The 288,358-nt window shown below is 38.8% G+C and overlaps 4 protein-coding genes and 2 pseudogenes across 4 annotated transcripts; 3 read left to right on the plus strand and 3 right to left on the minus strand.

The window, feature by feature from the left end:
* Positions 1-54,862: 54,862 nt before the first annotated feature.
* GNGT1 (G protein subunit gamma transducin 1) lies at positions 54,863-231,954 on the plus strand. Its single transcript, XM_061166295.1, has 4 exons — positions 54,863-54,940; positions 223,725-223,808; positions 226,524-226,629; positions 231,725-231,954. Exons 2-4 carry the CDS (start codon positions 223,801-223,803, stop codon positions 231,851-231,853), a joined length of 243 nt encoding a protein of 80 aa, XP_061022278.1. The 5' UTR covers positions 54,863-54,940; positions 223,725-223,800; the 3' UTR covers positions 231,854-231,954.
* LOC133072742 (histone-lysine N-methyltransferase SETMAR-like) lies at positions 54,887-218,247 on the plus strand (annotated as a pseudogene).
* Positions 93,390-94,541, minus strand: LOC133072740 (methylmalonic aciduria and homocystinuria type D homolog, mitochondrial-like). The gene has a single exon (XM_061166293.1). The coding sequence runs from the start codon at positions 94,441-94,443 to the stop codon at positions 93,553-93,555; it is 891 nt and encodes a 296-aa protein (XP_061022276.1). The 5' UTR covers positions 94,444-94,541; the 3' UTR covers positions 93,390-93,552.
* Positions 151,159-152,158, minus strand: LOC133072741 (histone-lysine N-methyltransferase SETMAR-like; annotated as a pseudogene).
* TFPI2 (tissue factor pathway inhibitor 2) lies at positions 202,551-207,248 on the minus strand. Its single transcript, XM_061164912.1, has 5 exons — positions 206,897-207,248; positions 206,439-206,621; positions 205,052-205,231; positions 203,737-203,907; positions 202,551-203,368 (listed from the first exon to the last, which is right to left on the minus strand). The coding sequence occupies exons 1-5, from the start codon at positions 206,982-206,984 to the stop codon at positions 203,286-203,288; spliced, it is 705 nt and encodes a 234-aa protein (XP_061020895.1). The 5' UTR covers positions 206,985-207,248; the 3' UTR covers positions 202,551-203,285.
* Positions 231,955-239,849: 7,895 nt separating the features above from the next.
* Positions 239,850-245,093, plus strand: GNG11 (G protein subunit gamma 11). The gene is made up of 2 exons (XM_061164913.1): positions 239,850-240,362; positions 244,672-245,093. Exons 1-2 carry the CDS (start codon positions 240,267-240,269, stop codon positions 244,795-244,797), a joined length of 222 nt encoding a protein of 73 aa, XP_061020896.1. The 5' UTR covers positions 239,850-240,266; the 3' UTR covers positions 244,798-245,093.
* The last annotated feature ends 43,265 nt before the right edge of the window (positions 245,094-288,358 follow it).

Consider the following 288,358-nt stretch of genomic DNA (forward strand, 5'->3'; position numbering starts at 1 on the left):
TTCATTTGCTATTATTTTCTCCCATTCTGAAGGCTGTCTTTTTACCTTGCTTATAGTTTCCTTCGTTGTACAAAAGCTTTTTTAGTTTCATTAGGTCCCATTTGTTTATTTTTGCTTTTATTTTCATTACTCTGAGAGGTGGGTCATAGAGGATCCTGCTATGATTTACGTCAGAGAGTGTTTTGCCTGTGTTTTCCTCTAGGAGTTTTATAGTTTCTGGTCTTAGATTTAGATCTTTAATCCATTTTGAGTTTATGTCTGTATTTTTGTATTTTTGTATGGTGTTAGAAAGTGTTCTAGTTTCAGTCTCTTACAAGTGGTTGACCAGTTTTCCCAGCACCACTTGTTAAAGAGATTGTCTGTTCTCCATTATATATTCTTGCCTCCTTTGTCAAAGATAAGGTGTCCATAGGTGCGTGGATTTATCTCTGGGCTTTCTATTTTGTTCCACTGATCTATGTTTCTGTCTCTGTGCCAGTACCATACTGTCTTGATGACTGTAGCTTTGTAGTATAGCCTGAAGTCAGGCAGGTTGATTCCTCCAGTTCCATTTTTGTTTCTCAAGATTGCTTTGACTATTCGAGGTTTTTTGTATTTCCATACAAATTGTGAAATTATTTGTTCTAGTTTTTTGAAAAATACTGTTGGTAGCTTGATAGGGATTGCATTGAATCTATAGATTGCTTTGGGTATTATACTCATTTTCACTATATTGATTCTTTTGATCCATGAACATGGTATATTTCTCCATCTATTTGTGTCATCTTTGATTTCTTTCATCAGTGTTTTATAGTTTTCTATATGTAGGTCTTTTGTTTCTTTAGGTAGATTTGTTCCTAAGTATTTTATTCTTTTCATTGTAATTGTGAATGGAATTGTTTCCTTAATTTCTCTTTCTGTTTTCTCATTGTGGTGTATAGGAATGCAAGGGATTTCTGTGTGTTAATTTTATATCCTGCAACTTTACTATATTCATTGATTAGCTCTAGTAATTTTCTGATGGAGTCTTTAGGGTTTTCTAAGAGGATTATGTCATTTGCAAACAGTGAGAATTTTACTTCTTCTTTTCCAACCTGGATTCCTTTTATTTCTTTTTCTTCTCTGATTGCTGTGGCTGAAATTTCCAAAACTATGTTGAATAGCAGTGGTGAGAGTGAGCATCCTGTCTTGTTCCTGACTTTAGGGGAAATGCTTTCAATTTTTCACCATTGAGGATAATGTTTGCTGTGGGTTTATCATATATGGCTTTTATTATGTTGAGGTATGTTCCTTCTATTCCTACTTTCTGGAGGGTTTTTATCATAAATGGATGTTGAATTTTGTCAAAGGCTTTCTCTACATCTATTGAGATAATCATATGGTTTTTATTTTTCAATTTGTTAATGTGGTGTATCATATTGAATGATTTGTGGATATTAAAGAATCCTTGCATCCCTGGGATAAAGTCCACTTGGTCATGATGTATGATCTTTTTCTTATGTTGTTGGATTCTGTTTGCTAGAATTTTGTTAAGGATTTTTGCATCTATGTTAATCAGTGATATTGCCCTGTAGTTTTCTTTTTTGGTGGCATCTTTGTCAGGTGTTGGTATTCGGGTGATAGTGGCCTCATAGAATGAGTTTGGAAGTTTACCTTCCTCTACAATTTTCTGGAAGAGTTTGAGTAGAATAGGTATTAGCTCTTTTTTATATTCTTGGTTATTCTTGGTAGAATTAAGCTGTGAAATGGTCCTGGGCTTTTGTTTGTTGGAAGATTTCTGATTACAGTTTCAATCTCCATGCTTGTCATGGGTCTGTTAAGATTTTCTATTTCTTCCTGGTTCAGTTTTGGAAGGTTATACTTTTCTAAGAATTTGTCCATTTCTTCCAAGTTGTCCATTTTATTGGCATATAGTTGCTGATAGTAGTCTCTTATGGTCTTTTGTATTTCTGTGTTGTCTGTTGTGATTTCTCCACTTTCAGTTCTAATTTTGTTGATTTGATTCTTCTCCCTTTTTTTCTTGATGAGTCTGGCTAATGGTTTGTCCATTTTATTTATCTTCTCAGAGAACAAGCGTTTAGCTTTGTTGATTTTTGCTATAGTCTCCTTTGATTCTTTTTCATTTATTTCTGCCCTAATTTTTATGATTTCTTTCCTTCTACTAACCCTGGGGTTCTTCCTTTCTTCCTTTTCTAGTTGTTTCAGATGTGGAGTTAAGTTACTTATTTGACTTTATCTTATTTCTTGAGATAAGCTTGTATTGCTGTGAACCTTTCCCTTCCCTTAGCCCCGCTTTTACTGTGTCCCATAAGTTTTGGGTTGTTGTGTTTTCATTTTCATTCATTTCTATACATATTTTTATTTCTTTTTTGATTTTTCCTGCAATTTGTTGGTTATTCATAAGTGTGTTGTTTAGCCTCCATATGTTTGTATTTTTAATAGTTTTTTTTTTCCTGTAGTTGACATTTAATCTTATTGCATTGTGATAAGAAAAGATCCTTGAGATGATTTCAATATTTTTGAATTTAACAAGGCTAGATTTATGGCCCAGGATGTAATCTATTCTGGAGAAGGTTCTGTGTGCACTTGAGAAAAAGGTGAAATCCATTGTTTTGGGGTGAAATGTCCTATAGATATAAATTAGGGCTAACTGATCCATTGTATCATTTAAAGTTTGTGTTTCCTTGCTAATTTTCTGTTTAGTTGATCTATCCAAAGGTGTGAGTGGGGTAGTAAAGTCTCCCACTATTATTGTGTTACTGTTAATTTCCCCTTTCATACTTGTTAGCATTAGCCTTACATATTGTGGTGCTCCTATGTTGGGTGCATATATATTTATAATTTTTATATCTTCTTCTTGGATTGACCCTTTGATCATTATGTAGTGTCCTTCTTTGTCTCTTTTCATGGCCTTTATTTCAAAGTTTATCTGATATGAGTATTGCTACTCCTGCTTTCTTTTGGTCTCCATTTGCATGAAACATCTTTTTCCAGCCCTCCACTTTCAGTCTGTATGTGTCCCTTGTTTTGAGGTGGGTCTCTTGTAGACAGCATATATAGGGGTCTTGTTTTTGTATCCACTCAGCCAGTCTTTGTCTTTTGGTTGAGGCATTCAACCCATTTACATTTAAGGTAATTATTGATAAGTATGATCCCATTGCCATTTACTTTGTTGTTTTGGGTTTGAGTTTATACACCTTTTCTGTGTTTCCTGTCTAGAGAAGATCCTTTAGTATTTGTTGAAGAGCTGGTTTGGTGGTGCTGAATTCTCTCAGCTTTTGCTTGTCTGTAAAGCTTTTGATTTCTCCCTCATATTTGAATGAGATCCTTGCTGGGTACAGTAATCTGGGTTGTAGGTTTTTCTCTTTCATCACTTTAAGTATGTTCTGCCATTCCCTTCTGGCCTGAAGAGTTTCTGTTGAAAGATCAGCTGTTATGCTTATGGGAATCCCCTTGTGAGTTATTTGTTGTTTTTTCCCTTCCTGCTTTTAGTATTTGTTCTTTGTGTTTGATCTTCGTTAATTTGATTAATATGTGTCTTGGGGTGTTTTGCCTTGGATTTACCCTGTTTGGGACTTTCTGGGTTTCTTGGACTTGGGTGACTATTTCCTTCCCCATTTTAGGGAAGTTTTCAATTATTATCTCCTCAAGTATTTTCTTATGGCCTTTCTTTTTGTCTTCTTTTGGGACGCCTATGATTCAAATGTTGGAGCATTTGACATTGTCCCAGAGGTCTCTGAGGTTGTCCTCCTTTCTTTTAATTCTTTTTTCTTTTGTCCTCTCTGCTTCATTTATTTCCACCATTCTATCTTCTGCCTCACTTATCCGATCTTCTGCCTCAGTTATTCTACTGTTGGTTCCCTCCAGAGTGTTTTTGATCTCATTGCATTATTCATTATTGATTGACTCTTTTTTATTTTTTCTGGGTCCTTGTTAAACATTGCTTTCATCTTCTCAATCCTTGTCTCCAGACTATTTATCTGTAACTCCATTTTGTTTTCAAGATTTTGGATCATTTTTACTATTATTATTCTGAATTCTTTTTCAGATAGAGTCCCTATCTCCACCTCTTTTGGTTTGGTGGACGTTTATCATGTTCCTTTACCTGCTGGGTATTTCTCTGCCTTTTCATCTTATTTAGATTGCTGTGTTTGGGGTGGCCTTTCTGTATGCTGGAAGTTTGTGGTCCCTCTTTATTGCGGAGGTTCCTCCCTGTGGGTGGGGTGGACTAGTGGCTTGTCAAGGTTTCCTGGTTAGGGAAGTTTGTGTCGGTGTTCTGGTGGGTGGAGTTGGATCTCTTCTCTCTGGAGTGCAATGAAGTGTCCAGTAGTGAGTTTTGAGGTGTCTATGGGTTTGGTGTGACTTTTGTGCTCAGGGTTATGTTCCTGCATTGTTGGAGAATTAGCGTGGTATATCTTGTTCTGGAAGTTGTTGGCTCTTGGGTGGAGCTTGGTTTCAGTGTAGGTATGGAGGCTTTTGGATGAGCTCTTGTTGATTAATGTTGCCTGGAGTCAGGAGTTTTTTGGTGTTCTCAAGTTTTGGATTTAAGCCTCCTACCTCTGGCTTTCAGTCTTATTCTGACAGTAGCCTCAAGACTTCTCCATCCATACCACACTGATGATGAAACATCTAGATTAATGGAGAAAAGATTCTCCAAAGTGAGGGACACCCAGAGAGGTTCGCAGAGTTACATGGAGAAGAGAAGAGGAGGGAGATAGAGGTGACCAGGAGGAGAAGAGGGGGAATCAAAAGTGGAGAGAGCAGTTTAGCCGGTAATCAATTCCCTATGTGCTCTCCACAGCCTGGAACACCCAGAGAGGTTCACAGAGTTATATAGAGAAGAGAAGAGGGAGGAAAGAGATAGAGGTGATCAGGAGAAGAGCAGGAGTCAAAAGGAGAGAGACAGATCTAGCCAGTAATCAGTTCCTTAAGTGTTCTCCACAGCCCAGAGTACCCAAAGAGATTCACAGAGTTGGGTAGAGAAGAGAAAGGGGCGGGGGAGGAGATAGAGGTGACCTGGGGGAGAAAAAGGAGAGTCAAAAGGGAGAGAGGGCAATCAAGCCAGTAATCACACTCCTAAGGAAGGAAGCAAAAATGGGTACTGAAGATTGGATTCATAAAGGTACAAAATTGATAACAAATACCAAAAAGCAAAGATTAAAAATCTAGAGTAGATGTTAGACTCTCAAAAATACAATATTAAAAAAACAAGACAAAATCACAAAAATTATAGAAAGTATATATGAAACTTACTTTAAAAATAGGGTCTTTTTTTTGGCAAGGTAATAGTAGGTTACAAACATGAAAATTAAAGGAGTAAAAGGACTTAAAAAATTTAAAAATGCTCATAGTAAAATATATCTAGGAATTTCTCTGGAGCTGTTGTGGGCAGTGTGGGGTCAATTCAGTTGCAGGTATTTCCTTGTTCCAGCTTATACTTCTTCTCAAGGTCTATAGGCCCCTTCCAGTGTAGTTGGTGCTAGCTACAGGGTTTTAATCTGTTGCACCTGTCACTTTCAAAGCTGTTCCCTCTGTTTATTTTGGCTTCCGCTATTTGCAAGTCTCTTCAGTGTCTAATTTCTGCCCTGACACAAGGGGGCGAAGGTGGTCACTTGTTTAGGCTGACTTGTTCAGTTATGCTGTGGGGAGGGAGGAACTCTGCAAACAAATGTCACTGGTGTGTGTGGGGAGGGCTCGCAGTGTCTGGGCCACACTGTGTTTGCCCCCGCTCACGGCGTGTGTGCTTTCCCGGTCTACACTGCTCAGGCTCCAGGTGGTTCTGCAGAGGAACTGTCTAAACCAGGCCCTGGGTTGCATCCACTTCCCAGGTCTAAGCCGCTCAGGTTCAGGTTCATGGGTACTCCACAAAGGCACAGACTCGGTGGGGCCTGCATTTTGTCCCCTTCCCAGGTCTGAGCAGGTCTGGTGACCAGGTGCTTGGCGAGTGCACTCTCGCCAGGTGGGCAGTGCGTCTTATCACCTCCCCAGTCCCAGCCTCTCCATTTCCACCCCCCCCCCCCCCCACCGGCTTGGCACAGCAGGAGCACCATCTCAGGTGTGCCCTGTGTCTCCTCTGGGGAGCTGATCTCTCACTGCGACCCTTCTGGCAGATGTCAACCATCCAGGATCCCAGGAAGACTTGGTTGGCAACTGGGGGCCTGCTCACAGTTCGGTGGAGGATGCCATCTCTGGGGCCGAGATTGCCCCTTGCCTTCTGGCTCTGGCTGTCGCCTGCCTGCTTCTCTGCCTCTGGTGGGGGATGGGCCGGTCTGCAGCTGGCTAGCTCTCCTCTGGTATTTGCTCAGTCCTTTTTTCTGTGAGTTGGCCCCACAGTGCCTTCGGTTAGAGCTTTTTGCGGGAAAGTTCTCTCTCTCTCTCTTTCTTTTTTTTCTCTCTGACTATCCCACAGTTTGCATTGCTATCTCATGTTGGCTCCCTCAGATTGTCCTCAGGGCATTCAGGCCCGGTCCTTACTCTAAGCAATGCAGTCCGCACCTCCCTGTTCAGCCCCTGCTTGCTGGTGGCTGACGTGAGTATCTGGGCTACTTCTTCGCTGGGAGTTGTGGTTAGGCTCATAATCTGTGGGTTTTATTTATTTCTTTCCTCCCAGTTATGTTGCCTTCTGAGATTCCAAAACTCCCCAAAGAGCCACTGGTGAGAGTGTTTCCTGGTGTTTGGAAACTTCTCTTTCACTACTCCCTCCCCGGGACAGGTCTCCACCCTTAACTCTTTTGTCTCTCTTTTTATCTTTTATACTTTGTCCTACCTCCTTTCGAAGACAATGGGCTGCCTTTCTGGGTGCCTGGTGTCATCTGCCAGCGTTCAGAAGTTGTTTTGTGGAATTTGCTCAGTGTTCAAATGATGTTTCAATGAATTTGTGGGGGAGAAAATGGTCTCCCCATCCTATTCCTCCAACATCTTCAAGAACTTCTTTAAAAAAAGTAAAGCATCCATATTAAAATGATAAAGTCAATTACTTTAAAATGAAATTTTTTGGTCCTCCAAGAATTAGAAAAAAGTGAAGATAAACAAGTTTAGGAGATGTGAGAGAAGATATTCTCAAAACATATAAGGGACCATTGGCTTGATTTGGGAATATATACATAATACTCCCACAAAATAATTTTATGATGATAGCATAACACAATCATAAAGGTTTTCAAAAAATTAAAATCAGAAAATATCAAGTGTATTAGACTAAACTGTTGGTTCCAACACTTTCAGTTCAGTCGCTTAGTCGTGTCCACCTCTTTGTGACCCCATGGACTGCAGCACACCAGGCTTCCCTGTCAATCACCAACTCCTAGAGCTTACTCAAACTCATGTCCATCAAGTTGGTGATGCCATCCAACCATCCCATGCTCTGTTGTCCCCTTCTCTTCCTGCCTTCAATCTTTCCCAGCATCAGGGTCTTTTCCAGTGAGTCAGTTCTTCATATCAGGTGGTCAAATTATTGGAGTTTCAGCTTCAGCATCAGTCCTTCCAATGAATATTCAGGACTGATCTCCTTCAGGATGGACTGGTTGGATCTCCTTGCAGTCCAAGGGACTCTCAAGAGTCTTCTCCAACACCACAGTTTAAAAGCATTAATTCTTTGGTGCTCAGCTTTCTTCATAGTCCAACTCTCACATCCACACATGACCACTGGAAAATCCATAGCTTTGATTAGACGGACCTTTGTCGGTAAAATAATGTCTCTGCTTTTTAATATGCTGTCTAGGTTGGTCATAGCTTTTCTTCCGAGGAGCAAGCATCTTTTAATTTCACGGCTGCAGTCACCATCTGCAGTGATTTTGGAGCCCCCCAAAAAGTCTGTCACTGTTTCCATTGTTTCCCCATCTGTTTGCCATGAAGGAATGAGACTGGATGCCATGATCTTAGTTTTCTGAGTGTTGACTTTTAAGCCAACTTTTCCACTGTCCTCTTTCACTTTCATCAAGTGGCTCTTCAGTTCCTCTTTGCTTTCTACCGTAAGGATGTTGTCACCTGCATATCTGAGGTTATTGATATTTCTCCCGGCAATCTTGTTTCCAGGTTGTGCTTCATCCAGCCTGCATTTCACATGATGTACTCTGCATGTAAGTTAAATAAGCAGGGTGACAGTATACCCTTTATTCTAATACTTTTTTCTCCTGTAATACGATTACACATGCACATCATTGACGTGACTTCTTGGTGTGTAAAATTAATGTCTTCGCTCCTTGATTTTGTGCTTGTTATTTCGGATTTGCTTTGACTAATGGCATGTAAGTGTACATGAAATAAATAGTGGTTTAAATTAAGCTTACAGTGTGGAGTTGGCTTCTAAGCTCTCCAGCAGTTCCCTGTTCAGTTCCTTTAAATGTACATATAGCATATGGCATTTGCAGTATTAACAGTCTGTATTTTGATTTGAGTTATCTGAACGATCTGTGAATTATGAGGTATTTCATAAATACACACACACTTTTGGCCTTTGCACATTGTGTCCAAGTTTGTTTTCAGTGATGGGTCATGATCACTCAGTGGCTGTTTTCTTGAAAAAATGAGAAAGTCCATTATATTTATCCTGAATGAACTGCCTTTCATCATTAGTATTTTCTACCTCTTGCCTTTCAAAGGACAACCAAATGGGCCTAGAGGCATTTGTATAGTAGCCTAAAGCATGATTTCTACTGTGACCCTTTGGACTTGTTACTGTGATGGCCTCTACAGCTGACTGTCTGGGGTATAATATTAGTCCAGTGTCTTTTGTATGCAAAATAGTGTACTGGGAGCTATTTTATCTTCTGATTTGTTTACACTTGCCCTCATTGGAGACTTCTGGCCAATTTTGGCAAGTTGAAATTTACTCAGCTAATATTTATTAAACATCTCCTATATTCTATGAATTGAGGATGTGGTAGTGAGTGACTGAGTCCCTGCTCTCCAGGCGTTTACATCCTATTGAGAAGTATAACATCTAAAGATGTAATAGCAAATTCCTCAGATCACAAGTTTCACTAAAACCTAAAATCATGTGACTCCCTTTTTTTTCTTTTTTATTTCTTGTACTTTTAGAGCCTTTATTGAATTTGTTACTATGTTGCTTCTGTTCTATGTTTTGGTTTTTTGGCCACCAAGCGTGTGGGATCCTAGCTCCCCAACCAGGGATTGAACCCTCACCCCTGTGGGTCTGTCTCCCCTAGGGTTGCAGACAACCACCTTCTTGCACATTTCCTTTCCTTGGTGTGTGCTCAGGAGAGGGAGAAGGAGAAACCAAAGAAGAGGAGAGGGAGTTCTGGTGCCTTTTTGTTTTTCATAAGGACACTGAACCTATTGGATCGAGACCTTCCAACCCCCATGACCTCATTTGATCTTAATTACTTCCTTACTTGGAATACAGCTGCACTGGGGTTTAGGACTTCAACATGTAAAGTTGGGGGGAGGGCACATGCATTCAGTCCATCACATTTGGGGATCACCTAGTTCCTCATCCCTCTCCTGACCCAAGAGTTTCCTTTCCTGGACCCTCAGTACTAACCTTCCTGCTACCTATACTCAGTGCTCCCTGTGGTATTTTTTTACCTGCATTACCTATCTCAGACCCTTAGCTGGTTCTGTCCTCTGAATTTATTGGCATCATCAGCCAATGTTGATTAAGTGATTACTTATTAAGTTATCTTATTTGGTCTCTGTGAGGCTTGGTCTTATCAGACTGCTAATGAATGCCCCAAATCAAGCCTTCCTACCTCTCTCTCTGTGCTTCCTGAGGCTTCTGCATTTCTGCATTCTGCATTTCTGCTACCATTCTTATAGCCTGATGCTATTTGCTCTGCTCAGTTGCTCAGTTGTGTCTGACTCTTTGTAACCCTGTGGAGTGTAGCCCACCAGGCTTCTCTGTCCATGGGATGTCCCAGGCAAGAATACTGGAGCCGCCTGCCATTTCCTTCTCCAGGAGATCTTGCCAACCCAGGGACTGAACCTGTGTGTCTTGCATTGGCAGGCAGACTCTTTACCACCAAGCCACGTGGGGAGCCCCCCAATGTTTACTCCTCACTGTGATGAATGACCTGTCATTTCTAGAAATGCTACCTAGTGAATTTGTTTCACAGATATTTCCCCAGCAGGCTTTGTGGGGCCACTCATGACCTCACTGGAGGTTGCTCCAATCTCATGCCCTGTATTGTAGTACATTTATTAGCACTAAAGCTAGTGATTGTCTCAAGCACTTTCCTAAAGTTAGGACATCAAGCAGATGAATTACTTGTTTCTATCTCAGTTGTCTGTGAAAAATACACAGTTGGGTAGATGTTTCACTTCAGAAAGAAATGATGAGGTATAAACCCATTTGGAAAAGAGAAGGAATCATAATGAAGAACCCTTACAAAACGGTGGATAATTGGGCCTGATATGTCTTCTAAGGTGGGTTCCCTATTGACAGAGGTGAATATTTTTAGAACTGAGTTCTTCAGACTGGGCAGTTATGTTGTTGCTATGGCTTATGTTCTCATCATAAGATAAACAAGACCCCCTGGGATCTTCTCTGCTTGAATGGAATGAATTACTCAGTTGACAGGGGAGATTTAGAATGCTTCATCAGGCAAGGTAACACAGGCTCATTTTCCTATCCAGAATAAGACTTTCTAAAGAACTTTTCATAGATGAAGTGTGTCACAAGGGAAATACTACTAAAATATTTCTGGTTTTTTTGAGAGACAAATCAATATTTCAGTCATGGCATCAATCATTTCCATAGGATTCTATGTGATTAGGGACATACTGTATTTGAGAGAAAATCATAAAAGTAGATTCTTTCTGTTGATTCATTAAGTTATTTTCTTATTTCTAGGTGAGTGTAAAGATCCTATAGGGACTTATCAGTCTGTTCTCAGCTAGAATAATGGAACATGTTGAGTTTCAAAAATGTATCATTCAATCCTTATTTATTCTTACTGCTCTGAGATCCAACTGTTTTTCTCTCCTAATCCTCACCCTCATGATACTGTGATAATGAATGAAATGCCAAAATGACCAATCATGCAGTGATAATTAATACTGATCATTTACTCTTTCTTTTAAAACATTTTTTGAGTGGTAAAGATAAATCATTTTTATGTGTAAACTAAGTAAGGCAAACCAAGCTCCCATACAATTTGTAATGCAAGATCCTGGCATAAAAGAATTTATATGTTGTATAAAATTTCCAAGAAAATTTAAGAGTTCAGATTTTAAACAAATTCTTTTTGTTTTATCCTTTGTGCTCCCATTGCAGGCTATATATCCCCCAGTTATTTAAGTTGTAATAATTTGCTAGGTTCATCTGTGTGTCCATTTCTCTGACTTTGATGTTGTTGTTGTTTAGTTGCTAAGTCATGTCTGACTCTTTTGTGATCCCACAGATGTAGCCCACCAGGCTCCTCTGTCCTTTGGATTTCTCAGGCAAGAATACTGGAGTGGGTTGCCATTTCCAGGGGATCTTCCCTACCCAGAAATCAAAGCAGAGTCTCCTGCATTGGTAGGTGGATTCTTGACCACTGAGCCACCTGGGAAACCCTTCTCTGACTTGAATATACTCAGTTAAATACAAGTCTTAATCTCCTTTGTTTTAATAAGCATCTAAACATGGAGCCTGGCATTTACTGTTCACTCAGCATAAGTGAGTAAGTGATTGGCTTACACATAAATGTTCTCTTTCTCCTAAAAATAATAGTTAGAAAACTTTCTCTATATCACTGTGAGTTTAGCAAAAGGAAATCTGAAATATCTGTAAATCTGCCTTTAATAGATCTGTTAAAACAAAATAGAACTGACTTTTCTCTATATAATACTATTTAAAATTTTAGCTCATGGATTGAATGGGTCAAAGATTTTCACACAAGATGTTTGTTGATAACTTTGCCCTAGCCTGAATGTGTTTGAATGTTCATATTCTGAGAATAAGGCCAATATGTTGAGACATATCTTAACTTTCTTTGTTAGTTTCTACTTGTACCATCCTGTAAATTGAAAGTTTCATATTCCATTCATACAATTTTTGGGAAACCCATGTTCTTGTTTTAGTTCTTCTACTAAATATCTTCCCTCCAAATGACATGTTAGCTCTCTGTGCTTTTTTAAAATAGAAATGATCATGATAGTTTTGCCTCCCCCCAAAGGGTGATTATAAGCATAAACAAAATGACAATATGTGGAGGTATTTTGGAAAGTATTAGGTAACAAGTAACTACATGGAAGTACTGATGCACAAATAGCTATGGAAATGGTATTGATTAAAGTCTTTTATCCTTGGCTCAGTTTTCAAGACTTTTAAAAACATATTAATTGCATAGGGGTTGTATTGGGACAGTCACTGTTCATTCCAGGTCTTGGAGCACAGCACTGTGACTTCTACCTTCCCTGACTGATAACTTGCATATGTTTTTGGGCTCTTTCTACCTTAGCCCAAACGAGTCCACTCAAATGAAGCCACTTCCTATTAGTAGAGAAAGTGTTTCCCTATTTCTACTCTCTTCTTCCTGCAAATAAAATTCAATCAGTAGAGCATAGATCTCTCTCCTCTGCTTTATGTGCTCTGCCCTGAGGAGTTTATTAATAGAATGATTTATCTGAGTAGTGAACTTGGATGGGGCTTCCCAGGTGGCTCAGTGGTAAAGAATCCACCTGCTAATGCAGGAGACGTGGATTCAATCCCTGGATTGGGAAGATCCCCTGGAGAAGGAAATGGCAACTACTCCAGTATTCTTGCCTGGAAAATCCTATGGACAGAGGAGCCTGGAGGGCTATAGTCCATGAGGTTGCAAAAGAATCGGACATGACTTTCAGCAACTAAACAACAATAAACTTGAGTAGAATTCCTGGACAGGTTTGGCTCAGCTCTCCATCTTTTTCTAGGACTAGGACTGCTTACAAGACCAGTCCTCCTCTATCCTTCATTCTGTGAGTCCTACTTGGTCAGACCTCCACATTGCAAGGAGGTCTTGGTGGGCTCAGCAGCTGAGTACTCACATCTGTCTAGTTCAGGGGTCCAGTACTCATGATCCTATTTCACTCTCCCACCTAAAAGCCCTCCTACCTAGATACTGCTTAATGAAAGTGATAATTTGTTCTCCATAACTACTGTTTATTTTTCAACTTGTTTAGAACCTCAACGATGAACAGATGTGATATTTACTGCTGTACCCCTTTCTCCCATCCCAGAATTCTGCACACATATGTTGGGAGGATCTAAAAGTTCTGTCATGAGCAATGACCCTCTGGCTCCAGAATTTGTTCATTTTCCCCTCACCTCTTTTCTCCATGCTAGCCAAGTGTTCCTTATTCCAGTATTCTTGGTCCTCGGGCCCCAATTTTTGTCTCTATTTTGGGACCCTGGGCTCATTTCAAGCGCCCTCTCCCTTTATAACCCATTTGGGAACCCAACCCCATGCATTTTGACTTTGGAGAAGAAAACACTGACCCCCACACTAGCCTTGAGGGATCCCAAATGGTCAGCACACTCACTCTAACCAGGCCTTCCTCCTGATAAGGGAGGTGGGCATATTCTCTAGCAAACAAAGCCCTGCACTAGCAGCCAAGCCCCGTCTTTGGTGGCTTTTTCTGAGTTTTTGCAGCCTTCTCTCTGTTAGCTCAGAGTTTCCCAACCAGTGTTGTGAGTTACTTGGATGTCAGAGGGAAATGCTTTCTTTTTTTTTTTCCCTCCAATACTGCCAATAGACTACTCATACTTGCCCTGTGCAAGAGGTTGAAATTGCCTGTGAGAAGTCTCTAACTACCAAAAATTTCTATTTGGATTCTGAATGGAATGCAGTGGTACTCTTCCCCACTCCCTTTTTTTTTTTTTTTTTTAATTTGTTGGTATTTAATTTCAATGTCTTGTTTCATGGTCTTGACAGTGTTGTGATATGATATTACTTTGCAACCAGTGTGATGCCACTATTTTAAAGGTCACTGAGATACTCAGCCTGTGTTTATATTCCATTTCCTTCTTGGAACACTTGGTTTCTGATTGACTTCACCAACTTGCTCAGTCTTTGGAAGACCTCTTAGAAGGCACAGATTTTAAAAAGATTTAAAAACTGCCTGAGGCATTTGAAATATAAAAATAGAAGCAAACTTAGAGGTCCCTCAGACTCTTAGTTTAAGAAGACAAACTGAGATGACACAGATTAAGTGATTTTCCCAATGGAAATTACACTAAATATTAATGTGAGGATTATAACAAAGTTTACATTACGCCTGATTTAGGGCTTTTCCCCACTTCACATCACTGTCCTCTCATTACCGGAGAAGTATAAAAACATTTATCAGACACTATCTAACTCAAACAATTTACTCACTTTTCTACATAAGTGATCACTGGAAAATTTCATCTTGCTTTGATTATTTAGATACTTTCCACATAGAGCAAAGGCAGTTATTAATATTTAATTTTTGAAATTCTTGCTCTGTGGAATTGATATCTAAAAGTAATGACTCTTGGGTAAAGATTTATAGAATAAAGCCTTCCTGAACCTTGAGGGGACATGCAGGGTAGATGCTACTGTTTTCTTTAAGATTATGAATGCATAACCTACAAAAACCACTGTGACCCCAGTGGTGTTTAGCTCATGCTTTTGAAAACTTGGGTACTTTCAAAAAAGAGTGAAAGTTCACTCTGCCCATCTTGAGTTCATGTCCATAGCAAGAGAATGGTTGCCCACTTCTATTGCAGGGAGATGAAGAACTGGGATCAGTAAAGCCCATCCTCCCATCTGCACAATAAGGTTAGAGTCCCTATCCAGTATGTGTGTACTAGTGCATGGTAAGTCACTTCAGCTGTGTCTGACTCTTTGAGACCCTATGGACTGTAGCTCATTAGGACATGGACTGTCCATGGAATTCTCCAGGCAAGAACACTGGAGTGGGTTGCCATGTTCTCCTCTAGGGAATCTTCCCAGCCCAGGGATCGAACCTGTGTCTCTTCCGTCTCCTGCATTGGCAGGCGGGTTCTTTACCACTAGCACCACCTGGGAGGACAAATCAATTACAGAAATACATTTTTGAAGGTCTTTTTTCTTGGGCAAGACCTGTATAAATTATTCTATCAGGCATGAAATCAGCAAGAAAAAAGGTAGTGATATCATAAGAAGTTATTGAAAGTAGTTGAAGAAACCAGTTGTTTACAATTATATGGCCAGGTTGAAAGAAAAGCAATAAAGATTGGTAAAATGCCCACAAGCTAACAAAAGTAGAAAGCTGCCATCATCTGTAGGCTTGGAAGGACAAAGGGTACACATGTTTGCTGGAATCTTCTGAGATCTCCAGCTGTAGGAAATACCCATCTAAAAGAAACTGAGGAATTGGTCAAGGAACAGAGTGTGTTAGCCAACCCACAGCAGAAAAGGAAGGAGTAAATACCCTGAATACAGGAGTAAACACCCTGAATTCTTTCCTTCTATCCTTAAATTCAAACAGTGCTCAACAAATCAGAAAGTAGAGGACAAAGAAGCCCAGTTTATGCAAGTCAGTCCTGAAGCACATAGTAGGGTGAAGAAGAAAGAAAGTCTGTTTAGAGGGGCAATTAGACATGGTCCAGCCATGGACATTATCAAAATTTGCTGAATAAATGCATTGTTTCCTTACTGGAAAGAGTACCTTTACATTTGACCCATTGTACTTGCTTCAGTAGAAACTTCCGTGGCTTGTAAGTATTTCCCAATATTAATGCAGGTTCTCAAACTCATTTTTAATCATCATAAGAATTTTCTCTCTTCCATAACAATCTCAACTTCAAAAGTCAGCTCTAAAGTTCTCTAAAGTTTTCCAGTTAAGACAGCCAATAAGTTATCTTTCTTTATTTTTGCAAAAAGCTTGTTTGAGTTTCTGTCATTTATAGCCAGGAGTCCTAATATGACCTTACTTGCTTTCTTCAGTCACGCTTGTATTCAGTTCCTTAACCAAGTTCCTATGAATGTTTCAGAAATTACTGTAGAATAATAAATGGCTGAAATTGAAAGTGCCCTTCTCTAGGCACTTCATGAAAAATAAAGGAGATAAAATAAGCACGAAAGACAAGGTGACAAGCTTCCTTGCACAGCTTCCTTGCACAGACGATCAAAAGATATCATAAGATGGTGATCACTTAAAAAAGAAAAAGCTATTTAAACCATCATATTCAGAGTCCTGTACCCAGAGTCCTTTTACCCAGAATCTTGAGGGAAATAACTGAATTACACAGGAGTAAAGGGGCCTGTGCATGTAGTTATAAAGATTCTTGACTTTATTCCATTTTACTGCAACCAAATCATAATTAGGCACGTTTTGATTTCCCTCAGGATTCATTTCACTCATTTCCCTAGGAGGACTCTGAAATAATAATTTTGGTAATGCTACTTCTACTGTTAATAACCAGAGCTACTCATTTTGAGGGCTTGATCCTGACCTTAGGTACTGCATGAGACATTTAAATATATTTTATCTCATTGGAAAAGACCCTGATGCTGGGAGGGATTGGGTGCAGGAAGAGAAGGGGACGGCAGAGGATGAGATGGCTGGATGGCATCACCGAGTCGATGGACATGTGTTTGAGTAATCTCCGTGAGCTGATGATGGACAGGGAGGCCTGGCGTGCTGCGATTCATGGGGTCGCAAAGAGTCGGACATGACTGAGTGACTGAACTGAACTGAACTATCTCACCTTCACAGCAATTCTACAAGGTAGACATACGTCCCATGTTATATCCAAAAAGCCAGATTTCAGAAATTAAGTAACTTGTCACATTCTCTCTTATTCGCTGATCATGGGTTTTCCCCTTATTACACTCACTCACATGTTAGCACATATTAGTATTTATACTGACAATGTTAAAATATTTGCCTAAGAGAGGGATTGAATGGAAACTCCACAGAAGAGAGAACAAAATCTTAGTTGTGTGTTTGTTGAACCATCTTAAAGCTAATCAATTACATAATTTATGGTAAAGCTGGGGTTAACCAACAAAGTAAAAAGAAAAAAAAATGAGAAATATATGCAATAATATTTTTTTTCACCTGATCAGAGAAATTAAAAATGGAAGAATCAATCTATCAACAAAACTTGTAAGACTTGGAGGTGGCAGTAAAATTAATAATACTATTATAGTATAAAGATAAAGACCTCTTACTCTCTTTCACAACATTTTAGTGTTATGCTGACAGTATTTTAGGTATAGACAGCCATAGTGAAATTGTACTAAGGATGGAGATGGTAATTATGACACCACATCTAAGACCAAGGTGATTTTATTGTTTCTCACCTAAATCTGATAACCTTGAAAAGGGTAGATCCTGGTATCAGTTCAACTGAGGACTTAATGAGTCAGAATCAAAGCCAACTGTGAATCGCTTTCTTGCTATATTTCTTTAAAATGAGGCCATGTCCAAGTCATTCATTGACGTGTGTATGAAAGTAGAGTAGAATAAATATAAAAGGAAATATGATAAATGTAGATGCTTTGAATCTTAGCAGGACTTTTACGGTCAGGTAAAACATGTTGGTAATAGCATCACATCCAGCATTATGATGTTGGAAATAAGAATCCTTTGCAGTGTGTTTTCTGAATAACTTGCCCAATGGTTTCAGGTAAACTGAAGGCAAAATCCAGCCTCCTATTTTGGCTCTAGCTACCTCCCCATATTACCTACCTGAAGCCTGGAATTGAAATACAAGAAAGAAAATGACAATATATTCATAGCAATAGTCAATTTTAATTAAAGTTCAAATTATCCACAAACTATCAACACTCAGTTAACTTTGCTTAGTGGTGGGTCTCCAAACTGAAAATGGAAAGTATACATAGTATAAACAACAGATTTTTCCAAAGTAATTGTAAATATGTGTCAAATTAAAAAAAAAAATTATTAATTTATTTGACTGTCAGTTCAGTTCAGTTGCTCAGTCATGTCTGACTCTTTGCAACCCTATGGACTGTAGCATGCTAGGCTTCCCTGTCCATCACCAACTCCCGGAGCTTGCTCAAACTCATGTCCACTGTGTTGGTGATGCCATCCAAGTATCTCATCCTCTGTCGTCCCCTTTGCCTCCCACCTTCAATCTTTCCTAGCATCAGGGTCTTTTCTAACGAGTTAGGTCTTCACATCGGGTGGCCTAAGTATTGGAGTTTCAGCTTCAGTAGCAGTCCTTCGAATGAATATTCAGGACTGATCTCCTTTAGGATGGACTGGTTGGATCTCCTTGCAGTCCAAGGGACTCTTGAGAGTCTTCTCCACACCACAGTTCAAAAGCATCAATTCTTCGGTGCTCAGCTTTCTTTATAGTCCAACTCACACATTTGTACATGACTACTGGAAAAACCATAGCTTTGACTAGATGGACCTTTGTTGGCAAAGTAATGTTTCTGCTTTTTAATATGCTGTCTAGGTTGGTCATAGCTTTCCTTCCAAGGAGCAAGCATCTTTTAATTTCATGGCTGCAATCACCATCCACAGTGATTTTCGAGCCCCCCAAAATAAAGTCTGTCACTGTTTCTATTGTTTCCCCATCTATTTGCCATGAAATGATGGGACTGGATGCCATGATCTTGCTTTTCTGAATGTTGAATTTCAAGCAACTTCTTCACTCTCGTCTTTCACTTGCATCAAAAGTCTCTTTAGTTCTTCTTCACTTTCTGCCATAAGGGTAGTGTCATCTGCGTATCTGAGGTTATTGATATTTCTCCCAGCAATCTTGATGCCAGTTTGTGCTTCATCCAGCCCAGCATTTCTCATGGTGTACTCTGCAAATAAGTTAAATAAGCAGAGTGACAATATACAGCCTTGACATACTCCTTTCCTGATTTGGAACCAGTCCATTGTTTCATGTCCAGTTCAAACTGTTGTTTCCTGACCTGCATACAGATTTCTCAGGAGGCAGGTCAGGTGGTCTGGTATTCCCATCTCTTGAAGAATTTTCCAGTTTGTTGTGATCCACATAGTCAAAGGCTTTGGCGTAGTCAATAAAGCAGAAATAGATGTTTTTCTGGAACTTTCTTGCTTTCTTGAGGATCCAGCGGATGTTGGCATTTTGATCTCTGGTTCCTCTGCCTTTTCTAAGTCCAGCTTGAACATCAGGAAGTTTATGGTTCACGTACTGTTGAAGACTGACTTGGAGAATTTTGAGCATTACTTTGCTAGCATGTGAGATGAATGCAATTGTGCAGTAGTTTGAATATTCTTTTGCCTTGTCTTTCTTTGGAATTGGAATGAAAACTGACCTTTTCCAGTCCCGTGGCCACTGCTTGAGTTTTCCAAATTTTCTGGCATATTGAGTGCAGCACTTTCACGGCATCATCTTTAGGATTTGAAATAGCTCAACTGGAATTCCATCACCTCCACTAGTTTTGTTCATAATGATGCTTCCTAAAGCCCACTTGACGTCACATCTCAGCATGGCTGGCTCTAGCTGAGTGATCACACCATTGTGGTTATCTAGGTCATGAAGATCTTTTTTGTACAGTTCTTATGTGTATCTTGCCACCTCTTCTTAATATCTTCTGTTTTTGTTAGGTTCATACCGTTTCTGTCCTTTATTGTGCCCATCTTTGCATGAAATGTTCCCTTGGTATCTCTAATTTTCTTGAAGAGATCTCTAGTCTTTCCCCTTATATTGTTTTCTCTATTTTTTTGAATTGGTCACTGAGGAGGCTTTCTTATCTCTCCTTGCTATTCTTTGGAACTCTGCATTCAAGTGGGTATATCTTTCCTTTTCTCTCTTCCCTTTTGCTTCTCTTTTATTCACAACTATTTGTAAGGCCTCCTCAGACAACCATTTTGCCTTTCTGCATTTCTTTTTCCTGGGGATGGTCTTGATCCCTGCCTCCTGTACAAGGTCATGAACCTCTGTCCATAGTTCTTCAGACACTCTATCTATCAGACCTGATCCCTTGAATCTGTTTGCTACTTCCACTGTATAATCATAAGGGATTTGATTTAGATCATACCTGAATGGTTTATTGGTTTTCCCTACTTTCTTCAATTTAAATCTGAATTTGATCATAAGGAGTTCATGATCTGAGCCACAGTCAGCTCCCAGTCTTGTTTTTGCTGAGTGTATAGAGTTTCTTCATCTCCAGCTGCAAAGTTTCAGTATTGACCATCTGGTGATGTCCATGTGTTCATCTCTTGTGTTTTTGGAGCAGGGTGTTTGCTATTACCAGTGTGTTCTCTTGGCAAAACTCTATTAGCCTTTGCCCTGCTGCATTTTGTACTTCAAGGCCAAATTTGCCTGTTACTCCAGGTATCTCTTGACTTCCTACTTTTTGCATTCCAGTCCCTTGTAATGAAACGAACATCTTTTTGGGGTGTTAGTTCTAGAAAGTCTTGTAGATCTTCAAAGTACCATTCAACTTCAGCTTCTTCAGCATTACTGATTGGGGCATAGACTTGGATTACTGTGATACTGAATGTTTTGCCTTGGAAACAAACAGAGATCATTCTGTTGTTTTTGAGATTGCATCCAAGTACTGCATTTTGGTACTCTGGCCACCTGATGCAAAGAGCTGACTCATTTGACAAGACCCTGTTGCTGGGAAAGATTGAGGGAAGGAGGAGAAGGGGGCGACAGAGGATGAGATGGTTGAATGGCATCACTGACTCAATGGATATGGGTTTTGGTAAACTCCGGGAGTTGGTGATGGACAGGGAGGCCTGGAGTGCTGCAGTTCATGGGGTCACAAAGACTCGGTCATGACTGAGCAACTGAGCTGAACTGAATTGAACTGCATTTCGGACTATGCATTTTTACTGTGATGGCTACTCCATTTCTTCTGAGGCATCATGCCCACAGTAGTGTTTGGCTGTGCTGGCCTTTAATTGCAGTATGTGGGATCATTAGTTGCAGCTTGTGAACTCTTAGTTGCTGCACGTGGGATATAGTTCCCTGACCTGGGATCAAACCCAGGCCCCCTGCATTTGGAGAATGGAGTCTTAGCCACTGGACTGCCAAGGAAGTACTGATATGTGTGTAATTTTAGCTTTAAATACTAGATGTCCTTGTCCATATTTTATCATCCTAATCTTTGGTAAATGTACTGCTTATAGAAATCACTAACATTCCTCTCATCACTGGTGATGTGGAGTAAACATTTTGGTTTCTAACAGTTCATAGCACTTCTATTAATGGTTCTTATCAATAGACAAAGCATTTAATTGAAATGAGAAAAAGGTGAGTGCCTAAGACCTGAACTGTTTTGCATACCTTGATCTCTCCATTGCAAGGTTACTTAGATGCTGGTGGGAGGAGGTTTAAATAGCTTTAACAGTGTTGGTTTTATCAACTGCTGGTTATACCCATAACCTCATGGGCAGTTGCTCAGTGAAAGCCCAAGAAGCATTTTGTCTCCATTTGAAACACACACACACCCATTCACATACATACTCTCTCTTCTGTTGTTAACTCTATTTTTGCTGTTGTTGTTGTTTTTGTTCAGTTGCTCAGTCATGTCTGACTCTGTGTGACTCCATGGACTGCAGAATGCCAGACTTCACTGTCCTTCACCATCTCCTGGCACTTGCTCAAACTGATGATGTTAGTTTAGAAAAAAAATTTTTTTTCCTCCTTGAAGACTAACTAAATGTAATATTAGAACAAATGTTAATCTCACTAGAAATGAAACTCTGGAGACTGTATCCATTTCTCCATGGTTCTCAACTCTGACTTAGTTACAACCATCTTTACTTTTTAAGGCATCCCCAGTAGTGTGAATGTATGAACATTTTCCTAAATGAAGTTTTTAGATCAATTAAATATCAATGAAGCACAATCATCCCCAGTTGCATTTCTGAATGTTCATATACGTTTTAAATAAAAGTATGAGAAGATTGTGAAATGTTTACATTGGAAAACATTGATAAGAATGAGCACTTGTAGCAATGTTATCTATTTCTTTTATATATATATATATATTTTTTTTTTTTTTTTTAACTATTTCTGATATAGAACCAAGATCCAGGAGCGGACTGAGGACTGGGGAAATGTGTAGTGGTGGCAGACAACACGCCACCAGGAAGCACAAGCCCTGAATGTGTGCCATAAATCCCTGGACTCAAAATGTCTGTGCTAGGTTGAATAATGGCTCTGCAGATATGTCCACAGCCTCGTCCCTGAAACCTGTAAAGATTGCCTTATATAGCAGGAGGAATTTTGCAGATGCAATTAAGGATATTGAGATTATCAATTATGCAGGTGGACCCAAATAATCATAGATCTTATAAGGAGGGTGTATAATGGATCTTATAAGGAGGAACAGAATCAGAGAGAGGGCCATGTGACATTAAAGTAGAGGTTGGATTGTTGAGCTTTGAGGAAAAAGAAAGGGGCTACAAGGCAGGAAATATAAGGGGCCTTTAAAGGTAGCTGAAAAAGACCTGGAAACCGACTCTCCCCTCTCTTCAGAAGGAACACAGCCTAGGGGATACCTTGACTTCATCACAGTGAAACTGATTTCAAATTTCTGGCCTCTGGAACCAGAAGAAGAAGAAGAAGAAAAAAAAAAAAAAGAACACATGTTGTTGTAAGCCACCAAGTTTGTGTTAATTTGTTACTGAAGTCTTAGGAAACTAATACAATACCTCGCCTCTTCATTTTTAAAGCATATCTATTTTTTCTATGTAACTTTTAAAGTCAGCATTTTACTCTTTTGGTGGAAGGTCTAGAGGAATATAAGAAAATGGTGTTGGGGAAAGATGAGTTTTAAAATGAACAGGGTTGAGGACACCAGATGATATTAAACAAAATTGAAACTGTAGAAATCAGAGAATAGTACCTACCACCAACAGAAACCAGGAAGTAGGAAAAACATATTAAGTCCAATAAAGAAACAGTCTGAATGTATGTGGTGTTAATTAACCATAAGTTGTCACCAAGTTGATATTTCCCAGGTGACTGAATGGTAAAGAATCCACCTGCCAATGCAGGAGATTCAGGTTTGGTCCCTAGATCAGGAAGATCCCCTGGAGGAGGGCATGGCAGCCCACTCCACTATTCTTGCCTGGAGAATTCTATGTACAGAGGAGCCTGGCCGCTGCAGTCCATGGTATCACAAAGAGTTGGTTATAACTGCACATGCATGCACACACATGAATACAGAGCATGCACAGATCTTTTTCTGATCATTTTAATTATAGCATTTATCTCTCTCAAATGTATCAGTATATCTCCACTGTATCTCTTGTCTCTTGTTTCTTCCTGTCTCTTCCCTTGGTTTATATGAACTCTTTTAGAATAGAAACTGTCTTTCTTCTTTGTGTATTGAAATCTAAAACTTGATATTTAGTAAGCATTCCATAAATACGTTGTGAATCAATAAATTAAAATCCACAAATACAATAGCTACTCCTTTGATAACCAGTTCCAGTCCCCCCTCCCACCACCAGATACTGAGACTGAGAAAAGATTACGGTCCAATTAAGCATAAGTGTTGTCTGAACAGCACCCTGGGTGTAAAGGCAAAGTTTCTGAGGATTTTGAAGAGAGAAATAGCCCTTGTGTAGTCAGCACCTAATTTGAGCCCCAAGAGCCAAGAGGTCCTGAGCTCTCCTAAGAAAGCAGTTCACTGAAGAAAATGGGATACTTGATGGAGTAAAGCTTCAGTCTTTCTGGCATTAAGATTGGCAATATAACAAACACATGAAAAGATGCTCAACATCACTCATTATCAGAGGAATGCAAATCAAAACCACAATGAGGTACCATTACACGCCAGTCAGGATGGCTGCTATCCAAAAGTCTACAAGCAATAAATGCTGGAGAGGGTGTGGAGAAAAGGGAACACTCTTACACTGTTGGTGGGAATGCAAACTAGTACAGCCACTATGGAGAACAGTGTGGAGATTCCTTAAAAAACTGGAAATAGAACTGCCATATGACCCAGCAATCCCACTTCTGGGCATACACACCGAGGAAACCAGATCTGAAAGAGACACGTGCACCCACAGCACTGTTTATAATAGCCAGGACATGGAAGCAACCTAGATGCCCATCAGCAGACGAATGGATAAGAAAGCTGTGGTACATATACACCATGGAATATTACTCAGCCATTAAAAAGAATTCATTTGAACCAGTCCTAATGAGATGGATGAAACTGGAGCCCATTATACAGATTGAAGTAAGCCAGAAAGATAGAGACCAATACAGTATACTAACGCATATATATGGAATTTTAAAAGATGGTAATGATAACCCTATATGCAAAACAGAAAAAGAGACACAGATGTACAGAACAGACTTTGGGACTCTGTGGGAGAAGGCAAGGGTGGGATGTTCTGAGAGAACAGCATTGAAACAAGTATACTATCAAGGGTGAAACAGATCACCAGACCAGGTTGGATGCATGAGACAAGTGCTCAGGGCTGGTGCACTGGGAAGACCCAGAGGGATGGGATGGAGAGGGAGGTGGGAGGGGGGATCGGAATGGGGAACACATGTAAATCCATGGCTGATTCGTGTCTATGTATGACAAAAGCCACTACAATATTGTAAAGTAATTAGCCTCCAACTAATAAAAATAAATGGAAAAAATTTTAAAAAAAAGATCAGCAATAATCACATTCCCTGTGGAATTACTGCTTTATGACACTGGCAGCAGCAGCTTTGCCCTGTCGTCGTTCAGTCACTCAGCTGTGTGCAGCTCTCTCTGACCCCATGGATTGCAGCACACCAGACTTCCCCGTCCTTCACCATCTCATGCAGTTTGTATAAACTTCCCTGATAGCTCAGTTGGTAAAGAATCCACTTGCAATGCAGGAGATCCCAGTTTGATTTCTGGGTTGGGAAGATCCCCTGGAGAAGGGATAGGCTACCCACTCCAGTATTCTTGGGCTTCCCGTGTGGCTCAGCTGGTAAAGAAATTGCCTACAATGTGAGAGACCTGGGTTCAATCCCTGGGTTGGGAAGATCCCCTGGAGAAGGGAAAAGCTACCCACTCCAATATTCTGGCCTGGAGAATTCATGGACTGTATAGTTCATGGGGTCACAAAGGGTCGAACATGACTGAGCAACTTTCACTTTCACCTCCATTGAGTCAGTGATGCCATCCAACCATCTCATCCTCTGTCATCGCCTTCTCCTGCCGTCAATCTTTCCCAGCATCACGGGGTTTTCCAATGATTCTTCACATTAGATGGCCAAAGTATTGGAGCTTCAGCTTCAGCATCACTCTTTCAGTGAGTATTCAGGATTGGTTTCCTTTAGGATTGACTGGCTGCACAGCGCTAGAGTGGTGAGTGGCTGTGAGGAGATACCCCACGTCCAAGGTCAGGAGTAGCCATGAAGAGATACCCCTAGTCCAAGGTAAGAGAAACCCCACTAAGACAGGAGGCGCTAAGAGAGGGGATCAGAGGGTAGACAGACCAAAACCACAATCAAGAAAACTAGCCAGTCTAATCACATGTACCACAGCCTTTTCTAACTCAGTGAAACTAAGCCATGCTGTAGTTCTGACAGAATGTGGTCCACTGGAGAAGGGACTGGCAAACCACTTCAGTACTCTTGCCTTGAGAACCCCATGAACAGAATGAAAAGGCAAAAAGATAGGACACTGAAAGATGAACTCCCCAGATAGGTAGGTGCCCAATATGCTACTGGAGTTCAGTGGAGAAATAACTCCAGAGAGAATGAAGAGATGGAGGCAAAGCAAAAACAACACCCAATTGTGGATGGGACTGGTGATAGAAGCAAGGTCCGAGGCTATAAAGAGCAATATCTCATAGGAACCTGGAATGTTAGGTCCATGAATCAAGGCAAATTGGAAGTGGTCAAACAGGAGATGGCAAGAGTGAATGTCGACATTCTAGGAATCAGCGAACTAAAATGGACTGGAATGGGTGAGTTTAACTCAGATGACCATTATATCTACTACTGTGGGCAGGAATCCCTTAGAAGAAATGGAGTAGCCATCATGGTCAACAAGAGTCTGAAATGCAGTACTTGGATTCAATCTGAAAAACGACAAAATGATCTCTGTTCGTTTCCAAGGCAAACCATTCAATATCACGGTAATCCAAGCCTATGCCCCAACAAGTAATGCTGAAGAAGCTGAAGTTGACCGGTTCTATGAAGACCTACAAGACCTTTTAGGACTAACAACCAAAAAAGATGTCCTTTTCATTGTAGGGGACTGGAATGCAAAAATAGGAAGTCAAGAAACACCTGGAGTAACAGGCAAATTTGGCCTTGGAGTACGGAATGAAGCAAGGCAAAGGCTAATCGAGTTTTGCCAAGAGAATGCACTGGTCAAAACAAACACCCTCTTCCAACAACACAAGAGAAGACTCTACACATGTACTTCACCAGATGGTCAACACCGAAATCAGATTGATTATATTCTTTGCAGCTAAAGATGGAGAAACTCTATACAGTCAGCAAAAGCAAGACCAGGAGCTGACTGTGGCTCAGATCATGAACTCCTTATTGCCAAATTCAGACTTAACTTGAAGAAAGTAGGGAAAACCACTAGACCATTCAGGTAAGATTGAAATAAAATCCCTTATGATTATACAGTGGAAGTGACAAATAGATTCAAGGGACTAGATCTGACAGACAGAATGCCTGATAAACTATGGACAGAGGTTTGTGACACTGGACAGCAGACAGGAATCAAGACCATCCCCAAGAAAAAAAAATGCAAAAAAGCAAAATGGCTGTGTGAGGAGGTCTTAGAAATAGCTGTGAAAAGAAGAGAAGCAAAAATCAAAAAAGAGAAGGAAAGGTATACCCATTTGAATGCAGAGTTCCAAAGAATAGCAAGGAGAGATAAGAAAGCCTTCCTCAGTGATCAGTAAAAAGAAATAGAGGAAAATAGTAGAATGAGAAAGACTAGAGATCTCTTCAAGATGATTAGAGATACCAAGAAAATATTTCATGCTAAGATGGGCACAATGAAGGAAAGAAATAGTATGGACCTAACAAAAGCAGAAGATATTAAGAAAAGGTGGCAAGACTACACAGAAGTACTGTACAAAAAAGACCTTTACGACCCAGATAATCACAGTGCTGTGATCACTCACTTAGAGCCAGATATCCTGGAATGTTAAGTCAGGTGGGCCTTAGAAAGCATCATTACGGATAAAGCTAGTGGAGGTAAAGGAATTCCAGTTGAGCTATTACAAATCCTAAAAGATGATGCTGTTAAAGTGTTGCACGCAATATGCCAGCAAATTTGGAAAACTCAGCAGTGGCCACAGGACTGGAAAAGGTCAGTTTTCATTCCAATCCCAAAGAAAGGCAATCCCAAAGAATGCTCAGACTACCACACAATTGCACTCGTCTCACACTCTAGTAAAGTAATGCTCAAAATTCTCCAAGCTAGGCTTCAGCAGTATGTAAACCATGAACTTCCTGATGTTCAAGCTGGACTTAGAAAAGGCACAGGAACCAGATATCAAATTGCCAACATCTGCTGGATCACTGAAAAAGCAAGAGAGTTCCAGAAAAATATCTATTTCTGCTTTATTGACTATGCCAAAGCGTTTGACTGTGTGGATCACAATAAACTGTGGAAAATTCTGAAGGAAATGGGAATACCAGACCACCTGACCTGCCTCTTGAGAAATCTGTATGCAGGTCAGGAAGCAACAGTTAGAACTGGACATGGAACAACAGACTGGTTCCAAATAGGAAAAGGAGTACATCAAAGCTGTATATTGTCACCCTGCTTATTTAACTTATATGCAGAGTACATCCTGAGAAACACTGGGCTGGAGGAAGCACAAACTGGAATCAAGATTGCTGGGAGAAATATCAATAACCTCAGATACACAGATGACACCACTCTTATGGCAGAAAGTGAAGAAGAACTAAAGAGCTTCTTGATGCAAGTGAAAGAGGAGAGTGAAAAAGTTGGCTTAAAGCTCAACATTCAGAAAAGTAAGATCATGGCATCCGGTCCCATCATTTCATGGCAAATAGATGGGGAAACTGGAAACAATGGCTGAGTTTAATTATGGGGCTCCAAAATCACTGCAGATGGTGATTGCAGCCATGAAATTAAAAGACGTATACTCCTTGTAATGAAAGTTATTACCAACCTAGACGGCATGTTAAAAATCAGTGACATTACTTTGCCAACAAAAGTCCATCTAGTCAAGGCTATGTTTTTTCCAGTAGTCATTTACAAATGTGAAATTTGGACTATAAAGAAAGCTGAGTGCCAAAGAAGAATTCATGCTTTTGAACTGTGGTGTTGGAGAAGACTCTTGAGAGTCCCTTGGACATCAAGGAAATCCAACCAGTCCATCCTAAAGGATACCAGTCCTGGGTGTTCATTGGAAGGACTGATGTTGAAGCTGAAACTCCAGTAGTTTGGCCTCCTGATGCAAAGTACTGACTCATTTGAAGAGATCCTGATCCTGGGAAAGATTGAGGGCAGGAGGAGAAGGGGACAACAGAGGATGATATTGTTGGATGGCATCACCAACTCAATGGACATGAGTTTGGGTAAACTCTGAGAGTTGGTGATCGACAGGGAGGACTGGTTGTGCTGTGGTTCATGGGGTTGCAAAGAGTTGGACATGTGTGAGTGACTGAACTGAACTAAACTGCTTTGATCTCCTTGTTGTCCAAGGGATTTTTTAAGGGTCTTCTCCACTACCACAATTCTAAAGCATCAATTCTTAGGCATTCAGCTTTCTTTATGGTCCATCTCTCACATCCATACGTGACTAGTGGAAAAACCATAGCTTTGACTATGTGGACCTTTGTGGGCAAAATGATGTCTCAGCTTTTAATATGCTGTTGCCCTATTATACATATCAGAGAATGCAGAAAAGAGAGCTATCAGGGGCCTTGACTTTCAGAGTTTGATCAGATTTGAGCCCAATGGGAAGTGATACATTTCAGGATGGAATTTTATTAAAGGTTAAGAAAGTCCTAGCCTAGCATCAGTTCTTACCTAGGAACACTGGTGAGAAAGAGTTTTGAATAAAATGCATGTGAAAGACAAAAGCAGAGCGTTCTGCCTTTGTGATGCAGATAGGAATAGAAACTAAACCACTCGGTTCCTCTGAATCTATCCTTGCTGTTTACTCTCCTCTGAATCTATCCTTGCTGTTTACTCTCCTCTGAATCTATCCTTGCTGTTTACTCGCTAAGTCATGTCTGACTCTTTGCAACCTCATAGACTGTAGCCCGCCAGGCTTCTCTGTCCATGGATTTCTTATGCAAGAATACTGGAGTGGGTTGCTATTTTCTTCTCTGGGGGAGAAGGGACCAAACCAGGGATTGAACCCATGTCTCCTGCATCGGCAGACGGATTCTTTACACTGAGCCACCAGGGAAACCCCAGTTTTTTATGCTTGGGACTAATTCAGAGCCACTTGCTGGCTGGAAAACACTAGAACCTTTCCCAGCTAATAATTATGAACTCGGAAGCATGAGAGATCAGATTCTATACAACCTATGAATTCAGATTGTCTGTTCAGTCTCTGTGACAGATGTCAGTTACTCAGCAGTGGTCAGGTAGGCAACTTTATTCACCATATGAAGTCTTCTGTAATGATTTAAATGTTACAGTCTAGCCTCCCATGAGTTATTTTTAATTGGACAAACAGAGGTAATTTGACTGAGTTCAGTGGACTTGTTCAAGGCACCTTAATGTGCCATCAAATAGAGATTAGAATATATTGTTTTCAATCTTAGTTGTACATTCAATTCTGCTGCATTTCTTTCCAATTATTGGTAAGACCAGTTGTTTTGCTGCTGGAGACATTAGAAATTTAGCCCATAGGCTGGTTAACTGAAGGGTCTCTGAGTGGGTCACCTTCAAAGCCAGAAATCATTAATGGATTAGGTAGAGCCAACTTTTCCATTAGGCACACTGCCTAGGAGCCAAGAAAATGTTTTATTTATAATTTCTTTTAAAATAAGAAAAATATATTATAGTAATGAATATATAATAATGAGTCCAGCCTGGATTACATTCATCTTTATATAGCACAACCAAAAAAGATCATTTTTATATGTCATATTTTATAATGAAGGAAAGGGTCCATGACTGGAAACTAGATGAATGGAACCATTACATTTGGGAATACAAAAAATTAAAGCCAATATATATTCAAAATATCCCACTTAGATTTTGGAGAGCATAACTTAAGTTGATTTTGATTGTAGAGTGTTATATAGAAATAAGCCAAGAGGGTTTGGCCACCATCTGAATGAAAAAGGAAATGTTTTATTCAGAAATAAGTTTCTTGCTATACAAATTTAGTTGCACATTTAATTGTAGTTGAACATGGAAAGTATTTGAAGCTAGAAAGTTGGATGACCTTGAGGCAGACATACAAGCAGAGCCTCCCTTCCTGATGGTATGACTTGGCACTGGGATATGCTGTGGATGGGTTACAAACTGGGTGAGATAATCTGCGTAGCTTTTCAGGGGTTTAGAGAAGGGCAGTGTGGATGGAAATGGAGTGCCTGGGCTTTCTGGAGTTTCCAGGGAAGTTGCTTCCTCCAATTACTTTAGTATACGGCACAGGTGTTAATGTTTTCTATGTGCGCCATGATGTAAAAGATGAAAAAGATGAGTAAATACTGTCTAGTCTAGACTTAAGTTTATATCTAAAATGCAGACATTGGACAAAATGAACTCTAATTCAATTCAATTGAACTCAAATATTTTGAGAGATCACTATACTAACTTCTGGTACTCAAAGAATAATAGAATGTGGTTTTTCCAAAGTTGTGGATTTCAAGGAGTGCCTACATTCACTGGAAAGACAGGCATGAGATTCTCTTCTTATAATACAAGTCATGATGAATTTGAGGATGAATTATAATTCAAATGATATAAAAACTCAGAAGGAAAGACTAATTTTAATTGTAGAATAAAAACATAGAGGACTTCAGAAAGAGGTGACATTAAGTCTGTATAAGTGTCATATCTCCAGAAAAATTGCTATAAGAAAGGGAAGTAGGGTTTAAGAATTGTAAACCTAATCTTGGATACAACTCAGATAAAGAGAAGTTAGATTACTACCCATCCAAGATCACTACAGGCTGTTGGCAGAACTGAGTGAGAAACCAGCAGCTTCTCTGCAGAAACTCCCAACGAAGCAGCTGGGGAAATGGGATTAAATTCAAGCACTCATAGTTTCCTTACTGAAAAAGTTGTACAATAAGGCATAGTATAACTTCATAGGGAACTATTAATCGGTGGCTAAACTAAGAGTGAGAAGGAAACTTGGAAGCTGTGTGAAAAACAGCTTCTTTCTTTCCATTTTCTTGCCACAGAGCATCTGAGCCCACACCTTTGGTAGTTTCATAGAGTATTGAACAAAATCGTTGAATTGTGGAACTGCATGAAAATCAGGCATGTGGCTAATTTATAATTGAAGAGAGAAGTTAAACAGAAAGTGGCCCTCTAGACTTACTAAGAATGACAAATGACCAAGATTGGAAATATTAGGAAGTTTAGGTCAACAGAGCTATGGGTGAAAAATGAATGTGGAAGCTTAGGGGTATGAATAACATATAATAACACACTTGTCAGACTGTGTAAAAGAAATTGCTCATTAGATCTAAATATGAGTCGCTTATTCTCTTTCTGTTTTTACTTTCTGTTCTGAAAAATTTCAAACATACACAAAAGTAAAACGAATGATACAATGGCTTTCCATTACCCCTCACCTAGCATCAACAATTATAAATATATTGCCAAATTTCTTTCATCAAAACCTCCTGCTCCCAACCCTTTGTTGACTTTGTAAGAAATGTTTTATTGAAATATAATTCACAAACCATAAAATTCACCCATGGTAACTGTACAGTTCACTGATTTTTAGTAAATGTATGGAGTTTTATTACCATTATGCAATTTTAGAGTATTTCTACCACTCCAAAAAGTTTGTAGTGATGCCTGTTTGTAGTCAATCACTGCTCCTACCCCAAGCCCCAGGCAAGCACTGATTTCTCTGTCTCTGTAGATTTGCCTTTTCTAGACATTTAATATAAATAATGTAATGTACTACTTCCACTTAGTGTAGTATTTTTGAGGTTCATCCATGTTAAATATGTATCAGTAGTTTGTCTCTGCAAAGAGATCAAACCAGTTGGTCCTAAAGGAAATCAGTCCTGAATATTCATCGGAAGGACTGATGCTGACACTAAAGCTTCAATACTTTGGCCACCTGATGCAGAGAACTTACTCACTGGAAAAGACCCTGACGCTAGGAAAGATTGAAGGCAGGAGGAAAAGGGGATGACAGAGGATGAGATGGTATCACCAACTCGATGGACATGAGTTTGAGCAAGCTCTGGGTGTTTGTGAAGAACAGTGAAGCCTGGCATGCTGCAGTCCATGGGGTTGCAAAGAGTCGGACATGACTGAGCAACTGAACTGAGTTTGTCAGTTTTTTTTCATAAATTGTATTCCATTGTAGGATTATCAGTTAGTTCAGTTCAGTCGCTCAGTTGTGTCTGTTTGTGACCCCATGAACCACAGCACGCCAGGCCTCCCTGTCCATCACCAACTCCCGGAGTCCACCCAAACCCATGTCTATTGAGTCGGTGATGCTATCCAACCATCTCATCCTCTGTTGCCCCCTTCTCCTCCTGCCCTCAATCTTTCCCAGCATCAGGGTCTTTTCAAATGAGTCAGCTCTTCGCATCAGGTGGCCAAAGTATTAGAGTTTCAGCTTGAACATCAATCCTTCCAATGAACACCCAGGACTGATTTCCTTTAGGATGGACTGGTTGGATCTCCTTGCAGTCCAAGGGACTCTCAAGAGTCTTCTCCAACACCACAGTTCAGAAGCATTGATTCTTCGTTGCTCAGCTTTCTTTATAGTCCAAATCTCACATCCATACATGACTACTGGAAAAACCATAGCCTTGACTAGACGGACCTTTGTTGGCAAAGTAATGTCTCTGCTTTTTAATATGCTGTCTAAGTTGGTCATAACTTTCCTTCCAAGGAGTAAGTGTCTTTGCAATCACCATCTGCAGTGATTTTGGAGCCTCCCAAAATAAAGTCAGCCACTATTTCCACTGTTTCCCCATCTATTTGCCATGAAATGATGGGACCGGATGCCATGATCTTACTTTTCTGAATGTTGAGCTTTAAGCCAACTTCTTCACTCTCCTCTTTAACTTGCATCAAGAGGTTCTTTAGTTCTTTTTCACTTTCTGCTATAAGGGTGGTATGCATATCTGAGGTTATTGATACTTCTGCCGGCAATCTTGATTGTAGCTTGTGCTTCCTCCAACCCAGCGTTTCTCATGATGTACTCTGCATATAAGTTAAATAAGCAGGGTGATAATATACCATCTTGATATACTCCCTTTTCTATTTGGAACCAGTCTGTTGTTCCATGACCAGTTCTAACTGTTGCTTCCTGACCTGTATACAGGTTTCTCAAGAGGCAGGTCAGGTGTTCTGGTATTCCCATCTCCTTCAGAATTTTCCACAGTTTATTGTGATCCACATAGTCATAGGCTTTGGCATAGTCAATAAAGCAGAAATAGATGTTTTTCTGAAACTCTCTTGCTTATAGGAATATACATTTTGATTATCCATTCATCTGTTAATGAACTTTGGATTGCTTCCAATCTGGGACTATTTTGTATAATGGTGCTGTGGGTATTTGTGTGTGAGCCTTCAAACATGATTACATTTTTCCTGGGTATGTGTTAATAGCTCAATTGTGTCTGACCCTTTGGACCCCTTAGACTGTGGCCCACCAGGCTCCTTTGTCCGTGGGATTCTCTAGGCAGGAATATTGGAGTGGGTTGCCATTCCCTTCTCCAGGGATCTTCCTGACCCAGGGATTGAACCCGGGTCTTCTTCATTGGCTGGTGAATTCTTTACATCTGAGTCATCTAAGAATGGAATTTCTGAATAATAGGTAAATTTATTTTTAACTTCTTGAAAAACTTTCAGACTGTTTTTCAAATAGGATGTACTTTTTTTACATTCCTGTTAACAATAAATGAAGTTTTCATTTTCTTCTTATCCTAGATGGAATTTCAACATAGATGATCATGTCATCTATGAATAAGACTCATCTTACTTTTTCTTTTCCAGTCTTGATTCCCTTCATTTCTATTTCCTGATTATTGCACTGGCTAGAATCTTCAGCACAGTATTGAATAAAGTGGCAAGAACTAATCCTTGTCTTGTTCCTGACCTTGAGGCAAAAACATCAAGTGTAATGTTAGCTGTAAGGTTTTCTTAGATGTCTGTTATCAGATTGAATACATTCCCTTCTTTTCCTGGCTTGCAGGGTTTTTTTTAATGATTGTAAGGTGGATATTTTCCATTAAAATGATCTGTGAGTTCTTCTATTTAAGGTAGTTAATATGATGAATTATAATGACTGATTTTTTAATGATTTTTTAATCAACTTTGTATTCCACATATTATTGTTACTTGTTCTGATGTATTGACATTTTCATATTTTATACAACTGTATTAATTTTTATGTAGATTTTGCATCTCTATTGATCCAGGTTATTAATTTGTAGTTTTCTTTATTTTATAGTCTTTTTTTTCAGCTCTTGGTTATCAGGGTAAACATAGCCTCTTAAAATGTAGGGAAATATTTCCTCTCTTTGAATTTATCGTAGAGCTATTGTAGAATAGGTATTATTTATTTCTTAAATATTTGCTGAAATTCACCAGCAAAGTCATCTGAGTCTGGAGTTTATAGGAAGATTTTAAACTAAAAATTCAGTTTCTTTTATAGATATAGGGGGAGAAGGCAATGGCAACCCACTCAGTACTCTTGCCTGGAAAATCCCAAGAGCAGAGGAGCCTGGTGGGCTGCAGTCCATGGGGGTCGCGAAGAGTTGGACACGACTGAGCGACTTCACTTTCACTTTTCACTTTCACGCATTGGAGAAGGAAATGGCAGCCCACTCCAGTATTCTTGCCTGGAGAATCCCAGGGACGGCAGAGTCTGGTGGGCTGCCGTCTAAGGGGTCGCGCAGAGTCGGACACAACTGAAGCGACGCGGCAGCAGCAGCACAGATATAGGGATATTTCTGTTACCTGTTTCTTTGTAAGTGAGCTTTGGTAGCTTATGTCTTTTAAGATATTTGTCTATTTCATCTAATTTGGTGAATTTAATGGCATAAATTTGTTTTTAGTATTTCCTTATATTTTTAATATCTTTAGAATCTATAGTAATATCATTTACTAATTAATTGGATCTCCTCTTTTTCCTGATTAATCTTTCTAGAGGTTTGTTAACTTTATATGCTTCAAGTACTAGATTTTGCTTGCATCTATTATTTATATTATTCTCTATTTTCCATTTTATTTATTTCTATTTTTGTCTTGCTCATTTTCTTCTGCAAACTCTGTTTTTTTATGTGAATCATTTTTAAACTCTTTATTGAAATTGTTACAATATTGCTTCTGTTTTATGTTTTGGTTTTTTGGCTGTGAAGCATGTGGGATTTTAGCTCCCTCACCAGGGACCGAACCCACACCCCGTGCGCTGGAAGGTAAGTCTTAACTGCTGGGCCACCAGAGAAGTCCCTAGCTCTGTGTTTTAATTGATCATTTTTTTCTAATTTCTTATGTTACAAGTTGTGGTCATTGTTTTGAAACTTTTCTGTATATTCCCTAAATACTGTTTTAGTGGCATTCCATAAATTTTGATATATTGTGTTTCATTTACACCATTTTGACCAATTGGATAAGGATGAAAGAGAGACAAAGGTCAATTTTTAATTAGGTACTGCAACAGAAAATTTGAATTTTCAAGTAGAATATGGGATTTTCAAACAAATTAGGACACAGAGTATTCAGACACAAAGCATTTAGAAAGGAACAAAGAAAGACAGCATCTGTACATCACAAACTAGTCATTTCCAGGTTAATGGGTGATGAGAAGCACAAGTTCTGAATGTAATGGAAGAAATAATACCTCCTTAATAACAAAGTTATAAAATTTCTAGACTGAAATGGAGCTTTGAGGAAGCATATAAGCCAAGATTAAAAACTTATTCCAAGGACTTCCCTGGCAGTCCAGTGGCTAAGGCTTTGCCTTCCAAGGCAGGGGATGTGGGTTCAATTCCTAGTCAGGGAGCAAAGATCTCACATGTTTGCGACCAAAAAAAAAACCCAAAACATAAAACAGAAGCAGTATTGTAACAATTTCAATAAAGATTTTAAAAATAGCCCACATCAAAAAAATCTTAAAAAGGTTTATTTCAAAAAAGTTTATTTTAAATAAATAAACTTCAAAAAAGTTTATTTTATATGTGATATAAAAAGACAATATCCTAGGGCAAACTCAGCAGAGACAAAGATGAGGGGTAGTAATGCCTCGAGTAAAGATCCTTATTTGCTCAGAAAAGTGACTGTGCTCTGAGTTTTATCTTAGATTGGATTTACCAATCAATGGTATTGGTATTTACCAATCAATTGGTATTACCAATCAATGGAATTTTTTTTTTTTTTACAAAATTTCATTTTCATTTTATTATTTTAACACCAAAATCATTTTGTTTTGGGGTGTAGAAGGTTAACAATGCTGTGATAGTTTCAGGCGAACAGTGAAGGGGCTCATCCATACATACACATGTATCCATCCAAGACATCATTTTCTATAAAAAAATTATGCATGTGCTAAATGTAGAGAACACTAAATAGAGTTCTCTTTTCAGAGTATGGTTTCAGTAATGTTGTAGACTACAAAAGGTCCAGTTAAAGAGCCTAAATATTAATATACAAAGAGATTTCCAAACTTGGAAGATGTATTCTGCCACCGTGGTCAAGATTTAGGTGCTCATGATAAGCATGTGTTTGTGCGTGATAAGTTGCTTCAGTTGTGTCCAACTCTTTGCTATCCCTGGGACTGTAGCCTGCCAGGCTCCAGTCCATGGGATTCTCCAGGCAAGAATACTGAAGTGGGTTGCCATGGCCTCTTCTAGGAGATCTTCCCAACCCAGGGATCCAATTTGCATCTCTTATGTCCCCTGAAATGGCAGGTAGGTTCTTCACCACTGGCACCACATAGGAAGCCCCATTTTAGGCATAAAAAATATAAATATGACTCTTTAATAAATATTAATTTGTCTGAGCGAACTACATGGCAATACACAGTTGTCTTTCAATTGCCTGTTGAAATTTCCTGTTGCCTGTTCAATTTTAGTTGCCTGAGAAGGTTTTCCTTTTTGCCTTACAAGGGATGAGAACAATAGGCAGGAGACAGTTTCTCTCTGCTCCATCTTGGATTCATCTGGAGTTCCAAAAGATTGCTTAGGCTCCCATTTTCCTGTCTGTAGGAGGATGATGGGTGGTTGAAATATACATGACCTTAGTTTTGTAAGTTTTCCTTACAAACTCCTGGGTAAAGCCAATGTATCATGTAAACTACAAAACATTAAGGAATCTATCTAGACATCAGTGCATAACAGATGAAGATCCAGATGGAAGTTGTCTAACACAGTAGTGGTCATTAAGGACTCCTAACTTGCACAACGTATGACAAAGTCCTCCCAACTTACATGAGTTTGACAGTCACCTCACTACTAAGAATAATCTAAAAGTATACTTAATTTTTAGATGTACTAATGATGTGCTTTTTTTTCTATTAATGTGCTTTTCACCAGTATGTGTACCAACATAATCATATGTAGTTTTAAATGAATTTTTAAATATCTCATATTATTTTGTAGTTCAGCATGACCCTCTTGAGGATATCCATCCTCCTCCATTTCCCAAGATCATGACAGGCTATTTCAGGCACTCAAATTAGGGAATGAATGAGGAATCAACCCTCTTTCCAAGTACCAAGTAAACAGAAGTCCAAAAAGACTGACCAGTGTACTATTGCTGCCTCTCAGCACCACACAAAGTTGCTGTTGAGAGCTTGAACCTGTACAGACCAATGCACTCTGGACTCATCTCGGGGGTGAGGTTCTTGCTGGTTCCACCATGTACAGGCTGAATTGCAACTGGGTCCTAAGGGCCTCTGAGTCTGAGTCACCCATTGTCAGAACTTGCCCTTTTCCGTGAACATGATGGCCAAAGGCAACAAAGCCCAAACCTATGCATCTGTTTGTCCTGCAGTACATTTTGAGCTGTTTGTCTGCATTTAATGCCCAAGATGGGCTTCCCGGGTGGTGCTAGTGGTAAAGAACCTGCCTGCCAATGCAGAAGACACAAGAGATGCCAGTTCAATCCCTGGGTTGGGAAGATCCCCTGGAGGAGGGCATGGCAACCTACTCCAGTATTCTTGCCTGAAGAATTCCATGGATGGGGAAGCCTGTGGGCTACTGTTGACTGACTTTCAAAGAGTTAGACAGGACTGAAGTGACCTAGCATGCATGCAATGCTCAAGCTATTTTGCATACTCTGGATTTCTGGATTTTCTTGATGAATTGGAGAGTTTGGCAAAACTGTGACTGCATCAGGATGGAGCTGAAAAGCCAAGCCCCTTCTACTTAGTATTTCTCCTATGCCTCAGTCACAACTCAATCACTTCTATTTGTGACCCCTGCTGGTCCTCTATAGACACTTGAATGTTCAAATTGGAGATAATATAGAGAAGAGAGAGGATGGAGGGAGTGTAACTTCTTAAGAATGACACAGACCCATAGTTCAATACAAAGGCAAAAGTAATTTGGGAATAACTTAGGCAGGAAGATCTTTACTTACTTGGAAATCATGTAGACAGACACAGTGAGTTAGGAAAGCTGAACAAGCAATCTCAAGCTGGGAAGAAAGTGAGACCCGAGCCATCAAGAAGGAGGAGGTAAATGGATGGTTGGGAGTTTTAGCTGACTAGAGACTGAAGTCCAGAGCAAAGATATCTTAATAACCTAATCTAATGAATGAAACTTCATCAGGCTGATTTAATGATGAGATACTGCTTATCAGTTATGTACTTAAACTATTTACTGAGAATACCCCGTAATATAGTAAAGTAGTTTGAATATGTGATTTTCTTCCATTAAATAGACACTGAAGGGGAACTACCCAAGAAGAAGGGAAGTTTCATCAACAAGTTCTTGGAGATGGAAGTGTTTCCCCTTATTTCTTTATCAAGACCATCTCATACTCTATGTTCTTATTTAGACTTTGTCACCTCCCATTTGGAGTTCTGGCAAGCGTGTCTGACTTTAATCATCAAAACGGTGCTCAGAATAATCTTTAAAAATACAAATCTGATCATGCTACTCCCCCCTTCAATGCCTTCAACCTGTTCTTATGATGAAGCATCAAATACTTACTGTACCCCCAAATGTCCTTAGATGATTTGGCCCCTGCCGTCCTGTCTAACCACATTTCTCCCTCCTGTCAGTCTAAGTCCCTGCCACTGGTCTTCCCAGGTCTTGAAGCATACCGAGCTCCTTCTGGCCCTCAACTTTCACTCTTAATGGCCTTTCAGCCTGGAGTATTTTCCCTCTCAGCAACTCCTACTTCTACTTAAGTCCTGTTTATCTTTATACCTCAGCACAACCACCACTACCTTAGGGATGCCTTTTTTGACTCACTAGATTTGTTAAATATTATTTACTTATATTTATTATTTTTGGTTGCACTAGGTCTTCGTTGCCGCATGGGCTTTTCTCTAGTTGCATCGAGTGGGGACTAATCTCTAGTCGCTGTGCACAGCCTTCTCATTGCAGTGGCTTCTCTTGTTGTGGAGCGTGAACTCTAGGGTGCATGGGCTTCGGCCGTTGTGACACATGAGCTTAGTTTCCCTGTAGCATGTGGGATCTTCCAGATCAGGGATCAACTCATTTCCCCTGCATTGGCAGGTGGATTTTTAACCACTGGACCACCGGGAAGTTCTGACTCACTAGATTCAGTCAGGAATTCTGTTATATACGTTTTCTTCATAGCATTTAATTCAGCTGTAATTTAAAATTTTAATGTGGCTATTTGTCAGTATTCATAAATGTACTAGACTGTAAACCCCATAAGGGCAGGCATGAATTTCTAGGCAGCTGCCTACTTTATAGAAATTCATTATACAATACCTTAGTATCAGTTTGAGCAGTAGATCTTAGATACGATGGCATGGGTGGCAGTCACTGTAGATCCAAGATTTAAGCAGGTAAAAAGGCAGGCATGAAATAGAAGAACTAAACTGAATGGAAGTTATTAGAGGATAAAAAATAAATGATGAAAATATAGCAGGCGCCATCAGGGATGCCAGCCAGATTTCAGTTCATCTGTAATCCTTGATCTACTGCTCTTGCCTTTCAGGAGTGGTGTATTGAGGAGTATTCTGAGCTTGCATTATTAGAACTCAGGTGGAAAAGAAATGTCATCAATTAATGGTATCTTTCTTGGCATGGGAGAGTGAAGTAGTCATGTGTGTGCTATAGATTTGCCATGTCTGTGTAAAGGTATTGCCAAGTAACTATTTTCCAAGACTCAATCTGCCAGTAATACTTAGTAAACCTAGCCTACTTTAAGAATATCCACTGAGGAAGTGCATACTTACTAAAATTAAGAAAACAAATTCAAATATCAAACATGAAAACCAAAGCTCAACCACGCAGGAGAAAGGTTATAGGTGTAATAACTGATTTCACCAAGGGGCTTTTACTTGTGGTGGAACACCATAGTTAGCTTCCCCAGTGCAGGTGGCATAATGATATTAACATTGTCGGGCTCCTCTGGTGCCTCAGATGGTAAAGGATCTGCCTGCAATGCAAGAGACCCAGTTTTGATCCCTGGATTAGAAAGATCTCCTGAAGAAGGAAATGCCAACCCATGCCAGTATTCTGGCTTGGAGATTCCCAGTGACAGAGAAGCCTAGTGGCCTACAGTCCATGGGGTTGCAAAGAGTTGGACTTGACTGACCAAAATTTTTTTTTCCCCCAGCATTTACCATATTCCAGACAATATAAGATAGCTTTACATTTAACTCATTCAATTCCTCACAGTATCCTATGAGATAAATATCATTATCCCCATTTTATAGTTGAGACACTGAAATTCAGAGAGATTTGGTAATTTATAAAACCTCTTAAAACACAATGCAAGAGCCAAGATTTTAATTGGGTTTTCATATGTGTGTGTGTGTGTATTTGTGTGTGTGTGTATATGCACACATATATTCTTGACACTTGTTACTAAAAGCTCTGTTTCTATACAGCTTTTTAGGAAGACATTAAGATATACAAAAGATACATCTGTGAATGAAGTAAACTCTTCCTAATTAAGAACAAATGTACCAATACTTTTCTTGAAATACTTAAAGATGTAATTTTGCACCTCTAGAAGGAGAGCTGAAAGGAATAGCTTGTCACAAAACTATGATAATTTTTATTTCATGGAGTTATTTTTTATGTCACTGCAAAATGATTAATCGATGGTTTGTTTAATTACCCTTTGAAGCATCCAAGTAAAACTAATCAGCATGATATTTCTAGAGTCATCATTTTCTAATTTTTAATAAATAGTACTGTGTGACTTTCCCAATCGTAAAATAGTTTTAAACTTCCATAAGAATTCTTGAAAATGGTAACTTATAGCCATAATATATATATATGTGTGTGTATTATGTATATATGTGTGTGTATTTTATATATATATATATATGTATATATATATATAAATTTTTGAAGTGCTCTGTTACTTTGATTGAGTCAAGATCTCTTAAGGAACTATCTATATAATGAGGTCTGTCCTGAGAAATGACTGTAGTTGATATAAATATGCCATAGCCACAAAAAGTAAAAATTCCTTGAATCTTTATAAGAGGAAGCACTTTGATAATAAGAACTCCATAGCCTCAGTCAAGATCAACTATTTTTCTGAAATAAAAATATAGCAGCCTTCGGGACTACTGGTCTTATATTTTTCATAAGAAAGAGAAATATTCTAAAATGACAGGCAAAAACCATAGGCTGGGTATGATGACTATGTCTGACAAATTATTTTACACAAGTGGAAAGAATTTCTTTTGCTGTATCAGGAAGATATTCTGCCAATAACTCTTACCAATTATTCTCTCTCTCCATCTTTCTCTCTGCGTCTTATTTTTAAAAATTTTGTAAATAATAATTTAGTACCCCAAGGGACCTTGTCATGTTACCTAACCCAATTCACTACACCCAGGACTGAACTTAGAAGAAAGTGGCTGTTCTGTTGTGCTATACTGCCACCAGGAAGTAACCATAATTGATCAATTAATTGTTCGGTTAATCCACTCCCAGTTGATCATGTGAACTCTGGCTTTTTACAGCAGGTATTGTCAATGTGTTTCTGTAAAAGGCCAAATAATAAATATTTTTGACAATTGGGTTATATAGTCTATAGCACACCTATTTAGCTGTGATGTTGTGGAATGAACGTGGTCATAGAGAACATGCAAATGAGTTTTTAAAGCAGGACTGTGTTTCAATATAACTTTATTTACAGAACAGAGATATATATGACCTCCAGGTTTGCCAACTTCTGCTTTAAACTGTTACTTGGGCCAAGATTCACCACTTCCTCCACCCAAGGTTAAGATTGTGCGGTAGAAATCCCATGAGCTACATTTTCTAGACAAGATTAAGGTTTTTAGTGGTGCTAAACAAATTATCACCAGTCTTCTATTTAGGATCTGCAAAAGACCTTTGGGATACCACACAATAGATGGAATTTCTTCTTGTCCCTCATTTGCCCTTTCCTCCTTCCTTCTTTCTCTTCCCTGTCTCCCCATCTCTTTTTCTCATACCAATAAATATTTTTTGAAGCCAAGATATATGTAAAGCTCTAGGGATACCTCATTGAATAAGATCTAGGTTTCTGACTTAGAGGGGAGGAGGTGAATAAAGAGACCATTTCCATAAAACAATTGAGATATTACAGTAGAAGTATGAAATTATATTTTATGAACAAACTGCCTCAGCTTTGGAGGAACAGTAAATGTTTTCCAATCAGATACAATAGCCAAGCTCAGAACTGAAAGACCAATCCAGGCCAATGTCAGAAAAAGGTAGTCTGGACAGTGTCCCAGGAGACAAGGTTTCATATCACATCTGAAGGTATGAGAAACCACAAGGAGCTCGTTGGACTGCAAGAACAGAGTATGAGACGGCCTTGATGAAGGGTGGAGCTGAAGAGGCAGTCTAGGACTAGACCAGGAAGGACCTTCTGGGCACCCTAGTTCAGACCACCTCCTCTGTCCATGGTATTCTCTGGGCAAGAGTATTGGAGGGGGTAGCCATTCCCTTCTCCAGGGGATCTTCCTGACCCAGGGATCGAACACTGGTCTCCTGCACTGAAGGCAGATTCTTTACCATCTGAAAGGTGGCAGATTCTTTACCAACACCAGGGAAGCCCTCATTATTAATAGGATAGCTTAAACAGTCTCTTATTTTCTTTCGTGATCCCAAATGTTGGGTTCTTGTGTGTGTGCATGCGTGCATGCTTGGTCACTAAGTGGTGTCTGACTTTGTGACCCCATGGACTGTTGCCTTCCAGGCTCCTCTGTTCATGGGATTTCCCAGACAAGAATACTAGAGTGGGTTGTCGTTTCCTTCTTTAGGGCATCTTCCTGATCCAGGAATCAAACCTAGTCTCCTGCATTGGAAGGCAGGTTCTTTACTGCTGGACCACCAGGGAAGTCCCATCCCAAGTGTTACCCCTTCAGTCTGTTTACCACACTGTTGCCAGAATGATCACAGTCTAGGTAGTTCATGTTTATCCCCACTTAAATTCCTTCAGGGGATGCTCGTTGCTCTCAGAATTATTTCCAACCACTTAATAAGACCCTAGATCCCACCATGTTGTGGCTCTGACTATGTCTCCATCCTCCTCTTTTGTCAGCTTCATCTCTGTGCTCTGTTTATTCTTTTATTTAGGCCCCTAATATCTTCCAAAAGTATTTTTATATTATCTTTTGTTAGGTTTATTCCTATATTTGCCATAAACACCCTATAGCCTTTGTTGCTATTGAAAACAGTGTCTGTTGTTTTAATTACATTTTCTAATACCTTATGTATTGGTACAGAAATGGAATTGATTTTTGCATGTTGGTCTTCTGTCTAGTATTCCCGCTGAACTCTCCTATTAATTTTAATATTTTTGCATTCTTTGGGGTTTTCTAAATAGGCAGTTTATATCAACTACAAGTTATTTAGCTTTTCTTCCATTTATTTCTTTTATGTGCTTGCATTTTCTTGTACTTTTGAACTGCCTAGTACTTTCAGTACAGGATGGGATCGATGTGGTATTAATGGACATTTTTATCTTGCTCCTGATTTTACATTCTGATTTTACATTCATACTGAATATGCTATTTGTCTTGTTTTTTCTTAATCAGATTAATTTTAACACAAACTAATGTTTCATTGTATTGATTTTCCCATCCGCGTCTATGGAGATGATCATGTAATGTAAAGTGAAGATTAACATAAACAGATTTTCTAATGTTGATTCAATTGTGAATATCTGAAATATACACAGCTTTTTCAAAACACATTAATGGATTATATCTCTTAATATTTTATTTCGATTTCAGATTTATGTTCATAATTGAGATTAGTCTGTATTTTTTTATTCTCGTAAGATTCATATCCACTTTGAAGGGTAAGATAATGCTGACTTCATAAAATGATTTGTCTTATGGAGAATGCCTTCTTCTACAATTTCTAGAAGGCTTTGTAAAATAATGGACATGACTGCCTTTAAATTTTGGCAGAATTCACCTTAAAATCATCTGAACCTGGCATTTTATTTGTGGATATATATTAACTTCTTATTTAATTTTTAAGAATAGTTTAAGGACTCACCTTTTCTATGCTTTGTTTTAGTGAAATTTTTTTTCCCCTGGAATTTTTGACCTAAGTTTTCAAATATATTCTTATTGTCTATATATTCAAATATATTATGAATATATTCTTACACATCTTTGTTGTAAGAGTTCATTTATTTTTAAGTATTTTTATTTGTGGCTGTTTTTTTTTTGTCTTCATCAATATTGTCCGAGATTTATAAATTTTATTAGGTCTTTCCTTGGACCAAATTTCAGCTTTGTTGGTGTTGACTGAAAGAAAAAAAAATACCACCTAGATGTTCAAAATTATGTTTTATTCCACACACTTACTGAGGACATTAACCTGGGGACAGCCTTCAGCTAGCTCTGAGGGACTGTTCCCAAGAGGTAAGGGAAGGGCCAGTATATGAGTTTTGCAAACAAAACAAAACAAATCCTAGGTAATCGAAGCATCAAGAGATTACTATTTAAAGAAAAACCAGACATCTCGAGTTAATAAATTTAGCACTTTTCTATGTTTGGGAAGATGCAGGAGTCTGGGCTCACTGAAATCGTTCCATTGATGTGCACCTTAACTATCCAGGGCTGAGCAACTAACACTTCACTTTTCACAAGAAAATGCCCTGCTGTGTTGAAATTTATTGAGACTTGATAAAACGGCCTAAAGGGTGGCCAATGTTAGTAAATGTTCTAGGTTCAGTGAAAAATGTATATGTATACCTGTACATATGTGTATATAGATATATGTATGTTTTATTAAAGTAGAGTTGATTTACAATGTGTTAGCTCATGCTGTACGGCAGAGTGACTCAGTTATACACATATATACACTCTTTTTCATAATGGTTTATCCCAGGAGATTGGATATAGTTCCCTGTTCCATAGAGTAGGACCTTGTTTGTTGATTCTAAATGTAACAGTTTGCATCTACCCCCCCCCCAAACTCCCAGTCTGTTCCTCCCATTTCCCCCCTAAAATGTATGTTTCTAAGGAATATGTACTAGCTTTATATACATGGGTTATAGCGTTTATAATTTTCATGACTTTGAACTTATTAGTTCTGTTGTTCAATTTTTGTGTTTACTAGGGATTGTTTTCTTGAGCTATAAATGATTAAGTGTTAAATGGCGGAATTACTTTTTTGCTGTTCTGTTTATTTATTTTTTTTGCATGATATCTTTTTACATTTTGCTGTAAAGAATCCGCCTACCAATGCAGGAGACGCAGGAGACATGGATTCGATTCCTGGGTGATCGCTGGGTCAGGAAGAGCCCCTGGAGGACGAAATAACAACCCATTCCAGCATTCTTGCCTGGGAAATTTCTGTGACAGAGGAGCCTGGAGTTGCAAAGAGTGGGACACAACTGAGTGACTGAGGCACACATGCATATTAGATATATACAAATTTAGAAAAGTTACATGTTTCTGATTTAAATTTTTTATCAATATGCAAATGTTTTTGTTGGAAGTAAGGTGTGGCTTAGTCTAACCACCCGACAAAAGAAAATTAAATTCCCTTAGAGGAAAAACAGCAGCAGACTCTCTACAATGTCACATGCAGTGTTCAGTATTAAAATAAAAATGTATGAAACTACCTAAGTGACAAAATGATAAAAAGCGAAGTATTTAATAGAAATAGACTCATAGGTGAACTAGATTTTGGAAGTATTTTATGTGAACTCTAAAATAATTATGATTAATATATTCAAGAAAATAGATGTGAAAGTGGAGTATTTCACAAGAGAATTAGTTTCTCAGCTTTTAGATTTCCCATCTTACAAAGTGTGGGATTAGAAAAATGTATCTGAGAAAAAGATGTGCAGAATGTCAGGCTTAATCTCTGTAGTTTCTTAAACTCCATGATTTTGGCCCCTCAAGTCCTTGCTGAGTTGGTAGCATTAAACTCCATTTGTCTTCCTAGCATCGTGAGAATGTTAAAGGGTTAGAATTGCTGCTTTCTGCACGATCTCTAGGTTGACAACAAGTATGTGTGCATGCTTAGTCACATATAGCTCTTTGGTGACCCCATGGACTGCAACCCACCAGGCTCCTCTGTCCATGGATTTTTCCAGGCAAGAATACTGGAGTGGGTTACCATTTCCTCCTCCAGGGGATCTTCCCAACCCAGGGATTGAACTCGCATCTCTGTCTCTTGCATCTCTTGTGTTGGCAGGCAGATTCTTCACCACTGTGCCACTTAAGAAGCCCCCTGGTAGCAATTATGTATTGGCAAATATTTCAAGGAGAGACAGGGCAAAGAACGTCATGGCCTCATCAAAGTGTTTCTATCCTGTCTGTCATGTGGGCTGTTTCAAGTTCTGGATGTCAATGCAGTATGTTCAAACAGTTGTTCATACTATACATACTGAACATACTGTTCAGTTGTTCATACTGTACATACTGAACATACTGTAGTATGTTCAAACAGTTGTTTATCCATTTGCATTACAGTCAACAATTATTCCTGATGGACGGTCAGCCTTTTACAAACTCCTTTACCATAGACAAAAGTGGAAATCATCAGTATTTTCCTTTTAACATGATAAGTTAATTGATTTTTATTTGTTTTAATTACAAATATATTGAGGTGCATAGTTATGACTTTTCAGTCCTTTTTTCTCCCTTTAATATCTCTTTTCATTTTTTCTCTCTGCGTGTTCAAAGTATAATGTAAGATATATATATGTCTAATGTTTTAGTGGTTCCCTTGAAAAGTTTAACATTCATATTTGATTTAACTGTAGTCTAGTTATCTTGTCTGTCTTCTGAAACAAATCAAGAATTTCAAATATTAATATTTTATTTTCATATACCTTCTCTCCTGAGTTAAATACTTTTATTATTTGCTATTTTAGTTTCTCTTGTTTATTTAATCACTCAACATATACATTAGTATTATTTCATGCTTATTATTTCATATTTTCATTTAACATGCTTACTATTTTATTTTTTATCATCCCTTCTTGAACATCTCAAATTCTTCTCTGATATAATCTGATGTTGGTATTTGTTTCTTGAGGCATTATTTTCTTTAGACTTAATTGAGAGTATATTGCTGGTAAAGTTTCTAAATTTCTGTTTGTCTAAAACAATGGATTTCAAAGTATACACTATAGAACTCTGGGGAACCCAAGATACTTCCAGAGGAGTCATAAAACTCTTTTCATAAAAAATACTAAGATCTTATTTGCATTTTCTACTTTATTGACATTTGCACAGGTGTTGAAAAGCAGTGGTGGTTAAAACTGGCTCCTTAGGAAGATTTTGGTGAAGCAGTAAAAATCACTAATTTGATTACATTTTAACACTTGAAAACTTTTTTTCTTATTTTTTTTCAAGGAAGGGAAAATATGCATAAAACATTTTGTATACTAAAAAGTACATAGGTTGTCCCGGGGAAAAGCGTTCATCCAATAGTTTGAAAATGAGATGAATAAAATACTTTTCATGGAGCACTTCTTTTTTTTAAAAAGAACAACTATCAGGCAACCTATCATTATTTAAATTTAGGGGACTTGGCAGAAAATTTATCTTCAACAAAATGTAAACCTGCCACTTCAAGGAAAACAGTCAGTGATGTTCTGATAAATGTTTATCAACTAGCCCTCAGGGGACAAAGAAAGTTCCCAATTTGTAGATTTATAGCCAATTTCTGTGGTGTAAATACTCCTAGTGTGGCTCATTTTAAACTACTGACTTGATGTCACTGAATACAGTGTTAAGAATAGGTAATTGGGTCTCATGCTTGCTTAGTCACTTCAGTTGTGTCCGACTCTCTGCGACCCCATGGACCATGGCCTGCCAGGCTCCTCTGTCCATGGCAAGAATTCTCCAGGCAAGAATACTGGAGTGGGTAGCCATTTCCTTCTCCAGTGATAAAGCATGAAGTGAATGAAGTGAAGTCGCTCAGTTGTGTCTGACTCTTTGCGACCCCATTGACTGTAGCCTACTAGGCTCCTCCATCCATGGGATTTTCCAGGCAAGAGTACTGGAGTGGGTTGCCATTTCCTTCTCCAACTGGGTCTCATAAACCATTACATACCAACTATTGCACACTACAGAAAACAGTGCCAGTGATACAATTAGAGATTCTAAGTGAAAACTGGGCTTCCCTGGTGGCTCAGACGGTAAAGAATCTGCCTGCAGTGAAGGAAACCCGGGTTCAGTCCCTGGTTTGGGAAGATTCCCTGGAGAAGGGAATGGTTATCCACTCCAGTATTCTTGCTTGGAGAATTCCATGGACAGAGGAGCCTGGCAGGCTACAGTCCGTGGGATTAGTATCCACCAACGTGAGCCTGACAGCTTCCCAATATATAAAGACTTTTCTGGAAAGTTTGTTAGAGATATTAACAGATATAATTTTTATATTGTGTAATGAAATGTGTCAACATTTAGAAGGTCTAAATAACTCACTGATCCAATATTTTCCAAATGACCATTGTATGCTATTACCAAATCTTGCCTGGATAAAAGATTTATTCAAAACTCAAGATAGACAAATCACTTTAATGTGGCAGAGTAAAGATTATTTTTTGATATGGTTTCAGATTCTATATTACAAATAACCTTTAAGAAACTACCACTTATCAAGCTTTGGTTTGGTATCAAATAACCTTAAAAAGACTACTAAAATACTTCTCTCTTTTCTAATTATATATTTAGATTTTCTTTGGGCTTCCCTGGTGGCTCAGATTGTAAAGAATTTGCCTGCAATGCAGGAGACCTGAGTTCGATTCTTGGGTTGGAAAGATCCCCTGGAGGAAGGCATGGTAGCCATTCCAGTAATCTTGCCTGTAGAATTCCATGGACAGAGGAGCCTAGTGGGCTATAGTCCAGTTTTTCAACCAAATCAATATGTCACAATAGAAGGAATTTTTGTTTTCAAAGTGGAAGGGAAAGTTCCAAGTCCGGAGTGATTATTATCATTATCATTCAGTTGCTCAGTTGTGTCCAACTCTTTGCGACCCCATTGACTGCAGCATGCCAGGCTTCCTTGTCCTTCAGTGTCTCCTGCAGTTTGTTCAAACTCATGCCCATTTGAGTTGGTGATGCCATCCAACCATCTCATCCTCTGTTGCCCCCTTCTCCTCATGCCCTCAATCTTTCCCAGGGTTTTTTTCAATGAGCTGGCTCTTCACAGTAGGTGGCCAAAGTATTGGAATGATTATAGAGAATAACAATGGGGTCAGAACTGAATTACTCTCCCCTCAGGTGAGTGTTAAGACAGAGCAAACCCTTGGTGTTCCCAATGGTCTCAAGGCAGGGGAAGGTCTTTAGTTTTGGAGGTGAGCAAAGCAAAGTGCCTTAAAGACAGCCAGTGCAGTGCTTCACTCTGTCTCAAAGGGTTGCATTTTAACCTTTCAGGACACTTTGAGGATCATTCTTCTGAGATCAGTTCTCATTTAATTAAATTCATTTTTTAACTGATAAATACTTCTTATTTAATTTACATGTTTCCTGGACTTTTTTGGCTTTATTAGAATAGCCTATATTTGATTTTAAGTTCCCAGAAGGAAGAAACTAGATTTGTTTAGTTCCTTTTGAAATGGCCAAGCATGGACCACAGCCAAATTTGTACATAATAAACAACTGATGGTGATTAATTTTCTCTTCTCTAGAGCCTGGTTTATGGCACAAAGTAGATACTCTTATCTTTCTTACTAATCTAATTAAAGTTTACCCTTGTCTGTACTACCCAGGAATTTATAGTAATGAAGAAAATAGTGCAGATACAAATATAACTACCTGAAATTCCCACTAAGACAATGGGTAGAGTTGCAAAAGTTTGATTGTATGTTAGTTGTTCAGGAGTTAGAAGACATTTTTCTTTGGGAGAAAATATCATACAGAATATTTATATTTCTTGGTGAGGTCAAGTCTAAATATATCTGAAATACAGTGTTGTATAAATACAATAATAATGCAGTGTTTCTGAGGGAACTGTATATTCAAAGTTGTCTGTCAAACAAACAGCCCATGTCAGTAGAGAAATAGTTGATCTTTTCCATTAATATACTGCCTTCTGGGTAGTAAAAGCAGAGACTCTCTGAGATCTAAGCCACTGAAAATGTTCTGATATAGGAACTTGAGCTGGATAGGAAATGGGGACAAGAATACAGAGGTGAGATAGTGACTCTGATAAGGAGGAGATTGGGGCTTCCCAGGTGTCACTAGAGGTTAAAAAAAAAAAAAAATCTGCGTGCCAATGCAGGAGACTCAGAAGTCACAGGTTCAATCCCTGGGTCAGGAAGATCACCTGGAGGAGGGCATGGCAACCCACTTCAGTATTCTTTCCTGAAAAATCCCATGGACAGAGGGGCCTGACAGGTTACAGTCCATGGGATCGCAAAGCGTCAGATATGACTGAGCAACTGAGCACACATATATTCATATATGAATCTGTGCTTTGAGTTTTGATCTATCAGTTCCTCTTATCCTCAATATTTTCATGGCCACAACAACACAACCTGGGCGTCAGGGAAGAAAGAGATTGAGAACACAAGATTAATTGTAGGGAAACAGTTGAATATGATTTTTATATATCCACTTTAATGATTTTCCTTTTAACTAACAAATTTTAGTGAATGCTTTCATAAGACTAACACCCTGGAGTTGCCTGTTCCTCTAACACTAATGGCTTTTGGTAGGAATTAGCAAAATCCATAACATACTTAAAATGATAGATTTTTTTTTTCCTTCTACTGGACAAAAAAAGTCAAAATAGATGGGGTAAAACAGATAATAATATAGGAAAATCCTGAGAAACTCAAAGGCTAACATTCATTACATCAAATGCTGTTTATAAGAGGGAATCAACTTGATCCCACAATACAACAATCTCATTTCCCACTAAACAAACAACCAAAGAAAAACAAAAAGCCCACATATTGTTGGGTGGTGGTTTATTTGCTAAGTCAATCTGACTCTTACGACCCCTCCAGGCTCCTCTGTCCATGGGATTTCCCAGGTAAGTACACTGGAGTGGGTTGCCATTTTCTTCTCCAGGGGATCTTCTTGACCCAGGGATCAAACCCAGGTCTCCTGAATTGCAGGCAGATTCTTTACTGACTGAGCTGCTGCTTACTAAAGTTTATTTTTCATCACCATGCAGATAGAAGTAGGTTCCTAACAGCAATGAACTAGGAGTAGAAAAAATAAATCATACAATATATGTCTTTTGCTCTGTTTAGTCTTAAGGTCTATACTTTTTCATTGTAAGTAAAGATAGCAACATTCTGTGTTTTTATGCTCATTAATCAGCCAGTAACTTCATTGATTCTTCCTGTTAGACAACTCTATTCAGAAAAGTACCAAGATAGCAGATTCCCTTACTTACAGAACAACCACACATGTAGCAGTGAAGATTTATCAAAAAGCACACAATCTCTTCTTTTCTGCCTCCATCCCTTTGACAGAGTATTTTAGCAACACTGCTGAATACATTGGTGCTTTATAATAGGAAGACAAGAATTCTGTTATTTTTCTTTGGTAAGATGAAATGTTATAATAATAAAGAGGGTTAAAATAGTGAAAAGTTCTTTTTCTTTTAAGAACAAGCACTATGTATTAATCTGTACTCAGTTTGTTGGCTCAAATGGAAATTGGGGGGATTTTAATCTTTTCAAATTCATTTAAAATTTATAAACAGTAAGTTTCAGTCTTTATGTTACATGGTTCTATGATATTTAACAAAAGCACAGAGTCCCATAAACATGACCATAATCAAGATTCAGAACAATTTAACACTCTCCCCCAAGATGTCCTCAGACTTACACTTTATAGTCAGAAATAATTGATGCTTTTGAACTGTGGTGTTGGAGAAGACTCTTGAGAGTCCCTTGGACTGCAAGGAGATCCAATCAGTCAATCTTAAAGGAAATCAGTCCTGAATATTCATTGGAAGGACTGATACTGAAGCTGTAACTCCAGAACTTTGGCCACCTTATGCGAAGAACTGACTCATTGGAAAAGCCCTTGATGCTGGGAAAGATTGAAAGCAGGAGGAGAAGGGGACGAGAGAGGATGAGATGGTTGGATGGCATCACCGATGCAATGGACATGAATTTGAGTAGACTCCGGGAGTTGGTAATGGACAGGGAAGCCTGGCGTGCTGCAGTCCATGGGGTTGCAGAGTCGGACACGACTGAGCAACTAAACTGAACTGAACTGAACTGAACCACTGATCTGTTCTCTACCCATAAAGTTTTATAATTCCCAGAATGTCAAATAAAACTATTCATCTTCTTATAGTATGTAAACTTTTTAGTCCAACTTGTTTCAACCAGTATATTTGAAATTTACATGTTGTTGTAGATACCATGCCCCCCTTTTTTATAAGTTCAGTAAACCATTTTATTCTCAAGTAGTTTTCCTTTAAATAGAGTTAATACAGTTTGACTGTTCATTCCCTAGATGAAGGACATGTGGGTTGCTTCTTGTTTTGGTAAATGAAACTGCTGTAAACATTTGTGAGAAGGTTTTCATGTGAGCATGTTTTTATTTTACTTGTATAAATACCTATGAGTAGGATTTCTGAGTAGAAAGTTACAGCATGTTTATAAGAAACTGGCAAGGTATTTTTCTTAGTGGCTGTACCATTTGCATTTCTACCAGTAATGCCTGAGATTCCTACTTGCTGTTTTGCATCTTTGCCAGAACTTAGTTTTGCAGGTGTCTTTGTGGTTGTTTATTTGTTTGCTATGTGGTCATTCTAACAGATGAGTTCTTTCCACCTCGTGTATGCAGTCATGTCCAACTCTCTGTGACACTATAGACTGTAGCCCACCAGGTTCCTCTGTCCATTGGATTTTTCAGGCAAGAATACTGGAGTGGGTTTCCATTTCCTACTCCAGGGAATCTTTCTGACCCAGGGATCTAACCTGGGTCTCCTATGTCTCCTGCATTACAGGTTGATTCTTTACCCACTGAGCCATCTGGAAGATCCCAATAGATGGGTAGTGAAATCTTACTCTGTTTTAAATTTGTATTTCTATAATGAATCTTCATGTTGATTTTTTTTTTGATGCCCTTATGTGCTGTCTGTATATTTTCTTTGGTGAACTATTTGTTTACATCTTTTCCTCATTGCTGTTGAGTTTTCTTATCATTGAGTTTTGTGAGTTTTTCATGTATTCTCAATACAAGTTCTTTGTTAGATAAGAAATTTTAAATATTTTCTCTGAGCTTGTGGCTTGTTTTTTTTTTTTCATTCCCTGTCTTTCAGAGACCAAATATTTTTAATTTCAATGACCTAATTAATCATATTTTTCTTTTATGGAATATGTATTTGATGTCATGTCTAAGTACTCAGTGCCTAACCTGAGATGTTGAAGATTTTCTCTTACAGTTTTGTATGTCTATGTACACTTATGTACATTTATGTACACTTTGTACACTTATGTCTATGATCCATTTGGAATCAATTTTTACATAAGATGTACAATATATATTAAGATTAAAAAAAAATATGGATGACCTATTGTCCCAACACCATTTGTGGAAGACTGTCATTTCCTTACCAAATTGGGTTTGCACTCTTTTTCAAAATTCAGTTGCACTTTGGTGTGTAAGTCGATATCTGGATTCTATTCTGATCTGTTAATTTATATGTACATTCTCTTGCCAAAACCACATTGTTTGATTACGGTTGTTTCTAATGAATTTTAAATTAAGTACTATAAATCCTCTAATTTTATTTTATTTTAAAATTTTGGCGATTTTCATTCCTTGATTTTCCATAACTATGAAATACCTCTTTTCATCCTTTTTCTTTTACTCAATCTATATGAAGAAGAACTGAAGTGAAGTCACTCAGTCGTGTCTGACTCTTTGCGATCCCATGGACTGTAGCCTACCAGGCTCCTCTTTAGAACAGAGTTCTAAAATTGAGGCTGAGAAATATCCCAGGTTTAGGAATGGAGGAAAAGTGGGGATTTGGGGGAAATGGAAGAAATTAAAATGAGTGAGGCACTTAGGATGGTTCAAACTGGGGAAAAAGATTAGCCTGGGGTTTGGATGTATATCCTAGCAATCAAGGAACTACCACGTAGGTATATAAAGCACCTGAGACCCTGGGGCTTCCTGCTAGAGGATGATGAGCCTGAATGGGTTCTTCAGTAGAGGTACCACCATTAACCGTGTGCATCTTTCCCTTTTCCTTTCTGTTTGTTTGGATCTCTTACAGTGTTCACGTGTTGGAGAGACTTCTTTTGGTCCCCAGTGCTGACCCGTCTCTGTGTGCAGACTGGTTCCTGGGACCTCTTCAGTTGAAAGTGGTGAGAAGACCAAAAAGCTGTGTCTGCATTACTATCCAGTAAGTCTGACTACTCCTAAGCAAGAATGTGGGTATATTTTCATCCCTTGGGTTCTTTCAGGTTAGCACATAGATTTGGAAATTGTCCTCTCTTTGGTTTTATGAAACTGTAAATAGATCAACATTTGGGCTCATTTACCCTTTTCTAAAATAAACAAGCTCCAGGTGTGATACTGTTCAGTTAGAGAAATCAGAAGCTGTGATAAAGGGGCAAGAACTTCTAGTTATGTAGACAACTCGGAGCTGTAGGTGTAGCTCAGTCACAGTATTTCTCTGAGCTTACATAATTTTAGCACTTAATTTTGATTGAAGACTTTTTGGAAGCAATCATATGAAGTGTTGAAAGGTACCTTTCTCTGATAGGGTTTTGAGGTTTTGCTTGTGGAGTGTTTTTTCTGGAATTTGGGGGCAAATAAGATTATCTTGAGGAAACAGATGACCATTACTTTCCTTCAGTTTTATTACCCATTGTGTGTATATGTAGCTAATCCTCAGGTATTCTTATTTACATCCTGGGAATGAATGTCCACTCAGCAGCTGAAGATAATGTCATCTGCTATAACAGCAGCTGTTTCTTGCCAGGTGTGAGGCAGGGAGTTTAGATATTATTGCTCTTAATGCATAAATTAAAAACATTGTAAAATATTTTTGGTGAGAGATATAGAGTACAAATTAAGAAGCTTAGCATCTGTTTAAAGACTACAGATCTTGGTATCCTTTCTGCTAACTGGAGATTTGTTTCTTCTTCTGGATATTTTTTGAGAATACAATTTTCTACTTTTGGCAAATGTCTTTTTTTTTCTTTTAATCAGGAGCATATGTCCAACTCCTAGTTCATTCAGAAACACTAGGAACATGACTTAATAGTGTTTATCAAATTTAAACCAACAACCCAGTCTTTCTGCTTTTGACTAAAAACAATAATTTCAAGTGGAGTAAACTGACTTACCTCTCACCAAAATTAAACAAACAAACAAAAATTGTGCTTGCTTTGGTAGCAGACTGAGAACATGTTGAATCAATGAAAACAAGTAAAATAACTAGGGTGATTCAAAGTTGGTCCATATCTGGGAAACTCATGTTTTGACAGCAACATAGATGAACAGCAATCTTAGGGTTCCATTGCAAGAAATTATCTTTCCAATAGCTGATTCAGATACTATACAGTGAACTGTATTAGCCAGGGCTCTCCAGAGGAACAGAAGCAATAGGATGTATATATCTCTATCTTTGGGGGCTCCCCAGGCAGCTCAATGGGTAGAGAATCTGCCTGCCGATGCAGGAGACCGAGGAGACTTGGGTTCGATCCCTTGGTCAGAAAGATCCCTTGGAGGAGGGCATGGCTACCCACTCCAGTATTCTTGCCTGGAGAATCCCATGGACAGAGGAGCCTGGTGAGCTACAGTCCATAGGATCACAAAGAGACAGACACAGCTAAAGCAACTGAGTATGCTTGCATGCATCTCTGTCTTTATGTTTGTCTGTCTGTCTCTCTATCCAGAGATTGATTTAAAGTAACTGGCTTACATGCAGAAGTCAAAAATCCTGAGGGAAAGCAGGTAGACTAGAGAACTGGGAAGTACTGATTATCTTAAACTGGAGGACAGTCTGGAGGTAGAATTTCTTCTCTTCAGGTCTTCAGTTTGGTTAGATGAGGATTATCTGCTTTGCTCAGAGCTGACTGATTTAAATGTTAATCACATCTAAAAATTAGCTTCACAGTAACCTATAGATTGCCATTTGACCAAACAACTGCCTTTCAAAGCCTATCCAAGTACATTTGCTCTTCCAACTCTTTTAGTACCATTTGTTAAAAAAGCTACCCTTTCTTCATTGAATTGCCATGGCACCTTTGTCAAAAATCAGTCGGCTTTATTTTTGGGGTCTGTTTTTATTGTTGATCTGTTTTGTTAATCTTTTAATATATATCTATACTTAGACTCATTGGAAAAGACCCTGATGCTGGGAGGGATTGGGGGCAGGAGGAGAAGGGGACGACAGAGGTTGAGATGGCTGGATGGCATCACCGACTTGATGAGCATGAGTCTGAGTAAGCTCCGGGAGTTGGTGATGGACAGGGAGGCCTGGCGTGCTGCGGTTCATGGGGTCACACAGAGTCGGACACGACTGAGCGACTGAACTGAACTGAACTGATACTTTTAGTAATACCACACTGTATTCCTGTTGCTTTACAGAAATCTTAGACTTGGGTAAATTGAGTCTTTTAATTATTTTCTCTTCAGATTTTCACACTACTCTAGTATCTTCACTTTCCAGATAAGTTTTAAAAATGGTTGATGTCAACAGAAAAGCTTTTGAGGGTTTTATTGGGATTATGTTAAATGTCAGATCAAATAGGGAAGAACTGACATCTTAACCATATTAACTTTTCTACTCTATGAGCATTCATTCTGCATTTATTTTCATATTCTTTGATTTCTTTCATCAGTGTTTTATGGCTTTCCTATATATAGATCCTATATATTCTTTTTTATATTTATATGTGGTTCATTTTTGATGATATTATAAATACTTTTTATTTAAAATTCCAGCTACTAATATTAGTATCTAGGAAATCAACTGACTTTTGCATACTGGCCTTGCTTCCTGAGTTCTTGCTTAACTCACTACTTCTAGGAAATTTTTATAGACTTTGGGGTTTTCCATGTAGACAGTCATGTCATCAGCCAACAAAGGGAGTTTTATGTCTTCCTTCACAATATGTACTTACCTTACTGAACTTGATAGGTCTTCTAATACATTGTTGAATATGAGTGGTGAGAAGAATAATCTATGACTGGTCTGATACTGAAGATAAGCATTAAGTCTCTTGACATTAAGTGTGATGTTAGCTGTAGGTTTGCCTTATATATCCTTTGTAAGGTTAAAAAAAGTTTCAGTCTCTTCCAGGTTTGGGGGAGTTTTTATCCTGAATGGACTTTGAAGTCTGTCAAGTAATTTTTTGCACTTATTAATATGATTATATAGTATTTATTTCTATTATGTTGATTGTTAACATTTATGAATGTTAAACTAGCATTGCAGTCCTATAATGAACCCTGTTTAGCCATAGTGTGTTATATATCACTGAGATTTTTCAAATTTTAAATATTAGTTTTATTTTTTAGCACCTATGTTCATTTTTTATTTTTTAATTTATTTATTTTTAATTAGAGGAAAATTGCTTTATAATGTTGTGTTGGTTTCTGCCATACAGCGATGCAAATCAGTCACAATTATACATATAGAGCCCCCTTCTTGAGTCTCCCACCCCTCCCCATATACCATCCCTCTAGGTCATCACAGAGTGCCACGCTGAGCTTCCTGTATCACTGAGTTTTATTTCACATTTTGTTAGAGATCTTTGCTTCTGTGTTCATGAGTGACATTGGTCTTCAGTTTTCTTTTTTTATAATGTTTTTAGTCTGGTTTTCATAGTAGAGTAATTATGACTTCATAGGGCTTCCCTGGTGGCTCAGATAGTAAATCATCTGCCTGCAGTGCAGGAGACTCAGGTTCGATCCCTGGGTCGGGAAGATCCCCTGGAGAAGGAAAAGAACACTCCAGTGTTCTTGCCTGGAGAATCCCATGGACAGAGGAGCCTGGCGGGCTACAGTCCATGGGGTTACAAAGAATCAGACACGACTGAGTGACTAACGCTAACACTAATGACTTCATAGAATGAACTGGAAAATATTCCCTTCTTTTCTATTTTTTGAAAGAGACTGTGTAGAATTGCTAATGTGTTTTCCTTAAATATTTGGACAAATTATGAGTGAAATCATCTGGGCTTGGGGTTTTTTTCTTTCTCAAATTAAAGATTTTTAAGTAATTACTTAATTTCTTTAATAGGTATAGGTCTATTCAGATTATCTGTTTCTCCTTGAGTGAATTTTGTAGTTTGCAGCTTTTGAAGAATTGTTTCATTTTATCTAAATTTTTGAATTTATGGTTGCAGAATTGTCCTTCATATTCTTTTATCATTCAAATGTTCATTGGATAAGTAGTGAGAGCCCTTCTTTCATTTTTTATATTGGTAATTTTTTTCTTTCTTGTTTTTTCTTGCTTAGCCTAGGTAGAACTTTTTATTATTCTTGGCAGATAACTAGATTTTGTTTTCATTGATTTCTGTCTATTGCCTTCCTGTTTTTAGTTAATTTATTTCTACTCTCATATTTATTATTTCCATTCTTATGCTGGTGCTAAGTTTAATTTACACTTCTTTCTCTGGTTTCTTAAGATGAAAACCTAAGACTGATTGATTGGTAGTCTTTCTTTTTTAAAAACATGTTCATTTTATGCTATAGCTATCCCTTGAGGTCAGTACTGCTTTAGCTGTATCCCACAATGTTTGATAAGTTGTATTTGCATTATAATTAAATTCAAAATATTTAAAAATTTCTTTGATTTTTTTAACCCATGATTATTTAAAAATGTATATTTTCCAAGTATTTGACCATTTTCTAGTGTTGTTAGTGATATTTAGTTCATTTCCATTATGGTGGCAGAACATACTTTGCATGATTTATATTCTTCCATATTTGTTAAGGTTTATTTTATGAACCAGAATATAGTCTATCTTGATGACTGTTTAATGCTCACTTGAGAAAAAATGTCCATTTTAATGTTGGTGTTTAGAGGGTTCCATAAATGTGAATTATGCCACGTTGATTAACAGTGCTGTTCAAGGTCCTTCCTAAATTTTTGCCTGCTTGTTTATGGTGGTGAAGTCTCCAGCTCTAGAAGTAGATTTATATGTTTCCCTATTTAGTTTTGTCAGCGTTTGCCTTAAGCATTTTGATACTCTGTTAGGTGCACAATTGCTTAGAATTGTTATGTTTTCTTGGAGAATTGACCCCTGTGTTATTATGTAATGTCCCTTTTTATTCCTAAACATTTTCCTTGTTCTGATGTTGGTCTAAAATTAATGAAGCTACTTAGCTTTCTTTGATTTGTGCTTTCATTGTGTAACTTTTTGCATCCTTTCAAAGTTTTTTTACTGAGATAAATTTCACACAAAATTTATCATTTTGAAGCCTTCAATGGAGTGGTTTTCCATATATTCACACTATTGTTTTACCATCAGTATTATCTGATTCCAGAATATTTCCATTATCCCAAAATGACATCTCAGTCTTTCAGCAATTAATCACAGTTCTCCCCTCCCTTTATCTCCTGGCAAACACTAACCTACTTTAAGTCACTATGGTTTTGCCCATTGTAGAGATATCATATAATATGTGGCATTTTGTTTCTTGTTTCTTTCACTTATCCTAATGTTTGCAAGGTTTCCCACTTGCAGCATGTATCAGCGCTTTGTTGCTTTTTATGGCTGACTAATATTCCTTTGTATAGCTATGTCCAATGTTGTTTATCCATTTATTAGCTGATGGGCATTTGAATTGTTTCAATTTTTAGATTGTTATGAATTCTTGTGTACAGATTTTGGTGAACATGTTTTCAGTTGTCTTGGATCTATACCTAGGAGTGGAATTTCTGGGTCACATGGTAATTCTGTGTTTTAACTTTTTGAGGAACTGCCAAACTATTGTCTATAGTAGCTCCATCCCTTCTTTTAATCTATATAACTCTTTGTATTTAAATTGGCTTTCTTATAGGTATAGATTCAGGTAATGCTGAAGATCTCTTAAAGTGCTTTCAGACTATTCACATTTAAAGTGATCACTGACAGCTGGATCAGAATCCGCTGTCTTGCAGTTTCCTATTTGCTGGATTTGTCTTTGTTTCTTCTTGTTCTGACTTTTCATTTTATTTGAGTATCTTTTGTGATTCTCATCTATTGATTTATTGTTCATGCCTCATCTTTAAAGTGCTTTGTAAATATAAAAGCTAAAATTTAGAATATATGTTTCAAAATAATTCTAATCCATCTTCAGATAGTACTGTACTTTTCCATCTTTCAAATAGAATTGTAGTGAAAGTAACTTAGAAGATTCCCAGTCTCCATTTGCAGTAAGAGTAAATTCTTCCTAGCGTTTACCAAGACCATCATCTGATAATAAACCATCATCTAATAAAACCACAGTGAAATATAAGAAATGACTAATTTTATATAATTTGCTATTCAGTTTGAAGATGGAGAAAATATGGTAAGTGTACCATATTTGAAAGCTTATTTTCATAAGTGACTGCAATTAAAGAAAATATTATCCCAACTTTACCTAATAAATCATAATACAAAGAATCAAGGTGATCTTGTTTGTGTAGTGATGGCTCCTTAATTGTGCTCTGTTTATCTGTGTATTGCCAAAGTCCTTAACAATGCAGATCATAATCACCATTCAAATGGGTTTTTTTGTATGTGGAATAAGTCAGGTTCTTACCTACTTAATAAACCAAAGCAATAAATATAGGAATAAGTCTAACAAAAATGGTTGCAGTATAAATGATTTAGTCATATTGGAGGAGAGTTTAGCAATTATATATTAAAACTCAAAATGGATCCACCCTACAACCAGACGTCCTGCTTACACGTGTATATAATGAGATATGTAGAAAGATGATCTGTTACTATGGAGCTATGAAATTTAAAATGGCCTAAATGTTTATTAACAGACAAATGTGTATACCTGCTAATCAGACTAAAGTAGCATATTCATTTAGTGGGATGTTATGTGATAGTTAAAAGTAATGAACTGGGTCTCCATATATCAATCAGAGACATATCTAATACACTTTTTATGAGAGTAAGCAAATTAACCATTACACCTTGAGAGAAAAGTAGGAAAAATGCCAAGACGACTCAAAGTTGTGATCATTATTAAATGGTTCCAAGGACAGAGTGGGAAAAAAATCTGGATTGTATTTGTTACTCAAATAAAACTATATTTTTTATTGCAGGTTTATAATTTTTTATCAGCTTTATCAGGAAAAGTTACACACACACACACACCCTAAATATCAATGGTTTAAAATAACAAAGGTTTATTTTATACTTATGTTGCTTGTTTATCATATGGTGTTGGAAGTGACTTTTCATTTAATTTACTCAGAAACTTTGACTTATGGAGCAGCTACTAACTGAATAGCTTAGAGGATAATGGGAAGTTTTGTGGTTTTGTACTGGCAATTAAAATTTTGGCCTATAGTACTTGTAAAAGTTCTATTCACAACTAATAGTCTAGAAATAATCACATGGTGCTCCTTACACTTAAGTGGATCAGGAAGTGAAATTCTACCATAGGCCAAGGACCTGAAATATTCAGAGAACAAAATTATGCCCATCACAGAGGAAAATGAATTAATCTATTTTTCCTACAATTAATCATTTAAAATATAATCAAAGATTGATTCAGTTAGTTAGTGGAGAGCAAATGGCTAGATACAAATATATAGGCTAATATGACAATTAGGTAGATTTATAACCTGAAAAACTTCAAATAAAGTGTTGAGCCTTCCTCTTGAGCCTTCCTCCCACCCTCCCATCCCACCTTCCAGATTAGTACAGGCACCAAGGTGAGCTCCCTGTGGTATAGAGCAGCTTCCCACGAGCTGTCTGTTTCACACACGGTCATCAAATAGTTGTATGGGATATGTCATGGTATGTTGGTTGTATGTTATATGTTGTATGTTATGTATGTTGTATGTTATATGTCAGGGTGTATGTCAGTGCTCCTCTCTCAGTTGTCCCACCCACTCCTTCCCCCAAGTCCAAGTCCGTTCTCTACGTCTGCTTCTCTCTTCTTGCCTTGCAGATAGTCTCATCTATACCATTTTAAAAGATTTCACATATATGTTCATATACGATATTTGTTTTTCTCTTTCTGATTTTTGTGCTTCCATTTTCTTTAACGTACTAGTGATTTTGATCCTTGACTCCCAATTTAAACTGGGCCCTGAACATTACCTGGTAGTGCAGTGTTTCTCTTATCACTTATCTCCGATCTCCACAAGACATTTAAACAATTCTTCAGTTCAGTTCAGTTCAGTCGCTCAGTCGTGTCCGACTCTTTGTGACCCCATGAATTGTAGCACGCCAGGCCTCCCTGTCCATCACCAAGTCCCGGAGTTTACTCAAACTCATGCCCATCGAGTCGGTGATGCCGTCCAGCCATCTCATCCTCTGTCGTCCCCTTCTCCTCCTGCCCCCAATCCTTCCCAGCATCAGGGTCTTTTCCAATGAATCAGCTCTTTGCATGAGGTGGCCAAAGTGTTGGAGTTTCAGCTTCAGCATCAGTCCTTCCAATGAACACCCAGGACTGATAGCCCTCTTCAAAGCTTGACACTGTTTTTTGGGTGTGTGCTTTAACTCTTTTTTTTTTTTTTTTTGTGCTTTAACTCTTTGGCCTACTTGCAGAGAAAGCAGAAGCCATTGGTCCCACAACCACCCCCATACAACTTCTCACAGCCATGTAACCCAGTGGAGGAATTATTCCTCAGAATTCCCTTACTCTCTCAGGTGATTTTTCACTGCAATTGCTTGGTGGCTCAGACAGTAAAGAGTCTGTCTGAATGCAGGAGACCTGGGTTCAATCCCTGGGTCCGAAAGATCCCCTGGAGAAGGGAATAGCAGCCCACTCCACTATTCTTGCCTGGAGAATTCCATGGACAGAGGAACCTGGTGGGCTACAGTCCATGGGGTCACAAAGAGTTGGACACAAGTGAGCAGTTAACTTTCACACTTTCAGTCCTTTGCTACTCATGTATACTCAGAACCTTGCTCTGTACTAGACACTTCCCATCCACTCTGAAATCTTTGTACTCAGTAGTCTTCCCCCGTCCTCTCTGTCATGCTCAGTTGACAGTCAAGTTTCTTGCATCCCCACATCTGCATCCCCCATTCACTCCTCAGCTCAATCCACTAGGACTGCTGCCCTAGACACGACTGTGGGAAAGACCCTCCAGGCCAGAGGATGGAATGGACACTCCTTCTGACCTCTCAGCAATCTTGGACATAACTGAACACTCATTCTGCTTTAAAAGACTCAGCTCCTTTAACTCCATGCCCCTGTCCTGTCTTTGCTTCTACCTCTGTGTCTTCTTTTCTTTTTTCTTTTTAAAAATTAATTTATTTATTTTAATTGCAAGCTAATTACTTTACAATATTGTAGTGGTTTTTGCCATACGCTGTCTACTTTTCTTCTATTAGACTTTTTTAAGATATTTTTTTCCTGTGGACCATTTTTAAAGTCTTTATTGAACTAGTGATAGTATTGCTTCTTCTTTTTTTTTTTTTCTTTTTTTTTTTTCTTCTTTTTTTTTCTCTTTTTTTTTCTTCTCTTTTTTTTTCTCTTTTTTTTTTTTCTTTTTTCTTTTTTTTTTTTCTTCCTTTTTTAAATGTTTTGGTTGGTGAGGTTTGTGGGATCTTCGCTCCCTGATCATTGGAAGCTGAAGTCTTTAACCACTGGACCACCAGGGAAGTCCTTTCTATTAGACATTTAACTGTAGACATCCTGACGGTTTCACCCTGGTCCCTCTGTTTTCTCTTTGCCTGCTTTTATTTATTGATTTTTGCCACTTCGGTGACTTCACTTCCATCTCGATAGTGATTATTTTTGACTTTATGTCTCTAGGTCAAATTTACCTTCTGAGCTCCAGAACAAAATACCAAACATTCTGTACTGAATCTCCAACCATACGTTTCATGGGTCCTTCAAAACTACCATGCCTCCTAAAGCAGTTATGATTCCCTCTGCCTCCCACACTGCCTGTACCCCCCAAATGGCACCCACAGCCAATGAACCAGGAAGCAATGACTCATTCTTGATTATTTTCTCTATATCAGCTCCCATAATCACACATTATATATCATGAATTCTACCTCCTAACATGTTGGTTGCAAATACTTCCACGTCACTATGTTTCTGCCATTTAAACCTAAGCCACTGTCATCTCTTGCCTGGACCAATGCATCTCTTCCCATGACAGTCCTATTTTCACTCTCATCAGCTTGGATCCATTCTGGAGCAGCACATAGTATCTTGAGCAGCACCCTGTATGAATGGTGAATGATGAATGTGACTGACGCCTCCCTCCATTGTATGCAACATGGTTCTCATCTGAAGTAATCTTCTAAAAATAAAAAGCAACCACGATACTGCTCCAGTTAAAGTTTTTAGTGACTTAAGATTTAAAATACTTTACTTGGCCAAGATTCCCTCATGATCTGGCCCTACTTCCCTTGTCATTTTGCTTCTTCCATAGTTTTTCATCCCTTGAGTTCTCTAAATTCCCTTTATCCCCAATCAGAGCCTTGGGATATGCTATTTCTTCTTCCTGGGAACACCTTTCTTTAACTCGTTACCTGGACAAATTCTACTTAACTTTCATGTCTTTGTTTAAAGGTATTTTCTCTGTATAAGCCTTCCATGACACCTTGTATTAGGTAAGGTTTACACATTAGGAATTCTCATAGACACTGTATTTCTTCTTCTAACCTTTGTACAATTGTAAGCTCCAAGGGGGCAGAGACTGTGTCTCCTTCATTCATCTGTACATCCTCAGTGGAAAAACAATAGATATTCACTAAATATTTATTCCAATTAGTGAAGTTTTGCACTCTCCAAGAAAATAGCAACTAAACTGTTTATTTAAAGAATTTACTTTCTGTCATGAATTTCTATTACTGGCTTTTTACATAGTCAAATGTAATCATTTAATTGCAGACTGTATTTTATTCTCTGCCTTCTTTGCAAGTAGACTTATCTGCAATTGATTCTAAGTGATATTTCAGATAGATTCATATTAGTTTCAGAAATGTGCTTGGAGTAACTTATTTTATCTCGTAGGCCTTGGTTAAGTGACACTGTCGTATAAAAGAATATATATTACGGATATCACCACAAAAGATTTGCAGTTAATCCTGTAGACATTTTTGAAATTATATCTTCATTTTCAGAAAATTGTGTGGCAAAAATAAATAAATAACTTCATCTAGACTGTACACACATGCAGTTTGATATCTTCATAGTTAGAATTACTGAGTCTTTACCAACCGTGAAAGCAAGAAAGACAGTGAGTAATAAGCAAGCAAGAAATATATCAGAGAATCTTACTGAACACAGTCTTGGGATTCTGTTTTGCTAGAAGAACAGGAGTTTCAGAAGCCAAGAAATGCTTTTGATTTAAGTCACTGTTCTCTCAGATTTATCTCATTTATCTCAAAAGTGAAAATGCTGATTTATAACTTGTCCCTAGAAGTTGCTTGAAGTAAAAAACAAAACAGGATAATGTGATGAATTATAAATTAGGAAAACTGGATTCTTATCCCAGCTCTAATAATTATAGTGATGATAATATAGGAGCATAGCTTAATGGCTCGAGCCTTCATTTTCTAACACATGAAATGAACATGCAAATGTTAACACCACTTAAAACACAGGGTAGTTATTTTGGCTAAATGAAGAGCAAAAATTACTTAGCCTGGCAAATGATGCTCTTTTCAACCTGATTGAAACTGGCTTCTTGCACCTTGCTTGTTAGCCTTCTTACCCACCTTCTGACTTCTACCCCACTTTCCCCAACACACACAGACATTTGTTCTACACTTACAGCACCAAATTAATCATTACTTCTTGCTTTTTGAAAACACTAAACCTTTTAATACTTATGAATAAAGTGAGAATAATAATTTTGAAATATATGCTTGTGTTTTTCCTTGTTTACATTTCATTGTGTGCTATTTTCTTACTATGTTTTCAAGAGGGATTATTTGTCTTAGAGGGGAACAGAATTTTTATATCAAGAAGATAAAGAGAAGGAATTTGTGTGTGACACTTTGACACTCAAAATCAAATCTGGGGAGTCCATGGTAAAACAGTGGTTCTGAAAGGCAGGCTTTGGAATGAAAACACTCTTTAGAAAATATCTTAGCTCATATTCACATCAGGAGCCAGTTCTGGAAATCTTAGACATAAAGAGAAATTCCTCTCCAAAATGGAAGGAATAGTCTATGTCTTCTGGCTCAGGGTCTGGGAGGAAAAAACAAGGGTTCTCAGATCTGCAGTGTGTCCTGTCTTCGCTTCTCAGAGGCAAAATCCCAAGAAGAAAGAGCGATTTCTTGAAGTTGAATAAAAGGTCAAAAGCGTTAGAAGACGTCTTGTCATGCAGGATGATGGCATGATAGCATCATAGCCTTAGAGCAAAGATGCAGTTGCATAGTGACCTGAAGCAGTCCTCCTGGCTCCAGGTGCGATGCACACAATAGAGAAAGGACCGATAAGTTCGTGCACATCTCAAGAGGGAATGAAGAACTAATAATAGCAAGCACACATTGCCTGTAAACTTGCCAGGCATCCTTCTTAGCATTTTGTAGCTATTAACTCACTTAATCTATGCAACCACACACTGAAGAAGAACCCCATTTGACAAAGAAGAAAATGTAGATGTGTGTCATTTAAGTAATTTCCCCACTGAGATATAGTTATTGAGTATTAGAACTTCTTTGCAGAAGGGTTGAATGACACCATGTTAGCTGAGGGCTTTAGGGTGAGCTGCTTGGTTCAGTGATAAAGAAGAGTGAAAGCCAAAATTCAAGGGGTATCCATACTGCCAGTGAGAAAGAAATTAGCAAGGAGGACCACTGGGTCTGATAAGGCTAAGAGATCATGTTGCAGAGGCCAGGTTATGGTGCTACCTGGCCAATACCACACTTGGTAGCATTGGTGAATGAGAATCTGCCAAGGCAGAAATTAGCAGAGAGACCACCTAAGTACTTATCCCTCACTGCCATTCAGTCCTTAAGTTTCCCCTACACTCAGTCATTGACTTGAGAAGGCAGTAGAGAAGGAAAAATGGCTCTGACCTGGAACTGAACTTGAAACTATTTATTTATCCATTAGAGGCTACTTTGAATTAAAAAAATAAAACTATTTAGGTTAAAGGACACTGGTTCTATTTATTGCCAGTATTTTTTGGCAGCTCCTCCACTTTTCAGTGAGAATGGAACATCAGCTTGTTATGAAAAATGAACAAGCTAGGCATAACTGTATTACAATGTGGGTAAAATGCTACTCTTTTCTTTTGTGCATCCGTATTTGCTGTTATATCTGCTGTAAGACCCTTTCTCTTTCCCTTATCTGGCAAAGTCTAACTCATCTGTAAGTCCTAATGCAAGTGTCACATCCTTTATGAGAAATATTCCCGGAAGTACAGACAGAGTTAGTGACATCATATGCTTCTAAAGCACATAGTCCATGTACCTCTATTATATTGTATGACATCCACCTATTAGTCTGTCTCTTTCCCTTAGACTCTGAACACCTGCATATTGTGAGCCTCAATCACTGGTTATCAAACAAATCAACAACCAAATGGGAAGGTTTGTGTGAATGTCATGGGATCCAAGGATCCATCTCCTTTGTTGTTCAGTTGCTCAGCTGTGTCTAACTCTTTGTGACCCCATGGGCTACAGCATACCAGGTTTCCCTCTCCTTCACTGTCTCCTGGAGCTTGCTCAAACTCGTGTCCATTGAGTCAATGATTCCATCCAACCATCTCATCCTCTGTCACCCCTTCTCCTGCCCTCAATCTTGCCCAGCATCAGGGTCTTTTCCAGTGAGTTGACTCTTCCATCAGGTGGCCAAAGTATTGGAGCTTCAGCTTCAGCATCAATCCTTCCAATGAATGTTCAGAGTTGATTTCCTTTAGGATTAACTCTTAGACCCCAAAGTTACACAGTTGAGGACACAGAAAATATTTGCTAGATAATAGCTGGGTTTTTACTTGAGTCTTGATGCTTTTGCATTAGACAGTCTGAGGACTCAAATGTTAAGAGTCCCCCAAAATCATTTAAAAAGCTTGATGAATGACATATCTGTTTTCCTCTCATAGAATGCCAATGCCATAAGGAGAGAAAATTTTGTCTGTTTTATTCATTCACATATCCCTAGTACCTTGAACCATGCCAATTATTTATGAAGTGGGTGCAATAATTGTTGACTTGAAAAAAAATGAATGGCCAGTTATTGAAAACTCTACCTGCAGACACAGAAATCCCAGGGGGTATATCTGGTTCATGCTCCATTGAAGCTTCCCTTTCAGCTATGTACCAGTTGCTTAATAGAAACAGGAAGTTACATTTTACTGCCATTTCCTTGAAAATCACTAGTAATACAATTTCTTCGAAAATTGCCTGTAACGACTACAATAGCCTGAGCGAATTCTGTCTCTTCCCAGACGTAATTTCCTGAGCAACGGTGCTTCTAGGGAGTTATCGTTCCACATAACTTTGATTGAAATCTGTTCAGTCTGACTCCCTCCTTGCTCTATCAGATTATAACTTCCCCATCTGTGGTACCTCTCTTCAGCCATTTTGCTTATAATGAAGGTTAATGGCTGGCTGTTGACTCAAGGGTGAGGTGGTGCTATGTCACATCCTCCCAGCAAGTTGCATAGGACAGAAGGTCTACAACCATTATCTAGCCTGGACTCTTATAGAATTTGAGGATGATCTTTTTTTTCCAAATTCCATTTTCAAATGAATAGTCGTTGAAATGGCATGCTTTTTACTGATTCATTGATGTTGCAAACTGAGAAACTGAGTGTAAAACTGAAAAATATCTAGGAAAGGTATTACAAGAAGAAAATGACATTTATAGCTGCATCTGCTTGGACATTTTAAAATTGATAACTGAAGTATAATTCAGGTTTCAAGAACAATATGCCTTCACCTGTACACGATCACTTATTATGAAAAGTGTCTTTGATTTTTCTGACTTTCCCCACTTCATGCGAGTTTGGCTTCGATTCTCACGCTGATGTCATCTGGGTTTACAGACATTAAGGCACACTGCGCCATAATCCCCCTAGTTCCAATTGCTTTTGAATCTTAACAGAAGTTGGGTACTAGAAAAATGTAAGATCAGGATGGCGAAAGCAAAATTGGGCTTTTTTGGGTCGGGCATAAATATATAACACAAAATATAATAGAGAAACAATATTGTAACAAATTCAATAAAGACTTTAAAAAATGGTCCACATCAAAAAATCTTTAAAAACAAAAAACACCAGATGGGTCAGTCCAGAAGAAAACTGTATTTCTAAAACATCTATTTTATCCTGTGCAATAACATTTATTGTATAATTAAATCTTCACAAAAGCCCCTAATTAACATAAAGTGTGAGTCTTCCCATCTTATAATCAGGACAGTGAAGTTCAGGGAGTTTAAATAACTTGCTCTGATAGGTACAGTTAGTAAGTAACCCAACAAATATTAAAACCTATATCTATCCAATTGCAAAGCCCATACCACACTGCAGAGTTTTAAAAATGTAGGCTTAAGTGCACACATGTATACAAAGAACAGCCTTTGCAGTGCAATCCTTGAGAACCATGAAATGTTAAAGAATCTAAATCTCTTCACTCACTCCTTCACCACTTCACCCTCAGTCTTTCATCCATTCCTAAAGGATAGTCTTGTGTTTTCTTCCTCTTGCCACCAAAGTTCACTTGGGTAATGTTTTAAATTAGTTTTTCCTGGACTATAGTTGCTCTGCAGTGTTGTGTTAGCTTCTACTGTACACAAAGTGAATCCCCCGCACATACGCAAATCTCCCCTCTCGTTTGGACTTCCTTCCCGTCCAGGTCCCCGCAGAGCACTGAGGGGGTCCCCTGTGCCCTATGGTGTGTTCTCATCAGTTACCTATTTATCCCTAGTATCGACAGTGCGTATGTGTCAATCTCCACCTTCCAATTCCTCCCACCCCCCAAGTAATTATTTTGATATGAGGTAAACAGCTATTAAATATTATTTTGTTTGCTTATTTTGTTTTTCTAAGTGCTGTTTTCATTTATTATGTATTTGATTATATTTTTGTTATTTATTTGCATTATGATATTGTGACAGAGGAGGTGATTTGTGTACAATGCTGTGCTTAATCACTGCATATTGAACAATATACCTATCAATCAATTCTTTAGTATCAAGTAATTAAATAATTGTTTTGTATGCTTTTTCTGGAGAAGAAAATGCAGAGATACTTGTAATGTTGTTATATAGATGTACTTATGCATTTTAGAAATATTTGGGGGAATTAGATCAGCTTTGTCAAGGAGCTGGAAGTGCATCATAATTTTTTCTACTTAGAAGAAAAGATAGAAGTGCAAATGTGTCAGCAGCTGCACCAGGACCTTATTAATATCCTGTGCCTCCTATGCATAGGATGCATCCTTATTAGGACCTTATCAGCATCCTATGCATCCTAGCATGCACTAGCACCTCTTATTAGCATAAGAGGTAAGAAAAATGTTTACATTTATGTTTTTTGTCATTCCTTGTCTATGTTCCAAGAGTGATTATAAGTAAATTCCTTAAAATGGAAAGGGTCTATGCCTCCCTAAGTGAGGGGAGTGGTGGGAGAAGAACTTAGGGTGAAAAGGTAGTGTCATGTTGGGTTGTTCTGAGGAACTAATGGTGTGATTTCCTGTGAAGGTACTAGGTAAATACAAGTTACAATAAAATGCTAGTCATTGTTTGAAATACTTTGTGGAAGAATCTCAGCGCACTTGACACAATATTTTCTACTTAATTTTGACAATTTCCAATTAATAGTAGAAAATTTCAGATGAAGGAAAAGTAAATTGACTTACTTTAAGTTAGAATTGTTTGTGATTAAACCATTGTCAGCGAGTTTTGAGAGTCCCTGTGTGATACATACTGAGTGCTCACCAAGTTAAACTGGCAGAGTACACACAGCACATGGGCCACATCCATTCTACCACCTGTTTTTGTAAATAAAGTTTTATTGGAACACAGCCACACTCATTCATTCATGCATTATCTGTGGCTTCTTTTTTTACTCCAGCAGATGAGTTGGTAGTTGCAACCTAATCCTTATGGCTCACAAACCTACAGTATTTACTGTCTGGTCCTTTGTAGAAAATATTTACCTAGACCTCAGTTAGAGAATGAAGATGTTGTAATACACTGAATATTTTATCATACTCTGAACTCATCCTGAAACAGAGTAAATTATAAGATCATTATCAAACATACAAATTCAGTGTGTTTCAGATACAAGTTGAATGGCATATAAAAATTTTAACATGAAACAGGTTTGCATAGCACTAAGTTCAAGAGTACCTAATTTATAAGGCTCTGTTATAATACTGATTTCTCAATAATGATGTTTTATGGCTTAGAAGCTGATGAAATAGTGAGGAAAATCTTAGAATGGGGCTTTTTTTTGCATATGCACAATGTCTATAATTAATCTAAGTTATTGATTATATGCAAACATAAACTGAAGGATGTAAAAATTTCAGTGATTCAATAGACTTCTATTTCTTTTGGGCTGTCTAAAGCACTTTTGGGAAATACCTCTCTTCTACTCCCTCTGATTTGGGACAGTTAATCATACAGCGTCAACTCACTAAAGATAAGGGTGAATATGTAGTCCAAACAAGGGCCCGTCAAAGTTCTCAGGAATTGATATGGATGTTGGTGTAGGCCCAATTGCCTCTTTTCTGTGAAATCACCAGTTGTAAGGACTGGGGCTTCCTATGAGTATTTTTGACTGAGATTGAAGCTAACCAAATAGCCACAGAGTAGAGAGATGAAAAAGCATCTTAATACTATCATGTAAATCTCTGAATTCAACCATGTTCAAAGTAATCTTGACTTTTTAGTATACTTACTCACTAAAGTCCCTTATTTTAATTAGTCTAGTTTGACTTGGGTTTCTGTCTTTTGCAATTAAAGATATCTAATTAGTTTAGACACAACTGTTGGAGCCTTCCCTGATGGCTCATTGGGTAAAGAATACATCTGTGATGCAGGAGACACAGAAGACAGGTTCAGTTTCTGGTTTGGGAGGATCCTTGGGAGGAGGAAATGGCAACTCACTCTAGTCTTGTTGCCTGAAAGCACACATACACTAGAACTTAAGGCAAATTTTCTCATTGTGCTCTCTGTGTTATTGCTTATATGTATTGCTTGGCGAAATATATCGAGACCAAGACTTTTTATCTTTCCTTGCCAGTGATAGGCACAATCCTCACATCAGAGCAAAAGAGAATAGCTTGATGACATGAAAAGTTTTGACAGTGTCTTATATGTTGTAACAGACCCCAAAATACAAATTAGACAGACACAAACTACAAATTTAGACAATTTAGAATGTACTCATGAAAATGGTTTTTAATAACTTGGCTCAGAACTGGAAACATGCCCAGAGATTCAAATGACATTAATAACAAGCAAATAACTAGGGTTTCCTGGTACCTACAGTGTAGCATGATCTTGTCATAGACAGAATGCAAAGTGCGAGAGCTGGATTTGAAGTTGTATTAATTCTATCATATGGATGATTATTCTAAATATCAGCTTCAGTAAATATAATGTTATCAATAAGTATATAAAGGTATTCTTAATTTTAAGCCTTGTTAAAGTTTCCAAAGAAGTACCTTCATATATCCCCTGAGATAAAGGAGCTTATAATTTAGTTTTGGAAAAGTGTTTATATGCAATAGCCAAGTGAAGAAGGCCAGGTGGAAAGTTGTCTGTCCATACAATGTAATTTTAACCGCATTTAAGAAAATTCCTGTTCTGTACAGTATGCTCATAAACCCAGACAAACTTAGCCTTAATAACTTTATTTCTATGGAGCTGAGGCTTTATATTCCAAATGACTTTGGAGATGGCATGTGTTGACTCACCTGCTCATTGAGATGTAAGAGATTTATGAGCAGTTCTTCCCTTAATAAAATTTCAAAGGGCCAAGAGTGAAACAGGAATGATGCTGAAAACAGTTAGCTTAAATCACATTTTTATTCAAGGAAGGTCCAATAACTAACAATAATACAAGGCCAAATGCCAATCAGATTGAAACCAGGACTCTAAGAGCCATTTGTTTTAAAAAAGAGACCCCCAAAATCTAATATGCAGTGGTAATTAAGGAAAATTTGATGAAAAAAAGTAAATAAAAAAGTAAATAAAATTGCAACATTGCCAATTAAAAGGGAAAGAAAAAGCCAGTGATTATAATTTCTTCACCCCAAATCTAGTCTATTGCCAAAAAGACCAGTCAAATTTCTCTGAAAAGTAACTAGAAGTCATAGAAGAATAACTCGAGGGTCTCAGGCTCATTGGAGGAAGTACAGAACAGGATTTTTGTTGAAGACTGTCTCCCCAGTGAGGCAGTAGCAGAGACTTCGTGGGTTCCATAGGGCACCCTGGCCCAACAAGGTCAAGCCTACAGCCCCACTGTGTTTTCTGACCTCACACTTCCAGACCTACAAAGTCAAGGTCTGGTCCTTTTGATCTCTTTTGAAATTCTATGGGAAGCAAATCTGTGACACAAATTATTACTACTTGTCTTATTTGGAGTATATGGGAAAATCAAGATGCCCAAAATCACATGGTGAAAACTAATAACAGAAACAACTATCATTATAAATCTCTCCTGGGTTCCTAAAAGAAAGTGCTCTTTAAATAGACCACACTAAAACCTGCTTTTGTTTTTGTCTCCGAAGAACTTCACCTCAATTCCCTTTTTTGCTTCTTCTTGTTGCCATCATATGGAGAGAGCTGTGTGTGTGCCATGTTAAAAATTTAATGGCATATTCAGGGCTTCTTTGATAGCTCAGTTGGAAAGAATCCACCTGCAATGCAGGAGACCCTGGTTCGATTCCTGGGTCGGGAAGATCCACTGGAGAAGGGATAGGCTATCCACTCCAGTATTCTTGGGCTTCCCTGGCGGCTCAGCTGGTAAAGAATCTGCCTGAAATGCAGGAGGCCTGGGTTTGATCCCTGGGTTGGGAAGATCTGCTGGAGAAGGGAAAGGCTACCCACTCCAGTATTCTGGCCTGGAGAATTCCATGGACTGTATAATCTGTGGGGCTGCAAAGAGTTGGACACGACTGAGTGACTTTCATTCACTCATTCACTCACTCACTCACTCTAATGATTTCACGAGAGAAAGAGAAATTCCCATACATGAATGGATAGATATTTTGTCTTCTTTCTTGTGAAATGTCTGGTGTGTGAGTGAGTGAGTGAAGGTCACTCAGTCATGTGCAACTCTGCAACCCCATGGCCTACACATTCCATGGGATTCTCCAGGCCAGAATACTGGAGTGGGTAGCCTTTTCCTTCTCCAGCAGATCTTCCCAACCCAGGGATCAAACCCAGGTCTCCCGCATTGCAGGTGGATTCTTCACCAGCTGAGCCACAAGGGAAGCCCAAGAATACTGGAGTGGGTAGCCTATCCCTTCTCCAGGGGATCTTCCTGACCCAGGAATCGAACCAGGGTCTGCTGCATTGCAGGTGGATTCTTTACCAACTGAGCTATTAGGGAAGCAACTGGTGTGTAGTAGATGCTAAAACATAAACATAATGTATTCACATGTTCTCATGACTTGACGTACAGATGTATTTCTATAGAAATAGAATGCTGATAGCAGTATTAAAGCCTCAAATAAGCATAGTTAGGGAATAAGGAATAATTTCTATTCAGTGTTGTGAAAATCATTCAGAGTGGAGAACTGAGGAGTAAAACAGAAATAAAATAAGCATCAGACAAGTGTGAAACTCTTTTTTATATAAATGTACATGTCTATTTTGGGCTTCCCTGGTGGCTCAGTGGTTAAGAATCCGCCTGCAATGCAGGAGATGCAGGTTCGATCCAGGGCACAGGCAACCTACTCCAATATTCTTGCCTGGAGAATCCCATGGAGAGAGAAGCCTGGCAGGCTACAGTCCATAGAGTCACAAAGAGTTGGACGTGACCGAAGCGACTTAGCAAGCATGCATGCATGATCACTAAGACAACTTCCATCTGCAGGTTTCTGTTTTCCTGGCTTCTCAACTTCTCTTTCATCATTAAGAATTTTACAATCATTGTTTGAAATTTACTGTAAGAATATCAGAGTCCTATGACTCCTTTTTCAGTCACTCATGCTGACTTGCCATTCTGACATATTTTTTTAATGTTTCTTTTCTTTAATTCCTGCCAGATTTTATATTTTTGTCTCTGTGGTACTCTAGAGAATTCCTTGAGCTATTGCAATTCCTTCCTTTTCCGAGACTGCAAAGACCAGGTACCTGTACGAAAAGCAACATCACTTTACAACTGAAATTAATTGAATCAAAGAGTAATGCAGAACAGCCTCCTCAATGAAACAAGAAATAGCCAAGGGATTCCCTGTGATCTGTCCTCATTTCATTTAAAATATGCTATCTTACATTCACAAAGATGTGTTTATAGATAAAAGAGATAATTTGTTAAATTGACTCAACATGGCTAAGAACAAAACTGTTGGAACCATTTTTTCCCCTTAAATAATAAGTCAAAATAAACTAGCTAAAAACATACACGCTTTTATTTGCGTGAATGCTAAGTGGCTTCACTTGTGTCCGACTCTTTGCAACCTGATGGACTGTAGCCTGCCAGGCTTCTCTGTCCAGTGGATTTTTTTTTTAAGGCAAGAATACTGAAGTGGGTCACTGTGGCCTACTCCAGGGGATCTTCCCATCCCAGGGATTGACCCCGTGTCTCTTATGTCTCCTGCATTGGCAAATTCTTTACCACTAGCATCACCTGGGAAGCCCCACCCAGGGATGGCACCCTGGTCTCCCGCGTTGCAGGCACATTCTTAACCATCTGATGAGACACCAAGGAAGCCCAGGCTTTTGTTTCCTCACTTTCATGGCCACTGGCACATTTCTGAAATGTAGCTAACAGGCTCTTCTGTTTGGTAGATGTGTGTTAACTAACGTTTCTTTCTTTCTTTTTTTAATTTTGATGTGGGTCTCTTTTTTAACAACTTTTTCTCTAGGAGCTTTGTTTTTCTCTTTTATTTATTCATTTTATTTTTTGGTTGCAGTGGGTCTTCATTGGTGCAGAGGCGTTCCTCTAGATGTAGAGAGTGTGGGCTGCTCTCTAGTCATATGCAGCCTTCTCCCTGGGGTGGCTTCTCCTGTTGTGGAGCATGGGCTCTGGAGCATGCGGGCTTCAGTAGTTCTAGCATGTGAGCTCGGCAGATGCAGCTCTGAGGCTGTAGGTCACAGTCTCAGCAGTTGTGGTACCCAGGCTTAGGTGCTGTCTGCAGCTTGTGGGATCGTCCTGGATCAGGGATCGAACCTGTGTCTCCTGCACTGGCAGGCAGATTCTTTACCACTAAGCCACCAGGGAAGCCCAATTTGGTTATTAATCAGTATCTAATGAGCAAGTATTGGATGTATGGAATTTGAAAGTAATTCTAAGTAGACTTTTTTCTTTTTAATACTTAAATTACTCAAAGTATTAATAAGAGGATTTTAAACAGGAAGTTTCAAGGCTGTCCATAGGAGTTACTCCATACTCTTTTTTGATAAAAATGAAAGAAATTATAGTTGAACAAATTTGATAATCTTTCTAAAGTGAGCAGAGTTCTGCTGTTTTGGATTTCTAAAATTCAGTTACCATACCAAATGATTTCAAAAGGATTTTCTTAGATACATGCTGCAAAAGAACATCTGAAATACAGCTATTTGCAGATAATGTCACAACCCCAAGAAGTTCTTTAGGAGTGAAATAGATATGACAGGTAAGAGATGGTGGGTGATGGGAGTGATGGGTGTGTAGTAGGTAAAAACAACACTCTTTCTCCTGTAGTGTATTTATTCTCTGTGCCAATGTTGTGATTGCATAAGAATTAAGGTACAACCATTATTATGACCTTAAAATGCAGATTTGAACAAGATTTCTTCTCAGGATCTGCTTGTGTCTTGGGGAGAGAAATGGGAAGGGAAGATCCATTGCAGTAAGTCACCATGGATCACTTCATAATGATTTAAGCTAATTGATCTTATTCAGTGTCTCCCAAGCCTGGCTTCAAAACTGGACCACTTGAAAAGCTTTTTATTTTTTTTTCATTTATTTTTATTAGTTGGAGGCTAATTACTTTACAATATTGTAGTGGTTTTTGCCATACATTGACATGAATCAGCCATGATGCAGATTCCTTGGCCTCACTGCAGACTCTGGACACTGCAAGATAGAATCACATTCAGAGGAGATTGGAAATGGGGACACTCACACTCCTCCTCACACTCAATCTAGAGGTTGGAAAACTGGGGACGATAGGCTTTATTAAAATATCTTTCTGCTTTTATTGGGATTCAGAAGGTTAAAAGACCAATCTTTGGAAAAGATATTTAATATTTGGCTGTATTTTTATAGTAATTATTTCCTTTTTGGTTCTACTAAGTTTTGAGCAAATTTTGTTTGGGTTTGTTTTTAGTTTATTTTTTATAGTGACAACCTTTCAGCTTTGCTGAGGGGAACAAGGAAAAGGATTTAGGCTCTTGATTTTAAATATAAATCGTATTTCTAGAGGATTAAACTCAGGTGATGTTTAATATTTTTTAGGATGAAAGTAAGATAATTTCATATGCATATTAATTGCCTGGTAATGTGCTAAGCAGTTTGTAAGTGTAAATCAACAGAAGTGTCCTGTAGCCTTTTATAGGCGAGAAAGTTGAGAATCAGCAAGGCTAAGTAATTTACCAAAGACCATACAACATCAAAGGATGAATCTAAATTTAGGTTGGCTTTATAGCTCACAGAAGCTCTTAATAACAGGTTGTATTACTTCAGAATGAAAAGCACTCCACGGAGATCTGACAGAACAGAAATATTGGGGATTCTTTCCAGATTTCATATGTGGTCAAGTTATAACAGGATTTTTCATCTTACAAAGAGAAAAACCAGTATGCTTTCTGTGATTATAAACCTGCAGAACCGATTCTTATAACTTTATAATTTTAAAAATAATATATGTTACATAATACAAAAATAGTATTTTAAATTGATTGATTGGAATATGTCATGTTTATGCAAACAATCAAAAAACCCTTATATTTTATTTTACTTATAAAATGTGCTTTTTAGAATTGTATTGCCATAATTCATTTTATTCTTGGAGGGATATGCCTTTCTAAATCTTTCATTAGAATATTTACCATCCTCTATCACAGATTATTTGGTGCATGCTGCATGTGGTGTTCTGTTTCACAGTGATTGTTTTGGGTGAATATCTAAGCTATTTGTTAATTTTATATTACTCTTGAGGAAACAAATGAAAAGCTTACTCCCTTACACATCTGGTGCCATTTCAGAATTAGATGATAAATGAATATATTAAAACCTTCAAATCCATTCTCTGCCATAACAGATTGCATTTGAAAGACATTTTGAAATATTGGAGAGAATATTTCCATAAAATGTTGGCAAAAAGAAGAATTGTCTACATTTTGCATCAAATTTAGGGAATATTCTAAGGAAGTCAAGAAATTTTCCAAATCAGACACTAATATCCCTGTCAAGTTTCCTACATAGTAAAGATTTTTTTTTTTAAGTTTAACTTGAAATGATGCTTTCATTTCAGTAACTTTATTTAGGAAGTTTCCTGTTACTATTTCGAAGTGACATTGATTTCCCAGTAATGCACATATGATTATAATTTTATGAGATATGACTTGCCATATGTTCTACATTTCTGAATCAGTTTTATCAGTTTCACTACTATAAGCTAACTATGAGGGTTTCAACTCTTCTCATCCTTGGTGACATATGATGTCATCTGTCATTTTCAGGTTAGCCCTTTGGATGAAGCTGTGCAAGTATAAAATTGTGGTTTTCAAAACTTATGGTTACCATGGGGAAAGGGTGTGAGGAAGGGATAGTTAGGGAGTGTGGGATGGACATATACACACTGCTATATTTAAAATGGATAACCGACAAAAACATATTGTATAGCACAGGGAACTCTGCTCAGTATTCTATAGTAATCTATATGGGAAAAGAATTTGAAAAAGAATCGATCCATGCATATGTATAACTGAACCACTTGGCTGTACACCTAAAACCAACACAAGTTTGTTAATAAGCTATATTATAATAAACAATAAAAAGTGAGAAAGTATAAATAAAATTATGGTTTTGGTTTGTAATGCACTAAGTCAAATACCTTATCATATATGTACTGACCATTTGTAGATTAGTTTTTGTGATATACATATTCAAGTCTTTTGTGTGGTTTTTTACCTTAAAAATTATTTTGTGAAGATTCTTTATATATTCTGGACATAAATCCTTTGTCCAACATAAGTCTTCAAAAACTCTTCTCCAATCTATGTCCCACCATTATGCTCTCAACAATGTGCTTAGTCACTCAGTCATGTCTAACTCTTTCCAACTCCACGGACTATAGCCTCCCCAGACTCCTCTGTCCCTGGGATTTTCCAGGCAAGAATACAGGAGTGGCTTGCCATTTCCTCCTCCAGGAACAAAGAGCTTCCTCAACAATATCTTTGGATAAATAGCCATTTTAAATTTTAATGTAATGCAGTTTGTCCCACTTTCTCTTTATGATTGATGCTTTTGTGTACTTTAAAAAAAACCTTTTACCTATCCCGAGATTATGAACACTTCTTCATATGTTTTCTTTTAAAAGTATTATAGTTTCACTTTTCACATTTAGGTCTACAATTCATGTCATAATTTTGTGTGTAGTATAAAGAATGGGTCTAGATAGATAGATAGGGATATCCAATTGATTCAGCATTGTTTTTGGAAAGATCATTCTGTTTCCACTGCAGTGACAGGTCAACTTAACCCTTCTATTGCAGAATTGTGAATCCTTTTCTGTATTGGTGTTTTTGTTTATCTGTGCACCAGTCCAACACCATCTTAAATATTAGAGCATTATAATAGGTCATGTCTGATTTTTCTGCTGTTTGATAATTTGCCGTGGGTATTCTTGGTCTTTTGACTTTCCATATAAATTTTAGAATCAGCTGTTGATTTTCAAAAAATATATTAGCTGGAAATTTGATTGGGATTACATTGCACCTAAAATCTAATTTAAGGAGATCAGACATTTAAAAAATATTGAGTCATCTAATCTATGAAGATTATGTATCCCTTCATAATCAGTTTTTGTACTTTTCAATATAGTTATTATACACATTTTCCATTAGATTTATTTCCAGGTGGTTGATATTTTGTTTTAACATTATAAAGGTAATTTAAAAAAACATTACTTTTTTCTGGATCAGACTTGCTATGTTCACTTATTTCTAATAACTGTAGATTCCATTGGATTTTCTGCACACATGTTATCTGAAAATAATGGAAACTTACTTTTTCATTTCCAGTGTCAGTCTTTTATTTTCTTTTCCTTGTCTTATTGCACTGGATGCAAATTCTAGTCTGATTTTGAACAGAAGTGATGACAGAGAACATCACCATGTCTTTCCTATTTCAGAGGGAAGCTGTCACCATTCACTGTGGTGTTTGCTGTATGTTCTTTTGCAGGTATTCTTTTTTTTCAGATTGAGGGTATTCCTTCTTATTCCTCATTTTCTAAGACTCCCATTGGAGGGTTCACTGTGTTCTCCATACTCTTCCTTTCTTTTCAGCAAATCTTTGTCTTTTAAGCACCCTGTCTTAGAAAAATAAATTTCTGCTCTTCAGAGGTATTTTACCTTCTTCACTTCTCATTGCTTCCACAGCTCTCCAAATGTCTGTATAACCATGACACTTTGAATTTATCTCACTTTACCTAGTTATTGCAGGAGGATCATTAGCCTGCTGTAACCTAATTCATCCTGCTCAGAAGTTTTGTATTCTTAATGTTTTAATATTTCAAATTTTAGTATTTTAAAACTTCAGTCACTTCATTTCAGTTCAATTGCTCAGTTATGTATGACTTTTTGTGACCCCATGGACTGCAGCACGCCAGGCTTCCCTGTCCATCACCAACTCCCAGAGCTTGCTCAAACTCATGTCCATCGAGTCGTTGATGCCATCCAACCATCTAATCCTCTGTTGTCTCCTTCTCCTCCTGCCTTCAATCACTTCATGTAATCATTATCTATTTTAAGTTCCTTCTGGGTAAAATTTTATTTCTTTACTTTGCAAAGTAGGGTTTGCTCTTCTGTTGGGGAATTTTAAGGCAAATACTTTTGTAACACTTTTTGCTTCCTTTAAAAGAATCTTTTATTATGTGAGTTGTGTTTTCTTGTTGAATACCTAGGGTAAATACAGAATACTAGCTTTCAACCTTTTTCTTCTGCTTTTACATACATGAGGGATGACATTCATTTGTATATTACATTCCATCAACATACCTAGAACATAATATAATTCTCATGCCAGAAGTGTTAGTCTGGTTTTGTGCTTTAATTTTTTATTTCTTATTTCTCTCACATTGACTGAATCATTTACTTGAAAGAATCTGCATATGGTGAACCTGTTATTCTTATTTCTAATATTTCTCTGAATTATCATTTTTGTCAGTACAAATTGTATTTTGATAGAAAGATGAGCTTCAGACATATCTGGAGCTATATCTTAACTCCAAACTCCACTCCAAGCACTTGAGATATCAAATGGGTCTGAATCAAAGTTTTTCTTTTGTCATAGAAAGGAAAACTCTGAAATATATTTATGTCAGATGGAGGGTCATTACACTCCCAGATAGAAATGGCTTATAGGATCGTCTGCTGCAGGGACCTTCTTATTTAATAGAATCAAGGTGAACAAACTGGAAAGAATGATTTGTCCATCAAGTACACTTATGACAAAATAAATGAAAATTTTATGCTAAATAAGTACTGCTGCTGCTGAGTCGCGTCAGTCGTGTCAGTCGCACAGACTCTGTGCGACCCCATAGACGGCGGCCCACCAGGCTCCCCGGTTCCTGGGATTCTCCAGGCAAGAACACTGGAGTGGGTTGCCATTTCCTTCTCCAATGCATGAAAGTCAAAAGTGAAAGTGAAGACACTCACTCGTGTCTGACTCTTAGCGACCCCATGGACGGAGAAGCCTACCAGGCTCCTCCGTCCATGGGATTGTCCAGGCAGGAGTACTGGAGTGGGGTGCCATTGCCTTCTCCGTAAGTAAGTGCATGCTGTGTTAAAATGATCTTACTGATATCTAAAACTCTAGAATATTCCTTAGGGTTTAGACTATTTCTGTAAAAGTTACTGAAAATGTTAAATGTCAGAACTCAATTTTTCCATAAGATTAATTATTTAAAAACAAGACTATGCTTGATAAAAAGAAACTGATTTGACTTGAAATTAGGCACATCTGAACATGATATTTTCCTGATTAGTTTTTAATTTATTTTTTTACTGAAGTATAGTTGATTTACAATGCTGTGCCAATCTCTGCTATACAAAAAAGTGACTTAGTTATAAAAATATAAACATTCTTTTTAATTAATTTTTAAAACAATAATATCTACTATATATCTAGCAGGATAAGGATAATGTCAGTTTCCTTGAAATCTATATTCTCATCTGTGCCAGGCACAGATTTCCTGCACTTTGACAATGAAGTTTTTCTTGTTTATTTTTCTCTTATTTTTGTTAGACCATAATAATATCAGATCATGTACACATTCCTCTTCTAGAATATTTATAAAATATTTATTGAAGCCCTCCCATGTGCTGTGTTACATCCTATGAAAATCATATTCCAAGTGTAATGGTTGACCTCTGAGTTCAAGTAAGTTACAATTTTTTTAAACCTTGTGTACTTATATAAAGTGAAAAATAGACAGGCAATCTGATATAGGACATTATTTCTCAAAATATTGTCTTGGAATATATACATCAGGTTATCGGGATTGCTTGCCAAAGTTGTTGATTCTGAAGTCCTTTACAGACAAAATTAACCAGAATATCTGTGAGTTAGGATGGGGCATATGCTCTTTATACAATTTTCCTTTATTTTGCTGTACATGTAAAACTTAAGGATTAGTGGTAAGGCAGTAGAAGCTTGGAACCAAATTATCATTAAATTAAATAATGTCATTATTAATTAAATGTATGATCGTCAGAAAGATTTTTTAGCCTCTCTTTAGCTCATTTTCTTATATTTAAATAGGGATAATATTTGTAGGTGGGAAAATCTGATATAATGTATACATGCTGACCAGTATCAAGCATGTCAAATCGTGATTGCTCAGTAATACTATCATTAACATGCTTTAAAAAATAGCCAGAAATTATGTTGGAAAGTAAAAAACGGCTCACAAAAGATTTCCACTGACATTTAGAATAGGTTATTTTTCAGGAAACATGTTCCCACAAAACACCTTTAAAGGCTGTTAAATGTTTTTAAAAAATCAGCAAAGGCGTTAGAAATCTACCAAAACAGTTAAGACTTGAGGGAGGAAGGTTTTAGAAAGAAGGGAACAGAGATGAGATGAGTGTTACAAGTAGTATTTCCAAAGGGATATTTACCAGTTCTGAATGAGGGAACTGGGATATTCATCCACCAACTTTTGTTTGCTGGGATTGGGAGGTAGGGGGTTAACTCCAGACTACCACATGCACGGGCAAGGGTAGCTTTGGGGAAAGCCCAGTCTTCCCAGGTGGCGCAGTGGTAAGGAGTCCCCGTGCCAGTGCTGGAGGAGCAAGAGATGCAGGTCCAACCTCTGGGCTGGGAAGGTGCCCTGGAGTAGGAAGTGGCAGCCCACTTCACTATTCTTGCCTGGGAAATTCTGTGGACAGAGGAGCCTGGTGGACTACAGTCCATAAGGTGGCGAAGAGTCAAACACGACTGAGCACGCGTATCAACATCATCTGGGACAAAGAGATGCAGATACCAGTTATTGACAGAATAGAATCTGCTGAATGAAGCTTTACTCCAAAAAAGCTGGAGTGAGATGAAAAATACTGTTGAAGGTCGACGCTTTAATATTCTGTGTTATTCATGTCCTATATTAAAGTGATTCTGTCCTTTCATAATTTCTCTAAAGCAGTAGTTATTGACACTTTATGAAACAGGGAAGCTAGAGAAACTAGCTGCCGTTTTTGAACTCACAGCTGATATTCATCACCTCCCTCCTCAGTCGTTCCTGGATTCCCCTCAACCTCAGCTAGTTCCCTAGCCTGGTGGAGACCCAGACCTCCATCACTTTTTTTTTATGCCTCCTTTTTTTATTATGCCCTTTTCAAGCTCTGGTTGCTCTAAATGCCCATTTCTGGCAGTTACTGAACATGGAAGCAAAACAGGCACCCCAGGGAATTCCTTGCGTTTCACACATCTCCCTCCATTCAGACGTATCTGTAGCATTTCTATTTCCTCATGATAATCAGAGTCAGTCAGAGTGGATGGTATAGAAACTCCTGTGTTTGAGGCTTTGAAGAGTATTGTGTGACCAAGTCACAATTCACAGGCTGTTGGATTCTCTGGTGAAAGAATCTTTCCTCACCTCAGCCCCGACTCCCATCAAAGGAAAAGGACCTCAGGTGAAACAGAGCCTGAACTTAAATGTTGTTGTTGTTTAGTTGCTAAGTCGTGTCCGACTCTGCGACCCCATGGACTGTAACCTGCCAGACTCCTCTGCCCATGGAATTCTCTAGGTGGCTTGCCATTTCCTTCTCCAGGGGATCTTCCCAACCCAGGGATCGAACCCACATCTCCTGCTTGGCAGGCAGATTTATTTTACCACTGAGCCAACTGGGAATGGATAGAAAACAAAAACTTCTGCAGTTGATCGCTTGGAAAGAAGGTGAAATTACGTCCATCCTTTGGGTCCCAGGACTCAGTTTTCTGCCTCCATGAGCACTGTAAACGTGCCCTGATCCTGCAAGTTATGCCTACGCTAGTGATTTCACTGCCCCTGTAAGAGTCCATGCCAAGTCCATCAGTCCAGCAGGGTATGAAAGGGTGGTGCAGGGTATGAAAGGTCTACTGATCTGGTATGAAGCACTTTTATGCAGTATTGTGCTATAACTAATTAGACATCCCATGAGTCTTTGGACTTTGCTAGCTAAGGCTCTGTGGGTAGAAAAAGTAAACCCATAACTGGAATATTACCAGTCCTAATAAGGACAAGTTTCTGCATCCTCTGGGGAAGAAAGAATCAGATTATTCAACTTGCTATCGAGGAGATGGGTGGATTCATCAAGGGATGGTGCCATACAGAGGATTTAGTGTCAGTTTTTACTGCCATTGGACATTCAGGAGCAAGAATGGATACCCAGGCTTAGTGAGATAGAGCACATACTACTAGGTGTATGAATTGCCTCCATCGTGTCGCTGTGGTTACTACTTTCACGCGCTTGTTGTCAAAGACCTGGGGTGACCGAGCAGGGAGGCTGGCTAATCGCCACCAAATGTCAAATTAGCTGTTTGATTCCTCTTCTGCAGTGGGGGGACATTGATATGAAATCAAAGAAGCACGCACTATCCCTCCATTTCCTGCTAGCTATTAGTTGAGAGAAGAATTCTCTATAGAAAGTGGCAGTGCTTGAGAACTTGAGAAACGAAGTGATATATAACTTTGAGAGTGCAGGACATTGTCAAAGGAAGACAGAGGTAGGAAGACTGAAGAAATGTAATAAAGCCTGGAAAAAGCCCTGAAGAGATTTCATAAACAACTAGGTTCTCATCCCAGTACTTTCACAGTGAGCACACGAATGGACTAACCATAATGCCAAGGATGGAGACAACGGTAGGTATTCTATCTCACTGATCAGCCAGAGAAGGAGAGAAGACCTCATTTTAGAGGGCTTTTGTGACAGGGAGGGCAAAAAATTACAAAAAAAAAAAAAAAAAAAAAGACATAACACTTTCACCTCTCTGACAACTTAGCCCGAAGCTGGGCATAAATATGAGAAAACTACAGTGTTCTTATTTCATGCTCATCATCCTAACATCATGAAACCATTTAAATAACATGAAGGGCACTGCACTTTCTTGCGTTAAATCAACACCTAAATCACTTGGTCCGTTGTTGTGAAATGTTCGTTCAAATGTATTTCCACATGTATTTATTTCAGTGGCAACAAGGAAAATTGTGCAAGTTTTGGAGTCAGACAAAGCAAGTTTAGACTTTATCTCTTAATTTGACAAGGTTATTTAAATTGTCCAAGCTACTTAATGCACAGCCAGTCACATAACAGGGTCTTATTATGCACTAATGGATATTATTATCAGTATTATTAATCATAGCCCTAAAGAAATTTAATAAACATTTTAACAGCAATTCCAGAATTGCCACCATATCCTCTAGGGAAAATCCTTCAACCTTTGTAAGATGAATTTTATGATTTTTTGTTTGTAAAGAAGTAGATTAAATGTCACTATTTACATGTTTTGTATTGATATTTCCAAAGGAAACATATTTGGCCTAAAGGTTCCAAGAAAACAAGACCTTTACATTACTTATTTTATAGTTTTTCACTTCTTTGGTCAAATCACCTGCATATCAGTTGTTGCTACTTCCTCAAGGATGGTTTATTTATCAGACCAACTAGATGGAGCTCAATATGACTTTTCAAATTAAGAAGTAAAGTTAATGTTCTTTCCAGGGAAAAACCTACATCAGTATTTCAGTCATTCACCCAGGTCATGTAAAGTTGCAGTTTAAATTCCCAGCACACTATGGCTTAGACATTTTATGACACCAGGCATTTAGGAGAACTGACTTATTAACCAAAAGATGGTATTGAACCTCTTGTCGTTCTCACCAGGTGAATACATTGAATACACCAGGTGAATTCACCAGGTGAATACATTGAATACACCAGGTGAATTCACCAGCTGAATGTATTTTGACTTGTAAAATTCACCTCTCTATACATTTTTAGGGTATGAGAAATTATTACTTAAAAAATAAAACAAGTTTCCTAGCTATATCATAATAGCTCCACCACTCTGTCAAGAAGAAAAATTGCTTTAGCTTGACCATATTTATATGAACAGTTTCTGCTAAATGCAAATAAAAGCAACAGTTGTACTTTATATATGTCATTGTACTATAATGCTTTTAAGATCATGAAATCATGATATGTACTCAAGTCATAAAATTTTAGTTAAATGTCTTTGCCTGGGATTCACTTGCAGAGACTACAGTGCTCTTAAGCAGGTTGGAACAGAGATAGATTTATTACTGGATATTGAAAGGCTTACAGAAATCTTTAGAGTTGCTGAAAACTAGGATAAATCAATACTTCAGGCCGACTCTCCCACCATGGACAATAGATGAGAAGACCAGCTGGAAAAATTCTCTCATTGCTGCCATTCAGGGTCAGCCTTGAGGAGCTCTGTGATGTAGTGGCTATCAGCCTTTTGCTGGTGCCAGAATGTCACGAAGAAAGAACACTTTCTTTCCTCTACTAACTATTAAACAGTCAACAACTTTTATTTCCCCTCCAAAGGTATCGGGCCAAAGGGAGCTTCTTTAAGACCATAGGTATAGTTAAAGCTAAGGCAACAAAGCAGTGGGAACAGGGACCTTGAGGGCCATGTTCAGGCAAGTTATTCATTCTTTCTGATCTGCTAGGGCCCATCCCATATTCACCATCTGTTGAACAATGACATGCTCCATGCACATGGTTCAACAAATCAAATGATACTCCACTCATGATGGACAGTTTGAGGGTCATAATCCCTTCATATTCTTGGGTTCAATATTCAGTCTAAGCTAGTGCACTGTTAGACCACTCTGTGTTTTTCAAGGCTATATATTCAATCTAAGGTGGAGGTTCTCATGTCAACAAATTTGGTCTAGTCATAATAATCTGGTTTAACATTCCAAGAATCCACTCTCAGACATTTCCCCCACATATTTACATATATTAAATTGAGAAAAACACTACTTTCTGTGTGTAAGCTATTACCAGATTAAACATTCCTTGTACTGTTTTGTCTGGGCTCTAATGAGAACCTGATTTTATTATGGGCCAAAAGACAGTAAAAATATTTAGGGTGAGTCCTGTAGAGATTTAGCATTCCTTTATGAGACAGCTTTCCTAGGTCAAGTCACTGAATGTTATTTATGCAGTTTGAGTCATCCTTTAGTTGGGGTGGTGAGGAGTCTGCTTCCTTTTTCAAAGTTCTGCTGCTGCTGCTGCTGAGTCGCTTCAGTCATGTCTGACTCTGTGCGACCCCATAGATGGCAGCCCACCAGGCTCCCCCGTCCCTGGGATTCTCCAGGCAAGAACACTGGAGTGGGTTGCCATTTCCTTCTCCAATGCATGGAAGTGGAAAGTGAAAGTGAAGTCGCTCAGTCGTGTCCAACTCTTCGCAACCCCATGGACTGCAGCCTACCAGGCTCCTCTGTCCATGGGATTTTCCAGTCTCAAAGTTCAGGGGGACTTAAAAGTCTGAGGTTGTCAGCCTCATCTTTCACACCAACTTTTTCCAGTCCATGACTTAGGGTTCCAATCTATTGTAACCAATGCTTTACCTTAGTATGAGGACTCAGAATTGTTTACCATTAATTCTTGAGCCACCATTGGCTCAGATGGTAAATCATCTGCCTGCAGTTCAGGAGAGCTGAGTTCAATTCATGGGTCGAGAAGATTCCCCTGGAGAAGAGAATGGCAACCCATTCCAGTATTCTTGCCTGGAGAATTTCATGAACAGAGGAGCCTGGCAGGCTACAGTCCATGGTGTTGCAAAGAGTCAACAACTTTTACAATAAATTCCTATGCTTAATCCTCAGCCATAAGTTCACTGGATTCAGGAAAGTTTCATTGAAATAATATGTCAATAAAACTCCCTTAGAGTTTCTCTGTAAACACATCCCCATCCTCTGCTAAGCTTTGAGTAGAGGGTTTAGTTCAGGCTTTCCATTTTTCCTTTCCTTTTTGAACTATCTCTAGACTAGGAAGAAGCAGCCAATCTCATCCTTCAGTCTTTTTAAACATTATTGTCAAAATCATTCATAGTTCCAAAGCTAATTGATTTTCCAATAACTTGTTCTTTACTATACTCCATCAGTGGTGATGACTATATGAGTGGTCAGTATATTTTTATATTACATATTGCCAGTGTCCCATGTCTCCTTGATGACATTATGACATATTTGTTCACCTAATATACAAGCAACTCCATCCCTACACTATCGTTGAGGTCTGTTTCCTGAGAATACTCTTATTACCAATTTATTTATCCATCAAGGCCATAGCAGAAAACAGATGGAACACTGAGAGAAAATTAGAGGAAGGGAATATTTGCAATTATGTCGGAAAAATTAAAGGAACAAGCAAGGATGGTGAAACAAATAAGATGTGAAGGGACAATGCGTAAGAGCTTTAACCAGGGACTAGTGAGAGCTGTAGCTGTGGGAAGAGGCTGCTTGTTGGTGGCTAGGACCTAAATTAGAGGTATTTGTGTATTACCAGTGCCAGGGTAAGTGGGGAAGGAGCTGGGGGAAACAAATATCTCAATCTCTCTTCCTTTCCTCCCTCCAGTATCCTTCTGGTAAGATCATTTGGAAGCCAGTTGCGTGGTGATGCCTTCCATAAAAGACAGCATCTCAGAACTCAGAGCTGAGTATGGATGGATAAAGAGTCGAGCAGATAAAACAAACTAAGATGTTCAGAACAGATTTTTGTTGGTTGGCCACTGCCAGCCATCTCTTAGGGTCAAATCATCCTGATTATCACTCAAGCTCTGTGACTGTGCTGTGACTGTGCCACCGTATTCGTGATGTTAAATGATTGCTCCCTGGTCTCAGTTAACTCAGAATCTCATCATTCCCATTTATATCAGAATTTATTTAATGGCAGCCTTCCCAACTTTTTGTGTTTGTGTGCGCAATCAATGTTCATTTATTGATTTTTTTAAATCAGCAAAGATTTCTTTTACACACTACCAATCTTTAGAATTCCAAAAGAAATTGCCTATTTTGCAATAACTTGTTATATCATAATTCGAGAGACAACGAAAATAAAATTTCCCACTTTTTTATGATCACCCTTCAGAGAAGAATCTCTCCAGAACTTTCCAAACATTTATTTCTCAACATATTAATTAAGGAAAATTTTCCTGGGCTCCCAGGGTGCATAGTTAAGAAAGAGTAAGTAAGCAATCCAGTCCATCCCCAAATTTGTGTCTTCCTAAGTTTTTCCATTTTAATCTTCTGTATTTAGAAAGAATTTCTGTCGTAGGAACTTTATTTAGTATACACAGTCACTGAGGTATTAGGTAATCAACTGAGCAAATCATCTGTCCTATTTGAGATGATTTGTTGAATCCAAGATCTCAGGTTAATAAATTTGGCTGAAATTAAAAATTATCTTCCATCATGTTCCCAAGTATGAGTCCACATAATGGAAGAGGACCCTGTAAAGATTTCACCTCATGTAGTTATTAAATAGGACTTTCCTGGTGGCTCAGATGGTAAAGAATCCACCTGCAATGCAATAGATCTAGGTTTAATCCCTAGGTCGGGAAGATTCCCTGGAGAGGGGAATGGCTACCCACTCCAGTATTCTTGCCTGGAGAATTCCAAGTATAAGTGGATACAGAACTCATCATGACCCATCCATAACCTCATTGCTTACAGATTAAAGTTAGAGTCAGGTTTTATTCTGTTACTTAGGACATAGAGTTCAGATGGCTATTTTCAAGAAAAAAGCTTTTAAGCACTCGTTGCTAATGCTCAGCTTGTCTCCATAAAATTTTAGATTTATACTTTAAAACCACAAAGGTTATTGGATTCCCTGCAGCATTACTACACCATCTTTGAAGGAGAACAAAGCCCCGGTTGAGTCCTCCACAAAAAGAAAATCAATTAACAGCAGAAACAACAAATTGCTAATATTTCAAGAAATACTTAGAAAGCAATTGTTTTGCTTACATTGGGTTCCGTTAAAGCTTTTTCTGGGATTTTCTTCCCACTGAGTTAGTGATGAATCTTACCACTTCTCTTGGAAATCATGCAGAACAGTAAAGGGAAAATGACATACAGCAGACTGACCGTTAAGTAAATACATGCTTCCTTTCCATTGTTTACAGTTGATTCTGGCATCCGGCTCCCCATGCTGAACCGTCTGGAGAGCCCTCAGCTTGACTTTTAGGTGGAACCCTGTGAATAGTTCTCACCTAAAATATGTGAACAGAAGTGAATGTATGTCAGTTCTGGGCCTAGGTGGTTAAGAAGTGCGTGTGTCTCCTTTAATCTTCCCTTACTCTATCTCCCAACTGAATGTGGAGAACTCTGAGTTGGAGCCTAGTGGAAAAGCAATACAGATGAAGTGTGGATTCCTAAACCACTCAGTGGAGTGGAGATAAGATGCCAGTTCACCAACCACTCTCCCACGGGAACTTTGCATTAGCAAGAAACAAGGTTTACTTACATTAGATCCTTTGTTAGAACAGCTAAGTGAAAGTGAAGTTGCTCAGTCGTGTCCGACTCTTTGCGACCCCGTGGACTGTAGCCCACCAAGCTCCTCCGTCCGTGGAATTCTCCAGGCAAGAATACTGGAGTGGGTTGCCATTACCTTCTAGTAAGGCAATACAAATCTCACATGTAAACTGCACTGAATGGGGCAGAAACTGGGGAACATGAAAGAGGCACAGACAATTTTAGGACAGCATAGAGATGTATTATTGTTGTTTGGTCACTAAAGTGTGTCTGACTCTTTTTCGGCTCCATAGATAGTAGCCTGTCAGGCTCCTCTGTCCATGGATTTCTCCAGGCAAGAATACTGGAGTGGGTTGCCATTTCCTTGTCCAGGGGATCTTCCTGACCCAGGAATTGAACCTGTGTCTCCTGCATTGGCAGGCAGGTTCTTTACCACTCAGCCGCCAGGGAAGCCTAATAGAGGTGGCAGATGTCAGCAAATACCAGCATACCTTGACAGCTAAATGTGGGTATACCTCATTGGAAGATGATTTATATGAAGAAACCTGTAAAAAGGGCAAGGGGCAGAAACCCTGCAGAAACAAGGTAGGATGTAAGGACCAGAGCAAAGGCAGCCAGAGTCATAGTCATATGACTTGGAAGAGCCATATTTTAGAGTCTGAACTAAAACAACAGATAAAGGATTTTTTGACCCTTGAACCTTTGAAAAGAGCCACCCTCATTTTCTAGAGAACTCTTGCTTCTAGTTCAGAAGAATCCATCTAATTTAAATATGAATAATGGAAAAGAATTTTGGTCATCCTGTATCGAAAGACACCATAAGAAAGAGGATAAAAATCAGTGTTACATTCTGGCAGGTGATAAAATATGGCCAGAAATGTTGTGAACACTAAACTATATCTTATTAAAATTATTGAAATGTCATTGTAAAGAAGATATTCCTTGAATATCCAGATAAATATTCAGAATCTGTTGCAAGCAAAATACAGTGTTTCATGTTAGATGATATCTCTTTACAATAAAATTCTTAATTAGAAAAAAGATATTCAAGATACATTAGGGGAAAAATGTGAACCAAGGATATTTTACACACTCAAACTGTCTAGTAAAAAGGCTATTGGTTATTGTGAATATTTAGAATATTGGAGAATATTGTATTCATGAGCTCTTGCTGAAGTATTTACTAGAGCACAATTTTCTTTTTTTTTTTTTTTTTGATCATAGCCAAATGTATGATTTATTTTTGGAGAGGTATAATTAAAAGTGAGGTTTTTCCAATGAAGGGGAGAAATAACAATATGAGATCATACCCTGGTTACATGTTAATTATCACATTCTGTACAATGTGGATGTGCTCAACGTGTATTTAATGATAATATGAGTATTTGAAATTTAAAAATTATAAACCACCTGCCAATATTGTAAATCCATAATGTTGAAATAAATACCTACAAGGGAGTAAATTTTAAAAACGGAAGCCTTTGACAATGCTTGTGGATCATCCCAAATGTTACAGACAAGCAGAAGATCAAATTAATTGACACTACTGCTAGTTTCCACTTAATTTCTTCATAATATGGCTGTCTGGTGTAGCATTAGTAAAGATACTTCCTACAACCACATGGGTACCCCAGAGACTGTGACGAATCACTTTACAGCAGCCAAGATCATCAACAGAGAATCCTAAATGTCGATAGCGTTCATCTGTTTCAAAAAGAGTGTTGTTTGTATATGGTCCAAAAAATGCCAAACCAGATGATGGGTCAATAAAGTCAGCCCAATAGCCTTCAGCTCGAAGGGCATAGCAAATTTCCTTAGCACCGCTGATGAACTTTTCTAAGAGCACTTCTCTTTCATTTTCTACCTCCTCACTCCAAACAGTCATATCATTCTTAGTTTTCTGTGTTACAGTCAGAATCATTAGTTTGTTGGTGGCTACTTCTGGAAACAGTGATTCAAAATCTCTTCGCAGCAACTCTGGACATGTTTGGATTGCACACTCTACTTTGGCACTTTCAAAGTAAGTTTCTGCACTGTTAATTTCTTGTTCAACAGGTGTATCATTACCCTGAAATTCATTCACGTATTGTGCCATACCAAACTCATGTCTTTCACTCGATAAAGGTTCTGCTAGAACATCAGGTAAAGTTTTATGAATCTGGCTTTTCTTCTGTGATGCGGTCCCATTGAGGTGACAGTCAAAACCTATGTTCCCAGGAAGCTGGAATCTCTGATCCTGAGGTCCAAATGGTCCCATGGTTTCATCAGGCCAAACTGTTCGAGAGCAGATATCTGGAGGTGCAGTGGCCACATGAGACTCATCAGAACCTGAAGATCCTGCGGTTGAAAAGGCTCTGGGATTGACAATCCTTTTAACTAAAGAGCAAAATCCTGGGAGATAGGAAACCAGTCTGGCTCTGTTACAGAGTACATTGGCCATTTCTGGTGGAAAGGGCAGACGAAAATTATCTTCCCTTTTGTAAAGTTATTCCAGTCACCGCCGCCACATCCGCCTCCAGCGGTCCCAGGCCCGTACTCTTCCCGTCTTCTAGAGCACAATTTTCATCCATTCAAGGAGTTATAGGAAAAACTCCTTAAAGGAGTAATGAATGAATAATGAATACCTGAAGAGTAGAATATTGACTAAAAAGTTGATGTAAATGTAGCAGAGTGGTTTATTAAATCTGACAGCATAGAAATGACAGGTAACAGAAACGGCATGATGAGTGGAGAAAAGGTAGAATGTTGAAAGTCAAGGCATGTTGTTTAAAGCTGAAAACTAAGAAGTAAGAGCGTAAGCACATTAGGATAACAAGGTAGACACAAAGAAAGATAATGCTGTTGAGTAAGGCTGAATGGTAGAGGAATGAAGCAAGAGAAGTTATATACCACTTTCATGAAGAGAGAGGTTTTCTACTCCCTAAGAAGATAGAAGTATAAACCCTTTACATATACAGATATAAACTAATTATCAGAAAAATAACAATAAAAAAGGGAAAGAGTCCACACAGTGAAAAAGTGGATGAAACATTAGATAAAATGCAGAACAGGAACCAAACTTACTGTTGAACCAATCAAGGATATTGGGCTTAATCTAATTAGACAAAGAATCCAATCCTACCTTGTATGAAAGAGATGTATCTTAACTGATTTAGAAATGTTGAAAAATTTAAAAATTTTATTTTTCAAATAAAAATAAGTAAAGTAAACCAGAAATAAGGAGATGAAAAAATAGCAGATACCTTTCAACTTGCCACAGGATAATGGAGGCTGTCTAAAATTTAGTGTTTCCATAGATTCTCTTGCAAAACACACAAGAAACAATAAAATAAATATCATCCACTTACCATATCTAGAGCATAACTGGGGACATAGATGACCAAAAATGCAGTATTCATGGAAGTGGGCAATAAATAGCCAAGATTAGGAGCATTCTTTCTAGAAGCCACCCCAGAGCTGAAGATTGTAGCAGCTCTACAGAGAAGAAAAAGTGCTTGGGACCTGCACTGGCAGAAAACAGATTATATCAACTGTCACTTCTCTAGTAACATGGGCTCACACAGAGTTAGACATGACTGAGCAACTTCCACTTTACCTTTACCCTTACAGGACTCTTATCCCCAAGAAAATGTAACACATGAAGAGATTCCTGTGATCGCGCTGGCTTCCTGCTGGAGACATGATATAAAGGGAAGGAAACCCGCAGAAATCATTGATGACATGCTGATTTGAGAAAACAGAGGTCATCTGACTTTCAGAAACTCGCCCAAAGACACACCACAAAAACAGTGGTAGATGCAACCCTAGTCAATATTCAGTCTTGGGCACTTCGACTTCAGAGTCTATGCTTTTCACTGCTACTCTATCCTGCATACATTACATTTTAGTGCGTAGGATCCGGTGCTCTCAATTAGAGTCTAGAAATCAAACTTTAGCTGAGTTTTCTCTTGGAATCTGAGTCAGATGGCAAATTTGAGACAAGAGAAAAATAATAGGTCGCTTTTGAAAATTACGATAATTATGAACTTCCTCACGGTCATAGACATATTGCTGTCATTAGAAAAAGCCAAGTTTTGTACTACTGAACTGGAATACGCCCTATAGCTGCATTGAGAGCATAAGTAAAGAGCTTTCATTGAAAGATGGCTCTGTGTCTCATAAATTATTTAAGAAAGCTTCTACAACCTGAGAATAACATGGTGATCAATCAAGTTTATAGCACAATATGCTGACAGACCATATAGAGTAGGCTAATATTCTTCAAATAGTTTAGTTGAGAAGTAACTGTGCAGCTGTAGCAGGTATTCATTCACTCTTTCTTTCTCAGAAAAAATTCTAAGATCAAAAGCTGGACAGGGTTCTGATACTGAAGCTGACAAAATCTACAGCAAAATTAAATGAAAGCCTAAAATAATAAGCAAGTGAAACTTCAGTGAAAATAGTGGGGTGAGGACCCTCAAAAATCCTCTCATTTGCGAAAGCAGTAAGAACAGTTAGAAAACTTGTTAGAAACAACTTTATAAGAACTCCAAGATTTAAACAGAGGCTCATGTAATAGCAATCCAAGGAGAATTTATTCAAGAAAAGCACCTGAATCTCTGTAACGAAAGTGAGGTTTATGGCATTTTAGTTTGCTCTATTTCTTTCATTTCCTAACTGCACAATAGCCTCAAAAACCAACAGCCCCCAGTCACAATGAAAAGAAATCAGCTGGAGTCATTGAAAGAGGGAGAATGGAGTTGAAGTTCCTTCAAAATTCCAGTCCCAGAGAACTATTGTCATTTGACATGTCTGGTGGTTCAATGGTAGACCACATTTCCAAGGCAGACTTTATTTGAACTGGTTCAGAGCTTTCTTAGTGCTAACATTCTTTTACCAAGGGCTGTTTGTTAGAAAAGATCAGAGGCAATTAATTAACATCATGACTACCCAAGGCAGTGGAAAACAGCTGGGGAAAGCAACAAGCTAATCAACAAGCTGTAAAGAAAACTCTGAACAATGTAGTGTCTATAGAGGGCTTTGAAAAGTCCTACATATTCATATCTATGATTCTAGAAGGTCATGCATATACAACCCAACAAGCATCTCATCAAAAAAGATATAGACATGGTAAATAAGCATATTAAAAATATGCTGGGCATTATTTGTCATAAGAAAATTGCATATCAAGACAACAATGAGATGTTACTACATATTTCTTAGGTTGGCTGAAGTAAAAAAAAATGACAATACAAATTTTTGATGTAGAACAAAAGAAACTCACATTCATTACTGGTAGTAATGAAAAATGGTACAGCCATTTTGGAAGACAGTTTGATAGTTTCATACAAAGCTAAACAGTCTAAACCATATAACCTAGCAGTTATGCTCTTAGTATTTACCCATTTGATTTGAAAACTGAGGCCCACATAAATACCTGCATAGAAATGTTTATAGCAGCTTTATTCATAATTGCCAAGACAGAAGCAACCAGATATCTTTCAACAGGTAAATGGATAAACAAACTGTTATATCCATAAAGTCCATACAGATCAAACCAGTTAATCCTAAAGGAAATCAACCTGAATATTCATTGGAAGGACTGATTCTGAAGCTGAAGCTCCAGTACTTTGGCCATCTGATGCAAAGAGCTGAATCATTGGAAAAGCCCCTGACTCTGGTAAAGATTGAGGGCAGGAGGAGAAGTGGGCAGCAGATGAGATGGTTAGATAACATCACCAGCTCAATGGACATGAATTTGCGCAAACTCCCAGAGACAGTGAAGAATAGAGGAGCCTTGCGTGCTGCAGTCCACGGGGTTATGAAGAGTCAGACATGACTTAGCAACTAAGCAACAACAACAGTATCCATACAGTGGAATATTATTCAACAGTAAAAAGAAGTGATCTATTATCAAACCATGAAAAGACATGGGAAAACCTAAATAGCACTTGTTAAGTGAAAAAAAACAGTCTAAAAAGTCTATGACCTGTATGATCCCAATATGACATTTGGGAAAGACGAAACTTACAGAGCCGGGTAAAAAAGCTCTATGGCCAAAGCTGGAATGATTCGAAAAACAGCATAATTTTTACTAAATGATAATCCAAAGTATAAAATAAATACTCATTGAGTCCATCCTAGCATAAATAAGTGGTTAAATAAGTTAATAGAGGTGGGGGAGAAGAGACAAATAACCCATGCTTGTGCTCAGTCACTCACTCATATCCGACCCTTCGCGACCCCATGGACTATAGTCTTCCAGGTCTCTCTGTCCACAGGATTCTACAGGCAAGAACACTGGAGTGGGCCGTCATTTCCTTCTCCAACCTGTGCTTAAGAATTCAGAATAATTTATGTAAATATGTTGCCCTCAAGGAGTTGGAACATGACTTCCTACTACTTAAGTGTGTGTTGTCCATAGTTCAGTTCAGTTCAGTCGCTCAGTCGTGTCCGACTCTTTGTGACTCCATGAATCACAGCACGCCAGGCCTCCCTGTCCATCACAAACCCCCCGGAGTCTACTCAAACTCATGCCCATCGAGTCGGTGATGCCATCCAGCCATCTCATCCTCTGTTGTCCCCTTCTCCTTCTGCCTTCAATTTTCCCAGCATCAGGGTCTTTTCCAATGAGTCAACTCTTTGCATGAGGTAGCCAAAGTACTGGAGTTTCAGCTTGAGCATCAGTCCTTCCAATGAACACCCAGGACTGATCTCCTTTAGGATGGACAGGTTGGATCTCCTTGCAGTCCAAGGGACTCCCAAGAGTCTCCTCCAATACCACAGTTCAAAAGCATCAATTTTTCAGCACTCAGCCTTCTTCACAGTCCAAATCTCACATTCATACATGACCACTGGAAAAACCATAGCCTTGACCAGATGGACCTTTGTTGGCAAAGTAATGTTTCTGCTTTTTAATATGCTATATAAGTTGGTCATAACTTTCCTTCCGAGGAGTAAGAGCCTTTTGATTTCATGGCTGTAGTCACCATCTGCAGTGATTTTGGAGCCCAAAAAATAAATTCTGACACTGTTTCCACTGTCTTCCCATCTATTTCCCATGAGGTGAAGGGACCAGATGCCATGATCTTAGTTTTCTGAATGTTAAGCTTTAAGCCAACTTTTTCACTCTCCTCTTTCACTTTCATCAAGAGGCTTTTTAGTTCCTCTTCACTTTCTGCCATAAGGGTGGTGTTATCTGCATATCTGAGGTTATTGATATTTCTCCCGGCAATCTTGATTCCAGCTTGTGTTTCTTCCAGACCAGCGTTTCTCATGATGTACTCTGCATATAAGTTAAATAAGCAGGGTGACAATATACAGCCTTGACGTACTCCTTTTCCTATTTGGAACCAGTCCATTGTTCCATGTTCAGTTCTAACTGTTGCTTCCTGACCTGCATACAGGTTTCTCAAGAGGCAGGTCAGGTGGTCTGGTATTCCCATCTCCTTCAGAATTTTCCACAGTTTATTGTGATCCACATAGTCGAAGGCTTTGGCATAGTCAATAAAGCAGAAATAGATGTTTTGCTGGAACTCTCTTGCTTTTTCAATGATCCAGTGGATATTGGCAATTTGATCTCTGGTTCCTCTGCCTTTTCTAAAACCAGCTTGAACATCTGGAAGTTCTCGGTTTACTTCCTTCCAAAGATTTCAGTATGAAAAGAGGGGAAAAAAGAGTAACTTTACAGTGGAGAAACATAACAAAAGCTATCTCAGCCAGGTGACCAAATTTCACACCAACATTAATACATAATGAACAGAATATACCATTGATTTAGTGTCATGAAAATAGCACTTGACTTCTGTTGACTTCTGAAACTCATGATCCCAGTCTAAGCGTGAAAACACATCAAATAAATCCCAACTGAGGAATATTCTACAAAACATCTCACCTAGATGCCTCAAAAGTGTGTTAGTTATGAAAGACATGAACCTTTCGGTATGTCTCACTCTTCCCTGAATTATTACAGTTCCTCCAAGGGCCCTTTGTCTTCTGACTGGGGAACTGTTCTTAGCATTTCTTTCAGTGTCAGTTTGCTGACACTGAATCTTTTGGTTTTTGCTTTATGAAAGCATCTTTAGTTTTTTTTTTTTCCTTCATTTTTGAAAGATGTTCTGCTAGGAAATTATTTTCTTTTGTCTTCTGATTTTTATCATCTTGGGTATGTCTCATTTATTAAAATAATGTGTTATTTCCTCCAGCTGCCCTTATAATGTTCTCTTTCTCCTTTGTTTTCATCAATTTTACTAAACATGCCAAAATGTGGTCATTTTTATTTATCCTTCCTTAGGTTTGTATCAGTGTTTGATTCTTTTTAATTAGTTTTCTAACCATTTCTAACCATTAAGTTTTCTAATATTACTTCTGTTCTCTTCTCTCATCTTTCTCCTGAATTTTTTCTCCTTTTTTCTTCTGAAATTCCAATTACACATGTGAAGAGTCTTTCATCATGTCCCACGTGTGTGTATGCTCTTTTCAATGTTCTTTTAATTTGAACTGACCCAACTTGTAGTTCATTGATATTCTCTTTTCAGTTTCTAATCTCTTTCAAAACTCATATATTAAATTATGTTTTCAATTCTTTAACTTAAAAAAAAAATCTATCTACCTAGTTGGCTGCCTCCTGTCTCAGTTGTAGCGTGTGGGGTCTTTGTTACATCCCACGGGATTTTTCAGTTGCAGCACGCCAACTCTCCAGCTGTGGTGCTCGGCTCTGTAGTCCTGCGCATGCTCAGTTGCTCCACAGCACGTGGGGTCTTAAATTTCCCAACCAGGGATCGAAACCACGCCCCCCCACTTTGCAAGGTGGTTTTTTGACCACTGGACCACCAGGGAAGTTCCATCAATTCTTGAATTTTTATCTGATTGTTTTTCATAAATTCCTACTTTACAGTGAGATATCCTTTATTTTCTGTTTTTAAAAACATTTTAATCAAGTTTATACCCTTTTAATTATTTATACTTCCTTTTTTTCCCCTTGGTTTTTATTACTTGATCCTATTTCTTGGCATATCTACTTTTTACTGACTCCTAGACATACTGTTTAAAAACATGGTCGAGGCTCTCACTGGTGCCATTTTCCTCCAGAGGGGATAAAATTTTCTTCTGGTAGGCAAAGAACACAAGTAGATCAGCTTGTATTGCATTCAAAACTAACCTATTTCCAGTTTGTCCTACTCCAAAGGTCTTACCCTCTTTGGTATCTCAAATAAATATAAAGGTCCTTTGCTCTTTAATGCATATTGATTTCAGGTTTTTTTTTTTTTTTTTTTCTAGGACATGTAGATGCATAAAACTCCACTTTTTTTTTTTTTTTTACCTTTTTCACTTCTTTAATAACTGTGTTCTGAATTGTCAGCTAGCTTCTTGAAAGCAGGTGGTCCTAGAGAGTGAGGTGGAAACGGCACTGTCTTCCATGACTTAGCTATAAAAGTCACACATGACTGTTTCTGCAATATCCTTTATAGTTGACTAGATAGGTCAGCCCTACTCAGTGTGGAAGGACAAATACTGAGTATTTACTCAGTGTAAATACCAGAGGGCAAGGGTCATTGATAATCATCCTGGAGACAGTCTGCCATAGTAGAAAAAGAGTCAGCAAAAGAGAGGGAGAAGAAAGAATAAAAAATATAGGCAAGTACTAAGGGAGATTCTGTCCATCTGTGCTTGTGCTTAATTGGGTTCAATTCTTTGTGATCTCATGGACAGTAGTCCACTAGGCTCCCCTGTCCATGGAATTTTCCAGGCAAGACTACTGAGTTGGTTGCCATTTCCTCTTCCAAGGGATCTTACCAACCCAGGGATCAAATCCGAGTCTCCTGTGTCTCCTGGGTTGCAAGCAGATTCTTACCCACTGAACCATCAGGGAAGCTCCAGTAAGGGAGAGTAGTGTCTCAGAAATGAAAGGATATATTTAAGAAGAAAAAAGGGTATCACAAATAACAAATATTCAAATAAGATGAGTACTGAGGAGTATGCATTGGATTAGACATTTAGGTAATCAGTAGTGCATTCTGCCAGCATTATTTCAGGAAGTGGTAAAGAAAGAAGGTATGGTCCAGGTAATTGTAGCATGCTTTGACAGCTGATAGGAGCTGGATTCTAGAACTAAATCTGTTTCAGTTGCATATAAAGTCCAGTCTGTAATAGATGCAATAAATTAAAGAGGAACAATAAAAGAGAACAGCAGCAGAACTGGGGGATAAGAATGAGAAGTTACACTAAAAACAAACTCTACTAATATGAAATGGGGCTCAAAATAGAGCAAAACGTAAATGATTCTTAAAATTAGCAACACAAATTTTGGCCTCCAGAAAGTCTAACATATGTTAGCAAGTCAACAAACTGAAACACTAGGGATTGTAAGGAAAAAAGATAATAGGCACAAGGGGGAATAAGAGCTAGGCAGAATGGTAACAAAAATAAATAAGTTAAAAATCCAGGTATAAGATACAAAGACAGAGCTTACTTGTTAAAACCGTTTTAGCCACACCAGGATCCCAAATAATACTGTGAGTAAAATGTGTTGGTCATTTCATTCTTACCACTTACAGGTTTATAGGACTTTCTCAAGTTGTTCTAATTGAAAATTCCCTCAGTGCATGACCGTGGATTTGAGCAAGTCATCTTTGAATCTATCTTAGCAGAAAGTCTTTAAATTTTCATTTTTTCAGCAGGTGTTTTTGTTTTATATACATTCATTCATTGATACATACATATGAAGGAGCTACACAAATCTGTTTGAACTAGTAAGCATTGAAGTCACCATTACAAACATTATATGAAAACATTATACCATAGAAAACCAGTCCAGACCTCAAGAGGTAGAAGAGACCTCTTGTATTTATTAATACATTAGCAAATGTATTAATGTCAACATTATTTGTTGTTGTTCAGTCACTAAGTCATGTCTAACTCATTGTGACCCCGTGGACTGCAGCACACCGGGCTTCCCTGTCCTTTTCTATCTCCTGGACATTATTTAGTTGGTTCCAAAAGAATTTTGATCTTTTCCAAACTTTGGCTCTATATTTTCTTTCCACTCCTAGATCTATCTATATTCAAAATGAGCTTTTCAACTTCTCCCTTATTTTTTTTAATTAATTAATTTTTAAACTGAAGGTAATTGCTTTACAGAATTTTGTTGTTTTCTGTCAAACCTCAGCATAAATCAGTGAACTTGATTAAGGCTGTATCTATTTTAGATATGTTCTCTTTGCACCTCCACGTCTATTCCCCACCCTTCTCCACCCTGGGTTGTGTCCCAGGTAGCCAGACAGTATGGTTTCAACAGTTCTCTTACCTGCTGGCTTTCATTTAGATTTGGCCTGTGAAACTTAACAGCAAGAGCTCCGTGAGGGGAGTGACTTGGGGTATTTGTTCCAGTAGCATCCTCTCTATTCTAGGTCACTGCAAGTGGTGATGGTCCTTACTGAAAGTCACAGGTCCTATCAAACAACCCTCATCAGATTACAGAAACTCCCAATTCCCTCTGCTACTTCAGGCTTAGAGTTGGTGTTAGTGTGGAAAATTTGTTTTGTAAACCTACTTGTATGTCTGTAAATAGTCACTTTATTGAAATACCCAGTTTGACTGTGGCAACTGATTCCTTCTGAGGTCCCCAAATAGCACCTTTATATGTTGGTTCTTTCAGTATATAAATTTATCATCTTTGACTTTAAAAAAATCCATATTTTAAAAATCACATCTATGACTTTGCTTATAGTGTTGCTTCTACGTGACCCTTGCCCTATGCTGTTTGCTGAGCTTCTAGCCATTTTTCAATCTTTAAACGAAATGATATCTCTTTTCTAACACGCTCCCTCCAAGGTGACTCATCTCTCTGGGTTTGCCTGCAACAACCCTAGTTAACTCCTCTTTTCCTGGCATTATTGTGGGTGCTCTCCCTTTCATTCCTAAAAGTGTGCAAGTTTGTATAATAAATTATTCTGTCACCTTATCTATGAGTCCTTCAGCTGGAAGTAATTTCTCCTGATTCTGATATCCATATAATTTCATTTGTATTCCTTACACAAAGTAGTCTTTCTATTGATATCGTGGTCATTTATGTTTATCTGCAGTCCTTTCATGACCTGTAAGCTCCTTGAGCACATAACCATATGTCTTACTGCCTTGCCTCTCTTCACTCTAGCGTGCTAGAAGCTATACATACAGAAAGAATCTGTATGTAATATATATTTTAAACTATATACAAACTATATGTATTTATTTTTTCACTTATATACACATGTATTTTATATATAAGCTATAAATATTTACATATGTAAATTGTATATAGAAGTTATAAATACAGAAACTATATGTGTGTGTGTGTATGTGTATGTGTGTGTATATGGAGAGAGAGAGAAAATGAATGAGTCTGCCACGTGGCTTCTTCACAGTACAAAACATTCCAATTTAATCATCATCCTTGAATTAGAGTTACATGAGATTGAAATTTTAAGAAGGAAAAAAGTTGACCAGGCAAATATTTACTTGGCCTTGGAGTAAATACTTGGACACTGGAGAGCATGTCACCTCTCTCAGATAAGCTGTACCTGAGCGCCAGACTGCTAAAGGTAACCAGCATCACAACAGAACAGAAATGAGAATGTAAATTGAGGGGTTTGTTCCAGAACAAATGTGTGGCTTAGAAATTCTCCAAAAACGCTTGTACATTGGTGGGGGTATTTTCACACAAATAGGTCACAGTAATCTATATATAAAAAGTAAAGTCTTTTTAGGCAGAGTTTTGCAAGTTTGGGGACATTTAGGTAATTTTTAAAATCTTCCTAGTAATATGGCAAAGAACATGTCTAATTCATCTTTATTTCTTTCATATCATTTACCCCACTAACAAGTATTGCTAAAATGGTAATAGTGCCTTCAAATGTAGATCTGTTACATTGAAATAAAAGTATGTATCATATGTATATCCTATATATAATATTTTATATATATGTAAACATATTTTGAAGCTAAATTAAATCAGCATTTTAAATTTGGTTATCTATTTAATTGTTATTTTTAGAAACACTATTAAGTGCCAAATTAATGTTAAAAAAATGCTATCAAAATATCTGTACAGACCCCACTATGCAAAAACAACACAAAGCAATTCAAATCAGGCTGTTCTCTGGCTTTGATGCCTAAGCTGACAGCACCCAGCAGGAAACTAAAATTTGGAAAGGGTTGGAAAGCTCACCTCTTTTGTCAGTGACTTGATTTGCCCACCTTCAAACGTTCACTGTACTGAAATATCCTCCACTTTAGACCAGCTTCACGTATTATCCAGAAATTAAATGTGTTTTTGAGGCTCTATCAAATTCAATTTTTATAACACCCACAAATCTTAGAATTGTGACAGATCAATGCATTCATCCAGTCCTTCTCTGTGCACTGGTGGCTCTCAGTTGTGGAGATATAATGGATACAGTTGTGCAGCTTTTGAGTATATTTGACAGACCTAGGTCCTATTTCTAAACTGTTATCAGTAAGGTCATTGATAGTTTGAACACACTAGGGAATATGTAGGCTTTCCTGGTGGTTCAGCGGTAAAGAATCTGCCTGCCAATGCAGGAAATGTGGGTTTGATCCCTGAGTTGGGAAGATTCCCTGGAGAAGGCAATGGCAAACGCACTCCAGTATTCTTGCCTGGTGAACCCCATGGACAGGGGAACCTGGTAGGCTACTGTCCATGGGGTCACAAAAGAGTCAGACACGACTTAATGACTGAACAGCAAAAAACAAGAGAATAAATGACTGAAGAGGAGATAAAGCAGGATGATAAGTTGATGTGTCTGGATGTAGAGAGACAGGTATGCTTTGCTGCATCAGACTGGTCTCCCAGCCATCCTGATTTATGTAATCTTTCCTCTCTTTGCTATTTCTTACCATTGGCAGAAAATGTTAAGTTAAAATGACCCCACTACTCTTACCTCCTCCCCACTTTTCACTCTAGGGTGATTGTCTTGGCAGGTAGTCATTATTTTAATATATGTGTATTCCTAGAAATGGAGAGATGAGGGGAGGAATCAGAAAATGATTAAGTAAAAATAGCCTTGCACTGGCGTGTAATTATTCACACTAGTTCAGAAATCAGAACAGTTCCATAAACCACAATCTAACAATGCATCTTAGGGATAGGGAGTGCAGAATATAATTTAACTTATCTACACTGAACATAGAACATTTTTCCTGATGCACTGAAGAAATTCAACTTCAGTTGAAGAGGCATATTTTCCCTGAAAAATAAATCTGAAAACCACATTTACTGCCTAGTCCTCTCAATAGTTCTTTTATTTGAAGTACCAATGATTTTTTAGACTAGGCAAGCTCACAAACACTGTAGATTTACAATATAATAGAGTATCAGAATCTTTTCTACTCTGCCAAGTTTTCAGCAGCTCTGAAGTGAATATAAGATTGTATCGAAGCATAGAATCCTACAGAGTGAGCACTAGTTGCATTTTACCATTTAAAAAATAAATTCTCACTTTTCTTTTGTAACTGTGATAGAGCAGTTTGCTGGTCTATGGGTAGAAATGTCATCTGAGAAGAAATATTAGACATCGTCTTAAAGAGGATTCTTCACTGACAACTTGTGACCCAAACAATCTGTTCTAGAGGAAAGGCTGTGCAATAATTCTACTTTCTTTAATATTTTTGGCATTAGTTACAGATATATGTATATATATGGGCTTCCTTGTGGTTCAGATTGTAAAGAATCTGCCTGCAATTCAGGAGACCTGGCTTAGATCCCTGGATTGGGCAGATCCCCTGGAGAAGGGAATGGCCACCCACTCCAGGATTCTTGCCCAGAAATCCCATGGGCAGGGGGTCCTAGAGGGCTGCAGTCCATGGGATCACAAAGAGTCGGACATGACTGAGTGACTAAACACACACGTATTTATATAATAGCGCTAGTGACATATTTTTTATTTTACTTCCTCAAACTTATTTTAGAAGTTGTAAGAATATAAACTGTCCAAATAAGCAATCATCTCCTCTCAGCAATAATCATCAGAATCATGGAAGATTCCAATTTGTAGCTTTATTTAAATGCTTCTTTTAGCTTCACTCAGGGATATTTAGTTCAAATCTATACCTCTAGTGTGACCAATTTAAGATATGTTTCTTTTCTTCAACATCATCAGTTTCAGTGGGAAAAATCTGTCATTCAACTACCTTTAGGAGCAAAGGTATTTAATCTGATTGCAAAAGAATACTTTAGGGAAATCGTCCTGTGAACAGAGAGAGAAAGCAGAACTCTCCTGTGATTAGAGTGCAGCCAGACCTTCAAACCTGGACACTGTTAGCAAGGGTTAGCTCCTAGGGGAAGTCTAAAATGAGATTAGCAGTTGTGGGTTCAAATAGGGAGTAAACATTGGCAAATCAAAGTTTGTTTGGAATTTGGCCTCAAGAAGTTTTCAGTCAGATGTTTCATATCCTTGTTTTTTATGTGCTCAAATTTAGAAACCATAAAGATACCTGAAAAGATGAAAAACCTCAACCAGTTTAATATTCTTTAGGGGCTTCCCTGGTAGCTCAGATGGTAAAGAATGAGTCTGCAATGTAGGAGACCTGGGTTCAGTCCCTGGGTTGGGAAGATGCCCTGGAGAAGGGAATGGCAAGCCAGTCTAGTATTCTTGCCTTCCACGTACAGACCATGGGGTCTCAAAAAGTTGGACACGACTGAGCGACTAACACATATAGGAAATAATAAAAATGATATACATTAAGTATTTAATAAGTGCTATGGATTATTCCATGTAATATTAAGACATTCCTTAAAGGAAAAGCACTATACTATCCTCATTTTGTGGAAGAATAGCCAGAGGTTCTCTAAGCTCTCTGAGTTCCTTGATTTGCTAAAGGCATGTGGTAGAGTCAGAATTTTAAATTTTTGGCACTTGGATTCTAGCACTTTATACTCTTAGGCAAAAAATTATTATCCAATGGGTATAATATTGTGATTAAGAATTGGAGAGTTAAAAATGGATTTAATCCTTACTCTCTTTACTTTTCAAAAAAAGTAATTGCAGGTAAACTAACCTTTCAGAGTTTCCTCATCTGAAAAACAGGACTTATAATGTCTATTTCATAGGCTTATTGTAAGGGTTAAAGAAAAATTATATAAAGGGAACTGGTAAAAGACTTTCCATTTCCATTTGTAGTGAAAGTGGGCTACATATGTTTCTCAGCATCTTCACACATTTGCTAAAATAAAACCACAAAGAACAAAACAGAAGCAAATAAAATATCCATTGCTTATTCCTGCAGCACAACTGGGAGATGGGTGACAAAATAATCCTAAGTGTACCTTTCAGTTAGTTCAGTTCAGTCGCTCAGTCATGTCCGACTCTTTGAGACCCCAAGGACTGAAGAAAGCCAGTCTTCCCTGTCCATTACCAACTCCCAGAGCCTGCTCAAACTCATGTCCATCGAGTTGGTGATGCCATCCTCTGTTGTCCCCTTCTCTTCTTGCCTTCAATCTTTCCCAGCATCAGGGTCTTTTCCAGTGAGTCAATTCTTTGCATCAGGTGGCCAAAGTATTGGAGTTTCAGCTTCAGCATCAGTCCTTCCAACGAATATTCAGGACTGATTTCCTTTAGGATTGACTGGTTTGATCTTCTTGCAGTTCAAGGGACTCTCCAAGAGTCTTCTCCAACACCACAGTTCAAAAGCATCAGTTCTTTGGCTCTCAGCTTTCTTTATAGCCCAACTCTCACATCCATACATGACTACTGGAAAAACCATAGCTTTGACTAGATTGACCTTTGTCAGCAAAGTAAAATAAGTTTAACTTTAGGTAGAGAAAAATCTGAGGCCCACATAAAGTCAAAGTGAAAGTGTTAGTTGTTCATTTGTGTCCAATTCTTTTTGACCCCCTGGACTGTAGCCCGCCAGGCCCCTCTGTCCATGGGATTTCCCAGGCTAGAATACTGGAGTGGGTAGCCATTCCCTTCTCCAGGGGATCTGCCCAACCTGGGGATCTGACCCCAGTTTCCTGTATTGGAGACAGATTCATTACCATCCGAGCCACCGGGGAAGCCACTATCTGATCAAAACACTTGGCTACTAAATAGTGAACACTAAGAAATTGAAAAGTATGCAGCCCAGAATAACAGTCTTAAGAAGGCGCTATTCTGGGGAAAATGGGGGACCTTGAAAGGTATTCCTTGGAGACAGCGTGGTAAGAAGCAAAGAAGGAAGTGGCAGAAGAAAAGACTCCAAGGAAATGAAATGTTTTCAGAAAATTAGATGAAAACAGAAAAAAAAAAAAAGCCCAACACCCTTTATTGAAGAAACTTCATTTTTACTGTGGACACAGAAGAGGAAGGTCGTGAAGTTAAGAATTTGTTATATTTCAGGAGGAGATTTAGTGAACTTTACAAATACCCTTTCACTCCCTTAGGATCACTTGCTATTGTTTATTCAGAAAATTCATCAGATACCCTCATGAACAGAAGAAGCAGCCCAGAATCCATTTAACCATATCATATGTAGAAAACAGGAAATAAGTATCAGTATCATGTTTCAACAAATGAATCACACACACACACACACACACACACACACACACATTTAAGGCAGAGAATTTAGTGTCAGTATGAATTAAACTAAATTTAGGTATGAAAAACAAAAACATGAATTAAAGATAATATACTGAATAGACATTTTAAGCATAATAGGGACTTTTAGTTTTAAGCCTCAACATGTAAGAGCTTGGAAGCCATCACTCCTGTGCTTATACTAAGAGAAAGCTGAACAAACTGAAAATCAGTGATTGTTCTTTGTTTTGTTAGAGAACTGAGGTTACAAGGCAAAGAGGCTTCCTAAAACCTAGACAAGTGAATCCAGAGTCAAAGCTGGTGAGAGAAGCCAGTTCCTTCAAATATTAAAAGATATTCTATAGTTGAAACAGTATGAATATGCTGTTTCTGATGTCATAGAGCAAATTTATAACCAAGTATCTAGTAAAGACTAAACTGTGAAAAAGATAAACAACTATTTGACGGCTCCAGAGAGTGATCATAAACAGCTAAAATTTGGAGCGAGGAACTTCCCTGGTAATCCAGGAGCTAAGACTGTGCTCCCAGCTCAAGGGGTCTGAGCTCCCTGGGTTTGATCCCTGGTCAAGGAACTAGATCCCACATGCTGCAACTGGGACTCTGTGCAGCCAAATTGAAAGAAAAGAAATTTTTTTTTTTGGAGAGAGATTCCCATTTTCTCATTTTATGAGAATTTGAGATATAAAATGTGAGGTTTTAATTTTACTACTGTGACCTGAGAGTACGCTACAATGACAGAGTAAGGTACGCAGTTAAAACTTTTATAGAAGGTCCTCCATCTTTATGGAATAAGGAACTAGGAGACAGAGCTCAGGCAAGAAGAGATCTCAGAGAGTGAGGAGGAAGATCCTAGGGAGAAAAGAGCCCAAGCCAGGAAACCCACTGTGGGCATGGCCTTTGCCTAAAGTTTCGCCTGACACTCAGGCGTGTGTAAGGCAAAGGTAAAGAAGCGCAGTTAAGGTTTACAGAACTGACTTGAGATTTGAAAATTCTGCCTACCTAAGTCAGAGGTGGAGGTCGTGCCTAACCAAGTTATTTCTCTGCTAAAACAGAAGCACTCTTTGGAGCAGTGTGCCAGACCTTAGGGCCTCTACAATATAGCATTCCCAATGTTTGAGGTACAATCCAAGTTTTCTTGACATAAGAAACTATGCTAAAACGAAAAGGTGGTCAGGAGAGAGCAATGCTGAGGTTACCTTGATGTTGAAATTTTTAGCCAGACTTTAAAGCTGCTCCTATAACCAAATTCAATGAGATGGAAAAAAAAAACTTAACAAATGAAACACAAGACATTTTAGCAGAAAAATAAAAGGATAAAGGAAACAGAGGGATATTTTATAAATATACAATTTGCTTAAGATAAATAGTTCAGAAAATGAACTTATTTGGAAGACAGAGATGAAAAAAGAAATAGTAAGTTTGAACACAGATCACTAAAAATTATCCAATCTGAAGTAGAGAGAGAAAAGTATAGGAATAAGATGAACAGAACGAAAGGACCTGTCTGTTGTATAGTGAATTACAGTCCCAGTAAGAGAGGAGAGAACCTGTGTAGACTTTGAAAAGTTAAGTGTGTATATTGTAATCTGAGCAACTACTCAAGATACTACAGAAAGGTACAGATAAAAAATAGATAATTAAAGTGAAACCCAAAAGGTATTTAATAATATAAAAATGGAAAAGAAAGAAGAAACAGGAAAACAATAAAGCAGAGGTGGCAAACAGAAAAAAAATAACAAAATAGTAGCTGTATATCCAACTAAATCAATGATTATAGTAAAAATTAATGGGCTATACCTTCCAATTAAAAATCTGTTGGGAGTAAAGAAAGATGATTTGGACAACACTCAGAACTATCATGATTTACTAAATCTATAGAGTCCTACATCCAACAACTGCACAATACATATTCTTTTCAAGTACATATGGACATTCACTAAGCTAGACAATAGCTGGGCTTGAAAACAGGCCTCAATAAATTTACGAGAATTAAAATTATAGAGTATGGCCTCCGAAAACATTAAAATTAAATTAGAAACTAACAGGATGATACCTTGGAAAATGACAAATATTTAAAATTAGCACACTTCTATATAATCCCTGGATAATCCAAAGACATTAGAAAATATTTTTAACCAAATGATGATGAAGCGACAGCATACCAAATTTGTGAGATGCAGCTAAAATTTCAAGTAAATCTGCCAAACATATTTTTGAATCCTGATAACTGAAAATATTTAATTTAATTAAATGCTTGCAATATCAGAATGGAGGATAACTCTTGGATTTCATAATAATAGGCTTTGACTTCTAAATCTGTTGTCAAGATATATACAGATACACTGGCAGCATTTAATAGAGGGCTCTCATACAAAGTAGGCTTTCCTCATAGCTCAGTTGGTAAAGAATCCGCCTGCAATGCAGGAGACTCCAGTTCAATTCCAGGGTTGGGAAGATCTGCTGGAGAAGGGATAGACTACCCACTCCAGTATTCTTGGGCTTCTCTTGTGACTCAGCTGGTAAAGAATCTGCCTGCAATGAGGGAGACCTGGGTTCAATCCCTGGGTTGGGAAGATCCCCCAGAGAAGGGAAAGGCTACCCACTACAGTATTCTGGCCTGGAGAATTCCATGGACTGTATAGTTCATGGAGTCACAAAGAGTCAGACTGGACTGAGTGACTTTTCACTTACTCATACAAAGTTTCCCAGAATTTACAGTCTATAAGCTTTCTTTTTTTATGTACCCAGGGTGTTTGATTCCCCAAAGGCTGGTTGGAAAATAGTTACTAGGAATCAGATCTGTAACTGCAAAAGAGCATGTAATCAATGGACATGCCTATTCTGCTTTCTGAGGTCCTTGAATGGGCAAATTAAGGAAAGGGGGTTGATTGAAACAGAGATATCACACTGTTCACTGACAGCCTCCCAGTAATTCCCAAGTTTTTGAATCCCAGTGCAAACCATATCATATTCTGAGTCCTCTGTTTCCATGGTTATGGCACTATCCTCCTTCTGAACTGAAACACTTGTAGACTTTTAAATTATTGCTCCAAAGCTTATTGTCACTACTTCTTAAATAAACTAGTAATGACCAATTTGTTTAATAAGATATTCATCCATTTCCATTTCAATATGTGCTATATTAACATGCCATTTAATGCATGTCTTGGGAAAAGCTCCTCAGGATTTCAGAAGAAAGAGGTGTGCATCTACCAATTCACCAGATCTAAGGACAGCAAGCATAGGTCAGAATGCTTTGATGTCAATGGAAAGTTAGAAACATTCTCTACTTGACACCTGAAATGGAAAAAACTGGGCAGGAGCATGGAATGGTATTTACACCTTTGTTGAACTCACTGATCTTCATCAGTGGACCAAGCCCGCTTGAGTTCTTGCAAAATTTGAATCAACCCTAAATATTCGTTGGAAGGACTGACAATGAAGCTGAAGCTCCAATACTTCGGCCACCTGATGCAAAGAGTTGAATCATTGGGAAAGCCCCTGTTGCTGTGAGAGATTGAGGGCAGGAGGAGAAAGGGGTGACAGAGGACGAGATGGTTGGGTGGCATCACTGACTCGATGGACATGAGTTTGAGCAAACTCCAGAAGATAGTGAAGGACATGGAAGCCTGGTGTGCTGCAGTCTGTGGGGTCGCAAAGAGTCAGACATGACCTAGCGACTAAACGTCAGCAACAACAAAGACTTGAATGGTCTGAATACAAACTTTATTCATACCACTGAAAAGTTATTTTAATCCTCTTTACAATGATTCTTGCTCTTCTTTGTATGTATGAGCACAGAACCCAGGCCCTTGCTTACCTATCCATGCTCTTTCTTCATCCTCCTGCACAAATTCCACTGTATTCCAGCCAGATTGAATAACTTTATCACAACTTAATTTGAATAACTCCTATAAACTCCTTCACGTCTTAGCTTAAATAGCACTTCTTCTAGGAAACCTTCCCTTATGTCTCCCACGTGCATCATATCACCAGCTACGTTGATGATTGATGATCATAGCACCCCCGCTGGCTACTATCATTTTTGCTTACATACTTGTTTCTATCCTCCATTTTTAACTTTTAAGTGTACAACCCTAACTGACTTGTTCACTGTTATACTTCCAGAGCCTTTGAATATAGCTTCTCAACAAATATTTAGTTAATTGTATTTAAAACAAAAACAAACAAACCTAAATATTGGGTTGGCCAAAAAGTTCATGGAAAAACCCAAATGAACTTTTGGCCAACCCAATACATTCTCACTTAATTCCTGGATAGAAGGATAGGTGGGTGGGTGAATGAATAATTCTGTACCAGAGACTCTTCTGATTGGCCTTTGCCTCTGGGTATTCTTTTCCTTCCAGGATATTTCACAAAAGGATAATGGATTAGTCAGAATATGCTAAAGCAGTGTTTCTTAAACCTTAATGTGAACACAAATCTCCTTGGGATTCAGTAGCTTTAGGATAAAGCCAGAGAGTCTGTCTTTCTAACAAGACCCTAGGTAATGCTTTGCATGTGTGGAATCATTTTGGATAATAAGGTTCTAGGCTGCATGATTAACAACAATGCTATAACACAGTGAAATCTTAGTAGTTTAATGCAACAACATTTTCTTTCATCTCATGAAAAGTCTAGAACATTCTCCAGGGCAGTTCTCCATTCAGAAACTCAGGGATCCAGATTGCTTCTACTTTGCAGCTCTTCCATCTCAATGGAGTTTTCAAAGTTGGCACCAAAAAATGAGGTAGCTAGAGTTATTTAAGCAAAGCTTTTGGCTAATGGGACTCAGAAGTATCCCATTGACTATTTATTACTTACAGCCCATTGGCCAAAGCTTGTGATGTGGCCACACTTCATTCAAAGGAATGGAAAGTGCCAGGAAATAAGAATATGTAGAGCTGGCATGAGGAACTCTGTAATCATTCTGCCCTGCTTGAATAGTGTCACCTAAAGCAGGGATTCCCATTCTTGTGTCCACAAGAGGATAACTCAAGGTGATATTAAAAACTCATTCTTCAAGCTCTTGTTGTTGTTGTTGTTTAGTTGCTCTTGTTGTTGTTATTTAGTCATGTCCGACTCTCTGTGACTTCATGGACTGTAGCTTGCCTGGCTCCTCTGTCCATGGTATTTCCCTGGCAAGAATACTGGAACGAGTTGCCATTTCCTTCTCCAGAGGATTTTCCTGTCCCAGGGATCGAACCTATTTCTCCTGTATTAGCAGGTGGATTCTTTACCACTGAGCCACCAAGAAAGCCCTTTTCAGGCTCTACCTCCAACCAATTCTTGTTGAGTTATCTTGAAATGGGATTTAGGAATTGCTATTTTATAAGCACTTTCCTGGTAGGTAATTTTAATGTGTAACTAGGAATTGAGAGCTGCTGGTTTAATAAGTACATTCATGCCTGGCTGTTCTACGGAACTTCTGCCTAACTTAGAAGCAGAATAGAGGCACAAAATGACACAGGAAATTTTTGGCATCTCTCTGAAGACTCAGGGGTGATGGCAGATGTCTGCACTTCCTTCATAATGGAGCAAGCACTATTCAAACTTGAGGGTAAACAGGTCTGGCCGTATTTTTTTTTTCTTTGGGAGGTAATCTAAAGCATCATCAAATTTTGATGGCTTTTTGTGACCTATATCAGTTGACTAGACCTCATGATATTGTTTTTAACAACAGAAGAAAGGTGTCTATGAGTGGATAGTTTTTAGGAAAAAACCATTACATATTTCATTTCTTGATTTCCCAGGTATGTATGACTTGAGATTTTCACTATATCAAAGAAGAGTCAACATATGTATTTTTGGAAATGGAATCAAATGACATCCTGTGAAAAGGAACTTATAATATATCCCCAAATATATAAAGATTGTTGTTGTTCAGTCACTAAGTCATGTCTGACTCTGCGACCCTGTGGGGTGCAGCACTTCAGGCTTCCCTGTCCTTCACTATCTCCCGGAGTTTGCTTAAAATCATGTCCTTTGAGTCAATGATGCCATTCAACCATCTCTTCCTCGTTGTCCCCCTCTCCTCCTGCCCTCAATCTTTCCCAGCATCATAGTCTTTTCCAAAGGGTTGGCTCTTCACATCAGGTGGCCAAAGTATTGGAGCTTCAGCTTCAGCATCAGCCCTTCCAATGAATATTCAGTGTTGATTTCCATTAGGATTGACTGGTTTGATCTCCTTGCTGTCCAAGGGGCTCTCAAGAGTCTGCTCCAGAAAATTCAAAGACATCTAACATTATCTGTACAGCCATGAGAACTGACGTCATTATGGAGAAATACCAAGAAGTGTGAAGTATCTCACCAACAGAGTTGGCAGATCATCAAACACTGAATATCTCTCAAATACTAAAATATTAAATTAATCTGGTCCAAGGAAAAATTTAATAATCTGATTCATAAAGCTATGCTGTGTCCTGGTAACTACCAACAATGTTTAGAGCAAATGAATTGCTTTATGCCAATTCCTAATATTCTGCTGTAATTTCCTGCAAGGGAAGAAATTTTTTAAAATTTGCAGTAAGATTAAATTATGATCTTAGAATTTTTTATCACAGTTATATCAATAAATTCAGTGGAGCTAACACTGACCTAAATAGACAGGAGATTTGCATTTATTCCAGAATTCTCTCTCCTTATCACCACTTATCAGTGCATGCAAAATGTTCTGAAAAGACCTGTAAAATTCAATCATTCTAAACCCAAGTCATATCAATGGATAAAGAAAATGTGGTATATTATAAATATATGTATATATATATATAATAGCATATTATAAAACATATACTATACAATATATGTAATAAATGGTATATATAATAGAATATTATTCAACCTCCAAAAAGAAGGAATTCTTGCCTTTTGCAACAACATGGATGAACTTAGAGGATATCATACTAAATGAAATAAGCTAGACACAGAAAGAAATAAGCCATTCACTTATATGTAAAATCTAAAAAACAGAACTCAGAAACAGAATAGGATGGTGGTTGTTAGGGACTGAGAGTTGGGGAAACTGGAAGATACCGATTAAAGTATAAAGCTTTAGTTGTGCAGGATGAATGAGTTTTGGAGATCTAATGTACAGCTTGGTAACTATGTCAATAAAACTGTATTGTATACTTGAAATTTGCTAAAAGATTAAATCTCTATGCACACACACAAAGATGACCAAGTGAGGAGGTAGATACGTTAATTAACTTGATTGTGATAATCATTTCACAGTATATACATATATCAAAACAACACATTGTATACCTTAACTATATGCAATTTTTATTTGTCAGGTATACCTTACAAAGCCAAGGGAAAATTCAATTTTTATAACATAACACTTGCTTCCTATATTTTCTCAAGTAAATTTTGCTATCATTTCAGTCTGCCATCACAGTTTTCAAAAAGTGCTATGCATTTAGAAGATTGGTCCTTTTTAAGGCATTTTTAAAGTTAGCTTTGAAGGGCAATTTGGATTTTACTCAGGAAAAAATGTATATTGCTTAAATGTACTTATTCCAGAACTCTGAACAGAAAAGATTTTTACAGAAATAATTGTCATTGTGTCAGCTGCTCTAAGAATTACCTCTGTCACTGAACCAGATACATGGTGGGACAGATCCTAAACCCTCTCTCAGTGACAGACCTGACCAAAAAAGACATTTTCCAGGCTTTCTGATTTAAAGATTTTTAAATTACCATCTGAAAATATTCATAAAGCTAGAAAGTTCATCCCAAGTGGGAAGCTCACTTTTTCTAACTTCATTTTTTAACCAGTACCTGCTAAGGGCCCACTGTATCCTGGGCTCATAGTGATAGAAGTTAAAAACAAACAAAAAGATGTGCTTTGTGATCTCATGTGTTAGCACAAATTCTTGTTAGTGTATGAATTGAAACATGCAACTCAAATGCACTTTGATCTTGTGTACTTTCTACTGATTATGGCACAATATGGCAAATATAGACCTTGCCTCTGGCAACCATTCTTTGGGGTGTTTCATATAAACTTAGAGACAGTGCTTTCCAAAAGACTTCAGGTTGTCAGTACGACAACTTCATGGTGCCACATATCATACAATTGATGACTGAAGTAGAGCAGCAAACTCGTCTTGAATTTAGAATTTTTCACATTTACCAATGGGGCTCAAACATTCCTGAGCCTACCTGAGGAAAGGGTATGACAGCCCATGATCAATGACATCTGTTTAATTTGTAAAGACTAACATGTAGCAAAGAAGCAATCATTAGGGAAAAAGAGGTGATTATGAATATGGCATGGTGTCTACCATTCAGACTTGTCTTTCAGTCCAGCTCCCCAGTTCTTCCATGTAAGAGTCTTATGCAGAATAAGGAGGCTATAATTAAGACATGAACAAATCCTCCCCCCCCCCAAATTCTGTAAAACATCTGGGGGTACAAGCAGAATTCTCTTACCCTGATGAGTCTGATGAAACTCCAGCAGATGATAACGATGCCAAGGGTGGTAATGTCAGACATCATGGTCCAATACTTGGGAAAGGATGCTGTGTCAAGGAGGGCACAGGCATAGTCCAGGGAAAAGCCCTGACTAGGACTGTGGAGCCCAGCAAAGCACTGGTCTTGCTTATTTATGAGCACATACATGGGGCATTCTCAGACAGTCATAGAAATACAGGGGAACTGGGAGCATTTGCAAGAGGCTGAAGTCATGTCATGCATGTGATAGCCAACCCCAGACTTCCTAAGCTTTCTTCTCATATCAAGCTCCCACTTGAAAGGTCATAGAATATGTCCTGCATGTGAGAAAAGCAAGCAAAATGGTGAAATTTGAGTTATCACTTTTAATTTGGATCCATTTTTAATCACCAGATGTTATAGAAAGCTGGGAAATTTTTAAGGCTGATATGCAAAATTTCTCCTTTTATATTTTAAAATTGTAAAATAAATCTAAAACATTTAATCACACATAATTATTATTTTGCTATATTGTAATTACAAATAAATGGTAAGTAGGTCATGGAAATGACAGTAATTAGTATTAATTTTGTGCAAACTAAACAAAAAATTTTCTTGGTTCATTCTGTCAGGTTCCTTGTACTCCTAATCAGTATCAGTGTCAAAAATTTTAATCACTATCACACGCTTATATAGGCAGGCACACTCCCACATAGAAAGTGACACCCAGACAAATTTTTGAACCTTACTTGCCAACATCAGAAATTCTCTCTTTCTGGAAGTCATGAGACAGAATATGATCTGGCCCATAAGCCTGTATGCTTACGTGCTGAAGAGTGTCAACCAGGTTCTCTTACAGTCATCCCATATGGGACTTCTATGTAAAGAGTCAGACTCAGATAAGAGGGGACATTGAAGGTGGTGGTGACAAGTGGAGAAGAGAGAACCCACGTGGCAGATATAGCACTAGTCCTCCATGTTTCTAAGGCATAAAGAGAAAGGATTGTTAGAACTGAGAGAGATGAGGAAGAATAAATGGAAGACACATGGTCAAGACTAGACTTCTTAGTATACTTTTAATACCAAGTCTCCACTCCAGATGCCCTGTGATAACTTAGTCAACTACGAGAGGTTTGAGAAGTTCTTCCATATGGGAAGCTGTCTTATGTTTCATTTGTGTAATTAAAATTGTCTTCTCTGAGTAGCAACCTATCAGAATAGACAAGAGTCAAGTAGCAAGTCATAATTGTGATTTTGTTCACAATAATTTCCATGAGTTTTTGCCAGACCCTTGAAATGATATTGTGCCAGAAGGTCAAGTGAATGTGATTCCACCCCTTGGAATGGGAGAATTTGTCATTTGTGCCAGTCCTTCCACTGAGAAAAACTTAGAAAGCTGGTCAGATTATTAAAAAGCATCCTAGTGAAGGTATCAGGCTGCAAAGGCAGAGGAGAGTTACGGAGCAAACATCATGACCAAGGAAGAAACCCAGAGGTGAACTTGATGTCTGGGGACACTTGTCCCCAAGGAGCATTAGTTGATTGCAGTAGAAGTGCGAAGGGTGTAGAGGAGGATGAGAAGGACTTTCAACAGGATGTATTAGGCTAAGAAAAAAGTTGGAATTCAGGATCACTAAGGAAGGAAGTACTGAGCTCCAAGTTTGGATGGGGACCCTAAGATAAGAATGAAAACGAAATGGAACCTTCTTCTTCAAGTTTGGAAGCCAGCTACAGATCATCTAATCTGTAATTGAATTAAGGAATCCCAGAATAGTTTATTTGCCAAAATGAATTTACATCTGTCTGGAGGAATATAACATCACATCAGGTTTCAAATTATCTTTAAAAGTTTTTGTTTATATTTGGCACTCAGTAAAAACTAACCAACCATGTAAGAATGAAATTAAAAAAAAAAAACAACAAGATAGAAGAAAATTGAAACAGAATCAGAAGGGATTCAGATAATAGTTACCAGACACCGTCTAAAACTGTGGGATTGATATACACACACTACACACTATATTTAAAAAAGATAACAAACAATGACCTACTGTGTAACACAGGGAACTCTGCCCAATATTCTGTAATAACCTAAACGGAAGACAATGTGAAAAACAATAGATATGTGTTTATGTATAATTGAATCACTCTGTTGTGTACCTGAAAATAGCACCACATTGTAAATCAACTATAGTCCAATATAAAATAATAATTTAAAAAGTTAACTTTGCTTAATATGTTTAAGGAAATAAAACAAAAAATACACAATGCATGCATAAAATTGGAAACTAAGCAAGAACAAAGTGGCAGTTCTAGAGCTGAAAAATTTCAAATATAAAATTAAGAATTCAGTGGAAGTTGAACAGTGTATTAGACACAGCTAAAGAGTCAAGAAGGAAATTAGAATACATAAGCAAAGAAAATATCATGTATAATTGCGTGCAATCTCCATCTTTACTAATACTCCTTTAACCATTTAAGCGAGAGAGGAGCCAAGGTCCCTACCCTCGTTGAACAATGCTGTCCTCAGTGTTACCTTAGGGCCTCACAGCTAATTTTGCATTTGCCCCCGTCAGTGTTCTGAAGCCATGTCCCTTGCCTCTGCCTTTTATCCAGCTACACCTGGAAGACCATGCTGTTGTTGTCTCGTGGCTCAGTCATGTCCGACTCTTCGCGACTCCATGGTTTGTATCCTGCCAGGCCCCTCTGTCCATGGAATTCTCCAGATGAGAATACAGGAGTGGGTAGGCATTCCCTTCTCCAGCGGCTCTTCCCAACACAGGGATCAAACCTGCGTCTCAGAGTTTTTATTGCTGAGCCAGCACCAGGGAAGCCCTTGGAAGACCATACTCCTTCCTCAGTACCCTGCTTTAATCACTCAGTTACTAGTGCTCAGCCATAACTCAGAAAACCAAAAATTGAGGGGAGGGATGTTTTTCTAGGTGACATATAACTTCTCTTTTGGACCCTAACAATCAACAACATCAATGCAAACAAATATATATTTAATATCACTATGTTCCAGACACTGTTGTAGGTGCTTAGGGATGGATGCATCAACAAAAATAAAAAGCAGGCAGACAGAAGAAACCCAAAAGTTAAATATCTCTAACCTCTAGTAGAGGAAAATGTAAAATAAACAATAGATATAGAATAGAATACTCATTCGAAGGACTGATGCTGAAGCTGAAGCTCCAGTATTGTGGTCACCTGATATGAACAGCTGACTCATTGGGAAAGTTCCGGATGCTGGGAAAGATTGAGGGCAGAAGGAGAAGTGGGTGTCAGAGAATGAGATGGTTGGATGGCATCACCAATACAATGGACCCCAACTTGGGCAAACTCCAGGAGATGGTGAGGGACAGGGAGGCCTGGAGTGCTGCAGTCCAGGGGGTTACGAGAGTTGGACATGGCTAAGCAACTGAACAACAACAAATAGTAAACAAATAGTGTTCTAGAACGTGAAATTCATAATGGTGAGTCCACGCTGCTGCTGCTGCTGCTAATTTGCTTCAGTCGTGTCCGACTCTGTGCGACCCCGTAGACGGCAGCCCACCAGGCTCCCCCGTCCCTGGGATTCTCCAGGCAAGAACACTGGAGTGGGTTGCCATTTTCTTCTCCAGTGTGTGAAAGTGAAAAGTGAATGTGAAGTCGCTCAGTTGTGTCCGACTCTTAGCGACCCCATGGACTGCAGCCTACCAGGCTCCTCTGTGCATGGGATTTTCCAGGCGAGAGTAGTGGAGTGGTTGCCAGTGCCTTCTCCGGTGAGTCCATAGTGTTGGGTTTTTCCATTTATATTGTAATTGAGCTGAGATAAAAAAATATATATATATATGTATCTTTTTTTTTCTTTCAGTCTTTGAAATCTGTTCAGACTAACTTAATGGCACAGCATATGGTGAATTTTTAAAAGGTTCTTTCTATACCTGGAAACAGTAACTGTTCTGTGAGGTATTCTCTACATTTTCATTAGGTCAGTTTTGCTGATGACATGGTGTTAACATTTTTATGTCTCTGCTAATTTTTGGTCTGCTCAATTACTGACGAAAGTATATAAATTTGACCCATTAAAATTGTGCATTTGCCCATCTTTCTATTTGTATTAAATTTTGCTTTATCTTTAATGAGGCTATGTAGGACAGGGGCATAAAAATTTGGAGTTATTTGTCTTCCTGGTGAATTATGCCTTTATTTTACTATGACACGCCTCTCATAGTTTATGGTTATATTTTTTGCCTTATAGTCTTTTTTTGTTTAATATGTGATACAGCAATACAAATGTTCTTTGGAAGATGTTTGTTCTTAGCTCTGTGTCTTTCACAACGTTGCAATCAGTGTGTTGGCAGGGACTGTGGTCATTATAAGTTTCTGTGGGAGAAAGCTTCCAAGAGCCCTCAGGTGGCTTCCCAGACTGCTGGCCATTGACATTAGCTCCTAGTCATATGATTTTTCCATGAGAGCAGCTTGAAACATGGCATCTCTGATGGCCTTTCCTGTGATCTCTTGCTCTGAGTGAAGTCACCTGCAATGCTGTAAGCTTTCCTGGAGAGACTGGGACCTTCTAACTGCAACATGAGTGGGTTTGGAAATAAGCCTTCATCCTGGCCAGCAGCTTGATTGCAACCTCCTGAACCAGTGCCCCCAGATAGGCCATGCCAGCTTTCCCAACATCATGTTTGTTGTCGTAAGCTGCTACACTCCAGGGGTAATTTGTACTATGCAGACATAGATAACTAATAAAACAACCAAATGTCAAGAAGATAGTATTTGTTGAAAACACGTGAGTTCGTCTCTTTTGTAAACAATCTGGTTCAAATCAATAACATTTGCTTTCTTCCTCCCAATGTTATTGATGTATAATTGACATACAACACCATAAGTTTAAGGTGTACAGCCTAATGACTTAATATGTATATACGTGTATGTGTGTGTACGTGCTAATTTTCTTCAGTTGTGTCTGACTCTTTGCGACCCTATGGAATATATATATTTGTGTGTGTATATATGTGTGTGTGCGTATGTGTGTGTGTGTGTATATACATATGTGAATAATTACCACAGTAAGTTTAGTTAGCATCCATCAACTCATATAGTTGCAAAAAAGTTATGTTTTTTTATTGTGGTGGGAACTTTTGGAATTTACTGTCTTAGAAACTTGCAGATATACCATAGAGCATTGTTAACTATAGTCATCATGTGTATTGCATCTCTAATATTTATTTATCTTATAACTGGAAGTTTGTACCTTTTGACCCCCTTCACCAAACTCCTAGGTGATGCTGGTCGTAAAGACCCCGCCTGCCAATGCAGGAGCAGTCAGAGACAGAGGTTCGATCCCTGAGTCGGGAAGATCCTGTAGAGGAGGGCATTGTAACCCACTCCAGCATTCCTGCCTGGAGGATCCCATCGACAAGGGCAGTGGGTTGTAACTGGCCCATGAGCTGAAGTTTGTCAGTTTCTGATATAGTTGGTCAGCAAGTATTGTCAGCTCTTTGAGGAAGAAATGAAAGTTAATTGGATTTCTAAAGATTACATAGAAATTCAACGGGAAAATTAAAATTTTAATAAAATTAAATTATAATCCAACTTTTTACAAATTGTAGAATACATGGGAAATTTACAAATAAAAATTCTGAATCAGAGGCTATTTGGTTATGTTCCAGAGATCTAATGTACAACAATGTGATTAAAATTAACAATAGTGTACTGTATACTTGAAATTTGCTAAGAGTGTATGTCTTAAGTATTCTCAGTAGAAAAAAGGAAAGAAAATGGCAACTTCTTGATGTGATGGATATGTTAAATAGCTTTGACTATTTCATAATGTACATGTATTTCAAGTCATTAAGTTGTGTATCTTAACTATATATACTGTATGTAATTTTAGTTACCAATTATACTTCAGTAAAGCTTGGGAAAAAGTCTGCTTGGCAAGTAGACTCTACTGAGCAAAGAACAGTTAAAAAATAACAAGCTACTTATAGTTCTTGAAAGAAAAGATATTTGTTCCAAACAGCTTTTAGTAGTTACTAAAGATTATAACATATGCTAAGAAAATCATGATAGAGGGAGAAATCATGTTTTTAACTTGAATCTAAAGAATATTAATAGAAAATCGTACATATTGAAAATGTCTTTTTAAAATATAGAGAGGACATTTCCACCCCTTTCATTGACTCTAAAACATTACCTGCTCTTAGAGAAGGATTTCTGGTTGCAGGTTCAATATATCATTGGTGCCCAAATGTCAAGGGTTAAGAGATGTTCAGTGAAATGTAGTTAGTGAAATGTCATGTGGCAGAATGCCGATCATGAAATGCTACAAAATGAGGGGTCATGGCAACCTGTGGTGTGAAAGAAAATGTCAGTAATGGAACAGAACAGTAAATAACACTCTCCTAAATGGACACTTGGTAATTCATTTCATTTTGACTTGATCACTTTGCTTCCCCTGTCTTCATAATCTATGCACGTATGTGTCCCATTTTTTTCTTGATCTGTCTCCCTCACCCAAATATGTTTTAAGCAGACACTGTTTAAATACTTTTAAAAAATAAACAAAAATGATATAAAATAAAAAATCCCATAGAAATCCATGGTAGCTATTATTTCTCACAATATATTCTGTTAAAATAGAGTAAGCTTAAGATATTGATAGAAATGAGACCTTGGGCCAGTTAGATTTTGGAAAACTATTCATGGTTGTTCAACCTCACAGTCTTATTAAGAGAAAGGCAACATGATCTCTGCTTTCCTGTTCTCTATGGTATTTAATCAATCTTTTTCATGTTCTGTAGCACACTTGATCTTATCTGTGAGACTTTATGGTGTCTGCCACTACAGAATTATGCTGTTCACAAATATCATGGCCAAAACACATCCAGTTTGCCAGGAATCATGCCAGTTTGTGTAGAGTATAGGAGCTTTGGAAATAATACTTTGGAGGGTAGGATAGACTGTTACTTTGGTTACGAGCCAATTAAATGTCCTCCCAGCGCTCTCATCCTTGGGTGGTCTACCCTCTAAATCTGGACTGGTTCTGAGTCTGCTTTAATTAACAAAATGTAGTAGGAGTAACATTGTGCCGGTTCTTAGCTGAAGCCTTAGGAAACCCCAGAAGCTTTCTTTTGCACTCTGCACTTTTGCATTTTAGGAGAAGCCAGTCGCCTCGTTAAGAAGTCCTGCTACCTTGAGAACCCTGTGCACTGAGGTCAAACTGCTCGTGTGAACAGGACACATGATTGAGACATGAGGTGTCCAGTCAAGAGTAAGGACAGAGGCCCCAGCGTCTGACCCGAGTGGAACTGATGTACCCATCCCCCAATCACTTAATCTGGTTCCATGTGCTGCAAAGATGCACTGAGCCATTCCCACCATCCTCTGTCCAAATTCCTGTCCCACAGAATCGTGAACAAATAAACTTTCCTCATGGCTCAGATGGTAAAGAATCTGCCTGCAATGCAGAGTTTGATCCTTGGGTCGAGAAGATCCCCTGGAGAAGGAAATGGCAACCCACTCCAGTTTCCTTGCCTGGAGAATTCCATGGACAAGAGTAGTCTGGTGGGCTACAGTCCATAGGGTCACAAAGAGTCGGAAATGACTGAGCAACTAATGCTAACTTAAGCCACCAAGCTAAGAATTATATGGGAACAATATATAATTAGGATTGAAGAAGAGGGGCAGCCACAGGCAAAGTCAGGAAAAGATGAAGACTCTGGTACCCTAACGATGTTCTTGAGGAAAATCCAAAGAACATCATTGTACACACCCAAACACACTCTGCCATAGTGCACTCAGACTAATTATATACCATTACTGCAGGGATTCTTTTAACAATTGAAATGAGATAATATGGTCTCAGCAAACAACAAAGGGACATATACTTTTTAGCTTTGGGAGATAGAGGTCCTGTCTGAGTGGCAGGGAATAGATCCTTCCTTCCGCTTATTACTTTTAATAGAAGGGTCAAGAAAAAACAGAATTTGTTTAGGTTTGCATTTATATATTTTGCATTGGTAAATAAAATTTTGATACAGAACTGCGAATGTCTTGTTCAAGGCCCAGTATTATATAGTCTGTCTGAAAAGTAAAATACATACCTTGGTCACTATCAGTAACATCTGGAACTCTGAAGAGAACAAGGAGCCTCTTGGTGAGGACTTGGACTGTACTGGAGGATTTATGGAGGCATGTGTGACCTTGATTTATGTCTTGAATGCCTGTGAGGCAAGAAATGATTGGAATTCTTTACCCCTAAGTGGCCAACAATGGATAAGGCACTGTTGTTGCTGCCTTGGGCAGATCAGACAGCAGGGCCATTTGCAGTGGCCCAAGAGACTAACACTGTGCAGATAGGGCTGGCTGCTGGCCAAGGCATCCAGCGCTGCAGTGCCTGACATCCGGTGCTTCAGTGCATGAAGTTTACCAATTGTGTTGACCCTCATGGCCTGTCCTTCATCAGGGATATCCTGGTTGAAGGATGGAAAGCAACTGCTTTCCATTGAGCTCCATCATTAGTGATGATTATGTGTGTGTGTGCTCAGTTCCTCAGTCGTGTCCAATTCTTTGCAACCCCATAGACTGTAGCTTGCCAGGCTTCTCTGTCCATGGAATTTAATCAGGCAAGAATACTGGAGTGGGTTACCATTTCATTCTCCAGGAGATCTTCCCAGCCCAGGGATCGAACACGTGTCTCCTGTGTCTCCTGCATTGGCAGGCAGATTCTTTACCACCGAGCTACCTGGGAAGCCCAGTGAGGATGATAATATCATCCATAAAGTTTACAAACTCCCTTTGCTGTTCATCAAGTTGATCCCCAGGGGCTCAGATAGTCAGAGGAATGTGGAGAGAAGTTACTGTCTCAAGACCTCTGAGATACAGAAAAAAACTAATGGCAGAGGAGGACAACCACTCCTGATGGCAAGATAAGTCAGAGGGCCAGATTTGACTATGTCCCAGAAGAGGAAATCTCAGGAGTCATGCTGAGCTTGAGAGCTACTGCTTCCATGACCCAACACAAGTTAGCTAGATGGGTATGGAGATCAGGTCACATGACTAGTGTGTATCCAGAAACTGCTACTATAATGGCAAATATAGCATGGGATGAAGGAGGGCAGTGTTTTGCATCCAAAGCCTATGGACAACTTATAACCATTATAGGTGGTCCAGAAATGCCAAAAGACTTGAGAGGAAGTTACTAAGCCTCTGCAATAAAGAACTCTCTGAGACTCAGACGACAGTACCTGCTGTGTTCCAATTGGGATAGATTCTGGAGCTTTCTATTGTAATCTACAATAACAAAATATTTACAAGTTGATATTCATATTGAGCCAATAATGTCAATAATACTGGGTATGGAAAATTTAATGCATGAGACCAAGGCCTCGAGTTTGTGATAACCTACTGTGTGATACCATTCATTCTTTACAAGTGTAAGAGGAGGCCAAATTAGACCACGAAATGGAGAAGCCATGGGAATAATCACTCTTCCCTGTATAGGTCCTTTATAATGCGGATCAATCCTTGAAGTCCCTGGTTCTGGGTTACCTTGAACTATATTAACTATTTTAAATAGAGGGAGGGTCCTTGTAGTTCCATTTTGTCAAATTAATCTGTAAATGCAAAGACAATTTTAAACTTACTGTTCATTAACTCAGGGTGTTTATGCTCATTATAGAATTTTCTTGGGTAATAGGTGCCATGAATATGGGGAATTTCGGCAAGGCAGTAGTTCTAATGGCTGAAATGATGCACATGTCCTCTACTTTATGTTTAATAACTTTCTAAGATCATAGGGGGTTTATCTGTTTCAGTTTAGGGATATTTCCCAGTAAGTTGAGCCCCGATATAATTATTGGCCATGAAGTTTTGCCAGTTGGTGCATTTCAGCAGATGTTAAAGTGAGAACCTGTGCTGCAGAGGCACAAAACCCAATCAACACCCGTTTTTTGTTTCCTATGCTCTGTAAATTATTTTAGTAACTTTTGGATTTCTTGTTGGATCAAATTATGAACCTCGTTTTTATTCAGTTTTTATGTTTCCTCCCTTTGAATCCAAGTTTCTTGCTCTGTGTGTGTTTTCTGGGTTCCTCTCTACCCTGGTCACATTTATAAGCTCCTTGATCCAGAGAGCCTCAGATCAATATCATCAAGACCTCTGCTCTGGCAACGATTGAGTTAATCCTTGGCTGTACTACAGAAACACCATGGGTGTTTTTTGCCTGTACCTCTGATGATAAGTATCTCTTTTGGCAACAGAGGCAGAAGTCCAACAGGAGTAGCACCAGCTGAGGCATTTGGTAGTATCCTAGTGAACCACCTGCCTTTAGAAGTGTGGAATTCTGCAACTCAAATTTTCAAATGATGACTGCTATTCAGATGGTGACTGTTCTTCATCTGTGTGAGTTACCACCCAATGAACCCACGTTTATTACATTGGGGTGTAATCTTTGCCTTGAATGTTCTACAGAATGGCACATACACCTGGATGAAACAAACCAGGTCATGGTTGGTCATTCTCTGAATCTAGGGTCAGTCAGGGCTTATGCTGGAACTGAGATACATGATTTAATCTAAGGCACACAGATGGCTTAGGGCTTATGAGATACATGACCTGGGGCTGCTTTAATGAGGGACTGGATCCCATACTTCTTTTCCGGAAAACCAATTAATTATTGAAACTTCTGACTTAGGCTTGTTAAGTCTATAATGGAAGTTCAGTAGAACTCAGCTAATATAGCACAAAGTAACACTGCTCAAAGTGCCTGCGTACTATCCAAGAATCAAAGGAAAAAGAAGGAAGACCTCTTCCCCCCACTCTGCCCAAGTGATGGTGATCATTGTCTTTGCACTCCACTCTCAGAGCTAACTATGGTCATTCTGCAGAGACAGGGACCATGTGGCATTTGCGTGCTCAGTCGTGTCCGACTCTGCAATCCCATGGACTGTACATCAGGCTCCTCCATGGGATTCTCCAGGCAGGGATACTGTGGTAGGTTGCCATTTCCTCCTGCAGGAGATCTTCCTGACCCAGGGATCCAACCCAAGTTTCCTGCATTGGCAGGCGGATTCTTTACCACTGAGCCGCCTGGGAAGCCCCGACAGGAAATGTACATAGACACAGAATGGGCCCCCACCAAAATTTGATTTGGATGTCAAGTTTGAAGACTCCAGGCACACACCAGGAGGATATGAGAAAGGTTTGTTATTTATATAATGCAACTTTCTGGGAAGAGGATAGCAGGCTTCCTAAGTAGGTCCAAAAATGGCATGAGAGAATGAAGAAAAGAAACTACTTTGGGGTTTTAATGATGATTAAAGGATGACATGAAGGGGCTTTTGTGGTTTGAACCTTCTTCCAAAGGAGGGAGTATCTAGGCTCTCTTGTTAGCTTACTGAGGTGTGAGGCAGGAACACAAGAGAAATGGTGGGTTTTAAAAGTTCTCAGCAGTTAAACATCAAATTGATGTTTAAATTGACTCCATTATGGAGGGATTTCTGGACACAGCTGTTCATAATAGAGCAGATTGCCAGAGAAAGTATAAGCTTAGGGGCATTTAGGTGACATGCTATGGAAGATACTGTGGTGTATTGTTGGACCACCTCAGAGGCCAGTTGGGAGTTTATAATATTTTCTGAAGGGAAACAGAAGGATGAGAGCACAACTTTACATGGCAACTCACCCTGGAAGGCAAGACTTTCTTTTTATATTGTGGAATTTTAACAAGCCAACTTTTAAAGATAATAACTTACATAGTCAACTTTCACCACCATACTTCATATTTCATATGGAGAAGCATACATAGTACCTAGTTCAGTTCATGTCACAGAGCACAGGGTACTGTGCAAACCTTGGCTAAATGAATATATGAACTTTATGGAGTTTGGGGCTTTAAAGACCACATTCTCATAGTTTATCTCATTTGGTATTTGAAAATCTTCTCTGAGAAAGACACTTACAAGCAAAACAAAGTTTGGAGGATATAATACTTTTGCTTAAATTTAAGCAACAGAAGAGTCAGGGTTCAAGTCTAGTTATTTCAAAAAGCTTGTATGTTTCTCATCAAACTGCATGATCCCTGCTAGGGTTAGAGGCACTAGATCTCTATTTGGAAATAAATGAGATTATCTCTTAGAGCACTTTCTGGTGTGTTTTTTTTTTTTTTTTTTATCATTTTAATAGTGAAAACCTCTCCTTCAACACTCTGCTTTATAGTTTAAAAGCTGTTATTTTCAATGAATGGTAAAAAAAAAAAAACAAGACAAAAACTTAGATGTGTCTAATGGCGCTTAATTCCATTTATTCACAAACTATTGTTCAAACACTTTACGTCTGAAGTAGTTCTCATTTCTTCCACTAACACAAACTAAATGTCCAGATTTGGGTCTTCTAAATTATTCACTTATTATGCTTGAAATATTTTGAATGTTTTGAAGATTCAAAGGAAAGAAAAACTATCAGGTCTCTCTCCAAAGTAGTACTTCATGTTCTCTTAAATCACTGTAAAATTGTGTCCAGGAGATGGGTTTTAATTGGCTATAATCCTAAGTGGAATTTATTTAAAGGTCCTTATCACTCTGATTACTCAATCTGTAATCAGCTTTCAAGTTCAAAAGCTATGTGAGTTAAGTTCCTTAAATGGGTGGGTCACATGAAAACCCTCACAGCACTGAAAATGTTTTTAAAGAACAATGCTTACCGTAAGTGTTAGAAAGCTGAGTTATACATTGTCGCCAGTTTAGTTCTCTCAAGGGGACCATTTTCAGAACAACGAAGTATAAAGTTCCATCCACGCTTTGATTCCTGATGCATCTAATAATTAAATCTCTGCCATTGTTATTCCATCTATTAATATCCTAGATATTTCAAATAACATTCCCTAGTGTCCTGAAAACATTTCTTTCTTGGATGGAAAACTCTATCACTAACCAAACTTGTGCCTCTTGGCATCTCTTCTTCACCAAAGCTCATGCAAGTGCAGATCTAGCTGAACCCTAGGGTAAAAATTGCTTAGATTCTCATCCTGAAGCCTTGCAAAAGGTCTAGGTGATAAACTTCCATATATGTATTTAATTTCAAATAAATATGATTTACCTATCACAAAGGCATTTTGGTTCTGGGTCTTTGTTTCTGCGTGGGCTTTTCTCTAGTTGTGGTACTTAGGCTTCTCTTGTTGTGGAGCGTGGTTGCTCTAAGCGTGGGCTTCAGTGGTCGTGGCTCATGGGCTCTAGAGCACAGGCTCAGTAGTTGTGGCTCACAGGCTTGGTTGTTGCACTGCATTTGAGATCCTCCCAGATCAGGGATCAAACTCATGTCTCCTGCACTGGCAGGCAGATTCCATACCACTGAGCCACCAGGGAAGTCCTCAGAGGCATTTTGTTTTTGTTAATTGTATTTCTATTAATTTCTAGAAAGTACAATTCTGAGATCTAAAGAGATGTGATAACATTACTACCTGTGAACTCCTCTGTTCAGTTCAGTTCGATCTCTCAGTCATGTCCGACTCTTTGCGACCCCATGGACTACTGCGGGCCAGACCTCCCTGTCCATCACCAACTCTCGGAATTTACTCAAACTCATGTCCGTTGCAGATTCTTTACCATCTGAGCCACCAGGGAACCTTCCCTGGCTGCCTGCAATGTGGGAGACCTGGATTCTATCCCTGGGTCAGGAAGATCCCCTGGAGAAGGAAATGGCTACCCATTCCAGTATTCTTGCCTGGAGAATCCCGTGGAGGGAGGAGCCTGGTGGGCTACAGTCCATGGGGTCCCAAAGAGTTGGACATGACTGAGCGACTTCACTTTCTTTTTTTGTGTCCATTGAGTAGGTGATGCCATCCAATCATCTCACCTTCTGTCATCCCCTTCTCCTCCTGCCTTCAATCTTTCCCAGCATCAGGGTCTTTTCAAATGAGTGAGTTCTTTGCATCAAGAGGCCAAAGTATTAGAGTTTCATCTTCAGCATCAGTCCTTTCCATGAATATTCAAGATTGATCTCTCTTAGGATTGACTGATTGGATCTCCTTGCAGTCCAAGGGACTCTCAAGAGTCTTCTCCAACACCACAGTTCAAAAGCATCAATTTTTCAGTGCTCAGTTTTCTTTGTAGTCCTGCTATCACATCCATACATGACTACTGGAAAAACCATAGCTTTGACTAGATGGACCTTTGTTGGCAAAGTAATGTCTCTGCTTTTTAATATGCTGTCTAGATTCATCATAGCTTTTCTTCCAAGGAGCAAGCGTCTTTTAATTTCATGGCTGCAGTCACCATCTGCAGTGATTTTGGAGCCCAAGAAAATAGTCTGTCACTGTTTCCACTGCTTCCCCATCTATTTGCCATGAAGTGAGGGGACCAGATGCCATGATCTTAGTTTTCTGAATGTTGAGTTTTAAGTCAACTTTTTCACTCTCCTCTTTCACTTTCATCAAGAGGCTCTTTAGTTCTTCTGCCCTTTCTGCCATAAGGGTGGTATCATCTGCATGTCTGAGGTTATTGATGTTTCTCCCGGCAAACTTCATTCCAGCTTGTGCTTCATCCAGCCCAGCGTTTCTCATGATGTACTCCGTATGTAAGTTAAATAAGCAGGGTGACAATATACAACCTTGACGTACTTCTTTCCTGATTTGGAACCAGTCTATTGTTCCATGTCCGGTTCTAACTATTGCTTCCCGAACTGCATGCAGATTTCTCAAGAGGCAAGTCAGGTGGTCTGGTATTCCCGTCTCTTTAAGGATTTTCCACAGTTTATTGTGATCCACACAGTCAAAGGCTTTGGCATAGTCAATAAAGCAGAAGTAGATGTTTTTCTGGAACTCTCTCGCTTTATCAATGATCCAGTGGATGTTGGCAATTTGATCTCTGGCTCCTCTGCCTTTTCTAAATCCAGCTTGAACATCTAGAAGTTCATGGTTCACGTACTGCTGAAGCCTGGCTTGGAGAATTTTGAGCATTACTTTACTAGCGTGTGAGATGAGTACAATTGTGCGGTCGTTTGAGCATTCTTTGGCATTGCCGTCATGTGATAACAAACACAGGACATTCCTCTACTTAGCTTGTGTGTATGGGGCTGGTAGGGAGGGGCAGTGGGGGTTACTGGACTGGGGAAGTGGTTTTAATTTTCATAGTACTTACCATACTTCATTATGACTATTTAACTCACTGTCTTCTCAACAAAATAGTAAGATTCATAAATATGCATTCATTCTTTCAGTACTCAGACACTAATGTGACATGTGCTCAAATGTATCTGACTCTTTGTAACATCATGAATTATAGCCTGTCAGGCTCCTCTGTTTGTAAGATTCTCCAGGCAAGAATACTGGAGTGGGTAGCCATTTCCTTCTCCAGGGGGTCTTCCTGACCCAGGGCCTGAACCAGTATCTTCTGTGTCTCCTGCATTGCAGGAGGGTTCTTTACCCACTGAGCCATCAGGGTGACCTCCATTGAGCACAATTCCTTGTCTTCTCAACAAAATAGTAGGATTCATGACTATACTTTGGCTCTTTCAATACTACCACTGAACTTTGCATATAGCAGACATTTGGTCAATGTTCCTTGAACTAAATTTTTAATTATGTTCCCTCTATTTTGCCTTCTGTTTGAAAGCTTTGAGCAATTTAAAATATGTGGAAATATGTGGGGAGATATTTTTCCTGTATCAGTACTCTCCATTTTAAGGAGGACAGGTTTGTGTAATGGTAAATTCTACCGTGAATTTTTGATCCATGTGTTCTTGTTTTTGTCTTGTTTAATAAGGTTTCAAAGGGAAAAACTATTTTGAGATTCACAATAGCAATAGTGCCGTTACATCCTGTTTCAACAGGAGTTATGGTAAGCGCTTTTATTTAATGTGACTAATTAGCCCCCTAATAACTCTGGAAGGAGAAAATGACAAGGCACTGCAGTATTTGGAAAATTCCACGAACAGAGGAGCCAGGCAGGCTACAGTCCATGGGGTTGTAAAAATTCGGACGTGACCGAGCAACTGAGTACAGCATTCTAAATTAATGGTTCAATTGTTTTTATCCTTCCTGTTCTGTGATGTGCTACTTTGGGGAATAAAATGAAGAGTCTTTGGTGGGAGTGATAAACTTGTGCCACACATGACACTGCTCGTGTTAGGACACCTGCATCATAAGCCTCTCTCTTCGCAGGGTTCTAGAACGTCTCTCTAGATATAAATCAGAAATCTTTATTCTCAAATGATGCTTAAGGCACTTTTGTAAAACCTGTTATGACCTGCAAGTGTTGGTTCTGTAATCACCCAAGAAGCAGTAGTTCAGTTGAAATCACCCCGGGACCATGATAAGTTCCTGTCGTGTGTGTGTGTGTGTGTGTGTGTGTGTGTGTGTGTGTGTGTGTGTGTGAGAGTCACTCAGAGTCGTGTCTGACTGTGACCCCATGGACTGTAGCCTGCCAGGTTCTTCTGTCCATGGAATTCTCCAGGCAAGAACACTGGAGTGGGTTGCCATGCCCTTCTCCATCCTGTTGTGGATATCCTCAGTTCTAGCCTCTGTGGACTGAACAGTTTCAGCCCCTGTATCAACCAAGAACACCCTGGTTTCTTACATAACCCAAAGCGTCCCCATGGTTAGCAAGAGCATGCATCTCTGCATAGGAAGAAATGGAACATGATTTTTTTCTGTTTTCAAATTCCTTGGTAAACAAGACATGCTCACACTATTATCTTCTCCCACTTGGAATTAATTTACAGTTGACCCTTGAACAGCATGGGTTTGAAATGTGCAGTTCACTTATACACGTATTTTATTCAGTAATAAATACTGCAGCACTGCAAGATCAGAGTTGGTTGAATGTATGGCTATGGGACTGCAGGTATGGAGGAACCACGCATGCAGAGGACCGGCTCTAGGTTACACTTGGGGTTTTGACTGCCCTAAAGGTAGGTGTCCCTAACCCCCGTGTTGTTCAAGGGTCAACTAACTGTATTAGCATTCTAAGAGGGCTCCTTGCTACCATTCTCAGCTCTACCGTCCTAAATATTTGGACCACTAAGTATTAATAATAAACATAAGAATGTCATTCTCAAGCTTTCAACATTATCGAGGTAACTCATTTCCTATGGAGTAGATTTAAATCTTTGTTAATAATAAATTGAAGGATTCTATGGTTTCACTCCACCTGACCATTCATCACCTACCACTCTAATCCTAAAAATACCAGAATGCTTCTAGTAAACTTAGAGAAATTTCACAGTTCCATGAGCATTGCCCTGTATGCAGTTCCTACTTTGTTTCACCTAGCTTTCTGTCCTTCACGTCTGCCGTTTTATCTCCTTCAGGTAGGGAAAAGTACAGGTGGGAACCATTCCACCGAACGATTTCCTGACAACTGGACCATACCTCTAATCTGTCAATTAAAATGTTTTTATTGTATGCCTGTTACATCCTGACTAGTCCCGGTACTATATTGGCTTGGCCGAAGAGTTCCTTTGAGTTTTTCTGAAAGATTTCAGGAGAAACCTGAACTTTTTGGCCAACCCAATGCTATAATTTAAAAAATCTCTGCAGCTGTCTTCTAGAAGTTCTTCAAGGGCATGAGTCATGTCTAATGTGCCTTTAGCTTCTCCAGCACTAGTTCAGGTGGTACATAATAGAGGCTAAGTGATTATTGCTTAAACTGAATTGAACCAGCTGTTAAAAGGGGAATCCAAGTTATCTTCCTCAGTACCATATATTAGGAGGACAAAGCTAATACTTGTGATTCAGGAATGGCTTTCCTAAGGGAGAAAAAAAGGCCAGAATCAACTATTTATTGCTTAATTATTTTTTAAAAAGCTCAAAGCCAATCTTTGACACAATCAGTGGAAATCAACTCTAATATAAATCTGTACACAACATTATGAAAGGGATTTTTAGTTGAACCTGAATAACTTTATATTAACTTTTAATTAGAATAAAATTCAGGAGCACCAGTTCCTACCACAGGTGATTTTCATTAGCTGAGTAGTAAAAAATTAATTTGTCTTCCATGTCCTCTTGTTGCAGTATTTAGCAAAGGTAAATGACATAAGTTCAATAAGGCCCAAAATTATATCTTCCTTCCAGTTTTATAGATAATAATCTTTATGATGGATTCTTTTGAACAATGCAAATCAGAATAAGCCAGAGGTAGAATAAAATTGATTTCATTAGTAGGCCACAGTGGAACTAGGAGGACAAAGTTAGGAGAAATGTATCAGAAACAAGTTTGGATTATCCAGAGTCATGATGAGCTACTCACACATCTAAAAGCTCCTTGGACCACTTTTTAAAAAAAACTGCATGTGTGTGTGTGTATGTGTGTGTGTGTGTGTGTGTGTAGAAGTATAAAAAAGGAACATAAACTAAGACTGCTTAATGAAATAATGATTCCCAGGTGGCTCAGTGTAAAAAATCACCTGCAATATAGGAGACACGGGTTCAATTCGATCCCTGGGTCAGGAAGGTCCCCCTGGAGGAGGACATGGCAATCCACTCCAGTATTCATGCCTGGAGAATCCCATGGACAGAGGAGCCTAGTGGGCTATACAGTTCATGGGGTCTCAAAGAGTTGGACACGACTTAGCAATTAAACAATGACAATGAAACAAGACCTATACAATAGTGAAAGAATTCCCAGTTTTTAGTTAGTGAAATCTCAGCCTTCTTGTACTGGGGAAACATGTGGAAGTTGAGCAAATATTTCCTCCCAGGTCCCTTTTGCTGACTCAGAAGCAAGGTGAGCAAAGACCTGTACTTTGCTTTTCTGGGTCGAAACCCATCCACATTTTTAATTGTAAATTCCTTGCAGTGTCTAGCATATAGCTAAATATTATTCTTAGCTTCTAGTGTGATTGCATAGGTTTTATTGTTATAGATATTAACATGAAGTTGGAGGCAGGTTCATTTTAACTTGAAAGCTTTTTGAACATCTGTGAAATAATTGTTTCCCAAACACAGCAGCTTGATTACTCTCCTCAACTCTATAGGCATTTTAATACAGCTATTGAATTCAAGCATCTTCTCACTTGAAAAGTGCTGCAGAAATCAGATGATTTTATTTGCCAACATTGTATTTACTATATCGTAGACATTTTATATTTATTACAAGAATATTGTCTTCAACCATGACACAGAAACAGTAATGCACACCAAGTATTCCATTTGTTTCTCAATATTTCCCTGTGCAAAGTCACTTCAGTCATGTCCAACTCTTTGTGACTCTATGGACCCTAGCCCACCAGGCTCCTCTGTCCATGGAATTCTCCAGGCAAGAATGCTGGAGTGGGTTGCCATTCCCTTCTCCAAGGGATCTTTCTGACCCAGGGATTGAACCTACGTCTCTTAAGTCTCCTGCATTGACAGGTTCTGTACCACTAACACCACCTGGGATGCCCCAGTATTTCCCAGCCCTCTGCAATTATGGGGCCATATGATTAGTTCTGGCCAATGAAAATAAAATATGAGTGGAAGTGTGATTGTTCATTTCTAAACTGAAGAGTTAAAAAGTCATCTGTGATTCTTCAACTTCTTATTCTTCTGTCACCATGGACTATATGGTCCATGGAATTCTCCAGGCCAGAATACTGGAGTGGGTAGCTGTTCCCTTCTCTAGGGAGTCTTCCTGACCCAGGGATTGAACCCAGGCCTCCCACATTGCAGGCAGATTCTTTTCTGCCTGAGCCACCAGGGAACCCATTCTTCTGTCAGGGTATCTGAAAAGACATTGAATTTATGGATGTTGTAGTTGTTCAGTCACTAAGTGATGTCTGACTCTTTGCAACCCCATGGACTGCAGCATGACAAACTTCACTGTCCCTCACTATCTCCCTGAGTCTGTCCAAGTTCATGCTCATTGAGTCAGTGATATGGAGCCCAGATCATTCTAGATTCCTGACTGGGTCAGATCCCTCTGGAACAGAGCCCCTTGCCCTTCCACGTAGAATATGTATAACAAGCAATTCATAAACTGTTGCTGAACTTACCTAATATTTTGGAACTGGTTTTGTTTTGTTTTGCTGCAGCCTAAGCTAGCCTGCTCCCACATAGCATGGCATAATAACAAAAATAATTAATCAATTAATTAATTTATCCAACGTATAGTGGGCATCAGGTTTCCTTGGTAGCTCAGCTGGTAAAGATCTGCCCTGCAGGAGACCCCGGCTCGATTCCTGGGTCAGGAAGATCCCCTGAAGAAGGGATTGGCTACCAATTCCAGTATTCATGGCTTCCCTGGTGGCTCAGATGGTAAAGAATCTGCCTGCAATGCAGGAGACATGGGTTTGATCCCCAGATTGGGAAGATCCCTTGGAGGAGGGCATGGCAACCCACTCTTCTTGCCTGGAGACTTCCCTTGGACAGAGGAGCCTGGCAGGCTACAGTCCATGGGGTCACAAAGAGTCAGACATGACTGAGTGACTCGGCACGGCACAGCACATAGTAGGCATCTACTAAGGCCAAATGCTCTCATAAAAGACTGGAGTTAGGATGGTGCAAAAAGACAGTCTGTGTCCTCAGCGAGCTTATGATCTAATGAGAAAAATGGACAAATAAACCTGCAGTAAGGAACATTTAACAGACACACAACCTGTGCTGCAGCTATCCCAGACACTTGGCATTAAAATGTGAATAAGGAGTTTTCCTTGTAATACTGTGTAATTCAGCTTAATTTAGAGTAGTAATAGATTTATTAGAATTAGATTTAGTAATTAGTAATAGATTCATTGTAATATAATAAGTATTCCAAGAAAGTCTATACAAGTATTTGGATGGTAAAGATAAAGAAGCAATTCATTATCTTGAGAAGTCATGGAAGGCTTCTCAGAGGAGGTGACATTTGTTTGGATCATTGAAAAGTGAGTTAAACTTCCTCTGCTGGAAAGTTGATGCAGTAGTTATTAGCACTGCCCAACAAAAATACCTGAGTTTCTTCCTTCCGTGGTAGGACTGCATTTTCTCATCCCTTTTCAATTTAGGAATAATCATGTGCTGCTTTTTTTTTTTTTTCTTTTTGGTCAATGAAGTTTTAGTAGAATAAATGACTGACACTTTCAAACATAAAATGTAAGAGCCAGTGCACTATTTGCCATGATTCTTTCTCACTTTTGCTATAATCATGGAAGCACACTTTGAGATGAAGTTTCCACCCCTCTTGGTGTCAGAGAGATTATGATGAGATGGGCCTCATATATCCATGTTGCAGGAGTAAAAATGTAAGTTTCTAGTGTTTTAAAACACTAACATGCAAAGGATCATTTGTTACTGCAACAGAACCTCACTAATTCTGACTGGTATATTTCAGACTGAGAAAATAGCCAGTGCAGAAAGACCTCTGAAAGATCATTGTGCATTCCTGAAACAGTGAATTCAGTGGGGCTTAAGTTCAAAGTATGTGGGTGAAAAGGGGGAGAAAAATGATGAGGTTAGACAGGATAAGGTATGAACAGTCTTCGATTGCCGAGTTAAAGGTTTTCTACTTTCTTCTTGAGGCAAGAAAAATAATTCTGGGAAAAAAAACAACGTAGATCGAGGTATGAACACATGTCTACCTTCATTCATGTGCTAAGAAGAATACTTTTTTTAAAGGTCCTTAGAGAAGGATTTTAAATGATCAATTATCCTGTAGAGGCAATTATTAGCTATGTTGATGAAGTCACACTGACAGTTTTTTATTTTGTATTATCCAAAGCAGGATGTTGTCAAAGCCTTGAACCTATTGTCTGTCATTGCCACCATATCTTGTTTGGAAAATGTTAATATCGACTAAAAAGTAAAACTGAAGATCTTTTTTTCCCCAGATTTGTTTGAGAGATGGAGTAACATGCTGATTGTCTGTGGCAGTGGGGAAATGAAACTGTCACATCAATTACAAAAGCTGCTAAGTTGCCAGCAGGAGACGCATTGATTCTCCCTGAGTTCAGATCTGTAATTTCAGATACCTTTGTCATCTTACTGAATGGAAAACTTTGAAAAGAAAATCACTTCTTCCATTCACAACAATGCTCATCATTGGTGTCTTTGAAAGGAACTGATAAGATGGAAATTTATTTTTGAAATGCCCTCAGTAGTTGTTAATTTTTATTTCTAATTTGATTTTCATTTTCCCTTTCTTTGAGATATCAGTTTATCAGCTCACTAGATTCTTGGCAGGAATCAGTATGACCACAGTAGTTTGCAAGTTCATTCCAATATGTAGCTAAATAAGAGTGATTTGGAACTGTGCACGTTAGTATCTCAACAACAACAAAAAAGCATTTATTTCTATTAACTGTTTAAAGTCTAGGCATATTTTGTTTCTTCCCTTCTGCTGCCTCTACTAAGGCTATCTAATTTCTTCATGATGTAGAAATCAGGATATTTAGAAATCTTGGAAAGTCTTTGCTCTCTAAGGACCAGATCAAACTGTTCCAGTTAGACCAAGGAGATTCATCCCCAGGAGGGATGGCTGGTGGGGAGGACAGAAGGAAGAAACAGATACTTAATTGCAGACAGCAATTGACAGCTTTTGTTTATCATATATCTTGATGTGCCCTGCCTGTACATTTTTATCTCCCCAACAGCTCCCCCTTCTACCACTAATAACCAGGTTTCCAGGGTTTGGATGACAATCTGAAGTGTTAAGGTGTTACAGATTTGTTGTTTAGGGACTGGCAGAAAATACCTGTGTGCTTATATATCCTCTTTCCTTTTCCTGAACACAAAAGAAGACTGTATTTGTAAGCCTCCCTTGAAGTGCAGTTATGGCCACGTGACTGGATTCTGACTAATGGGTTGTAGGCAGAAATAATGTATTCTTTTGAAACCTGCTGTGAAAATATACTCTCTGCGTGGCCACACTGTTTTCCTCTGTGGTTGTCATAGAGGCCATGTTTTTGAGATGCCTGTATTATGAAATGGAAGAAGCCTAGATTCCTGACACATTTTTGAAGGCAAACTAACTAACTTGCAGCCAACAATGATGTGAGAAAGAAACGAAGTTTTATCATGCTGAGCCACTGATACTTGGTGGTGGTTTTTCACAGTGGTTGGCATTTCTTGTTCTAATGTAGACTGATTTTGGAAATTAGAAAAAGTAACCTAATATGATCAAAGTTTAGAATAATCTGAAAGAAGCAAAGGAAAGCCCTGTAACTTGTATACCATATGGACCTTCTGGATTCAAAAATGACACAAAAAATATCAATACTTAACCTCATGGCTTACATAAACTCTAACCCCAGCATGCATTGAACCGATATTTAAGATTGCTTTCCAGAAGACTTCAATCACATCACTTTTCATCTTAGCTTGGGAACAATGACAAACCTATACCATGATTATTACATAGAGCAGTACAAAAATCCAACAAGTAAAAGAAAATGATATAACAAGTAAAAAATAAGTTATAACAAGCAAAAAATGTTATAACTCTGTAGAAAGAATGAGTTAAGGTGTGACTTTTCCTGATTTGTACTAAAGAAATATTTTGTAGAACTGATTTATTCAAGCAATGAAATGAAGAAATCAGGTCTGCTTTCAATTTCATTACAACCAAGTAGTGACTTTGCATCACTAAACATAGATTCATTGAGATGAAAATGTTTTGTAGTGGTTCTGCTTCTCTGCTTCAAGAGAGATTTTCATGCATTCCCAACATGTCATGTTTCTTCTCATCTAAAAAATCAATGTTTTAGCCTTTGGTGTATAACTTAGGTGCTTAAGAGCTTGACAGTTGATTTGAGTAGCATGTTAGTTTGACACATTGATAATTTCAAGCCAGTGGTATTGGTTTATGTGTGCAGCCTTTTGAAGAAGAGAGAAACAGCTTCCTCATAATGTTGTATCAGGCTTTGCTTGTGTCTCAGACGATAAAGAATCTGCCTGCAATGCAGGAGATCTATGTTCTATCGCTGGGTTGAAAGAGCATCTGGAGAAGGGAATGGCAACACACTCCAGTATTCTTGCCTGGAGAATTCCATGGACAGAGGAGCCTGGTGGGCTATAGTACTTGGTGTCACAAAGGGTCAGACACGACTGAGCAGCTAACTCTTTGGTTAAGAGAGAAACAGCTTTCTCATAATGCTATATTGGCTTGATAAGAAATCCCATTAAGCTACTAAGCATCACTTTTTTGATGTTTTTGCTTTTGTAAACTGTAATTAGAGTTTTAAAAATTTCTTCCTTAAAAGCCAAGTTTTAGAACAGAGGCAAATGGTTAGTGATTCATTATTGAAAACTGTAGTGCTTTTGGCATTTTATTTCAAAAACTATTTCACATCTAGGCCACATGAAGGACATATTTTAAAAGCCATTAGCTACTTTCTTTAACTTTAAAAAAATCTTAAGTAGGCCTATTGGCTTATTGAGTCACTCTCACAAATTGAAAATGGAGTTTTTACAATTAAGCTACCATACAAAGAAAGCCTATCCATTGTGCTTCATGCATCTCTCAGGCTTACGCACTTATAAGAAGAATTGTGTAATAGCAAGAGCCCCAGTCTAGGAAATTAAACCTGGGTTTTCTTCTTGCTTCCCACTAATTTTGTGTGACCTTGGAAAGGTCTTTCACAATATTAATTCACATTCAGATGGTGCTTGAAAAGCCTCAAAGCATCTTTTAATCTACCTCATCCTATATGTGTACTAGTTAAAAATCACTATTTTAGTTTAATGAAAATTCACCTGAACCATCTGGTTTTAGAGGAGAGTTAGGTATTATCCTGGTTTATGTACAATGTTATCATGAAATTCTGTGACGGATATTGCCCCCAAGTTATAGTATCTGTCTGTGAACAGGATAATAATACCATAAAAATAATATATCACCTAGTTGTGAAGTTGGAAAATTCTTTTATTAAATTTTACTACATTTAATTGTTATCTTAAATAGGATAACAATGGCTAATATCATGTTTTCAGTAATTTTTTGTTATTTATGAATAATTTATTAAGCCAACTATGAAAGCCAAGCTTGTCCCACAGAAATTGATGGTCATACAGTCAAATCTTGAAAAGATTTGATTATCAGTGACATAAAATATGATTACAACCTTCCTTCCTAAAGTTAAATTTAAAAAATAAAATCTAGAGAAATCCAGCTCAAAAGACTCAGATTTGATTGCTTGATGGTTTCTAGAATGTAAGTTACACAAGAATAGAAACTTTTCTGTCCTTTTAAATTTTTTACTGCTGTATCAGCGATCAATGCAAAGAAATAGAGGAAAGCAATAGAATGGGAAAGACTAGAGATCTCTTCAAGAAAATTAGAGATACCAAGGGAACATTTCATGCAAAGATGGGCTCAATAAAGGACAGAAATGGTATGGTCCTAAGAGAAGCAGAAGATATTAAGAGAGGTGGCAAGAATACACTAAAGAACTGTACGAAAAAGATCTTCATGACCCAGATAATCACAATGATGTGATCACTCACCTAGAGCCAGACATCCTGGAATGTGAAGTCAAGTGGAAGTCACTACAAACAAAGCTAGATGAGGTGATGGAATTCCAGTTGAGCTATTTCAAATCCTAAAAGATGATGCTGTGAAAGTGCTGCACTCAATATGCCAGCAAATTTGGAAAACTCATCAGTGGCCACAGGACTGGAAAAGGTCAGTTTTCATTCCAATCCCAAAGAAAGGCAATCCCAAAGAATGCTCAAACTACCGCACAGTTGCGCTCATCTCACACGCTAGTAAAGTAGTGCTCAAAATTCTCCAAGCCAGGCTTCAGCAATACGTGAACCGTGAACTTCCAGATGTTCAAGCTGGTTTTAGAAAAGGCGGAGGAACCAGAGATCAAATTGCCAATATCTGCTGGATCATCAAAAAAGCAAGAGAGTTCCAGAAAAACATCAATTTCTGCTTTATGACTATGCCAAAGCCTTTGACTGTGTGGATCACAATAAACTGTGGAAAACTCTTCAAGAGATGGGAATACCAGACCACCTGACCTGCCTCTTGAGATACCTGTATGCAGGTCAGGAAGCAACAGTTAGAACTGGTCATGAAACAACAGACTGGTTCCAAATAGGAAAAGGGGTACATCAAGGCTGTATATTGTCACCCTACTTATTTAACTTATATGCAGAGTACATCATGAGAAATGCTGGACTGGAAGAAGCACAAGCTGGAATCAAGATTGCTGGGGGAAATGTCAATAACCTCAGATATGCAGATGACACCACCCTTATGGCAGAAAGCAAAGAAGAACTAAAGAGACTTTTGATGCAAGTGAAAGAGGAGAGTGAAAAAGTTGGCTTAAAGCTCAACATTCAGAAAACTAAGATCAAGTCTACAAACAATAAGTACTGGAGAGGGTGTGGAGAAAAGGGAACACTCTTGCACTGTTGGTGGGAATGTAAATAGATACAGCCATTATGGAAGATGGTATGGAGACTCCTTTAAAAACTAGGAATAAAACCACCATATGACCCAGCAATCCCACCCCTAGGCATATACCCTGAGAAAACCAAAATTGAAAAAGACCCATATATCCCATTGTTCACTGCAGCACTATTTACAATAACTAAAACATGGAAGCAACCTAGATGTCCATCGACAGATGAATGGATAAAGAAGTTGTGGTACATACACCCAATGGGATATTACTCAGCCATAAAAGGAACACATTTGAGTCAGTTCTAATGAGGTAGACGAAGCTAGGTGCCTATTATACAGAATGAAGTGAGTCAGAAAGAGAAAGATAAATATCGTATTCTAATGCATATATATGGAATCTAGAAAAATGGTACTGAAGAGTTTATTTACAGGGCAACAATGGAGAAAAAGACATAGAGAATAGACTTATGGACATGGGGGGAGGGGAGGAGAGGGTGAGATGTATGGAAAGAGTAACATGGAAACTTACATTACCACATGTAAAATAGACAGCCAGCGGGAATTTGCTCTGTGGCTCAGGAAACTCAAACAGGGGCTCTGTATCAACCTAGAGGGGTGGGATGGGAGGGAGATGGGAGGGAAGTTCAAAAGGGAGGGGATATGTGTATACCTAGGGCTGATTCATGTTGACATTTGACAGAAAACAGCAAAATTCTGTAAAACAGTTATCCTTCAATTAAAAGTGAATAAATTAAAAAAAAAACAAATGATCATGTATTTTCCATGTCTTTCCCCCAATATTTTGCTTGTAAATGCCTGTCAATAAAGACATTAATAGATGAAGGAACTTCAGATATACAGATGACACCACCCTTATGGCAGAAAGCAAAGAGGAACTAAAAAGCCTCTTGATCAAAGTAAAAGAGGCTGTTTTGAAACTCAACATTCAGAAAACTAAGATCATGGCATCTGGTCCCATCACTTCATGGCAAACAGAGTGGGAGACAATGGGAATGGTGGCAGACTTTGTTTTCTTGGGCTCCAAAATCACTGCAGATGGTGGATGCTGCCATGAATGAAAAGACGCTTATTCCTTGGAAGAAAAGCTATGACCAACCTAGACAGCATGTTAAAAGGCAGAGACATTACTTTGCCAACAAAGATCCATCTACTGAAAGCTATAATTTTTCCAGTAGTCACATATGGTGAGAGTTGGACCATAAAGAAAGCTGAGTGCCGAAGAATTGATGCTTTTGAACTGTGGTGTTGGTGAAGACTCTTGAGAGTCCCTTGGACTGCAAGGAGTTCCAGTCAGTTCATCCTGGAGGAGATCAGTCCTGGGTGTTCATTGGAAGGACTGATGCTGAAGCTGAGACTCCAATACTTTGGCCACCTGATGTGAAGAACTGACTGATTTGAAAAACTCTGATGCTGGGAAAGATTGAAGGTGGGAGGAAAAAGGGGCGAGAGAGGATGAGATGGTTGGATGGCATCACTGACTCAATGAACGTGAGTTTGAGTAAGCTCCGGGAGTTGGTGATGGACAGGGATGCCTGACGTGCTGCAGTCCATGGGGTCACAAAGAGTCGGACATGACTGAGCAACTGAACTGAACTGAGTTTCTTCTACCATCACTTTAACAATAAAAGGGACACTTGCAAATCTTTCTACCCCAATGAAAGGATGAGTGGACATTTTTATCAGTTTTTATTGGTTTGCAAAAGGGACTCATTGGAAAATATGCAAAATATCAAAACCTGAAACATTTTGTTTGTCACTATCATGTTACTTCTTTCTTATGATTGGAAGGTAAATTCCTTTGAGTTTCTATGCCTTCCTTTTCCATTGCTCTCTCCTTAGTGATGCTCCTAATCTATAGCATGATACAACTAATGAAAGAACAATAGATGGAATGGTTAGGAAGAATCTGAATTTAGAGATTAAATGAATGGGCTCTGGAACTTGGGTTTGAATATTGTTTGCCTTATAAGAATTGTAAGATCCTGGGAAAAATATTTTGGTAAGCCTGAATTTCATTATCTATAAAAACAATAATGATCCACAATTCAAAGGGTTGAATGATCTGGGAATTGAAATGCTCTTAGCTCATCGAGGAAAAAAAAAAAAAACACCTATCACCATTTTAACAATAAACAGATTCTCAAACTCTGAATTACAAGAGAAGGCTTTAGATTAATTGCTGGTGCTAACTAATTAGAAATAACTCAATACTATCTTGGATTGAGATGACAGCAATTTGGGTCTGTTTTACACAAACACTCAAACATCAGCCGAGTAATATACCTAAAGTATAAAGGTTCAGAGCTCTACACAAACTGAAAAATGACAGCAGAGGAGGTGATTCATCAGTCTGTAGCAGAGAAACAAGGGTATCTTGGCCTCCCATTGGGCAATTAATGTTTCCATATATGAATGTCAATCTGAGGGCAAATAGTACGTGCTGTCCTCATGGCTGGAGAGCAAGGGTAGCAGCAGGACGTTAAACTAGCAATAGGAGGTAGTTCTCATTTAAGTTCAGATGACACATTGCAGTTTATTTATTGGTAAAAGCAGATTCTTTCTACTCAAAATAAAATGAAAAATTGAGCTAAGATGACTATAGATAAACTTTTTGAGAGGCACACAATCCATCTAATCAACTCCAGTACATAAGAAAAAGACCAAATTCTTTTCTGTGTTTTCTGCTATCTGAAAAGTAACATTTCTTCTCTAGAAAATAGTGTTTCTTTTTTCTGTTATCATCAGTAGCTCATAAATGCTTTATTTAATACACATTTACCCTTCATGAAAGTGAAAGTATTAGTCACTCAGTCATGTCTGACTCTTTGTGATTTGAATATCTAGATATCTGAAGCACAATCCCTATTGGAGAAATAACAAGTACTGCAGATAATTTTTACAAATCATAGGACTTCGGAGATTCTGTTTGAAATTTCATTTTGGCATTGGCCACATCTATGTTGTTTTGGACATTTGTCTTTTTTTTTTTTTGATAGTCAACATCTGAATGTCCTCACTGAGTTTGCAGACTGCCCAAATGAAAATTCCAGATAGCTGTCTCAGGATCTGAGCAGCTGGTAGCCTCAGTTTAGCCACGTAAGATTGAGAGTGAGGTAAAAATGTACAGTTATCATCCAAGATCGTTAAAGACAGTTGATGCAATCCAGGCATTTCCTTAACAAGACAGCATATAAAATGTAAATATGTATTATTTGGTGTATATATTTTATGTATCTCAATATAGTTTGAGTCAGAATAAAAATATGGTGAAATGACAGAATGATTTGCATTATAGACAAAATAAGAGAAGTTTCTACACTGTGACTGCTTTTGCTAAGCAGTGCTTTGGGGGAATATTTATAGCTGTGATACAGGTTTAAAAATTGACTGTGTTAAAAAAATGTTCTTAGTGACCTAAATTTCCATTTTAAGAGTCTTAAAAAGGAAAAGCAAACTAAGTCTAAAGCAAACAAAAGGGCAGAAACAACAAAGATCAGAGTAAAATTAAATGATGTAAAGAATAGAAGAAAACAATAGAGAAAAAAAATCAATGAAACCAAAAGTTAGTTCTTTAACTAGGGTTCTAAAAACTCTAGCTAGACTGATTAATTAAAAAAAATTTTTTTTAAAGGAGAGAAGATTGCTCAAATTATTCAAGGCAGGAAACCGCAAAAGAGATTTTGCAGCATTGTCTTGGTCAGGATTCTGTCTAAAAGACAGAGACTACCTAAGGAATATTAAGAAGACAGCTATTTGATAAAGGAAAGTATGCATTTACAGTGTCATTGGAAAGTGGAAGAATGAGCTGGAAGCTGGAATCAGGAATCACCACCCAAACACTATTTGCACTCTTCCATCAGAGGAAATTTTACGTCCAAAACTGCCACTGTGAACCACACACTCTCTAGCTGGAATTCATAGATTAGCAGATGTCGTCAGGAGCTGCAGAGCCAGTGAAATGGCACGGATGTGTGGTGTTTACCTGCTACTCTTAGCAAAAATGCCTCTTGTCACTTCTCAGACTGGTGTATGGGAGTATGGGACCCCACTGCTTCTTCCACCAAAACAGCCTCTTTTTATCAAGAAGATGAAGAATGGCTAGTACTGTATATGATCTCCCATCTCCAAAATTTTGCTTCTATCCAGATCTCATGCAAATACATCCAAGTGCAATATCAATCTACTACAGAAGTCTAGTTCTAAAATAGTCTGAAAAAGTAGTTATTAGTTTTCTAATGGTTGCAGAAAAGAAGGCATACCAGAGAGGGGGAAATAGAGTTTTAGTAAACCACCTCTTCCACCATAAACACATATGATAATTAATGGCTCATTCTTTAATGCATAAGGAGATCTTATAAATCAATAAGCAAAAGTTTAATATAAATAGAAAGTTCTCAGGAAAACAGGTATAAATAATTTGTAAATGTATAAAACAATGCTAAATATCACTCATAGTAAATAAATAAAGTTAAAAATAAAGCAGTCTTTGTCTATCATATGGTAAAATTTTACCAAAATTGAATTGGGGAGAGTTTATGGAAAAAGAATCTTTGGAACACAATTAAAATCTACTAAAATTCAAAATGTACTTATAAATGGTTATTAATTCTAGTAATTTATAGTAGATGTATATTAGTACCTTTGCAAAGAAGCACGTACAAGGCTATTTATTAAAATACTACATATAGTATAAAATACTGAAAACAAACCTTACATCCCTAACATGAGGATTATTTATAAAGTACAGAGTTCATATGAATGAAAAAATGACCAGTAAGTACTAATATGGACTATCTGGAAGGTAAAAATATATTGTTAAATAAAAGAAGCAAGGTACAGAGGGTATGTGAAGCTAGTAATCATTTCTGTACACAAAAATGGACAGAAAATTTTATATATGTATATTTTATATATATATATATATATATATATATATATACATGCTTGTATATGTATAAAGTATTTCCTTGTGCTTAATCAAGTAGATAATAACAGTGATTGCCTCTAAGTGAAGGAACTCTAGGCTTGAATATCAGGGGTGGGACAGAGCCTATTAATTATATTTTATGACATTTAACTTTTTCCATATTATATTATCTTTTCAAAGACACAGAAAAATCTAAAATGTAGGGTACAAATGCTCATAAAATTAGTTCAAAAAGAAAAGTTAGAGCACATTGTAAATTTCTTATCATACTGTTTTTTTCATAAAGTCTTGTCGATAAGAGTTGGCAGTTACTTACACCTTATACTTTTGTCTCCTAAAGCTAAAACTAAGATTGTTTTAAAAAACTTCAAGACTATTGATAAGCAGTTTGTAGAAGAATTATCTCTTCAGTAAAGAATAAAAGATTTTATTTGGGGGGCCAGTTGGGATCACTTAACACTCTTTTTAAACTATAAAGATAATTTATTAATTCATTTAACTAAAAATTCAGGAGATAAAGTCAGAGTCATCTGAGTATGATCAGAGTTCTGCTTTCTTTTCCCGGCTGTTTTATTGTCTTTATTCTTGGTCTCACATTCCTTAAAACAACTGAAAGGCTGCATCTCCAGGTAATATCATCTAGAAGACAAAAGAATTTATCTTTCTTCACCTTCAGGCACAAATCCTGGACTTTAGGGTGAGTAGGCTAACATAAATTACATATCCCCTTTTGAGCCAATTACTGTAGCAAAAAGATGACGTTCTACTGATTGACTTAAGCCAATCAATGCCCACCAATAGATTTTCAAAATGATATCAACCTAACCAAAAATGTGTATCTGTTTTATAATTCCAATCCATAATGGGATTATTTTGGCCAGGAAAGAAATCAAAATATTCACTAATATGTTGTCTGTTTTATTTTTAGAATTGCTTCCAATGTAACACTTTTTAAAAAAATGTAAGAGTTTAATACACAAGATGTGTTTATTTTCCATTCTTGGAAATTTATGTAGTCACCTTCTTCCTTCTTTCATTTCAGTTCAGTTCAGTTCAGTCACTCAGTCATGTCCGACTCTTTGCAACCCATGGACAGCAGCACGCCAGGCTTCCCTGTCCATCACCAACTCCCAGACCTTACTCAAACTCATGTCCCTTGAGTCAGTGATGCCATCCAACTATCTCATCCTCTGTCGTCCCCTCCTCCTCCCGCCTTTAGCATGTACCAAAACACCAAGTCAAAGATTGAATTGGAGGGAAGAGGGTTCTCTCACTTGGGAAATAGTAATAGTAATAGTATCTACTTCATGGAGCTGCACAAGGAGTACACATGAAGTGTTAGATTAGTTCATAGCATATTATAACTATCGAAAAAGAATTAACAGTATTTAAAACCATGATTTTTCATCTACAAACATGACAAAGATGTAAGACTTACCTGTCTTATACAACAAAGATTTGAAAGCAGCCTTGATAAGGATGCTTCAGCAAGCAATTACAAAATCACTTGAAACAAATGAGAAAATAGAAAGTCTTAGCAAGGAACTGTAAGGTATAAATAACACCCACATAAACATTTTAGAAATAAAAATTAAAAGCTGAAGTAAAAAGCTCAGTGGATGGGCTCAACAACAGAATGGGTAAGAGGAAAGAATCAGTGAATTGGAAGACAACAGTACAAATCAAGAAGTCTGAACTACAGAGAAATAATAAATTGGAAAAATAAAAGTGAACAGAGCCTCAGGGACCTGTGGGGTTACTTTCTTAAAAATTAAAATTTGTGTCTTCAGGGTTTAGGAAGGAGAGGAGAAGGAGGGCAGGACTGAAAAAGTACTATTAAGTTGATATAAAAATAATTGCAGCTTCAGACCCTGAATTTTACATCATTATAGCTAGGCTCAAACACATCTTTAGTAATCAAAATAGGAACCATTGCAATCAACACATTTTTGCCAATGAGAAATAAGTTTGTTTATTCCTGTAGCATAAAAATCCATGCTTTTTGATTTGATGAACACTGGGAAAACATTTTCTGAATCCTGCTGGTTGTGGAAGTGTTTTGCCTGCAAAAGTTGTCAAGATACTTGAAGAAGTGGTAGTTGGTCAGCGAGAGGTCAAGTGAATGTGGAGGATGAGGCAAAACTTTGTAGTCCAATATGTTCAACTTTTGAAGCATTGGTTGTGTGACCTGTGGCTGGGCGATCATGGAGAAGAATTGGACCCATTCTGTTGATCAGTGCCGGCTGCAGGCATTGCAGATTTCGGTACATCTCATTGATTTGCTGAGCATACTTCTCAGATGTAACGGTTTTACTGGGATTCAGAAAGCTGTAGTGGATCAGACCAGCAGCAGAGCACCAAACTGTGACCATAACATTTTTTGGTGCAAGTTTGGTTTTGAAAAGTGCCTTGGAGCCTCTCAGTCTAACCACTGAGCTGGTCATTGCCGGTTGCTATATGCAATCCACTCTTCATTGCATATCACAATCTGGTCAAGAAATGGTTCGTTGTTACTGCATAGAATAAGAGAAGACTACACTTCAAAATGATGATTTTTAAAATTTTGGGTCAGCTCTTGAGGCAGCCACTTATCAACCTTTTTCCCCTTTCCAATTTGCTTCAAATGTTGAATGCCCATAGAATGGTTGATGCTGAGTTCTTGGGCAACTTCTCGTGCAAGAGGATCAGCTACAATGATGGTTCCTAATTGGTCACTGTCAACTTCCGGTGGCCAGTCACTGTGCTCCTCGTCTTCAAGGCTCTCATCTCCTTTGCAGAACTTCTTGAACCATCACTGCACTGTATTTTCATTAGTAGTTCGTGGGCCAAACACATTGCTGATGTTGCAAGTTGTCTCTGTCACTTTACAACCCATTTTGAACTCATGAAAATAGCTAGAATTTGCTTTTTGTCTAACATCATTTCCCTAGTCTAAAATATATATAAAATACACAGCAAGTAATAATTCATTAGCAAAAAGCACAAAGTGAGAAATGTGCACTAAAATTATGTATAACATAACCACATTTATTTAAGAATGTATTCCAAAATCAAATGGCAAATTTTGACAATGTAAAACCGCAATTACTTTTGCACCAATCTAAAAGAAGAAATAATGTCTGAAAACTTACCAAATTCAGCAAGAGAAATAAATCTACAGTACACAAATTGGAGAATATTTCAAGCAGGATAAATTCAAAGAATTTAGTGTCAAGACATGTTATAATTATACTTCTGAAAGCTAAAAACAAACAAAAATGCTAAAGACAAGAGAACAAGTTAACAACTTTTATAGAAAAACATTTTTTGAATGGCAGCGTATTTCTCATCAGAAAATGGAAGCTAAAAGGAAATGGCAAATTTTTCAAGCCCTAAAAGAAAAGAACCATCAATTTGTAGTCATATACCTACAAAAAATATCTTTCAGGAATGAAAGAAAAATCAAGATATTTTCAGATGAGTTTAAAGTAAGAGAATTTGTTACAAGTAGATGTACTCTAAATTAATGGCTAAAGGAAGTTATCTAAACAGAAATGAAGTAGTAACTGAAGAAAACTTGTAATATCAGAAAGGAAGGATCAAATGATGAGCAATAGTATGAGTAAGTGTAGTAGGCTTTTCTTCTCAAAATTTCCTAAGTTCTGTTGACAGTGGAAGCAAAATTATAACACTGTATGACATGGTTCTAAATGCATGTAAAACCTTCAGACCACTATATTATAAATGAATGAAGTATGAGGTTAAGACTTCTGTACTTCACTCAAACTGATCAGATGATGACACTAGCATATTGTGATTAATAAGTTACAATGTAATATCTGGGCTGTCCTGGTGGCTCAGACAGGAAAGAGTCTGCCTGCAATGCGGGAGACCAGGGTTCAATTTCTGGGTTGGGAAGATTCCCTGGAGAAGGAAATGGCAACCTACTCCAGTATTCTTGCCTGGAAAATTCCACAGAGAGAGGAGGCTGGCAGGCCACAGTCCATGGGTTGCAAAGAGTCGGACATGACTGAGCAACTAACACTGGAATGTAATATCCAGAGCAACCATTAAAAAAATGTTCAAAATAGTATAAAAATCAAAAGGAAATTCTAAAAAGTGTTCAAGTAACCCTTAGAAAAGCAGGGGGGAAAAAAACTCATACACACAAGCTAAATAAGCAGAAACAAAAATTTAAACAAAAATGTAAATGGCAGACTTAACTACTAATACAAATAGTATATAAATAATTGTATATTTTAAAAATCTAAATAACCAAATTAAAAGACAAGGATTGTCAGAGTGGATTATATACCTTGCTAATTGGAGTGCAAAACAGCACAGTCACTCTGCTAAAATAGTATATCAGTTTCTTAGAAACAAAACAAAACAAGAACAAACAAACACACAAAAAAACACCTAAATATGCAATTACTGTTAGTCCCAGCAAATTCACTTCTGGGAGTTAATTTCAGACAAATCAAGATTTATGCTCACACAAAAAAATCTGTGTGAAGATTGGAAGCTGTACTGGATACACCCAGATGTCCTTCTGTAGGTGAATGGTTAAACAGATAGTGGTACATCTGTAAAATGAAACACTACTCAGCAATTAGGGAAAAAAAAAAAACTACTGATACATTTAAAAAAAAACCTAGATTAATCCTCAGAAAATATGCTGAGTAAGAAAAAAGCAGTCCTCAGAATTTACAGACTACATAATTGCATATGTAAAACATTATTAAAATGACAAAATTATAAAAGAGAAAATTAGTGGTTGTCAGTGATCTCTCTAATGGCAGGAGGTGAAGAGGAACTAAAGAGCCCCTTGATGAGGGCGAAAGCAGAGAGTGAAAAAGCTGGCTTAAAAACTCAACATTCAAAAAACAAATATCATGGCATCTGGTCCCATCACTTTGTGGCAAATATATGGGGAAACAATGAAAACAGTGACAGATTTATTTTCTTGGTCTCTAAAGTCACTGGGGATAGTGACTGCAGCCATGAAATTAAAAGACGCCTGCTCCTTGGAAGGAAAGCTATGACAAACCTAGACAGCGTATTAAAAAGCAGAGACATCACTTCACCAACAAAGGTTCATGTAGTCAAAGCTAAGGTTTATCCAGTGGTCATGTACAGATGTGAGAATTGGACTACAAAGAAGGCTGAGCATCAAAGAATTGATGCTTTCAAACTTTGGTGTTGAAGAAGACTCTTGAGGGTCCCTTGGACAGCAAGGAGATCAAACCAGTAATGCTAAAGGAAATCAACCCTGAATATTCATTGGAAGGACTCATGCTGAAGTTGAAGCTCCAATACTTTGGCCACCTGATGTGAGGAGCTGATTCATTGGAAGAGACCCTGATGCTGGGAAAAGCCAAAGGAGAAGGGGGTGGCAGAGTTGAGATGGTTAGATACCATCACTGACTCAATGGACATGAATTTGAGCAAATTTCGGCAGTGAGTAAAGGACAGGGAAGCCTGACCTGCAGTCCATGGGGTCCCAAAGAATCGGACACAACTTAATGACTGAACATGAACAGTGATTAAAGTAGGAGTAAGGGTATAGCTATAAACTGACAAAATGAGAGGTCTTTGTGGTGATGAAAATATCATGTACCTTGACCATTTCAGTGTTAATACTCTGGTGATATAGTACTACAGTTTTACATGGTATTATCTTTTTTTAATTTTTGAACCCTGATAGATGAGAAGTAATATCTCAGTATATTTTAAATTCTTATTTCTTTATATGTGGAGCTATGTACTATTTCATATGCCTGATAATTTTTTAAAAAATCATTTCTTCTTGTGGACTGTATTTATATCTTTTGCCCATTTTCTTAAGGAATTGTCAGTTTTGTTCTCCCTTGGTTTTATAGAAGCTTTTGGTACATTATAAAAATGGAAATATCTTTTTTTTTTAACTGTTAATTTGTCCTTTGATTTTGCTTATGTAATTTTTGTTTTGTTTTTCACACTGAAAAATTTTAATGTTGTCAAATTTATCAATCATTTCTCTTATTTTACATATGGAGTTATGATTCAAAGGGCTTCCCTAGTGGCTTAGTGGTAAAGAATTCGCCTGCCAATGCAGGAGACGTCCCTAGGTTAGGAATGTCCCCTGGAGAAGGAAGTGGCAACCCACTCCAATATTCTTGCCTGGGAAGTCCCATGGACAGAGAAGCCTGGTGGGCTCCAGTCTATGGTGCTGCTATAGTTGGACGGGATTCAGTGACTAAACAACAATAAGTGATTAGAAAATATTTCCCTTACTCAAGTTACAAAGGAATTCATCTGTATTTTCTTCTAGTGTAAGTGAGATTTTTATTATATCATATATAGAACTGTGATCAGTTGTGGAACTTATTCTCATGTGGGAGTGAGGTACAGATATGATTTTACCTTTTTTCAAATGACTAACCAATTATACTAATAATTAACAGGCAACCCTTGTTTTCATGGTTCAAATATGCATGGATTTCAGTTACCATGGTTTAGTTAAACAACATTGTTCCTAATAACATAGCTCACATTTCAGTTACCACAGTATATTAACTGTGAATAATTACACAGAGTACGAACTTGCTGCTCTCTCTCCAGTTTAAAAATCACTACATAAACAACAGATGCACATTTTTGCTCAATGACAAACCATGTTACTTCTTTCTTTCAAGGCCTATTGGTAATTGGTCCCTGTACGTGAGCTTTTCAGTTCATGCACAGACAATGAGGCATGTGGTCACATGCTTTCTTGTCTCCCAGTGATAAATCCATGTGACATTTTATAAAAATAGATAATTAAGAGAGAATTGCTCCACAAAAATGTGCAGGGAAGAAATAAAAATAATAATGTTGAAGTAAATTTGAATCAAACACAAATGGAATTACTAAAAAACATTAGCTGACTTTGAGAACAGTGACATTTCTGCCATTTGAGAAACTCTACATATGCAGCCAAAAGCACTTGATAAGTGCTTGATAAGTGAAGAATGTGGTTGCAATGAAAAGGATGACAATGTCCTAGCAAAAGGAAAAAAAAATCACATTGAAACTCTCACAGATATTTCATAACATTGAAGGAGCAAAGATAAGGTTTTGGAAGCCCATTTCTTCTATGACTAGACACAAATGATTATATTGAGGAGACTATTTTCCTGAAGAAGAAAGAAGTTTTAATTTCATTTTGGCCAAGAGCTAGTATTAAAAATTGTCTTTGGATGACTGTAAGAGCTCACTTGATGCATTAGATAGCCTAAGGATTAAATTGACCACATGTGAAAGGATTCTAGTCCTTTATCTTTGGAAACATACTCTAGGCTCAATTGAGGCTCAATAATATATGAATAAATAACTTATTTTAAATCAACTAAAAAGAGCCTGGTGAGATTAATTTCTCATTTCTTTAATGTCTGCCCCTTTTCACTTGGGACAATTTTGACGTCTTATATTTTAGTACTTCAAACTTAATAGAAATGTTTTTCCCTCAGAACTAAAATGCCTCATTCCTAGTACTCTTTCCTTGGAAACATTTTTTGGAGAAAATATAACATCTGCAATGCTAATCATCAAAACTCCAGCTTACAGGAAAATGGCATATATCTCAAAGGGCAAGTTAAGAAATAAACCCCCAGAGAATATTATGGTTAGTGGGAATAGGAGGCCTGGGAAGAAATACATTTGCTTTCAAAACAAAATGGGTTTCTATTCAGATTAAAGATTTGCATTTTTCCACAATCCCTTACTAAGTTAATAATCCTGAAAAACCAAGGCTGAAATAACAGTAAAAGTTTATTTTGGCTTGAACACTCACTCAGATTTTTCTGAGATTCCAACTTCACTAAGCCTCACCCTAGCAGGTTTGTGTCCATCCATTCAGATGAAGGGATATTCCCAAATAGAATCAAAACATATTTTTCCCATCACATCATAGTAAATGTATGATATTATCAGTGGCTTCTGTATTTACCTAAATTTGAGGTTGCATTGTATTTTTGTTATTCTATTGGACTTCAGTCAATTCTTTATAATTTTCAGATATGTTTTGGAAATGCTCATGTTGATAATGGACTTCTTCCTTTTTATTTTTATATGTGGGAATGGTATTGATTCAATCAGAAAATTAATTTGCTATACTTAAAGGAAGTAGTACTATGAGTCTACAGAGTCGCCTTAAGAATTTCAGTACTGAGGATTTTTCTCCGAATATTATACAGGTCAGCTTTCCAAGTGACTAAAGAAAACCTAAGGACTAAGGCAAGGGATTATCTTAATTGCCTGGATACTGAAGCCCCTGCCAGTTAGAATGAAGAGTGGTGGAGGTATGATCAGTAGATGTCTCAGGGGGTTGAAGCAGGCATGGAAAGAAACTGCATTTTGACCTCATGAGCCATGCAAACCAGGGGAATGGTTTCTCCCAAATGGTCATCTCAGGGATGACATGCAAACGCAAGAGAGTTTGCCAGACAGCTGTTCCTGAGAGCTAACTTTTATTTTACTGTTTCCTATTTTTGTTTTGTGGGAAGATCCTCTAGACAGCCAAATATTTGTGCTGGAATTATTTTCTTGTCCTACTTCTGCCAGACACAAAAGCCAAGAAAACATTTAATTTGTTTTTTTCCACAGGAGCCATATATAGATGGTTAAATGGCTGCACTGAAGGACAAAAGCAAAAAACAATTAGCTTGTGGGATACAGGAATGATAGAGAGAGGGAGAAAGTAAGAAACAATAGAATAAATATTTGCTTCATGTAGATAATCTTATTTAATATGAAGGCAAAGTTAAATATTCAGATTTTTTTCAACCTTCTTAATAGTTTCAGGTGGCCACCTTTGCAAGGAAAACAAGAAAAGAGCTATATATGTATCTATATCTATCTATGTTCCTCTCTTTGTTCTTCAAAAATAGAAATTTTAGATTGAGATGGCAGAAAACATAACCATGTGTTAGTAAACACACACACACAAGTGTCGTGGAGGAAGAAATTTCCCTTTACCCTTCTAGGTTATTCTGGCTGCTCTAAGAGTTAAATTGGCATGAGGCAGATTAATAGGAGAAAAGTCAAACAAAAGTTTAATAACTTGTGTACATGGAAGAGTCCCAAGAGAACTGAGTAACTTGCCAAAATGACTGAAGGCCTGACCTTCAGTACCATCTTCAGCTAAAGACAAAAGAGGATATCAGGGATAGTGGTTTGGGAGTTCATAGTGGAGGATGGCAGTTCACCTAGAGAGGGAAAAGAAAATGTTTGATAAAAAAATACTTGCTGGACCACATCAAGGCAATGGGACATGGCCTGATTGTTTTCTGCTTGAAATAATCCACATGCCAAAGAGATATTTTGGGGCGGCAAGTTTTGCTCCTCTGTACAAGCTACAACAACAACGAAACATTTTACTACACAGTGCCCAGAACTGTTAGATAGATACTTCGGTTTGGGTGTCTATGTTAATACATACTATTATAATGTTTGAAGAGTTAATATTTTTCTAAACTGTATGATTTTACAGTTTAGAATACAATTTTGTGTCCACATCATTCTACATTGATAATAATAAAAACAGTCTGTGTTAGGATTCTTTTTAATTCATATGTCAAGTTTGGGGCCTTTCTTTTGAAGGCATTCCATTAAATAAAAGAGAAACTGAGATATGAGAAATAAGTTATTTAGTCTTGAGGAAAGAAGGCTCATGGGAGTTACAGAAATTGCTCAGAGAGACTACTCTCCTTATTTGAAAATTATCACAGGAAATGTACCGAAAGGATATCTCCACCATATGTTCAAGATTTTAAAGAGAGAGTCAAGTGTGAGGAAACAAAGGTGTCACCAAGAAAAAACAGAAACTAGAGGAACTCTTTTAAGAAGAGGTACCAGATGTCATGAGATGTTCATTAAAAGATGGTACATAAAAATATGTCTCTCCTTTCTCTGAACTAGTATGACATCAGAGAAAAGTGTAATGGAGATAGTGGAATTCCATGTAGGACTTCATTAGAGGAAAAAAAAATTCAGCTACTGTAATTGGGAAACCTTTGGCTTAAGAGAGTGTTCATGGTCTCTCTCAACTACAAAATGCTGTGATGTAAGAGTTATAAGAGCTGAGTATTTATTGTAGTATAATTCATTATAGGGAAAAATATTGTGCCCTAGGTAGAATATCATGATTATCAGGGTAACGGGAACATACCCAAGTTCACCTCCTTTTCAGAAGTTAGACAGGTATGTCTTCTTCAACAGTCTTATCCAGCCTCCGGCCCACTAACTAGAAGGTGTATGGCTGTGCTGATGGCCCTTTAGGCAAAGAAGAGAGTAATAACATTTACATTTTTTTTTTTTTTTTTAACATTTACATTTTTGAAGCCCGCATTAAAGGAAAGAGGCCAACCAAAAAAAGACCGTGACAGCATTGTGAGACTGGAGGGAAGTCTGATGTCCTGATTCCCTAATTTAGCAAAAGCAACTAGTGATTAATAGTCATCAACATGAAGGGGAAAATCCAGAGATGGAGTGTGATCTACTTTAATGGCCACTGTCCATTTCCTTTTCTCACCCAGGCAGGGTTCCTGTACTTTGTAGGAGGAAAATTGGCCATCCACAGACTGATCCATTGTAAAATTCTGCCTGTCAGCCTTTATTTAGAAATAGGATCTGCCAATCCTGCTTGTGAGTTTATGCTTACAAGGAATCTTCTTTAGAAACCCACTCTCAGCTCTATTAATGACAAACTGTAACAGGTGTTATTTTCCTGTCAGAATTTTCATTACTCTCATGATTATTCAATAGAGACCACCTCCAAACTCAAATTTGAAGATGCAGAGTTTATGCTCTATTTTTCCCACCTCTTGTATCTCTCTTTTCCAAAAGGTATTCAGATTTCTTTTTTTTTTTTTTTTTGAGATGGGTATTCTGATCCTAGACAGCATATTAAAAAGCAGAGATATTACTTTGCTGACAAAGGTCTGTCTAGTCAAAGCTATGGTTTTTCCAGTAGTCATGTATGGATGTGAGAGTTGGACTATAAAGAAAGCTGAGCACCATAGAGCTGATGCTTTTGAACTGTGGTGTTGGAGAAGACTCTTGAAAGTCCTTTGGACTGCAAGGAGATCCAACCTGCCCATCCTAAAGGAAATCAGTCCTGAATATATTCATTGGAGGGACTGACGCTAAAGCTGAATCTCCAATAATTTGGCCACCTGATGTGAAGGCTTGACTCATTGGAAAAAACCCTGTTGCTGGGAAAGAGTGAAGGCAGGAGGAGAAGGGGATGACAGAGGAGGAGATGGTTGGATGGCATCACCGACATGATGGACATGAGTTTGAGTAAGCTCCGGGAGTTGGTGATGGACACGGAAGCCTGGTGTGCTACAGTCCATGGAGTTGCTAAGAGTTGGACATGACTGAGTGACTGAACTGAATTGATTCTGATACTAGACCTCCATTCTGTCTTTCTATTGACAGACCTTCTCCTGGACATTTTAAAGTTTCTACCTTCTATCTTTGTGTTCAGAATTTCTTATTGTCCTTCTCTTTTACTACCCTGAATGTGATGTGCTGGGTGACATCCTTCTTGATAAAATATTAATGATTTTTTCCTCCCAGGCTGTAAGCTCCTTCTAACCTAGGATCCTCACTGTACTGATATAAATTACAAGTTCTAAGGCATTCAGATAGGAAAGTATTTTTAAAATATGCAGCTCTCAAAAACTCAGAAGTATTCATGGAAAGCTATGATGGACCTTCCTAGGATTATAATTGAGATTTAACTCACTTGTGGAAATCTATCATGGTGTATTAACCTTTCTTCTAAACTCTCCCTTATAGTTTATAGTATCTTCCCAAATTACATAAGTTATTTAGCAATATGTGGTTTATAGAATGGCTACAAAGTATTGATATGGATGACTTCCTTCCTCAAATGAACTTTTGTCCAAAATTATCCAGTTTGGTTGTCCTCATACCTTAATTTTTTATACAGTGTGCAACAGGTTTCTTTAGCATTATAAAAGTCTAATTTATGTACTTTTGTTGTTTTTTTCTGGAACTTGGGCTATTATATATTTGCTAAGATACCATTATAGGTGTGGGGTTGGGAAACATCATTTGCTAAGTGCAAGGTTTCCAGGTTGTCATGGACAAGATGTGTTCCCTATATGTGTATCCAGGCAGATTGACTTGGTCTAATCTTATCAGCTCTATTCTAGGAGGGGTTATTGCATTACAGTTCATTAGTTTCTCTCAGTTCTCATTGAAGATTCACTGGTAACAATTTTTGGCATAAGGCAGTATCCAAAGCAAAAGGTCCATTCTATGACTTCAGCAAGGATTTACATGTATAACAACAAAATCAGAACTTTAATTTACTAATGTCCATTTATCTTATTTGATCCAGGTAGTGCAAATGATTAAACAGTTTAAAAATAGCTAGAAGCTGAGTCTCCCTTAAGAAATTTATTTTGAAATATTATAAGTTTGCTAGCAAACTAAATTATAGTATTCCGAAGTTAATTGATCTTAAATGTGTTATATATGTTATCACTTCAAAAATGAATTGAGAATAAATAAAACCAGGTACTCAACTACTTCAGCTATTTATCTTTTGATAATTATTTTCTCAGTCTCTAACTGAAAAATAATTAATTTGCAAATTTTTTCTCAGACTGTTCATTAAGGGACCTAATACTCTCACAAAATAATTTACTTAACATTTGTTTAGTAAATCTTGCTAGCTTACTGAGGTATAAGGCAGGAACACAGGAGGAATGGTGAGTTTTAAAAGTTCTCAGCAGTAAAACATCAAAATTGAAGTCAGACTCCATTATGGAGGGATTTCTGGACACAACTGTTCACATTAGGGTGAATTGCCAAGGAAAGTTGTAGACTGAATAAACTTATGTGTGCGCGTACTAAGTCACTTCAGTCGTGTTTGACTCTCTGTGACCCTATGGACCATAACCCACCAGGCTCTTCTGTCCATGGGATTCTCCAGGCAAGAATACTGGAGTGGGTTTCCATGCCCTTCTGTAGGGGATCTTCCCCATCCAGGGATCAAACCCACGTCTCTTATGTCTCCTGGATTGGCAGATAGGTTCTTTACCACTAGCGCCACCTGGGAAGCCCCAACATGGGCAATTATGTACATGTCAAGCATCTCCATTCACAATATGTATTCTAAGACTTCTGAGAATAAGAATGCATGTTAATTAGACTAAAATTTTAAAAATATAAGGTCCCCAAGATTCACCTTGTTTTCTTTCTTTGAGTATATATGGAAAGACCTCCCATGCTTCTACATTCAGCAGTGAAACTTCCGAATAAAGTAATCTTCAGTATCGAGGATGGATTTTGTCTAGAAAAATATTGAACTCTCTCAGCAAGCTCAGTAAAGTTTTAATCATTTGGGGAAGGCTTAATGTAGATATAACTCTGGTGTGTGTGTGTGTGCGCGCGCGCGCGCGCGCGCGCGTGCATGCACATGAGTGGGCATGCACATGGGATTTATTGCTTCATCAAAAAATACAAAAGACCATTATGTTGCTTTGTAGGAGGCTGGATGAGAAGCAGCTCTGCCAGCCTTCTGCGGAGGATGGTGATCTCTTTTGAGGTTTTAGAGTGGGCTTCCTTCTGACACTATATAAAAATTTATGTCTCTTCTCTTTGATAATACTATGTCATTTCCGCTGTGACTATGATTAATTCATAGGTTATTCAGTTAGACTGTTTTGGTTTGTGTACAATGAGGTTTTGCACAGTTTTGATTGGGGGGTGAATAATTATTTTAGGGTTTGTGGGTGCTGATCTAAGTTGATTCCTATCATTGTCAGAATTCTTTAGGATAGCATAATGACCTCCTTATTGCATTTTGTATTCCTCTTCTTTCTTTTGGAATCATTGCTCCTTGAAGAATTCAGGAACACAATACTTCTGGGTTTTTTTATGTCTCTTTGCATTGTCCATAGCCTTGAGTTTATACCAGATTTTGCATTTGATTTGGTCTTTAAAAAATTTTGCCTTCTTGGGTTAGGAAGGCTGAATGCTCGGGGATGATCCATTTCCTATACCCCAGTTCACAGAATTCCAACTGACCTGGACTTTGATAGACAAAAAGTGCATTGCAGGAAGATTTCTAGATCTTCGGATATTTCTTCAACTTCTGGATTGACTCATATAAGCAACTGGGTTTAGGATTTTAATCAACATGACAAAGCCAATTCCAGCTACTGAGCTATGCACAGAGCCTTTAGGGAATATGATATAAAATCACAAATCCATGACTTTATCTTAGAGTTGTATGTGAATTTACCAGATTTGTCATTATGGTCATTATAGAAATCCCAAAGGAAGAGCTCTGTGATGAGTTATCTGTACTCTAAGTATAGTCAAAGAAAATTTATTTACTTGTTTGAGTTATTTCCAGAGATTTTCTTGCACTTTACCATAAAGTAACCACTCAGTTATTATAATTTGTTCTTTCTTGTCTGTGGTTGTCACCCTTTGCTTTCCCAGTACTGCCAGAAATAGCAGTTGGACTTTAATTTCTTTCCTTTATAAGTTTGGTTTTAAAGCACATTCAGGGAAGGAAATCCAGGAAAAATTTCCTCCTGCCCATTTCATTTTTCCCATTCAATAAAATAATGATGCTACTATATCTTTGACATGCTGTGCAAATCAACTTCAGAAATTTACATTTTCATCTTAGATATGAAGTTATGCAGCACCTTTTTGGATCTTTTTAAAGAAAAAGAGTCAGTTACATGTGAGGATATGCTTAAAAATAAGGAGCAATCATGGCAAATTATTTATTTGCATGTTGCAAGATAGTCCTTCTTGCTTTCAATGAACTTAGAGACTTTATTGGCATTCACGTGGTTTACTCTGGAGATAATGACATAATAAGAAAACCAGTTTATTTTCTCTTGCTTAGTCAAGTAAACATAATCAAAAAAAGATTTTATGTAACCATAGAATCTGAGGTTACATAAAAGATTTTTTTCCAAAAGATGTTCAAAATCTAATGTGTCAAGAGAGAGAACTCCATTACTTCAAATTACTTATTTCCCTAAAGCTAAATTACTGGCAGTGGTTGATCTACAAATATATGAGGTAGTATATTCCAAAGATTAATCTTTTCTGTCAGTGTTGCTATTTTTAGTGTGGTTTAAATGAAAGTGTCAGGTTATTTCTTAAAAATGGCTGGCACAATATTAAAAGACCAGTTAATTTCATTAAATCTTATTGTAATAATTCCAAATTTCACCAGAGATTTTCAAAGGACTCATTAAGACATTATCTCAAATGTATTATTAAACACAATAACTATTTTTCATAAAGTTTGTAACCATTGGCAGTAAATGCACTTTTTTTCCTTAATGTTGAGAACTTAATTGTATTATCAAATGAAAAATATATTATTTTATTTATGAAAAGGAAATAGTCTCTTGTTCGGTACTTCTTTCTTATTTCCTACTCAGATTAAGTTTGTGGCTCAATGAATTCAAATATTTGAAAGTTCTTAAATGTCATACAAACAAAGCATAAGTCAAGACAGTACGTAGATTGGGAACATGGTGGGTTTGTCAGCAGACCCTTTCTAAAGGCTATTATAAAATGTGAATTATAAAGTTGATAGGAACAAAAGGAGGACTTTGCTTAGTTTACAGGAGTTTATATACTCTGGAAGAAGATACGACGAATGGTTTTAAGGCTAAATTTACCACTTATATACATCTGGAATGTTCCAATTCCTTACTTTCTGTAGCTGTGTAAAATGGCTGTGGTGACTAAAACAGTTGGAATCGATAGTTAGGTGGTATTTACTTTTTCATTTGCTTCTGTGTTCATGTACCCCCTCAATCATTCCACATACAGTTATTGAAGAGTGTACTATATACGATGCATTGTGTTAGGCACTGGATATACAAAGATAGATAAGACACAAACTTTTCCCTCTAGTAGCTCACAGAGTATGGGGCATCCCTGCTGATTCAGTGGTAAAGAATCTGCCTGCCGATGCAAGAGGCGTAGGTTTGATCCCCCGGTCGGGAAGATCCCCCCTGGAGAAGGAAATGGCAACCCACTCCAGTGCACTTACCTGGGAAATCCCATTGACAGAGGAGCCTGGCAGGCTACAGTCCAAACAGTCGCAGTCAGACATGACTTAGTGATTTAATAACAACAACAACAAGCTCACAGAATCACAGGAAAAAGGTGATATGTTAATAGTATAATAGGAGCAATAATGGAAACATGCATATAAATCAGCAGTCTTACAGAATAAGGGTTGATTTGCTCTACATGGAAAGATCAAGAGTTCACAGCAGACGGAGTTCCTGAGTAGGGCTTTCAAGCCTCATTAAGAGGAACTGACAGCCGCCTGGCCCTTGAAAGACAGTAAGAGTTTGACAGATGCATATCAGAACTATCTTGGAATTTTTTGAAAAATACGAATTCCCTGGTGGCTCAGACAATAAAGAATCTGCCTGCAATGCAGAAGACCCAGGTTCAGTCCTTGGGTTGGGAAGATCCCCTGGAGAAGGGAATGGCTACCCCTCCAGTATTCCTGCCTGGAGAATCCCAGGGATGGAGGAGCCTGGCGGGCTAGAGTCCATGGGGTTCTGAAGAGTTGGATATGACTGAGTGACTAACTCTGAGACCTGAGACCAGATGTATTTCTTTTTTTTTTTTTTAATTTTTTTTTAATTATTATTATTATTTTTTTCCAGTGGGTTTTGTCATACATTGATATGAATCAGCCATGGATTTACATGTATTCCCAATCCCGATCCCCCCTCCCACCTCCCTCTCCACCCGATTCCTCTGGGTCTTCCCAGTGCACCAGGCCGGAGCACTTGTCTCGTGCATCCCTCCTGGGCTGGTGATCTGTTTCACCATAGATAGTATACATGCTGTTCTTTTGAAATATCCCACCCTCACATTCTCCCACAAAGTTCAAAAGTCTGTTCTGTATTTCTGTGTCTCTTTTTCTGTTCTGCATATAGGGTTATCATTATCACCTTTCTAAATTCCATATACATGTGTCAGTATGCTGTAATGTTCTTTATCTTTCTGGCTTACTTCACTCTGTATAATGGGCTCCAGCTTCATCCATCTCATTAGGACTGGTTCAAATGAATTCTTTTTAATGGCGGAGTAATATTCCATGGTGTATATGTACCACAGCTTCCTTATCCATTCATCTGCTGATGGGCATCTAGGTTGCTTCCATGTCCTGGCTATTATAAATAGTGCTGCGATGAACATTGGGGTGCACGTGTCTCTTTCAGATCTGGTTTCCTCAGTGTGTATGCCCAGAAGTGGGATTGCTGGGTCATATGGCAGTTCTATTTCCAGTTTTTTAAGGAATCTCCACACTGTTTTCCATAGCGGCTGTACTAGTTTGCATTCCCACCAACAGTGTAAGAGGCTTCCCTTTTCTCCACACCCTCTCCAGCATTTATTGCTTGTAGACTTTTGGATAGCAGCCATCCTGACTGGCGTGTAATGGTACCTCATTGTGGTTTTGATTTGCATTTCTCTAATAATGAGTGATGTTGAGCATCTTTTCATGTGTTTGTTAGCCATCTGTATGTCTTCTTTGGAGAAATGTCTGTTTAGTTCTTTGGCCCATTTTTTGATTGGGTCATTTATTTTTCTGGAATTGAGCTTCAGGAGTTGCTTGTATATTTTTGAGATTAATCCTTTGTCTGTTTCTTCATTTGCTATTATTTTCTCCCAATCTGAGGGCTGTCTTTTCACCTTACTTATAGTTTCCTTTGTAGTGCAAAAGCTTTTAAGTTTCATTAGGTCCCATTTGTTTAGTTTTGCTTTTATTTCCAATATTCTGGGAGGTGGGTCATAGAGGATCTTGCTTTGATTTATGTCGGAGAGTGTTTTGCCTATGTTCTCCTCTAGGAGTTTTATAGTTTCTGGTCTTACATTTAGATCTTTAATCCATTTTGAGTTGATTTTTGTGTATGGTGTTAGAAAGTGTTCTAGTTTCATTCTTTTACAAGTGGTTGACCAGTTTTCCCAGCACCACTTGTTAAAGAGGTTGTCTTTTTTCCATTGTATATCCTTGCCTCCTTTGTCAAAGATAAGGTGTCCATAGGTTCGTGGATTTATCTCTGGGCTTTCTATTCTGTTCCATTGATCTATATTTCTGTCTTTGTGCCAGTACCATACTGTCTTGATGACTGTGGCTTTGTAGTAGAGTCTGAAGTCAGGCAGGTTGATTCCTCCAGTTCCATTCTTCTTTCTCAAGATTACTTTCAAACATATGGAGGCTAAATAACACGCTTCTGAATAACCAACAAATCATAGAAGAAATCAAAAAAGAAATCAAAATATGTATAGAAATGAATGAAAATGAAAACACAACAACCCAAAACCTATGGGACACTGTAAAAGCAGTGCTAAGGGGAAGGTTCATAGCATTACAGGCTTACATCAAGAAACAGGAAAAAAACCAATTAAATAACCTAACTCTACACCTAAAGCAATTAGAGAAGGAAGAAATGAAGAACCCCAGAGTTAGCAGAAGGAAAGAAATCTTAAAAATCAGGGCAGAAATAAATGCAAAAGAAACTAAAGAGACCATAGCAAAAATCAACAAAGCTAAAAGCTGGTTTTTTGAAAAAATAAACAAAATTGACAAACCATTAGCAAGACTCATTAAGAAACAAAGAGAGAAAAACCAAATTAACAAAATTAGAAATGAAAATGGAGAGATCACAACAGACAACACTGAAATACAAAGGATCATAAGAGACTACTACCAGCAGCTCTATGCCAATAAAATGGACAACTTGGATGAAATGGACAAATTCTTAGAAAAGTATAACTTTCCAAAACTGAACCAGGAAGAAATAGAAGATCTTAACAGACCCATCACAAGCAAGGAAATCGAAACTGTCATCAAAAATCTTCCAGCAAACAAAAGCCCAGGACCAGATGGCTTCACAGCTGAATTCTACCAAAAATTTAGAGAAGAGCTAACACCTATCTTACTCAAACTCTTCCAGAAAATTGCAGAAGAAGGTAAGCTTCCAAACTCATTCTATGAGGCCACCATCACCCTAATTCCAAAACCAGACAAAGATGCCACAAAAAAAGAAAACTACAGGCCAATATCACTGATGAACATAGATGCAAAAATCCTTAACAAAATTCTAGCAAACAGAATCCAACAACATATTAAAAAAATCATACACCATGACCAAGTGGGCTTTATCCCAGGAATGCAAGGATTCTTTAATATCCGCAAATCAATCAATGTAATACACCACATTAACAAATTGAAAGATAAAAACCATATGATTATCTCAATAGATGCAGAGAAAGCCTTTGACAAAATTCAACACTCATTTATGATTAAAACTCTCCAAAAAGCAGGAATAGAAGGAACATACCTCAACATAATAAAAGCTATATATGACAAACCCACAGCAAGCATCACCCTCAATGGTGAAAAATTGAAGGCATTTCCCCTGAAATCAGGAACAAGACAAGGGTGCCCACTCTCACCACTACTATTCAACATAGTGTTGGAAGTGCTGGCCACAGCAATCAGAGCAGAAAAAGAAGTAAAAGGAATCCAGATAGGAAAAGAAGAAGTAAAACTCTCACTGTTTGCAGATGACATGATCCTCTACATAGAAAACCCTAAAGATTCTACCAGAAAATTACTAGAGCTAATCAATGAATATAGTAAAGTTGCAGGATATAAAATTAACACACAGAAATCCCTTGCATTCCTATATACTAACAATGAAAAAACAGACAGAGAAATTAAGGAAACAATACCATTCACCATTGCAACAAAAAGAATAAAATACTTAGGAGTATATCTACCTAAAGAAACAAAGGACCTATACATAGAAAACTATAAAACACTGATGAAAGAAATCAAAGAGGACACAAACAGATGGAGAAACATACCGTGTTCATGGATTGGAAGAATTAATATTGTCAAAATGGCTATTCTACCCAAAGCAGTCTATAGATTCAATGCAATCCCTATCAAGCTACCAACGGTATTTTTCACAGAACTAGACCAAAGAATTTCACAATTTGTATGGAAATACAAAAAACCTCGAATAGCCAAAGTAATCTTCAGATGTATTTCTAATGAGCAGCCATGTACCTTGCTGTGTGCCTGAAACATTGTAAGTCAGATATTTGTTAGTTGCTCAGTCGTGTCTAACTCTTTGCAAGCCCATGGACTGTAGCTCGCCAGGCTCCTCTCTCCATAGAATTCTTCAGGCAAAAATACTGGAGTGGGTAACCATTCCCTTCTCCAGAGGATTTTCATGACCCAGGGATCAAACCTAGGTCTCTTGCATTGCGGGCAGATTCTTTACTATCTGAGTCAAGGGAGTCAACTATACGTCAATTATATATAGATAGATAGATAGATAGATATAGATATATATAGATAGATAGATATAAAGAAAACAAAGTTTGACAGACAAAAAAGCAAGAAGTCCCACTCAGCTAAAATACACAGAAAGAATGAAATAAATCAGTTTATTTTGGGAAAGAGAGAAAAATAGTAAGGAAAAAAAGTGGTGAGGATAGAACTAGTGAGGACTAGTTCAGGGCAGAGGACCCAGTTAAGCAGAGCCAAGACAAATGGAAGGAAACCTGGATAGAGCAGTCTTTCCAAATCAAGGAGAGAGGACGTAAAAAAGAAGGAGGCAACCTGTCAAAGCTGAGGATATGGCAAATAAAGTAAAAGCTTAAATATTACAGATGAAAATTAGAAGATCAGCAGACCTTTTCCATGAGCAATTTTAGGAGAGTGAAGTAGAAATAATAATACTAACTACATTTCCTGTTCTTGGAGAGAACTGAAGATAAAGATGAAACTTTTACCATCAGAAAGTTCACATTCTACTGAGGGACATAAAATCAAGTGCACTTGTGTCATGGCAATAATGGAAAGGATAAATTCTGATGGAGACTGGAAGAGGAATAAAGAGAGAAATCTACAGATAAGGGACCACGAAGCCAGGAGAAATGGTATCTGGAAACCCACAGGGACACTGTAGAAATTTTATGAAGGAATACAGATGTAAGATTTATGATTTCACTAAACTACAATAAAGAATAAGTGCAGTCTTCATAAATGAAAATATGTGAGGATTACCTATTTACAGAGTGCATTACAACCACTGCTAAACAGGGAGAAATTTTTTTGGACCAAGGCAGATCCATGAGAGCTAAAACAACTGACATGTCAGGAAATGAAAAATTTGGGGGCACAACGATGTTGAGGATATTTAGATGCATTTAAATATTTAATAGGAGTTTCCCTGGTGGCTCAGTGGTAGAGTCTGCTTGCCAATACAGGAGACACAAGAGAAGTGGGTTAGATCCCTGGGTCAGGAAGATCCCCTAGAGAAGGAAATGGCAACCCATTCCAGTATTCTTACCTGGGAAATCCCATGGACAGAGGAGTCTGCAGACTACAGTCCATAGGGTTGCAAAGAGTTGGACCTGACTTAGAGACTAAACAACAATGACAAATATTTAATATTCAGTGAAATTTAATTCTGACTTAAAAATTAAATACATTCAACGTCATGTCACCACAAAATATTTTTGTGTCATGTAGTTAATTTTCTTTTCTAGAAATCAACATAAATTATTGACCCTGTTAGTGATTTTATTTAAACTTAGTCTCAAAAATGTTTCTAATGAAATAGATGTTGTTACAAAGGAAGCTATTGTATTCCAGCTCTTTTACTTACTACGTCTCCATTAAGATGCCTGTATTATATCACTTAGTCAAAAGAAGTAAGTGTGTGCTTACAAATTATTGTCTATGATGTAAAAAATATTATATGTCTATGTTATAAGGCAACGCAAGATACTGTCTAACAAATGTGGCTTGTTGATTGAAAATACTTTTGAAATCCAAGTTCATGGGAAGAGGAAATAATGAGAAAAAGGGCTCTTCTCTGGTAAAAAGTTTGGGTGAACAACATTAGGTGATATTTAAAATTCATGCTGACAAAAACAAATCAATAGCTTGACAGACTCAAAGTTCAAACCAACAGGAGAAGTGATTTAAGTTAAATCTATCAAGATTTAGGACATTTAGCAATTTAGCATCTGTGTTACCAATAAAGGTCAATAAAATTCCTTTTTCAAATTGAAATATAGGATGAGGAAAGAGAATCTTAACTAAACCATGGTCTCAGGCTAATGTTCCCAAGAAATAGAGAGTTGTAACAATTAAAATTCCTTAGAACCAAAGGAAATATCATATTTGATGGGGTGAAATGCAGGGACTCCAGACTCCATTGTTCACAGTTACCATGCAAGAACACTGGGGAATCTTGTCCCCAAGGCTCCTTAAAACAGAACTCCTCACTCTGCCTTCAGATGTCCTTGGTCATGACCTCTCCCTGCCCTTCTCCTGGGAAAGTGAATATATCCGCCACTCCCCTTCAGCCCTGTCCATCTCAGGCCAAAGATCTGTTTCGCAAAGGAATAAAACTGACTGTTCCTTGACGTATGACCCCTTGGCCTTGCAAGCTGAGCAAACTGATCTGAGGCGATTACGCAGCCACATCATTAAACAGTGCACAACTCACTGCTCTGCAAAAGGTGATTTATGCACTAGGGAGGATGAATCTCAGCACTGAGTAATCCGCATGGCTCTCTTTAATTATGCTTGGCATTACAAAGAAGGAAAAGTTACTTTTCGCCTCTTTTTTTTTTTTTTTTAACATAAAAAGAAATGTGAGATTATTCTTAAGGAACAAAGTTGACTTTTTCCCCAATAAGAGTAGTTTGGGGCTTCTCAGGTGGCTCAGTGGAAAGAATCCACCTGCCAATGCAGGAGATGCAAGAGATAATGGGTTCAGTCCCTGGGTAGGGAAGATCCCCTGGAGAAGGAAATGGCAACCCACTCCAGTTTCTTGCCTGGGAAAATCCCATGGACGGAGGAGCCTGGCAGGCTACAGCCCACAGGGAAGCAAAGAGTCAGACATGATTAAGTGACTGAGCATGCACACAAATGTAATTTTGCAAGTTCTGTAGAAAATCAAAGTATCTATTTGTAATCTACTGTTTATAGCCTGGGCTTCCATTATAGCTCAGCTGGTAAAGAATCCACCTGCAATGCAGGAGACCCAGTTCAATTCCTGGGTTGGGCAGATTTCCTGGAGAAGGGATCGGCGACCCACTCCAGTATTCTTGGGCTTACCTGGTGGCTTAGCTGGTAAAGAATCCACCTGCAATGTGGGAGACTTGGGTTCAATCCCTGGGTTGGGAAGTTTCCCTGGAGAAGAGAATGGTTATCCACTCCAGTATTCTTACCTGGAGAATTCCATGGACTGTATAGTCCACAGGGTCACAAAGAGTCGGACAAAACTGAGTCACTTTTGCTTTCACTTTCATTCATAGCCTAGGAAAAGCCTTAATAAAGAAAAGCAAAAAGTAACTATTGTTGCATGCTAACTTGCATTTCTTCAGTTCCCTTCTTCTCTACATTCTAAAACTAATAAAAGGCCCATAGATTTTAAACTGATCTACTCTCTCACTTTATGTGGTTGAAGGGCATGTCACTTTGCCATGAATTTATCATTTCCTGCCCCTGACTCCTCTGAGGAAGGGAGACTCTTTGCAGTATTTGATTTATAAGTTTCACAGTGAACAAGTGCTGTTTGTACAAGCCTCTGTGGTCCAGGTAGTGATTAATCTCCATGTAAGAACGGAAACATGGTAGATGGAGGATTCATAGCTAGTTATTTCTTGCTCAAAACGTATAATTATGGTGACAAAGCAAGAAGCATCACAGTTGGACACAAGTTGACTTTGCTTTTCATTCCCAAGGAAGGAAGAATTGGCCATTTATACCATCAAGTCTTGCTACCTCCCTCCTTATCCCCCATTGGTAATTTTCAAGTCCTTTTTACAGACTGAAGAGTCCAACCTTAAATAGAGGGAGCTAAAACATAAGCATATTATGAAACTTTGAAATCAGATTGCTCCACAGAGATTAATTTATTCATTCACTCAAAGAATAGTTATTAATTGCCAATAGTTTACAAGGCACTGTGCTAAATATTTGACTCTTTAAGGGCAAAAAAAGAGACAATGAAAAAGCTTTCACTGAATACATTTGTAATTACTGAAACCCTCAGAAAAGATGGCTGGGCTATGGAGAATAAAGTCTGAGCACTATTGTCCTGAATTAATAAATGATTTTATTTGTTATTCATTTGCTCATCATAAAACAGCTAAAGAAATGCCTTCTAGGAATCCAAATTTTTTAAAAACAACTTTACAAACTGGTGAGCTATATGAGTTAACTTGCACAATATCAAGTGTAGACTAAGATATGGAGCAACGGGAACTCCTACACTGCTAGTATAGTACAAATTATTACCACCTCTTAGAAAACAAATTGCAATTATCTTGCAAAGAACACTTTACAACCTAGCTGTAGCAGAACCCACTTACAGTGCCACTACAAATTTATGTTCGCTTTCGATAGTAGAGTTGTTGGGACACTGCTGGCCAGAAACTAGAATTTGCTAGCTTCCTTGTATCTAGTTTGGATCATAGAATTACTTTCGGCCAGTGGAATGTGTGTGTTGCTAGATTTTGCTCTGTTCTTCACATTTTGGTTCCATTCTTGTACACATTGGAGTCATGATGATGTACCCACGACATACAAGGCTATCTTAAATCTTGTATTTCATCTATGAGCAGGATGTCTAGCTTAGCCTTACCACATTTCTTTTTATTAAAAAGAAAACAAAAACAAAAATCATTCTGTGTTATCTTAGCACCCAGGCTTTTGAAATTACAAAACATTTTCCCCAATTTTCTATTGTAACCTCCCATTCCTGAGGATGTCTCACAATCTAGAATGGGGAGAAAGATCAAGATAAAAGAATAAGTTAATATTTTGAAGTCATGTCTCATTAGAGGTTCTAGATACAGTGCATTATTTTGGCAGTTTTATAGTGTTGATGACAGGAACACTTAGTCAAGCCACATTGTAGAGACAAAGGGTGGGTGCTTATTGTATGAAGACATATAGATGTTTAGGTTTCTAGGCAACTCTGCAGATGGGCTTTTGCCGATTTCTCTCTCTCTCTTCCCTCCCTCGCTGTTTCTGCCTTCATGATCTCTATCACTGATTTTTCTTACTGCTTATTGTATAATTTAATACATATTGACCCATCAAGATTTTTAGGTGAATCTAATCTGATTGATTTAGGAAACTTCCCCCACTGATAGAGCAATAGCCTTTATTTCTGACCAAGTAATAGTCAATGTATTGCCTACAACTGAACTACTCTTTTGTCTTATAATATGCCTTGTGGCCACCCCTACAAAAAGAAGAGCCCAGCACTGCACATTTTCTGAATAAATAAAAAGTATAGTTGCAACTAGACTAGGTGCTGGCTATATCAGATACCATGTCAAGAGGAGGCCGTCAAGAAACCAAGAGTAGACAGATGAGAGTAACAGCCTAAATACGATGGCGTAGATTGATTTCTCCATGCTTCTCTCTGCTCAGCAGACCTTAAATAAATTGAGATGAAATCCTAAAAATGTGTTGAAATGTCCTACAAGAAGCCAGAAAAGAGAAGTAAAGGAACAAAAAGAAAGAAAGAAACAGAAGACAAAATGGCAAATTGCTTGTAGCATATCAATAATTATCATAAATGTAAAAAGCTGGCTTAAAGCTCAACATTCAGAAAACTAAGATCATGGCATCTGGTCCCATCACTTCATGGCAAATAGATGGGGAAACAGTGGAAACAGTGTCAGACTTTATTTTTTGGGCTCCAAAATCACTGCAGATGGTGATTGCAGCCATGAAATTAAAAGATGCTTACTCCTTGGAAGGAAAGTTATGACCAACCTAGATAGCATATTAAAAAGCAGAGACATTACTTTGCCAACAAAGGTCCGTCTAGTCAAGGCTGTAGTTTTTCCAGTGGTCATGTATGGATGTGAGAGTTGGACTGTGAAGAAAGCTGAGCACTGAAGAATTGATGGTTTTGAACTGTGGTATGGAGAAGACTCTTGAGAGTCCCTTGGACTGCAAGGAGATCCAACCAGTCCATCCTAAAGGAGGTCAGTCCTGGGTATTCACTGAAAGGACTGATGTTGAATCTGAAACTCCAATACTTTGGCCACCTCATGCGAAGAGCTGACTCATTGGAAAAGACCCTGATGTTGGGAGGAATCGGGGACAGGAGGAGAAGGGGACGACAGAGGATGAGATGGCTGGATGGCATCACCGACTCGATGGACATGAGTTTGGGTAAATTCCGGGAGTTGGTGATGGACAGGGAGGCCTGGCGGGCTGCGATTCATGGGGTCGCAAAGAGTCTGACACGACTCAGCGACTGAACTGAACTGAAATGAAATAATCTAAATACACTGAACAAAGGACAGAGTGGGTAAAGAAAACATGACCAACCATAAACTGTTTACAAGAAACTGACACTTTTAATTCAATGACATAGGTAGATTGAAAGTAAAAGGATGGAAAAGTTATACCACTTAACCATGAATTAAAAAAAAAAAAAAAGGATAAGTTTCATGTCGAGTAAAATGACCTTCAGAAAAAGAGAAATTGCTGAAAACAAAAAATGACCTTACATAATGATTAAAGGATCAATCTACCCAAAACACAAAATGACACCAAATGTGCACGCCAAACAAAATTCTCGAAAAAATTTAACAAAAACTAATGGGGCTGACATAGCAATAGAAAAATCCACCATTGTCGTTGGGGAACATTCATCAAGATACCATATCCTGATCCATAAAATGAACATAAATACATTTAAAATATTGAAATCATATATAATTGATCTTATAGAAATTCTAGTTCAAAACTGAATTGGTTTAGTAAATCCTGTTAAAGATTTTCCCTAATAATTACAAAAATACCTATGAAGGTGTAGAGAAATAAAGAAACCCTTACTGGTGCTATAAACCAAAATTGTTAGAAAATCTGTTACCAATGTCTGAGAGAAATCTGTAATAATTGTGATACTAAAAGAACTAGATTGAAAAACTTCTGCCCACTTAGGCAGCCATGCTAGAAGAGAAAACTTCTTTTTTTGAATGAAAGATCCTTTGAAAGTGAAAGTGACTCAGCTGTGTTCCACTCTTTGTGACCCCATGGACTATATAGTCCATGGAATTCTCCAGGGCAGAATACTGGAGTGGGTCACTCTGTGACCCCATGGACTATATAGTCCATGGAATTCTCCAGGCCAGAATACTGGAGTGGGTAGCCTTTCCCTCCTCCAGGGGATCTTCCCAACCCAGGGATTAGAACCCAGGTCTCCCACATTGCAGACGGATTCTTTACCAGCTGAGCCACAAGTGAAGTTCAAGAATACTGAAGTGGGTAGCCTATCCCTTCTCAGGGGATCTTCCCAACCTAGGGTATGAACCGGGGTCTCCTGCACTGCAGGCAGATTCTTTACCATCTGAGCCTACTATTCCTCACCAAATGGTTCTTTCCACGAGCTGCCTGACTGTCTGCAAGATGTGTAAACTGGCCTCTGCTAGAACAAATAATCAGAAAAGAGAAAGAAAGAGACTGAGAGAATACTCAAGATGCAAGCTTTTAGAATCCTGGAAGCTACATCCCACGGTGTTGGTTGTACGCCGTTGGTCTCAGAGACCACCTCTGATCCAGTGTGGGCAAGGACCACACAAGAGGTGCACATCACACTGCAGGGGAGCCTCGGGGCCACCTCGGAAGGAGGGAATCACAAGCCCTCAGCAGCAGCACTCTTTGTCTGTGTAGCCAATTAGAATTTGTGACTCCTAGTAAACAATGCGAAAGCAATGGAGAAGGCGGAAGAGCGATCACTACTGAACACTGCATCTCAGGAGTTACGGTTTCCCAAATAAATGCTACTGGCAAACCTGCAAGAGGAGCCATAGTGTGAGGTTTTCTGTTTTGTCTTGGATTTGTCCCAGTTCAGTGTCTCAGGAAGCATCTGGAAATGGGGACATAAGAATTAGGAAACCTGGGTCTGTTTATTATCTGCAGAACTCTGGTGCTTGCTCACTGTACATAGATCCAGGCGGGCGTGTGCATTCTCAGGCATGTCCGACTCTTTATGACACCCCATGGACTGTAGCTAGCCAGGCTCCTCTGTCTGTGGAATTTTCCAGGAAAGAATACTGGAGTGGGTTACCGTGTCCTCCTCCGGGGGATCTTGCTGACTCAGGGATCGAACCCGTGTCTCTTTCACCCGAATTGGCAGGTGGGTTCTGTCCCACTAGCACCACCTGGGAAGCCCACATAGATCCGTACCCAGCTGCAGTTCTAATAGAGATCTGGGCACCACAGAAAGTGGTGTGGACACTTTCCTGGTGGTCCAGTGGTTGAGACTCCATATTTCCAGTGCAGGGGGTCAGCTGTGATCCCTGGGCAGGAAACTAAGATCCCATATGCCAGTCTGGCATGGGCAAAAAGGAGAGTGGCAGTGACTAATACTGTCAAAGGAAGTCTGCATATACCTTCTTAATGGGCTGATTGATTTCTTCTCCTATAAAAGGGCATAAGATATAAAATCAGCATGGGACCTGTGAAACTACACTGTAAATTTACATTAAATGAACACGTCCTTAAAAGGCTCAAAGGAAAAGCAAACTGTTTTACTGCAGGGAAAACATTTTATATAACAGAGTGCCAGTGTAAAGCCTTAACAAAAAAGAAGAAATCTGAGAGGTTGCACAGACTATGATGAAAAGAATCTAATTAGAAGAGAGGGGTAAAAGGCAAGAAAAATGGTAAGAAAATGAAAAATGAAGTACCAGAATTTTGGTGAACATTAGAGGAAGAACAGAAAGTGTGGGATTGAAACTGACAAATTAAAATGAATAAAGAGGAGGAAAAGCTATGTAAGCTTTTCCAGAATGTGAGAGAGAAAGAGAGAGAAAGAGAGAGGTAAATAGATAAGCAAGAAAAAAAGAGCATGGTGGAATTCTTATGCTTATGAGCCTTTCTGCCTATGTGGGTAGGAAAGGTTCATAGATTGTTACATTCAAGAATAGAGCTGAGCATAGAATTCTTCTCCTAGACACTAAATGACATAGCAATTGGATAATGTGTATATGAACTGGAAGTGAATGATATCCCAGACATGTTCTTCCTCATATATGAAAACAAAGACACTCAAAAGTTTTTCAGGAAATATACCATCAATGTAACCTTCCTGAAAAAATGTATTCAAGGTATACTCCACCTCCCCAAGATATGAGATGAATAAAGACATAATAGTGTGAAAATTGGTTATTTTTCATCTTCTTGGAAACTATCATATAATGGGAGTAGGGGAGTAAAGTTTTGCCTTTTTTGTTTTTTTACAACTCCAGATAGACAGAAAGTATAGTCTTATTTGGGATATAGGTTAGGAGGAGGTGAAACTTAATACAAAGAAGACCTAAGACCAATATTTTCTACCTACTTCACTGTTAGGACCCACTTTCGCCATCAGCTCTTTACCGTCATTAGCTCCAAAGTCCACCTTCCACCTCTACCTGAAGATTCTATTCAGAAACTCAGTGATTGCAAACTGGAACTGAAGGCCAAGGCTAGAAAATAGCAAGGTGGGAAGCAAGGGTTTAATGCAATTAGACTATAAAGGAAGGAGTTTCCAAAGAGAAATGTTTGTGTCTTTGAGAGTGAAGAATGAAGGCATTCATTGTTGTGAGAGGCTTGGGGCTCACACAGGTACTCTGGAACCCCCACATCCTATGCGCTTGTGAGCACTAGAGAATAATAGTCATGGTACAGAGGAAAATTTACTGGTGGAGAATAAAATTCAAGGGCTTTCCCCCTGTGAATAGTGGGTGTTGTCTGTTGGGAGTTACAGAGTGTTTGCGGGTAGGGGAGCCAGGGTGAAATCAAGAAGCCTGTCTGTACAGAGTTTTCCTAGAGACCTCAGGAAAAGAAGGGAATTTGTATCTCCCAGGCTCAAATATTTCACTGGCATTTCTTTTCTCATTCAAAATGAGTACTTTGTCACCTAATTTTGAATTTGTAAATTACCTTCTTTATATAAGTGTTAGTTGCTCCTTAGTGTCCGACTCTTTGCAACATCATGGACTATAGCTCACCAGGCTCCTCTGTCCATGGGATTTCCAGGCAAGAATACTGGAGTGGGTTGCCATTTCCTTCTCCAGGGGATCTTCCTGGCCCAGGAATCAAACTCAGGATTCTTCTGAGCCACCGAAGTATAAAGATGGTCTCAAAACCCTGTAAGCTTCAGATCTGTCGCCTGGAAAATACCATTTAGGTAGTCCTGAAGAAGACTGGAATGGAAATAAAGAGCTGTTCTGTACACTTTGTTGACTTCACATGTATAACTGACTGGTCCCTCCAACATCTCTTATAATTTCAGCTGCATGAAAACTGATTCTGTGTCATAAATGCATACACATTCATAGCCACTATTTTTTCATTGTCATATCTCTTAACATTATATTAATATTATGTCCTTCTTTGTCTTACTTAAGCCTAGTTTATAACCATTTATTCTACTGTGTCTCTAAGCATGCTGTCTTTTTCCTTTTTACTTGCCTTGACTTCTTTCATTTTTGACTTTGAATCAGATTACTTTTATTTATTTTTCTTTTCACTAATTTTTAAAATTAATTTATTTGTTTTAATTGGAGGCTAATTACTTTACAATATTGTGGTGGTTTTTGCCATACATTGACATGAATCAGCCACGGGTACACATGTATCCCCCATCAAGAACCCCCCTCCCATCTACCTCCCTACCCCATCCCTCAGGGTCATCCCAATACACCAGTTTTGAGTGCCTTGTTTCATGCATTGAACTTGGACTGGTCATCTATTTCACATATGATAATGTACATGTTTCATTGTTATTCTCTCAAATCATCCCACCCTCACCTTCTCCCACAGAGTCCAAATCTCTGTTCTTTACATCTGTGTCTCTTTTGCTGCCTTGCATATAGGGTCATCGTTACCATCTTTCTAAATTCCGTATATATATGCCTTAATATACTGTATTGGTGTTTTTCTTTCTGTCTCACTTCACTCTGTATAATAGGCTCCAGTTTCATCCACCTCATTAGAACTGAGTCAGATTACTTTTATATTTGTCTGTTGTATATAGTACAGAAGGAGGTTTTTCTTTGTGATCTAATCTTTTCTTTTCCATATGATTTAAATCAAATTACTGTCACTGATATGAAGGTGTGTTTGGATCCTTTCATAGTGTTACATTATTTATTCTGTTTTTTAATTGATAGACTATATTTTAGAGAAGATTTGGTTTTGTAGAAAAATTGAGCATGCAGTACAGAGTTCCCATTTTTACCCCTCTTTTGCTCATAATTTCCCCTATTATTAATGGCGTGCATTAGTGTGATATAATTGTTATAATTCATGAAATAATATTGGTGCATTATAATTAAAGTCCATAGTTTGGATTAGGGTCACTCTTTATGTTGTGCATTCTGTGGGTTTTGACCCATGCATAATGTCATGTATCCACCATTAAAGTACCATACGAAATAGTTTCATTGTCCTAAGAATCCACTGTACCTATGTATTCCTCCCTATCTCCCCTCTAACTGCTGGCAACCACTGATATCTGTTGTCTCTATAGTGTCATCTCTTCCAGAATGTCATTTAATTAGAATCATATGAGATGTAGCTTTTCTAAACTGGCGATTTTTACTTAGCAACATGCATTTGGGTTTCCTTCGTGTCTTTTGGTGGCTTGATAGCTTTTTATTGTTAATAATATTCCATTCAGTGAAAGGAATGGTATTTTGTTTATCCATTCACCTACTGAAAGGCATCCTGGTTATTTCAGATTTTTAGCAAGTGTAAATTGTGAAGAAGATTTGTGTGTAGGTTTTTGTGTGGATCTAAGTTTTCAACTCATTATGTAACTACGTTGGAGTGTGAATTGGGGATCATGTGGGAAGACTGTGTTTAACTCTGTAAGGTTGAGTCCCCAGGTGTCTTTAATCTCTTGAACTAGCCCATGCTCAGCCTCCAGCAAGTGGTCAGTTTTTATGTAAGTGTTCCTATCAGTTGTTGGTGTGAGCAATGGGCTTCTGCTGCTGGAACTCTGGGATTTCTGAATTCACCTTTCTCTTTAGTTTTCAAGGTGGCCATTTACCCTGTGACCTCAGTTATCTGGCTCTCAGAAGAGTTGTTAAATTTTAGTTTGTTCAGCTTTTATCTTGTTGTAAGGGCAGAATAATAACTTTCACGTTTTATGTTAGTGACTAGAAACTGGAAATCTCTTCTTTTTTTAAAATATGTGTATTTCACTAAATGTTCTATTTTCTTTGCTTTTTATCCCAACCCTCAGATAGTTCAGAGTTTATTTCGTTTCTCCTGGCTACTTGACAATTTTACTTTTATAAAATGCTCTCAGTTCCTTTAGCCCCTACCTGTGTGGGTGCATGCTCAGTCATGTTGCGCTCTTTGTGATCCCATGGACTGTTGGTTTCCAGGCCCCTCTGTCCATGGGATTCTCCAGGCAAGAATGCTGGAGTGGGTTGCCATTTCCTTCTGCAGGGGATCTTCCTGGACCCCGGAATCAAATCCGTGTCTACGATGTCTCCTGCATTGCGGGCAGATTCTTTTTAACAGCTGAGTCACTGGGGAAACCTTAGCCCCTACCATCAGCCCTCTCCTGTGAGCTACAGTAAAGTTAACTTAGGTTGTCCCTTCCACTGAGAGCTGGCTTTAGTCAACAGTTGATCTTAGTGTTTGTATTTGTGAATGTGTTACTAGTCTTGCTGCTTGACTTCTCAGCTGTAAATGATATCCTTTGACTCCCAGGTATCACAGATGATTCTGTTTTCCATCTTCTCTTCTTTGTGTGTTCCTCTGTCCATGGAATTTTCCAGGCAAAAAATGCTGGGGTGTAACAACCTAGAGGGGTGAAAAAAGGTGGGGGGGGGGGGACATATGTATACCTATGGTTAATTCATGTTGGTGTATGGCAGAAATCAAACCAATATTGTAAAGCAATTACCCTTCAATTAAAATTAAATAAATGTTTTAAAAATGCTGGGGTGGGTTGCCATTTCCTCCTTCAGGGGATCTTCCCGACCCAGGGATTGAGCCTGTGTCTTTTATGTCTCCTGCGTTGGCAAGTGGGATTTTTACCCCCAGCACTACCCGGAAAGCCCTCTCTCTCTCTCTTTTTTTTTTTTTTTGCATCCTGATTTGTGTTAGGTGTTTCATTTCTACCTTGAGCATGCAACAAAAACACTCTGTTCTGTTAGACTTACTCCCACCTTTTCTTTCCTGATTAGTCTACAGTTATCAGCATTCATGGCGCCCCACAATCCTTTACTCACTTTTCTCTGTGATCACTTACTTGGCTGCAGTTCTCCCCTAGGACCGTGTCCATTTAAGATTTCTCATTTGTTGTCATAGAAATTGTGGCAAAATTGCTCTTAATATCCCTTTAATCTCTATTCACATCTAGTCTTTTGATATTTTCCTTTGCTTTCATTTTGTTAGTCTTTCCAGAAGTCTATCAGTTTTACTAATAATTCCAGTTTCCTCAGCATTCAGTTGTGTTTCTGGTGTCTGTCCATTTCTCTTTGCCTCAACCTCTTTAATTCTTCTGTCATACTCTGTTTGGGGGCTTTGTTTTGTTATGAGCTTCATTTCATTGTTCTGACTCTAGTTTCTTGGGAAATAAATGATTAAGTCAAAAAGTCTGCATCACATCTACTCTGCTGGTCAGGGGAGGAAGCGTTGCTGGAAAAGAGTGAAGGCAGATATCCCGGTCTAATCTCCTTGTAAACATGTTGATGACAGGCTTCATAGTAAACAAACCGAGTGGTTTTGTAGAAAAATAGGCATTATCTATGAAAGGCTTTTATCAGGGTGTGCCTAGTTAAATAGAATCGCTTAAAGAAACCCGAAATCTATGGATTTGTAGGACTTGACTGCCTGAAAAATATCATGTAAGCTATAAGCATCTGAGTATAAAGCAAAGATGGTTTATGACCTAAATAGTGCCTTCGCTGTGAGTGCTCTGAGCCGGAGAATATCTGAGGTAGAAAAAAACAGACTAGAGAATGCCCAAGTCGAGGTCCTACTCCTCTCTGTGTGATTTGACTGTGCTGTTTGACTATTTGCATCCTTAATAAAGCTTGATCTCTTATTCATGTGAGTCTTATTTGATTATCCAATCTTTATAATCTCAATTGTTACTGAGGTCATTCAACTCATTAGTTTAAACCTTTCAGATTTTCTAATACATGCATTAAATGCCACCAGTTTTTCTCTAGCAACTTCTTAGCTGCTTTCTGTGAGTTTTACGTAATATTTTCATCATTATTCAGTTCAAAGTATTTTCTGATTTCCAGTTATTTTCTTTCTGACCCATAGTGTTTTTCGAAATTTCCAAACACAAGTGATTTTCTTTTCTTTTTTTTAATATATAAAACATTATTTTTTATTTATTTATTTTTTCATTTACTTTTATTAGTTGGAGGCTAATTACTTTACAATATTGTAGTGGTTTTTGCCATACATTGACATGAATCAGCCATGGATTTATATGTGTTCCCCATCCCGATCCCCCCTCCCACCTCCCTCCCCATCCCATCCCTCTGGGTCATCCCAGTGCACCAGCCCTGAGCACTTGTCTCATGCATCCAACCTGGGCTGGTGGTCTGTTTCACCCTTGATAGTATACTTGTTTCAATGCTATTCTCTCAGAACATCCCACCCTTGCCTTCTCCCACAGAGTCCAAAAGTCTGTTCTGTACATCTGTGTCTCTTTTTCTGTTTTGCATATAGAGTGAAGTAAGCCAGAAAGACAAACACCAATACAGTATACTAACGCATATATATGAAATTTAAAAAGATGGTAACAAGTGATTTTCTAGTTAATTTTTTTTTCTAGTTAATTTTTTTATGGCTACTAACTAAGTTAACTGTATTGTTTTCAAAGAATGTGGCTTTTATGATAGCAGTACCTTGAAATTGGTTGAGTCTTGTTTCATGGTTAGGTGGTAATTTTCATTAATGTTCAACATGTACTTAAGAACAAAGATTAGCAAACTATGGCCTACAGGCTAAATCTACTAGGTACCTTTGTTAATAAAGTTTTATTAGAATACAGTCACACCTGTGTATTTATGCATTGTTCATGCCTGCTTTTATAGGCATCCTAGATGGCTCAGTGGAAAGAATCCACCTGCCAATGCAGGAAACATAAGAGACGCAGGTTTGATCCCTGGGTTGGAAAGATCCCCTGGAGATGGAAAGGGCAACCCATTCCAGTATTGCTGCCTGGGAAATTTCATGGACAGAGGAACCTGGCGGGCTACAATCCATAGGGGCACAAAGAGTCAGACTCGACTTAGCGACTAAACAACAACATCGCTGCTTTTGTACTACAGTGGTGGATGGAGTTGAGAAGTTGTGGCAGACACTGTGTCCTGCAAAGGCTAAAATATTTACCGTCTGGCTCTTTACAGATCAAGTTTGCTGACCCCTCCTGTAGGAAAATATGAATTCTGCAGCCTGGGGGCAGTGTTCTATATTCTGTATATTAACAGTATATTTGTTCATTTAGCCTTATAATTCGGTAAAGTTTTTCAGGTTTGCTGTAGCAAGATAGATACATAAATAATGATTTGTTCCTAGATGCACAGAAACAGAATAGTTGCATCCTTCTGGTGAATTGATTTTTTAATTGTAAATATTGGATGGAATTCTGGCCTTATAGTAATATATACTACCTTTTGTCTATTTATGTTTTAGATTTGTCTCTGCTGAACAACAGAGATCTGCAATCTATTGTTTATTCCAGGAAAATTGTCTTTAGAATGTCTTCCGTGTGCATTTAATGTAGTTACTGTTATATTTATTCCTAACACATATTTTATTACTTTCTATTTGTCCTGGCTTTGGACTCTTTGACTCTCTTTTGCCCCTTTCTTGTCCTTATTTGAAATGATTATGTTTTTAATTTTATCTTTTCTCTTTAACCTAAATCACGTATCAGTAAATACGTTTATGTTCCTGGAATACTTACATTCTAATCAATTTACTTTCCACTTAAACGTAATTTTTCTGTTTAGTTCTATCATATTTTAACCTCCTCACCTAAAACTAGTGTTACTGTTTCTTTTATTTTTTTGCACGGATTTATTTGAATTTAACCACAGATATCTACTTTTATAGTTCATTTCTTACTATATTTAAAATATTTCATGTAAAAAATTTCAAGTAAGAAAAAAACTTTGTACACTTATGAAAAGAATATGGTGGAATTAATAAAGATAAAAGCAAAAATTAATTTATTAGAATACATACGAATGGCAGAACCATGTTTAATTGAATATTTGTTTATTTAAAAGTCTAGTGAAGCTGTAAACAAGGATAAAATTAATGAAAATTTTGTCTTTAAAAATTTGATGTAAATTTTATTGCTAAAACTTTTGAAGCTTCCATCAAATTACTTTAAAGGAAAAGATTGATTGCCAAAATCAACCCAGGAAGATATAGAAAGCCTGAATAAATCAAAAGTTATAAATCAAATGGAAAAGGTTGACAAAGAATTTCCTTTAAGAGTGCTAGGTTTAGACAGCTTAATATGTGAGTTATTAAATCCATCTTAAACACAAATAAATAGACCTTATAATATTATAAAATCCCAGAGCATAGAAAAAGAGAGAATATTTTACAGCACACTTTTTTTTGTTCAACAAAACACTAATGCCAAAATTTGAGAGAGCATTAGAAAGAGAAAAACTACAGATTTTAGATAAAATTCCTTTAAAATGATCAAATTGAGTTCAGAGCTTGGTTAAAGTTTTAATGTTTATATATGGTCTATTTTAAGAATTTATAGAATGCAACCGCTATGGAAAACACTATGGCGATTCCTTTAAAAATTAAGCATAGAAATACCATATGACCCAGCAATCTGACTACTGGGCATATACCCTGAGAATACCATGCCTGAAAGAGATACATGTACGCCAGTGTTCGTTGCAGCACTTTCTACAACAGCTAAGACGTGGAAGCAGCCTAGATGTCCATCGACAGATGAATGGATACAGAAATTGTGGTACATGTACACAATGGAATGTTACTCAGCTTTAAAAAAGGTGGATGAACCTGGGGCCTGTTACACTGAGTATGTCAGAAAGAGAAAGACAAATATTGTATATTAATGCATATTTTGGGATCTAGAAAGACAGTACTGATGAACCTACTAGCAGGGTAGCAGTGGAGACGCCGACACAGAGAAGGGACTTGTGGGCACGGTGAGGGAGGGAGACAGGGTGAATTGAGAGAGTGGCGTGGAAACATCCACATTACCATACGTAAAATAGATAGCCTGTGGGAATTTGCTGTCCGACACAGGGAGGTCAGCCCAGTGCTCTGTGATAACCTAGAGGGGTGGGGTGGGGTGGGAGATGGGAGGGAGGTTGAAGAAGGAGGGGTGTATGTATGTGTGTGGCTGATTCATGCTGAGGTATGGCAGAAACCAGCACAATACTGGAAAGCAAATATCTTGCAATAAAAATTTTAAAAAATGTATAGGCAAGCTCATGTTGCGATATCTATTAATTTAGCTATTAATCTATTCATATCTATGAATATCAAATTTCAAGGGAGATAAAATATCACATTTATTTGCTGAAAATCTGTCTAACTTGATCCATGATCTCTTCACATTAAGAAAAATCTTGTAATAAATTAGGGAGATGATTGTGTTTCATTAATCTGATAAATAATATTAATTCAAACTTGTAATCAATGTATAGTTAACTATAAGACACAAAGGGTATGTTGATAAAGGTCAGAAATAAACAAATATATATACTTACTATTATGTATCATTGTTTCTGGAAATATCAGCTAATCCTACAAGGCAAGAAAAAGAACAAGGAGTTTAGATATTAGTAACAAGGAGATACAATTATTATTGCAAATTTTGTGAATCTTTGTAGAACAATTTAAAAAAATCAACTGAAACAGTAAGTTTTCTTGTTTGATTAATCAGAAATTTTTTTTAATTTTCTGATTAATCAAACAAGAAAACTAGGTCATAAATTTTTTAAAAATGAAAAAATAACTAGGCCAAAATCATATCTTTTCTATTCAACAGTAATTACCAGTTAGAATGTGGAAATTATAAGATGTTCTACTTACACAAAAAAAACAAAACTTTAAAAAAAACATGAAAAATAAACTTTAAATATAAATAATGAAGTACCAAGGAGTGATTTTTGTTACTCTGATAAAATGCCCTACCAGAGAGGTCCTTATGTGTCCCACCTGTTTCTTCATCTTTAAGAGGGTAAAGGTAACACACCCTTGAAGTAAGTGGGTAGGTATTTAGGGTTGTCATCCCTAAAAAGGAATGAGATGCATGTATTTATCATAACTATCCTTAGACTGTCTAACCTAACTCCATTATAGGAAGAGAGGGTTTTGTCAGCCTTTTATTTCCATAGGGCTTAGAATCCTGGGGAATTATTGGCACAGGGGTTACAGACATCCCCACTGTAACATATCTTATTCCTTTCAGACTCAGCATCTCCAAAGAACACCTCAGGAGAAGGTGGCTGTGAGTGAGCCCATTAGGCCTGGGTGTGCCTTAGAGAGGAGCATCCCTGACTTCAACATGAGGGAACAGGCTATAGATGCAGTCTGAGCCCACAGTCCTTTGTAGGGCCAGTTGATTTGGACAAGTGGCTGAGAAAACTGCATTACAGCACAGAGAAGCCAGACAGAGTTGCAGATGATTGCTGATAGCACATCCTATTTTATAAAAGGATAACAGGGGCCGTGGACAGAGGGGCAGCTTCTCCGTGACGCTCAAGTTGGATACCTAGAACTCTCATATGTAAGTGAGGAAGTCTTCTAGCTCCCATTACTCAAGTGAGGCAAGAATTCTCATAGATTTGTACTGGACTATCTATGTCCTGATAATAAGATCTGGAAAAAAAAAGTCATACTATGATTTTATAATATAAAGGAGGTAGAAATATACATGGCCCTAACTGCATACCTTGTGTTACTGACAGATTTCTTGTATTACACATGACAGTTATTTTGCAAATGAAAGTGTAGATACTATGCAAACCCAACTAATGGGATGGGAGTATTTTTAGCTTGAAAAATAGATTTTGAAATTAACCTGGAAAGTAAATGTATCAATATAGTGAAGAAATTGCTTTTTAAAGAGGAATGAAATGCTGTAATATTATAAAAATTAATATAAATCTTTAGAAAGAAAGTCAAGAAATAACCATTTGTCTATTTTCTAATAAGGGCAAATACTGGTCTTCAGTGGTTAAATGTTTCAACCAATGACAATAATTCAGAAATATCCTGATTTTAAAGATAATTACCTCCTTGAAGCATAACTCGTAATCTTGAGTTAAGGCTCGCCTTGATTATTAGTTACAAGAAGTGACATTTGCATACAAAAGTTTGATTTATAACATAACATTTTATTGCAGACAGCAATATTTGTTAAAAAGTTGTAAATAGCTTTGGTTGTTCGCTTAAAATTGTAGACTACTATTTAAAACAAAAGTTTTGTTTAGCAGGTAATAATTAAATTGGTGGTATACCATCATTCTTCTCCCTCAAATAAGCTCAAGAAACAAAAAATGACTGAGAATATCTTGTTTAAAATTAGAGCTGAACAACCTCTATATAAAACAAAATGTATTTTACAAGTAGAAGTTTTCTGAAAAAATTAAAACACAATGCAGAATATCAATTTGTCATGAGAATTACAGTGCTGTGATTCAGATGAAAATCTTTCAGGAGAGGATGGTTAAGACAGACATCTTTAGTATCAAATATCAAAAGAACTGTTAAAGCAAAATATAAAATTAATATAAGATTAACCTCCATTTTAGTCTCAGAGGGGAACAGCTGGCCTCCACTGCAAATTTCTATCTTCACTGAAGAATCTATTAGCCTCAAATAATAGGTAAGATAAAGTTATAAATGGATTCATGGGGTTAAGGTGCTTAGACTCTGAAGGTAGTGTCAACACATAGAGCTGACCCTTGAACAACTCAGGGATTAGTAGCACCTGCTTTTGTGCAAGCCAAAATATGCGTACTACCCTCTGTGCCTCAGAAACAAAGGAATTAATAAATGACTAACCCAAGGGCAGGAAGCAGAAAGGTTAGATAGAATCAGAACTCAAACCCCAGTTCTTTTGATTCCACATAATGTGATCTCTATTCAAACAGAAACTTTCCCCCAAACACAGTTAATTCAAAGATCTGTAAGATGAAAATATGGGTAGTATATTTATTTTTAAAAGCCTGCATATAAATGGGCCTGTGCAGTTTAAACGTGTGTTGTTCAAGAGTCAATTGTAATTTATATTCTGTACACATTAAGAGGTATGAACATAAATATCAGAATAGGTTTAAAAAAGGAAAATTGTCCCTGGGTTGGGAAGATCCCCTGGAGAAGGGAAAAGCTACCCATTCCAGTAAAAAAAAAAAAAAAAAAGGAAAATTGACCTATGGTTCTTAAACCTTGATTATTTCAGTTTTAAAACGATGTTTGGGACATCAGGTTTCCCTAGGATAATAGTGGTTACTTAAGTAATAGTTTCTCCACATACCCTCTGAGGATGTATGGATCCATATATCTTTTATATATAAAAGAGATATAAAAGAACCATCCGTAACTCACATCTAGAGCAAAATTAGGAGAAAGGGACTATACAAACTTCAGATCACATGTAACTGAGGAAGTAATGTGAAGATTGTGCCAAAAAAGGGGGGAGTGTGGTGGGTTCCTCAAATTAGTGAAATACAGATAATATTACACCCAGAAAAGAAAAGAGGGTTTTACCCAAACTGGAGTCTGAGACTTGGTGGATCAAAGCCATGACTATTAGGGAGTTGGGGAGGAGAAAAGATATGGAAACTGAAGAACCAGAGGTGGCCGTCGTGGGAAGGCATAGTTTAAAGTGGCGTGTTGCTGTTGTTGTTTTAGCTGCTACGTCGTGTCTTTTGCAACCCCGTGGACTGTAGCCTACCATGCTCCTATGTCCGTGAGATTCCCCAGGCAAGAATACTGGAGTGGGTTGTCATTTCCTTCTCTGGGAGATCTTGCCAAGCCAGGGTTCGAACCTGCGCCCCCTGCATTGGCAGGCAAATAATTTACCACTGAACTACATGGGAGCCCAGGATGACAGTGAGGCAATCTAAAAGAAGTAAATATCCTTTGGAGGCTTGACAGTGAATGGAAAAAAGGAAGAAAATGATGGAAAGCAAGAATCTCATAGAAAGTACAAGAAGCACAGAAGTAGAGGACACGCCAGTGTGTAAAGTCTTTGCAATTCTGTGCACCAACAGAAAAGAGCATTCCTAAGAACTCTAGGAAGCCCCCCGAGCCCCCCAAACCCCTCATAGTGCTCCACAAGGATGCTCATTCTTGTTAAACCAAGAACATCCAGGACATGAACTATTCAAAAGGAAAATACTAGATATAAGTATAAAACATATACTTGTATATGAGTATACTTAAGTAAAACAAGCAAAATTGCTTAAAATAAGCAAAGCAAATCATGTTCATGTATAATGTAAGTGGCCTGGAAAGAAGAAAAGCAACCGTAAAATATTTAAATTTTGGTCAATTTTGATATATTAATAAATTGTTAGACTATAAAGTTAAAGAAAAATCCTCTGGGGTTTCAGGCAAAAAGACTAAGTCACAGAGGAAAACAAATACCAGCAATAGATTTCAATAGCAATATACTCCACTCTATGACAAACCTAGATAGTGTGTTCAAAAGCAAAGACATCACTTTTCTGATAAAGATCCATAGAGTCAAGACTACTGGTCTTTCCGTAGACATGTACAGATGTCAGAGCTGGATCATAAAGAAGGCAGAGTGCTGAAAAATTGATGCTTTCAAACTATGGTGCTGGAGACACTCTTGAGAGTCCATCGGACAGCAAGGAGATGAAACCAGTCAATCTTAAAGGAAATCAACCCTACATACTCATTGGAAGGACTGATGCTAAAGCTGAAACACCAATACTTTGGCCACCTGATGCAAAGAACTGTCTAATTGGAAAAGACCCTGATGCTGGGAAAGATTGAAGGCAGAAGAAGAGGGCAACAGGGGATGAGATGGTTGGAAGACATCACCAATTCAATAGACATGAACCTAGGCAAACTCCAGGAGATGGTGAGGGGCAGGGAAGCCTGCCGTGCTGCAGTCCATGAGGTAGGAAGAGTCAGCGACTTGGCAACTGAACAACAGATACTCCAGTCTATTGGCCCTACCACCTTTTCACTCTCTCCCCTTGATGTGTTGCTTCGTCTCTTCATGTAGCTTAAATTTCATAGATTTCAACATTAATTATGATGTTAACTGTAGGTTTTTGTGGGCACCCTTTTTCAGGTGAAGGATGATCTCCTCTAGTCCTACCTTGTTGAGTTTCTTTTTACAATGACACTAAATTGACACTAAATTTTATCAAATGCCTTTTGTGTATCTTTTAAAATGATCGTGCGATTTGTCATTTATTTTGCTAATGTGGTCAATTACAATGATTGATTTTCTTATGTTACAACTGTTGTACACCACCACTAGGATATATGTCAGTTACTCATGATGTGTTGTATATTACTGGATTTGACTTTGTACTTGCTTGTTCATGTCTTATGCATCTTTCACAAGGAAGAAATTGACCTATAAATTTTCTTCCTTGTAATACTTTACCAATGATTTTTATCTTGAAAATGGGAATTATTTCTTTTTTATTATCTTCTAGAAGAGATTTTGGAAGTTGGGATTATTTCTTCTTAAGTGTCTGGAGTAATTTACCAGTGTATCCCTCTGAGCCTAAAGTTTTCTTTGTGCTAAAGTGGAATTGTGGCTTCACTTTCTTTAACAGATGGGAATGTTCAGAATGTCTTCCTGTTTTTATGTTAGTTTTGGAAACAGGTCCAGCTTAATGGGCATGCAGCCCGTGTGGTCACATGCATGTATAAGGGTTCTGTTCTTGGTTTAATCTTTTATTGTAACCATTTAAAAATTCTTAATTAGTGTTTGAACAAGGATTCTCTAATTGTTACTTTGTTCTGGACCCCTAAAATTATATAGCTATTCACATTTTGTCATTTTTATTTTTAAAGGGATTTTCCTGTTTCATCTAAGTTGCCAAATTTATCATTATGAATTTGTTAATAATATCCATTAATGTTATATTTAACATCTTCATAACTTATAATATTGCCTGATTTTCTATTTGTGATGGTAATAATTTATGTTCATTTTTTTCTTTAAAATCCATGGCTGATTCATGTCAATGTATGACAAAACCCACTACAATATTGTAATTAGCCTCCAACTAATAAAAATAAATGAAAAAATAAAAATAAAAAAATAAAATAAAATAAATAAAATCTTGCTATTAACAAAATACTTGATTAATCTTTTCAAAGAAAAAAATGTTGACTATTTTCTTGAAATTTGTGTCAGTTTTCTAAGCATTTTCATTATTGTTGTTATTTTATTAAATCCCTTTCTTCTACACTTTTTGGGGTACTTAAATATGTGTTTAGTACGGTTAAGTTTTCTGATTTCTTGAGATGGAAGATTAGAACTTTTTAAATCTTTCTTTTAAAAACTAATTTTGCTTATTTATTTTTGGCTGTGCTGGGTCTTCATCACCGTGTGGGCTTTTCTCTAGCTGTAGAGAGAAGGGGTACTGTCTAGCTGTGGATTGCGGGCTTCTCATTGCAGTGACATCTCTTCATGGAGCATGGGCTTGGCTCTAGAATGCCCAGGCTTCAGTTGCTGTGGCACATGGGCTCAGTAGTTGTGCCTCCTGGACACAGGAGCACAGGCCCAGCAGATGTGACACATGGACTTAGTTGCTCTACGGCATGTGGGAGCTTCATGGATCAAGGATCCAACCCGTCTTTCCTGCATTGGCAGGTGGTTTCGTTACCACTGAGCCACCAGGGAAGCCCTCTTTCTTCCTTTTGACTACTAATTCAGAGCTACAGATTTCCTTTTAATCACTATTTTAACTCACATCCTGATTTTTGATATGCCAGATTTTTATTTACATTTAGCTGAACTGTATTCTCTTATGTAATAGTATGTGTTTAATTTACAAATTATATGTGAAAAATTCTTAAATAGATGGGAATACCAGACCACCTGACCTCTCTCTTGAGAAGTCTGTATGCAGGTCAGAAAGCAACAGTTAGAACTGGACCTGGAACAACAGACTGGTTCCAAATAGGAAAGAGAGTGTATCAAGGCTGTATATTGTCACCCTGCTTATTTAACTTATATGGAGAGTACATCATGAGAAATGCTGGGCTAGATGAAGCACAAGCTGGAATCAAGTTTGCCAGGAGAAATATCAATAACCTCAGATACACAGATGACACCACTCTTATGGCAGAAAGCGAAGAAGAACTCAAGAGTCTCTTGATGCAAGTGAAAGAGGAGAGTGAAAAAGTTGGCTTAAAACTCAACATTCAGAAAACTAAGATCATGGCATCTGGTCCCATCACTCCATGGCAAATGGATGGGGAAACAGTGGAAACAGTGAGAGACTTTATTTTGGCGGGGGGGACCTCCAAAATCACTGCAGATGATGACGGCAACCATGAAATTAAAAGATGCTTGCTCCTTGGAAAAAAAGTTTTGACCAACCTAGAGAGCATATTAAAAAGCAGAGACATTGCTTTGCCAACAAAGGTCCATCTAGTCAAAGCTATGGTTTTTCCAGTAGTCATGTATGGATGTGAGAGTTGGACTGTAAAGAAAGCTGAGCACCAAAAAATTGATGCTTTTGAACTGTGGTGTTGAAGAAGACTCTTGAGAGTCCCTTGGACAGCAAGGAGATCCAACCAGTCCATCCTAAAGGAAATCAGTCCTGAATATTCATTGGAAGGACTGATGCTGAAGCTGAAACTCAGATATTATGGCCACCTGATGCGAAAAACTGACTCATTTGAAAAGACCCTGATGCTGGGAAAGATTGAAGGTAGGAGAAGAAAGGGGCAACAGAGGATGAGATGGTTGTATGGCATCACTGACTCAATGGACATAAATTTGAGTAAACTCTGGGAGTTGGCGATGGACAGGGAAGCCTGGCATGCTGCGGTCCATGGGGTCACAAAGAGTCAGACACGACTGAGCGACTGAACTGAACTGAATTTCCAAACACTCAGAGGTTTTCCAACTATCTTTCTGTTATAAATGTCTACTTTCATTTTGTAATCAGGAAATATATTCTTTGTGATTTTGATTATTTGGAGTATTTTGAAACTTACCTATGGATCAGCAAGTCCATTTGGTAAATATTCCAGATAGGCTTAAAACTGATATTTATTCTGAATGTGTTAGGTGTAGTATTTTGTTGTTTAAATTTCCTATCTCATTAATTTTTCCTACTTTTTCATTTATGAATGAAATGTATTTAAATATCAAATTATATGCTACAATTATACATATGTCTATTTCTCCTTTTAATTATCTCAATTTTTCTTTCATGTATTAAATTTTTTATTAAGCATGTAGACATTTATAATTATTATATCCTCCTATTAATTAAATCAACCCTTTAATGCTGTGAAAGTCCCTTTTTGTTTTGACTTCTCCATGTCTCAAAGTATTTGTCTGAGATTAATAAAGCATTTTATTATAGTTAGTGTTTATACGGTATATCTTTCTATTTTTATTTTCAGATATTTCAGATATTTATGATGTGTATATAAAGCATGTCTTTTATAAACACTATTGAGTTGGGTCTTGAATTTTGTTTTTTAATTCAATATGACCATTTCTTCCTTTAATTGGAGTGTTTAGCCAATTTATATTTAATAATATTACTTAGTTGGGTTTAAGTCAACTATCTTGCCATTATTTTCTAATTGTCCCATCTTTTGTTTCTTCATTTCTTTTTTCTTGATTTCCTTTGGATTAAACATTCCATTTTTCCTATAAGCTTATCTTTTCCTCTCTTTACTCTTTAGCTCTATATATTTTGTTCTTCTTTCTCTTAGATTACTATATGTATTCTAACTAGTAAATTGTAATATTCCCCAAGCTATACAAAAAGCTGGAAAGGATTTAATTTCATTAACCAGCACTCCTACCTTTGGTGCTATTAATTCCATGTATCTAGAACCTATATGTTTTAAATGCATAAGATATAGTACTCAGTACATTTAAACAAAATATTCATTTATGGTTTTTCACACATATTTTCTAGTGCTTTCATTTATTTCATTTTGCACTTACATGCTTCCATCTGGGATCATGTTTCTTCAGAATTCCCATTAATCTTTTCTGTAGTACACATCTGCTGACAAGTTCTCTTGGATCTTGTTTTATGTAAACATCTTCATTTGTCCTTCCGTTTTGAAGGATATTTTTGCTGGGTATACAATTACTGGTTTGCAGGGTTTGTTTGCTTAGAACTTTAAAAAGTTAGTCTGTCGTTTTCTGACTTTCATGGTTTCTGTTGAAATATCAGTCACCAGTTTTTTTGATGCTCATTTGGGGATATTATGTCTGTTTTTTCTAGGTAAATGAATATTTGCAATTTGACTTTAGTTTTCAGAAGTTTGGCTGAGATGTGGCCAGTGGTATTTATCTTTGGATTTATCTTGTTTGGAGTATGTAGAGCTTCTTGAATATATAGTCATATGTTTTTAGTTAGGAGAAACTCTTAACCAGTGATTTTTCTAATATTGCTTCTTTTTATATTCTCTGTATTAATTATTATAGTACATAGCACTTTTCTTATTGCTTTTTTCAAAATGTTACTGTGTTTTGAGGAAATATCTACTGGGCTTTGGCACAAGTACCATACACCCTGTTTACTTGTAAGGATGTCACATAATCAATTTAGGAGCTGATAAAATGCTAAATGAACCCTGCTTAATGACATCATGAAATAATATGGCATCACAATTCAACTTGCAGAGGAAAAACAAAATAACATCTTCCTCAAATTGGAAGAAAATATCTGTAAATCATGTAACTTAACAAAGGATTCTTACCCAGAATACATAAAAATATACAAATTAATAATACAGAGTCAAATGCAAAAGTGGAAGAAATACAAATGGACAACCTATAGAAGAGGAAATGACAATGTCCAACAAAATAGGAAAAACTTATTTTCAACATCATTACTCAGGAGAATAAAATTAAACAACAGGGAGGTACAATTTCTCAGTTATATGAATGGCAACAAATTAAAGACTGAGATTGCTCAGTTTTGTCGAAAACTTGAAGAAATAGAAATTTGTATACATTGCTGCTTAATGGTATTAATGTCAACATGTCTTTAGCTAGCAACCTCATTTCTAGGTCCATATATGTGTACAATGAGATGTGTATATAAACATTTGTTATTATATTGTTTACAAAAGCAAAAATTTGGAAATATCCACCAATAGGGAAATGGATGAATATACTGTACTATATTCATGTACTGTACTATATTCATGTACTGGGATAACATTGTGAAGTCAAAATAAATGAAGAGCTTCTACATGTAACAATGTGGACTTATAGACTTATACCTAAAACATAATGGGCTCCCCAGTGGCTCAGACAGTAAGAATCTGCCTGCAATCCAGGAGACTCAGGTTCAATCCCCCGGTCAAGAATATCCCTTGGAGGAGGAAATGGCAACCCACTCCAGTATTCTTGTCTGGAGAATCCCATGGATAGAGAAGCCTGGTGGTCTACAGCGCGTGGGGTTGCAAAGAGTTGGACACAACTGAGTGACTGACACTTTCAGTTTCACAACATCGTGGTAGCAATGCATGATGACAATGGATACACAGCGTGTGACCCCATATAAGTAATTTTAAGACACGTACACCAGTGCTTCATATTGCTGTGGGTGAACATACGTATAATATAAGCATTAAAATATCCACATATTCCAATATTAGGAGATCAGTTACTCTTAGGAGAGTGAGGGAGAGAGAGGATGACAGAGGAACATTTGAGTCTTAAGCTCTGTTTACAACATTTCATTTCTGAAAACAGAAAAAGCAACTGAAACAAATTCGGCAAACTCCTATCTTGTTTTTAAATTGGGTCAGTTATACGGTTTCCTGTAATTTTTTATATGTTTGAAGCAACTCATGATTAAAATTTAAATTATAAAAATATTAGCACTATTTTTATGTTAACATTATAAGCTAAGTTTAAAGGAAAATATAACCTTTAATGAGAGGAAATAAATAATTTTAAGTGCAACATTTAGTAATAATCTTGGCAATACCAACTAAAATAATGATTAAGTGTGTTAGTCATTCAACTATGTCTGACTCTGTGATGCCATGAACTCTAGCCTGCCAAGTTCCTCTGTCCATGGGCTTCTTTAGATAAGAACACTGGAGTAGGTAACCATTCCCTTCTTCAGGGGATCTTCCTGACCCAGGGATCGAACCTGGATCTCCTTCATTTCAGGTTGATTCTTTACCTTCAGAGCCAGCAAGGAAGCTAGTCTAATAATCTGTAGCTGTTGTTGCTCAGTTGCCCAGTCACGTCCGATTCTTTGTGACCCCATGGACTGCAGCACGCAAGGCTTCCTGTCCCTCACCATCTCCCAGAGTCTGCCCAAGTTCATGTCCATTGCATCAGTGATGCCATCCAGCCCTCTCATCCTCTGATACCTTCTTCTCCTACTGCCCTCTGTCTTTCCCAGCACCAGGGGCTTTTCCACTGAGTCGATTGTTAGCGTCAGATGACCAAAATACTGGTTATGACCAAAATAGTCTGTTGTTAGATACCTAATAATCCAATAATGATTAGATACCACTTAATTATAACTAAGTGATTTTTCTGTTTATTTTAAACCCATTTGTTGGGCATTTGCATGCATTCTTAGATTCTTAGGTGGGGATAAATTGATTAACTTTGTAATGCAATTTGTTAGTGTATACTGAGAGCATAAAAATGCTCAAACCTCTTGACTAAGTTATTTCCACCTCAAAGAGACAAACATTGTTGTTAATCACTAGATGGTGAAATACTAGATTGTTTATATATCCTTATGTTTTTCTTTTATTTTCTATATAGTATACAGTGGGTATAATAATACATTTTAAAATGAAAGAAAATCCTCTTAATTTTGCTTGAAAAACCCAAACACTCTAACAATGAAACTCCTAGGAAAAGAAATACTGGATTAGTGTGTCTAGGAGTTGTATTAGGTATAGCCAAGCCCAAGGGACAAATGGTTAAACTTGCTTGAGGTGGGTCAGGGAAAGCTGTACCAACAAGACAATTCAACTTGCCAAGTGTTCCTCAATGTGTGATTCAACTATTCATCCTATCATTTGGAGTCAGTGTTTTTATTTTATTTTATTTTATTTTACTTTGCTTTCATTTATTTCTTCTCTAATGCTCTTCTTTCTTCATGTATATCTGAGTTTCTGATGTAATTTTCTTTTCTCTGAAGAACTTCTTTTATATTCCTTGCAAGTCAAGTCTGCTGTTGACATAGTTTATCATTTTTGTTTGTCTGAGAAAGTCTTTATCTCTCCCTCACTTTCGTAGGGAAGGTAAAATTTCAGCTTTACCCTCTTAGAGTTTTTGGCTGGACCTGAGAATTAAACTGATCTTAGATTAACAGGAGAAAAACATACAAATTTGCACCTCTTTGGGTCTTCATTTTCTTATGAGGAGTCAGTGTTTTTAATGTATATCTTTTGAGTGTCAACTCAAATCACTAAACCAAAACATGGGCTTAGAAGTCTGCATAAGTGCCTGGCTGTCCAGATGGTTCTAACGCACAAAATTTGATAACCATATTATACAAAAATAAGGCAGTAGGACATGTGTTGGAAACTGAACATAATCTAGTGCAGCTGAATTGTAGGTTACAGATGATGGTGGAATGGGGTAGATCAATCTGGAAGAGAATACCATGGTCTACTTGTAAGAAGTCTTAAATGACACACAGGGGCTTGGACAGTAACGTGAAGATTCAGTAGAAAATCATTGAAGAGTTTTGAGCAGAAGAGTAAACTGATAATATTTTTTTATAAATATTTCTTGGGCATCAGTGTGAATGATTGGGTATGGAGCAGACAAAGACAGGAAGGAAACTTGGGGAAATGTTTTAATTTTCCTGGAACAAGGAGGCTTAAAATAGGCATGTGCTTCCCTGGTGGAACTAGTGAAAAATCCACCTGCCAGTGCAGGAGACACAGGAGACATGGGTTCAATCCCTGGGTTGGGAGGATCCCCTGGAGCAGGAAATGGCAACCCACTCCAATATTCTTGCCTGGAGAATCCCATGAACAGAGGAGCCTGGCAGCCTACAGTCTATGGGGCTGCAAAGAGTCAGACTCGATTGAGAACACACAACACAGAATAGGATTGAATAGATATGCCTGGCAACCAATTGAATATGTGAGTGAAGGGAGAGGAAATAACTTTAGATGATTTTGATTTCCACATTTGATTGCCACCATCTCTAAATTTATGACAGAATATATAGGCAATGAATATTTAAAATTTGCAGTTTGCACTTTTCTATTTTTTTTGTATTTTTATCTGAAGATCAATTTTTTTTTTTTTTTAGAAACACGACACTTGTAAAGACAAGCTTCTACAAGCACTGTTACAATATAAGGAAGGCCATGCCAAAGGACAGTCCCTCCCTGAAAAACTTCATTACCTAAATGTCTACAAGACTTTTGGCAGAAATAGCATGTACACTTGGAGATAGTGGGACTTCCCTGGTGGCTCAGATTGTAGGTAAAGAATCTGCCTAAAAGGCAGGAGACCCAGCTTCAATCCCTGGGTCGGAAAGATCTCCTGGAGAAGGGAATGGCTACCCACTCCAGTATTCTTGCCTTGAGAATCCGTGGACAGAGGAGCCTGGAGGACTACAGTCCATGGGGTCACAAAGAGTTGGACACAACGGAGTGACTAACACTTTGGAGTACTGTGATTCAAGAATCTGAAAGGCTCCAGGTGCAGTTTCTATAAGTGAACATGTACAATGTGTATACATGGGTGGTAGTTCATAATTTTTTTCAGTAAGTGAATGCGATATTAAAAGCTAGTCCATTCCTTTTTCATGTCACAGACTGGGACATTTCTTTTAATCAGTCTGTCTGGTGAAACGACAGTAGTGACTTGTCTTCAAGCTGATTGTGGCAAGAAGGAATTTCCCTTCGACTGCAGAACGTCCTACAATAAAGCTTTATTCATTACTTCATTGAATTAAAATTGCAGAGGTTTGGAGTATTAGAACAGTTGTATAAAAGTCCACTTTTGACCCTTGCTGAATAGAAAACTGCAGCTGTAAGCTAAGTCAGGTCCATGATCCAGGCTAAAGGCGACGAATAGCAAATCAGGTTTTCCCTGTAGTGCTTGGAACTCCCCAAGTCTCCCACAAAGACCCTGTATCACTCACTCAACAATCCCAGAACACATACAAGATCCTTCTGCTGTAATCATTCTCAGAGACCACCAAAAAAGTCCCAAATACAGGCCTTATTCAACCGAAAACTTTTGATGACATGCTTTTTTGTTGTTGTTACATCTCATACTCTATAAAGGCACCACCTCCTCCTCTTTTTCCTCCTTTTTTAAAAATGTCTTTGGTTTGTTGGAGAAACTAGGATGTTTGTCTTATAGAGTGTCCAGTATTATGGATTTGACTGGTTGACTTTCCCTGGTCTCTTAGAACTTGCTCCTTTATCCCCAAATGTGCCTTACAATCTGGCAGTACAATGATAGTTAATGAGGTTTAGAGACTTGCTTAACTTTAGGCTAAATTTTTTTTCTCTCCTTCTGTCTGCAAGATCAGCTCATTGGACGGGGTGTCCATTTCTTGTTACCTCATATCCAGAAGTGAATAATGTGTGTTGTCACACTTTTAGTAAGGTTAAAATTATCCATTAGTCTCATTGCTCCATGAAACTGTTCTCCATCAGTCTTTCATGCCCTGGTTTCAGCATCCACATATAATCATTACTTAGATACACACTTTCACTAGGGTTATCTTCTAACATGTTATTGCCTGTATTAGCTGGGATTCCTCTTTGAGTAACTTTCTCTCATACACTATTTAGTTTTTAAGACTAAATAAAAAAGAATAAGTCCTTTATTATTTCTCTTAATTCATTAGTTTTCAAAGTAATGAGAGAGTGCTCTAGCAACCTTCAAGAGTCACCAAGCAGGTACGTATGTGTGCGTGTGTAATGATTAACTCATGTTATATTCATATTCATATACTTACCTATATTGTGGTCAGTATTTGTTTTGATGCTCATATTGCCTCACTCCCTAATGGTACTCTCCTGTTCCTATGATAGGACTCATTAGGCTTTCATGGTTCCCTTGCTTTTTTTAATGAAATGGCCCAGGTTCATCTTACAGATTTCTTGTCCCCAGCCTACACTCAGATTACTTTTAAGACCTCTGGTTTCTCTTAGTGACTATAATCTGGACAGTAGCTGTACCTACTACTGCTGGATTGTCATTGATCCAGAGACTTTGCAATGAAAGGGTGGGAGACACATTTTTATAGAATATATAATATAGTATTCTATATATAATAGGTTCAAAATAACACTACAAAATGCATTTTCATAATTTATTTGACTCTTGGATTGTATTTTCCAAAAGATACATAGTCAAATTACTAGCTTTGAAAGTCGCTGAAAATAATCATATACCCTTTTCACAGTTATGCCATTATTTAATATTAATTTAGGTTCAATTGTTTTGGTTGGTTTCCAATTTTAGAAAAATACTTTTTATTTTTTAAATTTTAGTTTTAAATGACACGAAAATTTACATGGTTCAAGATCAAAACTATATAGTAAGGTACAGTCACATCTTCCTTCATCTTATAGGTAACCATTTTTAATATAATATCTTTGTATCTTCTATTACTTGTCTATGTGTATTTAGTCACATTGTTCTAGACCCTGGTTTTTTAAATGTATTCTGAGGATCAGATGATATTCACATATAAATAATTTGCTCACTTTTCATCCATAATTTCTTCAACCAACCCCCTAATGATAAGTGTCTCATTTGTTTCCAGTTCTGTTATTACAAATAATACATCCACCACGGCATATAGCATTTTCATTTTTTTTGTTGTTGTCATACCTTTGGGATAGATTTTTAAAAGAAGGATTGTTCAAGAAAAGCACAAACGTACTTATACTTTTGCCAGATCAGGGGCATACTTTTAAATATTACTCTTGCCAAGAAAATGTAGGAATTTTTTTAAAAATCTTGTTACAGAGAAAGAAAAAAGTCTTTAAATGAAATGATCATATTTATCATAAATATTTTATTAGTGGAATTTAAATTATTAAATGTATGCATTGTCTCTGATATAATATAAACACAGTACAAAAATTTTAACAACATATGCTGAGTGGGGATGGATGGATAGATGAACAGAGAGAATTTTCCCCCTCCGAGGAGAACATTTCTGATATAATTAATGTACTAGCTTTTTAATTCAGTCAAAAATGTTACTTTATTATCTTTTAAATGACACAACAGAAATGGAAGTAAGCTAGCAGGATCTACATACTAGCATTTGTAACATTTTTTGAAGTATTGGTAAATCTTCAAATTTGCCTCCTTGGGCCTAAAATATAATCTAATTTTTAAATCCAAAATTAAATATATTTGCTGCTCCTTTTTATGAGCCTATATGTTAAAAAATATGAGTATATTGTCTCATGTTTTTCAGTTACAATCATCTTCTGAAATCAGGGAGGGCAACCCCAAGAACTGAGTGAGTCATATTTGCTTTTATATCTTACACACAGCAAGAATTTAACCTCATAAAAAAATAGTTGAATAGCATATTTGAAACGATAGATTCACATTTGAATAGCAGCTACTTATGTATTAAAAATACAAAAATAAAAATGTAACATGTAAGAACTGGTGAATAACACTCATGATTCGCTTGCCTGTGTTACCATGTTGTCCTTCAGATATAACCACAAGGACATCCACAAGATGACATACAGGGAAAAAAAAGAAGCTGGTTAAAGTTGCTTCTTCTTAATTTTCAGTCTTCTATTGGCAAAGAGAAGTCTTGGCATCTTCTTGTTCTTTTCCTTCTTCAAGGCTAAGATCAACAAAATAAAAATAAACATCATATGTCCCCAGTCTGTAGGCTCATTATAAATCACCATCTCTGACATGCTTACAAACCCACCTCATCTCACTTTTAATGAGTATAAAGTCAGTTTTACTGACTATCCACTAAGTTAATAACATTCTACCTTTAAAATATCAGGACACAGATACTGCTTACTGTAGTTAGACTGTGTAAGCATTTAGACAAAACTGATCAGTACTGAAGTGCTATTTATGTAGTAGTAGTCTAGAAATGGCAATATGCTATTAGTAAAATGGGTATATAAAATAATTTTGTTTATGAATTGTGTATAAATTTAGTTTAAAAACTGAATAAGAAAAATCCCAAAACATTACCTTTTACACAAGTGCGTTTGCAGTCCTTCAAGTTGACAAAATTATTGTTATTCCCTCCACAGCCAGTATAGGTGAAGACCTCACAGGCTTTGTGTCTTGGGTTAAAATAATAGCGAGTGACATTAGCAGAACACAGCCCCTCATCTTTTGGGCTGTAGCAAAATGCTGGAGCTTAATGGAAAAGAAAAGAAAATTAGAAATGCAGTAATACTGGAAATAATAAGCTGTGCTGATTACTGAAGTAACTGAAGAACGTCTAATCCCATAGAAGCTTCTTTCTGAATCCAAAATATTATACTAAGCCATTTAAAAAGTGTGCCTCAAATTTCAAATACATAGTTTGTTAATTATAAATTCTTACGGAGTAGACAAAATTTCAAGCTATATCCTTGTATCATTTGAATGTGTAAAGAAATTAAACCCCCAAAACATATATGGTCAGGTAAAAATGAGCTATGTTTCAAGAGAAAATATGTGACAGACTTTGGCACACTCTGTTATGTTGGTAGTTTTATTTTCAATGTTTCTATCAGCTCTCCTTCCATTATTAATCAAGAATACATGTATCTAATTCCCAGGTAGCCACTGGAACACTTACATTTACATAAACAATTTAGGAAAACACCAGCAACAAGCAACTCCTCATTAATTCAAGATTTTGCATACTCAACACGGTATAACTACAGAGCTTTATCAGAGACTGCCAAGGCAAATTTTGCCTTGTTTGTTGAACTTATTATGTGTACATGTCTCTGCCATGCCTACGGAAAACGCCAGGACTGTCTCTACCAACATTACCCACTACCCAAGTAACCCATCATTTTAGGGATCGCATGGAGTATGTAGGTAAAACATGGGGAGGAGAGATCAATTTGTGCTACAATCTGTAATTACTAAAGAACACAGAAATCTAACAAAGAAGTTTAGAAAATTTCAGGTTTCACCAGCTTAAGTCTCTCTGTCACACTATCTTTATATATACACCTGATTTCATACATGTCATTCATTAATGAACACTGTAGTTATTTTATGTGCAAGTTAAATAGATGAGAAATAGTTCTAAAGAAACAATACAGAAGAGGAAGTAAAAGCTTGAATCATAGCTTTGTCACTTTCCAGCCCTGAGAACTTGGCAAGTTATTAAACTTCTAGCTCGCACTCTTGCATGTAAAAATATTCCCTCACAGGGCAGTAGTGTGCAGACTGGTATCATATTATATGTGAAATCATCAGAATGCAAACCAGGTTAATTTCATATCAAATTATTAATGTTTTCACCCTAAAGTCTAAATAAAGAAATGAAGAGAGTATTTACCTCTCTTTGGTGCACAGAAGTCCATACACGCAGCTTCATCCGGGAACCGGTTCTCATTGCTGTGACACCCACCAGATAAGAACTTTTCACATGTCATAGAACTTAGATTGAAGAAATACTGTTCTCTGAGCTCCCCACACTGCTTCTTATTCACTTTTAACCGGCAAATTTTGGGAACTTCTAGGAAAAGGAGGGCATATAACAATGTTAGTCAAAAATTAGCCGTCTTACTCTTCCTTTAAAACTTGACTGTATTTTCAGAAACCACTGGTGGTGGCCAGGGGTAGAGTGGTAGTGGGGATGGGAGGCATGATATTTAGTGCTGGGCTAGTAAACGCCCAAAAGATTGTCCATTAGTCCAGCTACAAGATTTTGTATCCTTGGGTCCAGCATTCTGCAGATTCAACCAACCCAGAGAGAAAATATTCAGGAAAAAATAATTCCTGAAAGTTCATTAAAAAAACAAACAAACAAAGCTTGAATTTGTCCTATGCTGGTAAGGAATCTAGAGATGATTTAAAGTTTAAGGGAGCATGTGCACAGGTTCTATGCAAATACTGTGGGTGTTGGCATCGGAGAGTTGGGGTCTTTGGAACCAGTCAGCACAGACAATGAGAGACAACTCTCTTCAGCTTTTGTTTTGTTTTTTTAACAGTGTCTCCAGACCTGACTCAGCTATGATCAATTTTTCATGCTTACTGGAAAGATTATTCTCTCAGAGTGTTCTGATTGTTTCTACGTATGAAATTAATCAAACTTATTCATAGGGATACACATTTTTCCCTGGCTCAGTTCCTTTAACAGCTGAGCCCCATGTTCTGTTACAGGCCTTCACAGAGACAGTAAACATAATTAAAATAAAATTGCAAACAGCATTGTGAATCTCTATATTTTTTTATATCTCTATACTAACCCAAGATGTCTTTGGGTATCAAGGGACAAAAGTAAGGTTATAATTAGCTAAATTCAGACTTTAATAACAAAAGCCACTGCAAGTATTTCAGATTGCTACACAGTGGACAAGAGAAAAATGCCCTCTCAAGGAGGCATAAAAACCATAGGTTTAGAACTAATGATAAATACAGACAGGCACTTATGTTGCACCTAATACATGACCTCTTGCATCCTTATGCCTTAGGTGAAATCTTTCCGGAGTCTGCACACACACTGAATTATGATACATGCCAATTAAGGGAGAGGAAATGTTTGTCGCTGAAAGCTTCATGATCACTTTTAGTCAAATGAAAAGCAATAAGCCTGACAATATCTGAGAAAATCAAGGATGAAACTTACTATAGAAAATGGGATGTGAAAAGTAAGCTCATTTCCCACTTAGCCCTTCTCTGCCTGCCTTACAGGAGTCCTGGGCGTGGGAGCGAGCACTTACTCTCAATCTTCCAGCACGCTTCGTTGCAGGCCTCCAAAGTTTCAAAATTGTTGGCATTGCCCTCGCAGCCGCCGTACATGAACTCGCGGCAGCTCTGCGTGTACCTGTCGTAGTAGTAACTGGGGATCCGCGCCCGGCAGGGCCCGTCGTCCGGGGGCAGGAGGCAGATCTCCGCGTTATTTCCTACAGGAGGGGCAGGGGAGCCAGAGTCAGAGGAGGTCAGCCGCATCTCGCAGGCGGGAGAGGCTTCCCCCGGGGTGGTGGGGGTGGGGAGTTCGGTCCCAGCAGCTTCCCAGCCCAGCAGAAGGGCCTTACAGAGACAGAAAGTGCAAACTTGCGGTGCACGGCAGGAATTAGGGGAAAGTAGGGCACAGAGGGCGGGTGTAAGGGTCCGCGGAGCCCCTGCCGCCTGGCCAGGGCGAAGAGGGGTCCCCTGGACGCGCGGGTTGGGGGGATACCTGGCGGCGCCTGCGGGGCATCTCCCAGCGCAGTTCCCACGAGGAGCAGCGACAGAAGCATCAGCCAGAGGGGGCGAACCGAGTCCATGGTGTCCGATTCAGACAGTGCCGGCGAGAGGAGGGGAGGAGGGTGCACGGCGTCCAACCTCCGGGCGGTCTGGATCCCAGTGCGGTGGGTGCCGCTGCTTTTGTAGGGTTAGCGGCCCTCAGAGACGGGACAGGGCGGAGCGCGCCTTCGTGGAGCCTGGAGGGGAGGCTGATTCATGCCCCGTGAGCTCTGTGACCCGGCCGCCTCCCTGCGCTTGAAAGTGTGTGCGGGGGAGAGGAATTCCCCGCCAAGCTGAACCTGGCCCCAAACTTTCTCCCGTGGCTCGGCGGGGATGACCCAGATGAAGCATTGTGTCAGAGATGGGAAGTCGACAGGCTTGAGGGAAATGACCTGGGCGTGATTGCACAAGGTTCCAACTTGCAGCATCATGTAGAGGCCTGAATCCACACTTTGAAAGCACAAAGTCCATGTCTTTGGCGGGCAGAAAGTGTGAAACTCCTAGGGCCCAAGGAAGCGGAGCTTATTACATTAGATCCTTTAATTAGATTAGAAATGTAAGCGTATGCATATCTATTTAGCTTTATACAAAGATATGGGCTTCCCTGGTAGCTCAGATGGTAAAGAATCCCCCTGCAGTGAGGAGACCCAGGTTCAGTCCCTGGGTAGGGAAGATCCCTTGGAGGGGGGAATAGCAACCCACTCTATTCTTGCCTGGAGAATTCCATGGACTAGGAGCCTGGCAGGCTTCAGTCCATGGGATGGCAAAGAGTTAGACATGACTGAGCAACTAATACTTTCACACATATTCATATTTCAGTAGAGGTCTAATTTACATTTCATGGGCTCATAGCATGTCTAAGTGTATAGTTGGGTCAATTTTGACAATTATATATAGCTTTGTAATCACCACTCCAATCCAGAATTAGAATATTTTCATCACCCCACAACATTCTCTCATATCCTTTTCCAGTCCATCTTTCCAACCCTGGCCAGGGACAATAACTCTTCTGATCAGCATAGATTGGGTTTCCCTGTTCTAAATCTCATGCAAACAGAATCATAAAATATGTACTGTTTTGTATTTCACTTAACTACTGTTTTTAAGACACACATATGCTATCGTAGGGGGCTTTCCCTCATGGCTCAAAAGGTAAAGAATCTGCCTACAATGTGGGAGACCAGGTTCAATCCCTGGATTGGGAAGATCCCCTGGAGAAGGGAATGGCAACCCACTCCAGTATTCTTGCCTGGAGAACCCCACGGACAGAGGAGCCTGGCGAGTCACAGTCCATGGGGTCCCAAAGAGTCGGACACAACTGAGCGACTAACGCACACACTCACATGCTATTTCAGGGTTTGTTCCTTGTAAATGTTGAGTAGTCTTGCAATGTATGAGTATACAGTGAATGTCCTGTTACTGGACATTTGTATTATTTCTAGTTTGGGGCTACTACTATGAATAAAGCTGCTTTGTATATGCAAACAACTTTTATTACTCTCAAATAAAATATTTTAAAATGCTAGAAACTGCCAAATAGTTTTCCAAAATGATTTTCCACCCCTACCAGCCATGTGTTTGAGTCATAATTATGTTTTTGGACCCGGAACATGAAAATCCAAAGAGCAGTGGCCTTGGGAGATGGGGCGAGCAGGCCCTGAAGCTTTGATCAAATCAGCTGCTTCCTATACATTTCTCAGTGTCAGGGTGTCTATTACCATTCATTGGTGCTTTGACATAATAGCCTGAGCCTAGCCTTTTATTTATACAAAACAAATGATCTACACTGGGATTTTATATGAAATGTTAAGGATATTTTTGGAGAATATTTTAATGGGTTCTCTTGATGACTGTGTCTTTCCTTCCTCTGCCTTTTCCTCTTGCTCTATTTAATATTCTTAAGAGAGTAACTATTCCTGGCTTCTTCTGAAGATACTGAAGGGAGTTTCTAAGAGTTCTTTCCAGTTTCGGAAAATCTCTCTGCTCAAGGTGAGTTAGTAATCTGGGATATTTCCACATATAATGCCTAGGGCCAGTTTTCAGTTTTCCTGGTCATGGCAAAGAACCATATTCTTAGGAAAACTAGCCTAGTCTGGAAATACTCTGTGTCACTTATGCTGTCAGATTTCTAGATATCTATGGTTAAGAGTGACAGGGTTATAAGGATAAAGGTTGAACAACCAGTTTGCCAGAAAGGAAAAAAGAAATGGGGGAGGGGTGTGTTGGCTTGAATATTTTACTGATTTCCATGGAATCAATGCTCCCAGTTATGGCTGATTGCAAACCACCAGAGTTGGAAATGGATGAATACAATCGAGTTCACCAGAGCCAAGGTGAGCTGGCTCCAGCAAGTCAAACACTGAGGCAGCCAGTTGGTTTTGGAAAGATATACTCCTCTGAGAATCAGATTAGATCTTCCCAATACCTCCCAAATACTAATAGGGGAGGGAAATTTTACCAGACATTTAGCCAGGATTATGTTGAGATAATCACTTCATGGCAAATAGATGGGGAAACAATGGAAACAGTGACAGACTATTTTCTTGGGCTCCAAAATCACTGCAGATGGTGACTGCAGCCATGAAATTAAAAGATGCTTGCTTCTTGGAAGTAAAGCTGTGACAAACCTAGGAAGAGTATTAAAAAGCAGAGTCATTACTTTGCTGATAAAGGTCCATATGGTTTCTCCAGTAGTCATGTATGGATGTGAGAGTTGGACCATAAAGACTAAGCACTGAAAATTGATGCTTTTGAACTGTAGTGTTGGAGAAGACTCTTGAGAGTCCCTTGGCCTACAGGGAGATCAAACCAGTAAATTCTAAAGAAAATCAATCCTGAATATTCATTGGAAAGACTGATGCTAAAGCTCAATGTCCAGTACTTTGGCCACCTGATGCGAAAAGCCGACTCATTAGAAAAGACCCTAATGCTGGGGAAAGACTGAAGGCAGGAGGAGAAGGGGATGACAGAGGATGAGAAGGTTGGATGGCATCACTGACTCAATGGACATGAGTTTGAGCAAGCTCTGGGAGATGGTGAAGGGAAACCTGGCATGTTGCAGTCCTTGGGGTCACAAAGAGTCAGACATGACTGAGTGGCTGAACAACAACGATGTTGAGAAGAAAAGCTAATTCAACCTCAGAAGTAACCTATTTGCATTCTTCTGAATGTGTTTAAGTATGTCTCCCAAATGGACTGAAAACAGATTCAAGGATTGAGACTGAGACAGAATTACCATTCAGCACTGACTACTGTCGATTCTGTTCTTTGTTCTCAGCTGCTAGCAATCTGTGATCACTTTTTGCTTCATGTATTAATAGAAAGAATAATATTTTGAATTAGGGCAGATTATTTTGGGGAATTTCATGGTAACATGGGAAAGCAAACTTGGGAGTCAGAGGGTACCTGGATTTTCTTTCTTGCTCCTTTGGAAAAGGTACATAAACTCTTAGAGCCTCAGTTTTCTTACCTGTGAACTGGATATACTAACTGTCCCTTATAAGTGTGCTGTGAGGATTTGACTCAGACAGTAAAGAATCTGCCTTCAAGCAGTAGACCCAGGTTCGATCCCTGCATTGGGAAGATCCCCTGGAGCAGGGAATGACTACCCATTCCAGTATTCTTGCCTGGGAAATCACATGGACTGAGGAGCCTGGCAGGGCTGCAGATGATGGGGTTGTGAAGAGTTGGATATGACTAAGCACATACACACACATACTGAATATAAGATGCATTCCGCCTTCAGAGATAATATAAGAAAAAAAGAGTGTCTTAGAATTGACAAAATACACAGTTCTTGAGGGTTCAGTCCCTAAATCTGGAAGATCCCCTGGAGGAGGGCATGGCAACCACTCCAGTATTCTTGCCTGGAGAATCCCATGGACAGAGGAGCCTGGTGGGCTACGGTCCATGAGGTTTCGGAGTCAGACATGATTAAGCAACTCTCTCTCTCTCTCTCTCTCTCACACACACACACACACACACACACTGGTGAGGATTAAAAGGAAAGCACCTAGGAACTCAGAGAGATGAGCTTCAGCTCCTCACACACAGGCACAGAATCCACTAGAATCATCCCATGTCTCAGTTCCCACTGAAAGCCCTGGCACAACATTTTAAGATGGAGCATCAACCACAATTGTGAAGCAGAGCACCACGAACTGACCTTGCAGAATGGCAACCCGTGACTTTGCTCCCATCAGATTTGCTCTTTGGCTGAGCTCAGAGGTCACCTCTCCACTCCGGAAGGTGTCACACAGTCAGATATTGCTTTGTGATGAGCTCTTCTGGGGAAGTGAGCTTCAGGGCTCTCTCAGCCCCAGCAGGTGGGTACTCAGTACCCTCCGGCCTGCTGTGCAACAGATGGAGGGGCACGAGGTCAAAACCAGGCTTTTCGCCCCTTTGTGGCACAGAGGCTATGGACCCAGGTTGAAGTCTGTGCACAGACGTGCTCTAGAAATGTCAGTTTCCTCCCTTGTTGCTGTTTAGTCTCTCAGTTGTGTCCTACTCTTTTGCAACTCCAGGGACAGTAGCCCTCCAGGCTCCTCTGTCCATGGGATTTCCCAGCCAGGAATACTGCAGTGGGTTGCCATTTCCTTCTCCAGGGGGTCTTCCTGACCCAGGGATCGCACCCACATCTCTGCATCTCCAGCATTGATAGGTGAATTCTTTACCACTGAGCCACTTGAGAAGTCCAGTTCCCTCCCTTGCTCTGTCCCAAATAGAGCATGTCTCTAACAGCTCTGTGACCGCTGAGCAGGCTCAGGGAAGGAGAGCTGAGCACATGGTGGAGTTAGGAGTGTGAAATTGTCAAGCCAGGTGATCAGGAAGAACATTACCCCTCAGTTGCAAAACCCTTGAGTATTTTTATATCCCTGAAAAAGATATTTTCCAATGTAAGAGGAAACTAAAATTCCTGGGACTACTTTAAGTTACTGAATTTATTTTTAGGACTGCGTGGAAAGGAGCTATGTGACCACTACAATCAGCCTCCATACGGATGTCATAGCACTTCTATCTCCTTAAACTTGTGTCTAGGCCAAAAGGTTAGCACAGCACAGCTGGGGGTGTGGGGGGAAGGAGAATTCCTTTATCCGGAGTCAACAGGAAGTGCAAGGCGGGAGGGAACTGGGAAGAACAGTCACCCAGTTTGATTTGTCACTGCCAGACCAAGAGGCAGCTCTAATGGCGCAGCTAAAGACAGAGGCTCAAAATAGCTTAGAGATCTGTAAAATAAGGCATGGAGTTCTTACACCCTTATAGTGTGTGCATGAGTGCTCAGTCGTGTCCAACTCAACTGAGTTGACAAATACAATCCTATGGACTGTAGCCCACCAGGCTCTTCTGTCCATAGGATTCTCCAGGCAAGAATCTTGGAGTGGGTTGCCGTGCCCTCCTCCAGGGGATCTTCCCAACCCAGGGGTCGAACTCAGGTCTCCTGCATTGCAGGTGGATTCTTTACCACTGAGCAACCTTTGGAGTCCCCGTTCTTATAGAATGAATGCTGAAAAGAACTGTCAATACCATCTGTTGCAGTATTGTTATTTTACATTTATGAGTTGAGGCCTAGAAAGATAAAATGGCTGGTCACATTCACTTGCCTTCGTTGTTGGCAGAGCTGAGCCTAGAACCCACATCCCTGATACTTAGTCAGCCCTGGATTCTTTCTGACATAGCCAGACCTAGGTTCTTTCCACTGTGTCAGGACCTCAGAGTATTCGCTGCTTAGTTTCTCTGTCGTGTCCAACTCTTTGCATCCCCATGGGCTGATCCTCTGTCCATGGGGATTCTCCAGGCCAGAACACTGGAGTGGGTTGCCATGACCTCCTGCAGGGAATCTTCCAAACCCAGGGATCGACCTGGTCTCCTGCTTTGCAGGCAGATTCTTTACCATCTGAGCCATCAGGGAAGCCCTTAGAGTTTTTAATGTTCACTTAAATACCAGAATCGTAGCACACAAACACTCCTGTGAGTTCAGAAGCAGCATTTTGTATGTCGGATTCCTGCCTCTGTTCTTTTCCACACCCTCCCCCATGTGAAGTTGATTTGGAACACAGTAGCTTCTAGATTTCCCAAGTCCTGAGCATTCTGTTCCTAGTCTCTGAGAGCCCCATGGACTTGAAAGGTGACCATGAATTTAAGGAAAGGATTGAAGCAGATGGTCTTCTCCTCTATCAGATACCCGAGGGAGCGGTGGCCTAACTTTTGAGTGAATGAGGAGAATTAATTTAACCCAGTGATTTGGGGATGCATATCATAACATAACATCGCCACTTAAGGAGTTACATTGCTGCTGCTTCTAAGTCACTTCAGTTGTGTCCAACTCTGTGCGACCCCATAGATGGCAGCCCACCAGGCTCCTCCGTCCCTGGGATTCTCCAGGCAAAAATACTGGAGTGGGTTGCCATTTCCTTCTCCAAGTTACACTGATAACTCTTCAATAAAGAAAGTTCTTGCTGCCCATCAGTTTAGCCCTGTTAAAATAAAATCTGAAATGAGTCCAGCTAGCACTAACAAGAAGTTTGCACATCTGCAAAGAAAGGCAGCTAATCTCTTCTGAGTGAGTCAGTGGTCACGAGAGTTTGTTAAAGTTTAGACAGTTCCTTCACCAGCCAGACATTTTTCTAGTGGGTTGGGCAGTGGAGGAAATGTTTGCTCTATCGCACCCTCTGTCGGACACAGAGTGCATTTATCAATGTTACATAATAAGGTGGAGTCACGTAAAAGCATGAGACATTCCCTATGCCTAATTGTATTATTCTCCTTCGCCCTAAGCAGAACAAGATAATGAAGTATAATAGGTGTCCCTTACTATGGTCATTCTTTCATTCACCTATTTTAAAAATAAGCAGATTAAACATTTAAAGTGTGTCCAACTTTGTGCCTTTGTGTACATTTGGGATACAAAGATGGTAAACACACTAGGTATCTCATGACAAAATAGGATAGACAGATAAACACTCTGTGACCCAGTTGCAATATAGTGTTCTTAGTACAATATTAAAAATCTGTCCGAGGTTCTATGGACCATGGAGGAAGAAATCAAAATTTAAGCAAGAGCTCAATTCACAATAAAAACCAATCCAGGTCAATACACCTCATATTGCGTCTTCTGTGTCTATGGGACACAACCTCTTTTCTTCATCAGCTAGTTGCTTTGGTTGGTTCTTTTAGAAGCTGGGGTTATAGCAAAGCATTACCCTCCTCAAGAGGGCAGAATTTCAGAACCCCCCCTTTCTCTTCTTCCCAGCTGTATGTTCCATCAAATGTCATGCCTACTTGGGATGCAGACCATCTTTTTTTCTCATTCAGGTTGCTGGACATTTAACTATGGAGGGCACCGAGAAAGTTGGAACAGATTTTGAATTATTTTACCCAAGTTTTTAGCATTATGAGGCTTCACCACCTGTCCAGAATCCTAGCTGAGATTACCAATCCACTTGAAACAGCGACAGGTTAAGAATGAGGGCAGGAAGGAAAAAATTTCCCTGAACTCTTGTATACCATGTGGGATCCTCAATAGCGATAAATGTTTGGATGAAATGTTTGTTCAGAGTTTGCATTGTACTTTGCGCTCATTAGCTCATTAAATGCCCCCACAATAACCACCTGAGGAAGATACTTTTTTCTCCCCACTCTGCAAATGAGGAAGCTGAAGCTTTCGATAGATATGTGACTTCGCCAAAACTATATATACAAGTAGCACAGGCAGTCTTCTGGTCCCCTGGTCTCACTGTGCCCACATCTTTTTCTCCCACGTTCATGGGGACTAAAGTCAAACTCATTTAATAGAACCTGTGCTTGTGACCCTAGCTCAGTACCTGGGCAGCTCTATCTCAGCTTTCCTTTCTCCTCAAATATGAAGTTATAATTGAGAACTAGCAGAGAACTGTAATTTAAATGCCCTGCTCTAATGCTCTAAGAGAAACATCTGCTGAAGTTGGTAATCAGATAAGAGGATTGGGAGAGTTAATCACTAAAGACTTATTTTCAGGGTTATATTTAGCAGAGAGTAATGGATCTTGACCTTTCAAGTATAAAGATACACTTTCATGAGAAAGTCTTATTATTTTTATACTCTAGCCCAAATCCCGTGTTGATTATATGTTACTTACTAATGTGTCATAAGCCAGTCAAACGTTCATTTGCTATAGCTTTATGTAGAAAAGTTTTGTGTATTAAGTCACAAAAGAGGGACAGCCTGCCATGTGGGGGCAGAAGGAGACACGAGCTGCAGTTTGAAAGGAGCTTGCAATGTGGGAGACCTTGGTTTGATCCCTGGGTTGGGAAGATCCCCTGCAGAAGGAAATGCTACCCACTCCAGTATTCTGGCCTGGAGAATTCCATGGACTGTATAGTCCATGGAGCCGCAAAGAGTCAGATGTGACTGAGTGACTTTCATTTCACATACATCTCCTAGCACTCACAGTTTTGTATTGTTTTTTCCCTGTTATTGACTGTTAGTGAGAGGAAAACTAAGCTGAACTGAAATGTTTGTATTAGAAGAGAACTGAGTACTAGTCTGGACTAGATATACTGAACCAGTCAGAGAAGGGTGAGTTGTTCCTACTGGTCAACGAACTTTCCTGTATTCTCTATCTTCCTTTCTCTTACAATAGAGGACATGCCCTGGTCCAGAGATCAACCCCTTAGCTGCTTCTCTGGGTCCTTTCTTCTCTTGCTTTTTCAAGGACTTCACTCACCGCTCTGTGACATCAGCTCTGACCCCTTTCTCATCCTTCAGCACAGACACCCAGGTTGTAAGTTTCCATTTGGAGTGCTCTATCTCTGATTTTTTTCATCCCAAACTTATAGTTCATATTTGACTCTCTGGCCCTTTCCTATTAGGACCCCACTTCACCACTCCCTTGCCCAGCAAAACTTCTCAGAAATGTTATCTTCACTATCTGCTTCCACTTCCTCATCTCCCTTTTTTTCCCACGTCCATTCAATAAGCTTTCACACTGAGAAGAGGAAGAAAAAGTGCTCTTGTCAAGGGCAACCCATTGCCACATCCTACTGGACCTCCTAATAAATAAGACAAAGCAGCTGGCTCTAAGGTCACCAGAGACCACATTTTCCCAACTATATTTTGTCTAACTTTTCAGCAGTAGCTAACAATTTCAAATCCTTCATCATTCTCAAAATGCCTTTTTTTTTAGTCATCACCGTACTATATTCTTTTGGATTTTCCCTACTTAATTGATTTAGTAAGACCTGAAAAGTAGGATCTCATAAATATCTGGGGAGGAAACAATGTTTTATTATTACCACTCTCCTTTTTCTTTTCAAGTGTCTTAGATACCCAACTTGCTCAGTAGAAACAGAGAACTAGAGTTGCCCTGGGGAAGAAATGAGTTGTCATAGAATCTGTTTGAATGTCTAGACTCGTGCTTAGCTACAGGTTGAAAGAGACTGGTATGCAATTCGTGTAATAAACATAGCAACAAATACAAAAGCAACTGGCTTTGAAAAACCAAATATGATAAAATGTGTGATCAACTTGATTAGATGGAAGAAAAAACCCCGAACACAAACTACCTGTTATGTGATAGGGAAAAAACTCTCAACAGAAAAAGAATGATTTATGGAAGGATGTAGTATAAACACAGTAAGAGATAAGAACGTTGATTCTGTTTGCTGCTTCCACACCTAGCAATCAAGAGCACCTGGTCCCTGGTAGTTAATAAACATTTGCTGAATAAAGAAATGCTTGTTAGTGGCCATCATTTTACTGGCCCATGTAGAAAGAGAAAGAAGAGTAGATACACAGATATAAAGGGATACCTATGGGTGTTCAACACAGTGTCTGGCACATGGTAAATGCTCAAAAGTTATTAACTAATTAATCCTCATCACAACAAGCTCATTTTCCTTTATTAACTTCATCTCATCTCCTCACTTTAGAGGGCTCGGTGTTAATCCTTCGTTCTCTTCTCTTTTCTGTTTTCTCCTGGCTCTCTCCTAAGCTCTGGCCATTCCCGTAAACTCCAGACTGCCTATTCAAATGAATGTGTAGCAAGCATTTTAAACATGGGATTCCCCTTCTCAAGTCTTCCCCATCTCAGGAAATGTTAAGTTGCTGCAAAAGTAATTGCAGTTTTGCATTGTTGAACTTTGCCACTTGATACTGGAATACATTCTTAAATAAATGCGGTCATGTTATATATCATTTTAATGCACATTTCTTTCTTTATGGTTTTTGCTAATGAATTATTGATGTTTATATCATATGTATTTTAGACTGTGGAAAAATGATGTCAGACAGAAAGCAAATTCGAGTGATTTTCTTATTTGAGTTCAAAATGGGTCATAAAGCAGCGGAGACAACTCAAAACATCAACAATGCCTTTGGTCCAGGAACTGCTAATGAACATACAGTGCAATGGTGGTTCAAGATGTTTTGCAAAGGACACGAGCACATTGAAGATGAGAAGTGCAGCGACCGGCCATCGGAAGTTGACAATGACCAACTGAGAGCATGATCAAAGCTTAATCCTCTTAAAACTGCATGAGAAGTTGCCCAAGAACTCAACATCGACCATTCTATGGTCATTTGGCATTTGAAGCAAATTGGAAAGGTGAAAAAGTTCGATAAGTGGGTGCCTCACGAACTGACTGCATTTCGAAAAAAAAAAAAATCATCATTTTAAAGTGTCGTCTTCTCTTATACATGCAACAACAACCATTTCCCAATCAGATTGTGACATGTGATAAAAATGGGATTTTATATGACAACCAGTGACAACCAGCTCAGTGGTTGGAGCGAGAAGCTCCAAAGCATTTTTCAAAACCAAACTTGCACCAAAAAAGGGTCTTGGTCACTGGTGGTCTGCTGCTGGTCTGATCCACTACAGCTTTCTGAATCCCTGTGAAACCATTATATTTGAGAAGTACGCCTAGCAAATTAATGGAATGTACCGAAAACTGCAACGCCTGCAGCCTTGCAGCTGGCATTGGTCAACAGAAAATGCCCAATTCTTCTCCACAACATTACTCGAGCACATGTCACACAACCAGTGCTTCAAAACTTGAAGGAATTGGGCTACAAAGATTTGCCTCGTCTGCCATATTCACCCGACCTCTTGCCAACCAACCACTGCCTCAAGCATCTTGACAACTCTTTGCAGGGTTAAAATGCTTCCATGACCAGACCAGCAGGAGGCAGAAAATGCTTTCCAAGAGTTCGTCGAATCCTGAAGCACGGATTATAATTTTTTTTTTTTTTTTTTTGCTACAGGAATACACAAACTGATTTCTCATTGGCAAAAATGTGTTGATTATAATTGTTCCTACTTTGATTAATAAATATGTGTTTGAGCTTAGTTATAAAGATTTAAAATTCAGGGTCCAAAACTGCTATTACTTTGGCACCAATTTAATAGCAGATTCCTTTTTCATTTGTTCAAACTCAAATCATTAGAGTTACCTTGACTTTTTCTTTCTTTTTATTCCTATATCTGATCTCTCAGCATGTCTTATTATTTATACTTTCAAAATATATTTAGAATCTCATCATGTGTCCCCACCTCCACACCTATTACTCTGATTTTAGTCACCATCGTGTCTCACCTTAATTACCAAAATTGCCTCATCTCTGCCTCTCCCCTTGTCCTCTATGTTCTAACCTCAAAATAGCTGCCAGAATTATGATGCTAAAACATAAGACAGATAATATCACTCTATTACTCAAAACCCTCCCGTGTTCCGTGTCACTCATAATGAAGCCAGAGTCTTTACAATGGCCTGAAAGACCCATGCGATCCCTGATAGCACGTGCTATTCTTCTCCCACATTCACTTGACTCATCACTTTCAGACTGGTTCACTGCTACCCTTGCACTTACTGATCCCTGGAACCACCTTCTCTTAGATACATGCAGTGTTCTCTTAGACACACCATCACTCCTTCGGGTCTTCATTCAAATAGCACTGTCTCAGAGAAGCCTGCTCCGGCCACTCTCTCAATGACTGAAATAACTTCTCTTGACATTTCCTTTCCTTCTGTGTTATATTTTTCCCCTTAACACTTTTCATAATATATTGCTACATTTAATTTCTTAAATCTTGTTTATTGTTTGTCTCCCTCATGAGAATGTAAGTGTTCTAATTTTTTTTCCTCTGCTCTACCTTCAAGAATCCAGAATACTATATGGCACATAATAAAACTCAGTAAATACTTATTGAACAAATGAATAAAAATGTGAGCTATTATTCTTTAACAGTCCCAAGTATAATGTCAAGATGAAAAAGAAAAGTATGGGAAGAGAAAGTTTATACCCATGATTACGAGTTTATTGTACATAGCAGAGTGGATTTGTGTCTGAAAAATGTGTCAAACTGAATGTTTATGAATCAACGTGTTTGAAGTGTCCTAACAGCATTTCTATTTCAAAGAATCTGTGATTGATCCTCTGTACAAAATAAAGGACTTTTAAAAATTAATTGTAGTAATTTTCTCTGATATAGTCCTTATAAATTAACTGTTTTATTAGTTGAGTTTTCTTCAAAATACTCTATAATGTTTAAAAGTAAACAGAAGACAAGTAGCCTTTTAACTTTACAGTGTCCCTGCTGTTGTTTAGTCAGTAGGTCATGTCAGACTTCTTTACGACCCCATGAACTGTAGCCCACCAGTTTCCTCTGTCCATGAGATTCTCCAGGCAAGAATACTGGAGTGGATTGCCATTTCCTATACCAAGGGATCTTCCTTTAATTCTGAATAAATTGTCAAGAAACCTGTGGAAACTCTGAAAGATATTAGTGAGACCCTAAGCTACTCTATTGAAAACTGTGGAAAATTCTTCAAGAGAGATCGGAATATCAGACCACCTAACCTGCCTCTTGAGAAGTCTGTATGCAGGTCAGGAAGCAACAGTTAGAACTGGACCTGGAACAACAGACTGGTTCCAAATAGAAAAAGGAGTATGTCAAGGTTGTATGTTGTCACCCTGCTTATTTAACTTATATGCAGAGTACATCATGAGAAATGCTGGGCTGGATGAAGCACAAGCTGGAATCAAGATTGCCAGGAGATATATCAATAACCTCAGATATGCCGATGACACCACCCTTATGGCAGAAAGTGAAGAGGAACTAAAGAGCCTCTTGATGAAAGTGAAAGAGGAGAGTGAAAAGGTTGGCTTAAAGTTCAATATTTAGAAAACTAAGATCATAGCATCCTATTCCATCATTTCATGGCAAATAGATGGGGAAACAGTGACCTACTTTATTTTGGGGGGCTTCAAAATCACTGCAGATGGTGCCTGCAACCATGAAATTAAAGGATGCTTGCTCCTTGGAAGGAAAGTTATGACCAAACTGGAGAGCATATCAAAAAGCAGAGCCATTGCTTTGTCAACGAAGGTCCATCTAGTCAGAGTTATGGTTTTTTTCCAGTAGTCATGTATGGATGTGAGAGTTGGACTATAAAGAAAGCTGAGTGCCAAAGAATTGATGCTTTCGAACTGTGGTGTTGGAGAAGACTTTTGAGAGTCCCTTGGACTGAAAGGAGATCCAACCAGTCCATCCTAAAGGAAATCAGTCCTGAATATTCATTGGAAGGACTGATGTTGAATCTGAAACTCCAATACTTTGGCCACCTCATGCGAAGAGTTGACTCATTGGAAAAGATCCTGATGCTGAGAAGGATTGGGGGCAGGAGGAGAAGGAGATAACAGAAGATGAGATGGCTGGATGGCATCACCGACTCTATGGACATGAGTTTGGGTAAACTCTGGGAGCTGGTGATGGACAGGGAGGCCTGGCTTGTTGCAATTCATGGGATTGCAAAGAGTCAGACACGACTGAGCGACTGAACTGAACTGCACTGAACTGATGCAAAGAACTGACTCATTTGAAAAGACCCTGATGCTGGGAATGATTAAAGGTGGGAGGAGAAGGGGGCAACAGTGGATGAGATGGTTGGATGGCATCACTGACTCAATGGACATGGGTTTGAGTAAACTCTGGGAGCTGTTGATGGAGAGGGAGGCCTGGCGTGCTGTGATTCATGGGGTCGCAAAGAGTCGGACACGACTGAGCGACTGAACTGAACTGAACTGAAGCTACCCTAATTCTATTGGGAAGCCCAATGGCTCAGTGTAAAAAAAAAAAAAAAAATCCATCTGCCAATGCAGGAGATGCCAGTTTGATCCCTGGGTTGGGAAGAATTCCTGGAAGAGGGCATGGAAACCCACTCCAGTATTCTTCCCTGGGAAATCCCACGGACAGAGGAGGCTGGCAGGCTACAGCCTACAGGGCCCCAAAAGGGTCAGACATGGCTTAGCGACTAAAACAACAAGCTACTCTACACAGTTCCGTCCTCAACATCCTTCACCCTTACCTACAAACCCAGTGAAAGCCATAAACAATCTGGCAGTTTCCAAAGGCCCCCTAGGGGGCACTATTGCTCCCACTGAGAACCGGTGCTCTGTCTCCCCCTCCTCTACTCCTCTTGGTGTTTTGGACTTTAACTCCTCTGATAGTAGTGCAGGGTGGAGGAAGAGGTGAAAGATGATGTATCTTCTATCTGGCGGGGGTATCTTTCTTCCCTGAGTTAGCTGTACCTGCTACCTGGGCTTGTTCTAGGAGTCTTCAGCCCTCCCTTTATATTCTGGTGAAGGTTGGGGTGGGGATACTTGGTAGCAGGTCCAGCAGTCTGGTCTAGCACCTCTTAGGACTTTCCATGGAGGGTGGCCCAAACCTCCAAGTCGGGGTATATGGCCTAGGTCATGGAAGAACTGGGGGTGCAGGTGGCTTGTGCCCTTGGTTGTCAACTCTGTGCTTTCTTTCTCTAAGTAATTCTGGAGTGATGGAGTACACAAAAGAAAAGCAAATCTAATCTTTTAAGCTAGTTTGATGAGGGTAACTGAGAGTAGTTTGCTAGAATGGAAATCATCCCAGACCAGAAAACAAACCAGAAAACTTGTGTTATAACCCCAACTCTACTCTTACCAACAGTGTGATTTTGGGCACTTCAGTTCTCTAGATCCCCTTTGCCTCATCTGCAAATGGGATAAATAGTAATGAGATGATAAGCTGACAAAAAGCACATGAAAAGATGCTCAACATCACGAGTTATTTGAGAAATGAAAATCAAAACTACAATGAGGTATCATTTCACACTGCTCAGAATGGTCATCATCAAAAAAAATCTATGGACAATAAATGCTGGAGAGGCTATGGAGAGAAGGGAACTCACCTCCACTGATGGTGGGAATGTAAATTGGTACAGCCTCTATGGAGAAAAGGTTTCTAAAAAAACTAAAAATAGAACTACCATATGATCCAGCAGTCCTATTCCCAGGCATATACCTGGAGGGAACCATAATTCCAAAAGATAAATGCACCCCAGTGGTCATTGCAGCACTATTTACAATAGCCAAGGCATGAAGCAACCTAATTCCATCAAAACATGAATGGATAAAAAGATGTGGTACAGATATATAATGGATATTACTCAGTCATAAGAAAGAACAAGATAATGCCCCTTTTCAGCAATATGGACGGACCTATAGACTGTGGTACTGAGTGAGGTAAATCAGACGCAGAAAGACACATACCGTATGGCATTGCTTATTTATGGAGTCAAAAAACAGGCACTTCTTTGCAATGAACTTCTTTGCAAAACAGAAGTAGACCTACAGATGTAGAAAACAAACGTGGTTAGCAGGGGATAAGGCGGGGGGATAAATTGGGAGGTTGGTGTTGAAAATTACACACTGCTATAAAAAAATAGATAATAGGAACCGTGCTGTATAACACACGGAACTCTACTCAGTACTCTGTAATGACCTATGTGGGAAAAGAATATAAAAAAAGAGTGGGTATATATGTGTGTATAACTGGTTCACTTTGCTATACACCTGAAACTAACATAACGTTGTAAATCAACTGTACTCCAATAAAACTTTTTAAAAAGTAATTCTGTGATATTATATCTAAATGCTTTAAACTTTTGACTTCAATACAGCTCTGAGCATGGAGATGTGTATATGTGTGTGTGTGTGTGTGTGTATAAAGAGAGAGACGAGATATATATTATATGTACATATATATATATATCTATATCCATGTGGATAATATAGGCTGTGTTTTGCTAGGTATCTAGGTGTCCTTGAGGGTGGTCAGAGTTTTGATCTTCACTGTTTGAGTTTTTCCATAGTGGTATCAAATTTGGCAAGCATTCTCAAATTGTCGAAGATTCACCTTCTAAGATTCACATCAAATGAAGTGTGTCTTGCTTAAATTGTTATTAAATATGGTGGATCAGAGCATTTTAGAGCTAAGAAATCATTAGTTAATAATGTGAAGTTAGGTACTGGAAGTGGGAATAAGATGCCACCTCACAATACGTCTCTCTGGCATAAGGGGTATTTTGAGCTGATTATTTGAGAAGCCATGGAAACCAAGTAGAAGTTATTCTTTTTTAAGAGACATTTATATTTCTAAGGGAAATCTCCATTTGTAATGGTGTCTCCCTCTCTGTACCAGAAAGAGGAGGATGAGTCTAAATCTCTAAAAGCTCTTATCAATGGAGAAGACAGCAACTCATATCCCATAACCCTTGTTTACTGTGCTTTGCCTGAAACCCTCCCATAACTGACTCCTCCTCCCCCTGAACAACATCTTCTTTTGTTTTTAGCAGGAAGCAGCGTTTAAGGTGGTGGCTTGGGCCATTTGGGGAGTTACTCAGTTTTCCTGGGTCTCTCCCATGTATACAGGAGGTATATGTGTTACTAAACGTCTGTTCATTTTTCTTCTATTAATCTTTTATTACAGGGTGGTCTCAGCCAAGAACCTAGAAGGGTAGAGAGAAAACTATTTTTCCTCCTCTGCAACATCTTGCATTTTCTCAATGTCGAGGTAAATATTTCTGACATAGGTTGTAAGTGGCTTTATCAGTACTTCATGATTTTTTCTGTATCCGAACAATACACAAAACAATACACAATGGTAAGGATATAGTTATAAAAGGTATGGATGCTGTTGTAAAGGTTCTTATAATCTATTGTGTTTCAGTACGTCTCAGAAGCAGAGCCTAAGACAGACCCTTTTCCAAGTGATTTATTGAGGGTGAGTGCTCAGGAGAGATCTCTGATGAGGAAAGCAGGATGAAGAAGGAGAAGGTATGAAAAGATATAGTTTCAGAAGTCTAGCTTCATCCTGAATCCGTGGGATGCTCAGGAAGGCTCTCAGCTCACTTATTTCAAGGCTTTTCAGCCCAGAGGCAGTGGTCTGAACTATCAGAACCCCACTTCAGGCAGCCACTTGCTACAGGACACCCACAGGGGCCAGTTGTCATCATCTGCCAGATACCATCAGTTGAAGGTTTTCATCAGCCAAGGAAAAACATAAGCAAAGGTATGTGTCAATATCCACAGCTTCTAGAGGGATAAATAACCCACCCTGGAAAGAGAAAGAGGAGTCTGGAAGGGGCACCAACAGCGTCTACTACACGTGGCGTTAAAGGGCCTCAGTCACGTCCCTGTGATAGCCTTTAAGAGCACTTTTAAAGCCACATAATAGCCAGTGACAGGTGTAGCAGCACAATCTGAACATCTAGAGGCACAGAGTGAGTGAGTAACATCAGCTAACTGAGTGCTTGCTCCATGCTCCAAGTGTTAAGCATCTTTATTCTTCTCAAACAAAGAAATCTACAATGTAGGTACTATTACTGCTCCTATTTCCTAGTAAAATGAGTCACAGAGAGGTTATAGAGCTTGATCAGGACCACACAGCAAGTGCCAGTGAATGATCATTTTATTGCCAGTATATGGGGTAAGGCTTCTCCGCAATAGAGAAAATGAAATTCTAAGCCCTACCCTAAATCAAAACCTCTTAAGTTGGGCTTCTGTTTCAACAAGTTCCTAAAGTGATTCTTCAAAGCCGTTGCCAAGTGGAAAACATTTTCCAAGATGGGGGAAAGTTGTACAAAGGACAGTGTCAACAAATAAAAATGATCAGGAGAAACAGATGTGCTGGTGAATTTTTGCAGATGGCCTAAAGGAGCTGAGAAGGAAGGTAAAAATAAAACTGAGAATGGGCTTTCAGATACCAAACAATTGCACAGGGGGATTCGCAGAATATAACAAAAGAAAAAATGCAAAATGAAAGTTAAAAGAATAGGAAATAATGCCTTTGGGTATCCACTGGGTGGGCTTCTCTGGTGGCTCAGATTATAAAGAATCTGCCTGCAATGCAGGAGACTGGGGTTGGATCCTGGGTCAGGAAGATCCCCTGGAGAAGGGAATGGCTACCCACTCCAGTATTCTTGCCTGGAGAATCCCATGAACAGAGGAGCCTAACAGACCACAGTATATGAGGTTGCAAAGAGTCAGACAACAACTGAGTGGTTAATGCACATACACGCACATCCACTGGGTTTTCTCTTCTACCTCTCTGTTGGCATCAGTAGGCATTTATCCCTAAAAATAGGCTAAACTACTCTTGTTTATTCAGGGAAGAACAGAGAATTATAAAACTAAGAAGGAAAATAATATTTCCTCAAATGTTTTGGAAATGAAAATACTATATAAATGCAAGGAAATAAATTAATTGCTAACATATGATTAGCAGCATATTTTTATGTTTATATATGACTTTAAGCTCTTTTCTAAAATAACATATGACCCAAGCGTATCTAACTTTCATAAAAATATGTCAGCATAGAAGTTGGATTAGAGACACAAAAGGAAAGACAAGACCGAAAGAGGACAATCACAAAGCTTGATGCCACTTGGATGCAATGAAGTATTTTCCAGACAGTTTCATAAAGTAATCACCAAAATATTATGCCATCTTTCCCATTGCCCACTGATCTAATTAAGAAGAAGAAGATGATATTGCTACTGCCCTAATTCTTTTATAGTATATATCGGGAGATCAGACTCACCACGTCCCCTTTAACCTGCTGCGTTTGCTCATCATAGCTATCCAATTCATTGTGACAGTAACATACAAAAAGGAAAAAAAAAATCCAGGTATAATCTAAGTAAGATACTAGTTTGATTCTAATTAGCAAGGTTATTTGTTTGCTGTATTTTCATCCTATTGGTTCATATGTCAATCCATTATTTATAAGGGACTTAAAATGATACTTTTTGTGTGTTTCTCTGTTAATACCAGATTAAATACTCTAGTGAGTTAGAGAATTAATGGGCAGTCCTCAGTGACCTCAAACTAACACAAGTGGCATAAATCATATAATGGAGGGTTTTGGAGTTGGAGATGAGGGTTGGAACCTCAAGTTTATACATTGTGCCAAGAAACAGGGAAAAAGAGGAGCATTGGATATTTAAGATTATATACTGACTAAACTGACCTCTCTCCACAAACCTACTAGCAGGTGTTTAGAGTTAAATACTTAATCATATTAGTGAAGATTATAAGAAAGCTTTAAAATCTCAGGGCTAGTGCACAGGCTAGTATTGTTTGGAGAGCATCCAAGAGAAATTGGTTATCAAAGGAAGTGAAAACAAACAGTTCACTTAGTAAGTTCACAGCTGACGGGAAGTTTAGCTTTCATTAACTTGAAGTAAGTCTAACAATTCAGGTGTATAAAACATTCTACTTCTTCAGCAGGCAAAAGATGCCAGTGATCAACATTGAGGACCTGACAGAAAAGGACAAATTGAAGATGGAAGTCGACCAGCTCAAGAAAGAAGTGACTCTGGAAAGAATGATGGTAAACTGCTGTTCTCTTCTGAATTTTATTTGTAAGGGAAATCTCCATTGGTAAGCGTGTCTCCTTCTCTGTGGGGCTTCCCAGGTGGTACTAGTGGTAAAGAACCTGCCTGCCAATGCAGGAGACATAAGAGATGTGAGATCGATCCCTGGGTCAGGAAGATCCCCTGAAGAAGAAAATGGCAACCCACTCCAGTATTCTTGCCTGGAGAATCCCATGGACAGGGGAGCCTGGTGAGCTTTGGTCCATAGGGTTGCAAAGAGTTGGACATGACTGAAGCAATTTAGCATGCATACAAGCACTCAATCCTCTGTATCAGGAGGAGAAGAATGACTCTTAAGTCTCTAGAAACTCATCAGTGGGGAACACAAGGATTTAAATCTCCTTAGCCACCATCCCCTTGTTTACTGTTGTTAAAAAACAAAATGTGACTGAGTAAATTTGAAGATATAATTGGCCTTAATAAATAATTCATGAGTTGAGCAGCATCCCATCTAGCAAGCAGAAAGGCTCACCAAGGAGCTGTGCAAAATGGAAGGTTTTTATAGGCACAAAGGGGCGGGAACAAGGAAGTCATAAACAAGGGAAGAATTATTTCAGGCAGGAGCAACTTCCTTTGGGGGAAGAGCAGGAGGTCTGTCATGCAGATTAGCTCATGCAGACTGGGAAATTCTGGTGTGTTAGGTTTACTCTTGGGAAACGGTGAAACTGCAATTAAATTAGATATTAAATTTTGGTTTGTTGATGTGGGGCTTAGCACAAGTGACTTCATTTGGGCCTGTTGTTTGTTTTTTTTTCTTTCTTTTTTTTTTTTGACACTGTGCTTTTCTTTTATCCTTTTTTTTTTTTTTTTAATGAAAAAATTTATTTGGGGCTCTTAAATATTACAGTTCAGGAGACAGATTTGGGTAAAACTTGAAGAGTGTTCCAGGGAAGAGAAAGTCAGGGGCTTATAAGGGCATAGCCAAGAGGTTGCATTCTGACATAAGAAAGGGAAATATTTGTCCTTAAGGGATAGGTTGTCATGAATTATTTTAAGGTAATGAAAAGTGTTAGTTGCTTAGTTGTGTTCGACTCTGAGACCCCATGGACTATATAGCCTGCCAGGTTCCTCCGTCTATGGGATTTTCCAGGCAAGAATACTGGAGGGGGTGGGTAGCCATTTCCTTCTCCAGGGGATCCTCCCAACCCAGGGACTGAATGCAAGTCTCCTCCATTGCAAGCAGATTCTTTACCATATGAGCCTCCAGGGACTTTTTAGGGTAAGGGTCTGATGATTATCTTAAGCTCGTAACTGGCTGTCCACACCCCTGTCATCCACACCCACCATCTTCTTTTGTCTTTCATTGTAGTAGTATTTAAGGTGGTGACTTGGACTAATTCAGGAAGCTCCTCAGTTTTCCTGAGTTTCTCCCTTGTATGCAGAGGGTATACATGTTTTTAAACTTGTTTTTCTCCTGTTAATCTGCCTTTCTTATTACACAGTAATCTCAGTTAAGAACCTAGAAGTGCAGAGGGAAAATTATTTTTCCTTTTTCACATCACTCATTGGAGAAGCTCAGTATAGTTGAAAAGAAGTTGTCCAGATAAAATTCATCAGAAATTAAGAAAATTAATAATCATAATTATCTTTTGATTTAGAGTTAAAATTAAGTCTGGAAAACTATGTTCCATAAGCCAAGTCCAGTCCTTAGCCTGTTTTTGTTTTTGTATGGCCACTAAACTAAAAATGTTTTTACATTTTTATAGATTATTTTTTAAAAGGGGGTGGAGAGAGAAAAATAAAATGAAGAATATGAGACATCATATTTTTTAGCCAAGCAATAAAGTAAAGCAATGCATATAGGCATTTTGTTTTTACTTTACTAAATTGATGTTTCTCTTTATTTGATATTGTTCAAATACTCTTAGCCAAGATGTCATCCCCTCCAGCATTGTCATGGCCAGTAATGAATGAGTACATTCTATTCCTTCTTTGAAAATAAAAATGAGGTCAGGCACAAGAACTTGCTGGTTTCTCCTACAAACATTTGTCAGATCTTAAAAACCGTTACCCGAAGTCCTCTGCCATTAGGAGCAGAAATGGCAAAGAAATAAAGCTTTCTACCAAACAAGCAGTGACCGACGCTTGGAAAATGTAGATACGTTTTTCAGATCTCTTTGTTTTAGGAACATCAGTAGAACAAAAACTCCTCCACAAGTCATAAGAGTATATTTCATGTTTCTTAAAAGAACTCGTTTTATCAGGCCAAAGTGAAAAAAGAAGTTTGAATTATCTTCAAACTTTTCTCAAAACTCTCACTCCCAATAAAAGTTGGAATTTTGGTTTCTTCTGTGTTTATAATTGTCTCAAACTTCCCTGTTGCCCTTTGCATACCGGCAAAACATACTTTGTTGTAAAGATAAAAATGAAATCTTTAAACAGCACAAAAGCTTGGAACATACACCAAGAAAGTTAAAATCCTCCTTTTGAGATAAAGGAGTTAATGTTTTTTTCTTTTACACTTGAAACATCCAAAAGCTGTTTTGTTATTTATATAGCCAGGATTGTTTTATATGCAGTTTGGTCATCTCCATGTTTACTGTTCACTTTGTGACAGGTTCACCTGGGAATTATTGTTTTGGATAAATATCACATACCTCCCCATTTTGTCAGGCTTTGTGGTTCCTTTTCCTATAACTCAATGTGTCTTTGCTCTTGGAAGTCAATTTAATTTAGTATCAGACTGCCAAAACTACAAACACACACACACACTCAGAACTTTCCAGGCCTGAACCCAGAACTCTGACATAGGATGGCATAGTGTCCATCATAGTATGGTGAAGTGGGTCTCCTCAGGAACCATATCTGACTCAGATTCCGGCTCCACAACTTTCTTCCTATGTAACATTCACTTAAGTTAGCTAACATACCTATGCCAATTTCTTCTTCTATAAAACGGGAATAGTAACAATAGGTAATTACTATTACTTTAAAAATTATTATTGATATCTATGAACCAGACTGATCCATAATATGCCTCAGCCTTGCTATGAAGGTGGTAGCGTTGTGAGACTCCCTGGAGGAGGAAATGGCAACCCACTCCAGCATTCCTGCCTGGACCATCCCATGGACAGGGGAGCCTGGCAGCTTACAGTCCATGGGGTCACATGGAATCAGACACGGCCTAGCGACTAAACAGCAGCATTGTCAAACTAAGACAACTCGAACTCTTGGCATCCAATTTCTGAAAAGATTTGTGATGACTTTAAGTGAATGTAATAGACAAAAACGAAAGGCAGTCTTTGTAGTTAATAGCTACCATTTGCTTCACTATCTGTCTATGCCAGGTATTTAATGCAACCTGTGTTCCTTCTATTTCATAGATGAAGTAGCTAAACCTTAGATAGACTGTTTTAAATAAGGACACAGCTGATAAAATCAAACCTGGGATCCCCTGAATCCAGTGTCCATGTTCTTTCCATCATGCTGTGTAAACTTGTATTAAACTGTATATACTTAGAGTTTTGAACCACATACACTCACATAGGATTGTAGGTAATTATTGCTCCTCAATATCCTCAGATCCTAACCAGACATTGTCAAAACTAACCTCACTGATTCCTATTGCTGACATCTGGTTGGGGCCCAAAGAGCTGGTGTTTGGAAGAAGGGGAAAAAGTGAATCTAAATCTCAAGTTTGAATTTTGAGGAGGAAAAAAAGTGATTCTAAATCATTGCATATTTCAAATTGATATTGCTCAAATGTGTGCATAAACTCCGAGTATCGTCCTATGAAGGACCACCTGACCAGTGCCCTGTCCCCAGTTAGAAATGATTTGTTCTAATGTGCAGATAATGAGTTTGCAGAGTTATAAGTCATTTTAAGTCTTCTGTCTGATGTTGCTTAGAAGTTCCATGAAAAAATGGCATGAAGATTTTATTAAAACAAAACAATAAATTCCTTAGATAACTTGCGGAATGGTTACTTCATGGACTGCCAACAATAAAACAGCTTTGTGTTAATGTCATGATGATATATTAAGTGAAAACAAAACAAGTTGACAATTAAAAGGAATGAATAACGTGGTCCCATGTTTGTATATGCATATGTATACATATACACAACACACACACTTATATTTACACATGTATAGAACTTTGCCTCTCTCTGAACAGTATGTTACATGGTACATTAACAGGCTTTGACTCAGCCCACTAATTAAAATACTAAAGCCTGATTTTTCACGAAGTCATTATCATAATTTTGCAGATGACTAAGGAGCAAGCTCATAAACAAAACAAATGATTTGGTTCAGCCATTATTTTTTTTACTGAATACCAGTAAAATGTAGGGGTCTTCCCAGGTCATATAGTGAACCTCCGGACAGTGCAGGAGATGTGGGAGAGGGAAGATCCCCTGGAGTAGGAAGTGGCAACCCACTCCAGTATTCTATGGTCAGAGGAGCCCAGCAGGCTATAGTCCATGGGGTTGCAAAAAGTCAGCCATGACTTAACACACACATACACACACACAAATAAATAGGTTCTGTTCTAGATGCCTGTGATACATGTGAACAAGTCAGCCAGAGGTCCCTTTGAAACTTACCTTCAAGTGCACAATCATGATCAATCATTAGACAAGCTTAAAATAAAATTACAAGTGTATGCTTCTGAGAATCCAGGAGTGGTGATAAGCCTGGAATTTAACAATTATTCATTCCCTACCACCTTCACAGGTCACATTTTTGGAATGAGGAAAAACATTTAATCAATGCTTACTCTGGTAACATTCTTGACTTGTGTTGTCAGCTGTGTTCTGATCCCTGGATCCCGTCTCCCTTAAAGAGGCTGGAGGCAGTATCTGCTGAGAACCCTTAGCTGGAGTTTGGCCAGCTGATTAGCCTTAGCTGGAAGATATCCACAAGGACAGAGGAGGGAGCCTCTGTCAATATTTCTTCTTCTCTCGTACAAAGTATGAGTGCATTGGCAGAAAGCATAAGCACATTAAAAAGATAGAACACACACACAAAATGATTATTATAAATGCATTCTTGGATTCTGCAGTATTCTCTATTAAACCAAATGAATCATCTCTTTCTTTTTTCCTTTAAGGTGTCCAAATGTTGTGAAGAAGTCAGAGATTATGTTGAAGAAAGATCTGGGGAGGATCCGTTAGTAAAGGGTATACCAGAGGACAAAAATCCCTTCAAGGAGCTCAAAGGAGGCTGTGTGATCTCATAAGAAAAAAATGTTTTAAATCCCGTGGAACATCTTGAGCTTTAAAGATGTACTAATGTTTGGTCATATGTAATAATATGGTTAAGCATATACATAAATTTTAAAATTATAAGTGGTTAATAAAATTTGGAATGTGATAATGTGTAAGTCTATGGTTTTCTTAAAGTACTTACCACAGGGTTTAACACATAATTGACAACAAATATTGATTGATCCCTTTCTTTAACAATGATCTGTTTTATAATGAGTTTATATTATTCTGGATGCCAGCATATACTAAATGTTTTTATGTTTCTCCATTACCCTTTCAACCTCCTTAATATTCCACCTAGAAATTTCCTGGTTAGACCTACGTTTTCCTCAACCTTTCTCTTCCTTAGGGGATTAGGAAGTCTATTCTTTTGAGTCATGGAAGACCTATATTGGCAGAATGTGTGCTATGGAGATGTTTGTTGTTGATGCTATGGTTTTTGTATCCCCTTCTGAACCCCTCATCAGCAGCAATGGTTTTAATATAACCTCTTTCTACATTATTACCAATTGTACTTGTCAGCAATAGCATGACTTTTCCCCAGAATCCCAGTTGGATTAAGTGTTCTGTCTGTGGTCATGGAGCACGGTGGATTTAAGCAGCACATGTATAAGGGTTATGAGAAACCAGAAAGGTCTGGCTCTGGCACTTTACTGCCTACTTGACTTTGGACAAATTACTTAATCTTTCTAAATCTCAGTTTTTCCTACTGTAGAATAGGGATAATGAATTTCCTTTATAGTCAATCCTAAAGCAAATGAGCCCTGAATAGTCACTGGAAGGACTGTTGCTGAAGCTGAAGTTTCAATACCTTGGTCATCTGATATGAAGAGCCAACTCGTTGGAAAAGACCCAGATGCTGGGAAAGATTGAAGGCAAGAGGAGAGGGGGCAGCAGAGGATGAGATGGTTAGATAGCATCACCGACTCAATGGACATGAATTTGAGCAAACTCCAGGAGATAGTGGAGAACAGAGAAGCTTGGCGTGCTGCAGTCCATGGGGACTGAACAACAACAAAATATACCAGTTTAACTACAGTATTTAACATAATGTCTGGCATGTAATAAGATCCAATGTGTTAACCAGTATTATTACTGGAAGCAGAACTAGACAAAATATTCAGAATTCTTTAAGATACATGCTATACCCTGCCCTCCCCACGAAGACTCACCACTATAGTCCTTTTATTCTATGGCAGTGTAAAGACAATAGAATAATAGCTATCACCTGCACTATCTTCCTAATCAGTTTCTTCCTGGCATCTCACTGAGTTTTCATAAAACAGATTTCACCATCTTTGTGCTGATGACTAAGAGATAACTTGCCCATAAGCTTCTGTAACAAATGACAAATGTTAACTTGAAAACTATTTTTACTCCAACTCGGAAACTATTTTTGTTGTTAGTGTTTTTTGTTGTTGTTGTTGCTAGCCCACATGTACAGTGCTGTTTTTGAATACATCAACATCAGAATACTTAGAAATGCTAATTGACTGTCATCCTTTTAAAAACAAGGTAAAAGACCTTTGGGTCTGCGAGGGAATCTAAAGGTTGTTCCCAGGGCTTTCCCAGGTGGAGCAGTGGTAAAGAATTCACCTGCCAATGCAGGAGACAAAAGACACCTAGGTCAAGAAGATCCCCTAGAAGAAGAAATGGCAACCCACTCCAGTATTCTTGCCTGGGAAATCCCATAGACAGAGGAACCTGGGGGCTATAGTTCTTGGGGTCAGAAATAGTCGGACACGACTGAGCATGCACGCACACAAAAGTTGTTTCGGGTTTGGCTCCTAGCACAGTGACCTCCTACTCTGACCAGAGTAAGTGCTCAACAAAGATCTATTGACTCTTGTCCAGCCCCTTTTTCTTAACACATATCAAACGAGTCCAAGCTCATACTGCTCACCGCAGAGCAGACCAGTAATCTAGAAATGAGTTATTGGGGCAAGGCATAGCAACTTTATTCAAAAAGCCAGTATACCAAGAAGATGGTGGACTTGTACTCCAAAGAACCATCTTGCCTGAGTTAGAGTTCAGGCTTCTTTGATACTAAAGGGGAGTGAGTAAAGTCAAACGTTTCCTGGTTCCCATCAGCCTCTGGAGAGGATGTGTTAATGTCTTCCTTCCTGCAGTCATCCGCAGGTGGGCCTGGTCAGGATCCGTCCTGTAAGCGAAACAAAAGTATTTTTCCTAAATGCTCATTACCTGGGAGGCAGGATTCCCAGAGATTGGCCATTTTGTGTAATTTCAGCTCACAGGTGACATCCCCTTAGAGATTAACTCTTTTGTATTGATAGAATACAAAAGGTTCTCCCCTGTTACATGACGTTGTTATTGTTATTTGGTTGCTAAGTCGTGTTCAGCTATTTCGTGACCCCGTGGACTGTAGCCCGCCAGGTTCCTCTGTCCATGGGATTTCTCAGTCAAGAATACTGAAATGGGTTGCCATTTCCTGCTCCAGGGGATCTTCCTGATTCAGGGACTGAACTCTGGTCTCCTGCATTGGCAGGCAGATTCTTTACCACTGAGCCACCTGGGAAGCCCAGTTATATAATATGCTTTTTATATTAAGGGATTCGAAGATAGACTACAGTAGTCTCATCTTTTTTTCCTCTGCAGAGGCTTTTCTCCCCCCTGTGGAAAATAATAAAAACCCTCTCCAACACGCATCCCCCCCAGTACTGCCCATCTCCCTTTCCTATTCTAATTTTCCTCCATAGCACCCATCATCTTCTAGCATCCTACATATTTTATCTATTTGTTTAATTGTGGTCTGTCTCTAGGGTCTTTTTCTGTGTGCCACTTAATGTTCGTTAAGTGTTCCATATATCTTTTTTTTTTTTTTCCTGATTAAAAAAAAAAACAAAGTCTTGGCTTTGGCATTTACTGACATGTATAGTTTTAACAACATCCTTACCGTTCATCTCTCAACTGGAAATAGATATGGAAGCCAGATGATTTTAAATTAAAACCCTGACTAATCCACTTTCTAGTTGAGAACTTCAGGTAAGTAATTTCAACGTGTGAACTTTGTAAAATGGATTAAGATGGATCCTTATGTGACTATTTTAAATCACTTAGATAGGAGATAAACATATAGGTAAAAGGTAACAAATCCTACTCCTCTTTTAAGGTCACTGAAAACTCTCTTTGTCTCTCACTCCATCCCCAGAGTATATCTCCTAATTCATTTAACATAACCTTGCTTTCTCTTACTATAACGTATATGGTTGTCTTAGTATTAATGCTATGCTGTAAATTTCTTAAGCCAGAAGCTCTGTTCATCTTTGAAACTACCATGCCAACTAATAAGTTGTCTCTACAGTTTAATTAACGTAATAAGTGTTTAATTCAATTAAAAGCAGGAAAAGGCGGTGCTTTTTATATGGGATAATTTTTCCTGTTGGCTTATCTAATGGATGAAACCAACCAGAGACTAAAAATTCCTGTTGCTCCAAAATACAGATTGTCAGCAGAAATTTGAATACAATAAAAATGATAGGAAGGAAATACAGAGAAAGATGGTCCAGGAAGAGAGAAATAAGATCATGACTGTTTCTCAGCCTACAAAGCTACATCTGGTGGTGAGTGACTCTGGGTTTTTTTCAGAAATTACTTCAGGGTCAGGGATTACAAAAGGAATGAACAAAAAAATGCTCCAGAGTCTTAGTATTTGGCTCTTCAACAGAACTTCCTAATATTAGTGGAAATGGGTTAAGAACACATTCTTACTATGTCATTTGAGATACTTGAACTTTGATGTTCTGTACACATAAGTGAGTTTAAATTTTAGCCAGAAAAAAAAAAGAAAAAAAGAAAAAACCTCAATGTTATTTTAATTTGGATTGATTTGATTTTAGCCAGATTTCCAAACAAGGCTAATTTCAAACTTCTTAAATTCTTCAAAGAATATATTGCCACAAGGAAAACAGTAAACTGAGTAATGAAAATGACCAATTATATGCAGTAGAAATTAAAGTCTTCTATGGACAAGATTGATAAATCATTCTGATACCGTGAGTCATAAGTAACTATGAATGAAAATTGGAGCATCAGACCTCGTCATCCTGTGATTTCCTATTCTTTTTATTTAGAAGAGGAATCTTATGTTATAATAAATTGAACCAATATCAAATGAACCGAGTACATCAAATGTGGGTTAAATATTTTCCTGAAAGAAACAATCACTTTAATGACCTAAAGAGACACCATTTACTTTATAAATTTTAGAAGGGCAGAATTTGGGAGATAACCTAATTTTATCTATACCTACAAAATAGATGCAGAGAGGATCCATGTCTTATAAAAATTACAAGGCAAAACATGAACCCTGCTTTTTTTGAGCTCAAGTTAGTATTAAATCACTTCCCTGGTGGCTCAGATGGTGAAGAGTCTGCCTGCAATGCAGGAGACCTGGGTTCGATCCCTGGGTCGGAAAGATCCCCTGGAGAAGGAAATGGCAATCCACTCCAGTACTCTTAACTGGAAAATTCCATGGATGGAGGAACCTGGTAGGCTACAGTCCATGGGGTCGCAAAGAGTCGGACAGGACTGAGCAACTTCATTTTCTTTAGTATTAAATCAACTCCAATAAAACTAACTTCAATATTTTCTTATAGACTTTTCTTTATATGGATTTTTAACAGCATACATTAGAAAAAAAGTCAAAGAACTTTTTTCCTTTTCTTTGTATGTCAAGGTACATATGTCATAGTCTTTGCTCTTTTATACTTTAAAAGTGAAAATAACGACATGGTTAATTTTTTTTTTTTTTTTGTCATTCTTTAAAACATTTGTCAGGAGACAGTGGGCTGATGATAGAGGTTTGTTTCTGATTATGTCTGTCATCTTCACTGAAGAATGATTCCTACACATACTATTTTGCAAAACAACTTCTATTAGAAGAAACAGATACAAGTAAAAATCAACACTACAGTTGCATACAATTAATAATGGACTTTAACATTTGTCTATTCAAAATCTTTGCTTGACAAATTATGTTTTTGAGAATTCATGAGAAATTGCTTACCATGGTTGCTCTCTGGGAGATGAATGCCATGCTTAGGAATAGGGAGCTACCTGCTCTTTTTTTTTTTTTTTAAGTACCCATCATTTTACCATTTAAAATCAAACAACAACAACAAAACATTTTTCAGAATGCTGTGTAATCATGAGATTTCAGCATTTCCCAACTCATTTTAGTGTAATCAATTTACTTAATATGATTTTGGCATGTGAATTTGATTAAAACTATGAATTTTTAAGTATACTAATAGGCACTTCATCTCTAATTTAAGTCTGATAATACTGTGGAAAAAGTTAAAGAACCATTATGGTTTTATAACTATCACTGCAGGCAACTAGATGATTTCACAGGGAAGAAATTTCCAGGCCAAAATAACCCTACTTTTATGATTTGGAACAGGCATACATTAATTTACTTAACCAACCTATTTAATTTGGGTGCTGAGATTATTTAATTCAGGCCACATTAACTTACTTTCACTAACTTATTTAAGCTATTTTTAACCAAGCTTTTAAATTAAAGCAATGGGGAAAATAAAAAAAAAAGAATCAGCTCTGGAGACAGATTCGGTTTTCTTGTCTTGGCTCATTGCTTGCTAACAGGGAAAACTCCCGCAGTTCTTCTAATGTTGAGCCTGGGAGCTCCTAGAATGTGTGGTATTTCAAATACAAAAAATGAAGCTCCTAAATATATTTCTTTGTGAAAGTGGTTTATCAGATGTAGATACATAACAACAGTTAGAAATGAAATGCACTTTAGCTAGTTCACCCCTCCCTTACTCCATCACACATCTCACAAATTGGAAAACCAAACTCCAGAAGAAAATAAACGACTTTTCCTAGTGATGGCCAGTGGCAGAGCAAGGACTGGAACTCATGCTGCTGCCGCTGCTGCTAAGTCGCTTCAGTCGTCTCCGACTCTGTGCGACCCCATAGACGGCAGCCCACCAGGCTCCCCCGTCCCTGGGATTCTCCAGGCAAGAACACTGGAGTGGGCTGCCATTTCCTTCTCCAGTGCATGAAAGTGAAAAGTGAAAGTGAAGTGGCTCAGTCATGTCTGACTCTTAGCGACCCCATGGACTGTAGCCTACCAGGCTCCTCCATCCATGGGATTTTCCAGGCAAGAGTACTGGAGAGGGTTGCCATTGCCTTCTGCCCTGGAACTCGTGAGTACTCATCAAAGATTCTTTTCATTCTAATATATTCAATGAGGATAAGTGGGTGGAGCCTAGTGAGGAATTATGAACAAAAAACCCTTTGCTTACAAAACAGAGAATGACTATGGTGTCTAAGGCCAAGTACCCTAAGATACTCAGTTAATGCCTCCACTCAACTTGAATTTTTTTTAATTTAATTTTTATTGAAGGATAACTGCTTTACAGAATTTTGCTGTTTTCCGTTAAACCTCAACATGAATCAACCATAGGTATACATAATATCCTCCGTTTTGAAACTCCCTCCTGTCTCCCTCCCTATCCCACGGCTTTCGATTGATACAGAGCCCCAGTTTGAGTTTCCTGAGTCATAAGGCAAATTCCCGTTGGCTATCTATTTTACATATGATAATATAAATTTTCATGTTACTCTTTCCAAAAATCTCACCCTCTCCTCCCCTCTCCCCATGTCCATTCAACTTGAATTTGACTCTACAGGCAGGAGGTCATTTCTGGGGAGAAGGAAATATGCATCTCATCACTTGAGATACTTTATTTTCCTTTCTTCATGCTTCCTTTTTCTTCTAGTCTTTTGAGCATCATTAACAAGGTTTTAGACAGTTAAAGGGAAGCTTTGTATGGGAGGCAAACATTTGTCACATCATTCTTCTGGCTTTACAAAGTAGCAGCTAGATGCATATGGCTTTCCAGAAGTGGAACAACCAAAACTAAGTGGATCCACTGCAAACATACAGGAAGGTGCTTGAGCCAGAAATTCAAAACCCTTGGTGTCAAGTGTCATCCAAACCTTGACAGATAGGGAATGGAGAAATACTTTCTGGTAGGGCTTTATTTTTTTGATTTTTTTTTTTCATTTATTTTTATTAGTTGGAGGCTAATTACTTTACAATATTGTAGTGGTTTTTGCCATACATTGACATGAATCAGCCATGGATTTACATGTGTTCCCCATCCCGATTCCCCCTCCCACCTCCCTCTCCATCCCATCCCTCTGGGTCTTCCCAGTGCACCAGGCCCGAGCACTTGTCTCATGCATCCAACCTGGGCTGGGGATCTGTTTCACCCTTGATAGTATACTTGTTTCAATTCTGTTCTCTCTGAACATCCCACCCTCGCCTTCTCCCACAGAGTCTAAAAGTCTGTTCTGTACATCTGTGTCTCTTTTTCTGTTTTGCATGTAGGGTTATGGTTACCATCTTTTTAAATTCCATATATATGCGTTAGTATACTGTATTGGTCTTTATCTTTCTGGCTTACTTCACTCTGGTAGGGCTTTAAAATTTCTACTTCTGTCTTCTCCAGGACCATCCGCTTATACTTCAAACACTACAATTATTCCCCTGAAAAAAGAATAAAATCCCTGCTGTTGAGGATGCCAATTTATTAACGTCAGAGCTATAAACAATATTGACATCCCCAAACCCTTTTTTATCCCAAATTTGTAAATGCATTTCAGGCATTTAGCAGACTGGTTGTGTTCACATCAACAGATATGTTGTGCATTTCTGAGATGATAGCTCAGTTTCGTTTTCCTCTTGGGCCTCTTCTTAAGCGTCCGCATTTCCCCACAGTAAACATGTATGTAGCTGGGGGGAAAGTTACATGCTGTGTATTTCTGAAACTCTTGGAGAAGTGAAGGGCCGTTATTTCCTGCCTGGTAGCGTCCTCCTTTTCTTGCTTCAAGAACAAAACCCGGATGTGACTTGGGAAAAGAGGGGGTGGGGAAGGAACAAAAAGTAAAACTTTTGTTGTTTCTCCAGGAAAGTGGACTAGCTCAACTCCTAGCCTTGGGCCCCAGCCCAGGCCGGTCCTCCCGCGGGCGTGGCAGGGTCGGGAGCCCCGGCGGGTCGGGCCAGCATCCCCGCGGGAGCCCGCTCAGCGCGCAGCCTCTCTGCGTCTTCGGGCCGCCTTTGCAAACTCAACCCTTCCCGGGCTCCCAGGGGCAGATCTCCTGGTGTTGTGGGGACCTGACCAAAAGGGCAGGAGCTTTAAGACCCTGGGACGCTCGGGTGGGCTGGCGTGAGGGGATCTCGTCGGGGCGCTGGGGACCGCCGCTGGGAGAGGCGGTCACCTTCTGCGCGGGCGGGGCGCGCAGGCAGCACAGTTAGTTCGGGACGCGCCCTGGTTTGCTGCACTTGCAGCCGCTCCAACTTCCAGAGCTGTCCCTGAGTCCAGTTCTCGGGCGAAAATGCCGGCCCTTCACATCGAAGATCTGCCAGAAAAGGAAAAGCTGAAGATGGAAGTTGAGCAACTTCGCAAAGAGGTTAAGTTGCAGAGACAGCAGGCAAGTTGGATGTCCCAGGATATTTCCTTCTGTGAAATGAACCAAGATCGGTGTTGTCTAATTTGTTGCAGTAAAACAGTTTCTTGACTCTTGGGTGGGTGGGTGGGTGGATGGGGGGAACTGTTTGTTTCTTTTCTTGCTTTTTCTGCAGCTTCTTTTGAAGGGGGCTTTGGTAGTGCTTGAGAATTGCCTGTTGATGTGGGGAGATCATAGGAGGTTAAGGAGAGAGCAAGGATCTCATGAGTAATTTAAAGCCAAATGTTTGAGAATGAGGGGAACAAGCGAGAAATTCTGCCAGCTATTAGACAGTTGATTTTAAAAACCCAAGCTGTAGGGAAAAGCAGATGGCTACTTAGTTCCTTGATCTTTTTCATAATGGGAAAGAATAGCTTTTAAAAGTTGGAGAAGTTTTTGTTTGTTTTGGTTTTGGCTTTCTTAATCATAATGTGTCTTGAATTATCTAGTTTTGAGTCTTCATCAGGGGTCTCCAAGAAGCAGTCGCTGGGGCTTGGGAGCAAACTGTTACAGTATCCATCTTTGTTTATAAACTTCTTCCCTTTATCATTTCCACTTTATGCTTTGTAAGTATGCACAGTGAACTAATACCTACACAGTACTATCTGTGTTTATTTAGAAATAAATAACATTAATAAATAAATATATTAATACTGCATACAAACATTCTTTTTTTGTGATTATGATTAGATATTTTAGAGACCACTGAAGTGATCACAGATTTTGTGAGAATGTATGCGCCGGTGTTCAGAAGTCTCCCCTGAAATCTGTTGGAGACTTTGTCATTTTTATTTCAAGTTTTTACTGGTTATACAGGCCTTCATTCCTTCCCTTTTTCCTCAATCAGGCAACCTGTAGTCCAGGAAAAGGTTTTTGGATAGATATTTTTTAAGATACATGATGTAGTTCTTTCTCCCCAGCAAGAAGAAGTTAAACTGACTTTATATCTCTGTGGTTTAATACTAGAAAAAGTCAAGAAAAATAATGGAAAGGAAGTAGGTACAGTGAATATGTTCACTTATCTTTCTACTTTAGTTATGATAACTCTATTCGTGACAAGAGTCTTTTTACTCAGAAGGCACATTTTGAGTGATATTTGGAAGATGCAGACTTTTGAGGGAGCTATTTTTTGTACATTTCTTTTCTCAAATGTAATCTGTAACTTCCAAATCCCTAGTCTTCCAGAATTTTGAAGTTCAAAGTCCTTTCTGTACATGTTGAAAGTTTTTGTAGCTTTAAAAATACTGCTGTGTTTAAAGGAAAAAGCAAAGTTATAGGACAAAGTGAATAGGCTTGTTTCTTGAAACTTTTAAGAGACCCACTTTGTGTATGGCAAAGCCCATCTGTTAGCCACTTAGATCTTCTTGACACAACGAATCTTAGAGGTTACATATTAAACAGAGTTGCATGGATTGAAGTAAAGCGTTGTCTGTGCCTGGGTTGGAATATTTTAATATTTTGTATCACAATGCAGAACGTATAGGGGAAAAAAAGAGATGTGTCCTCCACTTACCTAAAGCTTCAAATTAGAAATTGGGCAAGGGTCTAGATGCAGTTAGGGCTTCCCTGGTAGCTCAGCTGATAAAGAATCTGCCAGTAATGCGGGAGACCTGGGTCTGGCCACACTTCTAATAACAACTACCAGTAAAGAGGACAATGAATTATACAGTTATAAATCATTCCGATGTAGGACAGTCTCTTAAACCACTTAGGAAATAAAGTCTTCCTCAGTTCTGTGCCCCTTCACTGGCACCAGAAACGTAAGAAGTAATTTCCGCATCATTACTGCTACCCTAGTCGTCCGGGATTTCTCATCTCTCCTATCGTTGGACTTCCCGGGAGCACAGTGGTAAAGAACTTGCCTGCCAACACAGGAGATTCAAGAGATGCAGGTTCAGTCCCTGGGTGGGGAAGATCCCTTGGAGAAGGGAATGGCAACCCACTCTAGTATTCTATTCCCACGGACAGAGGAGTCCATGGGGGTTGCAAAGAGTTGGACACGACTGAGCGACTTAACACTTGCACATTTCACTAGATGCAGCAGACTGTGTGGAAGTTAGAGGGATCATTCATTAGCAATTGCCCCCTTCCAGCTCTCCACCTCCACTCTGTAGGGACACATTCTGCTGGTGTGACTTTCTTGGGGAGAAGGAGCAGAGGGGAGAAAACTTTCAGGGAAACCTCAGAGGACAGAAGGAGAAACATCTAAGTCCTAATAGTAAGATTCCACCATTTTATTATGCACTTTGAATTAGAACATGTTCATGCTAGAAAACCATTATGGCTCTTAGAGATAACTCAACCCTCTCACTCTGAAGGATTAAAAAACCAACCTGAATTCCAAGGAGGCTAACTAGCCCCTTATTTAAGACCCCAGAGATAATGATAGAAATATTATTAAAACACTAAGACACACATCTTCTGATGCCCAGTCAATAAACTATTAATATCTGAGCTGTGTGTTCTGCTCAGGCCAAAGATACAGAATTCACAGGCTGAATTCTGGCTTGTAGCTAATTGTTGTTCAAACCTATTCTCTTGATCATGGAAGGAAATACATTAGATAAGCCATTGTTCACTCTTGGAGATTACACGTCTTTTTGGACAGTTAATGAAGAAGGCTCTGTAACAGATACCATTTAGGGAAACATGAGTCTAATTTTTTTCTAACTACGTTTTAGCCTTTCTTTTTTGATGTGGGCCATTTTTAAAAGTCTTAATTAAATTTGTTACAGTATTGCTTCTGTTTTATGTTTTGGTTTTTTGGCCAGGAGGCATGTGAGCTTTTAGCTCCCCAATCAGGGATCAAACCTGTACTCCCTGCATTGGAAGGCAGTCTTAACCACTGCACTGCCAGGGAAGTCCCAACATGAGTCTTATCTGCAAATTTCTTTGTGGTTACAGAGCCCAGCTTATGGATACTTACCTCATCACCTCTGAGAATTCACTTAAAATGCCTGCACAATGATTGTCCTCAAAGGTTACCTGAGAGAATGATACTTGTAAAGATTTTATTTTGCCACATTTTAACTGTGTTGCCTAGTTTTAAATTTTATTTTCAGAGGCCTCCACACTGATGTACCAAGAAATCTTTGAGGTGTGGGAGTAAACCATTCTTTTTTTTTTTTTTATTTTAATGCAGTGCAATAGACATGAAACATTGTGTTAATAATTTTAGGCATATAACATAATGATTTGATATGTGTGTATATTACAAAATGATGTATTTTTGGTTATCTTAAAGTCTGATCTTTTAATAATTTCTAGTTTATGTTTTATGGTTATACATATTAACACAGTAACTTCACTTAAGTGTAATTGAATAATTATGTACATTCTAGGATGCATATGCAGACATTTTTTAGTGATCAACATTGAAACAGTTTGGAGATTACTAATCTAGATAACAGAATCAGTGGAAACATTGCCTAGTTTTAAGAGGACTCCATTAGAATTTTCTGGAACTTCTATAATTTTTACTTCTTATTTCTTACTAGTTAATTCAGATCTTCATTAAGCAGTAATCTTTTTTTCCCTCCTTTCCTTTTTACTCCCCTATTTTTTATATCACCCTTATAAACTGTCTCTTAAGGATAGACTTTTTGAAGAAACTGTTCAATCCTTTCTCCACTCAGAAAAAGTTTACACTACTTACATAAACATAAGCCTCAGATAAGCCTTTTCTTATGATCAATTCTGCACAGAAACACAGGTGGAGGGTTGGGGGAGATGAAGGGGCATGGGGGTGTCGCCAGTGGGGTGAGGAAACTTTGGGGCAACTTTCGCTTTTCCAGATCAGACTTTCTCCAATGCTTCTATCATTCTGTGAAACTGAAGAACCTGACACATACTCAGTAAAGTGAGAATTTTTGCAGGAAACACCCCAAAATTTTTGGGGAGTAGCTGCACTGCAACAATTCATTAGCATGAAACATTGAAAGTGGAGTGTGTTTCAGTTCCTCAAATATTACGGAGCTGTCATCATCGTATTTTAACAGACGAAGGAAATCATATGAGACATAGTGGATAGAAATGGCTGGGGATAATATTTTTAATACAGTGACTTTCAAACTTTCTTAATGCTACTGTAGTAAGAAATCTATTTCACATAGGCTGTATCATTCATATATATTATATAGGCTCTGTGCTACACTTTAATATTTTCATCAATTCTATTTGATTTTTAAAATGCTGGTTGTACCCAGTTATGTTAACTTCACTAAAGTGTGGTGACAAGGTTTGAACAATGCCCTGATTCTTTCTTTCTTCTTTTCTTTCCTCCTTTCTCCTTAAGGTGTCTAAATGTTCAGAAGAAATAAAGAACTATATTGAAGAACGTTCTAGAGAGGATCCTCTGGTGAAAGGAATTCCAGAAGACAAGAATCCCTTTAAAGAAAAAGGCAGCTGCATTATTTCATGAATAACTGGGGAGACACTTCCCCCTCAGTGGAAGAGGTCCTTTGTTGTCGTTTTCTGAAATAAAACCAACCGCCTTTAAAGGAGTAACAGTGAAATTTAAAGGAGACTTTCTTAAGCGCTCACCTAGATGCGGTCTTGTCTGCAAGCTGCATGCTTCACATCCCTGTGCACCACACACCCCTTTTAAGAGGACAGAGAGCATCTGATGTGTGATTATGGGAGTAAGGACACCACTTATGCATGACTCAGCTCTTTCAGTATATTGCTTCATGCCTCAAATAAAGTTTTATCTCTGCAGATTGAGTGTTGGAAACTTCAGAAGGCTTTCTCTCTCTCTCTCTTTTTTTGCATTACCTTTGATACTTCTCCCCATAACCTTTCAGCTGTTGGGGACCTGTCTCTAAAGATGAGGTGGTTTGACAGGCAAGGTCTCAGATCCAGCTCTCTCTGCTTCAAATCTCAGGAGGTTTACAGCACTGAGTTCTGACTCCTGGAACGTTTTTATCTAACATTAACTAGTAGGGAACTGAGTGAGTCTGGGGGCGCTAGTGGTAAAGAATCTCCTGCCAATGCAGGAGACGCAGGAGACAACGGGTTTGACTCCTGCGTCAGGAAGATGCCCTGGAGAAGGAAATAGCAACCCACTCCAGTATTCTTGACTGGAAAATTCCATGAACAGAGAAGCCTGGTGGCTACAGTCCATTGGGTCATAAAGAGACATGACTGAGCGTGCACACACACACACACACACACACACACACACACACAACTGAATGAGTAGAATTCCTAATGTTGACTGAGTCAAATAACTGAATCAGGAACTAGACCAAGCTTCGTCTAGTTCAACCCCTTCCCAGTTTATCGTTGTGCAGATTTTGTTCAGAATGCTGCTATGATGATGGTGGCTGGAGAAATGCAGGGGGCTGGGGATCTGGAGGAGCCCCTTTAGGGCCAGCCCTGCTCCGCCTCCCACGGGGCAGCACATCTCATATGTGATCACCAGGTCTTTCCGTGGCGACCGTCCAGTTCTGTGGCGTTGAGCACTGGCACAGATGCTTGGCTTTGTGCCCATGCCAACCAGCCTTTTCCAGCAGGCCCGTGCCAAGTTTACCTCTTTTCTTTCTCCAAAGGAACAAATCAATCTTTTGCCAACTTCTAAAATTAGCTTGCCTTGCTTCTCATTTGCTTGGTTGGAATTCTTCCTTAATTCTGGCCACTCAATCCTTTGCTGGTGACAGGTGTTGTGAATATTTTCTCCCAGTCCACAGCTTAACTTTTCAGCATGGGATCCTAGCTGTCCTAGCGAGCCTAAGGGTGCAGCGCACCAAAGAAGACCCCCTGGCCCCAAGGAGATCTCAGAAAAGCTGCGCTGTGCTGTCACTGGGTTCTGTCTGACTCTTTATGACCCTGTGGATTGTAGCCTGTCAGGCTCCTCTGTCCATGGAATTCTCCAGGCAAGAATACTGGAGTGGGTTGCCATGCCCTCCTCCAGGGGATCTTCCCAACCCAGGGATCGAACCTGGTCTCCCACATTGCAGGCAGATTCTTTACCTTCTGAGCCACCAGGGAAGCCCATGAATACTGGAGTGGGTAGCCTAACTCTCCTCCAGGGAATCTTCCTGACCCAGGAATCGAACCAGGGTCTCCTGCATTGCAGGTGGAGTCTTTACCAACTGAGCTACAATGGAAGCCATCTCGGAAAAGGGGCAGACCATGATTGTAAAACAATCAAAAACAAGAAAAACTCTAAAGCAATTCATGAATAGAGGTGAAATGACATTATTAAAGCATCAAACAATAGGAAATATGAGGAAATAACATCCACAAAAGGAGAAATACAATATTTTTCTAGATGAAGTAATACCATTAAAATGTTTGTAAATTGCTATTCACAACAGGGTCCCAGTAGGATATGTTTGCTCTGACAGTTTTAGTGGAAAACACAGAAGGATGATTTGTCAAACATAGCAGGACATTTAAAACATGATTTGGTTTATAATCAGATTGGCCTCCCTGGGTGTAAAGAATCCACCTGCCAATGTAGGAGATGCAGGTTCAAACCCTGAGTGGGAAAGATCCCCTGGAGAAGCAAATGGCAACCCACTCCAGTATCCTTGCCTGGAGAATCCCACGGACAGAGGAGCCTGGCTGCTACAGTCCATGGGGTCCCAAAGAGTCAGATGCAACTTAGCGACTAAACAACAACCTATAATTAAGATTAGGTTTTCATCATTGGGGAAATGATGTTTTAACAATCAGTTATCCACTCTCCAAAACAACATACCTAGACCTTACAAAGAAATATGAGACAATTGTATTTAGCAGCTCTAATTATGACATAAATGGCAACCCACTCCAGTATTCTTGCCTGGAAAATCTCACAGACAGAGGAGCCTGGCAGGCTACAGTCCACAGGGTCATAAAGAATCAGACATGACTTAGCGACTAAACCGCCATGATCGTAAGGGTCCTACAGAGTATATAGGGGTGGAGTGTAGGGTCAGGCCACTCAGGATGGCTGTTCTCTTGCTCTCGGCACATCCCCTGCTCAACTGGTACTTGGTTCGCCTATACCCTACCCACCCAGCTGACCTTCCCATGACCTTGCCCCGGGCCCCAGCTAGTGCTTGTTCTCAGCAAAGGGGGCTGTGAGAGGCATACCCCTCTACTGGTTTCCCTGGTAATTAATGGACCCACCTTATATCAATTCGCCTGTAACTGGTAACCTCTTTTCTTCCCCCTCCTGCTTCAGCAAAGGCTGCTGCTGTGTGCTGCCGGCCCTTCCTTGCACACTATGGGCTGTTGCTCCAGGACCTTGCTTCAGACTTGCAAGTCCTCCCATTCTTTAAACCATTGATGTCTCTGTTGTTGGAAACAAATGAACAAAAAACTCAACAGCCTCCCATCTTTCATAAAGGCACCAGGAACACAGCCCCAAAGAACCCCAGAAACCCCCTTTCTTGGAGCATATTCTCCTTTCTTGCTGTTTTTGGAGGTAAATTGCTCCAGGTAAAACAGAAGAGAAGCAAAACCCTGACAGGTTAGCTCCGACTCAAATGGGTTTAGTTACTAACTTGCAATTTTAAATGTGGCATAGAAGCCCAGGTTTCTTCTCGGTGAGATCTTTCCTCCTGCTTAGATGCTTGCTCATCCTCAGTCATGTCTGACTCTTTTTCGATCCCATAGACTGTAGCCTGCCAGGTTCCTCTGTTCACAGAATTTTTCAGGCAAGAATACTGGAGTGGGTTGCCATTTCCTTCTCCAGGGGATCTTCCTGACCCAGGAATTGAACCCGCATCTCCTGTGTCTCCTGCATTGTAGGCAGATTTGTTACCACAGAGCCTTTGGGGAAACTCCTACTTGGATGCATATTGTTGTTCAGTTGCTAAGTCACGTCCAACTCTTTGCGACCCCATGGACTGCAACACGCCAAGGCTCCCTGTCCCTCACTATCTCCCAGAGTTTGCCCAACTTCATATTCATTGAATTGCTCAGATGCATGCTGCTGCTGCTGCGGCTAAGTCACTTCAGTCGTGTCCGACTCTGAGTGACCCCATAGGCGGCAGCCCACCAGGCTCCCCCGTCCCTGGGATTCTCCAGGCAAGAACACTGGAGTGGGTTGCCATTTCCTTCTCCAGTGCATGAAAGTGAAAAGTGAAAGTGAAGTGGCTCAGTCGTGTCCGACTCTTAGCGACCCCATGGACTGTAGCCTACCAGGCTCCTCCGTCCATGGGATTTTCCAGGCAAGAGTACTGGAGTGGGGTGCCATCGCCTTCTCTGGCTTAGATGCATGGGTGTACCTAATTACACCAGAGATGTGCCAGTGAACTCTACTAGCCTCCTGGAGTATATCAGCAACCTCACTCCAAAATTACTTTCTTTCCTCTCAGAGAAGGAACAGGAGATCCAGGCCTTTGAAAGAGCAGGTTGCAGCAAACCGAGAGCAGGAAATATTTCCTTCGGTTTCCTGCCTTTTTCTAAGAGTTGACGTCAGTTGGAATTACTGGGAGCCCTGGGATATTTTTATCCCAAAGCATGATCTACTCCACAGAGAAGTTAAAAAATGTAATGATATATTTTTTCCAACAACCATGGAACAACCAGTATTCGGGATGTATTGCTACTATTAACATTTAAGGTGGCATGGAATTGGTACACTTGGTGCTTGAAAAGTTTTACTTTAATGAGCTGTTTCATTTCTTTCAAGTCAAAAGGTTTTCTTCTGTTGTTGAGGGAAGCAAACATCTGTTCTGGTTATTGGGAAGGGGTATGTGTGTGTGTGTGGTGTGTTGGTTGCTCAGTCATGTCTGACTCTCTGCGGCCCCATGGTCTGTACCCAGACAAGCTCCTCTGTTCGTGGACTTCTCCAGGCAAGAATACTGAAGTGAGTAGCCATTCCCTTCTCCTGAGGATCTTTCTGACCCAGGGATAAAACCCAAGTCTCCAGCATGGCCGGCAGATTATTTACCATCTGAGCCACTAGATCAAATCACTTGCTTCTTCCATGGAGTGCCAAGACAGCATCTGTGTCCTCTAACTTCTTGAGAGTTGTGGATTATAAGGCTGACCCCGGATTTCTATGCAACATTCACCTATTCAGTCACGTATGCTTCTGAGTGCCAGTGCTTCTCTTCACCTATTTTCAGCCATAGGACAAATTAGTCAGTCCACTTTTGTTTTTTTCCTTAATAAGAATCCAATATCACGGATATTTCTCCTAAATATTAATTATGGTCTTTTTGTCCTCACTGTTTCATCTTAGTAACTCAGCAAACCTTTAGAATTACAATAAAATCCTCTTGATTTTAGAGTGTTCAGCTACTAAAAATATATTAGCATGTATTAGGAAGAAAAGGAAAAAATATGATAACCATATATTCAGATATATTATAAAACTTACCTTCAGTAATTAGGAATTTGTTAGAATTTAAATCATGTGTTCAATTTCTTCCAAGAATCTAGTTCTGTAATCATTTGTTATCTGATTAAATAGTTACTGGGCTTTGTGTTTTGAGAGTTAGAGTCTATGAACTCATATTAGCAAAATTGACTTCTCTATTTCTAAGCAGGATTAACATTACAAAGCTCACCCATCCTTGCTATGTCAAGTCAGTTTATTTGGTATGTTGGATGCAAACTGGTATTTCACTATTATCTAAATTTGAACTTCCCTGATTTCCTGTGAGTTTTACAGTCAGATTTCCATGTACCTGTTGACCATCTTCCTCTATTTCACTTCCCTTGACCCTCCACCTCTGGCAACTGCAACTCAGTTTTCTCAGTATTTATGAGTTTGGTTTTCTTTTCTTTTCTTTTTTTCTTTTTAGATTACACATATAAATAAGATCATATAATATTTGTCTGTCGGATATATCACTTAACACAATACCCTCAAGGCCCATCCATGTTGTTACATGGTAAGATTTCCTTTTCTCATTATGGCTGAATAATAATTTCATTGTGTATCTATAAAATAATTTCTTTATCCATTCACCCATCAATGGACACATAGATTATTTCCATATCTTTCCTACTATAAATAATAATTCAGTGAATACGGGAATGCTTATATTTTTACAAGCTTGTATTTTCATTTTCTTTAGATGAACACCCAGAAGTAGAATTGCTGGATTGTATGGCAATTCTATTTTTAATTACTGATGAAGCGCTATACTGTCTCTGCACCAGTTTCCTTCCCCACCAACACTGCAGAAGAGTTTCTTTTCTCCACATCCTTACCAACACTGTTGTTGACAGTCTTTTTGAGAATAGCCATTCTAACAGGTGTGAGATGATATCTGTTTGTGGTTTTGATTTGCAGTTTCCTAATGATTAGTCATGTTGAGCACATTTTATTATACCTGTCTGTGTCTGCTTTGTTTAAATAAACTTTGGAAGGTTAAACAGGAAACTAATAAAAATTGCTGCCTATTAGAGTCAATGTTGGGTGCGCCAGGTGGGAAAGCTTGATGTTGAGTTTTCTCATGGTATATTTTTCTCTAAATTTTTGATTTGGGGACCTGGCAAACATATTATCTAGTTTAAGAGGCAAAAGTAATTTTAGAATAAAGCAAGATTCATATTTATATGTATAGGCTTTTAAAAGTAAATATTGTTGTTTAGTCACTCAATTTGTGCCTGACTCCTTGTGACCCCATGGACTGTAGCCCACCAGGCTCCTCGGTCCACAGGATTTCCCAGGCGAGAATATTGGAGTGGGTTGCCATTTCCTTCTCCAGGGGATCTTCCTGACACAAGGGTTGAACCCACGACTCCTGCATTGGCAGGCGGATTCTTTAGCTCTGAGCCACCAAGGAAGCCCCAAAGTTTAAGTATATGTGGGTATTAACGCTGTATGCATCAGGAATAAGTTCGTACAGTCAACATGATATGAGTAACCATCATACATTTTGATCTATTAAGCTTATCCCACTAAGTAAGACAAAGATATTGAGTCAGTAACAGTTATACTTCACTGTTATCCCTTCTACTTTTAGTCTTAGAAGGATGATAACCAGTGAGAAGTGAGCCCCTATTTCTAGTAGAACAGTCTGAGAGAGCAGGGACCAATGAGAAGTTATCTTTTATTTGATAGAAGTAGTGGGATGGTCACAGAAGGAAGGTGCTGGGGGCTGTCTCCTGTTATGACAAGATCTAATACCCTACTCTATGCATTGAGCTGTCCCATCTAAGGAAGACGCAGGGCATCATTTTCCACTCAAGCTACACTCCGTCTGAAACAACGAATCTGAAACAACGAATCCACGGACTGTTAAAAACCATTCACTGACGCTGGGAGAACCTCGAGACTCACTGATGCCATTGCTTTCTTTCCCTTTTGGTTCACACACTAAATGATGACTTCTTTTTCTTTAAAAAAAATATATAAAAACATAACATTAAAGAGTGCATAATTTCACTGAACATGAAAATGATCAGGGAGGGATGAAACTAGGTGGATTATAAACTTCAGAAATTGGTTCCAAAATTCTTGTGCAAAAGTTACTCTTAAAATGAAGGAAATAGATCCTTGTAAAATTCAACAGTCATGAAAAAGAATCCATATTGACATACATGTAAATGTATGTATGCATTTATTTATTCAACAACAAAAATTTGGAGGTCCCTTTATGTACTGGGCACTGGTTTAGGCCTAAAGAATACAGCAGTGAATTAGATACAGCCTTTTGGAACATGGACTTTACAGAAATTATACTTACATATAGTGGAAATTACAGAGTATATTATGATGTATGTATGTGTATGTTAGTTACTCAGTTGTGTCCTACTTTTTGTGATCCAGTGGACTGTAACCCACCAGGCTCCTCTGTCCTTGGAATTCTCCAGGCAAAAGTACTGGAGCAGGTTGCCATTTCCTTCTCTAGGGGATCTTCCCGATCAAGAGACTGTAAAGAATCTGCCTGCAGTGTAGGAGGGTTCGATCCGCTGAAGAAGGGAACGGTAACTCCAGTATTCTTGCCTGGAGACTTCCATGGACAGAGGAGTCTGGCAGGCAACAGTCCATGGAGTCGCAGAGTCAGACACGACTGAGCAGCTAACACAAATACACATACATCATGATGATGGTGGTGATGACTGCTTATACATATGAAGTGCTTAATATTTGTCTGGCACTGGAGGAAGCTTTTTACATAGATTATGCCTGCTAATTCTCACAAGTGCCTATGTATTGGGTAAATAATTCATACAACCATATAACTAGTGTAACTAGCAAAACAGACTGTTCCTTAAGCATTATGCAATAGTACCTCTCTTTTTTTTTTCATTCATTCAACAGTTATTTAGTGAATACTTACTATATTCCAAGTACTTTTTAGTTAATGGACATAGAACAATATATAAAATAGTAAAATTCTTGCAATTAGTACCTCTCTTATAGAGTGAAAAGAGCTATTAGCTCAACAACTATCTGATGTAACTTTTGGCATAGGTATAGCCAGCTACTATAGCCCCAGAAATTTTAGCCCTGGTGTCTGAAACAGAGTTCTAAGTCACTTATTTTAATTGTTTTTATTTGCTGGTTGATTTTTTATAATTACAACCTAGCATAACAATTTTAACTTATCCAATGGGTGCAGTTTGCTTTCTTAAAGTCATATCACAACTCTAAATTATTATAACAATGATGAATTCTAATTGTATAATGAATAATATAATAGGTTAGTATCAAAATTTGTCTGATAGAAGCTACATGAATTATGGTAGAGTGCCAGGAAGAGAGAAATCAAACTCTATCTATAAAGACTTTCTTGAAAATGTTAGCTTTATTAGTGATAGTCAGCCCTAGAGAACTGTCTATAGGTACCAAAGAATCTTTTCAAAGTCATCAAATTCGGTCTCTGTAAACTGGGCTCTTCAGTAAAGACAGCCATTGGCTTTAGCTTGAGTCATCTCAGCCTTTTCTTATAGCCAGATGGAGACAGACAATGGGAACAGACAAACTTCACAGAGCTTCTTTGGGAATTAATAGGCCTGTCTTGGTTAGAGTTCCTTAAATTCATAAAAAGTCCTCATGTATTGGCAATGATCAGTATTTATCAACAAACACCTTCAAATCCCATTTGGAATTAATTAGATTAAATTTATATGCAATATATCTATTCTCAGACTTGGCATAGTCACTCCAACTTTCAGAGTACAGAGAAGGAAAAGAAGTTGAACCTGCTTATTATGTGTTTTGAAATAGTATTAAAGCCTGTGTGTGTCTCAGTCTAAGGGAACAAAATGAAGAGGAAAGGAAAGAGACATTTAAACCAATATTAAATACTTCAAAATCATCACCTAAAAACTCTTATAAATACTGATATAGTTCATTTATTACTTAAAAACAGTTCAGAGACTGTTCTTGCTAAATGTTACCACTTTATAACTAAAGTCACAAGTCAATGACAACAAGGATGTACTTGCTCTTTGCCAATGTTCAGACTTGCCTTTTCTTTTATTTTTTTAAGTAATTGTTGAAAAATTGTATGCTATTGGGTTTTCAACTGATTCTTTTATTTACATAGATTATTTTAATATAAAAGCAGATGTAAGATACAATGGAAACAGTGTCAGACTTTATTTTTTGGGGCTCCAAAATCACTGCAGATGGTGATTGCAGCCATGAAATTAAAAGATGCTTACTCCTTGGAAGGAAAGTTATGACCAACCTAGATAGCATATTAAAAAGCAGAGACATTACTTTGCCAACAAAGGTCCGTCTAGTCAAGGCTATGGTTTTTCCAGTGGTCCTGTATGGATGTGAGAGTTGGACTGTGAAGAAAGCTGAGCACCGAAGAATTGATGCTTTTGAACTATGGTGTTGGAGAAGACTCTTGAGAGTCCCTTGGACTGCAAGGAGATCCAACCAGTCCATCCTAAAGGAGGTCAGTCCTGGGTATTCATTGGAAGGACTGATGCTGAAGCTGAAACTCCAATACCTTGGTCACCTCATGCAAAGAGTTGACTCATTGGAAAAGACCCTGATGCTGGGAGGGATTAGGGGCAGGAGGAGAAGGGGACGACAGAGGATGAGATGGCTGGATGGCATCACCGACTCGATGGACATGTGTTTGAGTGAACTCCGGGAGTTTGTGATGGACAGGGAGGCCTGGCGTGCTGCAATTCATGGGGTTGCAAAGAGTCGGACACGACTGAGAGACTGAACTGAACTGAACTGAAGATGGAATAATTAATATTTATTAATATTTGGACTTTTCAATTTGAAGCAGGGAGTAATTCAAATATTTTAAAACCATTCATCTTAATTTGACTTGATGGATTAAGGGCCTGTAGGCATGACACTATATGGAAAAATTTGGCCAATATTTTCCTGCATTCTAGGAACTGGAAGTCAAGACAAAAGGTGGTGATACTTAACAATTTCAATTAATTAAATCAATTTTATGTGCAAAGTGTAAGTGGATTAACTGTCAGAGAAAAGGAGGGGGTAATAGGTGAATAATGAAAGTAAATCTAGGACATTTTCTACCTTTTCTTCTTGGAAAACTTCATGGAAAGAGACATGGTAGCATAAATGAAGGAAAAGAATTTGTGGATTAAACTAAGAGGAATTCCACCTATTGAATTCAATTTGGCAGATCAAGAAAGCATTTATCAATATGATTTATTGTTAATATATCACAAGAGCAGAAGGAACATAATTAATTGGCTACACTGTCTTTAATAAAAAGTCTTTAAAATGCTTTTTCAGTTATTGTGGACCCGAGCAAATCCAATGACTTACAACAATGCATTTATTATTGCTTCTGAGTTCACCAGTTAGTCTCTGTGGGCCTGGCTCTGCTGACCTTGGTGGGTATCACTGATTCATCTGTACTCAGCTGATGGATCAACTCTGGGCTGACTAGTTACTGGGTGTTGTCTAGGAGTTGGCTGGGGCAGTCAGTGACTAGGTTATAAGTCTTCCATCCTTTGACAGACTTGCCTGGGCTTGTTGACATAGTCGGGAGGGCTCTAAGAGTGTGGAAGTGAAAATGGAATCTTGAGGCCTAGGAGAAGAACAGACACACCACCACTTCCACTGTGTTCAACTGTGCTAAGCAAGACACCAGACCAATCCAGATTCAAAGGGAAGGACAATGAATGCCCCCTTCTGCATGCGGGAGCTGCAAAGTCACAGGGCAAAGAGCATAGAGACAAAGAAAGGTGGAAAGCTGGGGATATTTTATCATCTACCTGTATCGCTGGGTGAGGATCTTGGGTCTCAACCTTGGGCAGTAGAAGCCAGTAGGAACAACCTAGGGATATGGGGTGGAGAAGGAAATGGCAGCCCACTCCAGTATGCTTGCCTGGAGAATCCCAGGGACAGGGGAGCTTGGTGGGCTGCCATCTATGGGGTCACACAGAGCCAGACACGACTGAAGTGACTTAGCAGCAGCAGCAGGGATATGAGGAAAAGAAGCTCCGGTAGAATAAACCTGAAGGTTCTGGTGCTAAAAGCAAAACATGGGAATGGTTAGTGCACAACTCAGGCAGTAATCTAAAATGGTGGGAGGTGTGTATGTGTGGACGCCACTCCCGCTTTTGGAAAGCTGCTATATATGTATAGCATAGGGAGCTCAGCTTGGTGTTCTGTGATGACCCATGGAGTGGGGTGGTCGGGGTGGGAGGGAGGTTCCAGAGGGAGAGAACATATGTATACATACAGGTGACTCACTTTGTTGTATAGCAGAAACTAACAACATTGTAAAGCAATTATATTCCAGTTTTTTAAAAAATGCATAAACTGAAAAAGATAAAAAGATAGGAGAGAGAGGATTAAAATCTATATCAAAATGAATTTGAGACTTTCAGTAACTTGACAAACCCTCACAGCTAGTGTGGCAAAGCTGGATTGCACCGAGGAGAAAATGAGCAGCCTCTTGAAAATTAGCTTTACTAAATCCGTTTATAGACATATCAATTTTTCAAAAGCAGAAGATTACAGGTTCTGATTATGTCCCTTTTCATGTCTCATGTTAGAGACAGAAAGGACCCCTGCAACTTGATCACCTCTTTAAGCAGAGGGGCTCATTTTCAACACTGTGGAGGCAAACCCCATGAAGTCATAAGCTTTTATTTCTGTTCCCAACATCGGTCAGTCAGTCTGGTGAGGGTAAAAGCCAATCCCACTATTATTTCAGAAAATGATAATATCGTACCACTCCTGGCTCACCCTCCAGAGAAGCTTGCATTTCTTTATATGCTGTGTTCTCACTCAATCACGTCTGCCTCTCTGCTGCCCTGCGGACGGTAGGCTGCCAGGCTCCTCTGTCCTCGGGATTCTTCAAGCAAGAATACTGGAGCTGGTTGCCATTTCCTACTCCAGGGGATCTTTCTGACCCAGGCGCTGCACTCGCATCTCTTGCGTCTCAGACATTGGCAGGAGGTTTCTCTACCACTGGCCACCTGGGCCTCCCTGTTTGTCAGACTCTTTCTGTAAAGGGCCAAATGGTAAATATTTTAGCCTCGGCATCAGTACTATCTCTGTGGCAACTAGTCCTACGTGAAAGTAGCTACTGACAATACAATACAGAAATGAATGGGTGTGGCTGTGTTCCACTCAAATCATTTTTACAAAAGTAAGCAGCAGGCTGAATTTGACCAACGGGTCCTTGTTCTGGTTCAATGTCTTTCAAATTGCATGTGAGGACCCATTAGCAATCAATTTTGTGGAATGTTACCAATATTATTAATGTGTGTGTGTGTGTGTGTGTGTGTGCGCACACACTAAGTCGCTTCAGTTGTGTGCGACTCTTTGTGACCCTATGGACCATAGCCCACCAGCCTCCTTTGTCCATGAGATTCTTCAGGCAAGAATACTGGAGTGGGTTGCCATTCCCTTCTCCAGGGGATCTTCCTGACCCAGTGGTTGAACCCACATCTCTTAAGTCTCCTGCATACCACAAGCACTACTCCCTATCAGCATACATTCTATATAGTGAAAGGGTATTTGTCTTATGAAACATGTGTAAGTTGAAATCAGCATGTAAAATTCATTTCTTTTTGTAGATTCAAGTCAATAAAATTTTGAAGGTGGCTGGTCTAGAGTGTTGAAACTGGAAGTCCAGCTTCCAGTTAGTATAAAGAATTCAACCTCATCCGAAGAGAAAATGTTGGTCCCTCAGCTGTGTCTGACTCTTTGCAACTTCATGGACTGTAACCCTCCAGGCTCTTCTGTCCATGGGATTCTCCAGACAAGAATACTGGAGTGGGTTACCCTGCCCTCCTCCAGGGGATCTTCCCAACCCAGGGATCGAACCTGGGTCTCCTGCACTGCAGGGAGATTCTTTACTGTCTGAACCACCAGCGGCATCCAAATAAGGTCTGGCCTATCTCTGGGAGGTGATCTCTAAGCCCTCTGAATGTCTTGCCTGATGAATGTCTGTTTGCTGTGGACTCTGCCTCATGCCAGAGAGTCTAACAGTGTGATTTCTGGTGAGTCTTTGTGTCATGTGGTATCAGCATGATCTCTGGAGAGGCTGGAGACAGGCCAGCCCTGGGGACAGTTGACCATGACGCCCCAATAAAGATTCTGGATCCCAAGGCGTTGGTGAGTCTCCCTGCCTGGCAGCAAGACCCCCGTGTGTGCTCCACACTGTTTCTGAGAGAGCCATGTTGGCCATGATTCCCCTGGGGGAAGATGATTGGAAAGTTGGAACTTTCCCGAACTCTGCCCCATGCATCACTTCCCTTGGCTGACTTTAATCTGTCTCTTTAAACTGTCACTGTGAGTATAACAGCTTTCAGTGAATTTCGTGGGTCCCTCTAGCAAATTACTCACTCTAAGGGTGGTCTGAGGGACTCCTGAACTCGTAATTAGTGTCAGAAGGGAGGGAAATTTTGTGGACTGTTTTCTAATTTCCCCGATGAGGAAATCGTGAGCCAAGGACATGTGTAAAGACTCTGCAAGGCCACCGTGAGAGGATCGGCTCTTACCCCTGTGTTGTTCCTGCTGACAAATGCTAACATGTGTTGAGTTTTTCTGACTTTCTGCCAAGGGCTTGATACACATTAACTCATTGTATCCTCACCAAAACCCTACAACATTTGTAATATTAGAGTGAGCCCCATTTTAGGTGACGAAACTAAGGCTTGGAGTGCATAGGTAAACTCCTCGGGGTCACAGAGGTTTTAAGTGGTGAAACCTGTACTCAAAGCCAGAGACCCTGATTCCACCTGAATCTCCTTTGCTCATCGCTTAGTATTGTTCCCTTGGATGTTGTACATTCCATTCCTAGAGCAGCGGTCCCCAATCTTTTTGGCACCAGGGACTGGTTTTGTGGAAGACAATTTTTCCATGGACCAGGGTGGGAAGGAAGGATGGTTTCAGGATGACTCAAGCACATTCCATTTATTGTGCACTTTATTTCTGTTATGGTTAGATCAACTTCACCTCAGATCATCAGGCATTAGATCCCAGTGGTTGGGGATACCTGCTCTAGAGATGCTGATTTTTAATGGATTTCACAAGAAACCACCTGGTTACCTGGTATAGATGTATATAACAAAGAACTGAATCATATACATCTTCAGGATTCTCTTTAGTACAGGGCGCAATCAACTCTTAATAAATAGAGGTTGATAATGAATGAAGATAAAAGATATGGGGTTTTGGGTTAGAAGTGCATATATCTTCTTGGTCTCCCATGTTGTTGGGATGTTGGTTGTTGGCATATTGGTTTTCTTCCTCTCCATCTTTCCCTCCTTTTCTTCCTCTCTCTTCTCTTCTTGCCTCTCTCTTACTGGTAACTTGTGATATACATAAGTGCGAGTGAATGAGTTTTAGGAGTCAGTCAACGCTCTGAAATTTAAAGTAAAATGTTGTTGTAAATGTTTCTCCCACCTCCTCCCCACTCTGGTGAGACAATCAGCTGTTTTCATCTCAAAAGTGTCAAGAAGCTCAAAACAATTAGGCTTCTTTACCTCGGGAGGGAGGTTGCATGTATAACCCCTATGAAAGGGACTGACTTCAGTTTAGATCCTGTTACTCTTTCAGTGTACTGAAGGCTTGGAACTGAGTCCCGGGTCCCCTCTGCTGATTCCTGCCTGCCTTCCAGCCCAGAGTAATCAGACTGACCCATCTTCTCAATGGTTTCCTTCCCGTGGCTTTTCCATGATCACAGTCAGTCAGAGAGACTGCTCCTCCTTCCACCAATTTTCCTTCCTAGGTGGAGGGATCCCCCCGGCCACTTCCTGACCACCACCCGATTGCCTTCACTTCGTCGCGTCTTGAGTTCACACTGCTCTCTTCCCCCAGCCTCCCTTCCTTGGACGCACTCACCTGCCAGCCTTGCTTTTTCCTTGATGACATCGGAGACCTTGCCTCCACCCTTCCCTTGTTTCCTGCCAACCTCAGATGACTTTTAGATGCCCCCCACCTTAGAAGTTCTCTGTCTCCTTAACCCTGGTGATTATAGCACTAGCCTTGCCCTTCACACCCTTTCTTTACCCTGGCCTTCTTTGTGACATGCCAATTAAAGTATTAAATTACTAGCATTTTTGTTGGCATATTACCACCTGGGGGGTATGTCTATCTTGAACTAAGCCTAGAGAGTATTAAAAATATGAGCCAAATGGCTGCGCTTTCTGATGCAGAATCGACCTGTGATGTTAATAGTCAAGACTGTGATTGCTCTAGTGGGTCTGGCGTAACTCAGTGGGGGACAGGAAGGAGATGCTGCATCTGGGGTAGTGGGTGTAGAGTAAGGTCCCTACTGACACAGTTGTGTTCACTTTGTGAACATTTTCTTTGCTGTGTACTCTTAGGATAGGTACGCTTTTTCTCATCACCAAGCAGATATACTGACCTAGTTGCTCCCCTTTAAAGCTATCTAAAAGATACTGATAATGCCTTCATTCTAATTTCTCAGTGAGTTGAGAATCTGATGATTCAGTCATCTGTGGTTCCCCAAAAGACAGTTTGTCCCACCCACGCCTCTTGAAGCCTGGGAGAGGATCTTATGACCGTGGAAGGAGGGATGAAAAAGAAGAAGAATGTGGCGGAGGGACTGTGGGAGGTGAAGAGAGCAGAGAAGGGTGAGAGGTGATTACCACATCCAGCTCCCAGACCGCCTTTCAAGCTGATTACTGATGCACTTCACTCTCCTCCTCTTCTTATTCTAAGCCTGATGCATTGTCAGGGGCCTGACCCCTGTTGCTCTTAGATGATTTATATAAACCAGGACTTTATTCCTCAGCCGCCTAAGCCACAAGGTCAAAGACACTTCAGGCCTGAACCCTGACCCTCTTTCAGGGAAAGCGGCCCCTCAGGCAGAATGTACAATATATTGACAACCATGTCCTGCTTAATGATGAATTACCAACTTAAGTATCAAAACTCCAGCATTGCTCTTTTTTGCATCAGTATTGCAACCATTACTTTGTTTTGTTCATCTTTTTTTTCCCCCCACTTTACCTCTGCTGGCACTGGCTTATCTTAAAGTTCTTCTATTTTCAATCCTAAAGTTGTGAATTTTCTAGGCCTTCACCTTTTTCTCTCTCCCTTATATAGGTGCTGGTATTCGTTCATATCCTCCTTTATAGTTGCTCTACGAGTGAGTGCTCAGTCATGTCTGACTATTTTCTGACTCCTCTGTCCATGGGATTCTCCAGGCAAGAATCCCGGAGTGGGCTGTCATGCCCTTCCCCAGGGGATCTTCCTGACCCAGGGATGGAAACCTCATCTCCTGTGTCTCCTGCATTGGTAGATGGATTCTTTACCACTGAGACACCTGGGAAGCCCCATGACCCCTGTACCCTTCTCAATTATTTCCCCCATATTCTGAGCTTCTTTGCTCTATCCAGCCTGGGCCCAGTGGCACTAATGATGAAGATCCTGCCTGCCAGTGCAGGAGACGTAAGAGACGTGGTTCCATCCCTGGCTTGGAAAGATCCCCTGGAGGAGGGCACGGCAACCCACTCCAGTGTTCTTGCCTGGAGAATCCCATGGATAAGGAGCCTGGCGGGCTACAGTCCACGGGATCACGAAGAGTTGGACACGACTGAAGCAAAATAGCCTTCTGGTCCTTGTAGTCCCCATTTTAGCACATACTTGTATCGTTTGATGTTAGATAATTTCACACCATCCTTTAAGAGATGGACAAAAATCCTGTTTCTCCTGTTGTATGCCCAGAGGATCCCCTGGTCCCATTGATCCCCTGGAGGAGGGCATGGCAGCCCACTCTTGTCTGCAGAATCCTCATGGACAGAGGAGCCTGGCGGGCTACAGTCCATGGGGTCAAAAAGAGTCTGACACGACTGAGTGACTAAGCACACACGCCCCGAGGAAAGTTGAGACCCACGTGCATGAAATCCTGAGGCTTCATTTCTCAAGGTCACCTCTGGTTCTGTATTCTACCGAAGTATCCATCCAGCCCCCTCACATTCCACCTCTGGCCACCACTCTCCTCGTTGTCTTTTCTCCACATCCCCAAAACTGTTCTCCCAAGGCATCTCTGAACATAGCAAGTATTAGCCGTGACTTGAGTGAAGAGGAGTTTCGATGAGGAAAGAGGAACCAACCTCAAGTGACTCATCAGGCATCTCTGGTGCTGTCTTTCCATCATCTTCTGTATCCGGTTCCCAGGATAATGATAGGTGTGGAGAAATCCTGACCAATGATGACGTAGCCCTTTGCTACGGTGAGGTTCTTTGACTTCTCACTTGGATTCTCTACTACATCGGTTATCAGCTTTCTTTTTCAAGAGCCCAGCCTTGTTTCAACCAGCCGCCTTGCTGGCAAACATCCTACCTTTCATTCAGTAGAAGAGTTTGAGAACAGTGGGTGCAAACTCCCCTGTGTTTTCTCCTTTCTACATGAGAACGTGTCAAATCCAACTTTCTTGGTTCCTCTCTTTTCTGATGGAGAAGCAAGTATTTTCCTTTTTTTTTTTTTTTTTTTAAACTAAGCCTATATTGAACTCCTGTATCTCTGGATCTCCTATGACCGAAGTCTATAGAGAATGGCATATCTTAGATTTCTCTCTCTCCCCTAATTGGCTTTCTCTTTTCTACCTAAAAGTGTGACTTGGATTCTCTACCCAAATTAATAGTAACAATTATAGCAGTAAAACAAAAGGAGAAAATTTCCCTTGTTCCTGCCCCCGTCAGAGCAATATTCTCCATGCCGCTTTTATTCAATTTCCCACTTTTTAGAGCACTGCCCGTATCACTTGCCTGACTCCATTCCTTACTAATCAGGCATCCTTTGAAATCTTGCAATTGCAACTCCATTCTTACTGACCCCTTTCTCCGCATGACTCTCCAATGACCAAAGCCAGGGCAGTTACTTTCTCATCCCTTTTACACATCCCTGTGACACATCACAAGGTCACATCCCTTGTGACCTTCTCTATCATTGGAATCTGCTCTCCACTCAAAGTCTTTTCCTCCTTTGGTCTTGAAATCTCTCCCTCCATGCTCCTCCACCTGCCTCTGCCTCTTGGAGCTTTACCGGCTTTTTTATTAGCAACTCTTTCCAGGCTCTTAATCACAGACATGCCATGACCCCTGCCTCTTACACTTCTCTCTCTAGCCCTCTTCATGAGAAATCTCATTTGTGATCCAATAATACACTTCTCCTTTTCAGAAACCATCAATGGCCTTATCGTGTCTGCTGATAGACGTAGAAACTTCTCAGCTTGGCTTCATGGTTCCACCCAAAACCACCATGCTGGGTATTTCTCCCATTGTTTGCTGGCTGATCGCTAAGTAAGTCTTAAGCTTTTCTGTCTCCCAGTCAGTACATACACCATTTCCTCTGTCTGAAACTGTCTTTCCTTTCCATCTCAACCCCTGCCCAGGTGGCCGCAAGACTAAAATCAGGCTAAGCAACGGTTCAGTATGGATTATTCAAAAAGGGAACTTGCTTAGCTAGCAGTTGCCTTCTAAAATATTGATATATTCTTCTTAAAGAACAAGGTATCCTTTTTTCCCTCTCTAATCTCTTAAAAAAAGTTCTCCACTTTCAGAAGAAAAAAAAAAAGTAAATTCTATTTTTAGAAGATATCAGAAAGAAAGTCTATTCCTTACATGGATTAAAATTTGAATAGAAAAAAACACATTTTTTTTTTTTTTTTTGGTAAGAAAGGTAAAATAATATTAGGATGATGTTCTCCTCTTTTTTGTTTTATTTTGTTTTATAACTATTTAAATTGCATGTTTTGCTGTGTGCTAAAGCATTGGACTCTGTTACGGGGAGGCTGTGGGTGGTATGGAGTTCATGACTATGTCAGTGAGAGCATGATCGCTCTGCTGACGGGTTTGGCTTAGACAGTAGGAAACATCTGGTAGTTTCCTGATATTTATCAAGACAGAACTGGGTTTCCTTTAAAAACAGCTTCCCATGAACAATGCACTACATAATTGCAGAGGAATTTTATAACACAAGTATAGAAAACAAGAATGCAACTATTAAATATAGAACTTAGTTTCAACAATGCTCACCAAAAAGTTAATTATACTCAAGAAGTATATCAGTGTTTATATTCTTAGTAATATATCTTTAATAAAATGATGGTCTTTCTGGTTTTCTTTCATCTAGCTAATTTCTCCCTCCAGTTAAATCGAGGCTTTGAAGCAAATGAAGAGGTCTATGCAGCACCAACCACACCCTGCCTTCTTCCCGGGGCTCTCACCAACGTTTGCATCCCCGGCAGGGGCTGGCAGTCTAGAAGGCATTTTGCCATGGTGATCCCAACCACCCTGTCTTGTCTGCAGACTTCTCTCCACATAGAGATGCTTCTGCTTTCTTCTCTCTCTGCCATCTTCTCTTTGTTTCACTAAAAACAGTGTGTTTTGAAAACTTCCTGATCAAGGTTAGTCTTCTTTCTACTGAAAAGAACATCAGACAATCAATCCTGGATAGTGCTGCAAATTTTGGTTATATATATATTATATATGTATATATATATATATATATATATATTTTTTTTTTTTAATATAAAGTTCACATGGGTTACAAGTCAATCCCAGATGAACTTGGAAGGAAGAAACAGATATCTGGATATCTGAAAACGGAAAAATTAGTGAAGTCTGGTATTTCTGCTAGGTTTCAAAACCTGGGTTCCAAAGCTCAGATCTTTCAGCCAAGGAATCTTAAAGTGGGATGACTTTGCTGACATTTCTACTTTCATATAAGCCTGTGATGAATATCTAAATGCTGTCTTGCTTCTGATCTGTATATCAGAAAATTGGACTAAATATCTAATAGTTACAGTTCCAGAGTTAGCAAATATATCAACCCTCAATGCTTGGCCCGAAGTAGACATTGCTAATCAATCACAGGGTACTCTCCTGCTGAGCTAGAACTGGCTTTATAATCCTTTCCAATAGCACTGCAGGTTTACTAATCAATTGGAATTGACATGACAGATTAAACCTATTTGCCTTCTCAGGTTGAGACTTTTCTAAATATAACAGATACAACAATCATTTGGGCACAGCTCATTCATCGCTTTTCAAAAGAAATGTTAAAAAAACCATATTGGCAGCCCCTCTTCTCTGTTTTGTATGCGGCCATTTAAGGCGATGAATAACTACCAGTGATCTGATTCCTCCCTTATCTTAACAGTGCCCGAAAACTTTATCTCATCCATCTTGAATAGACTTCTGAGCATATCCTTCTTGGGTCCTGGCAACTGAGCTATTTTCAGCAATGGTTGGAAGAACAGGGTGTCCTTCTCTTTTTCTGTCCTTATTTTTCCCCTCCTCCTTAAATTCCTTTAGTTCCTTCCATCCTCCAAAATGTGTATCACTTAATCATTTCTTTACCAGATTGTGTTTCCTTTCTCCAATAACTGCCCCTCTACACTGTACAGATATGCTTCATGTTTTCCTTAGCCTAAAGTAAGCAAGCAAAAACATCAACTTTTCACAAATTCTTCCTCCTCCTTAAACTAATATCTTATAACTCTTTTTCCTTTTTTTCCCTTTAACACACTATTTCTTCAAAGACTGAGGTGCTTTCATCAAACTCTTCCTAATCCCTTGCATGTGTGCATGCTTAGTTGCTCAGTCATGTCTGACTCTTGTGACCCTTTGGACTGTAGCCCACCAGGGTCCTCTGTCCATGGGATTTTCCAGGCAAGAATACTGGAGTGGGTTGCCATTTCCTCCTCCATGGATCTTTCTGACCCATGGGTTGAACTCGAATCTCCTGCATCTCTTGTGTTGGCAAGCAGATTCTTTACCACTGAGCTACCTGGGAAGGCCTTCCTAATTCCCTTAAGTGTTTAAAACCCTCAGAGTTTGCCATGTGCTTTCCTCCACCCTGGCTCCTCCAAAGCATTCTTTTAAAAAAAAATTATTTTAATTGGAGGAAAATTGCTTTACAATGTTGTGCTGTTTTCTGCCATACAACAAAGCGAATCAGTCATAATTTAATCTCTGCCCTCTTGAGCCTCCCTCTCCTCCCTCCAAAGCGTTCTGTTCCTTGGCTTCTCTGGCCCTCAAAAAACTACATTTCTCCTTTGTCTGTTTCCTTCCTTGACATTTTATATACCTCCTACGATCTTAGCATTGAGTTTCTTCTCTTCCCTTTTTCTACTTATCCTTCTCTTTGGAAAGCACAGCTTTGAAATTTTCAGCTCCCATCTCTTTGAGTATGACTTTTATTAACAAATTAATATGAACACCCCAGGCCTCTTCCCAAGAGGCTAGATTCATGTTTTTCAAATCCTTTAACATTAAATAATGACTCCCTTTTTGCAATTACTTTCAACTTCAAAAGACGTTTTAGCCTGAATTTTCATCTGAGCACGTCCTGCATATCAAATTTAGTTGCTGTTTTTCAAGATGTTTTCTGGGTCCGTTCTTCTGGTGATCATTGTCATCTTCATTGAGGCCTTTATCAGCCACAAACAGAAAACCTAAAATAGTTATATCCAAATTTCATGTTCCAGGTTCTACAGTCTTCTTCCATAAAGCCACCCTGTGCAAGGCCCTGAGGGGTGTCATCTTAACCACTGTTTTGATACCATATGGCCCTCATTGTAAACCATCATAGTTTCACTCATTTTCTGAATGGGGACTGGGTTCCTTATCTGACGAGTCAACCAATTTTTAAGGCTTGTGGTCAGATCAAGCGGGTTGCTTGCTGATTCCAAAATTCATCTTGATCTTGTTTTCTTATGAATTTGTGCTTTGTTTTTGCTATTTTTTCAATATCTTGAATAATTTCTTCTACTTCTATATTCTACCTTGTAAAATACTAAAATTCTTCTCAACCTTTAATATCCAAATCGAACAACCTCAGCATTCACCTTGAAGGGGAAATCTGGTGGGTCTAGTTGGAGTGATGACCAAGAAAAAACAAGGAGACAATTGGGGGACATCTTACCGGGTGCGTAAGATCGATGTCTAGTAAAGACATGTGGATGGTGACTAAATCGTGGGATTCCTCAGGGAGAGACATGAAAAGCAGAAAAGACACTGTGTGTGATCTGGAGGAAAGCCAAGAATTTCTTCCAGGATAGAAGAGAAAGAGCATATAAAGAACAGCAAGAAGCTACAGTCAAATATACGGGGAAAGTCAGGAGAATGTGTTGTAACACATCAAAAGAAGAAAGTGTCTTAAGAAGATGATATATTTATCATCATCTAATACTGCTGAGAAATGAAATCTGATGAAAACCTGCAAAGATAATTGTATTTAGTAGCATGGAAGTTGCTAGGTACTTTGATGAACGCTGTTTTGGTGGAAGCGGTGGGGTTCAAGCTAGATAAGAGTGCTGACTAGTGATGATGAAATGAGAATTGAAAACAGTGAAATATGCACAATGTTGTTGACAAGTTCGTTGCAGCTGAAGGGAATGAAAAGTGAAAGTGTTAGTCACTCAGTCATGTCCGACTCTGCAACCCCAAGGGCTGTAGCCCGCCAGGCTCCTCTGTCCACGGGATTCTCCAGGCAAGAATACTGGAGTGGGTTGCCATTTCCTTCTCCAGGGCATCTTCCTGCCCCAAGGATTGAATCCAGGTCTTTTGCATTGCTGGCAGATTCTTTACCATCTAAGCCAACAGGGAAGCCCATGAAGTGGGGCAAGGGATCAGGTAAAGGTTTTAGTTTCTTCTCCAAGAGAGGCTTTAGAGAGCTGGAAAGTAATTGAAAATACTCAGGCTTAAGAGAAAATTAGAAAATATTTCAAAGAAAAAAAAATTTTTTGATTGTGTAAAAGTTCCTGAGAAGGTGGGAGAGGATAGCCCCCACTCACAACTGGGAGATTTTGAATTTTACAGTGGGGAGGACCACGTTCTCTTTTGCTAAAAGGCAGTTGAATGAAGGGAGAAGGGATGTCTGGTGATTTAAAGATGGAGGAACTGTCACCTCTTGGCACCTTCTTTCCCTCTAAGACACTAGCTGATATGAACTGCTGACACCAAGGATGACGTGGAAAGCAGCAGGGATAAAAGTTTTAGAAAAAGGACTTCCCTGGCAGTCCAGTGGCTAAGACTCCACACTCCCAATGCAGGGGACCTAGGTTTGATCTCTGGTCAGGGAATTAGATCCCACATGCCCAAACTAAGAGTCCCCATGCCCCAATTAAAAGACCCCACGAGCTGCATCTAAGAGTCTGCACAACCAAATAAATAAATGTGATTTTTTTTTTTTTCAGGTTTAGGAAAATGGAAAAGGTTTAAAATTGTCACTGCTGAATAATGTGACTGAAGAATTATATGGGAAAAAGGAGTTTTTGGAATGCCAACCATGAATACAAGTAAGGAGAGAATCAGTAAGCAAGTTTACCCAGGACCAGTATTTTTCAAGACCAATCAGATCTAAATATAAGGACATATGTAGATTTAGAATGTGACCAAGAGTGATATTGAAATGTTGGCTAATGGAATCTCTCCATTTGTAAAGAGACACAGAAGACTAGTGTATTTTTTAAAAGAGGAATTGTAAACGGATTGGTGGTCCTGAGGAAGGCAAGAAGGGTCTCAGACACCTTATCTGATGACCCAACCAGAAATTCTCTTCAAGCAGCCCCACTTATCACAGTTGTTAAGTTGAACATAAGTGGAAAGAATGTTGAATACTCTTTCTAACGTCATCCACTGTGCACCAACATATTTCAATATGGTGTTCTACTTTCCTGATGTGTTACGGGAGTGCAGAAGACAGAGACACACACTTGGCCTTGCTCATGATAAGTCCTCAAAAAAAGTTTTTTTGAGTTTTACTCGTGATATATTTTTAATATTTTGATTTATTTATTTGACTGTGCCAGGTGGGATCTAGTTCCCCAACCAGGGATTGAACCCAGGCCCCCGAGGGCAGAGTCTTAGCCACTGGACCACCAAGGAAGTCTCTCAAAAAATATCTGTTGAGTGAGTGGATAAAAGAAGCGAGACAACTTCCCTGGTGACTCAGTGGTAAAGACTCCGCCTGTCAATGCAGGAGACACAGGTTCAGTTCCTGGTCCGGGATGATCCCACATGCCACGGAGCAACTAAGCTGGTGTGCCACAGGTATTGAGCCCACACTCCGGAGCCCAGGAACTGCAACTACTGAGTCCATCTGCCCTAGAGCCTGCACTCTGCAACAGGAGAAGCCCCCTCAATGAGAAGCCCCCACTCTGCAATGAAGAGTAGTCCCTGCTCACTGCAGCTAAAGAAAAACAGCACAACAACAAAGACCTAGAACAGCCAAAAATAAATACAAGAAATTATATTTTTTAAAGAAGGAAGCAAGGAAGGAAGAGAAACTAAGGACCATGTACCTTAGTTTGGCGTTGAGTCACAGGTGGTTTTGTGAACACATATCTTACTGATGCCTCTTTCTTTTCTTGCCACTTTAAGAAGCTAATGGAAGGTATTTTAGTCTTTTATTGATCAAAAGATTGAAGCACTAGATTGGGTCACTCAAACCAGCGAAACAAATGTTTTATTTGTTCATTAAACATACATTTGTGCTTTCTTAGTATTCACAACAGGAGACAGAAAATTGTGAAATTTTCCAGTAATTATGATTCTATCTAGAGGGCAAGTCTGAGAATGAGTCACCAGCCTGTCTGGACAGCATCAGACCATTATTTACGTGCATAGACTTTGCAGCTATGCCGGCAGCTGACTCTGGATGGTAACTGCTTTTCCAATTCTTTTTTAGTTTCCTTCTTAAAGAAGAAAACAACTGGATGTAACAGGAAAGAACTCTACTGAACATCACTGTTCAGAGAATGCCTTTCTGACTTTGTTGCTGATGACATGAATGTTCTTCTTATTAGATCAATGATTAGCCATCTGCTAAAACATAGATTTTTCCATTTTTACATCTGATCTGTAAAGAATACAAGTAAATCTGATTTACTTCCTTTATATATTTTGATTGTAGTGATATCTTTCAGTCCAGCCTGTCTATCTTAAATTTATTTTACTTTTTAAGAATATTTCATATAGTGTCAAAGATACCGTTAGTGAAAAGGTTGAAACTTTTTAAAAATAAACATCTGTAAACTAGATTGTGTAGGGCTATTTTAATGACAGGACAGAGTCAATATCTGATGTTTTATTACTGAATTGAATGAATTTTTCACTTGCCCAGATAATGTCTGACCATTAAAACAGCAGATCTACTTTATGGAACGTATCAAAGTTTGTATACATGATGCATAATTGTCTAATTGAAGTTAAAATATTATGTCCTAGGGGCAGAACTTTGCTCTCTGCCCCCAGTCCCATACTAAGACTGATTCCTCCTCCTCATCATGTACCTTAAGCCACTGTCATCACCAGCAGGTGATGCTGAGTGCCTTCTTTTATAAACGCTTCAAGACGAAAGGGATGTAATATACAACCCCTCAAAAGGACAGATTCTTCCCAGGGCTTGTTTGCTGTCTACTAAGCTTCTGGAGGCTTCCAGAGTTCTAAAGAAGAGTTAGTGCCGTGTGCTATAAAGGGAATAAGAAAAAATTTGACGTCAGAGTGTTCTAGGGACAGATCTTGGATGTCCTGTCTATCTGCTTGATTTTCAGTAGATGATTTTGGCTTCTTGGATCTCAGTTTCCTCATCTGTAAGTCAAGGATCAGAATAGCTGCATTATGTTATTCATTCATTCGTCTATGCCTTAGATACCTACTCTGTGCCCTGGGAGCCAGGTAAATAGTTGGTAGCTTTGTGAAACCTACAATTTAATTAAGGCTTTAAGCAAATGATTTCAATTTGAGTGGCAATACATGCATTGTTTAAGAGCTAGAAGTCTGGAGCCAGTCTATCTGGGTTCAAAACTTTGCTACTTACTAGCAATGGTGCTTTAAATGGCCTAACCTCACTTCGACTCAGTCTGCTTATCTATAAAATGGGGGTAATATTAGTATCATATCACAAAGCTATAGTGAGAATAGGAATTATGGATAAAGATGTTTCTTTTTCCTTCTGATGAGAGAACTAAAGTTCATAGAGTTTGAAATGAGTTAGGAGTAATTCTTGACCCTTTTGATGGTTTTATAAGAAAGAAAATCTCTTAACCATCAGACACCTAAAGAGAAGCAGAGAAATTTTGCACGTTTTAAATTGTGTTTTTTTATTTTTAAGGTCTGTATTTGGAAACATTACTAGGATGTCAAGGTCCAGTCAGAATAACCGAGCCATCACTAAATGCATGTCCTTCTGTGATGACTTGCTGTGGTGAAGCTCCAGCTGCATTCAGGCAGACGCAAAAAGTAGGGGGATAAAGAGAGAGCCCGATGTGAGCAGATAAGATGCACACAGGCCCACACTCAGAGACACACAGTCACACCTCCAGAAACTTGTATTCTCACTGTAAAGCTTTTCAGTCAATGAAAATAGGACGGCATTATCCATTCTTTAGAAAGGAAAATGGTAAAAGTGTTTAAAAAATAATTTTACAACAGAATGTCTCTCTTTTCCTGTACTAAATTGCTTAGAACATGAATACATGTCAAAACCAAATATAATGAGAATTTAAAGGGAAAAAAGGGGGCTCGAAGAATAGCAATAACAAAAGAATATCTATTGAACATCTAATTTTTGCCAGGATGAAACTTAATTTTCTTGTCATAAATTTTCACGACATGTAGTTACTTGTAGGAGAAGGAAATGGCAACCCACTCCAGTGTTCTTGCCTGGAGAATCCCAGGGACAGAGGAGCCTGGTGGGCTGCTGTCCGTGGGGTCGCGCAGAGCCGGACACGACTGATGCGACGTAGCAGCAGCAGCAGCAGCAGTTCCTTGGGCATTTCTGACAAGGTACGACAAAAACTGGTGTAATTGTTTTTGTGAACTGATTTTTTTGTACTTAGTTTGTACCAAGTGCTGTTCTAGAAGCTTTATGCCTAATGTTCCACAATTAGGTAGTAAGTTAGCTTTGCTGTTGTTGTTGTTGTTTGTAGATTCCTTTGATTAAATTCATAATTTTCTTTTCTACTTTGATGGGAAATCCTTAACTAATGTTAAGAGTTTAAATATAATGGGTATAAATTTTTGTCAAATGCTTTGTCTGCATCATTTAATGGATCATACACTATTTCATTTTGTGAATATCATGAATCGCACAGTTGATTTTATATTGTCAACCCAACTTAGCTTTCCTGGGATAAATCTCATTGGTTATGATGTATTACTTTTTTATATATAGAATTAGGTTAAATTACCTAATATTTTGCTAGCATTTGAGCTCATGAGGGATAGGGATCTGTGGATGTTGGCCTGTAGTTTTCTTCTCTTATGGTATCTCTAACACTTTATATCAGGTTTTGCTGGTGTCCTGAAATGAGTTCAAAATGGTTGCTCTTTCCTTTATTTTCTGAAAATGTCCATATTGCATGGCTATGTATTTCATTCTTAATGTTTAATGGAGTTAATGAGTGGAGATGTTTTGACCTTGTGTTATCTTTATGGTAGTGAATTCAGATTTTTGGGTATACTGGTTCTTGGCATTTTGGTGTGTACACAATCACCTGGCAGGCTTGTTAACCCCCCAGTTGCTGAGCTCCCTTCCAAGATTCTGTGGATATGGGGTGAGGCCCCAGATCTGCACCTCCTGTAAGTTCCCAGGGCTTTGGCCACCGCCCTTCATCCTAGCACACTTTGAGAACTGCCACTTGAATAACAAGAAGGCTCTTGATACTACTCTGCTGCTGCTGGCCAAGAGGAATGGTTACTTTAAAGTCTCAGACTGATCATTTTCCATCTGTTGCGTACCTGGGTTTTCGTCAATTGACTGTTGATTCTTGACAATGGGTTTTCTTGCTTTCTCATGCATCTCATAATATTTTGTATTGAATGCTGGTCGTTGTATGTAAAAGACATTCTGTGGGCTACAGAATGTTGGAGAACTGCTGTCAGTTCTCCTCATCCTCAGGTACGGAGGGCCTGAGTTTCCCTGCACCTCACCGGGGGTCCCTCTCTGCACCCTGCCCCTCCCTCTGGGGTAGACCCTCACCGTCTTGTGTTTGGAGCAAGGCCCAGGCTGCAGGAGGCTTTTTCCTGGTTCTGCGCAGCCCTCAGGCTGAACCCACCTGCCTCCCCGTGGCTCTCTCAACAGTCTCTCAGTCTTTTTTGTCCTTGTGAGGCCTTGCATTGGCCCCAGTGGTGATCTGTGTGGGGACGAAGATGGTTGCTCAAGACTAGGATGCGACTTAGTGACTAAATAACACCAACCAGATGCCTGGCTTCATTCACAGGAAGGATCTCAGTCAATACTAAAGAGTGAATGTATGCATATCATGTATGCACATAGAGGAATTTCCCCCTTAACTATCACTTTATTGTAAAACCATAAATACAACCCTGACATGAAATCATTTAAGGAACTGATTCTCTCTAATCATTCAAAACATATTTTTGCCTGGGGAACAACCAGCTGGGGAATAATGTTGCAAGAATCCCAGGGATAGGGGAGCCTGGGGTATAATGCCATATTGGGAAACTAAACTCATTTGACAAGAGCCACACCCTGCTCCCATGGGAAGAATAAGTAAGTGTTAGTCGCTTAGTTGTGTCGACTCTTTGCAACCCCATGGACTGTAGCCCACCAGGCTCCTCTGTCCACGGAATTCCCTAGGCAAGAATCCCGGAGTGGGTTGCCATTTCCTTCTCCAGGGGATCTTTCCAACTCAGGGACTGAGCCCGGGTCTTCTGCCTTGCAGGCAGATTCTTTACAGTCTGAGCCACCTGGGAAGAATAGGAAAGAGGAAAAGAGTTTCCCAGTTGCATCTAGAATTGAGACACTCAAACCCGGGAGGGAGGGGCTTTAGTGGGTTATAGAAGCCTGACATTGCCACTGTCCAAATGAGGTAAATCCTAAAATCTCACTCAGGAGAGAAAGGACAATTGGCTAGAGACAGGAGGGGCAAGACTTGGGGGGAGAGTGTGCCTTTGAAACACAAGGGCTGTTGGACCAGGTAAAACTTTTGTTCATTAATTTAGTACATGTGCGTCATGGCCAGAGCCTCAGACACACAGCAGCATGCTCCCTAGAGACGTCACATCACAGAGTAGTATTGTGTTTGAACTGATACAGGAACTCTGAACTAACCACGGGATGCCCCACATCCCCGCAAGACAGCGCCAGCTCTAACATGGTGCTCCTGACTGAAACTGCTTCCAGAGGTTAAAAAATGCCTCCCGCTGGCTCACAAATTATAATCTTTATAACAGCCTATAAAAGAGTGACTAATCACCTTTCATACATTAAAACAAACACATTTTCCTAGGCAGGTTGATAAGAAGTCTAGGGGTCCCCAAGGAGAGAGAGGCCTGGGATATTCAAGGAGGAAGAAAGGACAAAGATTTTTACTTTTTTTCCTCTACGTTCCTTAGGATTATAATAACAACAATGTATCCTGCCTGAGGACAGTCTTTGGATTAAACCCTCTGGCTAATTCTGTTATCTTAAAACATAAATTATGGGAGTAGGTCTGGTCTTTACAAGGATGCATCCTGCCTGAGGACAATCTTTGGATTAAACCTTCTGGCCAACTCTGTTATCTTAAAATGTAAATTATGGGAGTGGGTCTGGTGAGGTCTTTGCAGCCTCCAGACATTCTTTGGATTCATTGGAGAGTATATAACTCCATTGCTGATACTAGCAAAGGGAGTCCTCTTTTGCCCCCTTCTGATGCCTATGTCAGAAGCTTTCTCTATCTCCTTTATACTTTAATAAAACTTTATTACACACACACACACACTCACACACACACACAAAATAAATAAAACAAACACATTCCAACAAAAATGGAGCATCTGCAGTATACATGCCATAATGGGGATTTCGGCTCTAAGTTGTATCTGACTCACTGCGACCCTGTGGACTGTAACCTGCCAGGCTCCTCTGTCCATGGGACTTTCCAGGAAAGAATACTGGGGTGGGTTGCTATTTCCTTCTCCAAGGGATCTTCCTGACCCAGGGATTGAGCCTGTGTCTCCTGCATTGGCAAGGGGATTCTTTACCACTGAGCCACCAGGGAAGCCCATACATACCATATCCAAGCACAAATATCCAGCATGAGGCAAAAACTAAAGAAAGACTGTGTCGCAAGATGAGTCAGCCTAACTTTCATGTTTTTACTCCTCGGCCACCGCTGTGTCTTTGTAGTCTTTAGATGTCCTAAATTGGATGCTTCCGCTCTATAATGTATTTTATTTTTAGCATTTTGCATTTCCTTTGCTTATTTGTGCTGTCTCTTAGCACGGTTCATTTTGGAAATTGCATCCTGGCTTGTCTGCACTGAGGAGAGGAAAGAGAGGGAGCTGAGCCGACTCACCCACGTTGTGCCCACGGGCACCAAAAAGTGTGTGAGACTGGGCCTCTGAGGTGCCACAGCCCTCTGGGGCTAAGCATTCATTAAGAGATTCTGCCTGGAGATAGGATGGGACCGAAAAACCTGCTCTTTCTTCCCTTCCCCAGGGCTCGTCTCTTGCAAAAGCACAGGTGAAAATGGCTGAAAAGGATCCAGTGCCATTTAAGTATGCCAGATATTAACACTTCCAGTGTATCTCCCAGTTCAGTCTAAAAGTAATAGCAGTTTACACACAACACAGAGTTCCTTAAAAACAAAAGAAAATTGGACCATAGCAGAGGGAACCTAAATGCCATGCACTGAGGGAGGTTTCAGGCCCTGGATGATGCACTTTTAGGCTCTCGGCAAATGGAAGCAATTTGGTTTTTATTGTGATGACATCGAAATACATAGATCTATGAAAGAAAGCAAAGTAGAAAGTTTTATTCTCTCCTAAGTATGTATATATCCCGAACAAACCCTTCCTACTCCTAAACTTGCAGTTTGTTTTTAACCCTTCGATGGTTACAGACTTCCCCTGCAAAATTAGCATTACCTTTTGAAAAGCTGTTAGCATTCACCTCAGTTTTACTGATTGTTTGACACCTTATAATTTCCTCGAGACTAACATTTTTTGATTCTTCATTGAAATGAGTTTTGCCACTGTTCTCCGCTTACTGATAAGATGATTATATATTCTGCATCTTCAGTGTGCTTTCTGGTGATAAATTATATTATAATTGTCCCTGCTAGGGCTGCCAGAGTTCAGCGCCTGGTAGCATTTTCATTACACAAGTCATTTTCCTCCCCAAGGGTTTGTAACTTCACCCATCTCAAATATGTTTTCGTTATTCATTTATTAATAGAGTATGCATATTGGCGTGGGGCAGAAACAAATATCCCTGATATTTATTACTTAGACCTGCTCTCAGTGGAACACTTCTTTGATTAGAACTTTTATCGTGGAAAGAACGAACTTCGCCCCACTCCTTGTCAGAGAAACAACAACGGGGGTTTAGGGCACCACCCCCGTTGTTGGTGTGAAACACATGGAGGAAGGCAGCGTTTACTCTGTGCCGGAGGTTTCTCTGCCTCCTACACATGCACAAAAAAATGTGTCACCAGGAACCTGCTATTGGTTGTGTTCACAGAGGTTCAGTAGTGTTCCATAAAGGCTAAAGAGGACTGATGAGATGTAAAAGATGGGCTGCTCATCAAAACAAGTTATTTTCTGGACTGTCACCATTGCATGCTGAGTACACGACACAACTTCTGTTGGAAACAAGATTGAGTGCACCCAGCGGAACGCAGAGGGGCAGAAGGAGTTCCTGGCATAATAATAGAGTGATAGGAAATCACAGAGAGATGCTCTCAGGAATCTCTGTGTATTTTATGCAGCACATTGTAGCAAATTCCTAAAAAGAGTTGCAGGTGGAGAATTTATACAGACATATGTGCTAATACATGAACATGACAAAACCATTGGTTTAGAAAAATGGCAACAGAATTGAAATATACATATTTAGGTATGAATGTGTATATGTATGTAAGTTTCTGTATAGGCTGGATATTCAATACAAATGGCCTGCAAATTAATTCTTTCCTTTCTTTCTTATTCTTTTTTTTCCTTCTTTCCATCTCTCCCTCTATCTTTCTATTTGCCTGTCAAGTCTATCTTATCTTTTTATTTAGACAAGGATTACACAATACTAACATCTGTGGACTAAGATGCTTCCATTGTCAGAATAGTGGTGCTAGTAGTAAGGAACCCTCATGCCAATGCAGGAGAGACATGGGTTCAATCCCTGAGTTGGGAAAATCCCCTGGAGAAGGGCAGGGCAACCCACTCCAGTATTCTTGCCTGGAGAATCCCACGGACAGAGGAGCCTGGCGGGCTACAGTCCATGGGATCACAAAGAGTCAGACACGACTGAGTGACTAACGTGATTATTCTTTGGAGACAGAAATACTTGAGTGTATCAGAATGATTACAGAATCCAGAACTATACAAACTTGTGTTTGAATCTTGATTTTCTGTATAAGAGGGATTATTTCTCTCCTTAGCATTTTAGTTTTCTCATCTGTAAAATGAGTGTAATAATATCTACCATGTGGGGTGGCTATAACAATGAAATGTCATGTAAAATACTTCACCTATTTCTACCATGTAGTAGGTGTATAAGGAATACTGTATTCCTTCCATGTATTGCCTAAGAAGAATTTTAAATGAGGGAGAGGACATGTTTTAAATAAAACCAATTATGTACTGTTTCAAGATCTATATAAATATTATTTAGAATGGAGAAGGGCAGCTGAGCATTAGGTAGTATTTGCAATAGTTCTTGGCATGGAGGTGGAGAATGTGGGCGTGGAGTGCCTACGCTTCCCTGGGATCAAGATTGCAAAGTGCTCGATTTTATCTTGAGGTTATTGCAACTTGTCAGATTATCAAACTTATTTTTTATTAAAAGATTAAGTACTAACATATATTTCAAAGTCATACATAATAATTGGGAGATCGCTGATGCTATAATCAAGTAGGTAACAAGCTTGCAGGAAGACAGATGTGTTAGCAAACAATCCATTGTGAACCACGTGGCGTTATGTGGTTGGTAGAAGCCTTGCTGTGGGACCAGTAGTTGAGCAGGTCATCCAAAAAGTTGATTAAAGCTGTGAGTCCTAAAAAGTAATACATGTATAGTTTAAATATTTTGTTCAAGTTTAAAACTTACAAAGGCATGTTCATTTGATGTAGCACCAACACATCTCCTGCTCATTGCAGTGCCTACTTTTTTCCTCATAAACCATAAATAAGTCATGAGGGTGTAATGTACAGCATGTTGATTGTAGTTAATAATACTGTACTGCATATTTGAAAGTTGCTAAGAGAATAGATCTTAAAAGTCCCTATCATAAGAAAAAAACAAAACAAAACTATAACCGTTATGGGGATGGAGTTACTTTAACTTAGTTTTGTTAACAATAAGTCTATGTCAACTAGACTTACTGTGGTAAACATTTCACAGTACGTACCAATACCAAATAACTGTATTGTACACCTGAAAATAATATAATGTATATGTCAGTTATACCTCAATTTTAAAAAAGGAAAAACTGTGAAACAAGAGTCAGGAGACTTGAAAAGCAACTTGAATACAGAATAAAGTTTTAGTTTTATTATCTTGCCTATACCTAATCCAACAGCAGTGTTAAGCAATCCATCTTTACAACGTTGTTTGTAAATTCATTCAACTTTGCTTCATCAAACAATACCCTTTCTTTAACCCTTCTATATCACTTATTCACATAATGTTTAAGGAACTCACATACTTAGAATAACATGTACAAATGGCATAAACAAGTTTGAGAAATACAAACATAAACCAACTGTAACATGAACATGACCATCACCATAGTTGTAATGGCTAGGGGCTCTTGGATTATATTTATGTATGATTACTATTGCAGGTATTTAACAAGTGTGTGATCTCAAGTGGCTTGTAAGATCCAGCACATCCAAATAATTAAATATTTTTTAAAATGTTCTTAAAATGTTAGGGATGATGATGATGATATAGATATCAAAGAAGGCTTCAAAGCCAGGAAGATGTAACCATACTTGAGGAAATAGCTTATTTTCTCCCCCTTCCATAATCCCTTCTTACATTTATTTTCTGTGACAGTTGCTATTGTTCTTAACTTGTGAAAATTCTCTAGCAGATGTATAGCCACACTTTCAACAGGCATTCAAGGCTCCAGGTACTTCTAGGATTTCTTTCCTTTATAAAAATATGTTATGGATTTTTTTAAAAAAATCTTTTTTTGGCCTGTGTTGGATCTTCATTGCTGCATGGACTTTCTCTAGTTGCGGCAAGCAAGGGGCTCCTCTCCAGCTGCGGTGCACAGGCTTATCTTGCTATGGAGCAAGAGTGCGGACTCAGTAGTCGTGGTTCAGGGGATCAGGTCCCCCGCAGCAGGCGGAGTCTCCCCAGGTCGGTGATCAAAACTGTGCCCTGCTTTGGCAGGTGGATTCTTAACTTCTGGACCATCAGGGAGGTCCTCCTAGGGTTTCTAAGGACAGGACCGAATATTATGGAAATACTAGCTTCTTCTGGAATAGAGAGCTTCCTTACAGGCAGAGTTACAAGCAAAGGTTCTGAGTGGGAGTGAGGCAGGAAAACAGAAAAACCTAGAGTTCATGAAGAACACAGCTCCTGACTTCGTTTCCTTTCATGATTCAACAGTGCTCTGTTCTGTGTATAAAATAAACACGATGAAAGTTGCCATCTATCTCCATGATATGAAGTATTTACAAGTGTTTGATTTTGTCCATTAAATAAGTTTTAGCTAAATAGAAAGCTGGGATCTCTCCCTTTGCCTTGTCTCAAATATTGGTGTCTGCAGGCTTAAGTCCTTAACCACTTCTCACTCTGAATGCTTTCACGAGAGAAACAATTTAGTTCCATGGCCTCAATACCAGCAAAACTTTATGTGTTTATCTCACTTATGAGTCTGTATAGATCTCAGGCATTTTGCATACTGCATGCTCTAAAATGTATTAATTTCCATTTCTCACTCCTTTCACATTTTCCTTTTCAAAGGTTGCTTGCTCAAACCAGACACTCAGAACCAACTTGACCCTTATGCCTTCCTTACTCTTCACATCCAAATAGACCTCCCAGACATGTATCCAGAGAAAAACATGATCCAAAAGGATACATGCACCCCTATGATCATTGCAGCACTTTATACAATAGCCAAGACATGAAAGCAACTTAAATGTCCATCAACAGAGGAATGGATTAAGAAGATGTGGTGTGTGTGTGTGTGTGTGTGTGTGTGTGTGTGTGTACATATACAATGGAATATTACTCAGCCATCAAAAAATAAATAATGCTGTTTGCAGCAACATGGATGCACCTGGACATGGTCATACTGAGTGAATTCAGAAAGAGAAGAAAAAATATTGTATGACATCCCTGATAGGTGGAATCTAAAGAAGAATGCTACAAATGAACTTTCAGTCACTCAGTCATGTCTGACTCTGTGCGACCCCATGGACTGCAGCCCTCCAGGCTCCTCTGTCCATGGGATTCTCCAGGCAAGAATACTGGAGTGGGTATCCATTTGTTTCTCCAGGGGATCTTCCCAATCCAGGGTTTGAACCCAGTTCTCCTACATCACAGGCGGATTCTTTACCATCTGAGCCCCCAGGGAATCCGGATACAAGTAAAGTTACTCACAACAGAAAGAGACTCACAGACTTAGAGAATGAACTTACGGTTGCTAGGGAGAAAGATGAGGGGAAAGGGTAGTTAGGGAGTTTGGGATGGACACGTACACACTGCCATATTTAAAATGGATAACCAACACGGACCTACTATAGAGCACATGGAACTCTGATCAATGTTATACAGCAGCCTGGATGGGAAGGGAATGTGGGGGAGAATGGATACATGGATATGAATAGCTGAGTCCCTTTGCTATCCACTTAAAAATTATCACAACATTGTTGATCGGCTATACTCCAATATAAGATAAAAAGTTAAAAAAAAGTAGACCTCCAAGAATTGTTAGTATTTCTTTATGGAAAAAAAATGTAAGTTTTATTACAAAAAAAAATAGATAGCAGTTTTTCTAAGGTGGCATTTAAAGCATCTAAAATGATTAATTATAAAGGGGGAGCATTACTGTTAATAGCGTTAATAGCTACAGAGACTGATTCTATGATATGAAGATTCTAAGACATAAAAGCTTTATCGATGAGGGAAAATTTGAAATGAGATTTAAAAGAGGGATACGACTTTGGGGGACTGATAGAGGGAGGCAGACAGATCGTCTTAGCCAAAGGCAGGAGAGATTGGGCAGCACATTGCAAGGGCAAGAGAAGCCTAGTGCAGGAAGATTGGGTTGAATGAGGCCCAAGACAAGTCACAGGATCTGAGCACCAGAGAGTCATCATTAGTCTCTGAGGGGGCAGTGCCGCTGGAGTGGACTGGTGGAAACTACAGTGAAACAGGAAACACGAACACAGTATCTGAGACTGTGGGAAGAGGAAATCAGATAGTGAAGATAATAAAGAAGAACTGATACCAGGAGAAGAAGTTGGGAAAAGAGAAGTTTTTCTTACTGAGAAGTTGTCTGGGGCGGTTTTTAGGTTAAGAAAAGAGAGACCTTGGAACGAGAAAGAGAAGTAACAATAAAACAGGTTAATATAGCAAAGAGTAGGTGGTGGACACACACAGGGGCATTATCTCAGAAAGGACAGCAGACAGTTTTCCTCTGAGGTCATAGGGAAGGAAGGACATAGGAGGGACAATAACTGAAGAAATTTGAGGCAAAAGAAATACACTATTCAGGCAGTTTTTACTGTATGGTTTTGGATGCAGGAAGCAGGAAGTGAGCAGCGGGGTAGCATTTTAAAATACCGGTGCTGTCAGACACAGAAAACACATTTATGTTTACCAAAGGGATAAATCAGGAATATGGGATTAACAGATACGAACTACCTTATGTAAAATAGATAAACAAGAAGGTCCTAGTGTTTAGCACAGGGAACTATATTCAGTATCTTCTAATAATCTATAATGAAAAAGGATCTGAAAAAGAATATATAAGTAGAACTGAATCACTTGGCTGTACACCGGAAACTAATCTAACACAACATTGTAAATCAACCATATTCTAATAAAAAATCAGATAATGAAACACTAGTGCTGGGTCACAATTCCAGAGATGCTGCTATATGTGGTCTGATGGGGAGCCCCGGTGTCAGCATTTTAAAATATTACCCAAGTGATTCTAATGGCCAGCCAAGGTCGAGAGGAAGGCTGGGGTGCCCGTATTTAGAGCAGGCAGAGAATGTTTTAACACCTGTCCAGATGTAAGAGCCATTAATAAATAATATCTTTGGACTGAAAAGTCAGGACAAAGTGAGGCTGGAAGAGGAAAGAAGATGAAGATGCGGGTTTTCTATGCATCCAGTGGATTCTGCGTCCTCCCTTGTTCAGTTCCCGTTTGCGTGTTGCTTCCACCTGTTGGCCTTGATTTCTGACCCACCCCATGCCCTTGCCCTTGGCTCTCCCACCACTTCCTTTTTCATCCTCTGCTTCCCTTGCCTCTTCCATTCCTCACACTTTTCAACTTTTCCTAATCTTCTGCCCATTAGTTCCTTTCCACGTTGCTATAGCCAAAGGAGCAAAACTCACCCTGGCCAGGCAGGGAAGAGAAACCAGACAGTTTTGATAAAAGAGCCAAGCCTGAGCTGCCCGCAGAATCGAGCAAGCCTAGGAGGACCCGGCACAGCCAGAGCGATGGCTCAGAGGGTTGAAGCAGCAGAAGGCAAAGGGCAGAGCCCCTCCCCGCCTCGTCTCCTACATTTACCTGCAAAGCTGTCACCTCAGGTTCTTTGGGAAGGCTACAGCTGCATAGATCAGTCTCAGAGTATGAACGTAATACTAGCAACCAATCCATGCTTTCTTGTGACAGTGGGTAGGACCGGGGGATTATACTACTTGGGACTCTTTTAATGACAAGTGAGAGAGAGAGAGGAATTTGAAATCCTTTGAGCTAAAGAGAACCATTAAATCAGACCTGTCTGAAGGATGCCAAAGGCAGATAAGGACTAAAACCAAGAACTAAAATTTTCCAGTGTTTCTCCTGCATTTTCCCCACATTCTGCTGGTTGTGGTTTCTTTTTTCTTTCCATCTTGCATGCCAGCCCTCCCCACTGCTTTTCCATCCAAGTGGTGGAAATTGTTGTAGGAATAAAAATTATGACCAAAGAAAGAGAGGGAGTGTGTGTGTGTGTGGAGGTGGCGGGGGGTGGTGAGAGAGACACGGGGTGAGGGGCTGCCCCAATTTTAGCATACTTGAGAAACAATCTGGAAATTCATGGTTCATGAACTGTTGAAGCCTGGCTTGGAGAATTTTGAGCATTACTTTGCTAGCGTGTGAGATGGGTGCAACTGTGTGGTAGTTTGAGCATTCTTTGGCATCACCTTTCTTAGGGATTGAAATGAAAACTGACCTTTTGCAGTCCTGTGGCCACTGCTGAGTTTCCCAAATTTGCTGACATATTGAGTGCAGCACTTTCACAGCATCATCTTTTAGGATTTGAAATAGCTCAACTGGAATTCCATCGTCTCCACTAGCTTTGTTCATAGTGATGCTTCTTAAGGCCCACTTGACTTTGCATTTCAGGCTCTTGAGAGTCCCTTGAACTGCAAGGAGATCCAACCAATCCATCCTAAAGGAAATCAGTCCTGAATATTCATTGGAGGAACTGATGCTGAAGCTGAAACTCCAATACTCTGGCCACCTGATGCAAAGAACTGACTTATTGGAAAATACCCTGATGCTGGAAAAGATTGAAGGTAGGAGGAGAAGGGGACTGTAGAGGATGAGATGGTTGGATGGCATCACCGACTCAATAGACATGAATTTGAGTAAACTCCGGGAGTTGCTGATGGACAGGGAGGCCTGGCATGCTGCGGTCCATGGGTTCGCAAAGAGTTGTACACGACTGAGTGACTGAACTGAGAAATAATCTAGTTGGTTTATTGGGGTTACTGGTTGACTTTAGTCCTGGTTATCTACAGCAAGACATTCACCTCTTCAGTACCAACTTGGCTGCCAGGTATGCATCCCTCTAAATGGGAGGAGGGAGAAACTTGAAGAATCAGAGCCACCCAAAGGCAATTGCTGCAGACTGAATCTTGTTTGGTAACTGATGTTAATTCCCCCTAAAGTTCTAAGGTAGATAATTAAGAATAAATATATCTTAACATTCCTTTGGATCTGTTTGGTAGTTCAATACATAAAATCACGATTTTGAAACAAAATAACTAATGTAGTTCTTAAGTCAGGATTCAATCTAGAAAATTTCTGTGAAAAGTGAAAGTGAAAGGGAAACTTTATATCATATGGCTTCATTTACATTTAAAACACGTGTGTGTGTGCAAAAGTCTGAGTCACAGTGGTACTAGCAATACAGTAAGAGAAGTTTTTCTTTTCCTTTATTTCAAGATTGGGTTTTATGTCACTGGATGAGAAGTCTGAGAATTATGGTTTACAAGAATTTTACTGATGATTTCACTGAATTTTTTTTTTTAGTCTAGCACTAATAAAACTGATGGTGGGAACTTATTGGCAATGAGAAAACAGCAATTTGCATAAACTAACAATTAGAGTTGAGGGCAAATTTTAGGAATTTTTACTTTAAGCCACAAGTTAGTGGTCATGTGAGGTGATGCCTGGGGTATGGCCTGAGGCAAACTCTGCTACTTATTTTGACTTAGTCTTTCATTTTTTAAAAAATGCTTTTAATTTTGTGTTGGGCTTCTCTGGTGGCTCAGTGGTAAAGAATCCGCCTGCCAATGAAGTAGATTTCGGTTTGATCCCTGGATTGGGAAGATTCCCTGGGGGATGAAATGGCAACCCACTCCGGTATTCTTGCCTGGGAAATCCAAGGGACAGAAGGGCCTGGCAGGCCACAGTCCATGGCGTCCCAAAAAGTTGGACATGACTTAGTGAATAAACACCAATTTTGTATTGGGGTATAGCCTGTTCTTGCCTTGAGAACCCCATGAACAGCATGAAAAGACAAAAAGATAAGACACTGAAAGATGAACTGCCCAGGTCAGTAGGTGCCCAATATGCTACTGGAGATCAGTGAAGAAATGACTCCAGAAAGAATGAAGAGACAGAGCCAAAGCTAAAACAACACCCAGTTGTGGATGGGACTGGTGATGGAAGTAAAGTCCACTGCTGTAAAGAGCAATATTGCATAGGAACCTGGAATGTTAGGTCCATGAATCAAGGTAAATTGGAAGTGGTCAAACAGGAGATGGCAAGAGTGAACATTGACATTTTAGGAATCAGCAAACTAAAATGGACTGGAATGGGTAAATTTCACTCAGATGACCATTATGTCTATTACTGTGGGCAAGAATCCCTTAGAAGAAATGGCAGAGCCATCATAGTCAACAAAAGAGTCTGAAATGAAGTACTTGGATGCAATCTAAAAAATGACAGAATGATCCCTGTTCATTTCCAATGCAAATCATTCAATATCACAGTAATCCAAGTCTATGCCCCGACCAGTAATGCTGAAGAAGCTGAAGTTGAACAGTTCTATGAGACCTACAAGACCTTCTAGAACTAACACCCAAAAAAAGATGTCCTTTACATTATAGGAAACTGGAATGCATAAGTAGGAAGTCAAGAAATAGCTGGAGTAATGGGATAATTTGGCCTTGGAGTATAGAATGAAGCAGGGGAAAGGCTAATAGAGTTTTGCCAAGAGAATGTATTGGACACAGCAAGCACCCTCTTCCAACAACGCAAGAGAAGACTCTACACTTGGACATCACCAGATGGTCGGCACCGAAATCAGATTGATTATATTCTTTGCAGCCAAAATGGAGAAGTTCTATAGAGTCAGCAAAAACAAGACCAGGAGCTGACTGGCTCAGATAATGAACTCCTTATTGCCAAATTTAAACTTAAATTGAAGAAAGTAGGGAAAACCACTAAACCATTCAGGTATGACCTAAATCAAGTCCCTTACTACTATACAGTGGAAGTGACAAATAGATTCAAGGGATTAGGTCTCAAGGACAGAGTGCCTGAAGAACAATGGATGGAGTTTCATGACATTGTACAGGAGGCAGTGATCAAGACCATCCCCAAGAAAAAGAAATGCAAAAAGGCAAAATGGTTGTCTGAGTAGGTCTTACAAACAGCTATGAAAAGAAGAGAAGTGAAAGGCAAAGGAGAAAAGGAAAGATATTCCCATTTGAATGCAGAGTTTCAAAGAATAGCAAGGAGAGATAAGAAAGCCTTCCTCAGTGATCAATGCAAAGAAATAGAGGAAAACATTAGACTGGGAAAGACTAAAGATCTCTTCAAGAAAATTAGAGATACCAAGGGCATTTTTCATGCAAAGATGGGCACAATAAAGGACAGAAATGGTATGGACCTAACAGAAGCAGAAGATATTAAGAAGAGGTGGCAAGAATACACAGAACTGTACAAAAAAGATCTTCATGACCCAGATGTTCACGATGGTGTGATCACTCACCTAGAGCCAGACATCCTGGAATGCGAAGTCAAGTGGGCCTTAGGAAGCATCACTATGAACAAAGCTAGTGGAGGTGATGGAATTGCAGTTGAGCTATTTCAAATCTTAAAAGATGATGCTGTGAAAGTGCTGCACTCAATATGTCAGCAAATTGGGAATACTCAGCAGTGGCCACAGGACTGGAAAAGGTCAGTTTTCATTTCAATCCCTAAGAAAGGCGATGACAAAGAATGCTCACCCTACTGCATGCACAATTGCACTCATCTCACATGCTAGCAAAGTAATGCTCAAAATTCTCCAAGCCAGGCTTCAACAGTTTGTGAACCATAAATTGTTCCAGATGTTCAAGCTGGATTTAGAAAAGGAGAGGAGCCAGAGATCAAATTGCCAACATCCATTGGATCATCAGAAAAGCAAGAGAGTTCCAGAAAAACATCTACTTCTGCTTTATTGACTATGCCAAAGCCTTTGACTGTGTGAATCACAATAAACTGTGGAAAATTCTTCAAGAGATGGGACTACCAGACCACCTGACCTGCCTCCTGTGAAATCTGTATCCAGATCAAGAAGCAATAGTTAGAACTAGACATGGAACAACAGACTGGTTCCATATCGGGAAAGGAATGTGTCAAGGCTATATATTGTCACCCAGCTTATTTAACTTATATGCAGGGTACATCATGAGAAATGCTGGACTGGATGAAGAACTAGCTGGATTCAAGAATGCCAGGAGAAATATCAATAACCTCAGATAAGCAGATGACACCACACTTATGGCAGAAAGCAAAGAAGAAGTAAAGAACCTATTGATGAAAGTGAAAGAGGAGAGTGAAAAAGTTGGCTTAAAACTCAACGTTCAGAAAACGAACCTCATGGCATCTAGTCCCATCACTTCAGGGCAAATATCTGAGGAAACAGTGAGAAACTTCATTTTGGGGATCTCCAAAATCACTGCAGATAGTGACTGCAGCCATTAAATTGAAAGACGCTTGCTCCTTGGAAGAAAGTTATGACTAACCTTGACAGCTCATTAAAAAGCAGAGACATTACTTTGCCAACAAAGGTCTGTCTAGTCAAAGCTATGGTTTTTCCAGTAGTCATGTATGTATATGAGAGCTGGACTGTAAAGAAACCTGAGCACCAAAGAATTGATGCTTTTCAACAGTGGTGTTGGAGAAGACTCTTGAGAGTCCCTTGTACAGCAAGGAGATTCAATCAGTCCATCCTAAAGGAAATCAGTCCTGAATATTCATTGGAAGGACTAACGTTGAAGCTGAAACTCCAATACTTTGGCCCCCTGATGCGAACAACCAACTCATTGGAAAAGACCCTGATGCTGGGAAAGATTAAAGGCAGGAAGAGAAGGGGACAACAGAGGGTGAGATGGTTGGATGGCATCACTGACTCAATGGACATGAGTTTGAGTAGACTCCTGCAGTTTGTGATGGACAGGGAGGCCTGGTGTGCTGCGGTTCATGGGGTGCAAAGACTCGGACATGACAGAGCCACTGAACCAAACTGAACTTAGTGACTGAATTGAACTGATAACCGATTGACAATGTTGTGATAGTTTCAGCTGAACAGTGAAGGGACTCAACCATACATAAATATGGATCCATTCTCCCCCAAGCTCCCCTCCCATCCAGGCTGCCACGTGACATTAAATGGAATACCATGTGCCATACAGTAGGCTTAAACTTTCATTTTGATATATGGATAGTATTCTGAACTAAACTGCTGTCATCATCTAACTGGAGTGGGTGATACCACTGAAGTAAGTATCTTCCTTAGTGGTTTAGCCATATGTACTCTGGTCCCTTTCATTCATTCTCCATGGGGTTGCTAGAGCATTAGTCTCATGATGCTGGATCTGGTACCAATATGGCTACTTACCATCATTTTCTACCTCTCTTTCTGGGAGTCATCGAAAGGCAATGTATTGTCAGGGTTCTCCAGGGAAACAGAACCAATAGGATAGACACACACACACACACACACACACACACACACAAACATGATTTATTATTAGAAATCGGTTTATGCATTATGGGTGCTGATATTTCCCATGATCAAATCATTCCTGTTATAATGTTTATAAGGAAAGACAGGCTTCCTGAACTTTCAACTTGTGTAGCTGTAGAGTCCCATGCCCAGAAGGGCACATTTAGTTTAATACTCTGCTGATGACATCTTGAAAATCTTAATAATTTTATCTGAATTTATGTTTTGTAAATGAA

This window comes from Dama dama, chromosome 18 (genome assembly GCF_033118175.1).
Source record: "Dama dama isolate Ldn47 chromosome 18, ASM3311817v1, whole genome shotgun sequence".
NCBI classification, from domain to species: Eukaryota; Metazoa; Chordata; class Mammalia; order Artiodactyla; family Cervidae; genus Dama; species Dama dama.

Bases quoted from the DNA above. Each gene is read 5' to 3' on its own strand.
- LOC133072740 (XM_061166293.1), bottom strand. From the start codon at position 94,443: ATGGCCAATGTACTCTGTAACAGAGCCAGACTGGTTTCCTATCTCCCA.
- GNG11 (XM_061164913.1), top strand. From the start codon at position 240,267: ATGCCGGCCCTTCACATCGAAGATCTGCCAGAAAAGGAAAAGCTGAAG. The intron at 240,363-244,671 runs GCAAGTTGGATG...TTTCTCCTTAAG, and splicing joins TTAAGTTGCAGAGACAGCAG to GTGTCTAAATGTTCAGAAGA.
- GNGT1 (XM_061166295.1), top strand. The intron at 226,630-231,724 runs GTAAACTGCTGT...TTTTCCTTTAAG, and splicing joins TGACTCTGGAAAGAATGATG to GTGTCCAAATGTTGTGAAGA.
- TFPI2 (XM_061164912.1), bottom strand. From the start codon at position 206,984: ATGGACTCGGTTCGCCCCCTCTGGCTGATGCTTCTGTCGCTGCTCCTC. The intron at 203,908-205,051 runs GTAAATACTCTC...TTTTCCATTAAG, and splicing joins CTTCTGTGCACCAAAGAGAG to CTCCAGCATTTTGCTACAGC. The intron at 203,369-203,736 runs GTAATGTTTTGG...TGTTGATCTTAG, and splicing joins CAAACGCACTTGTGTAAAAG to CCTTGAAGAAGGAAAAGAAC.